This window comes from Chaetodon trifascialis, chromosome 12 (assembly GCF_039877785.1).
Source record: "Chaetodon trifascialis isolate fChaTrf1 chromosome 12, fChaTrf1.hap1, whole genome shotgun sequence".
NCBI classification, from domain to species: Eukaryota; Metazoa; Chordata; class Actinopteri; order Chaetodontiformes; family Chaetodontidae; genus Chaetodon; species Chaetodon trifascialis.
Genome location: NC_092067.1, coordinates 23,781,183 through 24,024,975, shown reverse-complemented (window position 1 = coordinate 24,024,975; position 243,793 = coordinate 23,781,183). Strand labels below are relative to the sequence as shown.

Here is a 243,793-nt window from a genome sequence, read left to right as displayed (position 1 = left end):
GTGTGATTTAGAAATGCACACTTTTATTCAATACACTTATTGGACATTTCACTTTTTTCACTTTTTTGGGCTTAAATGCAAAAAACTGAAGCGGGAACAGGTGGCTGCAGCTAATATTCCTGTCGAAATTTCTGGAGGATTGTTGAACGCTGAGCATCAAATAGTATTAAACTTTGTTGAGGAGAGTCAGTGTGAAAAATAAAACTCAACTTAATGCAGATTTCAGGCACTTCGAGCATGGACTGACAATCCGAATAGCAGGTGTCTTTCCTGACGTCTGGAGTGATTCAGTGGAGCATTTTCCAGGGTCGGGAGAAATGCCAGTGGACATTCATCACAGAGTTTATGAAATATTAAAATGGGCTCAAGACAGAAATACACAGGGAAACGGTGCGAGAGAGAGATGGAGGGAGGGGGAGGTGGAGTGCGACGGATGCTGAGGGGGACAAACAGGGTGGGGGTGGGATCAAGGAATGAATGAAATTAAAAGTGGTGAGACTTAGAGGGGTAAAGAGGGAGGGCGACATGGGATGAGAGAGAGAGAGGAGGGGCAAAAGAGATGTATAATAAGCAGAGCACCCCCTCCCCCTTTGCTCCCGTGGAGCTGTGGGGGCAGCTTCACCCCCCCCTCACAAAAAAAAAGCTTTGTGAAACTTTCCCCGGCAGAGGGGAAAAGAGCCAGAGTGAGATCAGAGGAGAGGCAGTCAGGATCCAGTTTAGAGGAGAGACACCAGGACAAGAAAGCGAGTCAGACAGCGTGGAAGAGTGTTCACGTCCAGGATGGTCATGGCTTTGCAGTGTCGGGCAACTCTTCTCCAGGCTGGATTATACATTAGGAAGCCCACTGGTCTGTAGCAGCAGCAGCAGCAGCAGCAGCAGCAGCAGCAGCAGCAGCAGCAGCAGCAGCAGCATCACTCCTGCCCGACACCATGCCGTCTGTGTCTCTAAGCCTGCCGACAGCTCTGGCTGGACCTGCACGCACCTGGGTCTGCCTGTCCTGCATGTTCTGGGTGAGATCCCCTTTTCAAGTGGAGTTTCTTCTCGGGATCATGGTTGATTTGTAGCTGTCAGCACAGGACTGATGACCAATTTTCAAGAGATCACAATCCTCTGTCCATCCTGGCCATGCAAATCTAATGGCTTGCAAACTTCAGTGGCACAGTGTGTGCCACAGTGGAATCATGAGTGTGTGAGCGGTGTGTGAGTGAGCGACAGGATCAGCTTCGTGATGCGTTCAGCTGAAGTGCTTTTGTTGTAATTTTGTACCACATCAAAAAAGGTTTCTGGCTTATTCAACGAGTGATACTTCAGACCAGGACCACTGGGAAACCCTGATCAAATCAAGCTGGTCAGGGGATCTATTGGGTGGTCTGCTTGTCGGGGGTTGGGTGGAGGGTTGGGACCCCGGCTGTGGGGGGCCTTGGCACGGTGACACATTTGAATGCGGGAGATATTATGAAGGAGAATGGGAGGGTGAGCGAACGCCGGACAAGCTCTGTATTGTTTTCCCCCTCGAGAGACATATTTAAAATACCCTCTGCAGCCCCATGCACTGCCTGAAAACTTGTGCGCTCTGCAGCGGAGTCGAATTAAATGGATCTCCTGCTCTCTTCACCTCAGTCTGTCTTTCTCACCCTCTCCCTCTCCCTCGCTCCCCCTGTGTCCCACTCTGTCTCGCTCTTGGTGGTTGGGACACACAGCTATTTTTTGCTTTCTCTTGTATAATTCAATCTGCCGCGCATTCCCGCTCACAGTGAGGGGTTGTTTGTGCACTTGTGTGCCCTCTAAGCTGTGATGTGGTCAGCGAAGTACTGCGTTCGTGTGTGTGTGTGTGTGTGTTTGTGTGTGTGTCCACGCTAAAAGCTCTGTGACCGTTGTCTCGACATTTGTCTTGAAACACTGTGAGTGCTTTTCCTAATTTGTGCTGATATGAAAGAACATTCTTGGCTCAGATATACAACATTGCGTGGCGCTCTCTTCTTTTTCGGCTGAATAGAGGATGAAAGAGGAGAGTAGCTGAATAGACCATTGAGATCCATCCTTCCCCTTTCTGCAGTGGTCCTTTGGGACATGACTGCACACCACTGGCAGAGCTGGAGTCCTTGGCGAAGAGACTGGATAATCTTACAGAGCTCTTCATCAGTTAATTACCATTCTTTCTTTTGAGGAGCGGGAGGCGAGGTGAAAGGGGGGTCGTAAAAGAATCTCAAAGCCCCCCAGCTAAGCTCTGGGTCACTGATTGACTGCATCAGAGCACTGTATGACAAAGCGAGCTCACTTAAGGGGGCGGGGTTCAATCTGAGCCTCTGCTTTATTAGCAGATCTGTGTTTGGCCCTAAAACAGCCTTAATTTGGACATATTTTATTCAACCAGATTGGGGTTAGGATTAGGGTCAGTACCAGCCCAAAGCATTCAGAGAATGTGCTTTTCGTTGCATTGAGAAGATGAACCTTTGCCAGAAACCCCAAAGATCTTCCAGGACCACTAAAGATCATGAACGTCTCAAATTTGTCAAATACTCAAATGGTGCTTCTTCTTTCTGATGATATATTCCTGTGAGTCCTTCCAGTCTGATCAGGTTTGTATAATATGGACACAGACATGCTCCTTGGGCAGACTGGAAAGTGAGTGCAGCTGCAAAAGCTGTTACGAAGCAACAGAGAAGTAGAGGCCGAAGACAGGAGCAGGGAGAACGAGCATGTGAGTGACTACAGATGCAGGAAACAGACCATCTCCATGAACGGGACAAGATCTATTTGTTTGCCGGGCCTTAAATGGGGAGGGTTTCCTCCAGGATGGTCCTGGCTAAAGGGAGATTTTTCCAGCATAGGAGCAGAAAGAAAATGCAAAGGAAAATAGGAAATGACAGCAACAACTTGAAGGACAAAGGAAATGAACAGAAGATGCTCTGGGCAAGATGGGATGGCAAAGTAAGCACGGATGGTGCAAGAGTCCTTGAAAGAAGACCTTCGGAAGAGTGCCGCTCCTCCACCAAACATGGTGAATAATTAATGAAGGCCAAAAAAGGGTTTTAGGCAGACTTTCATCAGGTTTCTCTGAAAGGAACATGAAATCAGCCAAATGTCCTCTACCAGCCCGCTGCTGAGAGACAGTTTGAAGGCCATGCAGATCTTGTTGACTTTCAAGAATCACAGGCTGCGAATGCATCCGCTCGTCGTGGCCTTTGTGCCGTTAAAAGGATGCGTGCCAGCCAGTTGCAAAGGTGTCTGTGGTGGCGGCCAGGTGCCTGTTGCAGAAAACGCCGCCTCAGATCGCCGCCTCACAGTTGTTTCAATGCGATTATTGACCCTTGGCTAAACCTTCGGAGCTGTCAGGGTTCAAAGAACTCGTCAGGATGATCGATATCCATTACCGTACACGCAGTCCATCTCGGTTCAGAGTTGGGTCTCAGAAGGATCGCTCTGGGAAATGGTGGTCTCAGGAATGTTAGGTCATTGGTTTGTAGTTGTCTTGACTTGAAGATAGACAAACCATCGTTCTGCCTCTGAAAGCAGGACATGTAGAAGTATCAGGAGGCCACTGTTTCCAGCCTTTAGCTTGTATTTTTGGCTCTTTTCTCACATCTCATGCACTCATCTTCTTTTCCTCCCTCCTCCCTCTCTCTAGGTCTGTTGCTTGTTTGATTCCCCCCTTCTGAGTTCTTGAGATTACCTCTGATTTGAGTGAAAAATGTTCCACATGTAGGGCCCCTTTGAAATATGGCAACATTTCTGCATTTTCTAACATCTGGGTTTACGCTGCCCTGATGTTTTTAGCTATAATGGATTTGCCATGCGGCTGTTTTCCGGCTTGATGCTCACCCTGCTGTTGCCACCCTGGGGAGTTTTGCAACAAGGCTCATGCTATTTCATCTTGGTTTTGCTCTTTGGATCTTGGTTGAAAAATCTTGAACAACAAAAAGGGAAGTTGAACCCTTGCTCAGTTGATTTATGAGAGTTGTTGAGCTTTGTGTTACCCCTCCCACTCACCCCTTTCGTTCCTGAAGAGACCCCCAGCTTTGTGCATGCTTCACTGGGCACATTGGCCTTAAACCTCCCATGCATGGCCTTCTGGCTTTCCCTGGAGGGAGTTTCAGGATTCAGAAATTTGAGTTTTAGTTTCCCCATTTTGCTCTCCCTGATACGACTATGCACTTCTGAACCACAGTAAAGTCAGATTATCCTTTTTTATTGGTGATATATATGTGTCCCTCAAAACCTACTTTACCACAGAGGAAATAAAAAAAGTGGTATATACTGTAGTAAATTCTTGAGATGCACTAATGGTCCAATGGCCAGATGTCTTGTATTTGTAAGAAAAGCAAATAAAAGCACAGGAAGAATTACAATACTTGTCCAAGCAAGAGTGAACCGTGCTTCTGACATTCAGTCTCTGTATCATCTCTGACATCGTGCCCCTCCAACCTTTATGTCTAATTTAGTGCAGTACTCCCTCACGGCTTTAACCAGCTTGGCATCCCAGAAAGGAGTAATTCTTGTCCTTTTAACCTCTGGTCATGTCCTGTGTTACAGATGCACATTATAGCCAGATCAACATTAATACATGAGGTCATGAGTCAATAAGTTATTTCATGTCATGAGTTTTTGCGGCCAGTGTTTTTCATTTGGTTTTGGTTGTGTTGACTCGAAGTACAGCTATATAATGAGCTACAAATATCCCTTTTGTTTTTACTTTTTGATGCTAGAATTAGTCAAAGTAATGCTATGACCTTGATGGATCTTGGATCTTATGGTTCCCAGCAAATGATTCCTGAAGAGTTTGGAGACACCTCGACCTTCTGTCTGGAACTTATCTCTGGTCAAAATCACCTTTGACCGACACTTCAGTCCTTATCAACGTGTTGATAACTAATACTGAGACGTCCATGAAATCTGTCTGGGTTATCATTCGGCCTTTATCTGTTCTGTTGTGCAGATTATCATGAACTTTACAGATCGCTATGATGGATCTTATAGGATAGACTCTTCGTTTTTATTCACTAAGTGTCTCCTTCAAGTCAAAAACTGGTCTTGTGGAAGACTCCAGTCGTGTGCAGCATAAAGAGAATTTCAACATAACCAAAATGCTTTTAAATTATATACTCTGGCTTTAAGATTGACTCATTGTGAGATGTGATGAAACCATTTGTGTCACCTGGAGCAGCCGATCGTCAGCTGGCCTTCCTCACTTCATGTCTGCACAGGAGGCGTTTCAGCCTCATCTTCCAGTCGTCTGTCCCACGCATGTCTGACGGAGCAGATGCACTTCTGTCTTAATCAGTCCAGCTGTCCAGACACTCTGTTTTATGCTCATAACTGTGTTGATAGTGTACTGGGCTCTGCGCGACGCCAAAATGTGTGTGACCTGCACTGTGCCTGAATGCGTCCTGTGCAGCCACACACTCACTGAAGCTACAGACACACTCGATCCATTGATGGATGACAGCTCGTACTACGTCACCCTCCAGCTGGAGCTCTCAGTGCTCCGGTGTGTTCAGAGTGACATACGTTTAAGCAGTTTCATCAAACATTAATGGAGGTAAACAGAGCCAATTTGCTGATTGCCATTTGTGGCCTTAGTGGCCCCCGTCCAGCAAAGGTTGCACAGTCTGGCTTTATAAGTTTAATATTGTGTTTATCGAGCCCTTGTAAGACACCTTATATGGCTATGTTTCATATCACACGCAGTCATTATCAGCCAAATTATTCCTTACATGCACATGTAGCCTCGAACTCTGTGTGCGTCTTCAGTGCCAGAGCAGAACTCAGCTGCAGAGCTAAACGAATGTAAAAGATATTTTAACAAGACGCTTCTTTTACACGGCAACAAATCACAAACACTAATCAAACCCAGGAAACCTGTCACTTTATTAAATATGATGCCAAAACTTGAGCATGCGTGCATTTGTGTGAGCGTATGAGAGCTCTGAGATCATGATGAAGTGCTCTGCAGAGGTTAAGAGGAAGAAATATCAGCTTTCTCCTGGACACCAGTGTTTATTTCTTGCCTCTGCCAGCTGTAGAGGACATTGTTTGTTCGAGGAGATCGAGATCTTTCTTGGGGGTGTTTCCCCAGTCTGTCAGTCAAAGGCCCCTCACCAAAGAGGCCCGCAGAACTTGTTAATGCCGTGATAACCTCTAACTCTGGATGTGATCTGAGACGTCCTGTGGATACCTACGCATTCAAGTGTGAGGCCAAACTGCTCGTTGGAGGTGGTGCTGACGGGACCCCGCTGCGCCGCCTGTGCATTTATCCAAAGAGGCTGGGGATTTACATTCGAGGCTTTCGGTGTTATCGTTCTTCTAAGCTGACTTTCTTTGCAGCATTGTCAGCGCCGCGAGTAATTTGTTGGACTTCCTTGATTTTCCTTGCTTTATGTATTGTAGGCAACATTCAGAAATGATTTTTGAAGAGGCGCTCTTCAGGAAATTAGGAGATCTAATCATAAGGACAAAATCCCTGAAAAACATGTCATCCCCATCCTTCCCACAGAGCGTTTTGGTTTATGGTTTTAGTTTCATCGGCCTCGTCCAAGCGCCTGAGCCTCTGCCAACCCAGCGCGATATGGAACACGTGCTGTTTTCTTTTGGCAGTTAGCTCTTATGATGAACTTTGGCTGTCTTTGATTAAGCCTGTTTTATCCCACTGAATCGATGCTATTGGCAAGGGCTGCCCTCTTGCTTTTATGTGGGGCTCGTAGCCATCTTTGTTCCACATGTATAATTTATTTTCAAAGGCTGCTATATCACAATACTGTGAGAGAAAGTTCAGAGCTTTGTTTTCTTAAAACAGAGAGCTTATCTCGGGGGGTTGATTTTGAGATTCTCACCGAAGACAAATGAAACAGAACTTTTATGAGCTGCTTAATATGGATTTGTTGTAAGATCTCACAACACATACCTGAACCCAGGCCAGGAAATCACAATGTAATTGTGTTTCAACAATAATAGAGAATTTATTTTACGCTCACAGTGCTCGGCAGATGGCTCAGGGACACTAAGTCACAACAATGGACGCAACAAACGTGCAACAGCGAAGAAGAAGAAGTGGATATACAGAAAAAGGCTGAACAGATCAGCAGTAAACATGGCAGGACATAAGCTAAACATGATTTTCTTCCATCCGTGATTGAATTAGTGCATGGATGTTACTTTCTTTTGTTCTATGAATTCAGTACTTTATCTTCATCTTGAGGAATGTGCCCTCATCAGACTTGTTTGTGTCCTGGAGGTTTCTGGAGATTCAGAGACTAATCCTGTATTGTTGGATGCATCCTCCCACAAAACAAACGATAAAATCGCTGTGGAAGTTTCACAAGCAGAGTGGAGATGGTTTTGGTGGTATACTGTACAATTTGTTCCACAGTTCTTAAGTTTTCAGTCTTTATTCTCATGTGTCGTTCAGTGTTTTTACACTGTCATTCAATGCAGTGGAGGTTCAGCCACCTTTCATTCCATTAAAACCACATTTTCACAGGAAACCTGCAGAAGACAAGTCCTCTGGCTTGTAAATGTTGGAGAGCTCGTGTGCAGACTTTCTGGGAGTGACTTGGAGGATCTGCAGTGCAAACCAAATTTAATTTCAGGGCAATTGGGTATCTGGGTTATATTAAACAAAGCTAACATAGCTAACAATGTTTGTGTAGCTACATAGCCAAACAGTTATGTGTCTCGTCATTTGTCATTGGCTCAACTTGGACTAAACAGATGTGTGCAGATGTGTGCAAAGCCATCAAAGTAGAATTTAATATACTGCATAACCGTATACTTAACCCTGGGAGCTGTGTCAGATTTGTTGCTTTAGTCATCTCAGCAAATCAGAGGTTAGATGAAATTCGAAATCCATCTTATTTCCTTTATTTATTTGCAAGACATTTTTTGGAATCACAGGATTAATGGCCATGACGAGTTTTTTGATGAAAAAAATTAAACAAGACTGTGAGTCTACAGTCATGCTAGCAGCTCTGTGAGGCTGCAGAGGCACATCAGTGCTTTGAGGGAAATGTTAGCATCAGGATGCTAGCATGCTCATAACGGCAATGTTGGCCTTGTTTAGCAGATGTAATGTTCGCCATCGTAATTTTACCATATTAGCATGCTAACATTTGCTAATTAGAACAAAACACAGTGCACAGTTGCATGGCTAAAAACAATGTGCAAACAGCCTCATGTTCAGGTTTGAACTTTAACCCTTAGTCTGTAAATTGTAGTGTAATGAAAGTTGCAAATGGAACAAAATGACAACAGAGGAAGTCTACATTAAAAAAGAAAAGAAAATACTCTCAAAAATGTTGATGTCCCAGAATGCAAGTAGCCAAGTTAGAGGCTCCATCCATCCAATTAGCTATACGTGCTAATCCTTGAGGGTCGCAGGAGGGGCTGGAGCTGACCCCAGAGAGGCCAGTCAATCACAGGGCTCATATATGGGGACCAAAAATAAACAGCTGTGTACAGATTGTGTCTCTGTGCTTTCTGCTTGGAGGTGCTCCATTGCCCCCGTAATGAAAGATCTTCCTCTGTCACCCCTGCCGTACTCAGAAAGCCGCCCAAATCCTGACAGCCCGGATGAGATGACCCCTCTGTGCTAGTCTCAGTGCTGCTGATGGCCTGTGAAAAAGAAGGGATTTTTTTCCTCTTCACTTCTGGATGACTGAGTAATTTCCTCCCTGGGATCCACCTCACTGAGATGAAATGCATGTAGAGAGAGTGCAGTTGGGGGGGGGGTGGAATGCCTGGGGTGCATTTTTCCCCCAAATGAAAAGCAGGTGACTGTTCATTGTGGGACCATTTGGTTAGTGGGAAGCGGAGAGCGGAAGAAAAGGGAGGAAGGAAAGGTTGAAAAAAAAGAAAGCTCTCGTCTTTCTGGTATTTAGCTGCGAATTGTTGTTGCTGCACTTGTCCTGCAGGACCCTGCTGACAATTAGGGGTTTCCCAGACGCGTCCCTCTTCGACTGTTGAATGTATTGTAACATGTCATTCAGGAAAGGTTGGCTGAAACCGTTAATTGGAGCCAGGTTTGCTCTTCGTGGAGTCATTTTTTGTCTGCTCTCCAGAAGTTGACTTCCAGTATCTGGGAGTAGCTGAAGCTGAATACTGATCATAGGTTGAACACGGTGTATCTAAAACAGGGAATAAGACGGGTACAAACAGTGTTTAGACCTGTGCAGATAGCTAATTAGTGTCAGATGTGATGGAGTCAAAAGGGTAGACAGAAATATGGGGATCAGCAGAAAATGGTAGTGTAGGCGTTTGTGTTTGTTGAAGGAACAAAGCCTCCGCTGAATCCTCCTTTTGTTGCTTGAGCTCGTCTTTCTCACACTCATAACGTTATTGTAGGCGATGGGATGAATAATTCACTCGCTTATTGTGCAGCACATGACTCACAGGTTTTTACTTCACGTGCGTTCACTCACGGGTGGTGAGGTGCAACGTTTGTTTATCTGATTTTGAACCCGCGGTGTGCGTTACCTTTGTGTTGGTGCTTTTTTTCAGTGTGTAAATTCACGCTGGAGCCAGAATGATTTACTGGAGTGACATTTAATCTCACGCTGAATATAGAGTGTGAAACACGCACGTGGTAAAATTGATAGTAACCTTTAACGAACGCGTGAAATGTCCAGGTGAGCCATCTCTGTCTGATTTTTATTAGAGAAATGAAAACTAGAAAACAAAACAGTGAAGTCGCCTTTTCATCTTATGCCATGTGTCTCCAGTTCCGTTGTTTTTGGGACTTGATCCACACTATTGGACCAAAAGTCAGGTTATTCTGATCGTTCTGTTTTGTAAAATCTGTCTCCTGTGAGTCCGTCGACTTTATGGAACTGTAGTAAACCGTTTTTGTGGAAGTGACTTAAATCACTGGAGAGCCGCTTTAAGCAAAGCAGACATTTATCAAACTGCTGGCACTGATTTTGCTCACTTTGCACGCATCTTCATCGTCTGTCAGCAGCAGATTTTCTCCGATATTTCTTCCTGTTTGCATGCATGCAAGGTAAGAACAATATGGCAGATGTAGGTTAAATCCTTGTCTCCTATTGGCTGTTCCTGAAGAGCTGCTGCACACTCCTCTGGAATCAGGATGAAGTTACTTGATATTCTTCCTCTTCGAACAAAGAACTTCTTTATACTTAAGCTGGCTCTGGAGAAAGTGTAACTCAGGTATCTATGAGATGGCTGAGAGGATGCAGATGGATGAGGTGTACGCCATAAATCTAGTTTTGTTGCATGATTCTTAAAATCATAGCAGTTGCAAAGGCATAGCAGTCTTAAGGATTGTTTCTCCCGCTGCATCCTCTTCTCTGAGAGCCTTCCTGTCTCCATCCAGCTGTGTGTGTGTGTGTGTGTGTGTGTGTGTGTGTGTGTGTGTGTGTGTGTGTGTGTGTGTGTGTGTGTGTTTTGACAAAGCCGCTCCTGTAACTGGATCATGCATCATCAAACGAAGCACTGCGATTGTACTCTGATCACAACAAGGATTTCATTGATTTCCTTTTTGTTCAAAGTGGCGACCTCCCTTCACCTTCAGTGCAAACTTGCAGAGAAGCTGTTTGGGTTCTTTATAGTCACATGACCACGGGGGGGGGGGGGGGGGGGCAGGGAAGACGTGGGGGGGTTTGGGAAAAAGTGGATGAGCAGGAGAAGAGGAGGGTGAGTTGGTTTTACTGGGCTGGATGAGGGCTTGGTGTAGGGGAAAGAGGTCAGGCAGAGGGGAAGAAGAAGTGGAGATAGGTCAAAGGTCAGCTGGTGCTCGCTCGCTCCTGCTGAAGAGCTGCTGTTTAAAGGGACAGAACAGGAGAGGAAGTGGGAACCACAAATACTCAAAATGAGATTTTAGTTGTGTACACACCCTTTGAATCAGAGTGACACACACACACACACACACACACACACACACACACACGCAGTCACAGATGGAGACATGTGGTGGTCTCCCCAGCCCGTCCTGTTAAAACGTCCATCCATGCATATGGTGTCCCATATGAGAGACGGCAGCGTGCTAACTCTCTGATTAACCCAGTTGACTGGAGGGGTCTCGTTTGGTCTTCTGGCTCCACCAGGACGAACAATAGCCTCTGATTGGTGGGGGCGACGGCGCAGCGCGGCTCTGTGTGTATGTGTACATGCTTTCCATTGACTTCATTCAGCCTGTAGGAAACGGCTGTGACACAGAGAGGGACGCCAGACCGCTCGCGCTTGTCTCGTCTGTCATTAGCGGCTTGTCCGTCTGTCCGTTTTGCCGTCTTTCGGTGTTGTTGCCGTGTCCCAGCTCTGACTTTCTGTAACCTTTTTAAAGAGATCTGGTGTTTTCTATTGAACATAAACGCCAATAATTCACAGTTGTGTTAACTTTTGGCTCTGGTATGGTAATAATTACACCCAGTGGTTTGGTGATCACACTCTGAGACATACTGTCAAAGCTGTCCTGAACTTTTCTTTGCCGTGTTACGCTGCCTTTGCCGGCACGTTGCGGTGTTTTTTGATGCATCACAGAGTTGCTAACTTGGCTGTAGACTCATATTCTGGTTGGCAGGAGGATGATGGTGGTCTTATTTTTCAGCTCTGTACATAGAATCAGTCCAGACTCCCTCAGTGGTTTGTTGAAATGGGAATCAGCTCTTAGCAGGAAATACAGTGAGCAACATTCATGAAATAATTTCCCTGCCTGTTCAGAAATTTTTGTCCAAATCACACAGAAGACAAAGTCCATAGCGAATGCGGATGAGCTCGAGTCAGAGAGTTTGCAAAATGTAGGTACAGAAGGTTCATTTTTCTTTACGTTTCCATGTGCAGTAAATGCACTTAATTCAGATTCACCATGAGCTGCTGTTTTCATGGTTGTTGCTTGTCCTGTAGTTTAATTGTGTTTTCATGCTCCCTTCCAAAAATAAATTTCCTGTTGTTGGACACTGCAGATCTAAACTGAACAGACTAAATAAACAATATTGTTCTGAAGATTTTGAGCCAGTAGAATCAAGAAAAATGCAAGTCTGATCTAATCCAAGTCAGTCTGCTCTAGAAGAAGACAAGAAATTGGCATTAAAGTGGATTTATTTTATTACTTTTCCTCATGGCCGTCTGGGCTCAAATTTAGGTTTCTGTACATCCCAGAACAGAAAATGTTGGCCAAACATTAGATACAAGCTAAAATTCAGACTTGCACTCTGGGATTTAACTGCATGTGTGTGCACGTGCAGCGAGCGCATGCAAACATGCTCCCATGTCCACATGAGGTAATGCATGAGGCGCTGAAAGTGAACGCCGGTGTAATCAGAGGTGAAATCAGTGTCTCTGCATGAGTCACTCTTTCGAAGCAGTTGAGGTAATAGTTTTGAGTTTGGAACTTGAGGAGAAAAACAGGCCCTCGCTTACCTTATTCAGCAGGAATGTCTGTCGCAGAGTCTGGAAGGGTTTATCTCCATACTATAACATTACCTAACACACGCCGAAGCTGCTCAGAGGCACCGCTTCGAGTCGGATATTCACTACGAGATGATCACTGCTGTCTGAAATTTAGGACTCAGCATCTGACAACATTTCCAGATGTTGTTGGATATTTGCACGCTTGAATAATGTTAATGATGACCGTGCTTTTCATTTCTCCACGTTGAGTTTATGCTAATGCACCGAGGAAAGACGAACTGGGTATCAGTCAGTGTGATATCAGGCCTTTCTCTCCGTTTGTGTGCCAGTCGCTCATCTTTCTTTTCCTGTCTGCTTGTCTGGCTCTTTTCCTGCCAGTCTTTACTTTGGCAGAGGATCCTGACGTCCAGGTTCAGTTCCTTCACCCCCAAAGAAACTGGAATACACGTTATCTGACTCACTTCCACTGGCTTGTGTAATAAATTACATTAAGTAATAAATAAATATCTCATTGTAATTTTTAGCGTAATAGACATTTGTTTGTACACAGCTGTGCATTTCCCGCCTCTTCTCAGCTCTGTGTGTTTTTTGAGGGCGCAGGTTGAACATTAAAGCTGCACTGGTTGAAAATTTCCATCAACATTAAGCCTTTTGCATTTTTGGCTCGCTGTGTTAGTTTTCCGTCTCTCTCTTCTGCGCTCTTGAACATTGTTTATTGTTCCAGCAGGCTGCAGGTTTCAGTGGAAAAAGCTCTGATCAACTCGCGTTTAGCAGCTAATGAGTCAGATTTCTCTCAGGAGTTGGTGGAGACCAAAGCAGAGCTCAAAGGAGTGTGACCTTAGAAACTGATAATATCTTGTTGTGCTGCCACAAAGTCGGCAAAAACATCAGTGTAAAATGTCAAGTTTAGAGGTCAAGGCTAAAGCTGAGGTTTGGTAATCCAGCACCTCCCTGGAGGGTTCCTAGAATTCCTGTGAAATTAAACATGACAGGGCGAAAATGCTCCTGATAATTAGGAGAAACTCTGCAGCCGACGGCGGACGGGCCCGACCTGAACACACACCACCGCGTCGATAAAAAGCCAGCACATTTTTTACAAACGATTAGGAAAAATAAACCAGCGACGGAGGCAAAGAAGATGCTGATTGGAGGATCTTTGTCTCCTTCTTCGGGCTTTTATCGGTGTGAGAGGAGTGTGGGACATGTGAGAGACGGCCGGGCGTGTGTCTGTGTATGTGTGTGGATATTTGATGTAAAATTGTGTTTATCTATATGTGTGTGTGTGTGTGTGCGCACATTTTTATGCTGGAGAGTGCCTGTTTTTTGCCCGTGTGTGCTAATGAGTGTGAGGCAGGAGATTATGCGTGCGTCTCTAAGGGAACCGGAGTCTTTTCCCAGGAGCTGCAGCGCCTGAGCTGAGGGGGGTATGTGTACACCCTGACCCCAGCTTTCGGGGGTCCCGGTTGCCTGTCTGAAACCATTTCCTTCCTTTGTGGCCCGCTTGAGAGCCCGAAGTGTGACGCGAATGTGAAGGACCGAGGCCATTTGCATGGTGCCGCAACACGCTGAAACAGAAAATAATCAGCGAGGGCCACGTCTCCGGGGTTGCTTTTAGCTCTTTAATTCTGTGTTCTCCTCCCCCATACCTCTCCCCATCACCCATATTTCCCTAATCGACTCCCCGTACGCCCCAGCCGCCCCCCAAACAACAAACAAACCGAGCGCCGGGTGCATTGCTAATGATGGGAAACAATTAAGCGCTCACAAAAGGGAGCGTCCTGCTATATTGCTCTGCGCCGTATTTACGTGGTATTTTGAGGTTAAATGAGTGGAGCCTGGATTTCTGGTGAGGGCAAGAGGACTGAAACAGGCAGGCCTGCTGATGAGATGTGCCCTTTGTTTGGCTTTGTAAAGAAGGATGTGTTGGACTACTAACCACTCCACTGATACTGCAAATTAAACCCTTAAAGTTGAGGGAATTTCAACTTGAGCTGTGCACATCATACCCCTTGAACCTTGTTTTGCCCACTCTCCCCGCAGGAATAAGAGAATGACAAATGTGTAAACAGGACAAGTGGCATACCAGTGGATGACTGGGACCCCCCCCTCAGTGTCTGTCCTACTGGATACGCCCTGGTGTGTGAATGGGGAGAGGCTGGGAGAGTGTGAGAAGGCTCAAGAGTGGTCAAAGAGGCCGCTGAATGGACTCCTGGATTGAGACATTCTTGCTGTTAAACACAAGTGTATAGGTGTGTGTGTGTGTGTGTGTGTGTGTGTGTGTGTGTGTGAGAAAGGCAGAGAGTGAAAGCTGAAGTTTTAAGCCCTCTACAGACATGGAATATGTTACGCTGCCGGCTTCCTCTGTTGTACGAAATGGCTTTTTGTCATTCGGACGTCGGTGTGTGCTTCACTCAGACATGACTGAACCGTTCGGGAAAGCGTCACAGAGTTGAAAGGTCATGATAAGCGAGGAGAGCTTTTTCTGTTCTCTCGCAGGATTTTTTGGCGTTGAAGATAGAGCTGCAACGATCAAATTATTAGCTGTCAACGATGGAATTAATCAGCATTCATTTTGCTAATTGATTAATTGGTTTGATTGAAAAAGTTTTGAGTTGTGGACAAAACATTTGTCGCCGTTTCCTGACGAACAACCAATCTATTAGTGGACAATGAACAGATCAATCAACAAGGAAAATATTAGTTGCAGCCCTAATTGAATTCTTAATTAATAACTGTCGTGAGAACAAAGGACCTTCATCACAATCATTTATTAGATGCAGAACTCTGTGGCTGATTGTGCATGAAAAGGGAACTTTTATGATGTCCGACTGCGCTTTTCTGTCTCCTCACGTGTTCTTTGAAAAGCCTTTTGCTTGATATTTAGAATTCATCCGTTCAGTTGGCATGAGTGAAAATTGAAAATGTAGGAGGGGAGTGTTGGATCACTATGAAATAAATAATATTAATGATGCATTTTAGTACATTTAAACTGTGCGTGTATTGAACGTTGTGCTGCCTTCACGTCACCCTCACATTCAATCCAGACTTTCTGTGTCGGAGGTGGTTTGGACTGTGGCAAACATCTTTCAGGGACATTAACAGTGAGTGGAGACGCTAAAATGATTGCTTATTGCTGAAGCAGCACGGGCTGATTAAAGCGCTACACCCCACGTCGCAGAAGTAATTTGATTTGGAATCTGGAAAATGTGTTTCACGCATAAAACCACGGGACAGAAAACTGGAGCACAGAGAAGCATGTGTGCTTGTCAGTCACCTCTTTGATTTCGATTTGCAAAATGAGCATTGTTTAATACAACAAAAGCATATTGTTAATGTCCTCTCCCAAATATCTGTGCGGCAACCGCACGCAGAGCCGACGGCTTCATTGCAGACCCAAACTGCCATTCCTGCGGACTCACGGACTGTTTTGGATGATGTGGTTTGAGAGCAGACACTTTGACAAAAGCGATTAAAGAGGGTGTTCCTCTAACGGGGCCATACTCCTTCTGCTGACAGCGTTGACTCTTTCATGTTGACAGTTGATTGCTGAACAGTATGGAAGTGAAACCAGAGGATTTTTCTTTTTTTTTGGGTCAAAACACAGCGTGTGGTATCAATTCCCACAAAGCCTGGTGTCATTTTTACAGAAGAGAGAAATATTTGAAGCCAGATACACACGCTCATCCACAATTACTGCACACACTCAGAGTACCATTAAACCCACTTATCACTCCTTCCCAATCCTACGAAATCCATATCAAGACTCGCAGCCCAGCAGCTGCCAGCCGGAGCTTTGGCACGGCGGCGCTTGGATAAGACCGTGCAGGGATGCCAGGCAGAGACCTCCAGCCCTCCCCAGAAAAGCCCCCTTGCCAACATGGCGCAGCCTGCACAGCCATGGTCATTATTTCAGCCTGACTAGATTAAGCTAATCATGTTATGTAGTGGTAAGGCGTAACGGCGAGATGGAATGAAGGGTCGGCTGTCCTGCTGTTGCCATGCGGCTCTGAAATACAAACACTGAACTGTCACATAGAGGCTGGTAAACATCAGAGGTCACATCAGTCTGTTTGACTTTCCAAACCTCCAAATGTGCTCATGAATTGTGTAAAACCACCAATTTTGAGAATCAATAATGCATAATTATACAGTCTGCATTATTCAGAGCAGCGTCCTATCGCAGAATCTCACACTTTTCAAAGACTCACTTAACATACTGAGATAAATTTTGCTGATACTTCATGACCAGATACCTGCAAAACTAAAGACATCCCCATCATCCTCAGCTGTGCTTAGTGCTAACTAGCAAATGTTAGCAAACATGCTAAACTGATATGGTGAACATTAAACACAACTTTGAGCGTGTTAGCATGCTCATGTTAGCATGTAACATCACCTGAAGTACAGTATGAGGAAAGTCTTGCAATCACCAGGTAAACTATTACCAGAAATATGGGCTTGCACATATTTGATTGGCCATGCTTGATGTCACATGACGTCACATTACGTTGGGCCGACCCTGCCTTGTTTTTGCTGGAGCCGTATGTGCTGACAACTCCATGTGAGAATGCAGTCGCTAATATGCATTCAAGCTATTCAAGCTCCTGTATGATGCGACTCCTAAGTGTCTTTTGTTAGTGCTGTCTGCCTGATAAACTCTGTGGTACAATCTGCTTTAAACTTCTGAGCCAAAGCAAACATCGCAGAGCTCTTACACTTGATAAAGCTCCTCCAGAGACGACGTTATACGTAAATGTACAGCGCGCTGTGATGTGGAACATAACAGAATATAATGTGTAATGAGACGACCTCCACATCTGCACTGTCTGGAAATAATGCATCATGGGAAACAGACAAGGGGCTTTCCTCTCTGCTAAGTCGGTTCCTTCTGCTAATAACAGGACAGGCGGTGAATTTAGGAGTGAGGAGAGTCCAACAGATAGAGTCTGGTTTGTCATTCAAGTGTTAGCTCTGTGCCGTGATTGCACACCCTCCACCGCTTTTCCAACACGCTGCCTTTTAGGATTGATGAGAAGGGAAAAAAAAGCGGTCATTAGCGGTTGTAAGGTTACTGTGGTTGGTATTCTGGGAATTATTTCAGAATATATTGTTTGCCATGCTTTGAGATTCTTGGGTCTCCCCATATGAAAATTCCTGCGAGAAGTCCCCCAATATGCCAACCACATGGCGGCTTTCAGCGCAGTCCAGCACACATTTAATGGAAGCCTCATGTCTGGACGCCATGCTGAACTGGCACTTCCTGCCTTGAAAAGACACGCACTTTATCTCTTTAATCCCTGTGAAGAACATATGTACATTAAGGGCATTTAGGTACATTAAAGACAGGAAGTTTAGAAATGTTTCTATATTGAAAGGCTCTGTAATGTCTCCGCTGTCCCTTCTGGTGTGTGATGCGTTGTTTGTTCTCTATATTCTTTAACTACACAGTTGAATCAAAAACAATGTCAAATGGCCAGTAAAATTCTGTCCTTTGTGTCACCAGTATTGCCCCTGTTAATGGGTTAATTGGAGGTTACGTTAATGCCATTCCACTGTATTTGGCATTATATAAAACTTTTGTGGATAAGTACTTTTACAGCATAATAACTATAATATAAAAATTTGGTAAGGCTGTCTAAAGGGAATTACATTGAACCGCTGTTCCCATAGGATTCAACCTCAAAGGAAAAATGGAGACCAGCTGAGCAAATACACCACAGAAATGATGTCACATTTCCTCAGTGTTGGTCATTAGGGGGCAAATGGAAACACGATGCAGGTTTCGGGTAAAGACGCCGCAGGAAGCAATCAAACTTCCAAAGCTCGTCTTTTCTCTCCAGCATCGGCGAATGCCAAGTTTACAAAGCCGGCAGGAAGAAGACTCGGGGGGTGAGATGGTGTGCAGTGGAGGAAAACAGCAGGCTGGAGACAGACCCAGACGGATGTTTAACTGGGTGGGGAGCGCTGTCAGGGAGTTTCTCCGATTAGTTGCATGGCACACCTGCCAGGAGGGAAATGAGATGACAGGACAGACGGTGGGGCTGGGATGAGAGGGTGAAGGAAAGAAGGAAAAAGAGAGCTTCTAGTATTTGTTCTGCAACTCAAAGCCCTCCAGTCATACTTTAAGTGGACTTTAAGGGACCTTTTTTGTTCTAAGCATAGATTAGACCACAGGCAGTAGAAATGATCACCCTGTAAAGCTCTGGACGAGAGGTCACCTCAGAGATAAATGTGAGCATGAATGCATTTGTGTTGTTTTTTTGCTGGACTCCTGCACCTGCAAAAAACAAACCAAAAACAAAGGTTGACTCACAGCACCTGTGCTCACTGAAGTCCCGTCAGGTCACGGCTCTTTAACACTCACATTCCACCTCTTTTGTCTCCTGTTATTGTTTTCTTGTTCTCTGCAGCCGGAGGAGTTGGAGGCTCTTCATTCCCACACTTTCCGGGTGAAGACTTTCAAGAAGGCCAAGCACTGCAGCGTTTGTAAGCAGACCATCATCCAGGACGGACTCATCTGCCGAGGTCAGTCACCCGTCCTGAAACTCTGACATCACGGACTCACTGCACCTGCTGGTTTCATGGCGGTCCCAGACACCTCTTGTAACCACAGACCGTACAAAGGAAGTAGCCTCCAGGTCTGAAAAGTTTAAACCTGCGTTCTTGTTATTGGCCAGCAGGGGGCGACTCCACTGCTTCCAAAAAGAGGTCTGAATTTATAGAAGCTTATGAGAAAATGACTCAACTTTTCACTTGATTTATTACCTCGGTAAACATTTTCCTAATGAGTTTATGATCTCAGTCACTAGTTTCAAGTCCTCAATACTAGGGCTGGGCGATTAAAAACGATAGCGATATGTCTCGCGATAGACGCATCATCAATATCAATAAGAAATGCGTTCGATAAAACATTCGGTAATTTTTTTTCTTAGTTGGAAGAAACCTGAAGTTGTGAAGCGAGGTTGGTTGCATGAACAAAGGCACTCGCTCTCAGGTAACCGAGCAACGTAGGGAGTAATCACTAATCAGTGAGAGAGACACGCTAACACACCAGTCATGTAACATTATCAAGTTCGGTTGCGCCATCTCACTGTCACGTGTTTGATGCTTCGCGAGGAGTGAGATGAGAAATAGAAAGTGAGCGCTGCAGCGAGCGAAGAAATCGTCGATAAAACAGGGAAAGTCAGCTCAGCAGTATGGCATTTTTTTGGATTTTATAAGTCGGACCGTAGTCAGACCAATGTGGTCTGTAACTTATGCAAGACTGTCGTCCCCACCAAGACCAGTAACACCACAAACTTGTTTAACCACCTTAGCCGCGCTCACTCTTTGGAGCGCAGCCGTATTCGCCAACGTCCGCCAACCACAGCACCACCGCACAAGCAGCTGACCACCATGCAGAGGTATCTGCTTCAGTGCCTGATGACAAATCATCTAAAAGGCACAAAGACGTAACGGAGGCAGCGACAAATCATATAGCTAAAGACATGCTTCACTGAGCTCTGAGGAGAAGCCAGGTTACAAACACCTCTTACACGTAGTTTTTTTTTTAAACACACTTGCAATAAAAACATAATTGAACAGTTCATGTATGTTTAGAGTAAGAAGAGTGACTGAAGTTGTTCTTATGTCTAGGCTGGTTTTATAGTTCAGTCAGTGTTACTGTGCTGTCTATCATGTTTGTTTGTTTGTTTGTTTGTATGTTACAGATGTCAAGTCTACCTCAGTTTCTGCTATGTTTACAACACTGCACATATCTGAAAACATTTTATTCAGCAGAAGGTGAATCAGCTTGTGAACTTTCTGCACTAAACCTGCAGAAAAAAAGTTCTCAGGTTTACATTTTTACACTTTTTTTACATTTATTGAGTGTTTTCCATGGTTGTGTTGACATTTCCCTTTCTGACTTGATAGCTGAAGGGATTATAATCAGAGGAAGGTTCAATTTAAAACAAAAATGTTTAAATCTAATGTATTTTTCTCCCAGTCCTTATTTTAAATCATAAAAAATATCAATAATTATCGATACTGACCGATATAAAACACTTATATTGCAATGGAGTTTTCAGCCATATCGCCCAGCCCTACTCAATACAGCGTAAAGCTTATTTTTAACTTATAGTAGTCCACAAATTATTTGTGGTGACATCACAGTGGCTACTCCAGGACGCCATGACATCACTTTTGGGTGTGGTTACAGGTGCATGCAACTTTTCACCAGAGAGGGCAGTAAAACACTGCTTTTCAGCCTGGTGTTAGTCACGCTTTTAACTCAGAATCTGTAAATCTGCTGTTTATTTAAAGATGATAATATGTCCCAGAGGACATAGCAGCGCAGGTGTTCACAGGTCAGCCACCAAAAAGTCTTATTGAGGTGCATTCGATGGGAAAGTCTTGACTGAAGAAACTAAAGAATCCTGCTCAAAACTGATCACTTGCACAAACTGTTTGACCGTTGTTAATAACTTTTAAATGCTGTTAGTGAAGGTGAGACAGCGTTCTGTGGTTTCTTCAGTCATCTTCTTGTCATGGTAATGAAAAAGGCAAACCTCACGCAGACTGTCAGATGCTTTTTTAGGCTCTAATCACGCCTTCATTGTACACTGTGATTCTTGTGTTGCCTCTTTGCTGGTACGACTTTACGCAGGCTCTAACACTTGACAGCTGTATCTCAAGTATTTGGCCGTTGTTTTGTACTTCGAGGCCCATTGCTCATATAAGGTCTCAGCTCCCATTGCTTGGGTCGACGTTCAACATGTTATCTTTTATGAGTCATCGCTCAAAATCAAAACAAGGAACGTAATTTGCATTCATTACTGACCGAGGGCAAAGGCCCACTGAGGGAAACTGCTCTTAGATGCTGGGACAACGAGGGCGATATCTGTTACATCATCCATCAGCGGTCGAAGTGAGGGGTCATCTGAGGTTACCTGGGGTCAGTCATGTGACAGAGGAGGGCGAAAGAAGCCTCAGACAGGCGAAGGGTTAACAGCGTCTCGATTTCCTTAATGGAGTTTACTGAAGAGAGAATGTGGCTGATGAGTGATTTGCGTGGTTTGATAGATGCAATCATCGTTCAAAGAAAAGTGATGGAAACATGTTTTCCCTTTTGAAACGCGGACATCTCAGAGTGTCTGTGTTGCTGTTATTACTGGTGTTATGTGAATGTGTCATGACTGGTTCCTGAACAAATGTTACCGTTTTTTAAGCTGGCGTCACTTCATGAGGGTGCCGGTATCGAGCAGCGTTTCATGCTTCTGTTGTTTTTGTTTTTAGTCTGTGCAGGTGCCAGTTGGGTGCGATTGAAGCACAATGTGAAACAGCAAACAATTGCAGGAAAGTAACTGAGATTGAGTAATAGAATTTAATGCAGTCACCATTTTCCAAACAGCCTCCACACAGCAAACCCTTCCCATCTGGTGCTCCAAGTGGGTTAAAACAGAATCGAAGTATGTGTGACCCCCTGCTCATGTTGGAGTGGAAATGTCTGTTTTCAGACAGATAACGTCAAATGAAACCATGCGGAAACGGCTGGATGTTTGGTTTGGCACAGGAGGGGGGAATATTCAGCTTGCCGCTTCCCAAACCTGACACAGGACGGGACGATGTTTGAAGGGCACAGCTTAGAAAAACACGTCGGTTTCTTTTTGGACCCTGAAGGCTGTCTGACGTGTTGTAATGCACCTACAGTGCATATAGCATGTGTAATTGTTTTAGCCTAATTCATCCAGAGTTAGTCCTTTGTGGGAAGGCTCTGCCTCACAATCAGCTTCTTACTACGACCTTATTCTGGTGTGGTGACCATTGATCAGAGAGTTGTGTTCATCAGCCTTCATGACTTTAAGTGCACCACTCAGATTCATCCTGCTGGTCCGGGATCAAACCAGCCTGTCACAATCTTGCTGTTTCATTGACCGAGTGAAGCTCTTACCTGCAGTTTTCCATCATGTGGCGACATGCCAGTCTCAGGAAATTGCAGGTTAATATGTTAATGACAGACGATGTATTGTTGTCGACTCTAGGAATATACATTGTGCTATAATTTGGTCCTGTGAATACGCTGTAAGTGCAGTCTTCATGCTGAAGTAGTACACAGAGTACAGATGGCAGCATGTTGGGTTGACATCATTGAGCACAAAGCTTATGGTTTGAATCCCCGTTTGTCTGGGAAATGTTGCGTCGCCTCCTCGATCTTTCGCTGAAAGAGGCTCATTAAATCTGCGCCGTTCACCACCTGCGTTTACTCTGTGATCTGACTGCTGGGTCCAGATGTTGTTGTTGTACAGTGGGATGTGTGCGTCATCAGATCTTGACATTGGCATCTTTGCTTCACATGCTCAGTTTGTCTGAAGTGACTTTCTCCTTGAAAACAGGGTCTTTCAGCCTCTCAGTGAAAGGAACACAGATTAAACAGTGTGAACCAGAATGTGCCGTAAGCAGAATTCATACCCACAGACCGATCTGTTAAATTCATGGAAAACTAAACTGAATGGAAATCTTTAAAGAAAATAATCACTGCATTATTAAAGCAATGAGCAGTTGACTAAAGTTACCGTTTCTTCCCCCAAAAGGATTTGTTATATTTTGGAACAGAGTTGTTTATGTGCATGACTTGGACAGGCCGTTCCCGTCGCTCTGTTCTGGATAAATAATGTTCATTTGGGAGTGCAGACAGTTGCTTAAATGTTCTCATAAAATGGCACAAGACGGCACCTGCGGCCATCGTTTGGAGGAGCTGATTTATAGGAGAAATAAACCATCGTGACGAGGCTGCATTTCAGTCAGTTTACCTCAGTCTGATCCTCTCCGCCCGCTCATACCTGGGTTTGGTCATGTGTGTGTGTTAGTGTGTGTACTTGAGACAGATTTACGAGGACAACACAAAGTGTCGACTTCTTCAGCAGACATCAACCGCTCTGTTTTTCTCCTCCTCTGTCTGTCTTATGATTCACTAAATTCACAATTTGCGTCCAAACCAGAAGCAGCGAGCAGAACGTAGAGCCAGGCTCAGAGGCCGGAGACGTGCAAAGTAAAAGTACTGCAGTTGTTTTACACTTTAAGATCACTGGTGGAGAGCACACAACCTTCATATTTAACAAAGAGATATTGGAGTTCTTTTGATTTCTCATCCAAATCTCCACCAGAAAGTGAGTAAGCCTCTTTCCCGAAATGTCAGCGTATGCAGGCATCTGACTGCTGCAGCAGCAGGAAGGAAAATCATCCAAAAACCTCCATAATCTCATTTAAGAGACACTGAAACACTGTGGAAACGCTGAAACAGAGACGGGCGCGTCGTGAAAGGGATCGTTCTTCACCACGACGCCGTGCAGGATCCAGCTGCTCCCCCGCTCGTACAGCACTTCCCTTTTCTGCTCCTGTTTACTAACATCCTCCAGTCACATGGTCCCGTAACGCCGCAAGCCCTCGCACTTCCTCTCTCTTCAGCGGGTTGCCAGGATACAAGGTGTTCGTTGCTTTGACAATAGCGTGTTGACGCAGGTCAGGACCAGGAGGGCCCTCTGTGGAAGGGTGTTTTTGGAGAGGACAGGAACTGGCTTTTATATTCATTCACTGTGGTGCAGCTCAGGTGAGACGGTTGGTGTGCAGGGGAAAATGCTAAAGCCTGCAATCATTTTCCTTCTACGTCTCACAGCTGATGTATTTGTATCGTCATCATCAAGAAAAGCCTCAAACCGCCTTCAAACAAATCTACAAAAATTGGTCGGAGCTGCTTTCATGTGAAGGGTGTAGCTCTGCGCTCGGGAGGCGACCACACCGCCGTCCCGGAGAGGTTCATTGTAAACACAGATCTTCAAAGCCTAGCTGGAGACACACCACAGAAGCAGGTGTGTGTGTGTGTGTGTGAGGGAGGGAGAGTGAAGGTTATCATAGCTCTGTTCTTGACTGCTGAGCTCATACAGCTGGTATGCAGCAAATCCCAATGAGGGTTAAAACAGACTCGCACATGCAGAGCTGAGCTTCAGTTTGATGCATTGATCTCACTCACATCAGGCTGTGAAAACACGGTCTTACTGCAGTGTGTAAGCGTGACTGCTCGTCAGCCGAGGGCGCTTGTGTAGTGAGCAGCTATCACACAAAGTATATACACAGTCCATAGAGCGTTTAACTTGATCATCTTTGCCTTTTTGTCCGCCTTGGTGCCGCTCCTTCCTTTGGCAAACTCATTAGTCTAATAGGTGGAGCAGCTGGATGAGGATGACCGTCGGTTTGCTGTGGATGATGGATCGTGACTGTCGGCCAGTCTAATGTCATTATCTTAATCTACTAAACTTGACCAGACAGTGACTTTCCATGAGCCCTGCCGGGGGACAGAGGCTCAGTGTGCTCCGTCAGAATGGGTGGATGAGACATTCGTGAATCTGAATTTCATGCATGAGAACTTTTGCCTGCATGTCGGTTTGTCTCCGATGAGCTGAACGTGTCCCACAGTCTCACAGAGCTGCTCATTATCCCTTCAGATCAAACCATAATGTGAGTTAATGGTGATTTATGGTGAAACTTGCAGTGGGTCCCCCCCCACACACACACACGTTTAGGCAGCTCCGGAGCCGTTGATGCAGTGATAGGGAGCCCCCTGTTGGATGAGTTGAAGCACTGCAGCTGAACTGTGGTTGAACCTTGCTTTAAGACTTGGGCTGATTGAATTGAATTGGCTCTATTGTGTGTCCAGAGCAGATCTAGACGTCCGTCCTGCTTGGAAAATGTCGCAGCTGTGTTTGTATTTGTTGGCACTGGTTTTTATTTCAGTGGGTGATGAGCCCAGTATCAACAGCATTAATGATAATATCACCATTTACATTGTTTGCAAAGTAACTCTGGTTTCTACGAGGTGATTATTAGAATTTTATTTTATGTTTTCCACGCTGTGAATGCAACACAAAGTTATTTCTTGAGGTTCAAAGTTTATTCTTGACCTTGCTGGAAGAAGCTAAGAGGGTCTATTTAATAGCTGTCCAGGAGCTTTTGATCATATCACGTGATTTTGATCTGCAGGTCAAGATTAGAACATTATTATTAATCACGATTAATCACCCATACACACGTTTAAATGTCTGATACAAATTCCACCTCAAACATCAACGTTATGAAATACATTAAAAGAAAGAAGAGGATTGGATGCACAGAGCTGTCTGTCTCCCACCTGCAGCTTCTCTTACAGCCACCAGGAGGCAGCAGAGTCCTTTGTTTCTAATGGAGCACCTTCATCCATCTGTCTGACTTCCAGAGTCCCTGTCCAAAGTTTTTCAGCACAAACCTCAAACCTGAACTTGCGCACGCCGTGCTGTCCCATTCGTCGGGCTTCTTGTTGTATTTACAAGCTAATTTGCTGTGTTTTTGGTAGCTGCAGCTTGAATCAGGGGAAACAGCTGTTTCAACCAAACAAAGCCAGACTAATACTCACAGACACAAAAAAGCAGACAGAAAGTAAACAAACAGAAGTTGTGTTTTGTCAGGTCGAATCAAACAGATGACACAGAGTACACAGAGTGCCTCCATGGGAACTCTCACTCAGGATTTGCTCCGCCGTTCTGCTCTGTTTTTGGGAATCTCCCACGTCAGGAAAGCCTTAGCAGCTGGATGAAGGTGGGGCTTTACCCACAGAAACCCAACACTGGCAGGGATTTGAGCTGAGGATGATGTGTGGGCTCAACGATGACACTCCTGCATGAGTCAAATGATGGATAGTGTTGACCGAGTGGCAGTAATTACTAACGTTAATACTACTCAGGTATTGCAGCATGCGCACCGAGTACACAACAGAGTATTAGAGAGAGTGTGTGGGCGCATGAAAAATAAGATTTGTTTAGAAGAGAGGCTTAGTCGTGTAAGGTCATCAGCTGTTTACGCACTTTGTGGAGCAGCTAATGTTGTTTTCAGAGGACATACTACCTGACCTGGAGGCCGGTGTCCCACTAAGACACTGAAGCCTTTCTAGTGATAGTGTTGTCTCTAATTTCCATAGCAGGTGATCTGAATTAGCTTAGAAATCATAGAAAAAAGTTAAAAAGTAAAACTTTCTTGCATAATAATGATCACATTTAGAGATTTGTTTTGGTTATGGTGCAAACACAAAGCGCTAGTTGCTAATCTGCCATGACTTACAGTACAGATTCACCTAAGTGCAGACAGAGCTGACTAAAACTCGAGGCAAACTCGCCGTCTCCATGGCAGCAACACACTCTACTTCCTGTTTGCATCACTCAAAGCATGATGGGAACCGTAGTGGGAGTACATTTCTCCCGTAAAAACAGTACAGCAGCAAAAGCGACCAAACGCATCAGCGTTAGCAGATTTTCTCGCCCAGCTTCAGTTATTTCCTGTGTTTCGACAATCTGTGGGCATTAATTCCAAAATCCAAATAATTTCAAGTCGAGTAAATAAACCTAGAACATGTGTGGTACCACTGACGTGCAAAATGATTTCTGAGAAGCCCAGTTCATCCTTAAAATGACAGTTTTTGGCGTGCCTGGCTAACGCATGCACTGACAATGGCTTAAGCCTTCCAGTAGATTCCTCTGAGAGTTAGTGTGTGTCTGTGCACACCCGTGACGCACTGTGCATGTCAGCACGCTGTATGTATGTATGCACACGTGTTGGCGCTCACGTGTTCCTGTGCATGAGACGGAGTGAGTGAGAGTGAGGGGGGAGGAAGAGGAAACTCTCCAGCCCTGCCCTCTGATTGTGTTCAGCGTTGGAAGGGGGTCCGGCCCAGCCCTGCGGGAGTACACGCTCACTCCGAGGGACCGGGGGAAGGAAACCACCCCGCCTCGGCCACACGCCCCCACCTCCAGCTTTTCCCCCTCCGACATTGTGTAGCATGCCGCAGACCCAGAGTCAGATAGCAACTGGTGCTCCACGCTCCTCATCGTCTCCTCACTCCCAGCGCCTCCCGTCCCTGCTGTCCTCTCATTCGCTTCATGATTGATGGGAGCAGTTGTTTCACTCCATTATTCATCATTTCCATATAGCTCTTCTTCCCTTGTCTTCTGTCTGGCATCTCCTTTTCTCTCTCCTCATCCTCATCCCTCCTCATCACTGCTCGGCCCCCCCCCCCCCCCCCCCCCCCCCGTCTTCCATCCCTCCACCAGGAACATTTCTGCTCTGTTTATTCTCCAAAGCTCCAACTTCCTAACAAGGTAAAGCCTAACCCGAGTCCTCCGGGCTCAGCGCTTTCACACCCAATATGGAAGTCCTGCTTCTTCCCATGTGGCCCAGGAGTGTTGTTTACGGGGACTCACGTGCTGGGAACGGCTCTGGACATCGTCCTGATGGACACGCGCATGGCTTTTATGCTTATCATGCAAACAGCCAAGTATGTATGAATTTCACATTAATGAGAGCGTTCCATGTGGCTTATGTCACATCTGGTATGTCAGAGATATTTTGTGCAGGCCTCAGTGTACTATCACTGATGGGAACTGTGCAAAAGAGAAAGAAAAAATCATAAATGTGCTGGAAAATATCAGAACTTTGTCTACAGGTCAAAGGCAAAGTCAAAAAAACAGCCCCAAAGCTCCATTTTTGTTCATTTCCACATTTTATCTGGAGTGAAAGCAGTGCTAAAACTGTTAATCTACTAACAGTTTTGATAATAAATAACCAGTTTGGTATTTAAAAAGCAGAAATGCCAAAGTTCCAGTTGCATTTTTCTGGTTTCTTAAATGGGAAATCTTTGAGTTTTGGATTAAAGTCAGATAAAACACGCGCTTTAGGATGTCACTGGGGGCTCTTGGAAGTTGTGACGTCCATTTGTCACTATTTTGTGACAGTTTTAAGACTAAATGATTAATCAGCTATTCAATTAATCAAAAAACAGATGGAGAAAATATGGGAAACTAAGGTGGAAAAGAGGAGCTGCGGCCCTAATGGAAAGGTCAGACGCTCCTCTGCGGGTTGAGAAAATGCTGTGGCGCCTTCGGATAATCAGGAATTGATCAAAATGTGAAACGCTAACTCGTCCAGAGCGCGTTGGTCCAAACTGAGCAGAATGTGACGTGCGATGGACTTTGTGGGTCACGTTGAATAGAAGAACTTTTGGTTTGACCCTGGGAACGCAGCTCTTGGAAATGTGTATCCCGGTAGGATTTCACGGTGCCACCCACATTTGAAGGTCTCTAATTAAGAAGTCAAAGTGACTTTCAAATGTTACCCCCCAAGTGCAAATATAGTCCTGCGTGTGCCTAAATAGAAACTAAGTGCACCATGATGTAATTACACATTTGGCTCTAAAAGGAGAGCTTCTCACTTTCTCTAGTTTCAGTACACACACACACACACACACACACACACACACACACACACACACACACACACACACACACACACACACACACACACACTCTCTCTCTACCAGCTGATGAAAGCAGAAGTTAATCCAGAATCGTCATTTTATTTCTGATTAACGGTGAACATTTTGTTGCATGGCCTGATGGCATCATTATTCTGGCATTTACCAGTGACCTGTCAATCAAATAAAACATGGCTGCAGGACCCTGAGCTGCTCTGAACACTTAACCTTTGACCCTGAACCCGGCCAAAGGCTATCTCAGGTTTATAGGAAGCTTTAGAGTTGCAGAGTTGCAAAAACATGTGTTTTTGTTTTCTATAGTTTTTTCTTTTTTGATTGATTTTATTTGATTTTTTTTTTTTAATTGATTTTATCTTCTATCTCTTTTATTGCCCTTTAATTTGTTTTTATGTGTGTACAGCACTTTGGCCAACGATGTTGTTTTTAAAGTGCTTTATAAATAAAGCTTGAATTGAATTCAATTGAATACATACAATACATTACATTTTAAGAACGAGCCTCAGGAGATCAGTGTTGATTTAGCAAACCGGGTTTGAAACATCTGATCTCAACTCCTGCCTTCATTGTATAATAAGGCAACAAGTTAAAGTGGCTGTAAACATTTCTTGTTAATGGACTCGTCATGTTAGCACGTCAGAGCTCGCCTGTTTTGGAGCTCTGGTCCAGTTTGTGCACTTGTTCGATTGATGTTGCACCAAATTAATCAAATATAATTACCCAAAAATGTTCACCTTATTTGCAACAGCTGATGAAGCGACTGTCCAGGCATTAGCAGGAAGTTAGCCGGCAAAGGACGGCGTGTCATCTCTGTGCATTTACGAGGCACATTCATAAGATCCTCATGTTTTTTCACACCACACGGCCGCAAGCAAGCAATTCAGCTCTGAGTGCGATTCTTTTAATTGACTTTGTGACCGTCGCGTTGAGCTGAACATACACTGGTGTGAGAGGATGAATTTATACTCACTGCACGCTGGAACGCAGAGTTTGTATGAGGAAAATACGCTGTGAGTAAGGAACATACGTACATGAGAGAGACAAAGTATTAAAGAGGAGTACTTCATATCTGAGCTGAGAGGCCGCAGAAAGCATACGACTGACGACACGACACAGCACAACATAGACATGATCTCCGCTCTCGCACTGTGTGAGCGCTGGCCACCGCCCAACTTCATATCAATGACTTAACAGCTAATCACGATAGATATTACGCTTGCTTTGAAAAATGTGGCTGGAGACAGGAAGAATAACTCATTACATCAGGTGTGGAGAGTTCCAGTAAAAGCATACAGTCTTCTCCTTTATTTGGAAAGCTTACGCCTCTGCTCTGAGCTGTGTTTTTATTCTCTGTCCGTCGAGGGGATCTGACAATTTATGAGCCGCTGGTCCAGGTGCTCTCCCCTTTTGACCCTTATTTGTAGACCCAGCGGGAGTCCGCTGAGGGGCTAAGGGCTTGAAGGGAAGCTGCCAAAAATGTATTGAAATTCAATAGCAGGACGATGTCTTTTATCGGGTTTGTGTGCGAGATTTTTAGGGATTCCTTTCAATGCCGATTCCCACATAACATCTGGGAACGCAGCCTTTATTTATTTCCTCCTCTTCAAAGTGGCTATAAACAGCATTTTTCCACCAATAATGGATCACTTAGCTACTTGTATATGAACAGGGTCATTTGTATTATTAGCTGACTCTGCAGTTTCCCTCAGATCCTCAAAGCTTTCGAGCATCTTCCAGCTCATTGTTTTGGTTTTATGCACCACAGCTTGACCATGTTGGTTCAAAAGTGTCATTTCCAGCTGGAACAAGCAGCTGAAAAGCTGGTGGAGTCCAAAGCAAAGCTAAAAGTGAGCAAGAATTGGACTTACAATCACCATTTGGGCAGAAACATGACTCCAAATAAATGCTAATGTTGCTAACAACTTAAAGGGTGATGATATGCAGGAAGTGTTGTGGCTCTTGTTTCTGTTATTGTGCACCTGACGCCATGGGGCTGTGTTTTAGTCATGCTAGCAGCAGTGTTGGTTGATGGGTTCCCCACTTTAGCCCAGAATGAAACATAATATAGATATAAACAGTGAAGATATTTAAGTTTCCCAATAAGCCCTAATGAATTTGGTTATCCCTGACTTTACCAGCAGGCCAGTCAGCTCAAATCTCCACATCTGCAGCAGCTTGCTCAAAAGTTGGTTTAGGCTTTTGTGATTCCCTTAAATTTTCATGCAGCTCTGCCAGAATTTGGTTTCATAAGAAATGTCTCGAGAACTATTGCCATGAAGTTGGTTTATGACCAAATGCCTGCAAAAGTGAACCCTGTAGCTTAGTGCTAACTAGCTAATGTTAGCATGCTAACAGCCTAAAAGAGGAGGGTCCACATATGGCACATATACAGCGGTCTGTGAGTGTGTGAGGGATGAAGTATCTGGATTGAAAGTTGTTTACTGGGGAAAAGCTGTGCTGTAACTGGAAGGGACTAAAGGGACTGAAAGGGACGTCCTGGACTCTGATCCAAATCTTTCAAGTTAAATGGACACAGACGTCCGAGCGAATTAAGCCTTTGATGGGGAGTGGGTGTTCAGAGAGCACAAAGCTAACATTGGGCAGCATTAGCCCACTAACAGCAGATGATATTTGACTTTGACCGCAGAACAAACACGCTGTGGAATCTGAGTGAACCTCTAGCTTTTTCAAACCTCCTTGACAACTTCTCAATGTCATGATTCACGCTGGGCCGCAGCGTTTGGCCCTCCACACGATGTTTGGGAGATTTTTATGAGCTGTGAAGTTAATTTCATTTTCTCTTTCTCTGTTTTCTCCAGTGTGCCGAATAGCTTGCCACAAGAAATGTGAAGTCAAGGTAAGAGTTAAACCACTTTGTTTTACAGAAATCACACTCAAACACAAAAGGTGGACAAATATTTGCTGACTTTCTTCTGGTTTTATGCATCAGGTGTGAGTTGCCTTCCACAAAAGAGCATCAGAAAGGCTCTTACGTTATATTTGAGCTTATCGGGAGGAAATGTAATGCTTTAGGTGGAGTCAGCTACTCGTCTCCATGTGTATGTGAGTGTATATACTTGCAGATGTTGGGGTAGGTGGAGTTTGGAGAGTTTATGTTCGGCAAAAAAATCTTAAGAATGTGTAAACAAGTCCGCTTTGTACCAGAATGTGTTTATGTTGGATAAACTCTTGCGTCTTGGAGATCGCCCTGTGTCTAAAAATAAAAGACCTCTGGATGGAGCCATCGCTTGATTCATCTTGCTTTGGAAAGTCAAAGAGGACGCAGAAGAAAATGAGAGGGAAAACAGATGAAGCTGAAGTTCCTGCAGGGTCGTTAGAGAGGGAAGGTCATATGTTTGGTGGGCGTGAAGGTACAGCTGCCGTGAGAGGTTTACAGGAGGATTTCCACACGTGAGCACACACATATACAGTGCATATGCACACCTATATACACACACCCTTCATCTGGTATCCATTATTGAAATGGGTGCTACTTGCCAGCTTTGCCCAATCCCTCCTTCTCTCACAGGAAATGCCAGGGGTGCAGGGCACGCCAAGTACGAGGTGGGGCTTTGGCCAGCCATGCAGGACAGGCCTCTGGTGGAAAGTTATCAAATAAAATGCCCGCAGTGATAAGCCCAGCCCATGGCACCCTCCTCATTTGTCTTGAACTGAAATCATATCGTAGATTTTATGATTTTTATTGGCATGTTTCGGCACACAAACTGTATTTAATCTCACTCTCCTGCAGCTGCCTCTGGCTCTTAAAGCAGGTCTCAATGATGCAAACATCGCCTGTTGTATGCTACAAATCATCCTGGCCAGTGGCGAACTTAGCCAATTTGGGGCTCCAGGCAAACAGTCATTTGGGGGCCCCTGCATCTACCAGTCTAATGTACCTTATATGTATATTCCATGGACATTGCAAACTCTCATACTGTCTTAAAGCGTGGATGTGTGCAAATAGATTTGAATTTGTCTCAAATGTAGTTTTCCTGGTCTTCTTCAACCCCTGACTAATGCATGTTTCACTGACAAGATAATCTTGACTCTTCAAGTCTGAACAAAGATGTGACCTTTGTTATACAATATTAGTAAAGACTTGACAATTGTTATTCCAGGATGAATAAAGATTTATTTAAAAAAAGAATAAAATATGTTGAAAGACAGGGTCAGGGAAAGGGCCTTGTGGTCAATCTTGTGTCACCTGCAAAGTGAGAATAGCATACAAAACAATTAGATCAGTTATGAGACACATTATGACACAGTGACTGTTAACCTAATATGTCCTTATTGCTTCCGCTGACTCCGCTGCTGCGGTTCCGGTAAAGAAGCTTGACAGCTTTGGCAGCTTTGAGATGAACTGCTGCCTTTGGTCCCTCTTTTTCTTTTTTTGCGATCCACTTTCGTATGCTCGCTTCATGTCTCTTTCTCTCTTTTACCGTTTGTTTGTTGTTTGGATTTTACGCGCCGTTATCATTTCCGCATAAGCACAGCGCGATCGAGCGTGATACGTAACATGGAATAGTCCATGCAGTGCAGACTGAAGGGGGTGCACGGTTGGTAGAAAGACCGTCAAAACATGAGTAATTGATCAAATTAGACATCCCGATGCTACTATTGTGAAGAGATATTGATTGAAAAAAAAGTAATATGGGGACAAATTATAAAAAAAAATAATGCATTTTTGGGGCCCCAAAGGCCTTATATGGGGCCCGGGGCTCCAGGCAAATACCTGGTTTGCCTAATAGTACGGCCCGCCTCTGATCCTGGCTTATATCTCTGTGATTCCTCTCATACGAGTACTCGACTGCTTTGCTGCTCGTCATCATCTAACCTCATGTTAAATTATTTCCTGTCAAGTATGTTAATGATGAAATCCAATGAACTGCTGGCACTATGAGGAGTTTTTTTCTGCAGGTCCTCTGTCTTTTACCTTGGATTTGTCCATTTAGCATTGTTAGCAGTCCCAATCGTGACTGAGCTATAGCAGCTAGCTAGCTATGCTGCACAAAGCATGAAGCTGGTGAAATCCTGTTTCTCCTGAGACTCAAAGGTGTTCCAGTTGGATTTTTAGCACCGTCCATGTGAATGTGCTTCATCACCTGCAGAAGTTGTGGGTAGTTTATTTATGCATGAGCTCCCCAGTAGTATTCCTGTGTGAATGGAGCTTATTGAGGATAAATAGCCAAAACACAGGGTCCAAACTGTCTCCTGTCCTCTGTGTTCAGCACAACCCACTCAATATTTCATGCAGCTGTTTTGAAGAACAAAGTGTGATGTATGACGGCGCGTAATACGCAGTTCGTTTGAATTTCAGGAAGTCAGAGGTCAGATATTGTGGGAGGGGTCATTAAAGGAGCCCAGAACACACTCCCAGCGTCTATATATACAGAACTGAAACTTCCATCTCCAAAAATCACAGCAGCATTTCCTTTTCTAAACATTTCAACTAAAAATGTCATAGCTTTGGCAGGAAGCAATTTGCTAACAAGCCTGAGATGAAAATCAAGGGAGTGACCACGGCGGGGTCAAGCCCGATCGCTATCTGCACCCGGTCAGGCCTGCGAGGCCGTCGGCTGCGTTTTTATGAATTATTTATTTAAAATGAGTCAGATAAAGCTCTTTTCTGTGTGCTGTCAGTCATATGTGATCTTACATGTTAGGAATCTAAACCCCTGATAATAACTCTTAGCTGGGACGCTTATCCCAAGCACACACTACAGTTATAAATCTCTGTCTGGAGATAGGACTTATACGTGGCCCATGTTTAACCTGGCAACTGCAAACAAATGGTCAGACCTGTGTGTGTGTGTGTGTGTGTGTGTGAACACGTGCACCCCCTCGCCCCCATGTGTGTTTGCTCACAACTGGCTGTGAAAAATGCTTTAAATCTTGTCAGTAAGATTTCACTCCTGGGCGATGACAGGAAGCAGCCAGAGAGAGTGTGTTAGATCGCCCTGGAAGTTGAGACGAGAGCGATTTCAAGGTCAATTTTCCCAAATCCTTGTACACTTGTACTGAAAAACCCGACCTGTCACTTCGCTCCTTCACGTCTTCTTCCTTCGCTCGACTCGACCTCTTTATAAGAAACACATTGTCAGGATGTGTGGAGCTTTCCCACCGTGCTGCTGCGAGAGCATTAAGGAGAGGTTAAACAGTAGATCTCTCAGGCTGATTTCAGTTCTAAAACATACGCAGCGTGCAGCACGTTGGAGGTTTTTGCAACCAATATTTACGTCTGTTGTTAGGCAGCGACCTGTAGTGGTTGTAATTATAACTACGGGAGCAAAAAAAGGAAGTCAGGTGACGTAGTATAAAGAGCAAGAAAGGTGAGGTGGATGGATGCGTCGTGTGAAACCAAAAGTCAATGCTGACGTATTTGAACTTAGATAATGTATTTAAGTTACATCACCCATTTAACAGTAGTGATAACCAAAGGTGATACGTGTTACTTTGGGAGTCATTGGCAGCTGACCTCTTCCTGTACATCTGTAGATATGAGGATGTGCTTGTGATGTGCTCAGGAGCTCCCACCTGCAGTTCAGTGACACAACTCTACGGCACTTCCTCTTCCTGTTTTGTGCGCTTCCAGTTTTCCTCTGAGCTGGAAAGCAGTTCAGCAAGTTTCCCTCTAAGTCTGACACGGAGCATAAACATACTGTACAAAATAACATGCTTCTCAGATGTGGTCTGTGGTCTCAGTTGTTTATGGCAGTGACACTCACCCTTCGCCCTTTGAACCTCAGGCTGTTTTACAGGCTTTTAGTTGAGTTTACCCTCATTATGTTTTAGATACGGAGCGGCTCACAAATAGCTCCTGTGATACTTTCTTCCATGTTTGCTGACGCCTGAAGACTTTCGTCCATCCAGGTATTGAGCTTCTTCGTGCACCTGGTTGAGCTGAACCCAACGACAATATGTCAACCAATTTGTAGCATAACTGAATCATAAACAACTCGTCAAAAGCATGAAACCAACTGTAAATATAACTGAAATTCTTAACGTCCAACTGAATTAGTATCAGTAACAAGTACATCATAAACACTGGCACTCCTCTGACATGTCCGCACTGCAATTTGTTACTTATCAGCCCAAACCTAAACTATATTTAATGCCTGATAAGCTAAAAGTGGCTAAATTATCAGCCCCTCTGATGCACCGCTCAGGCTCTAATGGGTTGGTAGCACTTAAAGTCAGGAATAAGCTGAGGCGCTGAGCACAACCTATTGGATTTCACTCATCCTTCGTTGCCTGTCAGGCGTGTTTTGAGAGGGAAACTACGGTTCCACTGTTAATTAAGAGGGAGGTCTGAGAAAGCACAGCGGAAGAACATGAACACTCGCTCGCTCCACAGAATTATGAAGCCTTTGTTTTCATTTTTCCCGGATCCTGAAATTCTGGAGGAAAGTCTGGAGGAAAAATCACGTGTTCCTCTGTGCTGGCCGTCCGCCGCGCTGTGTTTTTGTTGTTTCAGATTGGTTATTTGTGACCCCTTCAGTTCCTTTCACTGAGCACAACATGCTTCAGTTAGAGATCTGTAGCTCGCAGCTTGTTGATGGGTACGTCCTCACTGTTTGCCAAGTGAAAAGCTGCTAATTGCTCCTTTGTGTTGTAACAGCGATGTGGTAAGTAGACTTAGGAGAGAGGATATCAAATAATCAGACAATAATGTGTGTTCTCCAGTTGTGGATACATCTGTACATTTATGGTCGATTACCTCAACTTTCCTCCTACCTTTTCTCTCTGGATTAAAGTCCAGACCACTGTGTTTGAGCGAGTCCTTCTGGCACCGTGTGCATGTCAGTGGCAACCGCTCCCCGACATTTTTAACATTTTTCGATGATCATCTGGAGATTAAACGTCCTCGGTGTGGCTGAGAATAAGACAGACCATCCATCTCTTTTTATTTACTGCCCGCAAGTCTTTGACACATCCAAACACCTGTATCCACACGTGAGGTGCATTTTTGAGAGCGAACATCAGGTCTGCAGCTGGCCGCCCCCTCACCTGTTGAACGCAGCTTTGATTTATAGCTGTGGAGGGCTGCAGTAGTTGTCTGGTCACCAGGAGCCAGGTAGAGCTGTCGGTCCTTCACTCTGATCCAGGCTGAAACATCTCCACCACGTCTGGATGGATCGACATCAGATCTCATGGTCCCCAGAGGATGAATCATAATGACTTTGGTGGTTCTCTGACTTTTAGGTTCACATTGTGGCTTTGAGTGAAATGTCTCAACAGTTAGGGTTAGGTTTAGATAAGGGGTCAGGGTCAGGGTCAGGGTTAGGGTCAGGGTCAGGGTCAGGGTTAGGGTTAGGGTTAGGGTTAGGGTTAGTCCCCTCAAGAGGGAGTTTTCTTGATCCCTTCACTTTCCATCTTGCATTTAATTGGCCCAATTCTTCCTTTGATTTATAACCAAACTCTCACTCGTTTCACTTCTTAATTTTCTATTGATCAACCAATGGATTACTCAACTAACACCGCTGCTTTAAACGTCGGTTAACCACTCAACTGTAGTTACTGTGACTTAAATTGAAGAAGGATTTCACAGCGTTGAAAGTCTTTCTGTCCTCAAACTCCATTCTGCCTCATGGAGCAGCAGCTGTCAGGATCATTTGGCATGATTAACCTCGTCCTCAGCGGCTTCCTCTGGATTCCACGCGTTGCTGCAGGGCTGATTTATCACACTGGCATTAATTGGAGGCTTTGGAAGCTGTGTCACTGCGGCAGCAATACAATAGCAGAGGTCTGTAAATTGTTTTAACTTTAATTTCTGTTCAGTGGTCATGCAGCCCTCTTAGAGCTTTGTAGGACTTGATGACATGCACAAGCTCTTGCTATTGTAGATAATGTTGTTTGCGTTTCCTGCCATTGGTTGTTGTTTTTAGCCGTTCTGGCACTTAAATAAAATCACAAAGCTGACTTCCTCATATATAATTCACACCGGAGAGCGAGATAAACTTGCCATTAATAGAAAGACGTAGCACATTATTCTTTGACGGTAAGAACAGCAGGCATTACATAACCTCAAGTGAAGTTTCAAACATGTCAGCATGGTATCAAATCCCAGTAACAACATTAACGACTTCCTTCCTTTTCCATGCGGCGGCTCCGCAGTGAGAAAGGGGGGGCCGCAGTAGGAAGGGGAGCAGCTCGGGGGGTGAGCTCCTTTTAGGAAAACATGCAAGAAGCCATGTCAGAGTGGTATCGCTGTGACGGACCGAGGGCGGGGGCAGAAAATGGACGGGGTGGGGTGATAATGAAAATACACCCTGGAGTCTGTGCCATGCTGTCTGTATGCACTGCGCTTTCTCGTAAGCAGGCTGATCAAATAGTCAGCCAACAGCTCGGAAGCTAATTGAATTAGCAGTCACAGGACAGGACACAGGCTCGCTGCTCTGTCCCTCGCCGTATGATGGCAACGGTTTACGGGAACACGACAACAACACGAGCATGTGACAAATATGGCCTCTGATCTGAGAGCTCTTACTGAATTAGTAAGTCGGTTTCTCATTTTAGTTTCATCAGGATTTTCGATTAGTTTCACATAAAGAGGATTAGAATTAATTCAATGAGTCAAGTGAGTCATATTTAGAGACGGTGATACAGTCCCAGGAGGACATTAAGACAGCTTTAAAGCTGCGTTAACAGATTTTTTGGCTCTGTGGGAGGCTGTGGAACAAGCTGCAAACAACACTGACATATCATCGCATTAGCAAACAGTCTCTTCTTATTATCCAGCAGACGTAAAAGCAACTTTTTAGCAGGGCAATGCCAAACTGCTCCGTCGAGGAGGTGATTCTCTGTGGGCTTGTTGACACCTGTCACATTACACATACTCATTTAATCCACTGTTAACATGAAAATATTGATAAGCGCGGCTTTAACTTTGACCTTCAAAATAAAAGATGCTGTTGTCAACTTAAGCTCAAATATGAGCTCAACGACTTTTGGCTGCAAGACGCAAAGAGCTTTCCTTCTTCCAGTACGTGAGTGAATGGATTACACAAGTGGCTCACGGCCATGTATTTAGTAACTGCATGGTAGCGACATGTGCATAGATACAGCAGAGAAAACAAACAGGAACGCCCAGCCTTTTACATGATGGAGTAATCAAGAGCTGCTGGAAAGAATGTCAACAATGAGCCAAGTGCATGCAGGAGTGAGGGGGATGACTTTGTAGCGCATACAGTTGCATGAATTTTATGCCATTTCATTTCATCGCCCTGGAAAACTGTGTTTTTAAAGCTTTATTTTCTGAGGAGCAGTTGCTGAGCGTGCACCCTCCTTTCCGGCATCGCTAAGCTTCTCTGACCGCTACAACAGCTGTGTGTGAACTGGCCCGCTGGAGGACACGTCCTCATTACATCCTGAGGCAGCTCGGAGGCTTTTCACCCCACCCATGTCTCTCCAGCCTGTCTTTTGATTCGAAGTGACATCTTTTCCATCTCGTGCCTGCTTCCAGCTGTCTAATCATGACCATCCAGGAGAAAAATCCACGTTAAATCTGCTCTGAACGCCGCCTGGGCGTTGGTGAAACGTTCCACTGGGCGCTGGGGGACGGCGATCTGCTCGGCTCTGCCGTTTCTTGGGAAAGCCTGAGTCAGACTCATGAAACTGGACCTCACCCAGCCAGCTCTCTCCCTCTGTGTCCCTCCCTTTCTTTCTGTCTGTCTTATTCTCTGTTTATCTTTCATTTGAGCTGTTCTTCTGTCTGACTACTTCTACTACTTCTTTCTTTGATGCTCGTCTCCCAACAGCAGCATCTGCGTTGATGTCCTGATCTGTTCTGGTTTGCTTGTCACTCAACATTTCCAGAAGACGCATCAGGTTTGAAACTGCAGACAGTGACAGCCCAGTGATAGGCGCGTTTGTCCAATCAGGGAGGATTCATGCTCTCAGAGAAGTCTTTCTCTGGCCTCGCTGGAACAAAATCAGCTGTTCCAGAAGTGACCAAAAACTTGCATGGTCTAATGGTTGTCTCTTGTAATGGTGGTGTGATTACAGACAGCAGTCTCAGGATCATAATAAAAGCCAGGACGCAGGAAACCGACCAGACTGAGGGGAACATCTTAGCCTCAAATACAGGCGGATAACTTTCCCATGCTTTACAATGCCTAACATACAGAGATGTAGCTGCTGGTATGTGTAATTGCACTGCAGTGAGTGGAGGAACTCATACCCACATGGACAAACACAGACGCCAGAAAAATAAGGGGAATTCCCACTGGCCTCAGATCAGCCTGCTCTCTGCATTAAAGGTGTGCGTCTCACATAAACAAACGTGTTGTTTTCTTACTGCAGACCACATGTCTCCTCTCGGGCAGCCCCTCTTCCTTCCTGGCCCCTTGTCATTAATAGCGAATTAAATAACGCTTACTGACGCGACATCTGGTGAACACGGCTTCAGCCGAAGGTGTTACTTTTAGAGCTGCCTTCCATGTAATTACCTCTGAGCAACATCAAAGACGGCGGCCATTCTTTCCATGCTGCGGCATAATACTTAATGTGCTGCAAATTTGTACCAAACATTCTTCGGTAATGTCCCTTTTGTCTGCTACTGGATGAGAGCGGTGAGGCTGCGGAAAGGAATTAAAATGCCAGAACGCTTACTTTACTTTTTAAGCTTTAATTAAAGCCGGTCTTCCTAAGCTGCTCGAATCAATATCTTTATTGACAGTCATCAGAGTCATTTCCAGCAGCAGCAGCTTGAGGCATTACTGAACAAACTCGCTGTTTGCTTTGCTTTGAGTCTTTGAGAGGTCGGCGATGCCTCTGGTGAACCGGAGGACGAGTGAACTTACCCCGCTTTGGCTTTTACTGCAGGGCTTTTTGCATAATTTAAGACGGAGGCTGAGTGATTAACTTTTATCAGCTGGAGAGTAAATCCGAAGCGCTGCCTCGTCCCATTAACGTACCAATCACAGCTGAACATGACCATGGATCTCTCAGTGGTCTCGCTGCTGTAATTCCTCTGCTGCAAAGTGCCTCAAACTGCAAAAACGCTTCAAAACGATGGAAGCAAATAATGTTTGTTAATGCTATAAGCTTGTGGGATGATTTGCCTTCAGCGTGCGTGTGAAAAAGATAACGTGCACATATCTGAATGTGTGAGTTTCAAAAGAATTCTCATGAATCAAGTTTGTGAACGTTTAATAAAGTTTTGCAGCTGCAAGTCTGAGGGACGGACACACGATCCCTTCCTGTGTGTGCGACAGTGACGTCACGTGCTACAAGCGACGAGCTAGAAGCATGAATTTAGACCCTGTTTGACGGCTGAGGTGACGAGCCAATCAGCCGGATTTAATGAACTTACTGCAAAACTTAATTACACATTAACAAACTTGAACAAATGCACACATTTAGATACGTGCATGCAGCTTCTTTACACATGCACACAAAAGGTGATTTATCAGCTGCATGCAGTGAAGTTACTGGTTAGCATCATTAGTTTTTAACATCTTCAACAAAAAGCTCGATGTGGCTTTCATCAGGTATATCTACAGATGTGTGTTATGCGTAGGACAGCTACAGATGTGGCGTGGGCAAATAATCAGTTAATTAAATGAAAACTGATCAGCAGTGGTCTCCAGCCGCCTCACTGTGTTGCATGCTGTACTCTACGATGTGCATTTCTCCAGCTCTTAATCTTAAGTTCACATGCATATCTCATTATCAGCATATTAAGACAGACTTGCACTCTTGAATGATTTGTTGGCGTTGTGAGTCGACAGACATGCTGAGCTGGAGACTGATAAGTGTGTATCTCCACGCCGCTGTTGACACTGTTCGACTTTGGAGTCGCCGTGAAGTCAATGGCTTCATTCATGGGACCTGTGTGTGTGTGTGTGTGTGTGTGTGTGTGTGTGTGTGTGTGTGTGTGTGTGTGTGTGTGTGTGTGTGTGTGTGTGAGTGAGAGAGAGAAAGTCAAGGAGAGAGGGAAAGAGACAGAAAAGGCGGGTGGAAGGGGGGAGACTCATATTTAACCTGTAACTTGAGAAGCTGATAACAAGGAGAGAATGAGGAATGAGGCTGCGAGAAAGGAGTGTGTGTGTGAGAGTGTGTGTGAGTGAACGAAGGAGAGAAAGACAGTAAGACAGAGAAAGAAAAGAGCTGTGCTTTTGTTTTCCCCGAGCTCACGTCCCGTTTCCCCCTGATCTCCCTGGGAAATTCACTTCGATATTTTCTCTCCCTTCTCGTTACTCATGTGTCTCCCCGTTTGGGAGGAGGGTGAAAATTGACTGAACAAGAGGGAGGAGAAAGAGAGGGAAATAGCTATAGCTCGTAGCCAGACTTTGCCTGCTTATTCAGCGCTGAGTGCTGCACTGCGCCGTATCCAGTTGTGGGATGTTCAGATTTGCCTTTGGCTGCACTTCTTCCCACTCTCGCGCTCACATAAAGACTCTTTAGACGTTTTTATGCTCATTTTCTGGGAGGAGGAGTGAGAGAGGGAGAGACTAGCCAGACCTATTTCCCTGGAAGCCTGAAACACACATAGCAACTCTCCCTCTCGCTGACACACACACACACACTTGTACACTCCTCCGGCTCTGCGCTGCACCAAGGTAACAGCGAGTGGATTTAGCTTTAGCCATCTGGACGGAGCGCAGAGAAAACCCTCTCTGCTGCACGGAGGGGAGACGGGAGAGGACGATGCAGCACTAAAGCACAGCTGGACAGAGAAAAGCAAAGAGTGAAAGAGAGAACGACACACACACAGGGAGACAGGATGGCCACCGCAGTGTTTCAGGTAAGGAGTGTGGCCGGAGAGGGAGAAGAGCCGCTGCCTGTCTGCTTTCTGAGCCCCTGGCTGTCCCAAGTGTTGGCTGTGCCGTGCTCTGTGTCACAGCAAACCTTCTGCATTATGGATCTGGCAGGGAGAAGAGCTGTCACATGTATGCTTTGTCAGGCATGTATGTAACCTGGCATAGGTGCGCTCCTCGGTTGGCTCGTGTGTAGGTTTTCCTGTGAGAGCAGTTCTGCTTTGGTGTTGCATGTGCATTCATACAGTAGATTTACAGTTTGTGTGTGCATTTGTACGGTTACATGTGCGTGAAAAGTGATTGCAGTCATTATGTGTGCATGTTTGCACAGCTCACTGCATTGCCCTGCTTGTAGTATGTGCGCTGTAGCTGGATCACAGGAATGCGTGTAAACGGGCATGTAAGTTGAATTTGAATTTGTGATTGTTGTATGAGTGTAGATTTTGTACGTAGTCATATATGCAAAGCACTGCTCGTTTCTGAAGTGCTCGTGTCTGTGTGTGGTCTCCTTGGCTTACCATGTTTTGTGGTTGGTGGCCCATGGCCATGGCTGGAATGACAGTGGTGGCGTATGTCTGCTCTTGTTTTCAGCTTTCTGCTCTCTTCTCTTTGATGCACAATGACTGATGAACAGTTTGTTGCACCTTCGTCTGTGCTCACCATTCTGTACCAACCTAACGCTTCCTGCGTTCTAGTAAAAGAAACTGCCCGAGGCAGTGATATTTCCTCAATCCTAAGTGCTTTTCATGTGAAGCAGAAAGCGCTGGTGTGTGTGCAGCCATGAAGTCAACTGCAGTGTTTCACAATCGGACCTTGCAAAAGTTGTTGCAAAAAATATCAACCCAGGCGTGAGAAATCTCGACAGTGCTTTGGGAATTTTTGGCACGTAGAGTGAGTTATGATTGCCTCCAATTTGCTGCAAATTGGGGAGAAAAAGAGTAAGTGCACACAGTGTGAAAACACAGAGCATATTCTCAGTTTTATAAGGTGGCACTGTACGCTGACAACTGTGATTATCCCAGTCAACCCAGTCTGTGGGTGTCTGGAGTCTTAATGCTTCTTATTATTACGTTGTTCAGCAGGATGCAGTGCAGCCAGTGCCACATTATGCGACGTAAGGGTTAAATTGTGTGCAGTCCTTCAAATATGGTTCTATTAAGTGTGTTTGTGTGCTGTAGTTCAATGGAGCTGTTTGAGCACAGTTCAGCAGAAAGCTGCCATCATCCCTGTGATGTGTTTGCTCTGTACATCTGCAGCTCCGAGCTCCCATCAGGTACAGCAGACTGTATCGTATGTGGCAACCAGAAGCCAAGCAGCGCTCCTATACTGGAGCTGGAGCTGGAGCTTTATTTAGCAATATACCTCATGGGAGTATAGTATAAAGTAAAATACTTCAGGGTCTGAGTCCCTTTATAAGAAAGACCCAAATGTTAGGTCAACTTTTGGTCTTTGTCTCACGGTTGTAAACATCTGGGTTAGAAAGTCAAACTGTAAGTCAATGAATGGACTGTCTGATTGTTCGAAACCTGAAGTAACTGATTAATTTATGGCCACTTGGGGGCAGTGCAGCGAGCTGTGAATACAACACTGGCAAACAGTACGATCACCTTAGAAGCATTTTGGCTCATGTGGCTAATAGTCTCTAGTTGCTTTTTAGCTGTTTTTTTTTGGTCTCCACGAACTCCTGAGGGAAATATTTGCCTCTTTAGTTGCTAAATGCTTCACTGTGTTCACCAGCTTGTTGCTAACTGTGACTGTCTGCTGTGTGGTGATGAACACATAGTGTACAGTGTTCTTTCAGGGCTTTTCAAACAGCTGTATGACATCGATGAGAACAATGAAACTGAGACCTAACGTTGTGGGCAAGAAAATCAAAACAATGAGCTAAAAGGTGCTGAAACATATTGGACAGGGCTGAGGGGGACTGCAGAGTTGTGTCCCTTCATCACTACAATGACTACGCGTTGTTAATACAAAGATATTGATTAGAATACTTTTGAATGCCGTCCTGTAACGTGTAATACTTGACACCAGCGTTGTCCCGATGGCGATGATGTGCGACCCACACATTCCTCTGAAGCATTCCTCGTCCAACATAAATGTAACACAGCACCGTCCTGCCCGGACAGCGGCATTACCCATGACTCCTGGTTGTGTGGGAATGGCGTACATCCACTGGCAGGGAGCCCGCGCCGGACTGGATTTCAGAGGAGACATTTTTCATCATTACCATCTGCCAGGGAAACAGCGCTCCAGTCAACCCCCTGTCCTTCCTTTAGGCAACTCATGATAGATGCCTAACCACAGTCACACACAGCCACACATGCAGCGAGGACAGGCGCGGGAAGGTTAGCGAAGGTGTGTGTTGAGTGACTGTGTGCGTGTGTGTGCGTGTTTCTGGGATTACGGATAAGGCAGTGGTCCATGACCATATAAAACCACCAGCATGATTTCTCATGCTTCTCTGCTGATGTAATCCTTCCGTGGTGTGTGTGTATCTGTGTTTCAGACACAGCTTGAACCTCCTGCTTTACTGTGGATTGTAAAAGACGAGGTTTTCTTTTAGTACTGATGCAGAACACGGTGCGACTGTGCAAAGTCTGCTTGATGAAAGTCTCTCGCTTAAAGGTCCTTTTATTAAACTGGAAGCTTTGTTCAGTGTGTTCAACCCACAGCAGCACGAAGACCACCAACTCCAAGATACAGTAGGTAGATACGGTAGATAAATGGATGGATGGATACAACAGTAGATAGAAAAGTTGGCGTCGATCCTTGATTTAAGGTCATGAACGTACATTTAAATGAGACAATGTTTAACATTCGCTCAGTGTTATTCACGAGTACAAAGTTTGCATACACAGAGTCGGTTAAATCAACACGCAGCTCGGTGCATATCCCGTCTAACGTAACACAAACTCTGTTGAATTTCTTACATCCTCACAAAACGCTCCGGAGCTGAAGTGTGTGTGCACAGCAATTTATTTATACCCTTTGTCCTCTGGACTAAATGCTGGCACGTACCGTGAACCTGCAATACATTAGCAACATAAATAATCTATCGCTGTGCCAAAGCATCATGGCTTACAGTCGGGCTTTTAGTATAATTAATAGCATCCAGAGAGGGCTCAGTAAAAGCTTTGCATTTTTCAAGGGCGTCATATAATGTTTCGCTTATGGTCGTTACTTAGCAGGTTGTCTGGCACACATGAGGAACCGCTGTCATAGGCCCAGAGGAAGGCGTTTAAAGAGCGTATGAAGGAACACATCCGGAGACCAACAGTTAAAATGAACAGTGGAGCCTTTTACAGTTTACTGCTGTGAGGCTGCAGCAGCTCAGCGCAGGCCAGACACCACGAAGCCCACCAGCTTGGACCAAACTGCCCGCCCGTTCACTCAGAGCTGACGTCCTGTTTTCAGTTCCATCGTTTGGTTTTACTTCGTGCTTCAAATCCAGCTCACTCCGACCGGGATCGTGCATCGAATCCGTTTGTTTTTCAGACTTTTTCGGGTTGGAAGTTGTGATCACTGAAGCTCAGCTCTAAATGAAACCCACAATCCCCGTTTCTCCCCGTCTGTCCTTCAGTGATAACCGGTGCCAGCACGCTCAGATGAAAGCTTTCTGCAGACCCTCACAGTCTAATACCCCTTAAATAGAGGAACTCCTTATAATACCCCTGAAAAGAGGAACATTATAGTGAAACATTTAATGATGGCTAATCTTTTAAATGACTCCATGCAATCAAGCTTAAAGCCTGGTATAACGGCCCTCATAGTCAAGTATTTAGAGTGAAGGAAGAAAAACATTCCCAGCCCTCAATGCGGCGTTTTAGTTTGACAAGCGGCTTTACATCTCTAATCACCAAACGACATCCTTCTACATTTGCTGTGACAACACCAAGATGGCTGCCACATCGTCCGCCAAGCTGCCCAAACCGTTGGCTCGACTCGTATTGCTGTAAAGGTGGCCGGCCTTATTTGACCCTTGCAGGGCTCCGTCTCAGGAGCACAGACCCCTTTTGGCTTCAAAGCAACATGATGCTTATTGAACGTGGCTCCTCCAATGAAACTCAGCTGAAGTTTCATCATGTTTAGGCCCCGTGGAGCGTTTTGAGTCCGCAGACGTATAGATTTATTCAGCTTTTGATGCACGGACGAGGATGTTTCATGCTGATGGAGAGGCAGAATTAGGTGCAGCCTTATTCTGGTGTCTGTTTGAGATCGGTGCCCCTCTAACGGGTGAAACTAAGTCAGACAGATATAAATCTTTGCCTTAGATGTTTGTGTATGGCACAGGACATTATGGACACTTTTCTATCAGTGTGCTTCCCAACAGTATAGAAGATAAACAGGACTGACGGTTTGCATTTTCCAACAGTTTCTGTCGAAACTTTCCGGTCTGTTTTCAATTTCAGTGATTAAACCCTCTCAGGGTAATTGTGCCTTGTTACTGGTTTGGAGGATGGTTAGTGTGGATGCTTTACCTTCGGAGAAGTTTGGGGAAGAGTTAGTCTCTTCCTCGTCCCGCATAACAAAGTAATGGCTTGTTGAAATGTTTTTAAGGGAAGATTTGCTGGTCCTGCCCAACAATCAAGCAGAAGCTCAGACATCAGTTCTCTAAGGTCTGCAGGATGTTTGGCAGAATCACCATTTGTAAACGCTTTCTGGTTTCATAGCTAATCCATAGTATGGAGCTATTTGTGCCCAAATTTAGTAGATCCGCTGGAAAGTGAAAGAAAACTTTGGATGTTGTAGTTTCATGTTTTCTATCTGAGCTAACCTGCAGCCACAAGCCCAGTCCCAGGTTTGCCGTCTCTCAGTGTGTTTGTTCAGGAGGTTCATGATGTCATATTTCAGGATTTCACCTCCAACACCACACCAGTCGGCTCCTATCTTAAGTCATTTACTCTGGATTTATTTGTCGACTTGAATTCTTCGACGTGAATCTGATGGACTTTGACAAGCTGCCATCGCTTTGAACCTCTGTGGTCACATATTACATCACTGCACACAGCTTCTTATGAGATTTACGGCAGAGTTGGAGAAGCAGCTCCTGGCTGTGCTCTAAAGGCCTCGACTTATATCAGAAGTTGTTGGAAAGCAGTGGAACCAGGAAGGAATGGAGTGGGCGGGGGGCTTTTTCCTGCCCTCTTTAAGGCTTTCTGAAATAACAGCTTTCAACTTTTTGATAAGATTTTTCTGACTCGTGTGTCAGTCAAATGTGCAGATTGCTCAGATATCTGTGTATCTGTGTGCGTCACATGTACCTTTTTCACTGAGAAAGTGGCAAATATTACAAGTGCAAATGTTATATAATATATCATCATAATTACAATATTACCAAATGACTTTCAGATTATGCAAGACTTTAAATTTCATGGTGAGATGATGGACGAAGCGTGAAGCTATTTAGCTTTGAGTCACGCTCACTTAAATCAATTAAAAACATCACTGGGACTGCAGTTTGTTTCCATATGACTGAACATCCATGTGAACACTATGTGAAGTATGTGCTCTGCGTGTGTGTGCGTGCGTGTGTGCGTGCGTGTGTGCCAGCAGTCAGCCGGGAGGGTGGAGAGGTTGTTTTCTTTTGTCTTTTTTTTCTTTCTTATCAAGCCTTCAGGAATGTTTATAGAAAGCAGACATGTTTCCGTCATTTTGCCAGAAAGCCCTCATGTTGTTGTTTGCTTTTCATGGCTGATTGGTGGGGAAGGGGGCTTGGTCTCGAACAGAAAGACAGGAAACAACGGTCCCCGAATCTCTCCAAGCAGCTGAGACATGAGGACCGGTGCTAAAAGACGAGGAGACGTTTGTCCCTTAACAACATGTGTATGCAGAAAAAAACAGAGCGTGCATCATTCATTAAAGACAATCAGATAATTATTCTAAAATAATAATAATTATTACTATTTCTGTTAATGAGCATGTTCTCTGTTATTTTCACTGTGTAAATGCTGCGAAATCAAGATTTAATGGCTTTGATAGCTTGTTTATGAGCTGCTAACGGCAGCGCTGATTTAGCTTTCCTGGACATATTATTAATATTTATCACAGTAATATCTGTGCCGGTGCAGCCGTGATTAATGCTTGCAGGAGTCTGGTTATGCAGATCAGAGAAGGTATTGATGCTCTTTCAGTGGATTTCAAATGCATATTGAATGTCAAAACTGTTGAGTGATTGTGTTCAAAACGATCCGGAGCAAAGAGAGGAGCTCACCGTTAATTCTTACATAATCTCCATTCTAACGTTTCCCATATTGGACTGCGGGTGCATGCGTGAGGAAAACCATTTTGTGCAAAAGAAAGGGGAGTTGACAGAGGAGTAGATAAAGGAGGCGGAGGAGAAGGACGTGAGAGACGGGGAGAGACTTTGGCGGGATTAAATGTGAAACCCAAACCTGCTCATTCAGCGTAGAAACAGCGAAGTGTGGGAGGGTGGGTGAGCGTGGCAGTAAGATCCTCGCATGTTATCCCAAGTCTAAGTCTGCCACATCCTTCCCTCCAAACAGGCCTCCTGGCGGAGGTTAAGCGAGCGGCTCACCTTGTCGTGGTGTGCTAAATGTCAGCGCGGTCGACTCCGAGCTGAGGCTCGTCTCAGCTTGTCCGATTTCCCTCCTGACAGCAAGCGGCTGAGGCACTCCTCACGCATACAGCCAAAACAAAATGTCACCACGAGTCCGTTTAGTAGCTGCTCTACGGCTTTCAGTCACAGCACATGATCTTCATCCGCAAATGGATGAAGATCACTTTAAACAGGTTGGCTGGTAGCAGGCGATAGCATCATGACTGGGTATGAAAGGCTCAGGCGTTCACAAGCGAGGATGGAGCGAGGTTCACCGCTTTGTGAACACATGAATGGATGAAGGAGATTAACACATGGACTCAGGAACACTTTGTTTGCAAATGAGCAAATTTTATTTATGTTTTACACAACGTCCCAACTTTTTTTAATCCCATTTCCTCTGCGCTTTAAGATCATGGTTGGGACTGGGGCAAATCTTGCACTCCATCATGTTTAATATTAGTGCTCACAGTCACCACAATAACTGTACGAACCACACTATCATATTATGTGGTTATATTTCTGTGTATTTAAGGGCACAGTGGAAGGCATACATCAAAATGCTTCATTTTTGGGACTAGTTGCTGACCTGGCAGTCGCTCCTGCGGTTTAAGGGTAGAATAAACTTTAGAGTCTCTCGCTGCTGAAAAATATGTTTTGCTTGTTGTTTCTTCACGCGGATGTTTGAGCCTCCCTGTGCAGAACGATGTGTGTGAGGAGTCTGACACTAAGATGCTGTTTTCACGTTCATCTGCTCAACGGGGAGAGTTCCTTACTGCTCAGCTTAAGTCTCAGTTTATACATACATACGAGATGATTCAAGACATAAAACCAGTCTGGAAGCCAGTTATGGTCCAGTGTGCAGCTTATGCGTCCAGCAGTTAAAAATATGAAATGAACATCAATTCTACATTTTCAATGAGGGCGAACATGCAATTTTAAGATTTTTTAACATGCTAATTGAATGTTTTTTGTGAAAAAACTAGCAGACAAACTGCTGGAGTCTCTCGTGTTGGTCTGTCTGTCTTGTGTCTTCATGCTGATTCCTAACGTCTCCGGCGAGTGAGCAGATGTCCAATGACATCATGTGGAAATCTGATTCATCTTAACAGTGTCACTAGGAGACAAAATGAGGAGCTGTATTGAGACTATTTTTCACTTTTGACAGGCTGAAGTTTCTCCCTTCTTGTCTTTGAGCTAAGCCGAGCAAAACTCCTCGGAGATGTTTCTCTGGACTGTGCGTACAGGGAAGAACCAGATATCGATGTTCTCAGCTGTTGCTGGGTGGAGATACAACCAGCTCTTTAAGTAAGGGACTTCTTCTGTGGATGCCAAAGGGCGTACATCCCCCCTCAACCCTGATTCTTCATGGCTGCCGTCTTCTCTCGCCCACGCCTTCTCCCCCCTTCCTCCCCGTCCTCCAACGCTTGGCCCGGTGCCAGACAGCGAGAGCCATGCCGAATGTGTAAATTAGCGTGCTGGTAAATACCGGCTCTTAGCTGAAAGAGCCTGGGAAGGGAACGTGACCCTCGCTGTAACTTCGGAACAAAAGAAACAAGCCGTAGCTTCTCCCCTCTCCACGCCGTCAGACCTGTCCAACAAAGACGGGGTGAGAATGAACAGGCGCTGCGGTCGGCACAGCGCCACTTGAGTCCCGGCAGAGGAGGAGGAACATGGCAGCATCTTTCAGATCCCTCTGGGGCTCAAGTTAGTCAGATACAAGCAGAACAATGTTTTTTCATCTTCATATTTATTTGATCTATCACAGTTTTATCTCTGCTGGGTTATTTGCCACTGCCGTGACGTCAACCCTGATCTTTATTTAATGAACACACACACTTTCACCATGACGCTTTAACTGTACACACATATAGGCACGTGGATGGCCTGCAAGCAACGATAACGAAATTTCAGATTTCTTGAGGTGTGTTGTTTTATTTGACCAACAGTGACATAAAACAGAGAAAAGCATCAAATCCTGACAAGGAGCTGGAGAATGTTTGGTGTGTTTACGCGAGAAATGACTGAATCAAACATTAATTAAAGGACTAATCGCTGCTGCTCTAAGAAATTTTACAGCACACTTCCAGTACTTCCAGTATACAGACGCAAAACTAGAGACACACACTTACTCTCATTCCTGAAGTGTTTCTAACACTGAAACATAAATCAGCAGCTCTGAGACAAGAAACAGTGTTAGCAGACTGCTGTTCTGTCGTGTACATGTCCTGCAGTCCAATCTGCTCAATAAATCAAGATCTTCCACAAGTTACCCTGAAGGAAAGCAGAGACAGACAACAGAGAAAGAAAAAACTTGCATGTAGAGACGAGTTAATGAACACAAAATGAGCGTTGGCATCGAGATTCTAGTAAATGATCATCCAGTGTACAAACACAAGATGCATCAAAATTGGCATAAAGCAATGTTTGGGAATAGAGAGGGGGATAAACTCGAAGTGATCGAGCACGGGCACGTGGACCGGAGCTCTCCCATCATTCCTTTGTGCTTTGATAATATCCCAATAAGTCCATACGGACCCGCACTCTGGCACACTCCACCATCACGGAGGCAGAAAAGCCTTCTGTTACTGGTTACGGCTCACAAATTGAATTTGCACACTGAATAGTTCTGCTGGGATGTGCCAGATGCAAGGAGCTGGATAAACATAAAAGCACTCAGGGCAGCCGTGTGTTTATATGCCAGCTCGGAGGGCCGGGGAAGGTTTTTTAAGCTGCAGAGCACATCCCCACGCTCTTTTCCACAGTGGAAACAAGCTAACCTGCGTGGCAATCACTTCGCTGCTTGGAGTAAAGCAGGAATGTGCTTTTCTCCGCCACGATTTTATCACTCTGCTGTTTGATTTTCCGACATTAACTTTGAGATTTGCAGACGTTAGCATGGCAGAGATTTTACTGCAGGTTGTTTACACAAACACTGAATTAATTCGTCATTTATTTAAGGCTGTACACCAGTCACGCCATTAGAAAGGGTCATTATCATACTCGGACCTGGGAGGCTGTCATCAGTTACATAACATGACTGCGCCTGGTGTGTGTCAGTAGCTCGCAGGAAGCTGACTGCATGTGAGCGCTGTCCTACGAGCCAGAGATGTCTGACATGGACTGTTGTCTGCAGGAAATGAGCCCTTGTTTATTGCTGTTAACGCAAGCATGTACGGAATGCAGCAACACAATTATTCTTTATTATATTACACTCATTTGAATACTCCCGATAGCATCAACACAGGCTCTCGCCAGACCTCCTCCCCACGCACTGCAGAGCACGGACAAAGGCTTTGTGTAGGTTTTCATCTAAATTCAAATGTGGCTCAGAAGCCACTGGTTCCATTGCATCCAGTGCATTACTTTGCATTACCACTGATTAATTTCATCAGATGTTTCCATGCTGGATTCAGATGTAAAAATGTGCATTTGAGTGTGGTTGTAGCACAGTGGTCTGTTCTGGTATTGTCTTGTGATAGCTTGATAATACATATAGCATGTGAGTTCTGCATTAAGATGGACTTATTTGTGGAAGTTGTAGACAAGACTAAAAACCTACAGCATCAGCATGCTAACATACTCACAGTGACGACGTTAGCATGCTGATGTTTAGCAGGTATAATGTTCAACATCTTAGTTTAGCATGCTAACATTTGCTAATTAGCACTAAACACAAAATGCAGCTGAGGCTGATGGAAATATTGTTCGTTTTGAAGATATTTAGCCATAAACCAAAATGCTTGATGACTGGAAATGTTCAATTTATGATGGTGTTAGATAAAAAGGGATTGCCTAAGTTATTACAGTTCAACCTAAGGGGGTCATCGGGGTCGTGCTCATTGTAGCGCCAAAGTCAGTCGGACTCATCGCGAGCACCATGACACTCTGTACCAGCTTTTGTTGAAATCTATCATTGTTGAGATATTTCAGTCTGAACCAAAGTGCTCGCCCAACCGCGGCGCTAGCATGGCTAAGAAATTACGTCATGAGCAACAATCTGTCACTCACGTGCTTTTATTCTTTTAAATGGAGGCATGTGAGCCTTATTACCTCTCTGCATACATTTCAGAGAAGATGTTTTTGTCAGGAGTGTGCTTCACCTTGTGGTTTCCCACCCCTTGACCTGTGCTGTCACCTGCCTTTAATCCCTCGTGGTTTGTGGGAGATCCTGGCTGTGACTATTTCACCAGGCTGCAATCATGCCAGTCCACCCCAGCAAGAAGCTAAGAGGCAACTGCTTAGCATGAAGGAGAATGTGAGCTATTCTGATGTGGGCAGACTACCTACCCGCTCAATCTGACCTTTACATCAGAGGGTTTATTACACTGGCGACATCGGCTAACTTGGCACTGATGTTGTCTCAAACAGCTCTGTTTAGGACAAATAAAAACTGTGAATTTCATTAGACGTGACATTCACACAGATATTTAACTAAATGTCAGTTGCCGGTTTAATGTTTGGAGAGGAGACTTGTTCATCAAGCAGCTCTTTGTGTCATGATTTGCCCTCTGGTTTGCTGACAGGATACACAGAAAGTCACATTTCATGCTTAAGTTTCCACTCCTTTTATCTGATGGCTGAATCTTTGAATGAAAGGTTTCTCAGTCAAATTAGTGCGCAGTGTATTCATCTGCACAGCTTGATGATGCCTTCAGACTGACAACAGCACAAAGGAAAAACAGCTCTGTGGCTGTACTGGCGTTGGTGTGTTGCCACAAGGTACAACCAAAAGGTGAATTGTGAACCACAAAGTCCGGTTTGAAGGTTTATCAAACATTAAAACACTGGATGTCAGTTTCTGATTCTTTGTAGTCTGAAGACTTATTGAGGATTGTCATCCAGTCTGGGACCGCACGTCTTTTGTAGTAAATGCTAATGCGTCCTGATTCACCCCTGACAAGGACACAACAGGAACATAAGTACAATCTCTCGTAGTATTGTAAATTACTTTTCCTGCCAATCTCAACACTTGGAATAGCACGTACATGTATATTAGTTCTTGCAGCATTTCTGCTTTCTTAGCTAGCTGTTAGCTCGTGTGAGACAAATCTGCCAACAACTAATAACTTTGCTTGGTCCTTTGACCTTCTAGTGGAGGTGATGTAAGCAGTAATGAACTTTGAACCCAAGTGATCAGCTGGACACCTGCATGATAGACAATAGTGTGAACAGTGATGTCTCTCAGTTGTCCACTTAATGCAATGCCAGGTATAAACAAGGTCTATGTGTCCAAACACAAATAGAAGAAGACTGTAGAGCATTTTTTTGCATGGTTGTTTCTAAAAAAACAGCATAAGACTGTTCAGATTCCTTTGTGCAAACATGGAAACAGGATCCTCCAAAAGCCTGACTGAAACTTCGCTTTTAGCGTGCATACGAGTGTTCTCAGAGGTTTCTGACTGCAGGTGGACAATCTGTCAACAGCTTGCAGGGCAGAGGCAGCGTCAGGTGGAAACACTGACCAGGCCTGAGGAGTCAGGGCAGAAGGGAGGGGGCACCCGAAGGAGCCGGGCCTCTGGGAGAAGAACGGCATGTCACCGAGCGTGGAGTGATAAGGATGCTGGAGTCGGACGGGGGTTTGGGGGAACGGAGGGGGCTGTGGGAGGGTTAGAATAACTTGTTATGGAGGTGATCTGAGCCAGACAGAGATACAGTATCCTGTCAATTCCAGACACACTCCACCACGCCAGACAAATTCTGAAAAACAGAGACGCATTCCACCGGGATGCCATCAGTCAAGTATGCTGTTGATACAGAAGACAACGTGTTGGGCAACCGTGACAAACAGCAGTGACCGAGGAACATGTTGATCCCATGAAATATCTGAAAAGACTCCATTCACCTCACTGTTGCTTGCATGGGAAAGTATTATAGAAGCGCTAATAGCCAGTGTGTGGTAGCATTTGTTAAACTGAGGTACTGCCTTTCTTCATATCAGTGTATCAGCTGCTTCTACTGCTAAAACATGTAATCTGATAAAAGTCATTTCCTGTTTAGAGACAACATTCCTGTATTCCACATGGGGTAACTGCTATAAAAGAGACTAAGAGTCTTTAATGACCCAAGGTGACTCACACATCCTCAGCTTTATAAATCTAATCAGCCATCCTAACATCGCCCAGCGGTCCGTTGGGTTTGGAAGCTGGTGGATGGTCCAACATGCTCAAAGTACAGAAGACTGTTTATCCAATTAAATAATGCCTTAACCATATTACAGTTGCTGTTTGGGGCCTGGTTAGTTTCAAATTACATGAATTAGCTGGGTCAGTGTGCAGGGTAGTATTGGCTTATTGCATCTACTGTATATCCATATTGGTGAGTACTGTATGGAGGCTGATAAGTAGCAAGACAATGCAGTACAAAAATATGTTGATCCAAAAACCCTCGGTCCAGCTTCAGCCCAATAACATTCTGTAAAGCTGCAGCAAAGTTTTATGTAAGCTCAGGACTTTTTAGAAGGGCCAAACATTGAGACATGTTTAAGAGGGCCAGCATTGCATTTTCTTTCTGTGGGCAGATGCGGAATGTGCTTCCTTCAACAGTAACACAAAGCAGACCCCAACAGAGTGGAGGGCTTGTGTTCATGCAATGACACAATTAGTCTTGGATAAGGAGGGTAGTCGAGCAGTAGCAAAGATGAAAGGTGCTTTCAGAGGTCAACAGTTGTGATAACCCTGAGGTCTAATCTTTCAAAGCTAAAACAGACACAGGTTTGTGGTAGCAATAAAAGAAGGATGAAGGATACAAATAGGGCAAAAGCCCATTGGAATCGTAAAGCTGTCACATGCTATCGTTTGCTGTTTGTCAGAGGAGACGGTGGTGTACGAGGCTAACTGGTGAAAATTAAGTTTGAAGGGGTTGTTTCCTGCGTGCAGCATCAGAAAAGTGATAGCAAAACATGAACAAAAGGACAGAATGGAGACATGCACAGGAAGGAAACATCAGCGGTGACATCCTGTTTGTCCTCATCCTCATCAAGCGGTCCTTTTCTGAAGGCACTTCATTTGAATCTTTAGTTAGAGGCCATTATCATTATATTCTTCCTGTTTATCGGCCTCAGTCCTCATGCTTTTGCTCCGAGCTCACAGAATGATTGTGGAAACTGCCGGATGCTAATCGGATTAGCTCGGCCACTTGACAGATCATGAGTTCTGTTGGAGCAATCCCACCGCTGACAAACTTCCCTTCATACCGCAGTCGTGTCAAACAAGATCTTACAGTGTCAGATCAGAGTAGGAGTCGGAGAGATGAACGTCAAAGCTCTCTGGTCAGGTTATTGTGCTAACGCTCGTCTCATTACCCTGTCTTTCAACTTGATAGCTTGGTTCTGTACTCATTATAGTTGTGGAAATGGTTGACCAGTGCCAGTTTTAAGCTTTGTCCTTTCTTTGCAAATGCTGCATGCAGTACACTAAGAACATCATAAACAGCCTTATTTAAAGCTGCATTATTGATATTGCTAACCTACTGTTGCATTCAGTTGATTCATAGCGATTAGCATCTGGCCGTTTAGCTGCTAATAGCTCCATTATGTTCACTAGCGAGTCGGTAACTTTGTCTGTCCATCGTTTGGTGCTGGGTCAGTTGTGTCGAGTGAGTTTATCAGAGTTTACTCAATGAACACATCTGCCTGCTGCCACTGGAAAGGCGATGAGAGACGGTAAAGTCAGGTGCTGTAAACAATAAGCTGAAAGAAGCTGAAAGATGCTAAAATGCTCCGTAGACTTGAAGGGAACTCTTATTATTCTCGCCCATTCACGTTGCATGCAGTCGATGCCCGGCCCTTTATTCTGTCTGCATCTGCACGTGGCTTTGAAATACAACATTCGCAGCACGTTGAAGTGTGTTGGGTGCACTCTCAGGATATGAAGCCATGAAGTTTAACTTAAATGCAATAAACGCAGGAAGTCAGATGCTATTTATTATGTTCCTCTAATAACATACAGTAACTGCAAATAAGCAGCGATGTGACTAACAAGTTGTTTTTTGTTTTTAGGTGTCCTCATCTTGTGTTCCAGCAACAAACTATGAGCTGGTAAGTAACACTTTTTTTTTAATGTTAGTAATTGTTTCCATGCTGTACAGCATGCAGTCAGCAGGCATTATTGGGTCCTTCGTGGTGCAGAATTACTGCAGGTTGGAAAGCAACAGCCTCTATCAGCTGCACTAACAAGGCAGTTACTGTTGCAGATAATGAACCATTATCTGGAGGCCCCCTGAGACAAACTTGTGATTTAGGGATATATAAATAAACCACACTTTACTTGACCTAACCGTTGTTTGGCGGTTGTTTCCCCTCTTCTCTTAATATTATAAAAAAAAAAAAAAAAAAAAGGATTTGTTAGTTGTTGTTCCACAAAAATCATCCAGATTTTGTGTCCTTGAATCTGTGATATCACGATGACGTCTTTCTGTGGTTAAAGTAACACTGAGCAAAGTGGGATGTAGTCTGAGTATGAAGTGATTTTGCAAGGGCAATAAAAAATGTGCTTGCTCTGTTGCCTTATTTGGTATTGGCATGATTATTCGCTCACTCTCTTTCTCATATGTTATGTGTTTAAGTGGTTTTGGGTGCTTGACAAACCAAAGCAAATATCCCCTGCACTTTTCTACGCTCGCGGAGAAAATATTTCTCGAAATGTCCTGTTTTTCTTTCATAAAAGCTGCAGTAATCAAGCAAGAACATGTTATTATCCTCTGCAGATGCTTTCGCACTAGATGCTTTCTGCATGAAGACATCTGTTTAAGATGTGCAGCTGTATGGGCTATGCTCTCTGGGCATTGTTAAAGGGCTGCTCTTGACCTGAGCTCTTTGGTTTCTGAAATGAACACCTCTGGACGCTGAGTACAAGAATTCAGCACAAATCAAGCCTCTCACGCTACCTGTGGGCCTCCATATGACATAAACATTCACCCCACTGACTGAACCTGCTGTCTGTTCGTGCTGCTGCTTCTCAGCTGACAGCTCTGACCATTTGTTCTGGTGTCAGTCAGCTTCAAGCTTATATGAAGTGCACAGTACACTTGTATACAGTAAAATATATGTTCATGAAGTTGTTTAAACACAGAATACATTTATGTTCCCCCTCATCGCTTATCTGTTTTAATAGCGTGAAGGAAATCGAAGCCGCGGGGCATCTCCCTGCATTTATCTCCCTTTTCCCTTCGCTTGCCAACAGGAGTGTCCCCAGAGGCTTTTGTGCCTGCATTAAAGGTGCTGATTGCTCTCATAAATGCTGACAAGCTGAGGTGTAAAACATTTGTTGATGTACTTTTACCACTGAGGAGACTGGAGGCAGAAAAAAAGGACAATTGGCTTTCGAGGGGCCTGTAAAGAAAGCTCGATGGTCAGTGTGGTCATTGGAAAAATATGAAGTGTGGGAAGTAGATATGGACTGAGCACAGGTTGCTTTCAACCTATGGGCTGTTGGGCTGCTGTGCTGTAGTAAATTTATATTAAAGTGCATAGATTAGTAGTAAATCCTTGTACTTGTGTGCACAGTCGCCCCTCTGCTGCACAGCCAGGGCGGTGACTCTTAAACACAGCAGGAACTGCATGATGCTGTCTGTGGTTGTGTGTGGACGTGAGGGCGTGCATGCCTGCGAGCCGTCCCGGTGGCAGAGCTCCAGCCTGAGGTGTGTGAGCGCTCCTCAGCCCCTTGTTTGGTGAATTCCTTCGCTCGCTGCCAGAGAGCAACATGATTTACTGGCCCACTCAGGTGCAGACTGATTGCAGTATCGACCATATATTAACTTAGTTGGAGAAAAACTGTTGGAAAGACGGAGAATCCAGCCAATCCACCGAGATGGGACGAGCTGCGAAATATACAGCTTTATTAGCGGGTGATAATGCTGCATTCAGAATGAAATGAAAATGGGATATTTTCATGCAGCGGAAGAATAAAGAGAGCTGCTGGCAGCTTCTGAATCAGCTTAGAAAAAGCAGGAATAACAATTATATTTGTAAAGGTTAAAATATTTTACTTTGAAGGTGTGATGTTTCTTCATCTTTTAACTATTGTGATTAAAATTTCATTTTGTGTGGTTTGTATTTGGAACAAAGAGTCTTTCCAGCCGCAGTAAACGACTCGTGTCAAATGACAGAGGAGCAGTTGTGGACAGAAGTGAAGGATCGCAGCAGTCAAGTAAAACATGCATGAATTACTGCGTGCGTGCGTGCGTGCGTGCGTGCGTGCGTGCGTGCGTGCGTGCGTGCGTGCGTGCGTGCGTGCGTGCGTGTGCATGCATGCTCCTGCGCTCTCTGGTGCTCCAACCAGAAACAGCTAAACATCTTTTTGGCTTTGAAACATTGTTGACTAAACAGTCTCAACACAAGGAGCATTTTGTGGGTGTTGTGGGATTTAAGGTCTCATCTCTCAACCTTATGTAGATTGTTGGTGGTATTTTTCCCAAATTTCCCTTTTGCTGGGCGCTTTCAGGACTCGCTGTTGGCTTAACGGGGAATTCCACTGATGTGACACATCGAGGTCTGTTTACAGGTGTTGGGGAGTACTACTGCACATGTTAAAAAAGCATTTTGTTGCTTCAGAGGGAGTTGAGCAAAGTCTGATTAACTGCCTCACGTGATGTCACTGGAGTCAGCATCGGCTGGTGCTGAAGAGACTGTCGTAGCATCTGGTACACCTAACAATGAGATCCACACAGGTCTTGAAGAAGAAGAAGAAGAAGAAGAAGAAGAAGAAGAAGAAGAAGAAGAAGAAGAAGAAGAAGAAGAAGAACTTTACTTTATTAATCACACACATGCACATTTCATGCTTTTTGAAGAACACGACAGCACATCATGCACATGCTTCCATGAAATTCTTCCTCTGTATCCCATCCTGGTCAGTCCTTCCTCCGCGGCAGACCAGGAGCGGTGGGCTGCCAGCCGACAGCGGCACCCGGGGACCCAGTTCCTTTTGTCACCGTTGGTCAGGTGGTGATCTTCTTGCATGTTTTTAGTGGGGGTTTTTGTGGAGGATACCCCAGGTGAACAGAGAGGCCTCGAGCAGCAGGCACCGAAGGCGTGGTGGAGGACACGCCCCCTGACGCCCACAGCAGGAATCGAACCCGGGACCTTCTAGCTGTGAGGTGACAGTGTTACCACCATTCCACTGTGGCACCTGAAACTGCCGAATCTAGATGGAATTCATCTGGCAGGTACTGCGTGGCAAACATCTGCTTAGATCTTTATGGCGGTGATCATCAGCTGGATGCCTGTGGGCAACATCTGGGCCACCAAAGCTTCTCATCCGGTCCACAAAATATTAATGAATTCAGAAAACTTGCACATTTAATGTTACTCAGCAGTGGAAGAGCCCTGTCGGTCTATGCTTCGCTTGCTGAGCCGTGCCAATGAGACAGTCTGTAGTTCATAGTTTGTCCTGCGGAGACTCATTCATTGGAGTTTTTAGGAATTTATTCACACTGATACAACAATAAAAAATGAGTCACACACATCTGAATCTGTGATCTGACCTGGATGCCACTGTTAGTAGAAAAATAAATACTGGAATTTCAGCTGCACCACCACCAAATTTTGCATAGTTATGAAACTGCTTGGCCTCTTCGACCTCATTTAAATATAGTAACCCACCAGTGGCTAACGAGGGAGTCTACAGAGGGAATCTGGAATGAATGAAGCAGCCCACTGTGGGAAGGTGATGCCAACTGGCAGCCCGTTTATTGTAACTGATGATGTGTGGTTGGAAGATCCCATCCAACTGCGATGATGACAGAAGTGACTACCCCAACCGGACCCCCGCACTTGGACGTGCAGCGCGCTGTAAAGCATGCTGGGAGCATTCCTCAGATGTGCCCTCATGTCGAGCCAGCTCTGCCAGGAATAGGTTTTATTTTGCACAAACACAAAAGTCTGGATGAGGCGATGGGAGAGAGAGATATTCGGGATTCTGGTGAGGTAGACTGCACATCTGAGCAACCCCCCTCCCAGAAACACACATAAAGAAAGCATGCACTCACAAGCAAAGATATGCACACACACTCAGAAAACCATAAACCAATAACACCTACGTCATCCAGCGTCTTTTTTTTATAGGTCTTGTGTAGTGGGGGAACAGAGCCAGGACATTGCTGAGTAATGAGTAACTGCAGGGCAAAGATGGTCTAGATGTGGTCCAATTAGCGCTGTGTTTAGAACCACACATATTTCCCTGATGTGTCTTGTATTACGCTGTGTATACAAGCACCAACCAGGCATCCTGTAACGATATACAGTATGATCCCATTTCCCTGGGAATGTCAAACCAGACCATAGAATGCATGTTTAGTATTGAAGTAAGAGCCAGGTGTCATGCGTTAGTGTTTCTTAAGTGTACTACGTGATAATCCAGCATTTATCGAGTGTGTTTATATTACATAAGGCCTGAGGGTGCTCGACGAAAGGCTGGATTTCTCTGCAGGCCTCCACTTCAGCTAAGATGGAGGGAAGATAAAATGAGTTTAAGTACTGTGTCGAAGTGATTTTTCCAGTCTCAAGTAGACGATGTCTGAAGCACAGTGAGAAAGTTGTTGCTGCATGTTTCTACCTTGTTTGACACAATTAATGATCCAAATGCCAACAAAAGTGTGACCCTCCCACCAAACCGTCCCCCCTCCATTAATGACCGCAGCTGTTATCACATAATTAACTCAAAGTGGGCAATCTGGTAATGATTTCTGATGCAACGTCACTTAAAACCCACTTCTTTGACTTTTTCTTCTGTAGTTTGTACGGTTTCTGTCATTGCTTTCATGCACTGTCCGTATTTATAAGAGCCGCACAGGAAGTGTTTAGTCTTTTCGCTCCTGAAAAACACATAAAGTGCACTGTTCATTCTTAAACACATGAACCGTGAATGCACTTGTAATTTGTATGGTTAAAAATAACTGAGCCCGTCAGCTTACGGTGCTGAATTACAGCTAAACAGTGGCTTGTAAACTGCAGTGCGATGAAGTCATCCCACCAAGTTAGGTTTTGCAGTTGCAAACGTCAAAGCAATCCCACGCACTATGAGCCATTATCATGATGAACTAGTCAACGCGCAGAGCTGTTATTTACCCTCTCCAGTCAGTGTTAGACAGACGGTATAAAGAGACGTCAGTTTAGGTTGCGGTCACCCTCAGCCTGCTTAGTTATGTCAGGTTTTACAAACTTGAGTAATCAGACGCCACCATTCGTCTCCTTATACCCATCGAGCCATTTTTGTGCGGTTTCCTCTGTTTGTCTAAATGTGCCGATCCAAGAAAAAAAAAAAAAGGGTCTGAGACTTTTCACGCTTTCAGACAGGCTCCATGTGACTGCCTAAGCTTTTGTAATACCTCTCTGATCTCAGAGTCCCATGTTTTCCTGACAGCAACCTTTTGCGGCTGCGTTGCTGTTGTCCCTCAAGTTGTCTCATGTTTTAATTGCCATGACATTTAACAAAGACATCCACAGTGCCCAGAGGCTGCGTCTTAACCACGTCGTGATCCTCGACTTTTCCTCTAGCACAGCCATTAGATGGATTACCATGAAATTTATTACAAGCATCCGTGTCCCCCAATGAACTGTAGTTTGGTGATCCCTCAACATGCAGTCCAATGCGTCATCAGGTCATTTGTACCTGCAAGACTAATGACATCATTATTTGTTTAGTGCTAATTAGCAAATGTTAGCAGCTAACACGCAAAGCTGAGATGAACACGGGAAACATTGTGCATGCTAAACATCAGCATGTTAGTGTCATCATGGTGAGCATGCTGACGTTAGCAATTAGCCCTAAACACTCTTATCCCTAAGTGAACCCCCACCCTGAGCTAGCATACCTGTAGCCTCTTAAGGTTTGTTCATACTTCAGTGCAGATGAAGGCAGCAAAGGTGACTTAGTCTTTAGTCTGCTGTCGTGTCTAAACCCAACAGGACCTGAACCAACAGATCAGAAGACAGTCCTGTGAGTTATTTTCATAATGACGGTTTTCAAGGCGCTGACACGCAGCCTGTTTTGTCACTTAACTGCATTGCATGCATATTTGTCTGCTACTATAGCTAACAAATGATTACACAATGCTCAGGACATCTCGTTTTTCACATGCACGAGTTCAGTCAGGCCAAAGAAATGAAAACAGTAATGAAGTGATGAAGTACAGTAGTCCAGATAAGGCTCGCACAAGTTCTTCTCTCGGTTGTTTTCCTGATGTTTTCTGCCTTTTTACCATATTGGGAGTTTAAATATTAAGAGCGGAGGCGAAAAGGTGACAAGTTTAATAGCTTTGATAGTTGTGTGTGTGCATGTGGGCGGGACTGAGTAGACCCTCTGCGCGCGCGCACACACACACACACACACACACACACACACACACACACACACACACACACACACACACACACAGAGGGAAAATGCTTGGCACATGCCTTCAGAGACTCCCTCCTCTCTCACATGTTGGAAAAGGCTTTTGGTTACATAACAGCGAGCGCTCGGTCCATATCAGTTGGAGCGGGGACAGGCGGGGTGAGAAACACAGAGAAGTCAGAGGTGGTTTAGGGTCACAGACGGCTCAGGGGTTTTTCCCACAGCCAGGACCGTCCACTCTCCTCTCCTCTGGTCCTCAGGGATCCCTGGCATTCAAGAAGCCCCTCTGCCCCAAAGGGGTGGGAATAAGCGTCCACGCTCCAACCTTCACCCTCACCCTGGACGCACACGGGCCCACGCAGCCCCCCCCCCCTCAGCACCATGTTTACATTTCTGGGATACGGCTGTGTGAAAGCTGCAGATGAAGGACCACGGAGCATGAGAGCATAACAGCTGTGTGTGTGTGTGTGTTTGCGCCCTTTTGATCAGGGTCTGATGAAGTAATAGGGCTGGGCCACAACAGAATAATATTGTTTATTGACTGTAGTGGTACGGTATTGTTATTATGACCGCAGTGTGTTATTGATTTTACAAAATGAAGCTGTCCAAATGAATTAATTAGACATTAAAAAACTGGCAAAATGAGTGTTGTTTTGCACATCTGACAGTCAAATCTTAAAATATAATCGTGGATGACAGTTTGAACATCAGTTTGTTTATGTTACATGTCATTTTGTATACATTTGCCAAGCTGCTAACTATTCTTATTGATGTGGTGATATTGATTTCTCTCCTCTGGGGGGGGAAATGAACACATGTGCATATCATAGGAAGCATGAACTCTTGGATGCTTTACGCTGAAAACCGCAGTGAACTAATCGTCTTTGCAGGTGACAGCAAACATTCCTTGTGTCCACTAGATTTGAAGCATCAGCTTTTCAGAGTTGGCTCTGGGTGGCTTCAGCTCCAGTGAAGCAGGATTGCCTTTTTAGGCAGCCACTAGTGGGGAAAACATTTGTTGAGACTGTTGCCAAGTGGCTGTGCTTTTACTTTGAAGGCGAGCAAACAGTTTTCCCCCCACTTCCTGCATGCAGTGGAGCTTTTCAGCTTCTCACAGAGACAAAGTGGCTGTTGCTGAGATTTACAATGACTGAATGAGTCTGACTGTGAAACAAAGGCTTCAGGTGAACCATCCTTATGTCAGCTGGTGCCTGGGCCTGCAGTTTGCGTTTCTCCCACTAGAAGGCACTGTTGCACATGTCAGCTGGGAGCCCATACAGGTGTCCACTGTGATGTCTTTGACACAACAAAAGCAGATTTTTAATTACCAGAGGCACAACTTTCCCGACAGCTGGGGGATTAAAACAAGATCAGAATTTATTTGAGAATCATTTGAGACTCATTCACAGTAAGTCACTGTTTAGGTTCATTGTTTTGGGGATATTAATAGCAAAGGAGAAAACGCTGTAAAGCTTGTGCACACGTCTCCTGCTCTGGGGTGTGTTTTACTCTCTGTAAATTAGTCCCCTCTGACAATAATTTAGTGTAACATGACTTGAAAATGCGCAGTTATCTTTTCATCTTTTCATTTCATTACCAGCAAGGAGTGCTGCCTAATTTCTCATCAAAGAAAAACCAAAGCCTGCGCATCATTCCAGCGGCTTAGCCGAAACATAAGCACATCGAGGCTTGTCTGAGACCGCCGAGCTCTCAGTGTGGGCTGCTGTCCAACATGCACCGTAAACATAGGAGTGGAGCTGGTGCGCAGCCGCTCTGCTGCCAATCCAGATGGTGTGTGCGCTTTTTAGGTTTCCAAAGAAAGCAATTGTCCTAAAAATATACGAGGCTGTCCGGGGAGCAGGAGGCAGAGGAAAGGATGAGTGGCGCTCGGCACACACACACTTCGACGCAAGGAAAAACAACGGCAGAGCTTCCCATGTGTGGTTAGTGACGCTGCGCTCGCTCTGCCAGGGGGTAGCGTGTGAACACACACATGATGGCACACACACAATCACGAGCACACACCTTCCATTCTTTCAACGTCACACACGCACACACACACACACGCACACACACGGTCAGCTATTGCCCGTTCAGCTCACTGACTGAACGTAAACACAGAGTCGTTCCAACACTCGCAATCAATGCTGTCTGCTGCCTCTCCTCGTCTCACGCCCACGCTCACACACACCCAAAGCGCTGCGCCGTCCACGCTCAGCTGGCTGGGCCGAGCTAAATGGGCTGTGTCCCGAGCTCTAAAGACGCTCGGCTGTATATTTAGCCCTGGGTCATTTCCCAGGAGGCTCTGCACTTCAGGCTACGTTTATCCTCGCCGCTCAGGGGGGAAACTCCCGGCAATGCCAGCTATCTCTGCTCTGCTAAAGGAGCGGGCTATAATTTGGTAAATTGGTCAAAGGAGCCTCTGTGCTCATGTGAAAGAGAGCACATGGTACGGCGTTGGCAGAGATAAAGCGCTGTGGCTGGAGTCGTCCTGATAGGCTGTACTTACAGGGCGCAGACACGTGGCCGTGGTCTCTCATCATCTGTGTGTTTCCGCGTGACACTTTTTAAAAGGACGCTTGAACATGACTAACCAAGCAGGAGGCTCGTAAACTCAGTCCTGCTGCAGATAATCAGGGCTCGTCTGTGAATGAGGAGTGTGTTGCAGGGTAAGAAGGGGAAATTCCTCTTCATTACGGCTTTCATCAGATAAAGAAAGTCATAACAACATTGGACTCCATTACTTCATTGGTCAGACCTGGGAACACTGGTTACATCACTTGAGATGAGTTATAAACAGACGCTCCATGTTGTCTAAATTTATTTGGAAGACATAAAGCAGGCAGAGTAAAAGGGACCTGTTGTATTTGCTGCAGTTGTGCCCCCAAATAAAGTTGTTTTTAGAAATATGAGTCATTGAAAAAGCTAAATGATAATTATTAACTTTAAGGTATGAATGTTGTGCCATCTCTCTGTGTTGCATCCTTCCTCAATGTAATGTAACTGACATGAATGGGGGCTAAATGCAGGAATATAAGAACCAGGTTGATAGAAAATTAGCAGAATTAGTCTAAAATCGAGGCCAGTATCAGCAGATGTGGACAGGATGCAGCTGTAAGCGCCTGTCAGAGTGATTCCAATCACTGCTATTGATCGACGACTCTTCCACCTTTCAGATTTTATTCATTCTGAACTGTGAAGCAGAAAATACTGTTTCCCATTTGAAGGCAAAATGTATCGAACCCTTTGTCTGTCTTTGTCAACATGCCGGCATTTAGCTGCTCTCATGAGAACAAACATGACGCTCAGATGACTTGGCTCAAGGTGATGCCATGGCTCTGAGCGAGGGACGTGCTGCGGAGGTATTTTACTCCTTTTCTGTCCCACGAGCATCCATGGTGTAAGAGCACAGAGCGTAAGGCACGGTCAGACGTCTGCTCACGTATTCAGTGCGTTGGAAGTGCGCTGTTTGTGTTTTCTCCTTGCAGGTGCTGCAAAGCTCTTGGCTACAGAACAGTGAATTTCTTTTTTTGTCTTCTTTAATTTTGGATCTTTTGTAATTATATTTAAAGAGCATACTGGTGTTTTTAATTTGAATAGTCTGCAGCAATCTGCTCTGTGGTTGTGCGCCTGACATTTGTTGTTACGCCACAGTGGATTCAGTTCATGAGAGTTGAGATCACGATTTTCTCATCTGATTCAGGATTCTGGCTCTTTTGATACGTTCACTGAGGGGCACTGCGAGCTTGGTCATTTTTGCAGAAAAGAGGTCAGGAGATATTCTGTCTTCAGTTAAAGACATTTATTAGCACAATGATAAAATAGAGAGCATGCACATGGATCTCAGTCTTTTGGGAAAGCGCAGTCTGCAAGCAGTTAGCTGCAACCACCCGCCAGAATGCGAATGCCTGACTTACGGTTGCACAGAGTTTCATATAGAAATGTGCAGCTATCTGATTGGTCAAAACAGGCGGGGAGAAGCCGTGGTTTAGACTTAGCTCTCCCTTCGTTGGTGCACAGGCTGGTCCTAGCCTCTTGGCACACGATCCATCCAATCCAGCGCCCTGAAAGAGAAGAAGGCGAGATCCTCCTCTATATGTAAATTATGTGTTACCTGACACGAGGTATGTTGAGTTTCGTTTCTGTGTCAGTTACGTTTTCTGAGGTTACTAAAGGTCATATTGCCTGTGTGGCTATGCGTGTGTAGCTTAAGGTTACTGGAGGGCGTGTTGGTGTGTGACCATGTGTATGTAAGGAGATGAGAGTAAAGTGTGTAACTCTAACAGCACTGAAGTTTCATATTATGTACTCATTGTGGCTTTAAGTAGCTATTTGTATTGCATTAAGACAGCAAGCAACATGACCACGACTGTTTTCAGGGACTGTTACGTGGAGCTGTTTAATCAGAGGCGCTTGGTTTAATGGGATAGATCTTCCCACAAGATAGCATTAATCCTCCACGGTCACACCGGACTGAGGCCCACTGAAATTCATCTGCATGTTCTCCAGAAATAGGTGGAGCTAGAAGCCTGGTTTCTGAACTACTGTAGCTGGCACCTCAACATTCGCCGGTCAGTCACGACTGCTGAAGGACTGAGCAGCGTTTGATTCAATGAAGAGTTACCGAAGAGGGAAAACAAGCTCTGTTCACCAAAGTTGAACTTGAAGTGAAGATTTGCTTTGCCATAGTGTTGATATGATCAGGCCTTACGCGTGACATCAGTGTGTTTTCAGGGCTTTGATTCCCCGTCAGCTTGTGACTGCAGCGGCGTCTCTCGGAGTTTCTCTCCAGGACGCAAACACAGCCAGCAGCCCGTTCATCCATTATGACTCTGAACACAACTCAGGGCCCCGAGGATCGACCTTGAATCTGAACTTCACGATGACACAGCAGATTCTGAGTTAGAGTGGAAGCCGCTCTATATTTAATTTAAACCATTTAACGGTTTTGAGTCTGTGAAATATACAGCCTATGAAAGCCAAGAGCCGGTCCTGGCTTTGAATTTGGGACCAGATTTATTGTTCATGGCTTGCAAGAATTGTCATGATTAAATCAAAAGTCTTTGATAGCGTCACTAGTCTCAGTGCCTCAGCTCCCCTTCAAATGTTTCTTTGAAGAGGACTAAGAGAGACTGCAAACACTTCCTCTGAGCGCTATTTCGCTGATACACAGCTTCCCAGGCTTTCTCATGCTTTCTGAATTAGTCCCAACGACAACACACACACACACACACACACACACACACACCCTCACACACACTCTGGCCATCTGGCTGCAATTGCACAAAGCGGAAACGCACATGTTAGAATATATCACTGTGAGAATTGTTTGTGTCTGTGTGTGTTTTTCTGGGTGAACACACAACAGGGCCTATTTGTGTGAAAATGCCTGCGGCTGCAAATTTCGGTCTGCGAGCACATCCACAGTCTGCACTTAAAGGCTCAAACATCAGGCGGGTGTTTCCTTTTCCTTCATTCCTAGACGCAACTCTGTCTTCCACGTGTCTGATGTACAACAACACACACCTACCCGGTGGACAGCAGATAGTCACGGGCTGACACTGAGCTGGATTTCCCCTCTGGGTTGCGCTGGCAGTGTGCTGTATCGGTAATTTAATCAGCATTTTGTTTTTAAATGTTGTAAGTTGGTATGTCACTGGTGAGGCTGGAATCTGGGGGAAAGTTGGGATGATTTACTGGTCAGTGGTTTACTCTGGGCGTTTGGAGTCTGTATTCTGGGGACTATAATTTACCCTTTGCATTTACTGTTTATATTCCACTGAAGCTTTCTACAGAAGCAGAGCATCCCAGCTCTCTGTGTGGGACTGTCCAGTGATCACTACCACGGAGATTCAAATTAAGATTTCCAATATTTAACAGCATGAACCTTAAAGGATGATGTTCTGCAGGAGTATTTTGTGCATGTTGAAAGCCTTATACACGTCATAGGGCACCTCTGTTAAGCAAAAACTATAGAAAACACATTAATGGGCCACACTGTTGCATTGAATCCCACATACCACATCCTGCTGCTGCCAGTTCTTCCCATTTTTCCAAATGTGTACTAATCTGCTGCTGAAAAAGTCTCCAGCAAGTGCACTATTTTCTCCTGTTTGAGCAACATTTGCAAAAAAGGACGGGGGGGGGGGTCTGGGCTAGAAAATGTTTAAAACTCTTTTAAGATGGTGTTTCATGTGACAAAACGACCCAAACCTGATTCACTACGCCTCTGCTCTATCCTAAAACACCCACAGATGCGCTCATTTGTTGAATGTCGAACAAAAAAGTTTCACGTCTTTGAAAAGTGCCGCACGGCGTTTTTTTCCTCTCTGCTGCGTACAGATACGACTGATGTTTTCGATCCTGCCTCGACTGAATATTTCAAGCTTCATTTAGTACGTAACATCTGTGCATGTGTGGTAGTCTGCGGCCAGCCGAGCCCACACGGGCTCATGACATCATGGACTGCTCTGATGTTTTCTTCTTCTGCTCTCTTTACCTTCATCTTTCTCCCTCTACACCCCCAAGCCTGCCTGTCCATCTGTCTTAGTTTTTCTGTCTCAGCCTGTCCTGACTGTCTTCCTTTTTCCCGCCCTCTCTGTCCCCTCTTTCTTCCCCCCTTCTGTCCCTGTTGGCCTGATCCTCTCTGTCTCTGTCTCTCTCTCTGGTCATATCTGTATATGGCGCTGAAAAAGCGAGTTCCACGGATGGACTCTCTGGTCTTGGCTAATGGAAGTGGACTTGTCTCTTTGTGTAAATATTTGCACAGAGGGATTATAGACGGTCCCACGCATTCAAGGTGGAGCCCCGCTCTGCACCAGGCCACATTAGGGCAAAGAATGGCGCTGAGTGTTGCTCCGACGTAGCGTGAGAGGAGATGATGTGACATGACATAACATAGCACGGTGCTGTTTTTGAGGTATGAAATGTTGCAGGTATTGATCCCCCTCTCTGTCCCTCTGTGTCTTTTCTGAACAGGCGCCGAGCAGCGACCTCCCCCTCAAACATGTAGACACCATGGTGAGTTTCAGCTTACGTGCACACTTTTCACTGTCTTCACTCAGTGCTTCTTGTCAGGTCCACTCATCTCTTTTGTTTAGGTTATTGAATTGAAGGAGTTGGATTATCTGCCTCTGTGACGATGGCAGGCAGATCGTGTGTTTGATGTCAGAAGAGTATTAAAAATGAAAAACAGCTGAAACATTTATCAATAAAATGCTTTAGAGAGGAACTTAAAAATATGGGAGTCCACAGGCAGCAGTTTCCTGTTGGCTCTTTGGACTGGACTTATCCAGTACAAATCCAATTTACCACCAAACTCCTGGTGTTTCCAAAGGAAAAAAACTCTTATCCAATTTGACATTAAAAACACAGTACCAGCTTTTTGTACTAGATGATGACTGACTCAAATCGCAGTGTTAAAACAAGGACAATCAGGGATTTCTGAGCCAGGCTGCCGCATCAAACAGCTGATTCTGCTCCCATTAGACCTTTTCCTTAACTGTGTGATTAGCTGCTGATTCGTGTCGCCCGCGGTGCACACAGACATGCGGGAAGCTTAAAAGTCGACGTCAGCTGCTGAATGTAAGCGGTTCAAAAGGTCGTTAACAAACTGAACAGTTTCTCGAAATCAGTGTCAGTCAGAATCATGCAAATCCTCCACCCATGCAGACAAGACTGTCAGACGACGTTGGTTGGTTGCAAACGATGCCAACGCTGTGGCATCAGTGCATGACAGCTATGGACCGGGTTCGGGTTAGCAATGTCCCCCCCTCCATACCTGCATGTCAGGTCAACAACTGCAAAGCTCAGAATATACACGCTTGCTCTGGACTCGCTTGGTGCTGGCTGTCTATGACACAACTTCCTGTGAGTTGTATTTTGTCTGGGAAAGGAAGGATCAAGTAACCGATTTAGAGTTACCACCCAAAGCCAAGTACCCACTTTCTCCACAAGCACCAAAATAAACACGGACGCAGTGTGTCTCCCTCAGTATGTGTGTGTGTGGCGCTGCTTTTATTGGCATTTCCTATGTTATTCTTCAGTCTTCTCCCGCAGTGCAGCACAGAGGAGCAGCAGCCTGTGATGAAGCCATGCAGGAGCTTCACATCAGACGGTCTCAGGTCATAATTAGGTCTGCACCTTAACTAACGGGCAGAGCCTGAAACACACAGTGATTATAAGTGTGTACGCTGTGCATGTGTCAGAGTGTGTATGCATGAGTTGGTGTCTGCGTGTGGGTGCAGCTGCTGCTGTCTGCTCATGGGCATTTGCTGTGACGTCTGGGAGATGTTTGACCGCGCCTCATCGCCTCGGAGCATCCAAAAGATTCGTCTCATGACAGCGTGAGCCTCTCTCGCTCCGCTGGATCACTTCCTGCCTCGGTTGGTTTGGTGTTTCTCTGCTTTGTTAGCTGCTATTATTTTTTTTATTTTTTTTAGCCTCTTGACGTATGCATTAAAAATGAGGCAGTTATTTGATCAGAAGCAGCAACATCCTGTTCTTTAAATAGTGCCTATTTTTAGGATGAGAGACTCTCTACTGCAATTCTTGTATTTGTGACAGAAATGCATGAAAACTACAGGAAATATAGGAATTTATGGATACTTATAGTACTTAAATGTAGTACTAGCATGACAAAACCAGCACCCGAGTGCAGGAAAGTTTTACAAAATGATGTTGGCCGTGACTTAACACACACGGTGGTGAGGAGTTACAGTCAGCTGATACGAGTGTGTGTTTGTGTGCACAAATGTGCACGTTGGCCTACAGAGGCACAAAGGGATAGAAGTCGCAGTTTAGATCCGAGCGCAGATGAGAAGGAGGGAGGGAAAAGTGGAATATGAGGGGAGATAACGTGATGGGAGGCCGAGTGGGAGGGGGAGGGTGGCCAATGCAGAGAGGGGAGGAAAGAGAGGGAGGGAGGGAGGGAGGGAGGGAGAACAGAGAGCGGGCAGAAGGACGGGACGAGGAGCGCTGTGGAGGAGTCTGGTCTGAGCTGGAGCATGAAGTGGCCCGTTGCAGGCAACGGCCCAAAATAGAGCCCTTTTTTTTTTCTCTTCTTCCTCCTCCTCTTCTTCCCCTTCGCCTCCTCCGCTGTCAGAGAAGAGGGAGAGGTTTCACAGAGGAAAGTTCACTGCCGGACAGAAAGCAGTGAGAGGCAGCTCTCCAGAGATGAACCGAGGAGGGTCTTTGAGAAGGCGGCTCTCCTCTCTGAGGGGGGCATGGCGATGGAGCACGGGCTACCTTTTCAGGAAGGTAGGACGCGATGGAGGGCGCACGGATGGATGATGGATGAATGGATTTACAGTAGTCACCACGGGTGCTGTAGCGTGTACTTTTCATGTCCGCTCCTTCATCACATGTTTTTTCTTTGTTATTGAATCGTTTCTCTCGTCTCCTTCGCGGACTTTTACCAGCCCCCAACGTCTTTTGCCCTCCCCCCCTCCCTCCTTCGCTCCCCTGCTCTCTCTCAGATGGTTAATTTGAATGGCCTGCTTGTAAAGTCAACCTCCGCAGATGGTTTTCATCTGGAAACAGGCCTGCCGGACCCCCCACTCCAGTTCCCACCTCCTCCTCCTCCTCCTCCTCCTCACCCACGACTTTGCCTCCCCCTGTTCTTCCCAGCACACGTTCTCAAAGCAGAAGCAGGTCTTAGGGTGTGGATTGTGAGATGTTCAGGAGCGGATGTCTTGGTCCGCTTCAGAGCTGCTGCGCTGGGAAACTTCTTTTGTTGCTTCATTGCGTCGTTCTCATGAAGACACTTGAAATCTTGCAGCTGCTGACTGAACTTTATGGCGGCACGGTCGATTCCGTTCATAGAAACACGGCACTTGAACATCATGATGATGTCTTTCAGATTCTCAATGACAAAAACATCCGCGCGACCACAGAGAAAGTTCTTGCGATGCTTTGATTCGCCCAGATGGTTGCACTTTTTCTTCAATACTGTGGCACATAAAATGCTCTGCACACCAATTCAGACTAATTTGAAGCAAAAGCTATGAATTAACGGCCATCCTCGCTGCACAATATAAACACCATCTCCTGCAAACTCTCTCCCAGTCTGTAATTAAGACCTTTGTTTGCATGCTGGTTGAACTGGTGGCACCGTGTACTTCATGTTGACGTCCAGCTACCGGCATTTGTCAGACATGCTAACCTTGCCGAGGGTGTTTTCACCTCACTGTGGCCCTTTTAAAAGTTCTTTGGGCTTTTCTCGACTTTCACGCACAGCAAGAATCATAGCTCCCCTCAGCACAAGCACCCTTAACCCTCTTCATCTGTCTCTGGATTCTCTCTCTCAGGCTGTTTCTTGCTCATTCATCTCTGTCCTCCTCTGGCGACTCTGCACTTTATAGCCCCTTGCAACATACTGAAACGTTTAGGCTGAAGCACAGGCAGAAAATGGGGGATTTGCTTTGTGTCGCCTCGGCTGGGCCGCGGACTGGTGAATACTTGAGATGTGAGATGGAACAAAGGAGCGGAGCATAAATTTGTTGAGATGAAGTGGATTTGTTGGGAAAGCAGGCAGACGGTGTGTCGTCTGATTTGTTTATGTCTTTGTTTGTGCTCATAAATGAATGTGTTTTCATTCAGTCCCTCCAACAATTTGCAGATTAACATAAACTCAACCAATAGGTACAATATTGTAAGATCTTGTGGAGTTTTTTTTAATCAGTGTAAGATTTTCTGCCAGAAATGGTCAAACTGTCAGAATGCTTGGCCCTTTTTTTACCACCCTAATCTGATTTTCAGTCAAGTCAAGAATCAATTTTCAATCGAGTAAAAGTCGAGCATCAAACTCAGCAAACGTCCCTGTAGCTTCAGTAAGTCTGACTTTGTTTCCCCACGATATAGGCAGTGCAAGAGTGGGGCTAAGCAGGGTTATACCCCCACCAACAATTCAGGCCGTTCCCCTGTAGCCCTGCAGACGACTGCAGGTTTATCAGCATGTGTGTCCTGCAGCTGATGCACATGTTGAACTGGAAGGAGAAGCTTCTCATACAGTATGAAGCAGCTGTGTGCAGCAGATAGTGACAGAATCACTCATATTTATAGATCAGCGCAGACTGATTTACTCATTTTATTGCTTTTGTCACATTAAATGTCGCAGATTTAAATGCCTCAGCTGGCTGGAGAGAGTTTGATTAGAATAGTTTTAAGCATTATTCAATTGAGGCTGCGCGTCAGCTGCAAGTATTCAGTGGCAGCAGAGCGACATTATACCAGAAACAGACGTGTTTCTGAGATGTAAAATCTAAAATCCATTTTCCAGCAAAATACCAACAACTTGCTCTGCGCCGCCTCATTTGAACGGACCTCCCACCTGTCTGCTCATCTCCTCTCACCTGAGCGTGTAGCATCAGGGAAACATGGGAAGCGCTACAGGAATGCCCTCGTTCAGAACATCCTTTTTAAAATCATCAGTCATTTTTATTTTCTACAGCTGACTCGTAACTTTCACCTGCTTCTCGCAGCGAGAATATTGCAAAATGAAAACAGAATTGTTGCAAATTTTTAGCACATTTTCTGCAACAGCTGCTGCTATTTTGGGCTGCAATAACACAGCACTCACATGATTAATCACATGCACATATGCTGGATCTCCATTTGTTTTGAATGTGCACGCTGACAGTCAGGCGTTAGGAGGGCAGAGCAGGCTGAAACTCATCCAGTGGTGCTCTTGACACCGGTGGTTAGCCAGCCAGTCTGATCTAATGGATGATGATGGATAACAGCCCCCTCCTGTGTACATGTGACCCAAACACCACAGGGGAGTGAACGAGTCCACATGGCCTTTACCCTCTCCTCGAGCTGGTTCAGGGGGGAGGTGAGGATTAGTGGAGCCAAACACAGTCAATCACCTTCAGACAAACTTCCTCTGCAAGGGCTGCTCTGCTCTGCTTTGGGAGGGTGCCATGTGACGCCCCCCCCTCGCATGCACAGCATCGCGTTAGAGACCCCATCACAAGGTGCATCCAAGAACTGTGCGTACAATAAATCCAAATGTGTTTTCCTCTAGGTTTATATTCACAGTGATGATCAAACTACATGCAGCGGCCTCGTCTGCTGTCGTACATCTCAGAGAGTTGGTTCATTTCAGGCAGAGGGGTCGCTGACGATGTCCCCCTCATGAAATGGAACATGTCGAACTCCCAAATGAGACTACAAACCCTTCAAATGTTCGCTTCCTTCTCACAATCTGTCTTCTTTTCACATTAACAGGATGGAGCCAGCAGAGAACAGCTTGGACTGCCCTCTTTTATAAACAAATCCACCATCAATGGAACAATTGGTGATATGCGTAGCTCAGTGTTAAAGCTCTGTTCTTCTTTGTGTTTTGCAGGGCTCGACAAAGTCTTCAAAGAGTGTGGAGTCACGGCGCCGACCGTCGAGGTGAGAACTCTTCTCCTCTAGCTCCAAGCTTCCCATAAAAGGCTTCATTCGGCTTATTAGACTATTCGTTGAATTATTTTAGGGACTGTTTTCAGCGGTTTTCTCCAAAAGGACGAACAGAAAGAGAAGAAGGTCAAACTAATGTGAAGCACGAAGTCTTCCATCCTCTGTCACATTCAGCCTGAAGCTTTTGAAATGAGGGGTCTGCATGTAAGATGATATTTGCTGATGTTGCCAGGGGACTTAGGGAAGCAACATGCCCTGCCATTGAACTGGACCTCACACTGTTTTGTTGGACGAAAAAAAGATATTTGGTGTCAGTCCCTCTCACCTCCGTCCTCAGGGAGTCCCAGATGTGGTCAGTTGTGTAATTAATGTGTAAAACTTGACACCACAACAGTTCAAGCTGAAATGTGGTGTCAGCCGTGAGCGACAGTTTGATTCCTGTCCCGGCAAATCAAAGAGTCGATGCAGGGTTATAAAAACAGTTCAGCATCTGATGCTTCAGTGCATGCAGAGCAGCGCATGTTCATGTTCATTCAGTGTTGAGATTACACCTTTTAAACATGCACGACAGCACAGCCATATGACTCATGTGATACTTGGAATGAAGGTGTCCAGTGGGACCAGACATTATTTACATTCTTAGAAAGACAAATTCATTTTATGTGCAAGCCTAATGAGGAAGTAAACATACCAGAAACACCCTATTCAGCTTTTATTACTCTTATCTTGTTACTTCTGGTTGTCCGTGAATGCACCACATTCATTTCTAGACAAAACATGCAGCAGACTTCCACAGAAACATCTTGATGGGTGAGTTGATCACTGTGCTTTGCAATGGTGCGTCCCGCTGCGCATCCTTAAGCGTCGTTCAATTTAGGAACATCCTCAAGCGAGCTTGTGGAGGCTGAGATACGGCTCACAGGTTGCTACATGTCTGGTTTCTACGTCTCACCTCCAAAACACATCTCTGAACTGATAAACAGTCAGTTGAAAGGTTACATGAAGACAAAGATGCAAATGTGCAACAGCAACCTGAAGTTTGAAGCTGCTGTTGACATTTTAATGCCCTCAAGTTGGTACCAAGTTCTTGGGAATAACCAGTAACATTCAGAGCTTTTTCCAAATCTATTTACAGTTACAGAGTTTGATCAAACTGCTGCTCCTGAAATAACAGGCCTAGAAATATGTAACAGAATCTATAGTGTGTGGCTGGACGCATGTTTTAAAGCTGCATTTTATTATTTTTCTGGTCACTTGGGGGCAGCTGAGCAAGCTGTAAACACAACACTAACATTTTATCAGCTTGTCAAGTTTTTATTGCAAACATTTTAGTCAAAAGGAAAAACAAAGCCTGTTTCTGGACATCCCTTTTAGACGGTTTCGAGTGGGCTAGTCGCTAACTTTGTCTGCGTCCTGCGTGGTGCTGGACAGGAAGTGGATGCTCTGATTATCAGAGCTTTTTCTGTGCTCTCGCCACAGTTGTAAACAAGGTTGATGAGAGTGAAGCCTGTGGGCCTGAGCGCCAAAACATTGAGCTAAAACGCCTGAAAAGCTCTGGGAGTGGTGATGGTTCTCAGATTTAGGTGAGATTTTGTCTTTACATGAGATCAATTTCACGTTATCCATGGTCGTTCGAGCCATTGTTAATACAAAAACAACCGTTAGTGTAGCTTTAAGTATAGATATGGAGTTGAATCATCTGTTTGCTTGACTGTGCTGATGATTATCAATTCAATCCAGTTCGACCTTGACTCATCACTGACCCTCGAGATCGTGAGAAACCGGAGGTGTTCGCCATCAGGAAGTATGGCCGAATGACGACATAAGCCGGGATCGAGGAGGGCTCTCAGTATTTTAACCAGAACAGACAGAAGTCCTGCTTGCTCGCTTTTATTACTAAGAAATATCTGGCCGGATTTTTACAGCCTGGTGTGTCAGGTTTCCCAGTTCACAGCTGGAGCTTTTCCAAATGCACAAATGAGATCACTGCAGCGCTGAAATTGAGCGTGTGGAGATAATGTGTCATTCGTCAAATGCGATATGCAGAAAAAAGAGCAATCGCTCCATCTCTTCAGCCGATGAGAATCAGGTTGGCGCTCGGCCGGCCCACGCATGCTGGTGGATCTGGACTGGGACCAAACCGCGGGTCTAGATCGGCCGCCGACTGCACCCGGGGGCCAAGGACGTGCAAGTGCAGAGACGGAGAGGGAAATGGAAATAGACGAGAAAAGGAAATACTAAGAAATATGGAAAAAAAGGAGAGAAAGAATGAGAGAGATACAGGTCAGAGAAATGATAAAAACAATCCTCAGAGCACTTAAAAGTAGGATGTTTGAGCGGGAACATGTGTGGCATATCAGTTTCTCTCTATCGCCAGTGATGAATAATTTCCAGTAAGCAGGTTTTGAGTGGCTCCAGATGTACAGCACAGAGCAGGTTACAGTATTTGTATGGCGAACCTGGAGAGATCTCCTCTCCCAGACACATGAGCAATTTCCTCTGAGGCTACTCACAGCTGACAAATGTGGGAAACATGCTGCAGTCTGGGCGCTCGGGGACCAGACACCTCTCCTTCATCTCGCAGCCGCGCTCTCTGCAGACGCTTTAACAAAGACAACATCAGCTCGGCCTCTAAAAGGAGAAGTTCACCCAGAAATGAAACATCTGTCGTTGCTTTTTTAACTAAGAGAAAGCTGCTGAAATTAAAGCAATAGTTCATGTTCGGGGAAATACGCCTTTTCATGCTCTTGCCATGAGTTAGATGAGAAGATTGATACTACTTTCATATCTGTCCAGTAAATATACAGTGACAGCCAGCAGCTGGCTAGCTTAGCTTAGCATGCAGACAGAAAACAGGGGGAAACAACTAGCCTGGCTAATTAACATGACATCTTAATCTGTTTAATCTGCACAAAAACTGAAAAACAGAAACCACATGTTGCATTTTTTATGGGAAGCATGTGCAGGACTTTTTCTCCAGGCTAGCTGTTTCCATTGTTTTCCAGTCTTTGTGCTAAGCTAACGGGCTGCTATTTGGTGCTGTGTATTTGGAGGACCAGTGTGACAGTGGTTCTGGTCTGCAGGAGGAAGGTGAATAAGTGCAGTTTCCCAAAATGTTGAGCCATTTCTTTCAACAGGCCATCTTTCATCTCATTTCAAAATAAAAAAATTCTCAGAAGCAATACGATCGAGGCAGATCAAGAAGATAGTGAGATTTTATGGAGAGATTTTGGCAGACTGTTCCTTTACACTTTCATTCTGCTGTCTCCTGTTTATCTCTTCCTCCTTCAGCAGCTCTCATTTCGTCTCGTTTCTGACCTGATTTGACTCCGGACGACGCAGACCTCTACCCAAACACTTCTCCCCGCCGGTGACCGGCACGTTTTGTTTGGTCTGCGAGGCGCACAAACACTCGGTGCGCCGCGATATTTTCACAATCTGACATGTTTATCTATTTAATCAGCTCCTCCTCAGACAGCCGCAGTCTAACAGCACAACATGTGTTTAATGCAGGGGGGAGAGCTTCCATACTGGGGACACGTTTGAGCCCCTCTGGTGGTCAAAATGAAGTCATCGTGGTTAAAGTCTTATCCATATTGGGAAATGTCTTTCTTGTAAAAGGGTGTTGTGTGTTCAGCTGAATCTGACATGTAATTTGCTGCATTGAAGACACACGAGGCTCACAGATGAAGGAAGCGGCCACATTTTTTTCTGCTCTGGCTCTAAATGAGCGGCTCTTTAGATGTGGACTGATGGGAGTTAAAGCGAGGGCGAGCCTGAAATGATGCGATAGTATGATGAGTCTTGTGACATCCCTGTGAAAGAAACGAGTGTTTCCATATTAAACAGGAATGAATCATGCGGCAGTGACGTTGTGTGCATTAAACATTTCCACCAGAAGATTTGAGGAAAATAATGTTTGTTTGGGATGATTTAAATTCTCATGGTGTACACTAACTAACTACACTACTAAAACACAGCATCGCTAAGGAAAGCGTTCATACAAAGAACAGTCAGCTCGTCCTGCTGCGGGTAAAGTGATCAACACTAGCTGGCCTGATGAACACAAGCACATGTGTATAAATCACATGCGCTGCATTACTTCTGGGTATTAAATCCCTAAAGCTGTCCTCTGTGGAGCAGCTGGTTTTGCTCTGTGGGCTCACTGATATGTAAAATCGCTGAGGGCTGTTGCGATGCTGAAGGGTAAAAGCGCCTCTCTTCCTCCTACAGGAGTGTGAGTCTGCTGCAGGCGCTGGACGAGAGCTACGAGTTGGACCTGATCTACATCACAGAGAGGATCATCTCCGTCTCCTTCCCCAGCAGCGTGGAGGAGCAGAGCTACGCCGCCAACCTGCGGGAGGTCGCCTCCATGCTGCGCTCCAAACATGGCCAGAACTACCTGGTACGCCTTCCTCTGTCTGCCTGGAATGAACCTCCAAAACAAATGAGGCAAATAACGTTCAGAGAGCTGCCCGGACCAGCTGATCATCAGCTGATCTCTGAGTGCTGACAAATAACATCTGTATGAATCTCTTTACGTCTGCTGTTTGGGCCAGGCTGCAGGTCTGACACTGTGTGGGAGCTGTGGTGATGTCAGCAGCTCTTCACTTTAATTTTAGGGACGTTAACCTGAGATTACTTTGGCAAACTCTCTGACTGACTTCTTCACTGTAATGCGTCTTTATTTCCAGCGATGGATCAGCTTTGAAAAAGTAAAGAATGACAACAGTCTCATAATCACATTTCCTCTGCTGTGTCAATATATAATAGCAAACATTTGTAGTAATGGTGTTTATTTTTACTTCCTTTTAGCTCTTCAACCTCAGCGAGAAGCGTTTTGACATCAGCCAACTTAATCCAAAGGTAAACCTGGTCTGATTCCTCCTCTGGTCTGCTGTGTCGTATCACCGGCGGTCCGACTGACAGCCTCCCTCCTCTCTCAGGTGCTGGACTTCGGCTGGCCTGACCATCACGCTCCCGCTCTGGACAAAATCTGCAGCATCTGCAAGGCCATGGACACCTGGCTGAGCGCGGACAGCCACAACGTGGTGGTCATACACAACAAGGTGAGAGGGGGCTCTTCTCAGGACCCCCACGTCCCCTGAGGCTGCAGCTGTTTTTGGAGCTCGTCTGTAATGACATTCCTCTTCCCTGAAACTCTGACATTCAGGGCGGAGTGTGTGAGTGTGTGTCACAGTTTGTCTCTTTGTGTGCTTTTTTGGGTTCGGCTGTGCTGGACGACGGTTAGGAAAACACAAATTAGGGGGGTAAGGCACGCCTCTCATCATGGCTACTTACGTTTATTTACCCTTTTACTCTTAACAATACCATAAAAACAGAATTGACCAATATTTTCCTGTTGTTGCCTAAACTTAGTTGCATCACATTATACTCTTGTGGCGAACCGCACTCATCTGGCTCCTAAGTGTGCTGACACAAACCATAAAAAGCGTGTCCAAATACAACGAGCAGGCCGAGGTCCCGAATGCAATACCTCATCATTTTCACGTTAACCCCGCCGTTTGTCTGATTGTGTTTTGCAACATCAGAATTAACCGTTGGATCCTGAAGCTCTGCGCCTCGTTCCAGGAGGTTCCCACAGGGAGGTTACAAACAAGTCGGCTGCCATAACAACTGCTGTTATTTTTCTGCGAGTTGAGTAACGCTGGTGATGAGCGTGGGCCTGTGGTGGTCACTAAGGAAGTGGGCCGTGTTGGGTTTCCACATACCAACAAATCATTTCCACTGGGCTCCGCGCTGTTCAAGCGGCCGTGATATTTATAATGTGGAACACACTTATCCTCCACAGCGATCCTTGTTATGAAGATGGATGTGTAAAACGGGTGCAATCTGAGACCGGTTTGTTGCCACATGGCCACACACTACTGCGCCTCTGTGCTCAGTGAACTAGTCATTAAATCCGCAGCCAGTATTTTTTTAACCAGATAAATAACAGGTATAGTCACATATGCAGTGTAATTGATTTTTTAGTATCACAGCTGTAAGCTGATCTTTAAAGGGATGCTCCACCGCTTTTACAGTCAGCTGTGGTCAAGTCTTGAGCTGCACTATTTAGCCTGTAAAAACACTGTTAAAGTGTCTGCTGTGGCGAAGGACGTCTCTGAAGTCTGAAAAATAACCCCGATGACATCATGGTGCAGGCTCTTTTTGAGGAGGCGTTTGCTAGGCAGCGTTGGCTTCGCAAGAAGATGCCATCAAGCTGCATTATGGGATCCTGCAATTTTGGATTTTGACGTCTACAAGGGGCTAAAAGTCAGATCGCTGCCTTGATTTTGACCTTTTATTTAATCTCAAGCCTCATGAGTCCCTCAGCCTTATGGGAGCACAGTGCTGCAGTCGTAGAGTACATCTTTAACTGCATCGGGCTGTTGAACAGCATCGCTCTCATAGCTTGTTTTGTTCTGTAAACTGTTAATAATTTATTTTCTTTAAGTTTCTCTGTCTTTTCTGGTGTCTGTCCTTGTGATGCAGTAACACCCGAATTTCCCCTCTGAGAGATCACTGAAGCGTCATCTTACCTTTTAAACTTTAGTAACATCGATTCAGTTAATGCCTAATGTTGAATCAGTGTTTTACTAACATCGTCTTTGCTTTGAACAACACGAATCTTTTTGAAACTGAGGACAGTAATTTGTTGAAGTTCTCATTTCACACGTAGAAAGGTCTAGATTGCAGCAGGCCGGTCTCGTACCTGCACTCCTTGACTGCAAAGCTGCGCTGTTGTAACTTGTGCAGACTGTGGTTTGGCTTCATCTTGCTGTAATAAGCAGGGACGCACGTGTTGCTCCAAAACCTGCATGTGCCTTCACAGATTTTAGACGTGGGCACTAACACCTCTTTTGAACCATCTGGATGGTCTTCTTCATGCGGACTCGTCCCATTAATTTTCCGCTTTGCGTCAGGCCATGTGAGATGAGCTCAGGCCCGGAGATGTTGGCAGCATGTCTGGATGTTGGTGAAATATGGCAGGGCTGTCAAAGAATATTCTAAATTTGATTATATGATTGAACACCACCATGGCTGTCTGTCAGTGGTTGTCCTGTGGGCCTGAGCCGCTGCACTGAACAGCAGGAGTCAACGTCACCTTCACTGATTGGAAATGAAAAGAAGGTCAAGTTGAAGCGAACTGAAGCGAGCTCACAAACCAAGATGGCCGCAGTTTGGTCAGTAGATGCCACCAGTATGAATATTGCCAACCTGTATAAAAATCAGTTATGAATCAGTCATTTGAGAGACACTCAGTACAGGACATTTGTTTGTTTGTTTTGTGATGTGTAGGTATGCATCTCTTTTAAAAGACGTTGACATCAGCTGTCTTCGTATACGAGCTGTTATGTCTCTTATTGTACTGGTTTGTCCTCTTGTGGACATAATGCACATAAACAGATATTTGAATGGTTTGAACCGATATCATTTCTTATTAGAAGTTGGACAGCTCTAACACTCTTGCTTGATTCATGTCTTTTCAGGGCAACCGGGGCAGAACTGGAGTGGTGGTGGCAGCCTACATGCATTACAGCAACATATCTGCCAGGTAGGTCTTTACCTGCAGGGAGGACAGAAGAGACGGAGAGAGAGGGAGGGAGATGAACTCTGTGCAAACAGAAAAATACATGTGGAGGTGAACAGGGACATGAGGACGAGAAATTAGAGGCAAATTAGATAAAGCAGCATTGTTCAGACACGGATGTGATGAACAGATGGAGGAGGAACATGAGAACATTGGAGAACAACACTTATATTTAAAGAAATTCACAGAAAAGTGTTTGATATAATAATTATGAGCAGAAAGCAGCGAGTTAGCTTAAACTGTCACTCGATCATGAGACCTGAAATTATAAGTGGCTGCTTTTTACTTTTATTGGATTTGTTTTGAGATATTCCAAAAGGGGACATTTTTCAGAACAAATGCTAAATAATCAGAAGAGCGCATGACTCCCTGTTGTTTCCCAAAGAAACACGGATCGGCCAGGGGAAATCTTAACACTCTCTCTCCCTGGCGAAAGTATTAAATTGCTGTGTAATCCCATTATCCCACAAGTCGATTTAAAGCTGGCGCGGAGTCGCTTTGAAAACTTAAGTAGCAGCCAAATGCCCGAACATGAAGAGACGTTGTGTAAAATATTGTATTAAGATGTTTTACTGTGCTGCGTAATGGAGTTTACTCAGAATCTGTCAGACTGAGGCCACTGTTGTCTGCAGTAATATGTGCCGGACATGATGGGAAATATCATGAATGTCGAGACTTAGAGCGCATCATGCACATCATATGTCTGATGATCTAGTGAGAAATGATTTGTTATTTCCAGAACGATGGAGAGTTTTGCATGAAATGTGCAGGTAACCTTCATGGTGTACAACATGACCGAGCATCGTGTTTGCTGTGGCAAAGCTGCACATGCTTATACTCTAATACGTACTTGAATATCTACTTAGTAATATATTGCAGATAAAAGTGAATGAAGCACATGTATCTGCCAACCTTTCTGTTGAAACGCAGTGCTGACCAGGCTCTGGACAGGTTCGCCATGAAGCGCTTCTACGAAGACAAGGTGCTTCCTGTGGGCCAGCCGTCCCAGAAAAGGTCAGTCTTCCCTCACATGTTGTTTATGGGATGAATCTGACCTCACAAAAACGTTGTCTTTTCACAAACTGAAAAAAAAAAAAATCATCTCCTCTGGATCTTTGCTCTCGTCCAACTCCTACGGCAAGAAATCCAGCTGTTCATCTCTTAAAGGCTTCGCTGTGTTCACCGGCGGACAGCAGCTGCCGGCTGTAGCTGGAATCAGCGTCGACGGGGGGAAGTTTGTGGGCCAGAAGACAGTAGCTGCAGTTACATGAGCGCTTTTTTCACTCTGATTGAACTCACTCCAATCTAAAATTTCTGGTGTTTTCGTGTGCCAGCGCATTTAACCGGAACATCTGTGCGACACGAGCAAAAGCGATGAATACATCACGCATTCGTCTTCCTCAGCAGCTTCCTTTCAGCACCGATGCTTCAGTAATCAGTATCTCTTTGGCCCGTTTTGGATCAGCTGCCTGAAGATGGATGTATTTTGTTAATTGAACAACAGCTGCTGCTAGCGTCCAAGTTCAGCTTTGGAGGCACCAAAGTTTTTTGGAAGTGGAGAAACTTATAATATGTCCCGACACTGAGGGAAAGAAGGCAGACAGAAAGTCATCAGGTTAAATCGTTTACATGCCATCATTTTTCTTTTGGTTTAAGGTTTAAACTACACATCTGCAGGGTCTGCTTTTTGCAAGTGAGGTGTTTATATGGAGCATCTTAATCCTGTTTGGGATATTAGGCTCCATGTCCCTGAAGAGCTGATGACGAGTGCAGAGCTGGGTGCAACCTCATCTACACAACACACAGCCATTTGATTGGTAGTTAATATAGAAAGTTATTTGTTTGTGCAGCTTTAAATGATCTAGTTGATTGAGTTTATGATAAAAACAAGGCGTAAGGTTGGCTCATTCAGCAAGTTGAAAACATCCATTGTTGTCGCTGGAGGTCAAAGGCCGTCTCTCTGTTGTGATGAACACGGGATCAGGACTTTTTCCTGTCCTTGTAAAACATCAGGAACCGTGACAGCACTTTCTCTACCTCTGCCTTGCTCAGGTATGTGGAGTACTTCAGCGGCTTGCTCTCCGGCCACATCAAGATCAACAACAAACCCCTGTTCCTTCACCATGTCATCATGCACGGCATCCCCAACTTCGAGTCGAAAGGCGGTGAGTGTCCTGCTCGGATTTGCACTCATTCACGAGCATTTTCACAGTTTAACTTCTTTATCTCCTAACTCTTTGAAAACTGCGTTCCAGGTTGTCGTCCTTTTCTCAAAATCTACCAGGCCATGCAGCCCGTGTACACATCTGGGATCTAGTAAGTCTTAAAACACACTCACACTCAGATGCGTTTACAAGATTCCAGGGATAGCAAACTCGTAATGGCTCAATAATAAAACCCCTGATTTTCCTTTATAGCCTCTCCCATAACTCCCTTGCCCCCTAATATACACATACATCATCCCTCTTGCCAGTTTGCACCCTGTGCTTGCTTCACATTATTGTATTTAGCTAGCCTCCCCAGCTGCAGGCTCTTGTTTCCCTACTTTAGATCCTGCAATCACTTCTAGTATTATTTGTGACTGGAGAGCCAATGAAACAGGCAGACAGGCATCTGTGTGGACGCCTGCAGGGCTTTCCTGCCAGAGGACCCTGCTGGTTCCCAGGGCCAGACAGGAAATAATGGATTGTATGCTTTTCTGTTGTTGTTTTGGGAAGGGGGGGGTTCGAGGAGGGGACAGGAGGGGAGAGCTGCACTGCCCTCAGATGGATGAGGCAGGCACACGGGCTAAATTTACACCACATGAGAGCATTACAGTCTAAATGTGACACAGACACAGATGATTATATCTGAGCGGACAGAAAATCAGCTTATTTCTGTCTGAAAAACAATCGTGCAAAGGTCAGATCAAGCAGCTTCCAATGCAGCAATAAATAAACTAGTTAGTAGATTCAAATTTTGTTGCTAACATGAACATCCAGCAAACACAGAGAAACATTAGCATTCGTTTGGAGTCTGTTTTCTGTCCGCCCGACAAGTTAAATCCACTCTCTTTTAGCTCTGTTTTGGTCTCCACCATTCTGCTAAATGCTCTGCAGTGTTCAGCAGCCCGTCACTAACTTTTCTGAACGCAGCCGCCTGCTGCAGCTAGTGATGACGTTAACGAGAGTTTGTGGGCCAGAGAGCTAAAACAATAACCTGACGTGCCAGGTGGTTCGCTGCACGGACCCATCTGCGAAGTCGTTCATGGAAACTCTCTCCAGCTCTGATAGGACTGATGCTATAGCAGCATCTAGCTAACCTCTTTGAGAGGCGCCATATTTGAACAAAAAGGCCGCCAGCAGTTCCTCACTGGACGCTGATTGGTCCCCAGATGCAACTTGAAGCCTGATGAGATGGATTCACAGCTTGCCTGATCTTGTGAAACCAGCTGCTTTGCAACGTAACTAAAACATTCGGCCAAAAGATGCAAAAGTGTCGTCGCCTCTTTCCCCTCGCTGTAATTGTAGAGCTGTTATGAAGTGTCATGAATGTCCTGCTGCAAGTAGCGAAGCCTGCTGCTGTTGAACTGTTCCTACTGTGTCCATTCTTACAATAGTGTCGGTACCATAAACACGTTTACAGCATGCACAATAACAAAGTGTGAAACAGTCTGCGCACATACACTCCCAGACTCCCAACCCCTTAATACCCCAACTCATATTCCCCCACTTCCTCTCACATGATCCCTATTAGCACTCTCCACCCTTTGATCCCACTCTCCCTGTAAGACAATCATGTAGACACTAATACCCAAAATGAGCCCAGCGCTGCCCTGCTGTTACGCTCTGTGATGGCCACTGTTAAAGCAAATGAGGGATTGTCAGCAGACGATCATGTGTGCGTGGATATACGCAGGCAAGCAACATCAAACAGAGCACTGATGCAATGGGGAGAGGCTGGATTATGATTGTTATCACGGCAGCAACGATGAAGGCGTCTGACACGTTTTGGCTTTTTTCTTCCGCAGTAATGTTCAGGGTGACAGCCAGACCAGCATCTGCATCACCATTGAACCTGGTCTGCTTCTCAAAGGGGACATCCTGGTAAGAATGATGGAAAAGACAGCAAATGAGACGTTTATTGTCTTACTTACTTCTGCCAGAAAGAGAGAAAAATAAATGGATGTTTAAAGATGTTTCTCACAGAAAGCCAATGGAAACAGCTGCAGAAAGGCACAGAGGATGCACACGTTTTTATTGTTTATTAGGAACGAGGGAATCCTGTTGGTTTTTCCAGTCTGACGTTGGGTGTATGTATGAATGCATGTGCTGTAGCAGTTTATAGTGTCCAATTGCAGGAGAAATAGGGCCATAAAAACCTGTTGAAGACAGTTGGACTGGGCGCTATACCTTTATAGACCCTCATTAGCACACAATGTGTTGCTGGAAACTATGACGTCGAAATGGCAGCACACAGGTGACTGTTTCAACAGGACGTGATCATTTCAAAGTTGGTTCTCAGATGGATATTTTTAAGTCTTTGTGGGAGATATTTTCACATGATTTCTTAAATAAAATCAGTCTAGTTCCATCTGAATAAAGGCCCTCGATGAAGCAGCACCTGTGGCTGGTTTTGAACTGCGCACATCAGCAGAGTTTGCGCTGCTGCTGTCATGCAGGTCATAATGTCATCCAGGAGGTTTCCTCAGGCCTCATGATGTCAGCGTGGAGAATTTCAAAGCAGCGCTTAATGTATGCTGGAGGCCGTCCTGCTCTGGCCCCTCAGAGCTGAGCTCATATCTCATGCTTTATTTAAGACGGACTAATGGATTCTGCTGGATGCATCATCTGACCGAGCCGTGCTGCTGATGCTCCTTATTATTCAGATAATACAGAGGATGTGAGCTGCGGCTTTATGGCCAAATGGAGACATTAGTCAGCATGGAGTGTGCACCTGCATTTAAGACTGTACTGGCACGTGTTTGTGCGGTTGAGTTGTGGAAAATATGACTAAAAATGACTAATTACTGAATGCTTAGATGAAACAAAGTTAATCACAGAAGAAAATCTTTCTGAACATGATCTCAATTCTTTAAATTTTGGCTGCTTTCTTCCCTCATTGGCCGGGTTTAGCCATTTTAATTCCAAGTTCTCAAAAAGTGAGAAACTTTAGAGGATTAGCTCAACATTTTAGTGCTTATTCACGTTCACGCTGAGAGTTAGGTTGATGCCGCTCTGTGGACTGTAAATATAAAGCTGCAGCCAGAAGACGGCTCACTAAGCCCACCGTAAACGCTGACCGACCTCTGACTGAAGTTAAAAGCTCTTTAATGAACATATTATATCAGGTATATCTCGGCCGGGTGCAGTGACTTTCTGCACAAATAAACAAATGTTAATCAGTGAGATTTGAAGTTGCTGAATTTTTCACCTCTGGACAGAGTTCTCATGAGCTGTTTCCAGTCCTCATGCTAAGCTAAGCTAACTGACAGGCCGTAGCATCATACTTAGTGTACAGGTACGATAGTGGCACCAATCTACCAATGTGCCTGTTCTCTAAAGGCAACATGTGAGCCTAAATTTAATGTCTTCCTCCTTCTATTTTCTATTCTGGCTCGCCAGCTTTGTTTTGCTGAGGCAGACCCCTCAGTAGGAGGTTTGCCATGTCCCAGAAAGCTGCACTAAGCCACAGGATATTCTGCTTCGCCTTCCTCTCATCCTCGGCTCTTTATGCGCTTGTGTGGATTTGGGAACCTCGTATGCTTCGGCCTTTTTCGGCCACACAAGTAGAAAACAGGTTAAAGAAAGCAAGTCTCCCACCGTCCGCAAAAATCAGATTTAAATCTGCTTTTCAGCTGCTTTCAGCTGAATTCCTGCACTTGTCGTTTTTCTTGTATTACGGTGAATTCTCTATAACTACATTAAAACGCTTGCTGTTGTCGTAACAGCAGGATGCTTTTCAGTTTTTTGAAGTCTCTGCAGCTGCAGTGTGTGAGCTGCGAGTTGTTCGGGTTTAGGGTAAATATTCCTCCTCCAGTACCTGTAAATGTGAGGTCCTTGTAAAAAACTAACAGGTCCAGGCTTCCCAGCAGGAGGGGGAGAGGAGACTTTCCTGTGTGGGGTTTTAGTGTTGCTCTTAAAGCTGTTTGCGTTGGGAGAAACCGTCTGGATAAAAATCTTTGTGGCCAGGCCATACGTTACGAGGGATATGCACCGTATTTATAGAAAAGAAGTCTTAAATGCTTTTTCAAGCTCAGAGCCAGTGCAGAGAGAGACGGAGCTCTGAATCACGCTGTGTTTCAGCACTGAAGCCGTGTTCAGTTCGGCCATACAACTGAATTGATTTTGCTGTTTATTTTTGCTGATATCCTTTTTTTCTTATCAGACCCAACATGTATAAATACGCCACATCCTGAATTGGTTATATTCCGCGCGATCCAAACGCATGAAGTGACCGTAGAGTTCTGCTGGCGCTGCCCAGTGAAATGCTGCTAAATGCTGCTGAATTTCTCCTCCAGCTCAAGTGCTACCACAAGCGCTACCGCAGCCCGTGCCGAGATGTGATTTTCCGGGTGCAGTTTCACACCTGCGCCGTTCACGACCTGGGGATCGTCTTCGGGAAGGACGAGCTCGACGAGACCTTCAAAGGTAGGACACAGGAAGTCCTCAAAATCTGTCTGTCATTCTCGTCTGTGAGCAAACAATCAGAACTTCTTTAGCATTGAGTGGCTAAAGAGTAAAATCTGAACCTCTTCAGGTTGTTAATGTTGTACTAACTCAGATGATGAGCAATTAATCATTTCATCATTTTGCTGCAAACCAAAGACTCAGGTTCCACTTTTTATCTCCTTTGTGCAGATGACAGATTCCCAGAATATGGAAAAGTGGAGTTTATCTTCTCCTTTGGACCAGAGAAAATACATGGTAAGAATCAAGGTGCACTGGAGCATTTTCCACATTTACCGCGGTGTGTGTTTCTTGAATGACAGTAAACAGTAGAGTCGCAGACGGGACGTTTCAGGGAGAGAAAGCCAAAACCGTGAACTGTTTCTTTTCACTTTAAAGACATTCACGTTTTCTGCTCTGTCTCTTCGTACTTCTGGTCAAGGTGTGGATCACCTGGAAAACGGGCCGAGCGTCTCGGTCGACTACAACACGCAAGACTCTCTGATCCGCTGGGACTCCTACGAAAACTTCAATCAGGGCTGCGAGGACGCCGCAGACGGTGAGCCGAGGGGGGGTCGTAGACTGTAACTGCACAGATTCTGTCCTGCAGACGTCAGCTCGGTGCACACACCAGAGCTGAGTCCAAACATCTATACGCTACAAGCAGTTTTTAGATGCTTGGTGACGATTCGCCTTTGATTGATTGAACGTACGGCACAATTCAAAATAAACACAAATGAACGTGGAGACACAAACACACACAAAGCAGGCAGAACTCTCTCTGCCCCCCCGCGTGTGTCGTAAAGTTAACGAGGTTGTTAATTACACTCTTTAGCGCTAATGGCCACTTCAGGATATGCAACAATTTTCCCACAACTTGTATTCGTACACTTTATTTATAGAGATTTATTTAAATTTATGAGACATAAGTTTCATCTCAAGGTACAAATATATAGAAAAACACAGAAAGTAAGTAAATTATGTGACTTCCACACCTCAGTTTTCATTCATTTCATTTCAGGGTGAAAGGTCACTTTGCGTGAATGTTGTGTAAACTGTGTGTGTGACTGTGGAAATGCATTTGAATGCAGCTGAGAGGAAACTGGGACTCTTCTTTTAGTTTCTGTCTGTTCTTTCACACACACACACACACACACACACACACACACACACACACACACACACACACACACACACACACACACACACACACGCACACACACACACACACACACACACACACACACACACAGAGCCTGGAAAGAGGCTGATCTCTGGAACAAGCCTGTTTTTGTCCTTCTGCGTGACACAGAGGACAGATTCAGCCGCTTCCTTATGGCTTTAAAGACTTTCACACTTTCATCGCGTTAAACTCCCACCCTCTGACGGGGTCAAACTGATGTCAGGTTTAAGTTCAAACCAGCGCTGGGATGTTTTCTGAGACAGGACACAGGCTAGCAGTGATATATATGCAGGTATAAATGCTTGTTTTTCTGATCAGACAGTTTTATTTAGCTATTTTAATGCATCATGAAGCTGTTTCTTAACTACAGTCATCATCGTAGGAGAAATCTGCTCATTTACAAAGTGTTTTGGCCCATTCAGGTGTCAAAAATCAACCCAAATCAGCATTGTGAGGCTTCCACACTGCCCTGGATGTGAATGGTAAATCATGTTTTGAAAGGGAGCAGAGGCATCGATGCCGCTGAATTCATTTGTGGTGAAATTACGACCGCGGAGAAGCCAAAGGCCCTGAGGGACCTGAGCGCAGTGCGAAACATTCCTGGGTTGAGCCACAGGCATGGACAGAGCCTTCCTGCTGAGGGAGCGGTGGTCACTCTGTGACCAGAGAGCTGCTTTCTCTGCCACCCAAAAAAGAAAGGAAGCAATGCTACGCCCTTAGCGATAGCAGCGAGCCTGTTGGTGTCGGGATGATCAGCTTGTTTTCAGTCACTGGAATAACTTTCCTCCTGTCTGCTGCACATAAAAGAACTTACATCTTTTTTAACGTTAAGAGGAATTTGTTATGTTTTGGTGGCATTACATAACCAATAAAGGGGAAGTATCGTGATCCGGGAAATGCAGTTAACACCCCATGTTGAAGTGTACGTCGTTATTTACACATTCAGTGATTACAGACATTTTCTGCATGATCAGTCATTGATTTTGCAGTTATATCAGCTCGTGCAGGTTCTGCTGAGGCCTGAGTGTGGTGGCAGCTTTGAAAGCAAGAAATATTCAGATGTATGTAGAAGTACAGAAGTATTATCTTTAAATGTACTCAAGTGTCAAAAGTAAAAGTACTCGTTATGAAGAATGACTGTTAACGTTAAAACTATGTTGATTTGTTGGAATTAAGCTAATTCTAAGCTAAGCTAAATAACTTATTACAACGCTGGCTGCTTAAATCAATAACAATGCATCATTTTTGTAAAGTCTTAATTTAGAAATTCCTCAATCTCAAATAAATGCAGCACAGACAGTTCAGGAGCTCAGTGATCTTTTTCAAGATTTGTGAAATTATTGCAGTGTAGAGCTTTTCCACGATTTTAAAAGGGACCAGCTTCTACAAGTTAAAGGACAATTCACAAAAAGTGACTTTTAGAAGACGGATTTAATGTCCCCGATTCCCCTCCGTGTGATTTTATTGGTCCAGACAGTCAAAGGTCAGAGGTTACTGAGCTACCTTCTATCATTGGCCATAAAGTGTGTACCCCTCACTCAGCGGCGGCTTGAAATAGGCCTTGCTAAAATAGAATAGGTGTAAGTCTCCTCTCATTCTGTATCAGTGGAGGTGAGCTTGTGTGTGTGTGTTTGTGTGCGTGTGCGTGTGTGCGTCCCTTCAAGTTCAGTCCAGGCCAAGTCGTCCGCCTCATCTTGCCTTCTGTCACCTGATGGTGATCCTGTGGTCAAGGCTGAATTTGACTTTAATGGCATCACACACGCACACGCACGCACGCACACACACACACACAAACACTTAAACATAATTGCAGCTTCAGACAGGAGCATGATAAACGTAAGCAAGTGCACACACACACACACACACACACACACACACACACACACACTCACACTCACAGGCTCTTATTTAGCTACTTTAGACTCAGAGTCCTCGATAAGACTTCAGTCGTGTCCCGTAAGCAGCCTTTTATCCTGTGACTTTATTTAGTGATACGCGCTGCATTTTAAACGGACTTAGCTCGCAAGTAGCATTTAAAGAAACGGCTGAAAATGGTTCCCTCTCACAGACACGAGAGGGAGAGGGTTTCCTGGAAACTGGAGTGTTTCCACCGTCGTTTGGCTTCACACTCGTTAGCGCTGAAAAGGCAATTATCTCCTCCGACGGAGTGGCTTTTAGAGCCGAGAGGGAAAACAAGAGGCCGTATATCCGCACAAGTGTGAGGTAGAAACAGAAAGTATTGTTATTGTTGGACGTGCAGTTTGTCAGGATCACAGCTGCTTTTCTGAGGAAAACTTCTTTCAGGCTTTATGCCCTCTTTGCTTATCAAGGCATTGCATAAAGCATTAAATTATAGGGCCAATGTTTTGCTGGGATCAACGCTGGGTCTGTGCTGTCTGTGTGGTTGTCGGTTTCCAAAGATTGATGCTGACTTTCATTGTGTTTATTCTGTAAAAACAGCAACAGCAGCTGCGGGTGAGTTTCAGCACAGGGGTTTTTGCCGTGCCTGCACCTTACATAAACACAACAAGAAGCAACATCCAAAACGCCACGCTGACACAGCTCATCTACCAGAAACCACCTGCAGGTCACACCTGGTTTACAATACTAACATCGACTCAGCAGCAACAATCCTCAGCTGTCCTTTTACCGCTTTTACCTACAAGCACAAACGTGAAGTTCCAGCATTTTTCCTTAATATCTCTGGAGGAGTTTATTGCAGACGGTTCACATTCGGATGCGGGCCGCAGGATATGTGTGTATTTATGTTTTCCGTAGCCACACCTTAGTTTGAGACAAAAGCCAGAGAAGCTGGAATGCCGAATCAAACCGAAATACAACAGAATGTGATAGTTGGCTAATCCGATGTTACAGTTTCTCCCATGAAACCACTGTCTCCAAGTCCTCCGTAATGACTGCTTTCTATATGAAGCTTTGCACGTTGGCTGCCCCAGAGGATTACTGCTACTGGAAGTCATGACATTTCTACAGTTGGCTATGCTTTGTCACCCCTGACCAACTACTGGACTTTAAGATGAATGGCATTTATTCCACAATCTCACAATGTTAATGAAAGTGGAAAATAATGTCCTTTGATTGGGATACACTCCCACTCGTCCTGCCGACAGACAGACAAACAAACCGGACTGAAGATGTGACGTCGTTGGTGGAGGTAAACATACCAGGAATGTGGACTTGTGCCGTGCCAGATGATGCTGGATGGCGTTGCGGCAGAAGCTGACCCATGTTCACCGGCGCCAGTGTAGTGGTGTCAGTGAAATGAATGAGGACACTGTGGTTTTTTAATTTAGCAGTCCAACTGGGGACATGACCGACGAGGACACTGGTCATCAACATGTCAGGCTTAACACATAGACCTCTAAATACAAGATTCATGGTAAAGCTAACGGTGCGTAGCATCAGGTCAGGTAGAGCGCTTTGTGCATCACTCAAAAGCATAACCCTTTGCTACAGACTGATCCTGTCAGTCACCTGAAGCACGCACCAAAGCTGCTGCATGCCAAGCTGCGATGATGCTGATGCCAGCGGCCGTTAAACCAACCGCAGAGAACTGCGAGAGCTGAAGCTCTGCAGCGATGTGACAGAGGAGGGTGGGCCACGCTGCCGTCAGTGGATATTGAGAGTCGTTTGTGGAATGACAGACGCTCTTGTTTTTGTTTACTATTCAGTCCCAGTGATCGACTCAGCTGGCCAACCCCGCTGCATTTCTGCCATACTGGGACGAGAGATGAGAGAAAACAAGCTGGAATATATATATAGAAAAAACAAGAGAGAGCAAAGAGGGACAGATTTCACAAGAGAGAGATGAAGAGAAAAGAGACATTTTTCCCACATTTCATCAGCGCAGCAAATTTTACAGCGATGATGATTTTTCAGGAATAGTTTTGACTTGTTTGGTACCATCAAAAAAACATTAAGTATAGCTTGATTTTGATAGATTCTATCAATATATTGGTATTATTTACACACAGCTATATTAGCAATAGAAGCTCTTTATTAAGATGTGGATTTGGTTGTGGAAAAACAATAACAAAAGTAGCACTTCACCAAACTCCAGTCACTGCTTTGGCGTTTTTAAACGTCATTCCCCTCTGGTTCTGAACAGAGTTCGGTCATTCGGTCAAAACTTTGGCGTGCCGATTCTAAAACTGGCTCTGAATACGACTCTCTCTCCTCTGAGGAGTCGGAGGAGTTAAAGGCAGACTCCTCCGCTCGGCTGTGAAGCTCTTTTGTGCACACATTCGCAGGAGGAGGAGTGACAGGGAATGTCAGTGTGGGTTTGTGCATGCTGCCGCTGCTCAGCGCAGACACTTCCTCACAGTTACACAGAGACTTTGTGTCCGGCGTTTCTTCAACTGCCCTTTTTCCGAGCTTTGATAGCAGTTGAAGAGCTCGGTCGTCAGCCGGTGTCCAGTTTGTCCTCTGCTCTTTACACCACTGGAGAGAAAAGTTGTCACAAATTCAGCAGCTGGCGTCTTTGACAACATGTGAGTAGCATGCTCAGTACTGAGATTTGCGGCGCAACCAGAAACTTGATTTTTCACTTTTTGTTGAAAATGCACTTAAGTACTTATTGACATCAGGTTGTCTATTATCCAAACACTTGGCCACATTGTGTTTCATGTGTTAATCTTTTTTTACTGTTTCAACCACTCTGACATGGAAATTTGGCCTTTTGAAGTTTAATCTTTTACAAATGCTGGTGGGACGTGGAGACATTGAATATGTGGATTGAAGGCACATATGGCAGTTTTTAATGGCTTAAAGGTCAGTTTCGAATTTTCTTTTGGCCATCATTCCTGTCTATGTGGTGACAAGTCTGAATGGGGCACAGGTGTTAAATAAACCTCCAGGTTAGCCAAACTGGGGAGGAAAAATGGATGCAAGAAGTGTTACCCAAACATCCATCAGTTTGCAGACTGACTTCCTGGTTCACGCGTGGTGAACTTTGGTGTAGCAGTGTAGAAGCGTGTGTGCTGCACGTGCTCTCCGGGAGGTTAATACTTCTTCTTTGATCCCGTACACATTAGTCTCAGGGACATGTCTGCGTTCCCGTCCCCACAGCCTTAACTTATCAGACAGAATGGAGAGTTGGCCGTGCCTGCCCTGTGTGGCACAGACGATTTGTTGCTACATTCTTGAAGTAAGAGACTGAGGCTCAAATGAGTCGAGTCAAATTTAACTCTGTGTTCGTGTTGCCTGCAGAGCTATGGAGGGGTGGGGCCGGGGGCTTACATAATCTTGGTGGAGATAGAAGTTGATGCAATAGAATGATATCACTGCTGAGACTGTTTCGCCCCAACGGATGACTGAGGTTCAAATGGTCCGTAGGTCCAGGAGCAGGAGAGCAGTAAAGACGAGATTCCACTAAATTTGCCATTACAGCAGCCAATACTGAATGATTCCTGTTCATTAAGGTCCTAAACTCTGCTTCACCTGGTTCTTCAGCACCTCTCGTCTTAAAATAATTATCTGAACATTCAAGTTCTCCAGCTCAAATGTTGCCATGGCCCTTGTGCCTTCACTTATCGCTGCACAATTTAATGGCGCTCAAATTGGAATAATAATACTTGCATTTATCTGGTAGGGAAAATCTTCTTGATTGACTGCCACCACAAGGAGGTCAGGGTCAGTCGTCGAGCAGCAGACTTGATCTCGCTCATGTGTCCTACAGCAGGAAAAGATAAGAAAGCGTGAGCTCCCATCCCTCAGCTGAAGGTCTGGCTCTGGGAGTTCTTGGGTTTATATTCTGCATGTGCCATACTGCTCCAGATGAGCTGTTTCATGATTAAATGAGATTAATTAGTACATGTCTGTCAGTTGATTTGAATGTGAACATCCGGATCTGGACAGCAGCAGTCCACCTCTCCTGATATCTGCCGTCCTGAATATTCTGGCATCCGACGCTTCTCAGCTGACTCTGACAAGCTTCCCCTTGATGCTACAAGCCAACATGCTCCGTGAGAACGTGACCTCATCGAAACATGGACATTGTCAGGCTGTGGCGCTGCTCCAAGAAGATGCAGAGGTGAAACGTCTGGTCCTTTGTGTTGGCAACAGGCTCCCATATCAATCCCTCAGTCTGGTCTGAGGCTTTGGGGAGGATTAGGCTGCTTTGACTCCAAACTTTGCTCATTTCCCATTGCATAACAGCCAAGACAGAAAAATAAAGCATCGGACACAAAGAGAGAACAAGTGCCTTGTGTTGTGGAGTGTCCCCGTTTGGTCCCTGTCTGCGGGGGCACAGGGACAGGGGTTTCTGCCAGGCCGCAGACACCGACTGTGGGGTAAGTGTTTGTGTGCTACACTTCTCACACAGAGGTTATTTAGCTTTAGAGCTAACGGCTGCTAACTTTCAGTGCAACCCTGAGTCAAAAAAGTTTGGACACGACAGTGTGACAGTCTGCTGATCTTTTTTGACACATGCTCGACTGAAAACAACACAAAGACAATAGATTTAATGTTTGAGCTCATCAGCTTAATTGATTTTTGTAAATATCTTCTTGTCCTGAATCTGATGCAGCAACATGTTTCAAAGACTGGGGAAGATGTGGAACGCTCCAAAAAACACCTGTTTGGATCGTTCCACAGGTAAACAGGCTCATTGTTAGCAGGTGAGAGGATCATGATTGGGTACGAAAGGGGCGTCCTGGAAAGGTTCAGTCGTTCACGAGCGAGGATGGAGCGAGTTTGTGAACACATGATTGGATAAAGGAGATTAATACACGGGCTCAGGAACATTTGGTAAAACAGTTTTCCAACTTCAGGGCTGTGTATACAAATCCCTGAAAGATGAATTTTATGTATTTTTGTGCTTTAGCTTGCGTTTTGTAAAACTCTTTGCAGACATAGTTAATCCTCCAGGACAGAGTGCTAGTTATCTGCCATCCATAATGTGTGAGGATGAATGACTGGTCTGTTACCTCGTCACAGATACAGCTTTTCTCCAGCTGTTGGCCAGACACTCGCTCTCTCTCTCTTTCTCCAGCCATCTTTACACAGCTGATCTGGCTAAAAATGCCACAGCAGAGCCAGGATATAATTAATCATGATCACTTTCCACAAGCCTTTCTCACCAGATCTGCTTTAAATCCGTCTTTTATCCATTGATGTCTTTACACTCTGTGCAGGTCCTTTTTGAAATCACTTTATCTTGGTCAACAGTAAACTGTTTCTCATGGATTATATGATATTTAGTCAGGATGTTTTGAAGTTTGTGAAATTTGACGTGATTCAGTTTGTAAGTCGAAGTTTGCTGGCTTAACTGCGGTTTTGCAGTTACACCAGGTAAACAGCAGGTGACTCTCAGCTGGAAACAGTGGCAGACATTCATACACACCTTTCTCACAGGTGGTGGAAATCCTTGTTGTGCTTTATTTGACTGCTTCGCAAAGGCACTTGTCAAACAACTGGTCCCCACGATCCTTTTCCTGTTAAGTGTTTGTGCTTCACAGACACTGGGAATCAAGTAAAAGCAGGAATACAAGTAGAGAGACAAAGAGCGAACGTTGCACTTTCTTTATTAGGCACCACCGTCTTGTTAGGGGTGTGTTATTGGCCCGGGGTATCCTTCTGCATGGGTCACTTAGCTTACTAAATAGACCCCTCCTGAGCCAAAGGGTGGATGGACACGGGAGATGAACTTTACAAGGAGAAGGGGACTAAGTTTTCAGCATGAACTCAAACGCTTTCATTTTGGCTCCATTGGGAACGCTGGCCTCTCCTTCCTTGTTATTATCTTTCTTTCTAAAGAGACTTCTATTCATGCGCTGGCCCTTCCTGGTCTTTGTCATAACACTGTGTTCTTCACTTCACAAGAAGAGGTAGCGTTATACTAGCCGCTATACTGCCAGTAACATCAAGAAGACGTTCTGGTCAAGTCCATTTGTCTCAATTGTGAACTTTCATCAGTTGGTTTAGGGTTGCAGATGGTGGCACAGAGTCAAAACCCAGATTCAGCCCGTGGCAGTGGTACTTCAGGTTTATTCATGAGTTCCTTCCAACCAACACCGAAGCCACCAAGTAAACGGGCCGATGAGTGGTGATTGCACTGCATGGATGGAGTTAGGTCGTGAAGAGATAACAAGAACTTCTGTGAGTGTTTCGCTGTCCAACTCATCTTTAATCAATGTAACACATGAACACTGAACATGGTTAATGTTAGCTAGCTTACTACACCTGCGGTATGTGCAACCTCCGTGTGCTTGTGGAGGTTAGCTGAGGAGCTTTTAAAAACTGAATGTTTCCCAGGCAGCACAACATCTGTCATCATCTCCGTCACTAGACAGGCGGTGCTTATTTTTCCTCCACGAAGCTGGCAAGGTGGCCTCTGTAGTAGAGCCGCTCCTCTTGCTTCCCTCCTCGACGCTCAATCACGGCATTTAGAGCAGACTAGTTGTAAGAAAGGGGTAAATTTCTAATCTATCAAAGTAAAAAGTTTATTAATGGCTTAAAAAAATAAATGAATAAAGAGTAAAAGTGCAGTGTAAAGAAGGGACATGAAAAGTACTCCCAGTCCTGCATCATGTTCTTGCACAGTGGGAACAAAACCCTGAATAATACCTCTAAGACTGGGACAATGTTTTTGTGCCCTCAAGCTCTTCTTGCGTCCATCTCCGAGTCTGTCTTGCATTTTGAAAAGTGATGAGTAAAAGTCATCTGGGACACCGGAAAGTTTCTGTGGTCTTAAGGTCCTCAAAAGATTCTCGACACATTAACCCTCCGTGAAGAAGGGCATGAATACAGCTCTGATACCAGGAGCAGGGCCAGCCTGTGTCTGAAGCAATTAGCAAGATTTTGATTAGAACAAGAGCTGATGAGAGTTGCTTTGAGGAGGATCTGCATAAATTATTGAGGCTTCCGGCCGAATGAAGTGTTTTTGCAGTCCCTCCAGACCGTAGCTAGGGTGAGTTAGCCCATCAGCGTTTCTCCTCACCTCTAGAACGAGCTGCAATCGACCCTTTCATCAGACGCTCTCCTCATTTGGCCCTCAAGATTTCCCTTATGCAACCCTGCTGCTAACGACCGCTAATGACTTTTCCCGAGACACAACTGCGCCCAGAGTGAAATGTAATGCTCTGCATGGATGAGCTGTCTGGCTGATATATAGCACAAACTGTCTGTGTTGGTTATATCTTTTCTTTTTGTTTGTTTTCAGTGGTATTTGTGATAAATATAATCCATATTTCTGGCCAACACTGGCTCAGGTTACTGGTGGCAGGTGAAAGCTAAAGTTGCAGTTATTTTCAGGCCTCGATACACTTAGATATGAGAGATCATTTTTCATAAATTGACTTTGTGTTCAACTTTAAAGCGTCTTTGTGGAACTCAAGCAATACTTCCTATGGCCATGGCATAAGGGCAGTGTTGGCCGGTTTGAAAGTGAAGAGTATCAATCAATATCTTCCTCCCCGCTGCACCGAATCACCCTCCATTACCCTGTCCTTTGTTTCCCCAATCCCAGCGAGTTTGCACTCACACACATTGATTCAGTAATCTTTCATGTATATTTAATGAGCTGCAGGCCAAGTGTTCATTAAGCCAGAACGAGTTCCTGTACTTACATTTGACTAAGCATTTTGGGGCCATGGATGCTGCCAACAGTTAAACTGTATTTAAATGTCTTTTATATCCTGGTGTGCTTTTGCACAAATGCACTGAGAATACTCATACATAGCGTTCAGCATCCTTTGATGTGTTGTTCCTTTGTTTTAGTGTTTCAGTTGAAAGAAATACTGCAAAATGAGTAACTCTGACATGTGTTGCATTGCTTTGTTTCATCAGGTCCGCTTCATGAGCTCCCTTTTGACTCTTAATTCATCAGCCTCCTCTGACATAAGTCAAATGAATCCCCTCAGAGGATTTAATGGCCTTGTGTGTAGATCATTACTATGGGCCACAGTATTACTTTAATAGCTGTCCTTGAGCCCTCTCATATAGTGAAAGCATGTTTTGTTACCAAATCAATAGTTCAGCCATTAACTTTCGCCAATATGGCACGAGGCTATACTTACATATTGTATCACAAACAGCTACTGAAGCTCTTCATCCTCTCAAGCTTCTTTAATGTAAATACACTTTGTTCTTGTCGGGCTATTAGTGGTTTAAGCGGTCGAGGCCTGAGGGGACGTTCTCAGAAAATGTTTCATCATTGCTTTTTATTAATGTCACACTTGTGGCCAGTAGACACGGACCCCCAACTGCTTTGGAATGCCCACACACACTCACAGACGAGCGCAGAGAAGCACATGGTGTGTTTATCCATGTAAGCTACAGGGGAAACATGCTATTTCCGCTGTGAAGGGGGATCTATTGCCGCAGGGGTCAGAGCTCAAAGTTTAAAGATCAAGAGGTCACACAGTTGCACCATCTGGCCGACAGAACCTCAAAATATCTGGCAGCACCCTCCATCTTTGTATTTTGTAGAGCTCAGATTTGATCTGCAGTGTTGCACGTCTGCAGCATATTTTTTTTTATCTGTGACTGCCTGAGTGAACAGTTTAATGGCCTCATCCTGCATCTTAAGATCATGACGTGTTTGTTAAGTTTCTGACTGTATGAAGGGACAGACGTTGTGCTCTCTAAAGCATCTCATGGTTAAACTAACCATTTTTTGCCCGTCTCTAAAGACGAGGATGTAGCAGATCGGTGATTCCAGGCTAGTTAGACACAGTTCGCTCTCCCCTGCTGTGGTGTAATTAGTTAGGCCTATGGGGTCGGGACTGCAGACATTCTCCTCTGACTAATGTGCTCGGGATCACAGAGCAAGCATTTACCTCCTGGGGAGTATGTACAAACACAGCAATGTGCGCACACACACACACAGTGTAAGATATCACACGTACATATGCCCTTTCTTATCACACGAAGGAGCACCGTCAGATGTTATTTCTAGAGGCTTGCGTCTGTTCATTTCAGCCGAATGAAAACAGCAGCAGACATAGCACCACACACAAAAGCAGTCTCAACATAAATAGTCTGCTCGCCGTAAAAAGTCTCACCAGGGTAAAGTGACAGATTAGATTTCCTGTAATACAAATGGGGATTCTGTGGACCGCTCATCAGTCACGTCGCCTCTGAAGTGAAGACACAAGCTAGTTAAAGAGGGCTGACTAAACTGGGCTTTCCTTTGATGTGAGACTGGGACCGTAGCACAGCTGGCGTCATCGCAGTCGTTACTATCATCGTCATCATCGCTAAAGGAGTAGAGTGAGAGGCCAGGGGAAGGATGTAGGGGAACAAAGAGAGAAAAGGAGTTGGTGGGACAATCTGTGAGTCAAATGAGGGAAAACAGTATCACAAGACAATCCATAATCATGTAACTTCCATTAAATCTGCTTGAAGTGAGATTGCAGACAGAAAAAAAAGCTCATTATCAGCCAGAATGACGAATGTGCTTGTTGTCAATTGTTCTGTGTTGTGGTGTGCAATAGGAAAGTGACTGTCCTGCATGCTAATGTGTCCAGATGGCTCAGTGATATGGACTGGACCACAGACTGAAGAGCTCTCAAACTGTGGGAAAAAGCTTGTGTTTTGTGTGTAGGCCTAGGTGTGTGCATTTCTAAACCGTCCTTCCATCCCAGCGAACAGCGACTGTAAATCATCTCTGTCTTACTTCATCTATCACTTTTAGTCTCTACCAGTATAAGGAGCCCCTTTTATATTCTCTACAAATCAGATCAGCAGCCGCTCCGTGTATTCATCTTTCTATTTTTTACCCGCAAAGCTCCTCTGTTTTCTCCATCTGCCTGCAGCAGGGTGGAGTTTTCTCCCTGCTTCCTAGCTTGGAGAGAGCTCGTTAAATGGCTGTTGTTGGACGAAGTAACTCTTTCCATTACATGAGCGTTTTCGACACCAGCGGGATAAAGGAGGGACATCTCTGTGCATGTGTGCATTGGAAAGGGCTTATTTCTGCAGATGGTGCTGTATGCTTTATGTTTTTCAGCACATTTTTTTTCCATCTATAGCATAAACAAGTCTTACATACTGGATTAATTTGTAGACACAATTACTGGAATAAAAGATCTCTTAGTGACATCCTTAAGGAGGTAGGTGCATGCACTGATGTCATACTATCAAACTCTGTACTCTGGGTTTCAGTGTCCACTTACCCCCCTCCTCCCACATGCACTGTCAAACAGGCTGTTGTGATAGACCTCCCTCATACGCACACACAGCAGGGGCAGCCTTTAGACTAGTGCGAGCCACTGAGCAGCCAGCAACAGCAGTAGCTGTCCTGATCCAGCCAGACAGTTCTCCAGGAGAGGGAGGAGGAGAGGGAGCAGTAGCCAAAACCAACTCCCCTAACTCCTGCTGTAATCCCCCATGTCCCACCCGGGGGCTCCTCTGCAGGGCTTTTCCCAGCTTAGATTGGGACTGTACCGTCGTCCACTGCTCACACAGGTAGGGGAACCTCCTCCTGCTGCTTCCTTTGACAAGGCTTTGACTTTGGCTTTGAGGTGACTTGCTGAAGTGTTGTAGTTCAGGCTTTCAGGAGGTGAAATCAGCTGAGCTGTGTGGCTGATCATCCTAATTGCGTGAGTTGAATTTTGGCTACAGGGCCGGTGATTATAAAGGTACTGAAATGGAGAAAGTTAGAGGAGCTCTTCTTTCACGACTTATGTCTATGTTTAACGGTGTGACCGAGGCATTAAAAGTGTAGTCATGTGGAGGGGAATACATGCACAGCCCCTAACTTGATACTTAAGCAGTTTCAGGAGCTATATAAATGTGTAATGATGGCTTGATTTGGTGCCTCATGTCTTAGCAGCTAGCTTTTCATGGAAGACAACACTGACTTGAGTGGAGAATTCACATTAACAGAAAATTAGTATCATAATTGGTCTTTTTTTGCTATGATTTGTAGTCATTATGTTAATTGTGATGGCAGTACAAACACTGTCTAATTGCCATGTGATACTGCAATAAGCCATTATCATACTAGACATGCTAGAGGCTGTCATTGCCTTTATTTCCTGCATATGGTCCACCAGTGTACTAATCAAAGTAAAGTCACTAACGAATTAGCAGAAGGAAACGTGCGCTGTGCTTTTCTGTGACCAACAGCCACCACATTTGTTTCCACCAGCAGCTTGACAGTGCTGCCGTTACAGTGCGCCATTCCCTTGGCAAGTTGCCCCAGGCCAGCCAAGGAGACCTTGCAGTACCCAGCTTGTGTACGCCCACTAAGCTCCATTACAGAGCCCCGTATTCACTAAAGCTGAGATGGAGATATCTATAAGTTACAGAGACACAGACAGCTTCTTTGTGCAGCTCCTTTCTCAGCTGTAGCATCTGATTTGGTTATCAGGACATGCCTCATCATGGGTTTGGAGGTTTCTTGGGAACTTTAATGGACAGTAGAAGAAGAATTATCTGACCAGGTAATGTTTTTCTCTTTGCCACGATGAAGTACGCATGACCACAGACTTTTAGTAAACGGAGTGGAGGATGTGAGATCGCAGGGATTTTTTCAGATGCTCTGCTTTTAAAGAACAAACTCATACTTTGATCACCTTTTATCGCTTAAAAATATTGATCATCTGTCTGTGTTGGTGCACATTGTTGGCTGTGTGAGAGAATGCGTAAGGAAGGAAGGAAAAAAGAGCTTGATGTAAACTTGCGTATGTGTGTTTCAACCTTTTCGACTTGACTGTCAGTATGTTGAGCGTTTGTTTTGCTTTGGGCTTTGGAGGCCAAGGAAAGCCTCCAGGCCTTCTGTACGCAGTGAAGCTGATTTTCCAGTGATGACTAAATTCTTCTGACTGGGGCACCCCACTTCCTCCTCACCGGACTTGGGTATAGCCATGTATGAATGTGCATGGGTGTGTACTGTATGTACGCTACGTGTGCTTGTGCATTTGTGTTCAGTGAAAACTGTCTACGTCGCTGTTTTCCATCCCAGTTTATGAGGTAACAAATGGGTAGATCAGAAGACTGACGTCCATGCATCCAACCGTTTCCCACATCAGGTCATCCTGTTCACAGCTGTTCAGATAATAAGCACATAAAAAGAACAACTGATCAATCTTCTATTATGCCTGTATCCCTTAGGTGGCACAGATCAATTCAAGCAGTTGGGAAAATGCAAGGCAGGCTCCTGTGATTTCATCGTTTTTTCCACAGCGCATGCCATAGACTCTGCTCATTTCCTGAAGCTGGTAGAATAGGTGGACATGAGCCAGTGTTTAATTTAACTGCAGCTATTTTGGCCGTGCCCACACAATCTCCTGATACCTTTTCGTCTCTTGATGATAGTTCCTCACTCTTTGCTTCTTAATGTCTTGATAAACTGTGTGTTTATATTTAAAGGATTACACAGGATTTAATACATTTACAGGATTTGTTTCGTTAATGGCCAAAAGTACTGTGGCTCTAAAAATACTCCAGTGATTGAAAATTAAAGGGTTGTGCAAGGCTGAATGGTTGTTGGTTGTTGATTGTTGTATTTGGCACAATCTAATTCTAATGAGCCTCTCTTATACTCATTTGTTTTAGAAGTCATCCATACCCAAGGACCACTGGACGGCAGCCTCTACGCCAAAGTTCGCAAAAAGGAGTCAGTTGACGGGACAGTCACAGCGAACGGCCTCCCACCCACTGCTGTTGAACACGCCCTGCCTGCGGTTGACCATGCCTTGTCAGTGAGCAGCGACTCAGGAAACTCTACTGCCTCCATCAAAACTGACCGAACTGATGAAGCGGCAACAGTTCCTCAGACTTCCTCAGTGAGCCAGACACACGTTCCTGTAGGTGAGGAGCTACCTTCAGTCCATCACCACGCCACAGCTCCACAACAGCCAATCAGTCCCCAAGAGAAACAGGAGCTGGAACAGCTGCTGAGTGGCTTGGAGGGGCCCATGCATCGACAGGGATACCTGTCCACCCCGACCTCTGCTGTTGGAGGCATGCTTCACTTGGTGCCTGCCCAGGTCCATGTCAATGGGCACAGTAGCATTGACCGTGAGACAGACATTTTAGATGATGAGCTGCCTACTAGTCAAGAAGGCAACAGTGTGGACAGTTTGGGGACGTTCTCCTCCACCGATGGTCGGGCTACACCAGCTGATCTTTATTACCAGTCTGAGTCACTTGTCAATGGCCAGGATCATGTGCCATACCTGGAGCGCAGCGTCCCAGAAAAGCCTCTGGAAACCGTCCAGCTACAGGTTGGCATATCAAACAAACCTGTCACTCTGACCCAAAGTGATTCAGCCCCATCCTCGGGAAATTACATGGCTACCCAGAATGGTAATTTGTACCGCTCTCAGTCATTTGGTGCAGAACCAAAATCTATGCCGCAAGCTCCCACCCGCACCACCAGTAGCAGGGATGCCGTCCAGCGTGGTCTCAACGTTTGGCAGCAGTTTGGCGTACCTGAGGAGCCAGTAACTGAAGGCCTTACTTTTAGCCCACCTCCTCCTGTAGCAGCGATTCCCAGCCACCACAGCCTTCCCCAGTTCCCTCATCGTCACAGCGCCTCCCAGCAAGAAATTGAGCAATCTATTGAAACCCTGAATCTTCTCATGTTGGACCTGGAACCAGGCCGTTCGCTAGTGCCAAAGTCCCAAAGTGCTCCACTGCGGGAAAACAGTGTTGTAGTGACCACCCAGCCGTCCTTTTCCCAGAGCCAAACTAGGCCCTCCTACCAGGCTGATGCCGCCATTCATACCCATTTTTCTGGCCCCATGTCCAACCAGGCCAGCCACTCCTCACCTGCTCAGATGTCACCTGGGAAACCTAGTACACCAGAGCCTGCACCTGTCCAGAGTTTGAATTACACATCTGAAATGGCCGGAGCCGGTCCTTCCTCACAAGCTTCCCCCACTGTAGCTGGTCACATCCAGCTCAAGTCCATCAACACCTACCCACCAAATGCACTGTCCCAGTCTGCGGAGGTTTCCGAGCCCCAGAGAAGCCCTAGTGCTGCCTCAGCATCATCCCAGCCAAGAGATAGTGAACCAGATGAAGTCTTCAACGTTGAAGGTCTGGTGGCCCAAAGAGTGGCTGGTAAGATCTAACTTCATGTCATTTCATCCTGATACTTAGCTCCATTGGTGACCTCATAGATGTCTGCCCCCAAAAAATGTTTTCCCAGGGCAAAACCAACCTTAAAATCCAGTATTATTTTGTTCACTACCCCAGCCTGTTATAGACAAGGGTATTGGCCTTGACCAACAGCTTGTCCAGCAAAGAAGAAATGTAAGAGTGGAGGGTCCACAGAACTAAATCTTGGTGTAGCATTCAACTTCAGCTTCATCCAGGAAGCGCAACACAACCAATCCTTTATCCAGTAGAGATCACAATATTACCCTGTTGTTTAATGGTCTTTGCTGATGCTAAATTCTAAATTAAATATTATTCATTGTACCATTTGGGTGTAATCTCTGTTTTTGTGGCAGCAAATGCAGGACAGAACATTTACTGAACAGTAACGTTGATGCCATCAGCCATGTAGTGTACACATACTGTATGCTCTTGGAAAACAGTTCTGCTCTTATCTCATTTCCTGAATGTCACCTCATCACCCCCCAAACAGGAAGTGCTCTCTTCAGTCCAGCAGGTTGACTGTCCCTAGATAAGCACATCAGACATCCTGCACAGCAGTAAGAAATGGAACAAAGTCAACATAAAACATTGTGATAGCTGAGCTCTGAGATAACAAATGCCAGAAAGAGGTTTTCTAGAATAAAAAACAGTACAGATCACTTCACTTTACTGCCATGTAAATGTAGAGTGAAGGCCGGGTGTCGCAATACTGAATGCTAGTTTCACACCATTAGGAGCTGGAAATGTAGCGTATTGTTTGAGTGAAGTAAATGAGACCCATGTCAGATTGCTTTCTATTTCCATCCTTCTGTTTTATGACTTGTTTGGATTCAGTTAAGGTGAAAATGTTTCACTTGTTTAGCTGAAACCATAAGTTGATGTCTGACCTTTGATAACAGGAAGGAGCGTCCTTTAAAGATGTGGAAAATATTAGTTATCTTCCTGTTCGTGTGTCATAGGCGGGACCTCACCTTCCTTGTTTTCCTCTTCCCAGTTTTGTCATCATCATTCTTCTTTCTCTCATCATTCATCTGTTTACCCAGAATACTCGGCTCGTGTCCAAAGTGTCATCCCAAGCATGACCTCTTCTCAGTCTGAGCACCGCCGTTCTCACTCCCTGTCGGGTTGGTTCTCCCATCCTGTCTGAAGGAACACTTACAAACAAAAAAGGAGAGGTCCTTTTTTGCAAGTGTTCCTTCAATCCAAGTTCAAGTCTGTATCTGCTCTGTCTTTGAGTGTGGTGGCCTTTGGTTTGCATCTAACAATTTCTATTTTTTGTTCTTGTTCCACTTCCTCTTTTCTCCCTTCCATACTGACATTTTTCCCTGGCATTGGGTCTGCAGAACAGCATCTACATCATCATCAAACTAACTATTGATTCCTCTCTGAATACTTAACTCACACTTCATTCCTGTTTGTTCTGAGTTGCTTTTTTCTACCTCAAGGTTAGAGAATTACCTCAACTGTGGTGTAGAAAAAAACTCCCAATTGGATAATGTTAAAGTTTCACAAGAACGAGACAGGGGAAGCACAAAGGAGGCTCTGTCCCTTGCCAGGAGAGTGCATGTCACAAGATCCATTTTGCCAAAGTCGGCGAACAATACCCAGGCCAGGATACACTGGCCTCATTCAAGACTGCTTTTTTCACTCGCACTATTTTGAAGATTTACAAAGCCAAACAAAGGACACCAAATCTAGGAGAAAGACCACAGTCCTACTTGGAAACATCACTAAAGCTGGACGTGTCCACTGGGAGACAGCGACCACAATGCAGACAGGATTGTTCAGTTTAGGGCCCGCGGGTGTCAGGGGCCAGTCTGGCCTCTTTACCGCAGACAGCAATATCCCTTTTAGTGATGCAATACAACGTCGAAGTTAAGTGTTCCAGAGTCGATCTTGGATCGTAGAGGTGGAATGAGGTCATATCTCCATTCATCATGACATTTATATCCCTTTAAGTGGTTTATATATAAATGTCGTAGAGTTCTGATTATAAAGAAACTACTAAGTACAGTTCTCATTGATCTGAAATGACCTTGCTAAGAATGCAGTTTCCCCACTCTTACCTTAGACAACCTCTCTGAGTTGCACATGTGGAGACAGTAGCTTCCCTCACTTAAAAAGAACAAAAAAAGGGATCACCTATCAAGTTTATGTTTTTTGAATCAACCCCATGCTTATCCACATGATGACTGGATTTTAAATAGCTGAGAAATGTCAGTCCTCGAGAATCTCCAGCCATCCCAGCTGGAAGCCATTAGCCGTCACCAGGGCAACAGCGCAGTGTTTGACAGTACTCTGCTGTAGAGCAGTGCATCGTGGGTACATCTGGTCCTCAGTTTCCAGGCTCTGTGTGATGGTGGGTGTGTTTCTGTTTGGGGGTGTTGACTACATGCTTTCAAAGCTGTCAGTTTCAACATTTTTTAACTAACACTTTGCCAACAAGCTGTTTGAAGCTCGAGTTAAATCAAGGACCCTAACAGGAGGCATGACTGGCACTTGTTTATCATCGACTTCTTTCCAAAAACAATACCTGAAGTTCATTGATTTATTAACCATAACTCAATAATGGTAATACAAAACACACAGATGTTTGGAAGATGACTTAGAGGTAACAAAACTCAGAGAAAATCCTTTTTAACACTTCAGATTTTTTATGTATGTGGCCATGGCAGCTAAGTTCATTCCTAACTATTTAACAGTTCAAATTTTCACAGCTGCTATCGCTAACGTTTCTCCACAGATTTTTGGCCAGGATTTTGCTCCACTTCAAAGTGAAGCTGAGTGAAGGGCATATTCATATTTTCACAATTTCCCTAACCGTCTGGCTCATAGGGTGTGTCCACGCTGTTTTTCCATGTATGGAAAGGTCTCACGCTGAGAGAAGCCTTCACTATCAGCTCGTGTTTGTTCGCACTTTCTCCGTGAGATCATTCCACCTTGGTTTAGACATTTTCTCATTTAGGTGTGAAAGAGACATAAACAGTAAGACAGCTTCAGGTCCATCCCACATACTCATCCAACTGTTTCACTGACAGAATTTAAAGCATCAGGAAACTAGTGCCTTCACAGGATGAGCCGCCTCAGCACGAACAACACCACAGAATTTATTATCCCCAGTTTCTCCAAACCTATTGCCCTTCCCTTCTTTCTCCCATTAACCTTCATCTTGTTCCGGAGTGCAGAACAGCCAGTGATAGTCTTTCACATTGGCTTTGCCGCTTTGGCCAGAATTTCATGCTTTGCTACCTCGACCCGCCAGTCAATGGCATTGCATATTAGCTTAAAGCTCTTAACTCAAATCCTGTTTGTTTTATGCCGGTGGCTTTCTCTCTCTCTCTCTCTTTGGCTCTCTCAGTTCAAACCAGATTAACTGAATGAGCTTACTGGCTGCTTTGAGCTTCAGCCAGGGCTGGCCACATTGACGCATTAGATAACCAACAGTTTGCACCAGCGTATCACAAAGTCTTGATCATTTGCGCGAGAGCACATCCCCCTGGCATTCAAAAAATAGTGACTTGTTATAGCTTCAGCTAATGCTACAAGAGGTGAACATGACTATGTAACATATTTCCAAGGTCACGTTTTTACTTTTTATGAAACACTTAAAATAGTTTGTTTTATTTTGACATTCATGGAGTTTTTTTGTTCAGTTCTTGCGATTAATGTGCAGTTTGATTAGCATTCATTAACCTTGTGTGTGTGTGTGAATGTCAAATTCAAAGGTTTGAAGAACCACAGCCTCCTAAAAAATCCTTTGCATTGTTTGTCTGCACGATGGCCTGTGCAGTGAGCGTTCACAGTGGCTGACAGCATTAACCTCTGATGACAGTGGTGGAATTGCTGGAGGAAAGCGGTGTAATGGAGCAGCCCTCACTTAATTTTAACACTCACTTGCGTGTCGTCTCAGGTGTGCAGGCTCGTACAGTGTCCTTGGATGAGCCTGCGACTGTGCCTCGCCGTCGCATCACCAGCGAGGGCCAATACCAGAACGGTCCTGATGATGGTCCCTCCCCTGATGCCCCAGTTCGCTCCCCCATCCGCTGTGTTTCTCCAGAGTTTGTCAACGCCATAGCGATGAACCCTGGAGGGCGACCTAAGGAGGTAGAAAGCTCACATTTTGGGACTTTTTTCTTTGCACGTTGACACGTATGTGTGTTTTTTCATGTCATTGTTCTGCTCTCCAGAGACACATGCACAGCTACCGCGAGGCCTTCGAGGAGATGGACGGAGGCCCCATCAGTCCTACACCCACAGTTGGTGGTGAGGTGTTTCCCCAAACCCCTGCCTTCCCCATCTCGCCGCAAACCCCTTACTTCAACCTGTGTAAGTTCCCCCTCCGGCTGACACAGGGCACTGTGGAGCTCAGGCGAAGTTACTGTAGATATTCAAAATGACAAAGCAGTTTCTATCAAATCATCATTGCAGTTTGTTTTCAACAGTGGTACGATTCTTATCGTCTTTACGCAGTATGACAGACTAAATACTGTCCATGTGTTTCTGGTAGCATTTTAGTAATGCTGTTACTTAGCATTAATCAGCTGTTTTAAGTGGAACAAAGGAAATGTAGATGAACCTTTGATACTGAACTTACTGTAGGAAAAGTCTTGTTTTGAGACTTACTGAAGATACTTTATCATGACTTAAAATAATTTCTCTCTTTTTGTACTTCATTTGGTACCACGTATTCTGAGTAGTGAACAAATATCCCCACTATTCCCTCATCTCACTTTCATTCAGATTGTAAATGGGCTGCGTTTCCGATGTCCAGTGAATGCGTGGGAAATTGCAGCGTTCTGGCCTTGTATTGGCTCATCAAAATGCCTGAGCGGCCACGTCTCGTGAAGCCTCAATCCCTCTTTTCTTACAAGAATGTCATCATTCAGTTAACGCAGGCAAAGAAAAAAAGGGAAAGAGAGACAGCAAAAAGTCAGTTTGGTGTAACTGAAGAAATACGTTGAAAAGCGTGTTTTTATTCTCTAAGTCCATAAAACAGAAAAGAAACAGATAAACAAAGCAACAGATATAGACACCCACCCCCCCCATCCAGGCCCCTTTCAACCCCCTCTCTCACATACACCCCACACTAAAACAAGAGTCACGTATTAGGTAACACATCGTTTGCCAACTCTACCAATTACCTCATCCAGTCCTCTTGCCTATCTCCCCCAGGGCACACCCATAAAAGTTAGTCATAAAAACGCACCATATTTTTAACACCCGCTCTGTGGCGTAACATCCCCCCTCCCCTCAAAGTGGGAACATTGCGTACACAGTGACAGTGAGCGGTAACCTTTTCTGAGATACACAGAGAATGCTGAAGATTGGATTCATTTGGATAAATTGTTGCATTAGATGTGAGAAAATACGGTCCTTCATTATTTGTGTTTTTAATGGACATCAAAACCAGATTCTTTTCCCAGCTAAGCAGAAAATGTAGTCAGCTGTCATCAGTCAACTGGCATTAGTTTTGCAGTTATTTGCAAAACTCGTTAAAGGTGCATGGTTAGCCGACTGATTAATGCACGTGACACTAGATTTACTTCCCATTGCACAGTCATCTTGAGTAGTGTGTCCTCAAATCACATTCCTAAGTGTTCACTCAGCCTGCCCCACACACACCACCCACGATTAAACGTGGGGCATCAAGGTTGCAAGTACAAAGAATTGATTTGGATTCTTTGGTAAGTGGACGATGCACGTCTCTCTACCGGAGTTCCACTGTCCCACAACGTCAGCCAGTTGATCCCCAACCCGTCCCTTCCCTCTTCCCAGAGTGACCTTTTACCCATCACTTATCATAGTTCTGCACCGCTTTGGCATGAGAGCCACACGAGAGCAGCACCGGCAACAAAACAGACATCACGTACAGTAACACACACACAAACACACACATCTTTTGCTAATAAAATACGTCCAACATGTAGTGCACTAAGACTAAAGAGTCTACAGTCATGCTAGCGCCTGTGTGAGGTTGCATTTAGGCACTGTGAGTATGCTAACATGTTCACAGTGACATGGCTAACATGCTCATGTTAATCAGGCAAAAAGTTAATACTGTCCGCTATTTTAGTTTAGCATGTTAGCATGCTAACATTTCATACTTAGCAGTAAACATGAGGTACAGCTGAAGCTGATGGTACCAGTCAATGATTTGGATTTGTCCTCTGGACACCATCAATATCTCTCCCAAATTTCATGCCAGTATATCCAGTAGTTGTGAAGACGTTTCACTAAAAGACAAAACTGTCAAGGTCATGGTGACACGAGGGGAAAAGGATGGCCAAAGTCAATAGGGTTCATCCTCTGGAGACCATGACTGTCAGAGTGGTGGACTGCCTGACCAGCATCCCATCCTGAGAGCCATACGGCTAGCGTGGCTAAAAACAGGGAACAACTTGCAGCTTCAGAGATTGTCAGTCAGAAACGAACCACATGCAGACACAAACACACATCCAAAGACTCATATATACATGTTTAATTACACACGTGTAATTATTGTGAACCTCCACTGTCTCAGCAGCTGCTGCTCTCCGTGTTGCTGTTGTCATCTGTGTTTAGGTTCCTGTTGCTGCCTTGTTTCACCGCAACCAGCACCCTGCTTGCCCTCCCCCGACAGTCTTAATTACCCAGTCGTTCATTTATTGTCCTTTGAAAATTGTGCTAGCAATGTGTTTGTTATCACAAGAGGCTTTTTTTTCCCTCCACATGATTATTTGTGTTTACGCTGGAGGGGAATAAAGGAGTAGTTTGCACTCTAAAGGAGGACTAGAGGTGCGAGACAGATTCATGAAGTGGAAGAGTCACCTTGAATAAAACACTTTCACAGTCGGGATGATTAAAGTGATACAGGTCTAAATATGGCTACGGCTCTAGTGGCGACAGTCTACTCCTCATCTTTCCCTCCGGTGTTAATGTGGCAGAGACTGTGTCAAAATTCCTCCTCTTTTCATGGAGACTGTTAACTTTGTGGCAACATTGGATTCAAAGGAATTACAGGGTTTGACTTGCTGAAGAATTTAAAACTAAAACAAAGTCCAGTCTATAAATGCAAAAGATGAAGTGAGGAATGGCATTCGTACCATTCTCCTGTCACATGATGAGCTCCTGGGGAGGCCTTTATGAATTCAGTTTGACCCAGCTCTGCTTTGATGCCAGCCTGTGTTTGAAACACCTCATTCTGCCGATGGTGGAGTGAGTTGGTGTCACTGCCCGTTTGTGTGCTTGGTCACATGCATGCTTTGCCCCATCAGAGCATGAGCGCACCCCTCTGCTGCTCCCGTGTGTTAACCTGTGTTGATGTGCATCCATGTATTGTCTTGACAGCTGTTTATCTGTGTGTTAGTGTATGATTATCAAGGCTGAAGGTCAACTTTAAACTGCCATTAGAAAGTACAGCACATGGACATCATGACACATTGGCATGATTTTCTAATTTAGTAATTTGTCCTTAAAAAGCGATAACTCGTCGTTAGACTGTGTCGACAGGTAGCAGCTGTCAAGATGTCTCCGCTGTGTGATGCTGTGTGGTGATAACTGTCCCTTTCTCTGCAGGCCGGTCCCCTCCTGGTCTTGCCAAGACTCCGCTGTCGGCCCTGGGTTTGAAGCCCCACAACCCAGCAGAAATCCTCCTCAATCAAACAGGCTCAGGTTGGTTGCAGGACTCACTTCGTTAGAATCGCAGTCTCTGGTGGCCACTGAGACATGGAGATTATAACTACTCTAGAGCTGAAACAGGCAGTTTGATACACGCAAATTTAGTGGCAATATCATCACCTAGCAGCTCAAAATTCGCTCTTTGTGCAACTGAAGGCTAAATGAGAGCACTGAAATGCTCTATTCCTCGTGAAATGAGTTCCTTTTTACACCCCCGTCGTACACACACTCCCAAATTAGATGCACAGAAAGAAAACGTTCTTTCCAACTCCCTTGCTGTAGCTCTGTTCCTTTACATTATTCTGTTTCTCTGGATTATCTCCAATGATGCTCCACAGATGATGAGAGCAGTGAGGGTGAGGAAGGTAAGAGTGCTGCTATAATGCCACAGATCATCATCATCGCATCCAAGGTTTTAAAATCCTCCACCTCATTTTTTTCCTGCCTGTTGTTCAGATGCAGTCCACCTGCATATCATGTGTGGAAAAACCATTTCCATTTGTTGTCTGGAAAAATCACAACCACCCCCAGCATACACAACTCTGTTAGCAGGCATCTATTTTCACAGTTTTCTTCCCATTTCTTTGCATATATATGTATGTATATATGGAAACACAGCTACAATGCTACAAAGCTAAAGACAATAAGAATTACACACAGAAAAGCAAAAGTGAAGTAAGTGCGTGGCTCATGGAGATTGTCTTCCTCTGTCACATGCAGCACCAAGAAGCTATGTCGAGTCTGTGGCGAGGTCGGCAGCGGTAGGCGGACAGCAGCCCCCCTCACCTCGGAGCCTTAGCCCACCAGGAGAGACCACAGGCCAGCAGAGAAGTCCAAGTCCCTCCTCCCACACACTGAACCCACCTTTGTCCAGCAGCAGCCCCATCCAGAGCTCACAGGGGTGAGTCAAAAAACACAGAGCTCTTTTTCTCTTTGGTCCAAGGCCAGATCTGAGACCAGGTTCCTTCTTTGCAATGACACTCCTAAAGTTACTGCTTTGTAGTCTAACAGTTTGAGGAAGTGCACAAAATCTTCAGCTGGTTAATAAACTTTCCATTTCTCTTTCAGTGATCACCCCTTGGCAGAGAGCAGTGTTAGCACTCCGTCCCAACCCACTACTGATTCAGGCTTCCGCTCCCAGGCTACAGAGAGTGCCTACCCAACTCCCACCCCGTCATACCAAGCCCTGAATACCCCCACTTCTTCCTACCTAGACTCCAGCTCTCCGACCTCTTCCTACCTTGGCACTGCTACCCCTACGCTGTCCTACCTTGGCCCCAACACACTACCGGGGACCTGTGTGACCTCAGACCCCAGCCCGCTCACCTCAGAACCCTCCCAGACAATACTCAGTCACGGAAGTCCCCATGCGCAGCACCGGACCAACATCCTTGGCCACCCCGCCCACCATCCACCCATCCTCCAGCAGCGCCCAGCAGCTAATCAGGATGGGCCCATCATGGGCCAGCAAGCATCACCAGCTAATGGCTTCGAGGTGGGTCTCAGTGGCAGTCCCATCCTTGGTCGTCGTCTGTCTCAGGGAGCTCAGAGCAGCCCAGTCCTCAGCAGACAGGCCTCTTTGGGACAGGGGTCCCAGCGGAGCCCGGTCCTAAGCAGACAGCCGTCCCTAGGCCAGCCCATGCAGAGCAGCCCCGTGCTCAGCCGACAGCCATCTATCACACACCCCCAAGGAAGTCCGGTTTTGGGCCGTCACCCATCTGTGTCGCAGGTACCCCAGAGAAGCCCCAGCTTGGACCGTCACCCCATGCACAGCGGTTATACCACTCCAGATGAGAGACACGGGAACCTGTCACGACAGAGCAGCTCCTCGGGCTATCAGGGACCACCCACTCCCTCCTTCCCCATCTCGCCTGCAGGCTACCAGGATGGGGGGATGCTGGGAATGGGTGCAGGGTTCCGACAGGGCAGCCCGGCCCCTAGTTTCCAGCCCCAGCTTCCAGAGAAGAGGCGCATGTCGAGCGGCGATAGGCCAAATGGAGCAGTGTCTTACGGCACGCTGAATGGGAAGATAATTTCCCCGGCGAGTGGAGGAAGCGCTCCCAGCTACTTCCACACCCTCTCGGACTTCTCAAGGTTCAATATGCCCGGTAAGGGTGCACGTTATCTGGAGTACTATGAAAGTTCTTCTTTGTTTGCTTCGTTCTCCGGCTTTCTAAAACAGGCTTGCAGCCCAATGCTTTGGCAGTCATTCTCTGCTTTTGTGTCATGCTTTTAGCTCATTCTGAGTACAACAACCTCTTATATAATTGCAGATGTATACAGGCAGATAAAACTTGGCATACTAATGAGATGTAAACTCCAATGTACAAAACAGCTACGCCCAACAGAAGACAAGTTGAGTGCATGTTAGAGCGTCACGGTGTATCTTCAGCGATGTGTATTGCTGACATGCTGTATTGTGCTACCTCGGCTGACTCATTTTGTAGGTATTTCAACATACACAACCTATCTTGATCATGATGTTGGGCATTTCTGTGACATTCTCTTTGTTTTCGTTGCAGATGGAAGCCATGAGAGCAGGCTGAATGTCAAGTTTGTCCAAGACACGTCCAAGTTCTGGTACAAACCAGACATTTCCAGGGAGCAAGGTAAGCTGCTGAAAGACCTTTGCACAGTTACTGTAACAATGCTTGCCCTTTTCTTCCTCTTTCTGTTTGGTCACATGTGTGTCCTTGTGGGTGTGGTTATTTTTGAAGCTTTTTTTTTTTTTTTTTTTTTTTTTCCTTAATCTTACTGGTGCCAGGTTCCTGCTGGGGATCAGTTGGTTCAGTGTGTCCCAGTGTGTTTCGGCCATTATGTTATGGAATATTTTCCCAGAAACCTATGTTTGACTCTCTTTGTACATGTACAATGACAGTAAAGGTGACAGCTAACCTCGCTAGCAAGAACTGTGAAAGGAAGACGTGTATTTAGCATTTTTGGGCAAAAATATGATTGTTGTACACACAGAGCATAGTATTATCCAGTGGAGATGGATTATGCTACAGGAGTGTTTTTAAAAGTTTGTATGGATATTTTGGTGCTCTTTTTCTTGTGGAACAGGGTCACCATTGTTTCTGGTCCTACAAAGCATGTAAAATGTGTTTGGGATGACTGAACTCTTGTTATTTAGCATGTTTGATGTGCAAACCACAAAAGTTAATACATCACTTTACATTACTCCCCATACTTATTATTGTAATTTTACTTAATTATCTTTAATATTCTTGTTAAATTTAAAGTCATGGCATCAGATTTCACACAAATAAGCCCTAACATGGTCACTTTTGATAAATGCATGCACATTAACACACACATGCACTAACCATTGTACGCACATCTCTGTACTTCTGGTTGTGAGGTCAGTGGCTATTGGCTGCCCATCTGCATTTGCTCACAGCCCATATTGGATTATATCATGTTAAATACAAGCATATGCTCAACTGCAATGACATCACACACAAACACACACACACACACACACACACACATAGTTTATACTTAGTGCCATGCACTCCCCCAAGGAAAGCCACAGCATATGTAAAGAATTAGGGAACATCTGCATGTGGCGCTCATCTCATCCATCTTCCTTCCTTAAACTATCACATGTGGACAGTTTGAGGCATTGAACTAAATAGTGAAGTAATGGATGTAAAGCTCTTCTCCTTGAACAATGCCGTGTCATGTTAGAAATTGTAGTTTTAATGAAATACAGACTGACAGCAGTTTTTCAAACTAAGGGTCAAGACTTGAGTGACTCCTTTTGGTTTTTCTTCAACTTTTTGCTTCCTTTCTTTTGTTTTAATCTCAACTTGATCCTTTAATGACTTCCTCCAAAGTCTGTTATCCAAATTTAGCCAGTGCTGCATAAAAGGCTTTTCCTTTGCCAAAGTCCCCAGCATACACTGCTTGGTAATGCGTCAAGAACAGTGCTGCAACGCTTGTCCTGTTTTAAGTGTGACCTGCAGATGTAATTTAGCACTAAGCTAACTCTGACGCAATACATCAGATATCATCAGCGTCATCTGTGGCTAGTCAGCTTGTACTTCAGCACCATGGTGCCTGGTGCTAAATGCTAACATCAGCATGCTAAGATGTTGAGCAGGTACAAAGCTTAACATGTTTGCCATCGCAGTTTAACTACTGTAACGTGTTCTGTGTAGTACTAAACGTGTACAGCTGAGGCTGATGAGAAAGTTGCTGCTTGCAGGTATTGGACAAATTAAACTATTGGCTTGATTGTCCTGGAAGTAAATATAAATGATTGAGACATGTCACTAAACATTATGATGATCTGATAGTGTGAAACAGCTGAATGTCCACCGTGTTACAGCTATCGGCCTGCTGAGGGAGAGGGAGCCTGGAGCCTTCGTTATTCGGGACAGTCACTCGTTCAGGGGGGCTTACGGCCTGGCGATGAAGGTGGCCTCTCCTCCGCCAACAGTGCATCAGAGCAAGAAAGGTAGGCGGCAGGATGGTGTTTACACGAATGGCTATTTCAAGGCAGTTACTGAATGCAACAACTATTTACTTGTGTTTTTGTTGCTCTTCTTTCTCCCTATTTTGGTGCTCGGTCAGGGTGGAGACAGAAGTTAATATCTTAATACCAAAGATATGAGGTGATGTCTCCGTGCTAATCAGCTGTGCATGACCTCGACTCGCTCTTTTGTTGCAGGTGACATCACCAACGAGCTGGTGAGGCACTTCCTGATTGAGAGCAGCCCTAAAGGAGTGAAGCTGAAGGGTTGTCCCAACGAGCCTTACTTCGGTTAGTGGAAGCCTGCTGCCCTCACACGTACACTGACTCCGTCAGACACGAGCGGCTGCTGCCTTTGTCTCTGTCAAAGATCTGCGCCCCTTTCCAAGTTCTATAACGTGTAATCCGACTGTAATTATAGTATTGACTGAAGTGATCTAACTCGTGTTCTTCCTACTAATTACACTGCGAGGCTGTATGACGTGTGTGTCTGAGTGTGTGTGTGCGCTGAGAGTCAGAGCGCCTCTGCCAAATCCAGCATGGGGCAAGCTGTGAACTTTGGTCTCGCCTCTCTTTGACTCCTCTTCCTCTCCTGTCTTCATCCCATAGCTCAGTCCATCACTCTTTCTCTTGTGTTGCTGTTTGCATTTATTTGATGTTACAACTGCTAATACCAACAGAATGATGGTGAGTTTGTTTTCTCACCATTTTTAAATCCAAGAGGCCACATTTAACTAAATCCATCCTATAGCTTAAAAGACAAATTATGGGGAGTGACAGAAATGGGACTGGAGGGGTCATAACTAAATTATTAAAGGAAACTGCCTCGATTTAACCATTAGTCTATTTATAGCTCTTAGGTAGTACTACTAACATCTGGGCTGAGGAGATTGAAAAAAGCAGTGTTACCAGATTTCTGTAGCAGCTCCATGCTACGTTATCCTGTACTAGCATACCACACCTGAATGCGTGACCAAACTGCTGGTGGTTGAGTTGCATCGTGGGTAACTCAGGCGTCACGTTTTGTGAAGGAAGAGGACTGCGGGGATTAAAAAAAGGACAATATCCCTGGTTCTGCTGCATCAATTTGGATCCTTTTTTAATGTCAGTCATGATCAGTGCTGACTTTTCTGGCCACAGTAGATGCAGTTTCATCATGGACACTAAGTTACTGCAGTGTACAGTGATGCATCATGGTCAATAATCAATAAAAGATAGTGGATTATTTTACACAACACAGCACTTATCACAGGAAAGCAGCAACAATTTAAAGCAATACTGACAAAAGATTTGGAAACTGCTGGCAAGCACAACATGTAGAAGGACAGCAGGAGTTCAAGACGTGTAAGAAAGACAAACGTTTGTCTCTGACTGTCGTTTCTGTCCAACAGGCTGTCTGTCCGCCTTGGTCTACCAACACGCTATCACACCACTGGCGCTACCCTGCAAACTACTTATCCCAACGACAGGTCTGTGCATTTTAAAGATATGCTTTGTTGTTCCTGAGTTCATTTTCGATCACATTGTTAAATTTGAAAATGTAAGAATAAGAGGAGCTGGTTCACAATGTGCAGGCAGTGAAGTATGAAAGTCTTCAGGTGTGTTTACTATCCGACAAAAAAAACCCTTTGTGAGTAGCTCTAATATTTATGTGTCTAGGAATGATTTTAAATTACCATAAAGGCTTCTTCATCATACAGAACATCAGTGGTGAGACTGGAACCTATAATTAGCACAATAATGCTCACGTGTTGACTTTTAGTGAAGGAAACGATGATGAACTGCAGCCGCAGCTAAAAACTGAACTTAATGCCAAAACTGGAAACTTCCTCTTATTTAATGTAGATCTCATCGAGGAAGTGCCAGAAGTGGCGACGACGAATCCACTGGCTGAAAGACTGAAACAAGGAGCAGGTAAAACATCGACTCATCCTCATTCGTTCTCATTGTTGAACGCAGTCCTGTGACGCAGCTTTGACATTAGGGACATTATTAATGTGTCCTGAATCACCTGAGTCACTTATTCTGACACCATGACATCCTTGTTATCCCAGTGCAGAGGGCCCCTGCTGATTCCCATGGTAAACCCTGTGCACCTTTATTTGGAAACCTACATCTGGAATGTGCATCTCTATCTGTTTGTTGTTTGTCTCTGTATGTCGTAACCTGCACACATGATGAGTCATTAATGGCCCTCTGTAACCAGATTCCTGAGATGTTTTGAGATGGTCTGTTAACATTAGCATCCGGCCTCTTGTCCATAACAGGCAGAATGTTTTATGTGGAATGATTTGGATGGATTTGTTTCTGAAACTTTGCTCCAGGCAGCATGAAAATCAGTATTTCAGCATGAATAAATACAATTTCAGTTACACTGTCCGCTTGAAATTTCCACGTCTTAATATGATTTGCTTTGTTATCTGACTGGGACACATGCTCTCTTCCCAGCATGCAATGTGCTTTACATCAACTCAGTGGAGATGGAGTCCCTGACAGGCCCTCAGGCGGTTGCCAAGGCCATATCCGAGACACTGGCTGCCGCTTCTCCACCTACTGCCACCGTCGTGCACTTCAAGGTGTCTTCACAAGGCATCACGCTGACTGACAACCAGAGGAAGTAAGTCTGGAAACCACCCATCCGCTGTTTAACGACGCCTCGAAATGTTTGAAAGACGCCTCACAAGATAAACATTGCATGACATCTGGAGATTGTGCTGCAGACGGTGCTCGGTGTCTGAACACGTTTGTTTTTTAAGGCAAGCCGCGACACACACTCAGGAGCAATAAATAATTTCTAACACGGGATTAAAGGATCAAGGTTGTCTTTACTACGGCATTTCAATCAGGAACACGGTTTTGTTTTTGTGAAGGGTGCGGGGATGAATAAAACATTCAAGTAAACCACACAGGGAAAACCTCTGAAAACCTCTACTACTAGTAAACAGAGAGCCGTGACACATTTAAACTGTCCTGATCAGTTCATATGAGGATCATTAAAAAGATAATTTAAGGGTTCTTTTGTAAAAATGTTTATACCTAAAATAAAGAGCACTTACTATCATTAGGAAATGTAATATTAGACATATTGAACTTCAGGGAAAACAAGCCGAAGTTTGATAATCACTATCTGGACAAACTCTTTACCTAATGGTCTGTATTGAGTTTAAATAGTTCATACTGATCAGCTAACCACGCTCGATGCATTCGGGTGTTCCTGTAATCTCTATTGTTTTTTTCTTTGCTTGCTGCTTTTACAGGCTTTTCTTCCGACGCCACTATCCCACCAACACTGTCACGTTCTGCGACACTGACCCTCAGGACAGAAAGTGAGTACAGCGACATGAAGATCAATTTTTAAAATATGGTTCGTGGTTTGCTTCAGATGCAAAACTACCGTCGACTTCCAAGATACCGTAAAAACAGAAGGAGGTCCAGTGTCTTGTTAGCCTTAGTGGCACAATAATGCCAATGTTTTTCTTACAATACCTGTTAATGATTGTGTGAACTCTGCATTTCACATTCAAACCGAAAAATATATCAGCAAGCACAGTGAAATATTAATTTCAAATCTTTACAGGTGGAACAAGCCTGAGGGAGGCACAGCCAAGTGAGTATCAGATTACACTTCTACTGCTGATCTGACAATTCTCCTGAACAAGGGGGGTGATGTGAGAAATAGGTTCCCATGTTAGCTTCATGGCATTTTTAGGACCCAAATGTTGTCTAGTTGAGAAATTTTCATGTTGCTGAGGTCAACTAATGACCACTGGGGTTCATTTGGTGCCATCTTAAACTGATGTCCGTATGAGTAGAAAAGCACTTGTACGAAGACAAATGAACTGACTTTTTCATGTAATTTTATAATAATTTTATATAAAGGTCATTGACATGGTGCAACTGTAACGGGGGCACGGGGGGGGGGGGGGGAGTGGGAGTGTGTCGACTGAGGTGGAAATGATGACTCAGGTGTAGTTTTCTTCCATTCATTTTCTGCAAAAGACAATGAACAGACATTCATGTCTTCTGAGTCTGGCTCTCTCTCCCACACTGCTCTCCCTCATCAGTGTATCAGCGCACTGTGTGAGGTTGATTGATCTCTTTTCTTAAAATACAATTTACAATACATTAAGATCAAACTAGCAGTAGTATCAGCCATTTAAAACATCAGAAAAACACTTATATTAAACAATTTCAACTCAAGGAATAATGACCAGGGACAGTGCCAGGGACAGAACAGTGCCATCTACTGGACAAAATAAGGACATACACGTGGGGTAAGACTAAGCAAAATAATAGTAAAAATAATCACATTTAACAATTAAAACATACCTGCAAAAGACAATAAACAGACATTCATGTCTTCTGAGTCTGGCTCTCTCTCCCACACTGCTCTCCTAAGCAGGCAAAATAAAAGCATAAAGACGGGCAGCAACACATTAGCTTTCCTGCACTAGCCACCTAGCCTGTTACCGCACTACTGGTGCGAAAATGAAGCATCAATAAAAGTGTATATAAACTATTATAAATAACACAAAACAGCCTCGTAGCCTTGTTACTACTTATATATAATTAATTAGCGCCAGCAGCAATCTTAATAGATCGTGTTTCTTACAAAAAAGTTATAAATCACAGCAGCGTTTAACAACACAACTTACCCTCATCAGTGTATCAGCGCACTGTGAGGGGTTGTCGTTCTGTGGTATGGAAGCCCAGGAGGTACAGAAAGAGGTAAGAGCCAAATGCAAATAAAAATAGTAATGAAATAAAATAACACATTAAGATAAAATTCACAATTATACACCAAAATAAATACATAATAAATAAAATCCCCACATATACTCTGAACATGAATTAATTGAACAAATTACATTTTTCCAACTCTGTTACACAACCACTCAAGCAAACACAGGTGAATAACAAATCTTAGGCTGAACAATGTAACATTCACTAGTTTGTTTTGCAATAGTGCCCTACGATAGCCAAATCAAACAAGTGTATTCTCTTGTATCGACTGCAGGGAAATCTGATAAGACCATTAACTGAAAGCAAAAGTCATCGAAACCCGTTTCACTCATTATCATCGATTTCCCCATCATGATTACTGACGACACCAGCCAGCCAACAGGTGAATGAGAGATGTCGGCAGAACTGGTCCACAAGACCGAACATGCTCCAAAATATGCTTTAAACCTCCAGGAGGTTGGTTTAGCTGCTCATTGGTAACAGGTCTCGCTATCTAGTTCAGGGATGAGTGAACTAGCCGTTGACGGTCTTGTCTTTTCCCACAATCTCCTCGAGCATGTTGCTCCTGATCAGGTTGACTGATGTGTCACATGCATGACTGTACATCATGCAAGCGAAGCCCTCCAGCTGCTGCTGCACCCCTGGCTTCACCTCCCACTCTTCATCCCGGTGACTGCAGAACGGTTGATGGGATAATTGCTGCATTTGTTTTTCCAGATCTTGAAGAGTAAGGTTAAGGTTCTGTCAGTCACACGACTCGATGAGGTTGAGCAGAGACTTCCTAATCCTCGATGAAGCCCTCCAAACAGGAGCCTTGCAGACAGTTTTGAGGCAGCAGAGGGCCGTGGAGTATACGTTTAGCACACTCTTTAGGCAGCTTTTGCAAAAACAAAGAGCAATCCAGGCAGGTCACTTTTGATGAGGGGGAGATTGATGATGAGTTGGACCACGATGAAAGTAAAAGGGGGTTTTGATGACTTTTGCTTTCCATTAGCTGCTAGCTTCAGATGCTAGTGTGATCGCCATTTAATAACCTTAAAAAGAGCAAAAATCATACTCTGAACCTCAAATTTGCCTGTTTTTCAGTTTCAGTGGACATGCATCCACCAAAGATTGATCTTTGCACATAGTCTGTTTCAGGAGTTAAGAAAATCTGCTTTTTTGCCACCTGCTTGGACTTCAAGATGACCACCAAGCAAAGCCCATCAGGCCATTAGCTGACCTTGGCAACATGAAAAATAGACACCATTAGGTTCAATGAAACATATGATTCAGTAGACTGAGGTTACAAATAAACCCGACTTTGTCTCTCCAGGCTGTTTGGGTTTGTGGCGCGTAAGCAGGGAAGCACAACCGATAACGTCAGCCACCTCTTCGCTGAGATGGACCCCGACCAGCCTGCCAACGCCATCGTCAACTTCGTCTCGAAGATGATCGCCTCGCAGAAACGATGAGAGCTGACAGCGAACCCTGGCGCTTTTTTCTAATGCCTTTGGTTATTTTCTGTCCTTTAAACCACAGACACTTGCTTTCTGTTTTGGACAATTTAGCATTGGGTTTTTACACGTCACCTTATTTTTCCCGCTCTTTTACTTTTGCGTGTGTGTGTGCGAATGCGAGCAAATGAGCGAGAGTGTGTGTGGTGTGCTTGTGCGTGCGTGCCGCTTGCATGCATGTGCTTTTCTTCTTGGACGGACTCGAGAATGGACCAGAGGAAGTGCAGGATGGGGCGTGGCTGTGTGTGGCAATGGGACGGGAGGCATTTCTTATCTCCCGGGCAGGGTAACACATGAACAGGAAGGGGGAATGACATTGTGTGTGCAAATGTTATTTTTTAGCGATTGTTTCATTTTTATTTTTTTAAAGAAGAAGTCAAGTTGTGCGACGTAAAAGTGGATTGTAAATCTATCAGGCTTTTGACTGGTCAACCAAAGATTTTAAAAAAGTAGTCAGGGCGTGTATAGTGTGCCACCGTCGGAGGGTCGGAAGTATTCTTTTGTAAAACAAATATGGCTGCTTAATCCAAAATACTGAACTGTTTCTCTCTGTATGTACTGATACTGTAGGTCAATTCTGCACCGTTGCCATCTTGCAGAGTGTTTCTGAACATTTTTGCAGCTGGTGAGGTCTGTGTAAATATTCTAGGTTGCTTTATGAGTAGGACTGTTCTAGATGACATTTGGTGCCTGACTTTCTTTTGTAATGCAGAGCTTTCAAAGAAGAACATTAAACTCTTCCAGGCTGTCTTAAATATGCAAATAGCCAAACTTGGAAATAAGGTTGTTCTCCAAAATTGCGCAGGTCCTTCGTTCCCTGTTCGATGCAGTAGTGTCGCTAAAGATGCAACAGGTGTTATTCCTCTGAAGTGCAGCTAGAGTCTGACGATATCAGCTAAAAACGATCTTTCGGTGCAGCCATGATTTCCACGTGAACACAGGAAAGCGTCGGTGAGACGGCCTCTGAATCACCACACAAACTCGAGCGAAGAGGACGCTTTGCTTCCTGTCTGCCATCATTCAGTCTGCGCAGCACATAGCCACACGAAAAGGCCTGAAGTTGTTTTGGGAGGACGACCTTCATAGAAAAGTGTTGTCCTGCTACACCGCTCTTCAGCTGTCTGTGTTGAAAGAAGCTCTTTGCATCAGCCGGCCAAAACTGTTAACACACACCCTACCCAAAAGTAAGCTATACATATAAATATACATATAGAGATATATATAAAAAAAACTTCCAAACAGTGACTTAAGATATTTATTTTTTGCTTTGTTGCTCTATGTTATCTTGTATACATGTATTATAAAGTATACATCAAGATTACTGAAAGTGAGAAGAAAAGATTGCTTTTTATTTTGGCTAAAGTCGAGTGCGTTGACATATATAAGGTGTAAAGTGTGTGCATTTAGAAGTGTATCACTGTTGTTTTGAATGTTTTTTTCACAGCATTACTTCTTTTTTTTAACATTCTTGTTTTCTTGGGGAGGCTTTTTGTTTTTCTTTTTAAGAGGGGAAATCTTTTGTATGAGAGACTGTTGTTGTGACTAAAGTCCAAATTTGAGTTGAAAGTGACGCCGACGCAATTGTTTAATTAACTTAAACCTGCCTAGAAAATACATTGTCCAAGTTTAGCACTTAAATGTTGAAGTATTATCAGTGTGTTTCTACTTGTCAGAAGAGAAGATGTGGACACTGACCCGTCTCAGAGGCAGGCTCTCCAGCTCCCCTCAGCTGGGCCTGGAGCTCCTTCACGGAAAACTAGTCAGTTCAGCCGGTAGCTGCTGCCCTCGTGTGGTGTCAAACGATCATTACAGAGGAACCACTGTTGGCCTGATGCAGTGTTTTAGCTGTGGCTCGACAAACCGTAAATGTTAATTTGATCACTGGGAAAATAAACTAAAACAACTTTAAGTTTAATGTTGATTCGTGTGCTAATCTTCCTCGCAAAGGAGTCCCGTTCAAGGACCGAATAGATTACAGCCCCCTCCTTTATGCCTGATGCTCTAGGATCAGTTGGCAGCATGATGTAAACTAATTAAATAAGGGTTAGTTTGGGGGGGTCTGCATTGGCTCCAATATATGTCTTTCAAAACTGAAAAAAACAGCACTTACAGGGCTTTTATATCTGACTAGAATGTTCCATTATTTATTAGCAAAAGCCTGCATGCTCGAGTCAAGTTGTTACCGTAACACTGCTGACTGTAATCTGTACACAGTATCCTCAAGTCTCACTCAAGCCAGCCCTCTCAGAAAGACGCCCACAGATAGTCCTCATCAGGGTTTGATCTTCACGCGACGACCGTGTCTCGACTTGGCTGGTGAGACGGAAGAATCTGTGTTTTTGCCTACAAAATGCTTGTTGAGAAAAGAGGACGCGCTCTCCTTCAAACTGAATGTTAGCCATTTGTTTGCCAAGATGGAAACTCGAGTGGCGTCTGCCCGCTTTGACAGATCAGTCTGGACTGTAGAATGTGTGTGAATGAGCTACTATGCCTGTATAGCGCTTTTTGTCATTTTTGATTTGCTACAATGTATGGCTTTTACTATTTCTGATGGAAAAACACATTAAAAAGCAGTACAAATCAAATGCAAGTTTGTTTTTCTTTTTGTCAAACATGGCTTTGATGTTACACTAACTCTAAATTAGAGGTTTGAGATTAGTTTGCTTTGGGTATTTTGGGTATATTTTGCAAAAATAAGCAGGGCTGCAGACTAACTTTTCCACTGGTTGCATTTTAAACTGTTGGTCACATATGCCTCCAGTTTATTTTTTCCTTTTGTAAGCTTTATGAAGACAGCTTGAGGTATTCCCAAAACAGGAGCCTTACACCTCATTTAATAATGATAATAATAATAATAATTGTTATAGCAGTCAGCAGCAGATCAGATGCTCCTCAGGCCACAAACACCACAGTGAGCACAGACTCCTAATCTACCCGGTTATTAAAAATATATTCAAACTCCCAAAGACGGTTTCAAAGGAGCACAATCCTTTGAGCTGTTATGCAACACGCCCGCCCGTCTTCAATCTGAAAACAAATCAATCCAAAATACAACCCCTTAACTTTCTTCACTCGGCTAATTTAAGACCGGAAACATACACAGCAACAGCTCAGCTGCTAGCATTCTCACAAAGTGTGCTCGTGTGAGTGACGTGACCTCACATGTGACCGAGTAAATCTTTGCCAGCAAACGTTAGCTTAATAACGTCAAGTTAGCCACTGCGTAGGGTTACCAAAACGTTAACGTTAAAATTAGCTCACGCCTCGACGAGGCGGCCTCGTTAGCTACAACCAGGACTTCTTCCATCTAGAACAGCTCTCCGGCTCTGCAGGGTGACGCTTCCCTCAGATTGGGCGAGTCGCACGCTCTCAACTGTATATTTAAAAGTACGAGGCTAACTTAGGCCACAGAGAAGAGGCCTCCACCACTGAGCCTCTGTGGAAGCCAGGCGTGGTGTTACTCAGAGATGAAAGAGATCAAGTTCAAACCTTCCAGTTATTAAAATGTTTAAGTTTTTTCAACCGAAACATTTTTGGCTTCCAAGTCAACAAAACATGAACTGACTTTTTCCATAAAGTCTCTTTCATCTTATCCAAATAAACACAGAGGCCTTCATTTGACAGAGCTATTGGAAATCAGGTCTTGCTAACAGAGACCGGTGTCACCAGAAAACAACACTGATTGTTGGTTCGGATGCCTAAAACTAAATATGTTTGTTTTTCTGTTGCGAGCCCCTTGAGGCCTTTGAATTATGAGATCTCCCACAGAAGAAGGCAGGAGTCGAGTGAAGTTGTTGTTGTGTTGCAAAACAATCTTTCCAACCTTGACCAATTACATTTTTCAACCCAAACCACGATGTTTCCATAACCATAACCTTTCCATTTTAAATCCCTCAACTACTCCAAACCTTGACCCAAGCGATGGCAGATCAGGAAACAGTCACATGAATCATTTTTGTAATGGTTATAATGCTGCGTTCTTTGGAAGGTAATAACAAACAACCTATTTTTCCATTTAGTTTGGAGGTCTAGACCAAACTCCAGCGTTGATTAAACAAACTCTGCGCTGAGTGAGTCATCATTTCTTCTTTCGAGTTTGATCATCGGCACAAACGTCTTTAGGTACTGAAATGCATTTTAAGGCCATGAGAACTGTGTGGCTGCATTTAAGGACTGTTTGACTCTTTCATAGATTTTGTTTCCGTAAGAAAGCAACGCAATGCACCTTTCAAGGATGTTACACTTATGTTCAACATGTATTCTCGAGATTCCACTGATTCACTGCAGTTTACAAGGTCCAGTTTCAAGTAAATTTGGCGTCAGGCTTCAGGAGGACGAGACATTTCGCTGTCACTGCCTTTCTTTGTGAATCTCATACAGTAGAGCAGCAGCACAGCCAGTCCAGCTTCAACTACCGGGATCATTGCTAGTGCAATCTCATGACATCACCACATTAGTCTATAAAAGTTTGAAATTGTTATAATAAAATTTTATGGACAGCAATTTTCTGTACCCTCACCAGCTTAATAAAATGCTGAAAAAATGCAGACCTTTAAAATGAGCAGGCCGCCGGAATGTGACACTATTAAACTTTCTCTGAACGCTGTCATTCATTTCGTTTCAGTGATGCAATGAGGCTGTTTTTCTTTTCGCTCCCGTGTCGAGGACACCGAACTCATAAAATGAAAGGATGTAAAAAGCTTGAGAATATGTAGAAATAGGGATATTTAAAGAAGCTCTGTGATATCTTACCAGAAGAAAAATGAGTGAAACTGCAGAATGAGATGAGACGACATCTTTACGTTGATGTTAAGGTAGGGGTGGGTTTCATTTGGTCGCCTGTCAGCGGCGATGGATCCCCTTTACCTCCTCTGGTTGCGATGACTTCTGGGGAAACACAGAAACACCAGACGTTAAGTCAGCTAACGTGAATAAACGTAAGGTGACCTCGTCTGTTAACAGGACTTCTGTCTCACTCAGTCACCTCAGTTAGATTTTCATCAGCAGTGGTGGTGATTTAACAATGAAGACAACAACTCCCATGATCCCACGCTACTTCACTACCACAAATTATGTCTTTGGTCAATGTTTGGCAGAACATTACATACGTGTTTATTACATACAGACATGCAAGAACCTGGATTTTCCATTTCAAGTTCAAGATAATTCACTAAAATCCAATCACATCAGCCTCGTGGTTGTAGGAGGATCGCTGACGTCTTTTCAAAGGTTAATTCTTAATCTGTAAAGCAGTTCTGAAGACACTTCAGTGTGGACAAATGATGGACCAGTGGAACTTTATTCATGTCTGCTCCTGATCTGACTCTGGACGAACACACAACACACCAAAGAAACTCAACTATCTTGGAAATTAGTTTTATCTTGACATTTTGCAGGAGCATCTTGGCACGGGTCCCATAGAGACTGAGCTAAAAATACTGGACTGGAAACTATTTAACACTGAATCACACACAGACAGACACACACACACACACATAAAATGGCAATGCTTAGTAAGACAAATGGGGCAGTAAAATTTTAAAGGAGGTAATTAAAAACGTTGGGGTTTTACAACATTAGATGGCTAAATAAGTGATAAATAAAGGTCCTCTGTGTGGGATTTAGGGCGCTCTCGTATTAGTAAGAATGTCTTCATTAGTGAGTAATCATTAGATAATAAGAATGGTTGTGCTTTGTTATCTTAGAACGAGCTCCTATATCGACATCTCTTCCACAGAGTCCGCCATGTTGCTCCATCATGTTTCTACAGTTGCCCAGAAAGGACAAACCAAACAATGCCTTGTGCATTTTTGGCAGCCACTGCAGGGGAGGGTGAAGTGAGGGGTTTTCAGCTGGTTGCAATCTGCAACATCACCTCTAGATGCCACTAAAGCCTTCACGCCGGTCCTTCAACCTATTCACAGATTCAAGGAAAAAACATAAGATGCTGTATCAGCAGCAGTGATGACCACTTCAGGGCCCGATGGGATTTACATGAGAACTTAAAGGACTTGACATTAAACATGAGTATCATCAGTTTTCTACCAAACATCTTCACACCTGCATGATGCATCATTTCCTGGCTTCTACCATCCTGCAAGGGTGAAGCATCGATTCCTGCACGAGTTAACTGTTGAAGCTAAAACAGATTCACAAACAATGAGGCCTAATTAAAAGTCTGCCCACAGGAAATGCAGTAAAGTTCATTCAGTAAAGTTAGCAGACAGCTGCTCTTCAGACAACCTCTCCTGCCTAAAAAGTTAACACAAGCTCTTAAAATCCACCTGATATACATCTACCTGAGACTGAAGGAGGATGTGAAAAAGCGATTTTAATCAGAGAGCGGTTACAGATTGTACTGTTTAGTGATGACCTTTCACCTACTGATACAGATCCTTGTGTCTGTTACTGGTATGAAACTTGTCTGTGTATGTATGTACTCTTATTAACTCTGTGATGAGCAGCAGTGAACTGTCAGCTGTTGCTATAATGAACTAAGTCAGCAATACTGCACATTAGGATGTGTTCAGTGGTGATAAATTGTGTTACTGCATGCATTTATAATGTTACAAGAACGAAATAAGTAATATAAATGACCAAATGTCAAAAAACTTTATTTTGCATGCAGTTACTACAGTACCTGTAGTAATACTTTTGGCCACTTGATGCCAGTGTTTCCTTTTCAGACAAAACAAGGCCAAAGAGCCAGTCTGCCATTAAGCCGTTGACATCTGTCCAACTTAGTTTACATTTGAACTGAGCTTAAGAAGGTCAGCGTTCTGATCTACGATGTTCCTTAAATGCAACTTTAATATTGTTTCATTGGTATTTGACTCTTACGAGCTGGATCTATTTCTTTTTCCGGTATTGAAATTTAATTTCCCTGGCGTGGGATTAATAAAGTTTTATCTTAAAATGATTTTAGTTTTTAATTTGTAAACGTGCACAGATTGTATGCTCTTGGTGTAAACATCAAATATGAAGAAGCAGTTCTATATATTCTTAACAGGCCAATTTTTGCAAATGGCCCCACTTATTTCTGCTGTCATCCCAAGTTAATGTTAGAGCTCTTCTCTTACAAAAATGTCTTCCTCAAACAGTCAGACGGTGCAACTTCTCCTTCTGTGATGTGAACTAAATGTACTTTTACTATCAAAAAAAGAAGGAAAGCACAGGAAAAAGGTTTTGAAAGAGGTCTGCTGGCCAAATGCAGCTCACTACATTACACTGGTCCAGGACCAGCCTCGCTCTCTGCATCCCACCCTGCACAGCACACCTGGCTACAGGAGCCGTGTCACTCAAAGTTTAGAGCATGCTCAGTGGCTGGATCGGATCAAGGTGGGGTCAAGTTCCCACCACCAAACAACCACTCTGGAGCTCATTTGGGACTAGACCAAGACCCTTCCTCTCAGCCCCTCAGTCCAGTTGTTTAATTACTCAAAATGAATCATGACAGGCCGAGTGATGCCCCCTCTGCAGTCTGTATGTGTGTGTCAGTTACTGATGGTTACCATGCTGCTGACTGCAGTATCCAACCAGACCTGGAGCACCTGGGCCCCACAGCTCTGCAGGATCTAAAAGTCGCAGCTTCCAGTGTTCACTGCCCGCATCTGCAGCTCTTTTTGCCTTTTTTTTAGCCTTTGTTTCTTTTTTTGCTCTGCTGCTCCTTACCTTACACTATCCACACACACCAACATGAACACGACTGGTACCAGTGACGAACACACCTCACATCCGAAGTCAACCTTCATCTTCACTTTATTGAAATAAATACCATCCAGTTCCTGGCGTTCGCTGGGCCGGGCTGTGACAGCTGTGGCTTTGGATAAAGGTGATTTGTTCTCCAAAGGATGTCCAGATGACAATATGAGGGGGGTTAGATGGTCTATACAGGGGCAGAGGGGGTAGATGACAGGGGGATTATCCCTTTAATCTGTTTGCTTCTGTGTACTGTTGTGAGTCTCCCCTCTAATCTCTGTCTCTTTTGACACCTTTTTCATTTTTGAGACAGCACAACTGCTGCACACTTACGGACTCCTTCCTTGGGCCCAAACCTCGCCAAGAACGTCTTGTTGAATATTGCTTTTGATCCTCTGATTATGGAGCTGTCACTGCGCGGCTTTTGCTGCTATCTGAGCCAACCTGTGTGCGGACATGATGGATTTACTGATATTTATCTCGCTGTGCTCTATTTCTGTCTGATGTGAAGACTGACATCCCTTACCCCCAATTATGGGCATGAGCTTTCCATGGGACGCCAACTGCACCCCCTCTTGTGGGGCGGCTGGTTGGAGGCTTGGATGAGTTGAAGCAGTCTCCCTCAACGTCTCAGCGAAGCCACAAAATGCACATTTCAGGTATTTTCCCAAAGTTATACTTAATCTCAGCCCGTCTCTTCTGGTGGTGTTCTTACATATCCTCTTTCTTCTATTTCTGCAAAGCTCTTTATAAGATCTGTTTTCTAAAGCACAATTTAAGTAAAGTGTACTTATTAACTAGGAGGGAAAATCTGAAAATAAATGTGTGTCTGGTTGGACCAGAGCAACAGGTGTCTCGTTTCCTGCTGGAGCCTGTTGCCCTTTGTCACACATGAAAACACGTCACCATTTGGAGCCAGAATGAGTGTCAGGCCTCCTGCCTCCAATTGGATACACAGAGAAATCAGTTTACACTTTGCCAGATGGAGTGTAAACATGCAAAGCTGAAAGCGAATGTATATACTGTACTGCATTCATCCTCCTCTGATATAATACAGTATTAAAAAACAAATGCGGGCAAATGGTCCACAGGCAGTCAATAAACGACAAACTGCAGGGATTCGAGCGCTCGATCGATGACGTCCAAGTCACTCGTTTTTCCTTTCAACGTGAAAACTACGAGCGAGGCCACAAACATGGAGGATAAAAACATGCGAGCGAGATGCTGTTTGCGAGTGCGGGATGTATTTACAACTTCGACCTGTTTAAGTAATCTCTGTGTACTGGAAGTGGCCACTGTAACTCACTGGTGTGTGTAATGAACTAACAAATGTGTGACTCAAACACAGTATGTATCCTCTGTGTGCATTCATGCGTTCAAATTGTATATGTGTGTTTTCTGGAGTCATGACTGACTGTCCATCCTGTGACCGGTACGTGTGACTCACTCCTATTCCAAATGTTTCCATCTTGGCGCCTCAAAGGCAAAACCATCAGAGTGCTGTCACCATCTGGACAGTAAGGGCCCTCCTGGGCTGCCCGCCTCATGTCCCTGACTCAAAGACTTTAACTAAAAATACAACCTTCAGGATGTTATTGCAAAAGCACCAATACATGACTGGCCTGGATTTTTCTGCTTCTGGCTCTTGATGTTTCTGTCTCCTTTCCATAAATAACGAAGGTGAAATTGCTCACACACACATCATACAGTAGTAATACTGTTGTCACGCTGTGTAATAGGCATGCAATGGCTTTGATGAAAGACAGTTCCTGGAGAATAAGTCAATTTGGGGGTTTTATGAGGCCGATTTTTAAAGCTACGCTGGTCTATATTTAATAATAACCAAATGACTATGTGTAATGTGAATGCAGTTGCTTGTAGTGACAAACCCACAGAGATTTATCATCAACTCTGCATTCCCCTCTGATCCGCCATGTTCTGTTATTTTAGCCAAATTTTGCTCTCTTTATAGACCACCATTTTCACAAACAGGCTCCGACAAAATCCATTACACAGCCTGCCCAACAACAAACAGCAGATACACAACATTAGCATCCAGCTAATGAAGCTAAAAGCACAACAGCCAAAGAGAGATATTTCATTCTGTGGTGGCGGAGACCAAAACAGAGCTCAAGGAGCGAGAGTGCAGCAACATGTTTCAAACATGTTGGGACAGGAGCAACTAAAGACTGGGAAAGATGTGGAATGCCCCAAAAACACCTGTTTGGATCATTCCACAGGTAAACAGGTTCACTGGTAACAGGTGATGGTATCATGACTGGGTATGAAAGGGCGAGGATGGAGCGAGGTATTGTGACAAAACAAGCAGGCAGCCTATGGTGCAGATGGATTTACTGACTGAGAGCAGCTAGCTTAGCGTTCTGTCCTGAAATGGGCCACCTGATGTAGACGGAGGATCAGTTGCACTCCAGAGCAGACACACCTGTTCCATGATTATGCTTCTGTAAACTTCAACAGGTAGAATCAGGTAGAACACTAGATGGTGCCTCTGAAGTTATTAACCCCAAACATAACAGAACAAATGTGAATATTTGTAGGAAAAGACTTTATGGAACTTGTGAAACTAATTGTCTGTATTTAAGAGGGAGTGGGCAGTCCTCCTCCTCCTCCTCCTCCTCCTCCTCCTCCTCCTCCTCCTCCTCCTCCTCCTCCTCCTCCTCCTCCTCCTCCTGGTGGGTTTTATGGCAGCACTGATGGCTCCAGTGAAGAAAGACAGCAGGCAGAGATGGATGTGACACTGTAACATGAGCCAGCACTCATCCCAAGCTGTTGTGAATGTATGCCGTGGTCTTTAACAGACTGATCCAGAGCAATGCTTCCAGATAGACGAGCATACCGACGCACTTACGCACACAGGTGTTAAAAATTTCATTTTACGGAAAAATCAGTGCAATGTGCCACTTTGAACCCTGTCATGCTTTGTGTTTGAATTCCTTCAAAGCTCTTCAGTCACCCGTCACCAATCCAGGAGCCCCAATTCCTACCCTTGCCCCACCCCTCGCCCCACTCCCCCCTGGCCAATCAACACATCCCAGAGCCCTGTAACAGATGGCTGTAGGGGTCAGCAGGGGTTAGCTGGGGCAGGGAGGGGGTTGGCTAAGGTTAGGCCGGGGCACAGGGGTGTTTGGGATTGTTGTGACATGGCCTGTCTGCCTGTCAGTATGCAGGTGGATGAGTAGCATGTGGCCTGCTACCCCCCTCCCCCCACCCTGTACTCTCCCGAAGTCAGGGCTTTGATTGCAGGTCAAGAAGCCAGTATGGAGGGATTCAGTGGTCATCCTGGACCAACCCCCAAAAATCTACATGTTTGGCTTACTCAGCACCTTCTCGCACCTGCTCTGGAAAAGTGGGGGTGGGGTGGGGGGGGCTGACCAAAGCAAACAGGGGCACAAGTAAGGACTGATGACCTGGCCAGCATGGAACCATGATTAATCTGTCCTTATTAACCCCTGAGACCTTTGACCTTTTTGGTTTATTGAAGATGTTACTGGATGGATTTTTTTTTCAAATATTTTTGCTGAATTTATTTCTTATTTTAAAATGTGCTGAGAAATGTGGCTCTTGTGTCCTGCCTTGAGTACGGCTAAAGTTAAGATTCTGCGACTTTATATCGACACTTAAATCGTCCGTTTAGCAAAGCTTTCACTTTCTTAACATCTCCTGCGTGGTATAGAGATTCATTGTTCCCTGAGCATTAATCCTGATTACTGGTGATCCTTTGACTTTCCTCCAGTGCCACCAGCAGGTCAACATTTGCCTCAACAACAACTACTGGATGGACTAAAATGACATTTGATTCACATGTGACTCTCCCCCTCAGGATATTTTTTGGGGGGCTGATGACTAACTAGCAGTAAAGCTAATGTTAGCATGCTAACGTTCAGCAGTAAAACTAACATTCCCATGAGCCTCAGCTGTACTTTGTGCTTAAGGCTAATCTTGTTAGCATGCTAAAACAAAAGACTATAAACGGTATAAATCATGCCTGCCTAGCATCAACATTTTAGCATTATCATTGTGAGAACGTTAGCATGCTAACATTAGCTTTTAGCTCAAAGTAGGCATTGCTTCACTGACCTCCTAGATGCCGTGGACTCCTAGTCATGCTGAATAATTTCTGCAACATAAATATAACAAGCTGAAAATAAAGGTGAGCTCTGTAGGCTTGTGTGAATCTTTTTTAAGGCGACAGTGCTAATAAATCGTTAAGTGAAGGTAAAAAGGTTGCTACTGGGAGGCAAACCACAGAAAAGGAGAGCAAAGCTAGCAGGGAGGGGTGGAACAGCACACATTAAAACAGGTATCATCCGATGACGGCTGATATACTTCTGGGAAAAGCATTTATACTGACAATATTCCAGTAGAGCTGCTCGGCTGTAGAAGGTGTCAGATGTACTGCAGGCTTTCCAAGTGTGAATGTCTAATATATACTCAGTAAACCTGGAAAATGATGCTGGAAATGACAGTAGATCTTTTCTGGCTATTTGATTTGTTTCTCATACTTTCTGTTTGATCCTGTCTGATGGCCGGCATTAGTCATTTCTTCAGCGGCACCACACGGTTCATTTTATCCCTAAATTCATCGCTCCTTCCTTCCTTCCTTGGGTTTGTCCAAAGAAAGTAGTCTGCAGTGTCAAATAAATTACCTTACAGACACGGACAACAGTTTTTGAGCCGTCGCTTGTTTCATATGCTGTATGTGTACACATCAGTCAGAATTTGCAAAGACATATGATTAGTGTGTGATTAGTAGTTTCCAAAAGGTTTGTCCAAACCTGCTGCACCATTTCTCATAAAACAAGATCAGAAGTTTGTTCTGTTGATGCCAAAACACCCTCTGCTCTCTAGGCAGATTTAGCGAGCTACAATTTAAATTCCTTGATTACAGTCAGAGGTGAAGAGAAGAAAATACAAAAAGGTGAAAAAGTGAAGGAACAGGAGATGGGCAGATCGATTTCATAGGTGGAAAGCAAACACTGAGCCTCTCATCTTGCCTACAAAGCGTCTAGACTCTGTTCACCGCCCGCACCAGAGCCTGAGTATGAACTCGCATCCAACCCTACCTGCGCTGGCATCTTCGCCAGCCCTCCCTCCCGCCTATCCGTCATACCTTAAAACATACCAACGCCCCTTTCCTAGTCTCCAAATCCCAAAATGCCCATTACAGCTCTCATAAGATCAAAGCTTTCATTGCCACATTCTTTCCAGTGTCTGGCCGTGCCATGAACAGGGCAGGCCGCTGATGCTGTGCAAGCCCGACCTTGGAAAACTTCCTGAATCGACGCAAAAGAAGGTGATGTCTGGGTCGTTAGCCGTCCAACTCCCAGCGCACAGAAAGCCCCAATGCAAACTACACATACAGGCAGATACTGATGTTCTGTGAAGTTATTTCTGTTCGGGATGTCCTGAAAACACTGATGCTGTGGAGGAAGGGCAGCACAGCAGGCCCTCTGGGCCTCAGTGGCTCACTGGACCAACGTTGGCTCCCCGAGGACAGACTGCTAAAATAAACAGGCAATCCAGTGAGCAATAAAAACAATGAAAACCAATGGTGACTGACACGACATCAGCTTGTGTGTGTGTGCGTGCGTGCTGGTGAGTGTGTTTGCACACATATGTACGTCACTGATATCTCTGGGAAAGTGTTCTCTCACTCAGGCCGGATCTTCGCTGGCAGATGCATTTGCCTGGTGGGACTGTGGGGATGTGTGCGTCTGTGTGGAAGGGGTGGGCTGTAATTGTGGCAACTGTAAACAGTCACTGCTATTGAGTTCTTCCTTCTTCCCCATTTCGCAGGCTACTTCCCGCGTTTGTTGCGTGCCAATGCATGTGTCTGTCCATGTCTGTCACCGCCTGTGAGTAATGTCCAGATCTCTGCTCTAACAACACCGCATGCACGGGTGTCTGTGACGCGGGATGTGACTGCACTCTGCTTATATCAGTTTGAATTACATCTGGATGAGGGTCAGTTAAAGTCTCCAAACTTTGCAGTTAAGTGAAGCCAAGGAATAATAAGTTATCTAATAACTTCTCAGATTCAGTCAGGTTGCGTCTCATAAATTTCCATCGACACTTAACACTAGAGAAGCAGTGTGAAGTAAAAATGGTCCAACATCTGGGCTCAAAATGTGAAGGCAAATAGATATCTGAGCCTCTGAAAAGGCATGTTGCTTAAATTCATGAAATGACCTCACATAAAACCTATTTTTCATTCAAAAATATTCACTCTGTTACGTAACATAAGATATTCCAACGCATGTCACGTCAGGTCCGATTGCTGCCTGCGACACCTGTTCTTGTGACAATTCCTGTCATAAAGCAGCGTAGGAAGGAGTCTGCCACTCACGGTGGAAGCTGGCGTCATTGTCACGTTTGCACTTATGCTGTGAAAGAAGAGACCCTGACATGAACCCAATCCACTTTCTGGCTCGGCTTCTGGCTCCCACCACAGTTAAACAACAACCGATCCCCTGAGTGTTTCATTAAGTTAACAAGCTCGATGTCTCTCTTTTCTCTCCTTTTTCTACGCGCTTCAAAATCCAGACATTTTCCCAAAAAATCCTCAGACAAAACCTCAGCGTGGAGTACTGAATGGCCCAGGAAGTTCTGGAGCCGCTGCATACCATCCCGCGCCATCCAAATATGACACAAACTGTCAAGCTCTAAGTGAACATTACGGCCAACAGTAGGCTGATTCCTTTCCCAAATGACATTCCTTCAAACTGACAGTCAGCCCCAAAACAAAAACACAGAATAGAGACTGTGAATTGAGGATGTCTGCACAGTGTCTTCTAAAAAAACACGTGAGAAGAAGGATCTACTTCATCTCCAGGACAGAGTGACTCAGATGAGAAGGTGAAACCATTCAGAGGCGACAACACGGGGCGACAAGTCGCACAGAGACAGTAAATATGATGTCAGTCATCTGGACGAAAATAAAGCCTTCTGTGTTTAGATTTAAGTACGTGCACTTTGGAAATGCATACAGCTCTTCAGCTAACACAAAAATATATGGTTGTCACGTCATCGCGGAGCGCCAAGCTGCTGGTCCAGACTGGTGGACTCTGAAAGTCCCTCCAACGGGCCACCTTAAGGTCTGACCTGCCCAGTTAAATAAATAAACCCGATAAACAAGGCATCATTTTCTCATCACTATGAATATGGAACAAATGACAGGAAGTTTGCAGAGTTTTTGACTCTCATGACCTCTGATGATACTTCTCACAAAATATTGCATCACCCACATCTACAGATCATTTCAGCTAGAGCATGCTTACACTTACACTGAAGCGCTCTGGGTTATGACTTAAAGGTGCCTGATGGAGTTTGACCTGCAGTAAAGACACCGGCGTTCACAGCCCTGCTGATGGTTTCAAGCTACTTCCCTCACTGACATTTAGTGGCGTCACGTGCTGAGAAATGTCACAATACACCATCAAAAATGTAAGAACACAGCTAGAAAGCAAATGTGTATATAAACAAAATAGGCTTCAAATTCTTCCAAAACTCAGTGCTAGATGGTTTGCAATATCGCAAAATGCGACAAAATGCAAAGCACACAGACAGAGCGACTGAATCACGACATACATGAAGCACATGACTTAACGAGCCACTAAAGTTTCCACTAGACTGGAAAGACAAAAGGCAGGAGGACAGAAACATCAGATCTGTGTGGAGCGATGAGGAAACTGTAACCATCACCAAATTAATGGATGAAAACAACCATAAACGCCATACTTTTTTGCTCATTTGGGGCTTTTTTATCACATTTTCTTTTGCCAATTTTGGAAATTTGGTTAAAATTCACTCTGTTTTTTAAAAACCTTGACAGGGCATCTTTAAAGTCGTGGCAAACAGGCATTTTGTCTCCATGGAAAAATCACTGGGCTTACTGGGAAAGTTTAACATCCTCCTGAGTGAGTGGAGATGCAGAGAACTGGTTAAAGTCCAGTCAGAGTTAGCAGTGGAGGAGTCGGCAGAGGGCTGATCAAGCCCCTGTTGTCCACACAAAGGTCACGACAGGAAAGTCCCATCTGCTCTCTGACCTTGACCCCTGCGTCAAATCACCCTCAGCTGTGTGTATGTGAGTGTGTTGATACATGTGTGACAACGGTGCTGCTATGCTACCCCGAGGCCTGAAGGGCAGGTTGGGGGGGAGGCGGGGGATTGAGAGGAGGAGAGGTGGCAACCTTTGACCTCTCTCCATTTCTGTGAACTCAGTGTCACAGCCACAGCTGCAGCGTCCAGCAGGTGTGGCGACTCATTTTCAGCTCAGACCTGCAAGTCTGAAGGCTGCCGAGGCGTTGAGTGTCAGAGCACGAGGAATGTGAAGCTCTATTCGCTCCAGAACACCGGAGGATGATAATAAGACCGCTGCGAAGTTCAATAAACTGGTCTGGATATCTGCACTAGCTTCAGAGGAAGCTGAACACTCCAGTCTTGCAGGATTTTATATTAAATACAAAAGTACAGATCAGTATATCAACATTCAAAGTAAGTTTTTGAGCCAAACAAACTGTATTATACAGAAGATATAGTTCCCTGGAAAAGGCAAATATGCATTAAAGATATGATATCCCTGTTTTGGAGTTTAATCTGACATTTATACTCCACAGCATCTGAGCACAAACATGTGGCTCCAATAGTGGATAAGCCCAATTTGTACTACTAAGTATGCCTATCAACCGCTAAATAAGACTGGAAAACAAACCAGAGGAGCGCACATGCACATACTATACACCACATACAAATAAAAAAAGGATAGAAAATAGATTTTAACTTCTGCAGGAATTTAAATTGTGAACAGATTTGGTTTCAGTCTGTGAGAATGACCCAATAACTGGAACCGGGTCCAGGAAATACAGCGTCACCGGCCGCACAACACCCATAATTAAAAGAATTGCTCATATTGATGCATGCACTGAAGCATCCATTCTGAGTGCTCTACTGGCAGCTGGTGGGGGCAGTCCGCCCTCATGGAGGTCTTGTGGGGGCTAGAAGGAAACCTCTCCAAACAGTGAATAGCGTGTGTGCGTGTATGTGTGTGTGTGTGTGCATTCTTTCAAGCCTTCAAGAGCTGCACTATGTGCCAATATACATACTTTTTACATGGACAAGTGGCCCACACATTCAGGAGTGTAAATCCGCCTTTGCCAGGCTGTGTGTGTTCATGTGTGGCAGATGGGCGCGCTGTGTGCCAGGCCTTGCCAGGGGGCTGTGCCGTACCGGAGTTGCAGTCGGGTCCTGGGCGACAGCCTCGCAGCACAGCAGCCTGGCAGGCAGCGCTGGCTCTTGGCTGACCTCTGCCTCCACCAGGCCGCCCTCACTCACTCACCTCATTAGCTTGACAGGAGCGACCAAACAAATTGAGGGCACCATAGAGCTCACAGCACTTCCATGGGAACATTTTTACCCCCCCCCCACTTCTTTTAGTCATTTTGGTGTATGCGCACAAACACACACCCACGTGTAAACACCGACTTCTACTTAAGAGGGTGTCAGAGTTTGTGTTTGAACAAACAGATGGATAAGGAGATGCATGTGTATGCAGGCACGTGCACGCCGCTCCATGCCGAAGCGCACGCAGGCGAACCGACGCATACATTTAACTGCATCCATGTTTGTAAATTGAGGCCAGGTACAGTATGAGCTCATGCAGTTTGAACCCCATGCTGAAAGTTCGCCTGAACAAAACCAACCTTTTCACGCAAAGCCTCCTTTTGTTTATCTTAAGTGCAAACTCCTCTAACTGCATGCACGGTTGCCCCCCCCCAAACGAGGGATGCAACTCTTAAAGGAATGATGCTGCAATGCAAAGATGAGCTATCGTTTCTCTTTGTTTAAAAGCCTTTTTGCCGTGTCAGAACTACCTTCCCATTCGAAGAAGTAATACAGTTCAGAGGTGAAGCTGAAGATGCACTTCACTGCACACAAGATAAATACAGGCAGAAAGGGCACTGACCAGCTGAAGAGATCCACTGTATTGGTTCTCATGTAACTGCGGGTTACCAAACAATGGTGTGATTTATTACACGTAACACCCTTTTGAACCTGCTTTGCGAATTGTGATCCCATTGTGCAATTGTGTGGATTGCACACATTCTGCTTTGAGATCATAGCGTAATTCAACATGCCCTCATGCACATGGTATGCCGTGTGAGTGGCTTGTCAAACACACATTTGGGTTCGTATTCGTGTTGTTTTATGGTGACTGAGGACAAATATTGGCTGATTTGATTTGATGAGAGACACACCTTCTGCTAAGCAGAGGTCTGTCTGTGGGGTGGGCTGACACACAGTCATCTTACATTAAAGCCAATGACAGCACTTACTGAGTCATATACAGTCTGTCTGTGATTTAACTACTTTAATATCTGTTTAACATCAACCTTTTATAATGCAGGAGTTTACAAGCCACCATCCTGGCTGAATCTTTGAAAACGCCGTGTTCCTGTGGCGTGCCATGAGCGAAGAGGATGATGATGCTGCAGAAGCTGTTAGAGGTTTGATAGCGGTCTGTATTGCCTACAGGGGGTGAGTGTCTCAGGCAACACGCTGATCAATGCAGGACTTACGTTACACGGTGAGCCACCGTTGTACCGCAAACACGGAGGGAGCTTTGACCCAAGCGAGCCGGCCAAAAAGCAGCAGGCCAGGCAGTGGGTGGTGTTCAAAAACTGGGCCAGAGCTGGAGGTGAAATAAGTCACAGGTGGTGTTAAAGAGGTGTTAAAGAGATGGCAGCCAGGAGGGAGACAGAAAGATGGATGTGCTCGTGTACTTCACAGCCAAGAGGGAGCTGAGCTCGACCCAAGGCCCTTCACAAACTGATTATACTTACATAAAATACCACCTTCTGTCCTACAAATTACACTGATAGAATATCTGCAGCGTCCTTTCATCAAATCCCAGCATGCTTCTCTGAGAATCTGCGTTTGTACTGAACACAGCGTGATGCATGATGTTTTGGTTGTACATAAACTGTATGTTTGAGTCACACCGCTGTCATCAACAGCCCCAAATACCACCGCAGGCGGCTGTCAACCAGAGTTAAAAGGCCAGCGAAAGTTGTGCTTGCATTCATTAGGTGGCCAGAAGACTTCAAAGCATGATAATGGGTCTTTGTGTCTGGTAGATGTGAAATCTTGTTTGCGAAAGGATCAGTCATAGCGATTTGATAAGCCAACGGTACATCACAGCTGCGTCTCTGGGGGGGTTGTTTTGGAGTATTTTCGCTTCTCTTTGCTTCACTCAGCTCGATGCTTAACTGCACTAGACACAAGCTGAAACAATTCTCTAATGCGATTAATCGACTTATAGTTGTTCAATCAAGCAAAAACGGCAGATTTCTTGTTCCAGCTGTGGAGCCAGCGGCCATTTTCTGCTTGTCTGTGTTTCATATCTTTGGGTCACCCAAGTGTTGTTTAAATCTAAGCTTCTGGTGATTTTAATTTGCAGTTAACTATTTTAGAAGGCCCCTGTAGTCCCCACGTTTGGTGTGGACAAACTGAGATATGTGATTTTGTGTGAAATGTGGGAATGATGCATTGAAAGCTGGGCGAGCTGCTGGTTAAGCTTGCTGTTGCTGGTGAGCAGCTGGAGTGCGCTGGGGGTCAGTGGATCAAGGTCAAGGCTCACAGAACGCTGAACTTCATATGAGAGGCAGAGACAGTGAGAAACCGCTAAAAAAGGAAATAGATGGGTTGAAAGGGGAAAAAGGAGGAAAAGCATCTTTCTGCCGCCTGTGAAGCCGGTCCTGGATTCAAACGCTTGTCCTCTGAAATGAGGTCCAAGCATGAAGAGTTGAGAAGGAGGACACAGAGAAACAAAGAGAGATAAATGAGTGGATGTGAGTAATACAACTGATTAGCATGGAGACATCACCTCATATGTTCAGTATTCATGAAGAAGATGTTAGAGAGAGAAGCCCACCTACAATAGACCAGAGCAGTCTGTGTATGAGTCAGACACAGCAGTGTTGGGCAAGTTACTTTCAAAATGTTGTATATTACTAATTACTTTAATTACTTTTGAGTTAACTAAGCACAGCAGTACGACTGGCTGGTCATACATGCCTTCTGATTGGGTTTGACTTCTTCCTGTGTGCACGCCTCATGCGACAGATACGCTCTTATTTCGATCTGTGCTGCTCTGTGCAGGCTCACGTTTCAGCTGTGTCTCGCGGGCGTAACGGCAAGCTGAGGGGTTTATTTACGCTTCAAGTCTATTAGTTCAACAATACGTGCAGAAATGCGAGGTTGATGCCCGATTAAAAAGCACTGAATACAGATATTTACTGCATTTTGCGACCTAGGTGGAGCGCACTTGCTTGCTCTTGGGACAGAGAAAGCCACACACATGTTGTGTGTGTTCAGAACATGGTAGTTTATGTTGGTAATTGTTGTTTTTGTGCTCGTTTCTAGTTTTAACCATTAGTGCGGTGGTTGGTTTGCATGTCTCTTGACCTCAGCTGACAGCGTTTGAAGATCTTGTCCTCTGTGAATATCATGAAATGGTTGACATCACTGATAGCTGCTGACAGCGATGCATTACTCAATATGGTAATTGTAATAATATTATGGAAATTCTGTTAGTACAGTATTAATTCAATACAGCAAAAAAAAAAAAAAATTACTGTAACATGGCATCTTTGTAATGCATTACAACCAACACTCAATGCAAGCCATGCAGAGGGATACAGCAGGATAATTTTACTGAAAACAGGCTGAAAATCACGCAGGCTCACTGTGAGCGCCATCAACAAAATGATCCAAACGTCACCAAAAGCTCATATGGAATAAACAACATGCATCTCTATGTGGCCTCTTCGACCGTCTCACAGTCCGAGCTACCGTCCCGTGCGTCCTCGCTCCAGATCTGCAGCTCGTGGTCAGTGCTGACAGGGATTCCTCAGGCTTGTATAACACACGACCATGTAAATACACGCTGTGTGTTTTTAGGCCTGCTGATGCTGATCCACACTAAATCATTTCAATGCATGCGATGGGCGTACTGCTGCAGCCTCAATCGTGGCACATAAATGTATTTTTAGCCTGTGGTCTCGCTAGCTCCACGCAGCCCGTACTCCTGACCATCTTCTTGATAAAAAGACATGAAATATGATGTGTCCCTAATGTGAACCATACTCTCTGGGCGTGCAGAGAGTATGGTTCTCTCCCAGCCCCCAAGCCTCCTGCACGCTCTATTCTTGAAGAGTAAAAACATCTTCCATTTCAGAATGAGCGGGCTCATCTGCCTTGAAACATGGATCTCCAGTGAACTTTCCTTGAGTGAAGCTAGGGTTCAATCGTCAGGCCACAGAGTATTTATTAAGCCACATCTGGGATTGTCATTACAGAGCTGAAGCACTGGCGAAAGGCAATGGGAAGGGAACGTGATTGAGTGGTGTAGAGAGTACGCGAGGGAATAGAGAAGAGCAGGGAGACAAAATGGAGGGAAAGATAAATTCAGAGGATCCTGTTTTCGTGTCACGGCGCCATGTTAGTGTAGGGAGTAAGAATAACTTATAACAACTCCTTTATTTTCATTCCTGCAATAATTTCTGCCTTTCACAGGTTCAAACTCTGTCTCATTTGGCGCATTAGTCCACAGTGGTTCTTGTCTTTCAACAAACCTGAAACCTCAGAGTGGCTTTAGGTATGGCATGAACACATGGCAGAGACGAAAACATTCTGCTTTCTAGACATCTGGTCATAACATACAACACTGAGGAGAGCATTTAAGTCGAAGCCAGTGAAGCACAAAACAGCAAAGAAGCAATAGTGTTCGCAGCTGCAGAGGTCAGTAACTGAAGACACCGAACGCAGACAATGAAATCTATCCTCGGAATCTGTTTTCACTGCATGACTATCTGTCTCTTTTTCTAGGTTTCTCTCTTTCTCTATTCATCTATCCATTTGTATGTGTGTGTGTGTGTGTGTGTGTGTGTGTGTGTGTGTCCTGTTCTTTCGCTGTTGGCTGGAACCACATGAAAGGTGGACACAAGAAGTTCAGCATCCTGTCCTGGGTGAGGTCCAAGGACCCACTGAGCATATGAAAGGAACGGCAGAGGAAAAGACCAAGTGAACTACAGAGGTTGAGACGCATTAATTCCTAGACAAAGCCAGAGGTTTGGGATGACGCTTCAAACCGGAAGATCACGACAGAAGAGTCTTTGGAAAGCGCCCTGAAAAGCGTGGCCATCAGATAATGCAGTGAAATTAACTGGACAACAAAGTGGAAAAATCCTACTCTGCAGCGGAGATTCAGATCTGCTATGTAGTGGGTTTGTGTTTCTGGCTTTTTCAAACATGCAAGGCTGATGATTGAAAAAATACTCACACATGAGTACTTTTTCCAGTCGCTGGTGTTTGCACCGCAGGGATCGAGCAGGCTCTTTCATCTTTGCATGTGTCCAGCAGCAATGTTTTCGGTTGCCCCCTGATTGAGTTGATGTGGTCGGGTGTAGTGGAGTGTTGATGCCAGCTTCTTATGTGAGGTCGAGCGGGCTATGTTAGAACAGCGTTGCAAGTCTGCGACGGCGGTCACACATGTGAGCAGAACACACTCTTTATGTTGTGTTAGTTTCGCGGCAGGGGGTAAATGCCTGGCTCTGCCTCGGCGAACGTAAAGAAACTGTTAGAAAGTGAAGCCTGTATGACATAAAATGAAGGATGAGGGCTGTAACCATAGTTCCATGAACACAGGCAGGGCCTTCTTAGGTGCTGCTCCTCGAATCGCTGACTTGGACATGACGCCCATACAAAAGGTGTAGGCGCACACTGATTGGCCAAGCAGCTCCACAAAGTGCCTCTCTGTAGTGGAAACTGTTCAGGACACAGAAACCCTTTCATCCTTTGGAAAGTAATCAAGATTTCCCCCATCCCTGAGTGTTTTTGCCTGTTTGCTTAATTTGTACAAAAAAACTTGTTCTGGCACAGTAACTTCCTGTAGTCTTCGCTGTGAAGATGCCAGGCAACCAGTGATGTCTCCAGGAAGTTATTGCTCCCAGCCAGGAAATACACATAATCCCCCCGTAAAACCACAATGTGATGTTTTAAACTCATCTGGTTTTCTGCAGATTAACCAACATGTACTCTGGATAGAGCCAGGCTAGCAATTCCCCCCTGTTTCCAGTCTTTGTGCTAAGCTAAGCTAAGCTAACAGGCTGCCGGTTGAAGCTTCATATTCATTGTGCTGCTTCGACCAGTAGTTCACCACCATCCAATGAGGCCAAGGAAACACAAGGAAGTGTCTGGAGAGCCTTGACAGGGAACACGTGTGAAGCAGCTGTTTAATACACGTGTAGCTGTCTGACAGAGAAACAGATAGTAGGAACAGTAGCTGCAATAGCAAAAGTACGAATGGCAGTGTGTGGGAACAAAGGCTTTAGACTAAAAAAAACTTCACTACGTACTCCGAAATAAGTACTTCGGAAGATCTTATAAAGACTCATTTCCTTTTCCCAGCAATCATTAAGTTTGGATTCTTTAATCACAGCGAATATGATCTGAAATCAAATATTCCAATTTCATGTCGCCACAGGATGTTTTCCTGTTTCCTGTGTAAACATGAGACAGAATTGGAAATGTATTTTTCAAATTAGTCATGTGCCAATTTACAGCAGTTTTTCCCCCCAAAACTTGCTGTTATTATCAACGTCTACCTTTTCCTTTTTGTAGTCAAGACGTGATTTATGCCGAAACACAACCCCCCCGAAATATGACTGAGGTCATGAGATAGGATCGGATCAAAATGCAAATGACTATAATTACCTTTTTGTATAGCAGTTCTGGTCAGAGGGGATTTTGTTCTAGTGTGGTCATGCAGTGGTCAGACAAACACAACAAAGCAGTCAGTGCAAACAACTGCTGAGAGAATAAAGACCTGAGCTTTCTCAAGGACAAAGACATACATAATTGATATTTCTGACTGTGACCAATTCTACTTCAAAGCTACTACAAAGAAAACCTGGGACGTTATCAGCAGGCAAAATCTGGAGTAACTTTACGCTAAACAGACAGGAAACAGGAGGGTTTTCTGGGAATTTGGGTGCCTGTTTCATTCCAGGAGATGTAATAATGAAAACTAAAGAGTATTTGGATTAAAAAATAAAAAAAATAAAAAACCAACCCAGGCAGACAGTCTGCAGGTTCAACAAATGAATCATTTCAGTGTTTGTCTTCGTGCAGCTCAAGGTTTTGACATCACAGATAGGATATAATTGTCTCTGTCACTGGAAAATGTTCTCGCGCTCTGGTCTTCGCCCGGCCAGAATTCCTCTGTAGATGCAGCGAGCTAGAGGACATACAATAACCTGAAATCACCTCTGAAATTCAATTATCCTGACATTTCTTTACTTTGGAAAAAGCAAAGTTTCTATTGTAATCTGGCCATGAAGAGCCGAACGTCGGCACTGCCCGAACACACACCCTCCTCATCCTCAGCCAGCCGCAGAGCCGCAGCCAGAGGACTGATAGCGGCTGCTCTTTCGCAGTTCTAATATGTTTGCATTTCCATGATGTGATGAGGGAAGGTATTCAGCCGTTCACAGCAGGGCTCTCAAGATTTAATTACGCAAAACCGAAGCCAAAGAAGGTTGTAATTGTCATGTGAGATAATGTTATGTCATTAAGTTATTCACAAGTTTGCTTTGAGCGGGAAGCGACCTCCTCCCATAGTCATAACAATCGAAAGAATCAGAATAATATCAATAAAAAGTTCTTGAGATTAGTGCCAAGACCTTAGAAAGCTTCCTAACTCAAATGTACAATATCACCTGTGAATCCTCAGTGACTCCAATGTCTAAGTTTAAAATCAGGCCATCTTTCTACAGAGAACGCTAACGTCAACATGCTAAAATGTTTACGCTGACAATGCTAACGTGCTGCTGTTCAGCAGGCGTAATGCTTACCGTGCTAACCATCTTAGTTTAGCCTGTAACCCTAATGCTAGCATGCTAACATTTGCTAATTAGCAAATAGAATGTCGTTAGTTTTGCAGGTATTTGCTCATATAGCAAACAAAACCAGACCATCCCAAGACCAGTGCTAACGATGCTAGCGCTTCTGCTGTTTTCTGCGTGAACTTGCTTTGTGTGATGTACAAGGATGTTACGGCAAACTGTACTGTAACGATTAGCTTTGATGTCAGTGCTAATAGGGACCGTTAAAATAATGAGAGTTTGGCACAGGGAAAGGCTGATAATCAGTCAGTATTAAAGATTTGTACTCCAGGTTGTGCTGCTTTGATAAGACCTTCTGAAATTGGGTCAGAGGTTTTACTTCATCGTGCACATGCAAGAACATGTCTCACGTTTCTAGGAACGTTTCATGTGTTCATTTCAACAAGTGTAATACATGTTTTGGCAAGCAGAGAGACTTTGAACAATCATGTCACTGACACAAAACAAAGTCTTTAAACCATAAAGGCACTGTATAGGGCTTTCATGCCTGCCTGCCATCAGCCTTACACTAACACTGAAGCCCGCTCGTATGCTGGTACCTTCATTCAACGTGACAATCTAAATATACTCAGACAATATTTACACAAGCCTTATCTACTAGACTGTCTTCTAACACTGATTACAGTGCAGTTTGGGGCTTGCAGTCTTCTGCATTCACGTTTCTCTTAAGTCTACAAAAATGTCTCTATAGAAATGTGGCAGACGTTGAACATTGTTCAGGTGCAGCTGTAGTCCTTAGCATTTGGGTACAACTGTCATATGTGGACGGACACGTACACCCTCGTCTATAGAGGAGTACCTTTCTAAGAAGGAAACACATGGGAACATGCACAGTATTGTTCCCAGAATCACTTGGCAGGGAGGTCTGTATAAACCCCCGTCCTCTCCAACAGGTTTTAAGGTGAAGCCGAGGACGGGCCAAAGACAGACAGCGTAACTTTAGAGCTGCTGACAGAAAGTTGGCCCAAAAGGACGGTCCTCTGCAGGAGTCATACAGTCCAGATCTGAGGATAGCCCAGGGCTCAGCTTAACAAGCTGTGGCCTGCCAGCAGACCATGTCTGGGTTTGAGGAAGAGATGGTCTCTGAGAGCCCATCTCAAGGTCGAGATCAATGGGATAATCTCTCATCTTGTATCCAGAATGACTCCAATAATGTCAGTGCTGAAGTCCAATAAACTTATCATTCCCACACGCAGGACAAGCAAACGCTTAACCGAAGCCTCGAGGACGAGTTTCTGTTTAGTTTTCCTCAGCCTAATGAGATTGGTAGAAAAAACAGTGGTAAAAAGTCATTTTACTAAAAAGCTATAATGAGCTGCTTTATGTGCTGCATGTGTGCGCTGCACCTCCATCTAAAACTAACATTTCTGAATAATCTCAAATCTCCAAATTGTGAGCGCTATTAAAAAGTGGTGAAAAGTAGAGGCACGGGTGGCGACCTCCATATCTTAAAATTAAAGTAGACAGTCTTCAGTTTTTATTAACTTTGGGGCAAAAAGTTAACATTAATAGGAGGCAATTGAAACGGGGCCTGCTTAAGCCCTCTTTGGCAGTATTTGGCAGTAAAAGGGATTCATTTAGTTCTTGGCGGAAGCTGTGACAGGGGTGTTAACCTTCTGGCACAGAAATCAAAAATAGACCCACATCATAATGAGAAATTGATTAGATTATAAAATTGTTGGTCTGTGTAAAATGCTGAGACACACCAAGAGCTCTTTAGTAAGCTCCTAATAAGTTTTATCATCCAAAGTTTTGCAGTTTTCACACAGATGTTTTGCACGGCTGCAGAAACATAGCAAGCGTTGTTTGAATGCTTATGCTTAGAATATTTCACTGAATCAGCCTTTCCCTGATTCTGCATGTGAAATGAGGAGAAAACAGGGAAAATTAAAGCATTTACAGAGTTTGAGGAGGATTTATTGATCTTGCTCTGATCTGACCTCAGCATAGTCACGCTTAACAACATGGGAACATCTTGCTGCCAGTAAACACTGCAATATTTTAACCTGTCTCTGTTGGTTTCCGGCCTGGAAATGTTCTCCATTTAGATTTCTCAAAAACCTACCAAGTATCACATGCTTCGCATAAATATCCAGTACACGTTGTGTTCAGGTCAGCCCGGTCTGGAGGTGGTCTGGCTCACGTGGTGATCTGACCTCAGCCAGGTATAAAGGCACTCTGTGCAGCCGAGAGGCGAGATTTGAGAATTGAGATAACAGTGTTTATTAATATGAGGTGTAAAAGCAAACGTCCATGGATCGGACGTCATTACCCAGATAACGTATCTAAAAGCAGGTCACATGTTGATACCGCGTGCTGACTAAGTGCAAAAGCACACGAAGCTGATTTAAATGATGATCCAGATTCACACCAATTCAGTGATTCAAGCCAAGACCGACGTCACTGCCTGACTAATTAGGGCCAGGAAATGCTTACTTACGCTTCATTTACTCTGGGTGAAAGATTGGGATGCTCATCTGTCTCAGCTGGGCCAGAGGTTTCAAACAGTGGGCCAGATATTAGCGAATATTACACCTGCTGATAAAGTCATTTGATTCACAGTCACCTAAAGGGAATTACAGGGTTCAGCAGTGGAATATGCCTCAATTCTCAACATTACAAAGCACCAACAGAGGAGTGCAGCGGTCAGCATAATAATGATCCCTGCAGGGTTGAAATCCAAGAAAAAGAAATTAACAGTTGTTTTTACTAATTCAAGCTTATTAGAGTTTGCGTGGAGGCTCTTGTCAGCAGAAGGAAGTCCGGTAATGAGCTGCTTCTATGTTTCATCATACTTGTTTTCGTGTTGTGTGTCTTCTTCTGACTGGCAGAGTTCAGATCTGTGTTGCTATATTCAGCCTAAAAAAACACTTTATTCGTTGTCATTTTGTCTTCTCTTTATTGTTGAACCAATTTCATGTCTCCCAGACACTTTGACCTCAGCTCTGTCCACAAGGACACAGCAGTCAGCAGCGATTCTGAACGCTAACAGAACTGAAGTTGTCATATCACCGTGCTTTGCGGTCGACCCCACTGATGTCATCCAGTTGTCTTTGGCTTCTTGCATCAGAGCCATATGACGCAAACCGTGTTCCTCCTCCTGCTGCGTGTTGGTCTGGTTGTGGCCTGAGTAAATACACCAGTGATTTGTGGTCACGTGGACACTTTTGTAAACATTCCAGCTTTAGTGCAACTGCTGCTTCCCATTTAAAGGCATCTGCATTTGGGTATGTCCACTGGAAATGCAGGTCTCTTCAGTGACTGACTGCAGCTTCTCCTAAAGCCAAAGGTCAAAGTTTAGGGGGCTGTGGAGGAGCATTCATTTCACTAAAGAGGTCGTATTATGCTCATTGTGAGGTTCATACATTTATTTTAGGTGACTGCTACTAGATTTGGCTTCAAACGAGGCTCGATATTAAAATTTTTCCCTTGACTGGCTGTCAATATTAGAAATTTTGTAGTAGGTGTTGGTTGTATAGGGGGGATACTGTGTGGGAAGATTTAAAGTTTATTTAAGGAAGCAGTTGCAGCTTTAGTCTAAAACAAGTGAGCTAACTAGCTGAACACCATGTGTCTTGTGATAAACAAAAGCTAACTTATCAACTGATGTATTTTGGCATGTAGTCGGTGAAAAGAAAGACTTTGTTTGGTTATTTGTCCTCCACAATGCCATCAAAGCTCATGAGCTTTGATTCGACTTGGCATCAAAACAAATCTGAATCTAATCCTTAAATCGATACCATCAGACCGCTAATGCAGACGAAAGACCGAAAGACAGAGCAAGCTTTGAAAATCTTAGCGATGCCACCAACAAGTCCCACCAGCTGGATTGGCTCCAGTTTCACAGTATAGACTGCATGACAACATGTATGAAGTCATCTGCTAGCTTGTCACTCAATGAAGCCGCTGAACTGCTGCACATGAGCAGAAGCGCATCAGCTCTACAACATGTTTAGCCGTTTGTTGAAATGAGCTTGAGCGATGAATGTGATGTCATTCATTGAAGCTTGGTTTAATGAAAGGTGACACCTTGACTGCACAACTTCGGTCCATGGTGCGGTTGACACAGGACAACACAGACGGCGCTTTTCTGCAAGGAGAGTTATCCAAGAGCACAAACTACTAAACATGTACAGAAGTATAAGAGGGTTGTTCATTGACAGCTCATTGAATTTATTCTCTTAACCATCCCTGAGGAGCAGTGCAGCCACTGTGCAGAGCCTGATGGGGGGATTAATGTGCTATACATATTTTCTCATGCACATTTCTCACATATGTGGTAATGCTGCGAGTGTTTTAAGATCCTGATCTGGGTTTCACTCAGTCCACAGGTGACATACCCAGGTATTGTCTCTGGTCCACATCCTTATCGCTCTGTCTCATGCATGTTTATATTGTCCGCTCTGTTCAACATGTAGCTACTGGTTATCTTCTCTGAACCCGCACAGGACTTTTTTAAAGAGTTCAGACTGACAATGTTATACTTCAGTGTCACTTTACCTAAACTTAGGGGCGATATCAGCCACAGGGGATCCGATGTAGTTCACAAATGCACATCTTGTTGCTTTTGGGAGAAAAGTAGGTATTGTACATTGTTTCTGAGGCTGACATGTGTGCTATATTTGCCACAAAACCCAGATATTTTAATTTCTACTCAGACCAACATGTTGACATGTTCATGAGCAAAAACACGGAGAACCACACACGCACTAACTGTGAAATTAAAACAACTGGCTCATTTACGCGAAGCACTAAAAGGTATGCTTTCACCATCTCTCATGCAAAGTAGCCATGTGAATTAAAACGGAGTTGGCATGGCTGTTGCCTTCTTACGAGAAAGTCAACAAACTCAAGAGCTCTGGTTTAAATCTCGGGGCTGGCAGGGCACTCAGTCGCCTCCTCTCCTCCTCTCCTCCTCCTCCTCCTCCTCCTCCTCCTCCTCCTCCTCCTCCTCCTCCTCCTCCTCCCAGACTGCATGTTCACTGCTCGCCTCATGAAGTTTGGTCATGCCGTTTGTTTTCTTAGCGCTCCAAACCTCCAATGGTACTGGCACATTAAAAGACATGCTGCTGTTATCCTCTCCCCTCCCTCTGCTCCTCTAACTTGATCTGTTTTGCGAGAAGTGTCTTTCTTCATTAAGAGCTAATGCCCTCAGAAACGGTAACACGCTGCTGGCTTCTCCCACCTCCTCTGAACCTCTCACTACATGTCAGGATACACGACTTGTGTCTGTTGACTGTCCCTCTGCCAGTCTACAATGTGGCTGGCTGCGCAGTGGTGAGCTGTGCGGCGGACCACGCCTGTGTAGCCTGATTTACACTCCTTTCTTCCTGGGCAGCCACTAGACAGCAGCCAGCTCCTGGAGGGACCAACGGCGGCTTCAGCTAAGGGGCCAAGCCCGGGGCCCATTTGGTTTTGGTTTCCTTTTGCCTGCCACTGTGCCACACCTAGCATGAGTTGGGCTAAATGAGACCAGTGTGTAGATTCAAAGATTGAGCTCAAACTGAAACCAATAAAAGGCGAGGCTGTACAAACGGCTCTGCAGCCACTCGCAGGTCATATGTCTGTCTGTCTGTCAATTTATTCATGTTCTGCCCGACCCGCCCTGTCTCTAACTCGTTTATGCCCAAATTCCTCGTGCACGCTATCGCGCTGATGCATTGAGAGGCAGGGGCCACGGTTCATGGGCGGACGCTAGCATTCATTCCTTTCTCCCATTTTTCCTCTCCGCTATAGGCTGAAACATGTGCAATGCGAACATTCCTTCCAGTGTACCTCCACTCTTCCATCCCTGAGCGGCCGACAGTGGAGAGATCTGCCTGTAGACGCTGCCCAAATGTTGTCTGAGTTCTGCTCTGAGTACAAATGATCCTGCTAGTCAGCGTCTGTGAAAGCCATGCTTCAGAGACGTATCTGCTACACATGAAGAGAACCTTAAAGTATAATCTATAGTAATTAAGACGAGCCAGGTTTAACAATCACTCTGGAGAACAGAGGGTTCTTTGTCAAAGGTAAGGGTTTAAGTGTGTGTCACAAGCCCACAGCGACACCTTCAACTTCTTTTGACTGACAATCAAAGATATTCAATTTACAATGATATAAACACGGGAAGACAGCAACTCCTCGCAGTGGAGGAGGTGGAACCAGCTACATTCCTCATTTGATGAATCAACTACTTGTTTGAGCTTTACATACATGTTAACTGCGCATGAACTCCGATGAAGCATGTATGAAAAGGCCTGCGGGTCTTAACGGGAGCCGATCAGACGTGGATGTAAACACAGGATTAATGATGAATGTCATGATTGTAATCATGTTATTGGAGCTTCTTTTTTTTTTTTTAAATGTCTGCCTCAATCTCTGCAAATTATCATGTTAGTCATGACAGACGCGTCATGCGAAGGCTATAAAAATAAATCCTACCATTCTAATTGCAACAGCTGAAGATAGTGCAAGTCTACTATGCCTGCCTTCTGGCATTGTAGAAAAGCAGAGTTTCAGGAGGGGCGAGTTTCATTATGCACTCCAAGAACTGCTTGACGTTTTTTAAGCCCCATGGCTGAAAATCCCACACCCAATTCTAATCCCTTCCATCTCTCTCATTTAGCATGTTGATTCTTCCTGCTGATTGATGCTATCAACCGCCTCACCCCCGCTGAAGCGAGGATAATTGTCTGAATGAGTTGATAGTTTTACTGCCACATCATCATACTGATTTAAGTCAAGTCTGATAACTTGTAACGCGGGCGGCTCTCCAGCCAAAATGGAAAACAGATCACTTTCATCACAGAAAAACTGAAAACACCTCAGCTGACACTTGTTCAGACCAATCAGACTGCAAATGGGACAATGTCCCATACACACACACTCACACAGGCACGCATGCTCAGTACACTTGTAAGTACTTGTATAAAGCACACACACAGATATCTGTCAGAGCACGCTGCACACGCTCTGACAGATGCTTTAACCTGCTCCAAACTTTTCCATGAAGCATTTTGGATGAAGATGGTCCCGCAAGGTGCAGGAGACGCACTAATCACGGTGTGATCGGTGAGCCAAAGAGCTCATCCTCAGACAGCGGTGCTCACAAGGACACTGGGAAAGCACTACTGTGAGACAAGGCCCATATAAAGCGTTGCACATGTTTACTATTGGTGTCTGAGTATCTGTCAGTCAAAAATGGAAAAAAGAAAAAACAAGAATATGCCTTTAGGTCATTTAAATGCATCAAATCCTAACAAAGCCAGTCTTCTTCTGATATGTTTTTTAACAGGATGGTCGTCAAACACAACAAAAAAGCGCACTTCTGTGTGCTGAACAGTCCTTTCCGAGAGCCCTGCATCGATATTTGAGAAATCCTTCACACAGTTCAGGATATGAAACTTATTTATCTATGGAGAAAGAACGAGAGAGGGACTGTGGGAATCAGGGAAAGTGTTTACAGTAATGATTCATAAGCAACACACATAGTAAGACTGTGTTGTTTCATGTGGGCAGCGTTGCGAGAGGCTGTGTTTTATGTATGTTTTTCTGTATGTGGGTGGGTGTAGGTGTACGTCATGCCGTCTGCTGTCTGTTGTCTCCACGCTGACCTACATTTCGTCGTGTGTTTGATCCTGTGTTTTTGTTGCGTTAAAGTTGAAGCACAATAACGGATCATCTCGAGCATGTGTATAACAAAATAAAGGCGTAGTCCCGGTTTGTTCGTGTGTGTGCGCTACTGTGTCTGTAGCCGCTTTGTGTGTGTTTGAGAGTAAGTGGTAAGTAGTGTAGTGACATGACTGCTTTCAGTGGGATTGTGAGTTAATCTGTAGTCTGACAGCTTCTGTCGTCTCCTGGTTGTCACGACAGGGACCAGCCCGTCTCGCTCCCTGTGGCTTGCTCAGTGGCCCTGAGACGCTGAAGGTGCCCCTCGCGGTGCCCCTCGCGATGCCCTTGCGGTGCCCCTTGATGGTTCGATGTGCCGCTGAAGTCAGGTGATGTAGTGTAAGTAGCAAGAAAGGTCTGCATGAGGAGTTTGGGTTGGTTGGAGGAGTCGAACACTCAGGAGACCAGAGTTTGTGTCCAGTGTGAAAACAGATGTGAACATTGGCTGCTTTTTTATTTATGCATGCAAGCGAAGCTAATTTACTTATTTTAACCCAAACCACAATATTTTTCTAAACCTAAGCAAGCCACAACTGTTTCGCAATATTATCCACATCTTTATTATTGTTGTCATCAAGCTTTATAATCGAACGTTGTGTATTTATTTACTCTGCGTGTGCAGACCTGGGGCATGTAAAGCAGTGTGAAGCGTAGGGCCGCTGGCGACTTGGGACTGAGAACATGTCGATTGGATGTGTTAATGTGGGATTAAGCTGTAAGGTGGTAGACAAAAAGTCACAGGTTTGAAGCACAACACTGGCGACTCTTGTTGGGAAGATTCAACAAGTTAAGTTCTCCTTGCACCTGTGAACTCATGAGTCACATGAGTGAAGATAGGCGGTTTGAAGGCCTTCAAGTACAGTTAACTGAGTGGCCAAGAGTTAGAGTTAGTAATTTATGTCTACAGTCACCCTTTGTTTTCTTTTGTCCAGAGAAAATCCAGCAAGTCTATAATCAAGAAAACTGAGGTAACGTCACAGACAAGTACAAAAATGAACTGTCGTCAGTGCGGACCTTTGAAAATATGAGCCTGTAAACCAGCAGTTTACAGCGTCGCTCGGTGTTACAGTGTTTGGGGCCAATATAACACTCTCCCAACACTCATTCATATGTCCGAACATTATTCTGTCACTCTCCGCTGCCTCTGCTGCAGACGATAAAGCGAGAGTTGCATAACTATGGTTCTATAAATTCTGGATGACCACCAGATGTACAGATGTACTTCTGGAGACTCTGGCTTTGAATGCATTTTCTGACTTTGTGAAGGGGGCGTGCTCAAGCTGCAATGGGGTGTCCAGTTGTTCTTTAAGTCAACCATCTATTGACTTTGGTCACTGTGACGTTCAGAACTAATCAACTGACATTTTCTGCTAAAACAAGCCTCTAAGCATCAATAAAGTGTCTTAATATCTTCCATATTTTTCACAGTTGGGGATACTCAGTGTACCCTGATAGTGAGAAATGAGTTTATTCAGGTGCTATTAAAGCCTCTTCAAAACAGAGATCGCCCAATGTAAATGTACTGTATATTAGACTGCTCATGTCAATGTGTCAGCAGTTTAAAATCAAATCAATATGTTGTGACCAGTTGTTCTCATGCTTGTTACACCTAGCTTATTTCAAACTGAACGATAAGTGCCACCTAGCAACTCCGACCGTGGATTTGATGCTCTGTTTGTTTGAGTCAGCAAAAGGCAGTTCTATTAAAAGCTCTTGCTCAGTGACCCTTTGTGAAGCCAAAGCCTTGGCAGCCTGCCCGCCACACAAAACATAGAAGGGAAAGTACTTGTCTTAAGGAGGAAAGCACAACACAGAAGGTATGTTGTGCTTGAGTGCCATGCCGCTGGAACAGAGGAGCTGGATTCTAAAAATACCTGCCTCCCACCACACTCGCACTCCCAACACGCGAGAGCCTTTGCACTGGAAGACCTAACAGCTTGATGGCAATTACTGCAAAATTGCTCTTATTTTCTCTAAGTCTTCATAATTTCCAGTCAACTTGTAATTCATCAGCTTATGTGTGTTTGCAACAAGGGAGCCGGCGGAGGAAACGGGTAACGCCCTGCTGGTATTAAAAGCCTGAACTATTCCAGGTAGGCCCTGAAACTCTGCTTGCTCGACCGTGCCAAACATTTACCAAAAGTCTTTGCCTGACACCTGTGACCAAGTCATGCGAAAGCAATTAGTGGAAACCAAACACAGACATTTCATGTGTAATTGAGGCCACCCAAACCCATCAGTTACACAGGACTAAGCAGTAAAACCATTACAAGATGATTAAAAATCACTCAGAGCAAATGCGGTGTTTTTTAAAAATTCACTTACGTTAGTGAGCGGTGTAATGCAGACACCAAAACCTGCGTGTGTGTGCGCAGTGTTCACACACCATATGGCTCCGACAGTCATCAAGTGTGGATGCATGTCGACTATGTAACACAGTATATTCCATAACTGTCACATCTCACATTGTCCTTTCGAGCGAGCACTGAAATGGATGCGTGTGACAGTGGTTTGACCCCATCCAGGTGGTTTGCATTTGGAGGAGAATCTATTTATAGGCCAGTTAAATACGAGCCAGGTGTTGTCAAAAAGCCCGGGCAGAGCTGGCCTGCTCTCTGGTGTCATGAGCAGCATACTGAGAATACACAAGCAAGACCTGCACAGCCGTGCCAGCTGGGAAATAAAGCTTGCATGAAGAGTTCGGGAAGCCATTCTGAACTGCGGTCATGCTAACTGAGCTAAGCTACCGACCAAATCCCGAAAATCAGAAGTGAAAAGTTGGCTCACTGGTAAAAGAGCAATGCATTGCAAGTGAACATAAACAACGAGAAAATATAGTATTTCAGTGGCCTAAATGTGAATGGGTTGTTATAAAAACGCTATTCCAGCATGTTTGCATGAATTAAAGGAAGAGTTTTAGGAAATACACAGAACACCGTGTTTACTGTATGTCCGTCTGTTAAATAGAGTATTAGTGATTAATGATAAGTGGCAGTGCAGATCTACTTTGTGATGAAGAGTAAGATGAGACCATTTTTATGTCTGCATGGCAAAAATGAGGCTGCAGCCAACAAACGGTTAGCTTAGCTTAGCACAAAGTCCACCTCCAAAGCTCACGTTATATCTCTAATTAGTTTAATCCACACAGAAAAACAATGGAAAACTCTCTGTGGGTCATGTGCAGAACCTTCTTTACTGGGAGCAGTCGTCAGGCGACCAGCTGTGACTCCAGGAAGTCACTGCTCCCAGCCAGGAAATAGTCTGGGACATTTTTACTGATCAAACAAACAAGAGGTATCTGTTAATTGATGCCCTTTAGAGGTGCTGGCAGGCAGATTTTGCTGCTTTCAGACTGAGCTGGGCTACCCAAACCCCCCGTTTCTTATATTTAGCATACAGACAGGAGAGTGGTATCAATCTTGGCATCTAAGTTTCCACCAGAAAGAGATTGCCAGTCGTTTACATGACAGGAGAAAGTAATAGGCACTGTCAACATCCTGCTTCCATTACTTTAACTCCACTGCCTTTGCCCCCAAACAGCACAGGATACATCTGTGTGAGGGATGACTGTTTTGCTAAATGTATGCTGTACTGATGCTTATATGAATATGCATGCAGCTAATGTCTACAGTACCTCTTCAAGTTACAGTGAAGCGTAGCTGCATATCATGTTTCCTTGTGAGTGGGAAATGGAGTATTTTTGCAAATCAAATTAAAATGTTTCAGGCTAATGAGAAAGCAGCTTCTCATTAAGGCGGGCCATATGCTGCACACTGATGACAGACTACATATTTAGGAATAAAAGCGCTTAACACATGAAAACCACTCACATCAAAGTTTTTTGAGTGAGTTAGAGGCTAATAAATATTTTTTTTCTCCCCCCACAACTCACTAATGGATCCTCGACACCAGCTATTTGTATGTTTGTCTACATCTATTCAGAATGACGTGTGACCCACAACAAAAACAGGTTCAACATGTATTTTCTGTGGTTCAAAAATAACCACACACTGAGAAAAAGGGCATCAAAGCTGCATTTCAGTATGAAAGGTGGATGACAAATCGAACGTATTATTATTCTTCCAGGTAAAACTTGCCAAGTTCAAGCTTTAGCAGACGTACTCTAAACAGACTTCGAGAACTGGCTACCTTTGATTCAAGGAAATAAAGGCAATGGCTCGCTGACCACAGATGCCATCCAGTTGGCTGTCCTCTGGTTACAATCTTTCACAACTCCTCATGCCTGCCAACCCGCAGGGCTCTGCCTACTTCCATTCTCCACTCCATCACTTTAAATCTGATCCTTTGAGTCTTGATTCAAAACACGTATTGGTCAGTAGTCTGGGTTTTGGTCCACCACAATCAAACACAATCCCTCTCCTGCTGGTATTTTGCCCCAGCGGTAGACAGGAACAGGAAAAGACAGACAAAATGTCAAAAATGAAATGTGAAAAAGACGCATATGTTCAATCCGAGAAGATTTTCAGCTCAGTTCCTCAAGAACAGACTTGGAGCTGGAAGTTAGTGCACATGCAATGTTCTCTTTGTTGTTTTCTTTTACAAACCACACGTCTGATCCTCATTCGCGAGGGCAAAAAATCCACTCCGTGCTTTCACAGTGCTGCTATTTTTGTTTTTTTTAGGTTAGATATCTATTTAAAATTCTTGGGAATGTCCCGTACTGACAAACTATGTTAAGATGAAGGACTGAGATTTGGAAAGCAGCAGAACTTTGGACTTGTGTCAGAAAGTCCTGATAGTTCATGGTGTCACGGCGTTGTTTTAAACCTGAAACAGTAGTCGTGGCTTATGGCCTCAGACTTGACATCAGCCTGCTCCACTCCTACAGCCAGACTGTGCGCTCATATCAAAACTGTGACGCAAATATGGAGGAACAACGCTGCCAATTCCCTGAAAAACAATTCTAAGACTAAGAATGTTGACTAAGAATAATAAACATCTGGATAACTTCAAACACAAGCGGTGTGTTCAATGCATGTGAAGCACACAGAGACTCAAATATCTCAGCTCTGATCTAAAATACTGCAGCATAAGTCATGATGGTCCAGCAGCTTGCATGCTGCATTATAGGAAAGAGCATATCATGAACTGAAAGCCACCATACTGTAACACCGACCTGGACCTTCTGCAGGATAGGAAACTTTAACATGAGTACATTCCATACTGCCATGTGCTGTTTAATTAGCTGTTGAAATGCATGCTATTGCATCTATCAACACAGATATTCATCAGCTCTGTTTATACATTTTGGGTGGTGCGAGCAGCAGACGAGGAAATTGGAAGAATTCTGTTCATTTGACAGTATTTTTCACCTCAGAGCGTTCTCCTCTGCGCCCCCGTCAGCTCTCGTTTCCATGGTTTGGCCGCACCAGGTTCAGCTCCGCTGCAGTTAAGGCGTGCTGCTCTTACGTCTGTGGCATCTGTGCAGGAATGTGATGAATGCTGTCTGTGCCATTCTGACAGTGCTATACTTGCATGATTTGCACCCAGACAATCTGCTCCACCCTGATGCTTGGGCTGATGTTTATACTTAGATTTTCTGCACAAATTTCCGTTTCAGACATGTAAAAAATGTTATTTGACAAGTCCTAAAATACTGAACAAGTAACAATATACATAAGTAGAAATATATTCAGCTAGAAAACTTTAAAAGTGTGCTGGAGCTCCGACCACAAGGCATATTTGTAGAAGAGTGATGTGCACCTCTTCTCACATGAGAAGTCAACCATGCAGCTGCTATTACAGGTGCACCGCATGCACAAGTTTCCGAGCCAAGCAATGTACACGGGTGACAAGAGCAACAGACATACATCATGATATGGATTTGTGTTATCTGACGGAAAGATCGAGCTGTAATTCAAGCCTCAATGAATCTGCAGCAGGAGTGAAGGTGTTGCATCAACATCTCTTGGTGTCATGAACTGTACTTTTTCCTTTTCACTTGACTATTTCGATGTGGGCGCAGAAACCGCGACACGCTGCCAAACACAAATGGAGTGATACAAAAGTTATTCGCCAATTTGGAAGACAATCTGGGGAATTTGGAAATGTTCTGCACGCAGCCAGGCTAAGAAACACATAATGTGCTGTATGTCCGCATGCCTGCATGTCTTAGCGCGCTTTTATTTGTTGATCAGATGAAATCAGGTTTGGACTCCTCGTCCTCTCACATGTCTCAGAGGGTGATCTATGAATCAGACAACACTGCAATAGCACAATATTCTTCAAAGAATGTGAAGCACAAATCACAATGGACAAAAGGGTAAAAAGGCCATTTTCATATTTCAAAATAAAAGAACAAGACTAAGATTCTGCAGCCGTGATGGCAGCTCTGTGAAGCTCTTCTCTGGCAGCGCGGTGCGTTGAGATAAATGACTCAAAATGGCGACGCTAACACCGAGCAAGTAAAAGATTTACTGTATTTGGACAGAAAACAAGAAGCAGGCACATTTGAAAAATGACCTGATGATGGCGTTTGATGAAAGGTTATTGGATTACCAAAGTTACTACAATTCATCCTGAGTAAGACAATGTCTTTACCAAATTTTATGGAAAACCATCCAATAATTTTCAAGATATTTCGCCCAAAACCACAAATCTGAAGTTCGCTGTCGTGCTGAAGTGAAAGTCAGTCGAGTAATTCACTGATTGATGTGCAAAATTTATCCACAAGTGCCCTCAAAAGGTCCCACAGTGGAACAAAACGGCGGCGTATGCTAACAATCCCACAACATTTTGGAGCGATTAGTAGCAATTATGAGGTTGATTAACCAGAAAGCATCATGAGTCTTAAAGCTCCACAGTTGTGCTGCCTATGGATTGTCTACAAAGGAGGAAATTCAGCCGTGGATTCAGTCGTACGTCTCACAAAACAGATACGCTTTTAGAGAAAACAGACTGAATGGCAGAATCTCACAATAAAAATCAACTGTGAAATGCAGAATATTGCAGAAAATGCCAGATGTGGATGCAGGACCTCACACTTCTATTCTAAAATCTAAGCTGTCTATACAGGCTCTATATTTCGCTTCATCATGGCGTAGTATTGATATTGTAGAGTGAGCTAACCGTCTCTACCCACAAATCTCATCCACGCACCCGCACCAAGGAAATTTTGTTTAACATGTCAAAGACTGTTAGCGAGGTTTGATGCTGTGATTATGATAACTTCAGATAGAATCAAACCATCATCAAACATTTGGACAAAAAGAGTTTGTTTAATGTCTCTGCAGATCTATGACACTGTGAGTTTCCACTGTCGCGTCAGCAACTTTAAGCACACGACCCTGCGTTTAAAGGTCACGACTTAATCCCTCTGGACAAACCGTGCCCTCAGAGCATTCCTGGTTTAGATTTCCAATCCAATAAATTAGCCCACAAAAAAAGCTATTGTAAGGAAATGAGCTGTGGAGGAAAACTGTCGTCCAGTCAATAATGAGAAGTCTACCCTTGTTTGTGGACTCTGGTGCATGTTATGCATGACTTGGATTTATAATTAAAACAGGCAGGAAAAGAATAGTGTGAAAAGCAATATAAAGCTGAAGGCAGCTGTTATGAGTTTTTGACATGCGAGCATTACGCAAACCTACACGGCAGACTGCAGTTAATGAAGAGGCTGTGTCACCACTGGCTGTCACAGAATTGTGCTTATAGAGTTTGTGGAATGCAGCTGAGAGGTGAACCGCAGTAAACCTGAGCAGGATGAAATGGTCTGTGCTCTTTTTGCACAAAATGCGATGATTTTATCATGTGCATGTTGTTCCACGGCTCAGCTCACATCACCAAACGTCTGAGTAATCCTCTCCAAGATTCACAGTGGTGGAAGAAGTACTCACTTAAGTAACCAATACTACAACGTCAGACTACTCCATTACAAGTCATGCATTTAAAATCCTACTTAAAGTACAGAAGTATCGCTGAAATGTACTTAAAGTATCAAAAGTAGAAGAACTCATTAATACTGATGTGTAAGCAGCATTTTACTGGCGCAGCTGCTCTCAGTGGAGCTCGTTTTAACTGCTTTATACAGTCTGCTGGTTTAGTCCCGTGGTACCCAACCCTGCAGGTCCGACCCCTGTGAGGGATGAAGATTAATACGGTGGGAAAGAAGAAAAGCCAAACAGCTCTGACGCTAATTTGTTTTTAGTTTTTGCACTTTTAAAAAAAAGCTTTCAGGTGAAATATTGGAGAGTTTTACCCTCTTTTTCATTGAAAATTAAATAAATGTCTGCTGTTGTTTTGCAGGTCACAGGCCCGAAACGCTGCGAATCAATCGTTTTAATCTTAAACAATGCACTGAATTTTATAATCTTTTGTTTTTTAAATGTAATATCTTGATCTGAAAAGTAAATACAGCTGCCAGGTAAGAGTAAACATACCATATTACTCCCTGAACTGTGGCGGGGTTCAAGTATGAAGCAGCATAACTTTAAACGTAAGTGAAGTACAAGTACCACACAGCTGTTCAGTAAATGTGGCCACTACTACTTGGATATCTCAGGTACGGCAGGTGTGTTATCTACTGTAACATGCGAGGACAAATGCAAGGCTGAGGAAAATCCACATGCGTTCATGTTGTGCCTGCAGAGATAACACACTCCAGCCAAAGGAACGCTACATGTGGCCAATAAACCTCTGCAACTTCAGCCAGAGCGCAGTAACATGAAATAGTTTCCCTCACAGCCTGCAGGCCACATTCATGAGCACAGTCACAAGCTGGTGCTGCAGAACAAGGCCACAGACAAACAGACAGGATGTATCTGACTCACGCTGCTTCAGCACGAAGGTTGCTCTCTCTCTCCCTTCGTGGGGGTGAATGGGTTCATATCCACGTCATAAAATGTCCCACTGGTCTTGTTCCTGTGATAGTAAAAACTGTAAACTTCCAAACTCCTTCTTACAAAAGCAATGCAGCTGATATAATTAGCAAAACTAGCAGATCGGTTAGCGAACTGTGTGAATTTGAATAAAATATATTTGTTAATTAGCTGTAGTTTGTTTGCTCAGAGAGCAGATCAACACTGTTTTCCCCCTTTTCCTCCTGAAACCTGACAGAACACACCTGTTTGCCATTTTTAATCAAAGGCCACCACCTTGTTTCCCTTTGCAGTACACACTTCCACCAGAGGGGCGCTGTTTCACCTGTTTGTTATCTGAAGAAACGTAAAGTGGGAAGAGGTGGCTGCTGGGAAGTGGTGTCTTAAGAGTACAAAATTGTACTACCATTGTGACTGCTATTATACATTATACATACATTATCTGTTTTGTGCAGGACTTCAACTAATGATTACTGTCATTATAGATCGATCTATTGATTATTTTCTCCATTCATCTGTTTGATTGTTTGGTTTCTAAAAATACTGAGAAATGTTGTCACAATTAGGTAAAGCCAAAAGTAGAAAACACATAATTAACCAATGGCAACACCAAATTCCAAATTATTGATAATAAATTATTAAGATCACTAAATGGAAAATCTTCACACTTGTGAAGCCAAAACAGTGTTTGTTTTCACATGAATGAGTTTTCTGCCAATCCGTTAACTGATTCATCGACTAATCATTTAAACTCTACTCATAAACTGTTGGGTGGAACAAAGCATCATCTTTAATCAGCTCTCCGTGTGTTTTGAACTGCAAAATCTTAATTTACTAACTAACCAGTAACTAAAGCTGTCAGATAAATGTAGTGTAAAGTACAATATTTCCCTCTGAAATGTAGAATAAAGTAGACACTGTAGAGTAGCATGAAACAGAAATACACAAGTAAAGTACAACGACCTAATTTGTACTTAAGTCCAGTACTTGAGTAATAAAGAAAATGATTTGTTTTATTATGGTGACAGTAATAGCTGCTGAGGATAATAAGGCTTCCGTTTGGAGGGGGGGGTTAAGGCGTGTTGTACCAGGGGCCTCTGCCTTTGGATCCGACCCAGAAGCGGCACTTTGCAGAGGGTGTAGGCTCAGTTTAAAGGCAAGAGGAACCATTTACAGCAGCAAAGGGGAAGAGAGTGTATGGAAATATTTTGAGTACGATGCCAACTCTGCTCCAAAAGTCCACACCGTTGAGCGTAACCTTCACAAACATATATTGTACGTGACTCAAAGACATAAATAAATAAGACCTTTAGCTTTACTCTGTTGTAAAAACCTTTGCTCCTAAAATAATATGAAATAAACACACAGCTGCCTGTTTTAGTTATGCTTCCAACTAATGCGCCTTATACATAAAAATATGACTTAAGTATGTTTTAGAAGCCACAAACACTGCATTTTTACAGGTTGCACATACTGTTCTTGTCACATGCAACCACACACGAGCCAATATAAAAGCTCAGATGTGTGTTTTGGGCTTTGGGTAGAACTGGGAGCACCTGGCACAAACCCACAGTGATTCACACTCCATTCAGAAATGACTGGGAAATATGAAAAGATACCTGCAATTACAGTGTTTTTTCTTTAATAGAGCTCCACTGTGATGTGTTGCCGCTTCCTTCACCCACACACAGATTCTGATGAGAGCAGTGACCAATATATTTACGATTGTGCAGTGTAATATCTAGCTCCCGGTGGAGTGTTTACAAAAGGCAGGAAATTACATGAGTTTGGAGCTTGTGTGGGTTCCCACGCCGAGTGGGTGGCAGTGACGGCAGCAGGGATGGCCAATGGGAGCCGTGGAGCTCACAGGTTCATAGGCCTTTATAATCAATGTGTCCATCTTTAGACAAACTTACTGCAGGTAAATTCCCACTTGCTAAACTTTTGTTTCATGTTCAAGAGAAAATTGCTGGCTCCGTTGTCAGCCATTGTAACAGACAAGGTCTGGTTATGATTGGGCTGAAAGGGTTTTGTCAGACTTACATGATTCACTTCTGTATTAACGGAGAATCGCCAGCGTATTTCATCATTATTATTATTCCTGAGAGAATTGGAGCTGCACGGCCCTCAGTAATTTTTCTTTATTGGGAAAATCCATCACAATCTCATTTTGGGATCTCTTAAGGCAAACCCATGATTTAGAATAAAAAGAAGGTTTCCTCTGGACAACATGACAAATTAATGACGTGTCTGCAGTTACTTTCATCTCCATTGGCAGTGCTGTGAATATTTCATCCGCTTGGGCAAGCCCTTGGAATACGCTGGTAAGGCTAACTTATAGGACACTCTGCCTCTTTTTCAGTCAGTTCTGATTGGCATCCACTACAGACAGCTTGGCCAGGGGCTTGAGAAGCCAGTCCAAAAGGCCCCTGCCATGTTTACTGTACTGCACAAGCCTCGGCACGGCACAACATGGGTGGCCCCGCTACGCAGTCGCCTTCAGTCTCAGTGAAAATGCGGCAGTATTATGGAAACACCGCACCCGTCTGGCTCAGGTTTTACCCAGCACATAACAAGTCAGTCCTTCTATCCTGCACATGAACTATATGGCAGCTCTTCAGTGGAGGTTTGCTCATGTTCCTATACATGGCTGTTGGTGAAGCATGATGGAAAAAAGACAAGCGTTTCTGAAAGATGAGATAGTAAAAAATAGTTGCATGGTTTGCTTTCCAAGTCTGGGCTCCTCACATGCAATGTGATATAATGAAAGCAAAAAACTTTAATTAAAAGCGACCTTTATTATACAGAACGGATGAATGAAAAACTGCACAATCTCCGCAGTTCAAGACTTTTTCTGGGTTAGGTGACACCATGACTTTCTGTTAGCGAGCTCAGAGTGGGGTATTGTTATTTGAGACCGCAACTCAACCTTACGCAAAGGTCAGATACCCAAGAAGTGGCAATTATTGTGTAACTGTTTCTCAATTAAAGATGCTTGCCCTTTAGTGACCTTAACAGCACCTCAACAAAACAATGTGTCCTATAGTCTTTGCTCGGTATTCCTATCGCCATGCATTTTGCATGTGTGCCCAAGGAAGTGTTTGCATTATAAATGTGACATGCTAGCCTACAATGACGCACAGCACAGCATATGGTCCGCCTCCAGTCTGAACAGCACTGCCGCATTCAGCAAAGACTTCAGTCAAAGCATTTCTGCAGACTGGCAAGCCCTGATGAACCCAGTGCACCATGGAGGTTTTTTTTTTTTCTCAATTCAGGTAATTGACCTTGTGCATTAGCAATCTAGCTTAGTTCGAGGTCCACACGTTGCACCACGCAAGCGGTTTCCAAGGTACGGTCGAGAGCCCAGGAGCGAGACCTCAGCAGGGTCTCAGGGAAAATGAATCATTTAATTTCACTGGTATTTAATTTCGCTGTTACAACTCTTGGCTTAAAATCACAGACAAACACAAACACACTCAAACGTACACACGCACACACACACACACGCTCACTCACAAGAACAGTTCCGGATGGCCGGTGTTCCTCGCACCATTAACTATCCACGGGCCAGGATGACTCACAGGCGTTTCATTTGTTTTAAGTGTCCACTACAGCAGCGGATCCAAAGTCTTGCAAAATCTGACCAACTGCTGAGCTGCTCCCTCATCCGCTCTGCCCTGTTTTTACAAGGGCTCAAAACTTTCACTGACTTTGCACCCATCCTGTGACGGGTCACGGGTCGGTGTAATTCAGCATGTGCGTTCAGATGGTAGTCGTTCAATTTTCCTCTCCCTTTCATGTGCTGCTCTGTGTGGCACTCGCCGTTACCGCCGTTTTCCAAGATAACAACTGTCAAACAAGACTAATTATATTGGGGGTGGGGTGGGGGGGGTGTCCACATGCTGGTGGGGAGAAAGCACGACTGATGTGATTAATGGTACAGTAATGGAAAAGTAAGTTCGTACAGCGCCAAAAATGTTTAATGAATTGGAACTGAACAAGAAAGGGAAAGTGAGGTGGGAACGCTGAGAGAAAGACTGAGAAAACAAATGGAGGATGAAAGACGGGTTTTCAGACGATGAAACGAGGAGAATCGTGCCGGAGCAGGGCAGCTGCTGCGATGAAAGAGCAGAACAGGGGCTATGATAACTGTGGCGGCGGTGGTTTCACAGATCTGAGTGAGTCTGAGTGCTTTCTACTGATAACCACATTACTTTAACAAAGTGCTGCTGCTCAATGCACACCTTCTCATAAATGATAAATTGTACATACATAGAGGGAAGAGGCGAGGTTGCACTGCCCTCTACAGCCAGCACATCCTCAGCTCCCCCTGCCCTCGTTGCCCTGCTCCTCCTGCTCCACCACCCATAACATGCCCTGCTGGCCTCCCCTCCCACTCCACCGACTCCCTAAATTCTCCCCATCCAAACGCGCCGCGCTCCCCCACATTCTGCATTCAAACCAACGGTCCCGTATCTTCAACTTTTGAACCAGCGCTTTCCTACGCATTCCATTAATCTTTCATATTTGTGTCATAAGAAACATCCTCCACACAGACGCATGCATCCACCCAGACGCCCTGCACACCCAGTCGTGATAAGTCAAACGCTGCCTTCTCATTTAATGTGTTGATTGGTTGCATCTGCCACGGTGTCCTTGCTTGGATCTTAAATCCGCCACTTTTTATCTCTCCATCCACGGGTTTGCACAAACTTTTTTTTTTGTTTTGTTTTTTGGCTTGAGGAAGGAATGAATGCTAAAAGGCTGAACACACTTTACTTAAAAACACATTTCTAAGCGCAGAATGAAGCTGAATAAATGGAAACGTGCAGCTAAGCAGACGGTGGGACAAGTTATTGATTCCCACTTAAAGCTTCAAGGAATGATCTCAAACAAGAATCAAGACGTTGCAGACTGCATATTGTCATTAAATGACAGTCATTCTAAAGAATATTGAATAATATGGACTCTGTCATGTGGTCACGTTGAAGGCTAAACAGATGCGAGCAGGGAGCCTGGAAAATTTGGAAAATAGCTCTGCTTACATCAGCAGCACTGGGGAGTGATGTTGGCTAACAAGCTACTCCCATGCACAGTTTGTTTACACAGACGACACCCAGATCAGAGTCTCTCCTTCTCATTACATGAAATATGCAGTGGGGGAAAATGTCATGAGTTGTGTTCAATCTGCTGAGTGTGACACGGCAACAGAGATCAGCGTGACAGAGAGGAATGATGATGGTCTTCAGCGTGCGGGGATATTACTGACATTAATAACGCCCATGACATTAAACGCTGTGCGGACTGTCACTGCATATGATCGCATAACATATGAAGATAGCCTGTGCTAAATGTACTGAGAGTGAGAGCGTATTAACACAAGTGCCAGAGTCACAAGATGCATCTTTAGTCAGATGGATAGCTGTGAAAACGACAACATTTTTATTGACATTTGGCAGAACTGAGTGAATAAATTCAAGAAATATAGAATGAAATAAAAACAAGAAGTTAAAGGAGCTCATCTCTTAACTTGTATGTATGCAAGTCTCACAGTTTTATCCATAAAATACTCCAGCTGCAGTGGTTCCTACAGATCCCTGAGAGCTGAGTCTGTGGTCCTTCTCAGGTCCTAGAATGGGTCCCAGATCCACTTTTCCCAAAGCTTACAGTTTCACACAGTCTTCATCAGCAAATGGAGTTTGCCCAGTTGTCACAGAAACAGATCTGTTGACATGCCAGCTCAGTAATTTAATTTAATCCAATAGCACCTTTAGGACTTCTCACGACTTCCAGCCACCAGGAGGTCCACGACAAGTGAACACACTCCATCTGCTGATGAAGACATGAATAAAACCTCTTGAATAACGCAGTTTGCAGCCATTGATTCAAAGAAGGTGTTTTACCTGTAGAGACATTTTCAGATACAGTGCATTAGAAAGCAGAGTAGCATGTTTTCTGCTGAAGGCACTGCAGTCTGAATGTGCTCGTCTCAGCTGAACCACGTCTGGAGGTGGTCCAGTTTTCTGAAGCGCTTTTACTAATATTAGTACATTCTTACAGTATAACATTAGCCTAGCTAGCAAAGATACTGAAAACAAGCCAATGAATGCGCTGGCTGTCTTATCATGTGACCCTCGCCTTGCAACTTTTGGCAGAGTTTCCCGAAATGTGAACCTTGAAGCAAAATGCACCAAATTTCATGTAAAATCTGCCTAATTGCTTTTTGTAATTTGGATACTGGGATCCAATCACAATGTGGGTAGAATCAGGATGGCATGGTGTAAATACAGTAAGGCCTGTGAGCAGGTGTTGTTACTCAGGCCCAGATAAGCGCCACATGTTAATACCAGCAGGCTCTAAAATGCGGATAATGACAAGACATTCTCCTCATCTCTCAATACTCTGCTCACTTCACAGTTATTCACTCGCAGAGATAGAAGAGCACTGCTGCAGACATATGTCATGCATTAAAGGAAAAGACATAATCCTGAAGTCCAGTTCAACAGCATGGACTCCATCCACCTGCAGTCAAAAAACATTCAAACCTAAAAGCCAGATAAACCTTTGACGAGGTGTTGATCCAAAGCCGGCTGTGCTGCATGTCCATCTCTTGCATCACTCATTTCTAAAAGCTGGTTGATGATACAGATATTACAGGAAATCCAGAGGGAACAAACAGCTGAAAATCCAACCCTAACAGGATGGAGGCTGACTGAGTAGGAATGTGACGTTTTTATAAGGAGACCATCTATTATTTTTATAGTATCATTAATAAAGTGTCTGGAAGGGGATTTTAAGAGAGAGCACCTAGACAAGGATTTCACCCACAGACAGCTGAGTGTGTGTTGGAGGAGGGTAGTCCCTGGAGGGGCACATTAGCTCTATCGTCATCCCCTCCGCTATGTACTATGAACACAAAATAAAATATCAAGCTGGTCCAAGAGCATTGAATAATCGTGCACAGGATAGTTTTGACCCTCTGATTTCAAAATGCCAATAACAAATGTATTAAAGTGATAAATCACTTCAGAGGATACTCCTTTCCTCTGCAAGCTTAGTCCAGTGATCTCATGCTGGACGCAAATGCAGCTCGCTACTTTTATGCAGCCACAACGTTTAAATCAGTTGGGGCAGACATAAAGGAGTTATGGAGTACCTTTTTGGGAAATATGCTGATTTTCTGTCTCTCTGAGACGGAGGTGGGACGATCAATGCTGCCACTCCCATGTCTGTGTGCTGAGTACAGAGCTGGCGGGAGTCGGCTATTGGCTAGCTTAGCATAAAGCCTGGAAACTGCTAGCCTATCAGACGTTGTATTCAATCCGTTTACTGTGTAAACAAGCCAAAATGTAACAACAACAATTTACGGTTTAAAGGGGAGTTTTGTGCGGGAACTATTTCTTGGCGAACAGTAATTTCAAGGAGTCATCACAGTGACTGTGCAAAGTTTCCAAACAAGATACAACTTGTTACTTAGCGAACAACGTCTTACAATGTGGTACTTCAGCACTACTCACACAGTACAAGTATTATCAGGGGACCTCATGTGATTTAGAAGTTCATGTCTGAGTTTCACTGACATTATTCCCTGGATATGATGTGAAGGCTCTGCACAACATCAGCGTTTCAGTGAAGCGTCTGTTCTTCAGCAGCCACATTAATAATACAGTTCGGAGTTGTTTTGCCTTTTGCATGTACTACAAGCATAAATACACATTTGCAGCTCATTTGGATCAAGTAACAGATGTTTTGCGGCTGCTCTTGAATATGACAACCTTTTGTTGTCTGTCATCACTCATTTTAAATGACAATATAGCCGATCTCACAGCACAGCTGCTGACTGCTGTTCGACATGTTCAGAGCCGCGATCAAATGTCATGCTTGTTGTTGTTTGACAACAGAAAACAGATGTTTTCAAAAAAAAAAAAAAAAATTCAACCCCCAAATCATGGAGATGCCAACTAATATTATCACGTGACCTCTGTGTTGGCGAAATATGGTGGTAATTTGTGGTGAAATTGTTACTTCACAAATATGGGAGATTTGTCTGGATTAAGATCATAGACAAACTCTGCAATTATTTCTCAGCTAATTGCTGTTGACAGCTTAATGTTAATTACAAATTGTCAAAATGAAATTTAAAACTAGCCTTCTCCCCCGTGCCTGGTCGTGACACATGATCCATCCTTCTTGACAAGACAGTTGGTAAAATACGTTTGGTTTTCTGATAATCCTCTCTTGCTAACTGAAGCAGGTAGTTCACTTGATATTTCATCCTAAAAGTCGACTTGCTGTCATTGTGACAGATGTCAAATGTGCCTTGTTTAGAATATAACTTTTACTACATCTGTTATAATGAAGAAAACGATGACTTTTGAACTCTAGTAACGATGGCTTATTTATTGCAACAGCTGCAAACATTAGCATTGCTAATTGGCTATCGTGCTGTTCTGAGATGACTCTTTTCACCTTTCCTCCCAGCCTGCACTTTCTCATCCAATGTTACAATGTTGCCAGTTACAATACACACACACACACACACACACACACACACACACACACACACACACACACACACACACACACACACACACACACACCATCATGATCAGGGCCGGGTCTTCTCAGATCCACTCGGGTATTGCACATGATGTTAAACAGACCTGGGACCTGGGCTAATGGAACCTGATTGACTGTATAAAATGTGGATCTGAACCCGTACCGGTCCTGGATCAGGCCTCGGGTCATTGGGTTCGGGTGGACCCATGAAGACCTCTACTGCTGTCACTGTTTGTTTAAGTATCATGTGCACTGCCAATAATGATTAACTCTGAAAAGAGCAGCTTTCATGTTGGTAAACACATACTCAGCATGCAATGATGGCACACACTCAGAACGGGTTATTATAGACCGAAATCAGGTCACCAATGTTTAGGATCGGTTTCTGGGAGGGCTTCTCTATCACAAGCTGAATTACAGTCCATGTTTTGAAAAATGTCTCGTTCCACTGATGAGAAGAGTTTTGCAGTTGGCTTCGCTAATTGCTGTAACAACCAGTATGTTATAGTTAAAAACATGCTGGAGTATAAAAAGACTTGGCAATCCCATGTAAATCCCAACGTTGCTGTTTTCTGACCCTTGTAGTTTCATGTGAAGCATTGTCTCACAGCCACTTGGAATCTTGCAAAGAAAAGTGATGGATACTTCATTTCTCAAAGCTTGCTGTCAGTCTGGCTTCAAGCTTTTACAGGCTTGGAAGCGATGGAAACAAAGCATGCGTTTCACATTATGTACTGTCCTACAGCTGACAAACATTTTCAGGGATTTTTGCAAAAAATGGCCCTTACAACTTTACATGTGATAAATTCACACCTGGGCACATGTGATTCTTAGAGAGGCGGTTTTTGAATAAACATAACAACTTTTACTTAATATTGTGATCTGTCTGCACAAAAAGCCTCATTCTACTCTGACATTAACCTGACTTTTGCTTTTCTTTGCAGTGCCCTCTGGCCTGAATGGCTTTAACTGTAAGGGCAGAAACCTTTGATGGGTTTCAGCTCTCAAAGGACATCAGTTTTGTGTTTAAGTGGGACTTTCTGTCTAGGATCAGCCATCTATTGCTTATGCTATACTGCACAATATATATCTTCCCTCGTTCTCTCCCCTTGCTGTCCCTTCTCTCTATAATCACAGAGTGATGTTTTGACTGGCCAGATCCCTAGAATTTCTCTCTAGGTTAGTGCACAGTCAATTATAAGGGCTTTGGCTGATCTTTTAAAAGAACCTCCAGATTAAGTTACCTCCACCCAACAGGCAGCTCCATTGATCCTGTTGTACTCCTTGTGGATGTTCATGTAGACTTCGCTTCCCATGCCCTTCCTCCCCGTGATGCCATGCTCTCTTTTCAGTGGCATATTTAGGCTGGTAATTAAGCCAAGATCAAAGCACTTCTTTTTAATGGTGTGCGAAGGTAAGGAGTCAACTGCTATTGCAAGGGAGTCTTAAAAGCAGGAGCTGTCAGCCAAGGTGTAACAGAGAAAAAAAAAATCAAAAGGTGAGTTACGTTCCTGAAGGCAAGATAGTCAGTTTAGGAAAGGAGGTACGAGCACTCTCGCTTTATTCTATGCTGGAAACATGTAATCATTTGAAAGAGGATAAGGTTGAAGTAAGGACATTACTGGAGCCACACCTTATCAAAACATAGTACCTAATTGAGACACTGGTGCCTAAACAAACTTTCCCCAGATGAAAAGAAAATGGCCTGTAAAAACAATTCCTCAATGTAATTGACTTTTGGACAGTACGTCTTTAAAGAAGTACTTTGTATTTGCATGTCAGCCTGGTGAACACCCATGGATGTACAGTACAAAAACATTACTCTATATTTCCAACAATGTTAGCTATGCAGCGTACATTTTCCCCTGAACTTCAGACAGATCTGCAATGAGAAAATGATGTGCTTACGTTCACCACAACTGATGTTACTGATTGTAATGTCTAACTCAGATACCATCAACATTGTGATTATATGGTTACACACATTTTCCACATTATTGCCAGGAGTCTCTATATGCGGAACTGCATCTAGAGGATCTGAAGAAAAGAAGTGTGGGAGCTGCACTCCTGGAAAGCGACCAGTTTTACCTTGAGTTCATTATCAGCGTCACACCTAACCCAAACACAGCGTTTATAAGAAGGACAGGGGAAAAAGACCCACACAGCAGAGCATGAGTACTCTAAATATTATTGAGAAACTGATTGCCACAGGCAAGGAATAGATAAGCAACAAAACCGCGATGTATCAGAATGGAAATCGGCACAGAGCCTCTTCAGCATTGCGTGGATGGTAATTTATGGCTTTCTACTTGGTGAAATTTGAACTTGGCATTGTTGCTGTTGTCACAGTCTGCCTCTGAGAACCCACAGAGCATCCAGCATGCAAGTGTACAAACAATCACTGCTTAATACTTTGGGTAAAATAAATGAGGACTGGGTTTTTCCACAGCCAGGAGATAAGAGAGCAAGAAGAAAAGGGGTTGAACAAAACATCCATGAGGACCAAGTCTTCTGAATAACATTCGTTAGTGATGTCTCCATCTCTGCCATCATCAGGTCAGCATTTGAATTCGAGCACCGCTGGTGTACCTCCCTGTTTATTTTTCTTTATTTCAGTGGGGGCTGCAGCCTCACAGAGCATGTAGACTCTTTAGGTTCTTTCAGGCAGTGAGCAGTTGCTGCCTGACAACATAGATTTGGCGTACTCCAGTCATACCAGCCTGTACATTAAAGACTGTTGCTGCTGTCCACTTAGTATAGCATGGCCCAGTAGAGCAGGTTGTAGCTTAAAATAGCATGAACAATTGGCATAACAGCACGATTGCTTGAGCAATCTTTGTTATTTAGTATGAAGAATGTTGTTTATTGTCCCTGACTGGATAAGCAAACGTGAACGCAGCTTCTCTTCACCCATCTGTTCTCAACTGTTGAAGTGTCACGCAGCAAGCACAGTCAAAGTCAAGCCATCATAAATTCTGAATGCAGTGGCAAATTGCATTGTATGTGTTCATGAGAGGCAGCTGCCCTCCCTCACCTTGCTTCTGCCCTGCCACTGACCTCAGCAGCAGGGGTGCCATCCTGTTTGCACTGAAAACAATGAAGGCAACTGCTCGCTGTTTGAAGGCACCTTTAGTCTCGTTCAATGAAAGCAATGCATTATTTGCAGGTTGAGCTGTGGTAGGCTTGATGGGCAATCAAATCAGGTCCTCTCATGACCTTTAAGAGCAGATCACCCTCACATTGTTTCCTAATAGGCTGGATGTCAACCAAGTTTGGCTTCTCCTGAGTAAAACTGTTCTTGCCTGAGTGCCAATGTGCATCCATATGCTGTCAAGGGTAATGATGTCCCTTTTTCGTCCCACATGTCTTCTGGAAACTGGAAAACCTCTTAAATCTGCCCTTAATCCTCTCTGTGTGTACAACACCTTGTGTTATTTGGCTTTAAATCAAGACCTTCCACTTGTATAGCTTTGTCAGTGGCGCTGAATGTGGTTTGTGCATGTTTTTCTAAATGCCACCTCATTGAGCAAAATGTCACTCCGTTATCCAGACAGAAGAACTTTAGCCTCTTACTGTGCTGACCATGGAAAACCGCCATTTCTAGTTGAATCACTTCTTATAAACGTCCCCTTCAGTTTAATCACTGCAGCTGGCTGAAGTCGCTGGCTGTGCCAGTTTTCCTTCCTGTAGTTATGAAGACAGCCTGTCCTCTCTTATTATGAGACGTGTTAGGTCCAGAATGTCCCAGAACAACAAGCAAACCTCAGTTCTTCAAAGTATGGGATGTAAAAAATAAACAATGAAAAAAGGGGGGAAACATTTTTTGTCCTGAGCTCAGTATGATGAGTCATAGACAGTACGCTAATGGGAAAGGGACACAAAGCGAAGTAATGCAATCATGCATCAAATGTGACTGGACTGCTATAAGACACTTAGCATACATTGTCATACTAGCACTGAACCATCAAAATCTGTAGCAGAATATCAGTCTCTCACTGTGTGTGTCTCATATCAAAAGCTCAATATTTTACTTTGCAGTGTGGCCAGTAAAATTTCCTCTCCTGTGCTTTTGATCATCTATACTTTATCTGCTCTGATCATTTTGCCAGCGATGGACGATAAAATGCAATAAAACTAGAATACAGGCCTTGAAACACACACACAAAAAGAGAGTTATGCTGTTTAGGATTTATGAGCTTTTGCTGAGAGTTTGATATATGTATTTTCATGTTAGAGCTTCTTGACAAGAAGATGGATGTTAGAGGTCCACTTTGAAATTATCTGATACCCAAAAAATCTACCTAATGAACCTAAAATATTTATATTAATCTAAAACCTGATAGAGGCCTCAATGTTCAGCCTGGGTCTACTCTGTTATTAATCTTTACAGTCTTACCGCCAGTCATGGGATATTCCAATATTCCCTCTCAGCCTCAACACAGATCTGAAGATCAAAAAGAGAAATTTCCTGATATTTAATTTGCCTGCAGCTTTGAAGTCTTAGTGCTTCAGCCCCTATGAGTAATCCATATATGGCCAATTGAAGACTGCCAAGGCCGTAAAGCTATCATAACAAAGCACAGAGTTATCTCTGACGGGCTCTGTGAGGCGAGACCAGGAGAGGCCAGCTTCTCCACATCCGAAAGAGGGGAAGAGACTGAGGAATGACGCATATGATGGGTAAGAGCTCACAATTGGTAACCAGTGTTGTGGCGCCCAAACGGCGGGCCACAGCGGGAGGTATATGTCTGTTTTCTTAAGCCAGCTCGGCTCAGACAATGGTGCTGCCTCACTGTTTGTCACATCATGGCAACACCCGCAACTTCTGCTCAGAAGGCTGCAGGCTGCCAGGGGAAGCTGCCAGGCTCGGTCATCGACTTCAGAAGAGAAAAGACAAAGTGAGGTCGTGTGGTGGAGTGGTGGTTGCTGATCTGGTTTGGCAATATGAGCAAGCGATCGTCAGACTGACACTTTTTGCATTTAAAGCCAAGGCGCAGAGTCAAATCTGAAGTCTCAATGTTACACAGAGGCAAAGGTTGAAGGCATTGGAAAGGTTACACCCTTACTCACTTAACTAATTATATTACAGTAACTTATTTATTTAGTCATTAGTCTTCAGTTTTCACTATGATCTTGACGAGTATACAGTTGTGAAAAATGATAGCCAACGTCTGTCCTAAGTTTGCTAGTTAAGACTTTTGTGCTACCTCCAAAAATGTGTCCTGTATACAGATCCAAGCAAAGGTTAGCGAACAGAGGAGGCAGATGGTGCAGCTGCTTCCAATTTTTCTATGAATGAAGTCTGGGAAAACACAACTGATCAATAGGCTGTAATAGGAAAGACACACCCATACTGCAGACAGTTCATATACTCTGTCAACATCTGCCAAGGGTGTGGTGGCCAGTCTTTACATCCCCCTCTCCCTCTACTCACTTGTTCTCTGTCATTTGCAAAGACGTTGATATTTTATTTAAGACATGAAAGATGTCAAATGGCATTACACAAGTCCACAGTAATCATCGCCCCTTTACTTGAAGCCTATACCTTAAGGGTTTAAAGAGCTGGAATTTTGCACAGCAGTGCCCATAACAGTCCTGCCAACCCACGTCGCAAGAAACCTTTTGGACTTAAATATTTCGATAGCTTTCGAAACTTGTTAAGTAAACTCTGGGCTGAGTGACAACGGGAACTCATAAGGTCCCTACATCTATATATTTTCATTTTTCAAACGGCAAATGTCTTATTTCCAAATCAAAATTGTGTCCATTCACTCTCCCTTCTCAAACTGCTACAACACAAAGAGGCTTAACTACTGTAAAGCACTCAGGTCATGGGACGGCTGCAGTAATGGCAAAAAAAGCTCCTGCTGCTAAGAAGCTGTTAGAAGGTTGTTAAAAACACATTTGTTGTACTTCACAGCCAAAAAACAAATTCTCCGTACATGACTTATCTAATTCCCCATCGGTTCTTGACTTGTTTTTTGGAAAGTTAACATCTGCGAACACACTGGATTTATGAATGGAGGAAATAGTTTTGAACAATTTGCAATCAGATCTTGGCTTGCAGTGATCATCATGGTTATACTTCATTTAGAGTGTGAATCGAATAGCACAGTGACACTTCATGCAGTTGATAATGACGGTTGTAAAAATGTAGTTTGAGCAATGCTGCTATGGCATTTGGTAATTAATGATGGATTATTCCATAATGACTTGCTTCATACACGTTTAGAGGAGGTAGAAGCCGTGTGGAAGCAATATTCTTGAATCAAAGTGTACATCAAAGAACTCCCTATAATTTAAAAGGGTGATCCAGCTGACAGTAAACAACAGCAAAGGAAATAAGCTACTCCCAACAAACCAAGGACTCTCGATGGACTGCTACAACTTGCAAGGCGAAGTTCATGTGACCAATGGACTAAAGGTGCCACTAGGCTAGTGTCTTGGTAGCCTTGCTAGCTTGTCAACCAATTTTGACTAGACACTTGGAAAATTAGGAAAACCTTCAACAATAAAGAGAAAAACACAATAAAACTAGTAATCGACACTCTGACAGTATATCCACTATAAACATTCATGCAAACAGTAAGATCCTTTTCAATGTCTTACAATGATTTATCACAGAATTTTCCTCAAAATCTGGGAACTGTCTCCCACTTAAAGACTTCAAGCAGCACTGTTCAGAATGTGTGAGGAAATATCAGGTGAGCTGAGCTCAATGCCACTGCAGCTATTAGACAGCAAGGATCTATTTTACCCTTTCCTTTCCAAATAAAAACTCATGAAACAGTATTATCAAACCCACAGTCGTGGTCTGAGAGATAGCACTGTAACAGTTCGCACAGCCAACAGTGGTCAGCCAGCAGTAAACATGCTAACAGATTAGCTCGCTCTTGGCAGTCATAGTGATCCACTGAGATTCTCCCACACACCAGCTGCTACTAGCCAAGTGGGACATTGCACAGGACTAAAGACCCAGATGTTTTTCTCAGGAGTCTGCAGACCAAACCTGAGCTAATTCACAAGTTACTGTGTGACTTACATTTGCTGGATCACAAGTAGGAAGATGCCCATGCTGCTGTTTTAGCCTGGTGTGACCTTTCAAGGCTAATTTCTGTGGGTCATGCACTAAGCGTCATGACTCTGAGCCATAATTTGTGTTTGAGTGTGATTACATGGTTTGCTTTTGTGCTGTTCTCCCTCCCTGCCCGAAGGTGGGGCTGTCCCCCTCCTCTCTGTGTTTTTCTCTGCTCTGGGAGTTGCAGGTTAAGGCTGGTGATTGGTCAGGAGACCAGTGGCGCCGACTTTAAAATGCCACCTGCCAATGCTAGCTTCGCTCTTTCTTTTCCTGGTTCATGCCCTGATGTGCTGACCCAGACCACGCTGGCTGCGTCGTGACGGCCAATGTAGTGGCATTAGATTGAACTCTGTTGTACGTGTTGTAAATACCCTAACACAGCAGTTCTGGTAGCAGCAGGGTAAAGAAACCTTTTTCATTGGTCCTCTTTTAACCCCCTGTTTATGTGAGGGAGGCAGCTAAGCTACCTAAGTTGGTTGATTATGTTGTTTATTGTTTTTGGCCATACTTATCCAATGTCTATTCCACCTGTGATGAATTCATTATCTCTGGACTGCACCTGTCGTGGCACTGGGCAATGCTCAGGTTCCCCTGTAGGCCGGGGCAGAACATAACATTAACCCTTTGACATTTTACATCTACAGTATCATAAATACATCTGAAAAAAATCCTCACAAAGTTGTTTAAAAGCTTACACATGAGCACAACTTTCCCACAGAGACGAGCGTGGGGTGTGTTCTGTTCTCTTTAAATCCGACAGCTGTATTTGGAGACCGAAGGGAGCATTTCGCATGGCACGGAAACTATTAATTGGACACGAGAAGAAGCAAAAACATCAGACCAGGAATAGCTGTCAGTGTGACCTTTGCATAATTTAGCTTTTACATTTATAGTACGTCTTGGTTTTCTACGTTATACTGCAGAGGGTTTCCTTCTGTACTTCCCACATATTCATAACTATTTCCAAGCCCTACATTTTCTCATTTCAAACTTGTACCATCCTGACAGAAATAAACTTATCGTAATCAAGATTTTAATGTGGCTCAAATGTCTAAGGCGCTCTTTGTGACAAAATCACAGTATTTTAGCATCTTTTAGATTGTTTTGCTTTTACTGTATGGCCCACAACTTCAGTCTTTTAGTTCAGTTTCACCTTTGTCATTCACTGTGTTTCTAACCTCAGCAGGCAGCTATTTCAGAAAAAAGCTCTGATGAACTCTCTGTATGCTAGCTGCCCAGCACCGAGCAGCAGACTTCATTAGCGACTAGCAAGTAAAGCGATGATTGAAGAGACAGACATCTTGTCAAGAGTTGATAGAGTCCCAAAATATGGCTACAAGGTGAATGTTGGGAGTGTTTTGTTCTCCATCAACTCCTAAAGAAGATGGGCTTGTAGCTGCTAGAAGTTAGACCAGCTAAACGCTAACTATCTGCTGTGTGGTGCTTGACAGTTAGCTTACATCTAGCCTACCTGCTGCTAACTGGTGCTAAAATGCTGTGCAGAGTTTCTCTCTTTGGGTGCTTTTTGTTTGGACATTGTTTATATAAAATATCCATTGGTGCCACTAACCTCTGCTGTTGTAGTCTAATTTATGGATGCAGTCCGTGGCGGAAGAGATTTTATATGATTCTTGTCCACAACATGCAATCTGCAATTAAAGAACAATGTGTGATCCTGGTAATGGAATTTACTGGGTAAGAAAGCCACAGGGGGCCCACCCACAAGCTTCACTATTTGTTCTGGGGGTGCAGAGAGATATGAAGCAATGACACTGGAAGAATTGTGGAGGCCACCTATGGGCTGACAGTGGGAGACCACTCAGGCCTTTTAAGGTCTGCCCAAGATGCTTTGGCTCTGCTTGCACACATGGTCATGCACACATGCCCATGTGCAAGGGATGCAGACAAAGACACGGACATACACACAATCACTACACACAGTGCACGTCACCAAAGTGATGCTGTGCCTACAACATGAGGCCACATGTTTAACTGTAGCTGAGCTAAGCCCATCCCCTCCCTACCCCAGTGTTTGACAGGCCTACGCTGTCCCACAAGAATTTAAGCAAAACAATATCAATGATGATGATGATGATGATGATGATGATGATGATACTGGTGATGATTAACAGGAGGTAGGGTGGAGGGTAGGAGGGGGGAAGTTGGTCATTTTAATCCATTCCTTCCAAATGGAGTCTTGGCTGTGTGTGTGTTAGGGGTGTGTGTGTGTGGGGGGGGGGGGGGGGGGGGGGGGGGTGATTGTCACCTTTTCCTTTTGACTGGAGTCCATCTTCCTTCCCACAGCTGGACGCACGCAGGCCTTCCCATCAGCCAGCAGCTGGGCTTGTCAGCCAATCAGGCACCTGCATGATTACCAACAGCTGGAAAAGTAAGAAGCGCTGGGCGGAGGGGGTCGGAGGAGGGGCTGCTGAGGCTTGGGGTGGTGGTGAGGGAATGGGGCCAAAGGCAGTTGTAGAAGGAAGGAAGAGAAGGAAGAAGGCAGCTTGGACTGTAGCTTCGCAATGAAATAACAGAGCAAGAAAAAAAGGACAAATGAGGAAAACAGTGACATCAAGGCCAAGTAAAGTAGGGAATTATAGTGTTTTTTGCAATGTTTTCTTTATTCTGTCAGTCATTCTCTGTGTCCTCTCTCCGCTTTTTGAAAAGCTTTTGATTGGCCTCTTAGTGGACACAGTCTCCCTTCATGTTGTACTTTACAAAAATCACATTGTATCATGGCAGATGTCCTTTATTGCCTTGTTGTGGGACAATTATGTGAGGTCACACATCTGAAGGGTGAGGACCCCTCAATATGAAACACATGCCTTGGCCTTTTGGGTGTAATAAGTATTTGCTGGAGTTAATAAATTGGTGACAATGACTTGGGCTCTGTTCATGGACGCTCAGACATTTTGTCCGACTTTAAAACTTTTCCTAACTGTATGTGAGTCATGTACGCCTTTCATGAGTGTCAGTCGCACAAGGGGTGAACTTTATTTGAAAGGGAGTAATGGCGCTCCCCATTCACTGCCTGGGTGAACTGGAAATATAAAACGCCTGAACTCCGAGTAGCCCGAGGAAGCTAATTGCTTCTGCCATCCTCAAACGTTTCTCCTCCCGGTTCCCTCTTGTTTGAGATCGATCTGAGGCTCAGTGTTTTCCCCGTGACCTCTCACAAATTGTGCTTCCTTGCTGCGCACAATAAACATTGCATGCTTGCTATGCTTTCAAGTTCTTAACCATAACATAGTGAGTGTTTTTAATGACACTTCTTTCAGTTGTCAGACGAAGGGCAGCGCTCTCACCTCTCAGCGGCTTTCTGAGCCGCCTTGGTTTGATTGCTCTTCCTCTGCTCAGCTCTGAAATCCACTGCGGTTATGAGAACATTCATCACTCTTGCCTCAGTGGCTTTAAAGTTTTCCAAGGGGAGAGGGAACATGTAAGTGAAATAACATTACAGGGATTTTTTTAAAGTCATTTAGAGAATTCCCACCTTTTTTCCTGCAGCCCACAATGAGGATTCAGTGTAACACAAAGCTACTATCTGTGGCTGTTCATTAAATATCAGTTTTTACTAGACATCTACCAGAAGTGGACGGGGCTGCTTGACTTTCTGAACAGATGGAAATAAACAGTTATTAACTGGGGCTCACAGAGGAGGTTGTGTGTATAATGGGACGAGGCTCAGATGAAAGTGAAGTTGGTCTAAAGTGTCAAAGGCAAAAATGTGAAAAGCTCTGTTCTCCATTGTGCATTCACTTTTAAAAACAGCCCGTAGTAGTTGGGCAAAGGACAGCTTAATATATATTTTCTCCTTTAAAAGGAGACTATTTTTAGCCTATTTGTATACATTTTGTCAAATCTGCATCATGAGAGGTGATGCTACTTTGGCGACTATCAGTTCCTGCTCGCAATGTCCATAAAACACTTACTGGATTACTCTGATCCTGAAGAAAAAGTCAGAGTCTGACGGTCGTGACGATCGGATCAGGATTTAGAGGACATTAGAGATCCTGCTGCTGATGTAAAGAATGAGTTCTGATGTACAGCATCATACCTGTGCGTTTTGATTTGGCTCACAGTGTCAGTGATCTGACGTTTGTGGCAAACTGTCGGCTGATGAGAATACTGCAAGAACGCTGTCAGGTCTGAGTGATTAAATAAGCTGGAGCATCTCTGGGTTACATGCACACACATACTGCAGGTGTCTGGAACAATGTGAACACAGACGATAAAGCGGCGACGCTTCCTGCCATCATTTCAGTAAAGTCAAGGTACTTGAAGGAGGACAAACCTTTAAAGCCAAAGTGTTGTTCTGGAACATGCAGCATAGGGGTGAGATGAAAGCCCGAGAGGGCCAGAAGACACAGTGGCAGGACAGCGGCCTGTTTTCCTGTATCAATCCAATCTGGATGTAAACACAGCTGCTGTTAAGGAACTCATGCATGGCCCATAGACCAGCTGGCTGCGTGAAATGAACTCTGACCCAGCAATGAGCCCACTTCTAGTGAGAAATCCATCAGCCTGGGAGAGTGAAGTCCTATAGTTGGGTGTAGCATGTCATTCCAAGGGGACAGGCTTTGTCTATGAGGCAATCACTTATGTCTGCTGTGCTTCTTTCTCAGCCCACACAAAGACTAACATGCATTCTGGTGCCTGCGTATATGCTCCGTCTCTCCCTCCTTCGCACATTCAAGCCATGGAGTGAAATATTCATATTCTTTCAGTCCCCTCAGCATGCCACCTAAATCAGACCATCTGGCCTTGGAGCATATAGCATGCTGCTGAGTGAACAAAGCAAGGCCATTACTGTGGGAGAGGAAAGGAGAGATGGCAGAAAAGATAGGAATGAGGGGGGAAAGTAGGGCTATGCAATTTTAAAGACAGTCCTTACACCGCTTGGTGTTTTTATCATGGAGTCTGGCATGGGTGAATGCCTCGAATCAGGTAACTTTGCAGCAACATTTGGGGATGACATCATCCTTTAGTGAAAAGAATGACTCACAGACTAAGAACTCAACACCGTGCCCCCCAGTAGGAGCATGGCATAACATGTGCACTTCTCCACTTCTTCCAGGCCGCGTGCAACATGCAAGTAAAGGAGATAAAGCAGAGAATGACTCGGGAAAATGGAGCAGGAAACAACAATAAAGATGAGGTCGATAAGGATGAAGGAAGGGTGGAAAATGTTTCGGAAAGGTGTAATAATAAAAAGCATAAGAGATAAAATGCCAGGAGAACAGATGAAAGGATGGTCAGTATTTTTTCCCACGACGCTTCAACTTATAAAACCTGAGAAAAGACAACTGTGTGGAGTTCAAGAAACATGAGGGCAGCTCGCAGCGAGATCCGGAATATCAAAACACAGCGAGGACGGCGTGACATCCAAAACAAATCCAACACACAATCCTGCTGCAGCATGTGAGGAGGAAAGGAGAGAAGGAGGGCAGGGGTGAGCCAATAGACGGCTACTACCAATAAGAGCCTCAGAGGCCTCATAAATGTTTTTGTTTTTGGATTATTGTGTCCTTTTGGCTACTGTTCTGTTTGTTCTGTTGTTTCTTAATGTTTGTGAAGAATGATGCTGAGCAAACACCACGTCTAATCTAAAAACACAGATGTTTGACAGGAAATTAAATAATGTGGCCGCTCCGTGCCTACCTTCCCAGAAATCTGGGTTTGTCTTGTGTTGAATTCACGGGAACAAAACTGTGCTGGCGGACAGCACGTGATCGATGTGAATAAATAAATAGGTAATTAGTTTAACTCGGCCAGGGACGGAAAATCCCCGATCCCCACAAGGCAGGAGCAGGCAGTCTAACCGGAGTCTGACTTTGCCTTCGATTGATTCTGAAAAATAATAATACACACAATTTCTATGGTCACTGACGGAAAAGCAAAGGGTTTTGCAAGTGATGGAAGAAAGCAATGCCTCCACTCCCACGTAAGTGCATCTCAGATGCGTGCAAGCATGCTGCTGCAGGGTGAGAAGCCCGGGTGGAAGCACTGCCCTCAGGGTAGATTTGCTGCTGCTTTCAGATGATGGTTGGTTTTGGGAGGGACGAGAAACTGTCCAAGAGTCAGCTCACCAGACTGATACTTTTATTCGCTATCACCCACAACCCTCAAAGTTTCCATTCCAAGACAAGTGCAGCATTTAATCATCCAAGGGAGACTTTAGAGGCAAGTGCACGGGTGATGGGCCGGTGCTGAAGGCAAACAAACCAAGAGAAGAACTTGGACTGGACTGTGCTGGAACATCCGAATGTTTCACTCTCACCACATCAAAGAACAAGTTTTGCTTTCAGAGGTTCTGAGATCTTAAATCCTGCGAATGACAACCAACCAGCAATCTTTCAAAAACAAAAGACATCTTTGAACAAATGATAATATTTCCCTGGTTAGTCAAAGTAGTCAGTCTTGCTTCTCAACAGTCAGTTGAGAAGCAAAATATTTCTGTTAACATCGGAGCTGAAAAACTGGAGACAAACCTGAATGTAAAACAATCCGAAATCTGCACAAAGTCATCAATTCAGAGGTTGGCCCCAAATCTTTTGTGCTCCCAAAGACAATCTGAAGGATGGCCATGTTTTTATTTACCCAGCATTCACCTGTCTCATGTTTACAGGCCTGCAGAGAGAGAGTAATACAGAGGAACCATTCAAGTTCAAACATGCTGGAGGCTGCAACGCTGAAACTGACAGGAGCTCAGCATTTGTGTGATTTACACAGTTTGAGTTTTGCTGTGCTCAAGAGACTCATCACGAGAAGATAGGATCACTTTACCAAGAAAGGCCAGAGTGGGTGACAAGGAGGGCACGGCCCACAGTAAAATTGACGAGGGAGAAATTCATACCAGGCCACATAGTTTGACCCAGGCGTGACCTCTCAATTCCTCAGGCCTCCCACCAGATGAACGCTAATTCAGAGCTAAGATTACTCATGGTTCAGAAAGACACCAGTCCCAACACACACATGTGTGTGTGGTGAAACACAATATGAATAGATCATTTCATTTCAGCAGCTGACAGAAAATAAGGGCAATGAGGGCTTGAATGACTAAGCCTCTCTGGAGCTGAGATTAGGCCTCCATCTCTCCATCCTTGTCATGGCTGTAAATTACTCTGCTCCCACATTAAGGGGTTCTGTGTAATTGCTCACCGGGAGAGGTGGGAATAAATGTACAGTTGGCTTAAAGTAAAGGAAGGCAGAATGCGGTCGTGAGAGCAGGCAGCATGTGGTTTGTGGTAAGTCGTAGGAGAGAGGTTATCTGTTTGTGCCAGCTCCACATTTCTTAATGTAAAGTTTGGGTTTTGGGTTACCAGACAAGGTGAGAAGGGGTTTTGTAATTCAATGCCCGTGGACATGCTGCACTTATATGAAGTAATACACACCACTCACTTTTAATCCTTCTCAGTTAAGAATGTAATAAATGGGCTCAGCTTGCACCACTTTAGTCAATCAAGTTTATTGCCTTTAAGGTTCATGATGAGGCTAATGAAAAAGGAATAATGTGGTTTGCAGTAAACGGCTCAGAAACCAAACTGGTAAATTGTTTGCAGAATGTGAAAAATATTAGTCAAAGAAAACAAAATATAAGAAAACATTTAAAAAGAGCTCCAGATGAACTGCAGGAAGAACCGTTGGCTCTCACCTGCCCCCCATTCAGGGGCCAGGAAACGGGCAGGAAACATCACTGCAGACCCATCACCCCCGGACGCAATCTGCTCAACCTCCTCCGATCTGCTACAGAGCACAACACAAGCAGACGCAAGGACAGCTTCAACGGTTTACATCAGTCATGCAGTTTCCATAAGCCCGTAACACCGAAGCATCCACTGAGCTCCAAATTATACATGCACAATTTAACACACACTGTTTCTCACACGTACGTACCATCCATCATTGTCCAGTATAAATACTGCATGCTGTATATACTGTATATAAACATGAAGTGTGCATAAACACCCACTGTTTAACCCAGAGTCAAATTCCTTGTATGTGCACACACGCTTTGCCAATAAACTCAATTCTGATTCTGATTCACTTCATGTATATAAAGTCATCTATTAAAATACCAGTTCCACATTTGTATTGTTTACATTCACTTGACTTGTTTATAGACATTTTGCTGGGTTTGGTTTTTGTTGCTTTTTACATATGTTTAGATATACAGAACAGTAGCCTTTATGTACATAAGAGTGGAGTTTGCCTGTACTTGTTCAGCTTTGTCGTCCTTGGTTTTAGCATGTTTAGCTTCTTTCTTCACTGTGTGTTTTACATACTTGGCTAATAAAGCTGATTCTGATTCATTTGCACATGATTTTGAGAGGTAGAGCAGAGACTGAGCATTGATTTGAATCTGGTTCAACTGACCCCCATTAATTGTTGATTAGCTTTCAGTAAGTTAGCTTATTATGCTAGCAGTATGCTAACAATCGGTTAATGTTAGTGTAAAGACTGGAAGCAGGGAGAAACAGCGAGCCTGGCTCTGTTCATAGTTGGGCAAATTACACAACATTAAGCACGTTAGCAAGCAAGTTTTAGAGATGCATTTAAGGTGGAAGGCCATTGGAAGACGCATTTTATTAAACTTTGGACCGAACCAGGCTAGCTGTTAGCCCCTGCTTTCAGTCTTCAAGTTAAACTAAGCTAAGCATCTGCTGGCCCCAGCTCCATACTTAAACCACAGATATTAGATTAGTATTGATCTTCTCATCTAAAAAATTGCAGAAAAGAGAAACTGTATTTGCCTAAATGTCAAAATATCCCTTTACCTTGAAGGTCACGGTGTGAACTGCAGAGGGTCATGTCTTTCATCTGTCTCTCTCAGTTCTATATGTTCAATGCTGATGCCAGTACACATCCAAAAATGTTTTATTATGCAGGTAAATGTATTTTGTTTTGTTCCGAGAGCGTGTTGAACATTTGTCCCTACTTGTTGTTGGCAGAGCTGGGTTGCCAGGTTTGTCTGTGTCAACCAGCTTTAATACCCAGGTTGTGGTTACTCACTGTGCATTTACAGTAATTTATACCTCTAATTGCTCACAATGACTGTATACCATTTGGTATTGTCTGCTCATCTAAATAGCCTTGAAGTCTACTGAGAACTTCAAATCAAGTAAATATAACATAACGTAATAAATAATCAAAACAAAAGATGTTTCTGGCTTACAGAAAGCACACCTGGGTCCCTACTATGTGTCCAAAGCAAACACAGCACAGCTCTGACAACTGGCATCGACCAGCAGTGAACTTCCACAAGGTTCAGGACTTCAAAACTGTTCAGGACTGGCATTTTTAAAATGTTCCAGTTAAAGTGGGTCTGGATGAAATACTGTATATAACAGTGCTAATGCCCAAAACCACAATCCATTTCCCAAGTGAAAGCTTGCACTGGAGTATGGGTTATGCAGTGAAAGTGCTTAATTTCTGATTTATTCATTTTGGGAACATTTTGTACACAGTGCTGCAGGAAGAATAAAGCATAATAACGAGGATTTTGCTTGCTGGATAGAAAACATGCTTACTGTGTCTTGCAGCTGAAAAAACAGTTTAAATTTAGTCTGGTTGAATGATAGTGGTGCCAAGCTATGGCTGGATGGTAAAACATGGCACTGTTCTTGCTCTCTTCTGCCATTCTTCTATTATGATGAGTGGCACCAAAAACCTTAACTGACAGCCAGTGGTTGATATAGCAATAAAATTCTGAATTTTTAAATGCGTCCTCCGAGGCACTGCGGGTTAGCACGTGGATTAAAATGGGTCAGAAAGAGTGTGGACAGCTTTTTAGAGGAGGAAAAACAGACACAGCAGAACTTCCTGAATGAGAGAGGTGTCCAGGAGAGAGAATGACCCACGTGTGACACATGATGCGATTATGATGGAATTAAGATGAAGCTGGTTATTGTGCTGTCCATAAAAATGGCAATATAAGGACTAAAATAATAATAATAAAACACAGAATTATGATGCAAAGATCTGCTGTGTTGTTAATGCATAAACAGTACAAGAGATTTTTGTTCATATGAAAAACATGCAGAGATGGGTGTTTTTTTTAGCCCTGAGTAGTGTCTGCAGGTTCCTTTCAGGCTCCATCCAGTGACAGCTCCCTCTAGTGGCAACGTAGGGAAGATTGTATGCAGCCTGAGAGGCGAAACTGAGGGCAAAAAAACGAATAAACAATACTTGCCACTTGCTGTGCTTGCACGGTAATAAATGAAGGCAACTGTAGCAACATCTTGAGTGAAAGGAGGACTGATGCTCATTGTTACTGTCGTTTATGAGGCGCCCCCCAAAAATGTGCCTAACTCAATCAATGAGCTGTATTCTTTCATCCAGGCTGTGGGTCTGTTTCCTCTTTGCCACCACATTTTTACTTTGACTGTCAGTCCCACTGCCTGTGATGTGTGATCTATGTAAAACTGTATGATGGTGGTATCCTGCCTCTGTCTCTCTGAACCCTATGGTGTGTTTGATATTACCAGCTCTTGGATGGTGGCAGCCATGAGGGCATTATGACAAGACTGAAAATGGGGAGAAACAACTAACCAGTCTCTGTCCAAAAGCAACAAAATTCAGATATCAGCACATTTACAGCTCATGATATCACATGTTTCATCAGTTCCTCAGGACAACTCAGTCGAGCTGTTTTTGTTTTCTGGGTTAAAGGTCAAGCTGAGTTCTGAGTATTTTCTGCAGCTTTGTTGGAGCCATAAAGTGAGCATGAGAGATGCATGTTCCAGGATGATTAAAACAAGATTCGAAAATAGAAAATATATTAGCTTGAAGGTCATGTGATGTAAATCCTTCCCAGCATTTGGAATATTTTATTCTCAAGACAATGCAGCAGTGCAGCCACATGCAGATTTACAGCAGATGACAGTCCAGTTATCTCAGCCATATATTTAAAAATGAGAACAAAAGCAAAACATCTCACACTGCTCTGTAACTGCTAGCATAAATCATAGAGAGGGTGGCCAAAACTATGAAAATAAGGCTGTAAAAATTAATTTATTGAGCACTCGCTCCTCTAAACAAATTGTCAAGTTTTTACATCATTTTTGGTTCTACACTTCTTACAAAAGAACAGTCAGTCTTGGACCAAAGAAAAAAAAAAGATGCAGTGATGCCAGAGCAGTAGTCAAAGTGCTGCAATGTTCCCAATTTAAAACGTTTAATTGTGTGCTTTGGATGTCGAAAGAAAGAAACCTTCACTTTGTGTTGCCCTCACGGTGAGAAGACCTTGAGAACCTTTCTGCAGACTTGACACAGGGGCTGTGTGATGTCTACTGTTGTGGATAAAACATTTGCTGCTTGGTGGTTTTCCCTCCAAAATACACTTGACTCATCTCCAGGAGATGGTGGGATGCTTTTCCCTCCGGACCTTTGATGGAAATTGATCTTGGCACATGTTTGAAAGGCTTGCTATGGAGGTACGTCATTTACACACATGCTCACTTTCTGTCTGTGAGAACATGCTCTCCACTGTCCATGTGAACACTGTAATAGGCCTGGGAACAAATGAGGTGTCTGCCTGAGCTGCGGTTGCTCCTAAACAACCGTATCAAAGCAAACTGAAACCCGCTGGCATTGAACAATGTGCCAGAAAACTATTTATTTTAACCTTTGTTTACTGGAGAAAGTTCGTCCTGTTCTTCCTCAAACTCATTAATATGAACACTCACACAAAGGCCAACAACTGCCAGCAGATGGCCACAAAATTAGGCAGTTGAGGGTTAATTGCCACAATAACATTATCTTTTGAGGGAGGGGAGATCAGTGCACCCAGCTGAGACGATGAGACACATGTTCATTTCATTTCCTGAGTGTTAGATGAAAAGATATCGCTCTCATATCGGCTACAAACTTATCCCTATAGCTTGATTTTTCTCTCATTATGAGCTGCTCTTCACTCAATTTAAAGGAACCGGAAAATATGTTTATTTGCTATGTTGCTTTTTGCCAGCAGGTGATTAACTTAGCTTAGCATGAAGACTAAAGATCACCAATTAACACATTACATCTTGTTTTTGAGGTTTTGTGTTGCATTGTTCTCCATAAATAAAAAATTACTGCTACATGTAACTAGTTACTCCCCAACACTGTTAACATCCAATCAATATGCAGAACCACCCAAACAGGTGTAAGTTATTGCGTTGTTTGGGGAGTAAATGAAAAAAAGGTGCATCAGGTGGAGAAAATCTGACTCCTGAAAATCTCTTCATGGTTCTCTTGGAGGAGTAGAGCATGACTCATTCTCTTTTCCCACCCAAGTTTTCCAGGCTGATTTAGACCGATACTGGTTTTTGGGAAAGAATTTGATCTCAGTGGGAGTTCCTCTGTTTTGCCAAGGGCTTAATGGTTTCACCGTTTTAGATTAGGCCTATTTATGGTGTCAGCTTTGACAAATTACACTCAGGATTTTTCCAATGTCAAATATCACCCCACTTCTAACCGCATTGTCCAGAATCCCTGACAGGGTACACCCCTGACTTTGTTCCCCGCCCTGTCACTGTATCACGCTGAATAATTTGGCACCGGCTCAAAGACATGCGTGGATTAAGTGTAGGGGGAGAGGTAATATATACTGTCGTTGGTTCTTAGGATTACCTCCTCAGCTCGGAGGGGAAGTAGCAGCTTCACAGAATCCAGCCAGAAAGTTCAAAGTTGAAGCACACACAGTTCTCCTCTTTCCTGCAGGACTGTGGTCTCCTCCAGCTGGGCTGCTGTGTTTGAGGGCCGGGTGCGCTGCAAGTGCATCCAACAGTGTTACAGACAAAAGAGCACTCCCTTCAACCTTCTCTGGGGGGACTGGCGGATGACTTGGCTAGGTGTGTAACCCATCACACGCCCTGCTGACAGGCCGGTCGGTTCCAGCTCCACCGCTGCTCATCAGACAGATGCTCTATGTGTGAGGAGACCTCGCTGCTTCTGCTTATCAACACAGCACAACTTCATGATTCATATCCAGGACGAGTCTCAAGCACAGAGCGAGGAGGGTGTTCTGCTTACACTCGCCGTGGTTGGTTTCTGATGGGAAAAGATAAGATTTTGATGGCTTTGAGCACTAAAAGCTCATTAATGTTTCAGAAACTATACATCAATTTGGCCTCCTTGATTCATTTAAGTGTCACACACACAGGGAAACAGCATTTATTTGCCAGCCAGTACTTACTTAAGGCTTTGCTCCAGGCTGATATCTATGAGGTTGCTGCCCTAAATATGTTTAGAACGAAGTGGGTAAATCACTGAGGCAGCAGTGCGATGGAGAGCACAGTGGCTTGAGAAACAAATGTGCATAAACTGACAGGTATTAGTTTGCACTGCTGTGTAGTAATGTGTGTTTTGATAACCGCCACTGGGGGTGCTCATGTACATACAGTGGCTTTAAACCAGGTCTTATATTTCCCAGAGGAACACAGCATCCAGCAGCACCATAACTGCAACTCATGATTATTTTCATTGCTGATTAATCTACCAATTACTTCCTGAGTTCCCTGATTAATCATTTGGTCTAGAAAATGTCAGCATAAAGTGAAAAATGCATAAGTATCAAAGGAATTTAAAACAACAGCAGCTGAGAGTTTGGGTAAAATTCTCACCTTGTTACTGTGATGTAAAGATGTTCTTCAGGCTGCGACAAACACACTTTTCATAAAGCCTCTGAGATCTGAGTAGAACTTGGGTTGGGTAATACTTCTGTGTTTTCACCCCAATGAACAACCCCCTTCACATATAAATACTCATGCGATGCCTTGTTAACATAAACATGAAATACAGAACATTTTAAGTACTTTAAGTTGCTTCTATTGGCTCTCACTGTTGGCTGTCAGAGCAAAATCAGCATCGGAAATATTTCAGTGCTCTTTTTTTCTTATGTAATTAAATATCAGCTGTGGTTACTTTTGTTTTAAGTGCATAACTGAGTTAAACCCATAACAAGGGTATTATTGTTTCAACGTTCCTTCTGCATTCTGTGTAACCATTGTTAATTTTTTATGTATTGTAATGCATGCAATATTGTTTTTGCTCATTTGTCAGGCAATCAAATGCTTCTCCAACAAAAGCGCTCTTCCCCTCTTCTTTGTTTACGAGCAGATGTAAGTGAGCACACATTCGCCCCGAAGTTTTGCTTCGCGAAAGGCCAGAAAGTTTATTTAGTGTGTGTGTTGGGGTGACTGGGAAGGTATACCTCTTTATTCACTTAATTTCCATTGTGCAAGTGAGGCCTGCTGGGTCACTGATTTCACTGGTCTGCAGATGATGAGGGAGCTGACTCAGCACGGCAGCAGTGAGGGAAAACTCCCACAGATGAAAGGAGAGATAACTATTTCACTGTGTTGAATGTGCTCCATTTTGTTGGTCTGATAAATTCCCCTCCACCAAGTATGCCTTTCCTAGAAAGTGCCAAACCACTACAGCCACAGAAGATATTCCAATCAAAACTACACCACAGCTTCCCCCACTAACTGCAGGCTGACACAGTAACACGGCCAGCATCAGATATGTATGCTTTACCAAACTTAATTTACAAAAATCACGTTTCACTTTTTGGTGCATCTTACTGTAAAAATAATGACTTTTCCAGAGCAGAAGAATCTGTCAGTAATCTTTTCTGTGCATCGCCTCGATGCATGAAGAAGATGAGAACGGGGCACAGCGAAGAGGTCGGAGCAGAGTATCATTATCCTGCTGAGTCGTTGTAAATGCTGCTGCAGCCTTCATACAGTTTGTTATTACAACAGAACAAGAGGTCTAAATAGTCCATTGTACTCCACATGACTGAGAAAATGGCTTATTGTTGGAGTGATGACAGGCACATTTAAGGATGAGAGGATTTCATAAACCTGTTGGCCAGAAAAGATTCTGCAAAACCCCAAATTTTCTTTATGAAAAATGTCAACATCTTTAAATTTCTCAACTGACAACTGCAGCATTGATGGTAAAGGTTGTGGGGATGGTAAAATGGTTTTGATAGAGTAAGGGTCAGCCAAGTATGTCAACAGTATAGAGATGACAGGAAATGATGGGGGAGACAGACTCAACAATGGGTGCTGTGGTTCTGGAGAGATTACTGGAATAGTTAATAAAAAGGCAAACATTAAAGGCGTCGTGTAAAGTTGCACATTGACAAAAGTTATGCTCAGTGTTAATCATCACACGTCTTGTATGTCATCAAGGTCTCGTAAATGTGCTGAAAGCGTTTCCTTCCTAATAAAATATTCTTTCTTCTTAATATTTTCGTTTTCATTCATGCAGTCTTCTTCTTCCCTGCCTTTGTTGTCACATCGCTGCGTCTCTGCTTCCTGTGGACGAGTGGAACAATGTAAAACCATCGGCAGGAATGTGAAGTGAATTCCTCATTCACGGGCATCTTACAAACAAAACGAGGAACCACTCCTAAAAAAAAAAAAAAAAAACTGCTCTGAGATCTGCTGGAAGTCCACAGGGTGCGTTTAGTGGCAGCTCTGTGACATGACGCACCGCATCAAAGTCTCATGCTACATGCTCATCCACCCTCTGACCTTCACGCCCTTACTTCCTTCCTGATACATAAAAGAAACTCTATTTCCTGCATTGGCACTGAGCCTTGGCACTGAATGTGAATAGCAAGGTGTGGAATTGTGATAATTCTACATGCTATAATACTGATGTGACAGTACGTCTGGTTATCTTTTACTGATTTCAACGAGCAGAAAATGGGACAAAACCTGTAAATTCAGTTTGGCCTTCTGTTGCACATTAGTCTGGCTAGTCTTCTCTTCTCACTGTTATTACATACTTCCTGAAAGTTCTCAAAGATGCACCAACACTTTATTACAACTATCACAGTAAAGTTGGACTTTATCTGCAGGGTGATATCAGCATATTTGAATTTCAAAGGAAATGTCATCTGAAGATGCAGAACCAGACTTCCAGCACAGAAAAACAACAATGGCCACAATGATGATGACAAACTTGTGTTATGCGACACAAACAGCTGCCAAATGGGACCAGTTATGAAGCCAGACGACTTTATAGACACGGTCAGGCGAAAAAAAGAAATAAAAAAGGGCACCGGCTGCATGCGATGGGGCACCACTGTGCACAAAGTCGTGATGGATGGTGAAACAGCTCCAAACCCTGGTTAAGATTCAAAGTGATTTATTATGTTACTCAGTTTGAAAGTATAACTACTCGCTTGTGTAATAAAAACACACAGGGGACTATTAACTGATTTTAGAGGCATGTAGAGCCTGTATGGCATCATGCCTTCTCCACTAGAGGAGCACTCTACACATGCCTTTGAGTGTTTCTGTAAGTATGTGTTTCACCTGTTTATATGTATTTAGAGCATGAAAGACGGAGACAATCCTCCACGTAGAGGAGGGGTGGCTGTGGCTCAGGAGCAGGTCTTTCCATAACCAGAAGGTTGGTGGTTCGATCTCTGGCTCTTCCTGCATGCCGAAGCGTCCTCAGGCAAGATACTGAACCCCAAACTGCTGTGAGTGAGTGTGTGAATGGGTGAATGTGGCATGTGTTGTGAAGCTCTTTGAGTGGTTGATAGTTTGCAGTAGTGCTGCATACAGTACATGCAGTTGATTTACTATCTATATAGCACTGCATCACTGGAGGAGCAACAATGAGAGTACACTGTTAGTGTGCACATGCAGTTCGGCTGGAGACAGTATTTAAAGGATGAAGGCAGTGATAATGCATCAAATATAGGATTAAATATGGGATCATCCAGCTGATTTGTGTATCATTTGTGCAGATTGTCTGGCCAAAACTCTGACCACAGGAAGTTGAAATCTATAAACAATTATATTTTCTTTATAATCAAAAAGAAATGATGTTAAAAAGCATTTAACAATTATTTTTGCACAACTACAAAAACAGAAAAAAAAAACCCAAATCCAGCTCAACCCATGAATTTTCTGTTACAGCCGTTCCCTCAATGTTTCCACAGTTATGAAACTGAAAACAAGACAGGACTTTGTAACACTCAGCACCACCCCACTGTACACGCTCTGTTATCATGGCATGTTCAAATACTCCAAATGGAAACCTTGCCTTATTAATTACCAGGAATGCACTCGCTGAGTACCCCTCCAAAACCTGAGTGCTGAAAAGTATGCCATCAAGAAGCCACAAGGCATGCGAGCTGTTTGTTCTCCCTGTCCAACCAGTGTGCCTCTGCTCCAGTTTCAGGGGAAGAGCCAAACTATCTGTGCTCAAAAGGAAGGGGATGTGTAAAAACAGGGGGGAAAGGGTGGAGGGAAAAGTGCCTTTTCGGGGAAACAGTCTTTGAACCTCAGAGCACTGGTACAGTTTTAGAATCACGCTGCCATAGTTCATGGCATAAGTAGAATTTGGGCATGAATATAAAGGTGTGCCCACATGCACGCATTACTGTATGAGGGCCGTTACCAATGGCATGGCAGTGGAAATACTTCTGGTTCCTCTCATCCGTTCATCAAAGAAAGGGAAAGAAAAAACAGGAGGCGCTGGAGGAGATCTGTCCGCACTGATGTCAGTAATCTACACCGATTAATGGAGCTACTCGTTAATAAAGAGGCATACCAGACTTTCAGGGCTGTGAATGAAGGCTGTTAATATTTGTTTATCTGGATGACATATTTATAACGCAGGATGGCGGTTACAGTATGCGCCACAAGACTTAAGATCAGGCTTGTGCAAGACGAAATATAACAAACGTGACCTGGAGGTTCACCTTCTTTACTCCTTTTGATTTCATCCTTTAACTGCCCCTCCACCTCAGACTTTTTGGAGATAAGTCTTAACTCTAAGCTGTTTGAGTGACAGTCGGAGTGAAATCCATTTCCCGTAATACACCCATGCTGCAACTGCAACAGGAGCATATGCAACAGACCATTCTCATCAGATTACAGGGCGAAATATTTGCTCCCTTTCTGAATCTAGTTCATAAACTTGCAGAGACATGAAGCAAAAGCAGTTTCTTTTTTACATCAAATTCACAAACCCACTCCACAAACATGCATTTGGTGCATACGTTGCTAGCTTCCTTACAGATAATGTTTGTCAGTTTGGGGATTTTCTCACGAATTTCAGAAATTCACCTTCATGGCTGACAGCAGTCTGGGTAGAGGGCATATTTCTTATCGTCTGTCCAAAGGGAAACAAAAGCTAACCCACTGATGAGCTCTGTCACTGCTCTTTTCTTTGACTGTGAGAAACAAACAAGAAGCAGATGCCTAAAACACAACACTGAAACCTACAAATCATGTTAGTCGGTGCAGAAGATTCAGGCTCATTTTCTGCTGGCATGACTTTGGTCAGAACACAGCGGGGATGGGACAGGTCTCAGTGGATGCTCAGCTGAGTCAGGGTTTGGGGCCACACAGGGTTCTTATGTGGGTCTGGGCCAAGGCCCAGGTGTTGGCTATTATTCCCCATCTGGACAACATAATCCAGGTCCCCTGGGCCCAGCAGGGGTCGGGGCAGACCAAACCAGAACACGCAGTGCCCAAATTAGCTTTACGATGTAGCATTCTGCTCCCTTGAAACCACTCATGCATCAAAGAATTCCTCCCATCTCCATTTAAATTTCTTCACTCTCGGTCCCATGAGCTGTTGTGATGTCAAGCTGTGGAGTCATTTCAGTTATTTGCAAGAGGGACTTTTACATACGTCATCCCTGAAGTCATCTCATTTACATCTCCTTTGGCAAATGTTTCTAAAATCTGCACAAAAGAAAAAAAGTAAGCGGCTTCTCAAGATTTATAACTATTATACAATATGTCTTCTTTCTGTCCAACGGGAGCATGAGCACACTTTCAACTGTTGAGTTATGAAGCTTAGGAGCAGTTAATCTTTACAACCTGGTCACTCCTGAAAAGAAAAAAAATCATCGACCGTGCAATGCACACGACTGAGTCACACCTCCAGAGTGCAAATGTGACATTTCATGGAAACTTGTCTTCCATATAGAAGCACACAAACTCAAGAAAAACTACATTAACAAACTCTGACGACAACGCTCCTTTTTGTTCCTGGGGGTTTTTACAAGCTATGTACGCACTTTCACACCCCCGCTGTGCAAATAGATGCCATTCTGTTAACACACTGACACACACCTTTTCTTGGTGATTACCTTTGGGTTATTACAGCAGTCTAGACAGAGAGAAGACGGGGACTCTTGGGAATGCTCATTGTAGCACAGACTCAGGTGTCAACAGCAGATTAGCCAGAAGCTTGCAGGGTAATCAGGAGCTATGCCTTTGAATTGCCTAATTACCCAGTGTCATCTGAGCACACAAACACAACAGTGATAACACAGTGTTAGTGCTATCCAAAAGTGTTGTTTTGTTGTTATAAGGAATTTGGACCCTAAACTGGAATTAATGAGGTGTTTTGTGAAGCACGTACACTGATGCTCAGCCCTGAAATGTAATTACAGCTGTTGTAGAGGTGGTGATAATACTGTTTACATTAATCTCAGGGCTGCAGCTCTTCAAACCAAAATAATATCTTCCTATTCTGCTATAGCGCACATTTTTTTCAAGGCTCAGGTATTTTGGGATACTGGGAAACTTTTACTATAATCACAAACTTGCAAATGAATTCAACTTTTACTCTCCGAGCTGAAGCGAGCTGCTGTAAGACGATCCAAACGTTTTCCTGTTTCAAAGACGTGCATTTTTCTAATTAAATGTGTCACTGCGCTGACTTTTAATTACAGAGACTAGAGACGTATCTGTCATGCAACATAATGACACTGTCATAGCTCATAAAAACTCTTTGACCGATGCTTATGAAAAGAAAAAAGTTGCTTGTTTAAAAGGCATTTCTCATTAAAAGCGAGGCCCTGCCACGCAGTGCTGTCTGGAAGCACTGTTGTTTTTCTTCTCGAAATTATACACAAAAAAGAGTTTTTTTTATGAATGCAACACCTTGTTAAATTCCTCCAGAATCAGAGTCCTTTGAAAATAGATGCTGTATTACTCAGCGTCTCATTTATCAGAGCAGAACAGTTTGAACTACAAGCTCAATTAGGATGTGGCCATGTGTTTAACTGACAAGCTCTGAGCCAGAAAACTGACTAATTGAAGCAGTGGAGCCTAAATTTGTAGGTTCTGACCTAGTAAACCCTGAAGAAAGATGCACAGTGGAGCGCATGCACAGCCACGGCCAACCCACAACAAGCAAAGTAATACTGTCACCTATATTACATGTTGGGCTTGTGGTCTTGACTGGTGGGCAGTGTATAAGAAGACAAAAACTATGCGCTTTGCCAAAGTCATGGCGGCTTGCGAAGCAGTGAAGACTTCAGTGGGTTGTGTAACATTTAAGGATAAGTAGTGGAAGGAAACGCACACGCTGCCAAAACAGTCAGACATTTCTCATGCGAGATGTTTGCCCAAGTTATTCCTACAGCATTTGTAAGAGAATTAAGGAAAGAAACCTTAAACCCTGTTTGACTGGATATGAACTAAGAGGACGTTTGTAATTACTGCTCCAACGGGAGGGAGTCATCACAGAGGAAGAGAGGATTACATACACTGACACATACAAATCTGGGAGCTATGCAGTGTGACCACAGCGCTGTACTGTTAGTCACTGGGTAGCGTCATTTCAGTTCCAGTGCCTTGCTCAATAGCCATGAGCTGTTACGTATATGTCTTTTTGAGTCTTTAAATTCTAATGTCCAAAGGATATTTTGCAGATTTGGCTGTGATTGCTGCCAGTCTCAACACAGCGCTGCATGGTCTTTCACTGCAACGCCTCAGCAGAAAAAATGAAAAGCAGAACGCTAATGGCCCAGTTTGCCATAACAGCACTATCGCAGACCAAAATAAGTAAATGGAAAAGAATCTTTAAACCTTGACCTTTAAAAGTATAATGTGTAAAACTTGGCCACCAGCTGAAGGCCGCTGCCAGCAAATGAGAGGCATCATATCACCAGATTAACCAGTAAGTGCTGCCCACTATGCTCTTTTCTGTGTAAGAAATATGTGTAAGAATAATTCTTTTGTGAGTTTATTTTGTTTATTTATTACACTAAAAAAAAGTAAGAGTGCTTGTGAATCATAGCAAACTTGCATACATCATCCTGTTGAATAGTGAGCTATATGCTGTTGGACTATTGCCTCTTGAGGTACAAAACGGTATTACAAGACAAGACGGGTTGCAGCTCACATGTTTCAGTTAATTTTTTCAGCACTTGTACTTAAATTCTGCCCATATCTTACACATCATACGTTTAAAAACAGAGAGCTTAAGATTTCAAGATGCCATCATTCCACATCAACATTGGTATATTTCCTGGCTACCAAGCATATTGTGGTTAGCATGCCAGCTACAGCTCACCAGCTAGCCAGTATCCCTCCATTACCCCGCTGTCAGCACCGTGTATTTCGTGAGGACATGAATGAATATTGCTGTGCCTCTTTCAGGTCTGACTGGGCACTAAAAATATATCTTAACCTTTTAGCCTTTTTAGATGTGTCAAAGTCACAGTGTTTAAACTGAGCTTATAGCTACATATCCAAAGTGCAAATAAAAAATGACAAAATCATGGTGTTTGAATGTGACTTAAGAAAAAAAAAAAAACTGCAGTGGTGTCTGAGTAGCATACTTTTTATGCAATGATACATACCCTGGCTTTCTTAAAAACTATCACATCACTCCAGGAAACCACACACCATGCCATACAAGTTTTCTCTGGCAGGTTTTAGCACAGAAAGATATCTTTAGCCCATGTTGTTGAAACAAAACACAACATGTACTTGAGCAAGTTCCCCTCAAATCATCTAAACTCCATATTCTGGTTTCTCTTGTTGATTTTATCGGAACATTTTTGAGCGCTTGGTGTGAAGTACGGTACAATATTCCAGTACGGAAGAAGGCAAAGTGTAAACACAAATGTGGGTGCCATGGAATGATTCAGAGGCTATTTTCAGTGTATGAATGGAGGAGATAGGAAGTGAGAAACACTAAGAGGAATGTGATTGGTTTCACTGGCACTTCAAAGGAAACATGGAAGACTGGAGCACGATGGAATATGTTGGTAGAAACAAATTATTGTCGTAATTTACTATAAATACAGCACTCTGGGTGTTTTTGGCAGTCTCTCAGGAAACAAACCATTAGGAAATACTATCCCAGCAGACCTTTCTTAGAGCCTTTAGAGTGTTTGTATTAATATTTCCTTAAACGGAAAGGCTGAGGGAAAACTTTCATTTGTTTCAAACAGCGAATGGAGTGGATTCGAATGGAATTTCATAATCTTGAGGATGAATTTTTTTAACCTTTTAAGCCCTCAAGACGGGCTGCACGGTGGCGCAGCAGGTAGTGCACGTGCCTCACAGCAACAAGGTCGCCGGTTCGATTCCCGGGTCGGGCCTTTCTGTGTGAAGTTTGCCGTGCATGCGTGGGTTCTCTCCGGGCACTCCGGCTTCCTCCCACAGACCAAAAACATGCTCATTAGCTTGATTGGTGACTCTAAATTGCCCCTAGGCATATATGTTGTGTATATATGTTGCCCTGCGATTGACTGGCGACCGGTTCAGGGTGTACCCTGCCTCCCACCCGTTGACAGCTGAGATAGGCTCCTGTGACCCCGAAAGGCATAAGCGGCATAGGAAATGGATGGATGGAAGCCCTCGAGTTTAAAAAAGCAAAAAACATACTGAATAGTTGTTCACATAGTAATCTGAGCTGGCTTGTATGCAGAATAGATAGCGCTACAAGCTTGGTAACCACTTGCAGGGCTGAGATGATGAACTACTACAACTGGAGAGTTAGCGGCTATCATGCTAGCCATGCTTGGACTAGTCCATCGCTAGAGCTAGATTGCTAAATGTTGGGCAGGTTGCTGACAGTTTGGCAATAAGTTCAAGAAATTCAAGAAAATTTGCATGAATTTGACTGCTGATTCATTTATTAGTCCCAAACAAACAGCCAGTGACAGCAGCTGTGCAACCGTTAGCTGGGAGCTAACGGACAGGCTGTGTTTGTGTTGAGCTCAGCCTTTGACTGAACTCACAGAGACTCCGGTTCATTATTTTATTTACCTCCCGTCTCTCCTTATATTAGACCTTTTATATGACTAATAAAACCCTGACTTGTATTTGTGTATGTTCACAATTGGAAATCAGATGTTTTAGCAGCAGGTCCCTGTGCTCTTGTGAACTCGGTGCATCTCCTCCATCTCTCTCATATGGCACAGTTTTACCTCCCTCTCATTCTCCACCGAGTTAACCAATCTCTCTGCCTTTAAAGGAAGGAGAGCCTCAGTGGAGATATGCCTTCACTGCTGTCCACGCACCATTACACACATCAGTTTTGTTGGAAACAATCACTGAACCACTGCCACATGTGGGCTAGAATGCATAAAAACGGCAGTGTAATATATTTTCCAGCTTGCAGGATTCATAGAGAGACAAGTATCATATATACATAAAACGATTTTGAATGGTTTTACAGTGGCCTCTTCTCTGCAGGCAACGCCACCACCCAAAGTGATGAACATGGCTTAAAGGAAAGGCTCTTAAACAAAATTTTAATCTTGGGACCCAAAATTGAAATTTAGTGTGTCCCAGGGACCCCTGTTCATAGATCTATATATTAAATACAAATATATTCGACATTAGCAGACAGACCAACAGAAGGAGAAACGACAAAAACACTCAAATTTATACAACTTGAGTTCAAACCTGAAATTACCAGTTATTAACTTACGAGTATGCTGGCTAAATATTCAAGGGAAAAATGCACACTGCTGTCTGAGCATTTAAAGGCCTCTGGAGAAAACGAGCACCTGACTTCACAGCTGAAACGCTGTCATTTGAAGTTTTCTGTTTGCTCTGGAGCAGCTCCCTGGCCTTTGAGAGGGCCCGTTTTTAACCTTCATTACTACAGTTCACACTTACATCAAGGACCTTGTCATAGAGCAAAGAGTTCTCAAAGACCACCGACGAGGATTCTGCTGGAGAGCTGATGCCCTATGATAAAAATAAGTAAACTTTAAATAAATAAAGGAATCAGCTGGGTAATAGAGTTATACTGTCTGTGCTGCACACCTACATTAGACATTACTAATCAGCTGGCAGCTAAACCGCTGAGGAGTGAGCTTGTGATTGTGAAGCATGAATGAAACAGCTGACAGGAATCAACTGAAGTAAGCAGGACTTCAGCGCTCCGTCACACTCTGCAGGTGCTCGCTGTTGTTTCTGAGGCTACATCCACACTGTCACGCTCTTGTTTTAAAATGCAGAACTTTTGCTGTGTCTACGTCGATATGGTGCTAAAACGCTTGTCTGGACGGAGATAGTTTCTGCTTTAAAACCCTCTTTTAGGACATAGAGTGGACATAGCTTATGAGCTCTGAAAAAGTAATATAAAAATGTTTATATTTACATTTTAACATGACTTTGTTTTTGGCTTAAAAGTAACGCTTGGGCCTGAGTATTACTCAAACTGACAACACACCACCGTCAAACACTTAACCAGGTCATGGAGGGACTTTGATGAATAGGCTCACAATTCACACACCGAGACAAACCAGGAAAAAGTCCAACACAAAAGTTCCAGTGCAAGGAGGAGCCACTGTAGCATTTTGAACCTCTGCAAAGCAATGAAAATAAATTACAACAGGATGTCATGTCAAGACCCACCCATAAAGGGTCCACAGCACACTTTGGGTTGGGACCAGTATTGTCAGAAACAATAGAATAAAATTTGGGAGTACCTGTGCACTGTTGACCTGGCCTGTTCTATCGCTGGACCTCGGGGAAATATCACTTTGCCGGCACGAAGCTGAGCTTTGAGCTCTGTGCCTACTGTCTGCTGAGCCTTTCTGTACATGTCTAAACAGATTAGGACTCCAGTAGAAAGCGTTTCAAAGAGTAATAATATTTCAAGTCATCAGAAAATATGCATTTAATTGACGGACTGTTCAACATAATCAGAAAGTATCTGTTGTGAGATCAAGGACAGGCCGAACGTAAAGAGTTCCCTATAGTCCACAAATGTTTGACAGACTTTTGGACGTAAAAATAAGCCACATGAAACTGACAGCAATCAAACTGTTATTGAACTTGATGGATCCATTGGATTATATTACCGACTTCAATTTTCCAAGGGAATTGATTAACATGTAACAGATCGAGCTGAGCTGTCGAGGCCCTTCCAAACACTTTAATGGTTTCACTCTCTGTCATTCACAGTTTTGACCTTGTAGCGATGAAACGTCAAATGATTCCCATCACTACCAGATCCGTTTGGCTTTTATAAAAAAAAAAAAAAAAAAACCCCCGAGTGATTCATTTCTTCTGAACTCTGTGAGGAATAAATTCAGAGGCACACACACACAAGTAAAGCTGCACACATGGATACAGTCTGCACTCCAACAGGTCAATGCTGCTATCGTCATTTGATAATGGAAGTTCCAGCCCCGAGTAAAGGCTTCCATCTGCGGTGACCAGAGACAATATTATGATTAATTAATAACAAGATTGATTGATTGAGCCAAATGTTCCCCACGAGGTCAGCTCTTACATCCAGCAAAGAGATCCCATGGTACCTTTTCCAAGAAAGCACTGCAAAAGATTGGATGACAGATGCAAGTTGAGGAAAATGGCCGTGGCTCAGACAGCTGTCATGAGGCATCACTGAATATTATTTTAAATGTTTTCTAAACAACTGTCACAGACATGCTAAGTAAGTGCATGAGTCCACACGGTGAGGCTCAGCAGAACCCTGGAGCCGTGGCTGCAGACCGGGCCGGAGCTAAATGCTCTCACTTCTTGTATGTGGAGGGTCTTATAATGCTTTTTCAGTGGTGCATTGTTGTGAACTTGATGTGGCATTCTTCTTTTTATTTTTTTACAAAATCTACTGGGAGCTCTTTGTGTTGTGGAAACGTTTTGCCGGATATGTCAGTGAGTGACACTAGGCCCACGTTGCAGGGAGCAGAAACCAACCCAAGCTGGCTGCTTTCCCTGCCTGTCTTGGCAGGATGAAGAATTGGCTGCAGAAAGGAGTGTGTGTGTCAGTGTGTGTGCATAACTGCGTTCACTCTCATCATCATTTCTATATGATGGAAAATCTGGTGAAAATAAACTCATGTGGCACCTTAAATATTTGAGGTTTGAGACTGAACTGCAGGAGTTTTATACACCTGAGAGTAAGCAGGTGAGCAGGATATGACCAGCCAGAGCAACAACCACGGTGCCACGATCAGATAGCGTGACCCTGAACTCACCTCAGCCGGTCATGTGATGCGGCCACAGGACCATGCACAAGGTGATGACAAATATACAGAAAGAAATCTATAACTGAGCTCAAACCAGACCAAAGCTGACACCATATTTTTTCTACATGATGTTTGATGAGATATTCAGCTGTTCGGTTAAACTGCGTGTAAGTCATGGGAAAGGATAGTGGGAGATTTTTTCAAGTCCGTTCTAGTACAAGCCTCACATGTCATCAGTGGTGGAAGAAGTGCAAAAATCTTTTACTTTAGTGAATGTAGCAAAACCACAGCGTAGAAAAACTTTGTTACAAGTAAAAGTCACAGTTTTACTTGAGTAAAACTTGAGTAAAACTGTGGATTTTGTTCCCAAAGTGAGAGTGAGAGTCTTATGTTTCGATAGAGTTTTAAAACATCTTTGAGTTGAAAACAAAGTATATCCATCACCTCTTCACTGCAAAAATGTTTCTTTCAGTAGCTCTGGTGTCCAAGATCTCCCCACGGAAAACATACCAACTGCACACTGGATCAATCCAGAGGAGCGTTTTACCCATTTTGAAGGCCAGACACAACAGGCGAAAACATAAATTTTGAATTTTGAGCCATTTTTTCTTCCATAACACGTCCTCTTTCAGACTAGGGAGAAGAAAACATCCAAAATACACATTTATGTGTTTATTTTAGTTCAGATTTATGTTCTGGAAAGCATGCAAATTAGCACGTTTAATCAGATGCTGTATCATTTGTATATCTAAACACACATTTTTTTAAATTTTGGAATACAAAAAATTATTGTCTTAATCTCAGTAATCAACAGGGAAAGTTTCGCGGTGATAGCCACAAGTTTTACAATGCATATCTTTAAAGGCCGTTTTCTCAAAATGAGGATTTTCTTATACACTCTGGGCCAGAAATCTCCACTTCAGTAACACCAAACATTCCAGTTTTATGCCTATCTCTATTCTGAAGGTTTTCATTGAGCAGTTTGGTCATATATTATTCACAGCCTGATTTATATAACATTTTGTTCCTGGAAACATGGTGAAAATGGAACTTTCTGATCTGTGAAGTGATAAAAAAGAGATGTAAAAACTGTTGAATCTGTCAACAAAATAAAACAATAATTCTGAACCAGGCTTCATCCAATGTGCACATTTCTGTTGTAAAAAATGTATGCAAATGAGCGCATATTTAAGCATAAGCGGTCAGAAAACAATGAAAAGAAAAGAACTGTCTTGTAAGTAATTAGCTTGAGAAGTTTCATGGTGATATCTGTTAGATAAAATGTTGTGTGCATATGAAAAACAGTGAGAAATGCAGTACTGTGTGTCTTCGGTGGCATGGTGGAAACACTGTCGCCTCATAGCTAGAAGGTCCCGGTTCGATTCCCGCTGTAGGCGCTGGTGGCGTGTCCTCCACCATGCCTTCAGTGCCTGCTGCCTGAGGAAAAAGGGCCTTTCTGTGTGGGGTTTGCATGTTCTCCCCGTGTTCACCTGGGGTTTCCTCCATAAAATATACCCCCACTAAAAACATGCAAGAGGATCACCACCTGACCAATGGTGACGAAGAAAGTTCGGTCCCCGGGCGCCGCTGTTGGCTGGCAGCCCACCACTCCTGGTCTGCCGTGGAGGAAGGATGGACCAAGGACGGGTTAAACATGGAGAAAATCATTTCACTGGAAGCATGGCGTGTAGTGTGCAATTAACCTGTGTGATGTGATAATAAAAGTACGTTTGATATCATAGTATAAGCTACATCAAAAAACTGAAATCTGCTGCAGCAGTGAGGACAAAAACATTCCTTGAAGCACCCAAAGAGGCAAAAGTTCAAACTGCACAATACATAATTATTAGATAAGCATGAAAAAGTGCATTCATGCATTTCTGTTCCGTTCCCTGTGACGCACAGCCAGCCTCAGTCAGAGCCCCATCTGACCTGATGTCCTCATGGGATAATTAAGCTGCTCACCATTGTTTTGTATAACAACCTGGTTGAGGTGCAAGCGCTGAAACGTTGAGAATAAAACTGCAAATCAAATCACGAGCGCAGATCACAGCTTTTGAGGCTTTCTTGTAATGTTCTGGTTGTTTGCTAAGTTGGAAATATATTATTTCAGATATCATGAGGTGCAACTACAATAAACACAGGGTCAGTTTTCATAGAGCACCACATCTTGAAAGTGGGTTTTGCTTGGATATAGAAAAGTGACTCTTGGGATCTGAAGGTCTTTCTGTGTGTATATGCTTTCATAGACTTTCTTAAGCCAGCAGCTAAAGTAATCCTTTGATTTTGCATGATCATGGTTTCTGGCTATCTGGCCAGCAGAGCGCTTAAATAAGCGGTATTGTATTTATGTATCGGAGACTTTTTAAGCAAACACTTGATACCCGAATTCCTTTCAGGGCTTCTTTCAAATATACATGGCTTATAGAGGAATTGGCCCAGAATAAGCTTATTTTGAGTAAAGAGAAGTCAAGTCATTACTGACAGCACTGAATATTAAACACAGAGGGTTTCCTGGAGTGCAGAAATGACTCATAATATAGGCTGATGTAGAAATGACCAGTCATACAAGACCTCGTTTCACACGCCGTAAATCAGTTTTACCCAGGCCGACTACAAATATTTCATGAGATGTTTTTCCCCCCTGCAACATAAGACTGATTGTACTAAACACATAAATTACTAATCTAAGGTGGCTTTAAAAGCCATAAGCTCGCTTCAGCGCCAATGGCATCACAGACCAGACTTTTAATGTACTTCAGACACTGGCCAACACACTCAAACGCCATATAAACACAACCTCTTATAATGTGAATTTCTCAGAGCTTACGCTGACGTATTTTTCTGCCTGTCATACTCAGTGTTACCAACTGGTGGTCTCTCTTGTTGTGGTCGGCATTTTCTCACGCAACAAATGAGCGTGTCCTTGTTATAAGATATTCCATAAGCCCAGCAACCGCCGTGCCAGCTATCAGCAGCAGTTATCTTCTGTGGAGGTACAAGTCATCGCTAATGGGTGTTGAAGGCGAAGTGCATTTTTATCCGCGTTGCATTCATATAATACGAAGCACATGCTGCCCTGTGGCCCAAGTCTGGAGGGAAGACGTCTATCCGTTCCCTCCCTGCGTCAGTCTGTCCTTTCCACAGCTTTCCATCCTAGATTTATTAAGCCGTAAACACAGGTCAAGTCGACTTTCAGCACATCAAAGTCTTGCAGTCCTGCTGCCAAGTTGGACTGAGGCGGCCCTTCCTAGGCTACAAAGGCACCAGCTCCTATCCTGAGAGAGGAAGTGGAGCTGAATTTGACTCCATAAATGTAATCACGTCCATTGGCTCTCTCGGCGGGATAGTTTGGCATTGCAGGTGGGTTGTGTTGCTGTGGGATGAGATTTCCATTCGTCAATTTCACCAGAACAGATCTTTTGGGACCTTCCAGACTCCTGTTTCTCATTCAAGAGTGCATTTGGTTGATAGAGGTTTTAAAAACTCTGTGTGTGTTCATACTGTTTTTCTCGGGGAGGCCTGCTGCCAGTGCGTGAACTTATTTGGCTCAGAGTAGCACGAGCACCGTTCAAGCAACCTCTACACTGCTGACTATCTTTGAGCGATGAACCTTGGCTTTAGTTGGCTACCTACCTAACAATCTTCTCTCAATAATAGAAAAAAACGATTCGAGTTGAAATACGCACGCATGTCACTTCAATTTGGTCGATGGCAAATTACTGATATCAAACTCACATTGCCTCAAACAATTTGGTAACTGGTCACAGGATGAAGAAGAGTGGAAAAAACTTTAAAATAGTCATCTGCTCTTCTTTGCCTTTGGCCAAATTTTTCACTGAAATCTGTTCCGTCATGCTGGCACTGTGGTTGTGGGTTGGTAATGTTGGTCAGTCAACTGCTTTGGTCCAGACTGAAATATTCTAGCCAAATTTTGGATGGATTACCTAATTTCATGGCAGTCCATTGGTTTTCAGAGGATGAATCCTTTCCTGTTATTGAGCTCCACCAGCAGGTCTAAGTTCATCATCCAGTGAAATATCTACTCACCAGTTCCCTGGACATTCACCAAATGTAGCATTCATGGTTCTTGATGGGTGCTATTGACTTTGTGGATCCCCTGATTTCTCTTCTAGGACCAATGATTTACCCTCTAAACATCAGTATGTTAGTATTGTCATTGTGAGCATGTTAGCATGCTGTTCCTAGCATTTGCTCAAAGCACTGTGTACGACCACACTGAGCCACCGGCATGGCTGTAGACTCTTCGTCTTGTTGGGATATCCTGCTGATTAATAGACAAGCAAACAGAGCCAATATAACCTTCTTGGCAGAAGAAACAATACAGAGTCTGCTTTCATGTTCTGGATTTGTGCTTTGATGAAACCCAACACCACCGCCTGTGAATTTCCTCTTCAACCACACTGAAGGCCTTTTCTGATGCCTGATTTCTAAACGCTGTGTTCTTATGCTGTTTTATTTTCTTCCCCTTTTATTCCCACGTATTTTGCGAAGCACTTTGTACCGTTGTTTAGATAAGTATTATACAAATACAGTTATTATTACTCATCATATTGACCAGGAAACTGTTGCGATGCTGAAGTCCTGAAGGCTCAGCTTGATTCCCAGTGAGAGCCAAGTCAGAAAGTGTCAGTCAAAGAAGTAAAGAACCACATTCAGGCTTTTTTGTGTTTCCACCATGTATCAACATCACTTTGACTTGGTGGAACACCAAACCTCAGTTCAACAGCTAGTCGGCATGACCTTCACAGCTCCTCTGCTGCGGATTTCTGTGGCCTTAAAAGTATGTCTCTGTGGAGTGAGATCTAGCAAAACAAAACAAGATGAAAATTATTTTAAATCAAGGAAAAATCCGTCCAAGTACGGTATATGTTTGAAACACAAATCCTTTTAAAACAACATGCAGAATATAATCTGGCTCCTTCTTCTTTCATATGACAGGATCCACAGTGTGCGCTCGGTGGAAAATCTCAGTGTGGATTTCTGTTTTTATTGTGTGGAAAGTGTTTGCATGAATGCACACACACAACACACACAGACGTGTGAAGGTGCAGGCAGGTGGATGAAAGTTAGTCCGGAGGTGAATAGTAAGTGTTCCCGAAGATCACGACGTTCCACCAGCAAGTAAAATAGATAAAAAGAGATGATAATCTGGAAATAAAGCACTTCAGAAATCCTCTTTTCATGTTCATGATGTCACATCGGACGCAGAGAATAGCCTGCAGTTCTCATCCTTAATGGATTGAGATAATGGCTGGACAAATTGTTCCCAGGCACTGTCTTCACTCTGCCCCACTGAGTTCAGGGATCCGGGGAGTAAAATAATCCGATTTTTCCTTCCTTTATCTCCCAGACTCCAGAGAAGAAGAGAGGGGGCTTTGACATGCCATGTCTACTTGTCACGACCCCTTTTGTTTACCCTCCGCCCATCTGTGGACCCGGCTTTAGACGCCATCCCTTTTCCAAGGGCTCACTGTCACGGCCTCAAATAAACCTGCTGGAAGTGCCAGCCCTGTTTTCCATTTTCCTGTCGTTCTTTTTTCCTCGTTCTTTCTTCCCCTGTGTTTATCAGACTCTGGCCTCTCCCAAAATGAGGAGTCTCTCATGGTTAAGTGGTAGAGTTCATGCTGAGGTTCGTGGAAATTCACCAGGTCTCTTACAAACTGTTGTGGTGAGAAAAAGCTCGAGTCTGATCACTGGGATGTGAGCCACGCCAGGCTCCCCTGTGTCAGGAATGAGTATACAATGCGCAATAAGCACTTCTGCTGCGTGCTAAGTTGGTCCGGTCATGACATCCTTAAGCTGAGGGCCGTGCCAGCTCTCCTGTTACAAAGACAAATTGTGCATGCGGAATTTCCTGGAGAGGCTCCGAAAACGCTCCCTGAGTCTTACAGCCAGGCTCTCTGCGGGGACTTGCACTTGAGAGATTTAGGGCCATAATTTAGTCCTTGCCCTCATCTCAGCCCTGGGGAAATCCTGTCAAACAGTGCCTAAGCCACCTGATTATCTAAGCGACAGATTTCCATCAGGGATATTTGGACTGCTGTCCGGACAGCTTCGGGGAATGACGGTCGCTGCAGGAATCTCTAACGATAAAACGGAGCCCCACCCTGGCAACCAGGAGTCAAAACAGAGCGAGACAAGTTGAAAAGAATTCTGGTCTCGGCTGCATTCTGTTTTAACTAGCAACAGGTGAATCCTGAGTAATCACTTCATGGTGTGCGCACTGCAGCGCTGTTTGTCGGGCGATGTTCCATCACAGCAGCCTGGAAACGTCTTTGCCTCGCATTGTATTGGGATGCAGGCCTCTGCTAATTCATGGACTCGTAATACACTTATCCTAATCTGCGCTCTGTGGTGTGCTTGTGAAGGCTCGCAGAAGTTAAAAAGCAGGATGTGGGAAGAAAATCACTGAATATGAAGCAAAAAAAGTTGGAGCGCCTCCATTCTCCTCTGCCAGTCAGTGTTGGAGACATGTGAACTCTTCCACCGTTATTCATTCTGATTTGTGTGTTCTCATGACTTGTTTGTTCAGGCTTTTGGAGTCCTTAAACTTACCCTAAATATCCCATGATATGTTATGACTCTAATAAAACAGTGAACCCCAAGAAAGGTGAAGGGAAGTTATGTGAAATATCCTGAGAGGTTGTTTTTTCACTGTCACATGTGGTATTGGAAAACCTCCCCGCTGCCCATTAGTTCCAAAACATATTTATTTAATGCCTCTTATGAAATTGTACAAAAATGTATAATTCAGTAGCAGTAGCTTGTCCCTCCCTCACAGGCACTTTATGGTAATTCACTTTCCCTGTACAGGTTTCTCTCATTAAAAACAAATCAATCTCACACCCCCTGAAATGGCCACCTGATGAAACACCCTGTCCTCCGAACGTGACGTGCAGGACCTCTCGGGTGGAGAGGAGAACAATACTCTGGAATCTGACTGTCTGCAGACAAACCCTGGCAGAGTCTGAGGAGGGTTTTCCAAATGAAATTCAATGACATGCAACATGACGCATCACACATAATGCCTCACTGCTTGAACTGTGATGTATCCCTCCGGTCCCCAAAATGAGCTTACTCATACTGTAGACTCGGTGAGTCAGGGGGGAATCAAAGTAAATGACCCGTGGATAAAGTACATCACGTCATGGCTGCAGCCCCGGCCCACCGATCTCACATTCCAGTGACAGGAATCACTTCTAAGAAGTCCTCAGATATGGCCGAAATGGACGGGAGATTCCCTTCTTCTTTTAACGGCACCTGGGTCCAGTTTTGGCACTACGGATGAGGCCGTGCCTAAAGAGCACACGCGAAGTTTAATGTGTAACCTGATAAACATCTACTGCCTTCAGAGGAGCGCTGAGCTACAGTAACATGTTTGGCACATGAACGTGATTCTGAGCCGCTAACACAAGGCGTGTACTGTTCGCTGAGATTAATGTACATGTTAACTCTGCATCATTCATCCCGACTGGCTCTGGTCCCCTGATCAAACAGCGTAGCTCATATATTTCAGGGTGTGATGGGCTGGCTGCCTCTTTCACGTGGTGGTGTGAGCTGATCCTCCCCCCTCTGATACTGTGGGTGGTCCTTATCTCACTGATACGATGTGACTAAGGCACTTTGTAATTTCAAACCTACTGAGAGATGCTTATGTGTCATAAACTTTTGTTTTAACAACATTCGCATTGAAAGGTTTCTAGCTTTTTTACATTTGAGCCTGTGTAGCTTAAAGAAATCGTTCTGTTGCCAGAGAATTTAGCCTATTTTAAATAATATTTCTCCCATTTTATTTATTTTTTTCTCGCTTTTGAGCGCTGAGTGTTGGAAGTGTGCATGTGAATAGTTTTTGTCACGCTCTCATGCACTTACACATGTTAGAAGTCACTAAATTATAGACATTTTGACATCCCCAGATCATATCAGTGCACTTCAAATGGCATCCGCTTTGCCCCAGACCGTCAGTTCAGAGAGGCAGCATCACACTTAAAAGGTTAAGAACAAAAGAACAGAATGTCAGGCTTTAGTGTCTGCATTTCAGCTTCCAGGAGCTTTCTGTTCTCACTGTTTCTTCCTGACATTTGACACCCATGCTGGGATAAATCCTCTGTTGGACAGAAATATTTCGTCACTGACAGCACACATTGTACTCTATAACACATCATTCTCATTCCTCAGCTGGCAGGAACAACTAGCACTCTTACCACTGCAGTCTCCACCTGCACACTGCAGCCAGAGCGAAGCTAGCTCGACTTGGGAGATTTAATAGCGAGTGGATATTTGCTTATTTTACAAAAAGCTGAAGTAAAACCACCCTGATGAATGAACTGTTGATAGCTTTAAAAGAAACACAAACATGCAACCACTGCTTTCAATATCTGAGAACAAAATGTTCTCCAAATGTCAAGAATTCAGTTCTCTTCGGGTACAAATCAATAGCTGAATGGCTCATGACGTTATTTTTTCAGTCAATCTGAGGAATGTAGGAAATTGAAGAGAGGTAGTTGAGGCATGTTGAGGTAAAATGGGAATGCATTGAATAATGCAACAATAACGTCATGATGATAATGAAAGTTCATCCAATGGGACGTTTCTGCCATCGTTACCTCATCACCTCCATCATGAAAATGTGATGTTTTTTGTCCCTTTTTGCTTCCTGCCTCCTAGAAATTATATTCATTTACTAACAATTTGCAAAATATAATGCAGTTTTTATGGTTATGTTGAGGGAGATCACAGCACTGCGACAGAGACGTGCAAATGCTGAACTCCTTACACCGTCTGAAAAGGTTTGATATTATTCTTTATGTGATCGAGTACAAAAAGTCCAATGCAGATGTCTTCGACCAATAAGGCAGCTCTCCTGGGCGGCGTGGGAGCGTTTTTGGGGAGGCATGGAGGGACTTGTGAGGCGTGAGGTGAAAGAGACAGGTGCATGGCGGTGTCCAAAAATGGGAAGTTCAGTTTTAGTGGTTTGGCCCGATGAATTGGCTCGCTGATCGGCGCAGTCAGCAGTTGGAGCTGCAACACTGGCTGAGACACACGGCTCATGGAGGATATTAAGGTACTTTAAAAGTCTTGGAGCCTGATTGCTGCAATTTGCCTAAAAAAACGTCCTCCTCCTCTGAGTCAGTCAAATGTGAACTCACAGACATTATATACATATTTCAAGGTCCACGATTTAAGAGACTATCGTCAAATGTCCCTGAATGCATTTAAAAATCGCAGAAAAAAAGAGGCTTGTTATCACTCCAGAACTTGTCTGACGATCATCGCGTTAAGTTTTCTTCAGTATCAAAGTGGTGCAGCGATACTTATCTGTACATCCATGTTACAAAGGAACTGCTAATGGCCAATCCGGCATGCTTTTAATGGTCCACTTTGCCAGAATGTAAACAAATAAAAGCTAAAAAATAAGGCTCGAGTTGTAGAAAACACTGATTCCATGGTGACATTACATTTTATGATTACATTGCCAAAATATGTGAACTGTAGTTACACATTTTAGAGCACTTTCACTATCTGAGGGTCAAAGGACACTAAAAGGACACGAGTGGGAGTGGATGTAACTTCTATCCCCTTTGTATCATTCTGAAACAAAGACTTTTAGTTATGAATCTTGGACGCTAAACGTGAAATAACCACGCAGTTATTTTGCTCAAGCTCACCATGGAAACAGGTTGGAGCGGCGGCAGGTCAGGATCGAGTCCTCTTCGGTACTGAGGCCATAACCCCTCCATCTGCTCCAGCCACACACACCCAACGAGCTTTCCATCACCACCGGATCCTGGTGGCTGAAGTCTGGGTCCCGGGATTAGATAGAGGTCTCACTGTCCCAGAGGGACATTTGTCTTTGCAGCCGGTACATATTCTACATAGAAACATACTGATAGACGGACTAAAAGGAATATAAGCTTAGTCACATCTGCACATATGCATGCATGCATGCCTGTGCCGGCACCCCGGCCTGTTGGTATTTACACATGCACGCACTCACACAGGTGAGTGCTGCTCACGGATGTCCTGGTGGCACAGCTGGCTGTGAAAGTGGATTTGAGTCTCTTGGAGCGTGTTTGACATTATCGATCATCCATAACGGATTCAAGATATTTCATCTTGTTCCTTTTCTTCTTTCTCTCTGCTGCTGACAGATTTGGGCCTCGTCCTCACTTTTCATCCGTCCTTACTTTCCTTCCAGCTTCAACTTATATGACCCTCATCATCCTCTGCTTTTTCATTGGCTGCTTTGTATTTTGACACATTGTGCAAAGCGGTGCCACTGGTTTCAACCACTGTATTCATTTCTTTCTGTCTTTCCTCGTTTGCCCCTTGTCTTCTATTCCCTGCCTCCTCCTACCTTTTCTTTTTTTTCTTTTTGGCAGCATCACACAGCAAACCCATCATCTCGGGCAGCTCTCGCCAATCATGACATGCGATTGGAAATGGATATCCAAACAAAGCATAACCTATCATCTTTACATCGTGGCTAATAGGAGTATTGGAGGGGTGTTTCCAATAACACAGGCACAGCTCTGAGTAGCCACACAAGTTCACTGGGAGGTCGGAGAGACCGCATAGGGAAGGGAGGGGAGCAGGAGGGAGAAGCAGAGAGAAAAAGAGTGAGGAAGTTTGAAGAGGGGTGGACAGAAGGACAAACTGAGACCAGAACTGCATCCTGAAAGCTGGGAGATAATACTGTAAGTGCTGGTGAGAGCTTCATAACCGCAACTTAACACCGAGGAAGCAGAGTTCATGTACCTCTGTGTCAGTGACCACACCGCTGTAACCGAGAGCCTCCAGAGCAGCAGCAACACTGCCTGAGAAAAGGACAGCCAAGCAACTGAGCAGGAGCATTCAGTGTTTATCATTAATAACCCCTGACTGCTTATTATAGAAGGAAGTCGACGTAATGAGCTCAGAGTGCAAGCGAGGCTTCTCTCTCATATTAATAAGTTCAGGCTCAAAGGTTGTGTGAGTTTTAACCTAAAGAAAGTCCGTCTTCATCCAATACTCACATGTCTTTGAAAGAGTTATTGGTTGCTGTAATAATTCCCCCTGCCCACGCTGGCCATGAAATAACACACTGTAAGAAATGGATGCAATCCACAGATTTTGCACAAAAATGCGTTCAGTCGTTCAGTCACAGCTAATATGAGGCTTCAGCAGTCCGGGTGAGTCAGATCAAATGTGTATCTGTGTCTTGGCTGTGGTGTGGAGGTTTGCTGCCAGCGTTGTGTTCCTTCTGCTCAGCTCAGCAAGGCTTCACATGGAAACACAAAAAGGGAATTTTTATACTAAAATGACCATAACTTGACTGGAAATGATTGGAAGGCATCCACTTGATTTGACTCACTCAGACTGTTAAAGCCTCATATTAGATTCAGCTGAAATGTAGGATGCATTTTTGTGTTAAATGTAAACTGTGGGTTTAATCAGCTTTCATTTGAGGGTCCTTGCAAAATACGTGGTGTAACTAGCTTGTCAGTTATCACACTCGTTAGCTTGGTTGCTAACAGAACAGCATGTACGTGACAGACATGTATTGGCACTATTAACCGTTTTTGCCTTTTCAATGCTCTGACAGAAGAGGGTTAAATAAAAGTAGGTGGTGCAACACTTAACTGATCCCTTCAGTTCTCCGTTCCCTCACAGATCAGCACTTTTCAATCATTGAATTCATTTGTGCGTCACAGTTCACCAAAGCTGAACTTGCTGGGAAAGCCCCAGTGAGCAAATCCTCTGACCACGGCGATTAAACGGACTCATTTTGCCATGAAAACTTTGCCGTTTTAAATGCTGCTATGACAGGGCCTGTGCTGAACAGTCATGCTGGGAAAGGCTGCATGAGCAGTACGGAGAGGAGGAGTGATTACAGGGTTGTACCCAAATCAGGACGTTCAGTCAGGCTAATGCATCGAACTGAGGGTCTGTGTGTGGTTCTGTAGATAGATTATGAGGAACACATTCGCTCCTCGGCCCAGCTACTGTACAGTCCACCTGCAGAGCAGCTGCACCACACTCAACTCCAACAGCTGCATGAGTCTCACCTTTTACCTGCAAGACTCACGTTTTGATGCCTTTGTTCATCATCAGTCATGTGGAAGCGTCAGATATCTGCACCATCAGCGGAATAAAAACTGCTCGCCGTCTCCATAGTTCATTTTTAAAGTCCTGGCCCACCGTGAGCGAGAGTCAATCACACGGGACAGCAGCAGGGGAGCTTGCCGCATCTGGTCGGAAAGTTTAGCTGACTTTGCTGACATTCGGCACCGGAGCTGAGAGCGTTAGAGCAGCAAACGGAGTCCTGTTGCTCGGTGCTGCGCTGCCCCTCTTCGTCTCCATCGCTGTTGGGTTTGTAGTGAGGAAGCTCTGAGACAGGACAGCTTTTCTAAAAGCTCACAGCCTCTAATGCTGTTACACTGATGCTTAGGGGGCAGCCACAGACTACAGTGACCCAGTGCCTCTTTATGCTGTATAGCTTGCGAGTACTGTGCAACCCGGATTCTGAAGAAGAACGACTGAGCCTTTCCAGGACGCCCCTTTCATACCCAATCATGATACTCTCACCTGTTACCAATCAGCCTGTTTACCTGTGGAACGATCCAATGGTGTTTTCAGAGCGTTCCACATCTTTGAAACTTGTTGCATCAGATTCAGAATAAGCAGATATTTACAAAAATCAATGAAGCTGATGAGCTCAAACATTAAATATATTGACTTTGTGCTGTTTTCAGTTTAGTCTGTGTTTCATATGGCGTCCCAGCTTTTCTTTGGAGCTGTATTAAGATACACTCGACTGAAATATCAGAGCCTGTCCATTAACGACCCTCACAGGTCGTGATTCAAAGGTTTAAATGTTACAAAGTGCACTTACGTTTGTGCATGAGAGAGAAACAGTGACTTTGTGACATGTTTTAACCAAATGCTGATGGTCCTAAGTCACAGGAGGGACGTGGCATATTACATCAGAGACTCTTAAGTTACCTGTGTCTTTTCACTGAAAGACAGATTCTGTCTGTGTGCCGCTGTGATGGAGGGTGCCTGTTTGTTTTTGAGAGTGCGTCGCCCCTATGGCTGTCTTCCTACTCATGCAGGTAGCCCCGAGGGGGAGAGAATGGAGCTCTTTGACAGGGGAGAGGAGGGGGAAGCAGGGGTTACATTGCAACCACCATCTACTCCCTGCGCCTGGGCTCATTCTGTAATGAAATGGCCTGTGTCATGGAGGCCTTATCCAAACAATGGGCCTATTCAACCTGGAGAGGAGTCTCTGTCAGGACTAGGCTGAATACGATACCTCTGATTCAGGGCTGCAGTCCCTCTTTCTTTCTTACTATTTTTTACTCGAGTGTCTACTGTAGCTACTACCATCCTCCCTTCTTTCTCTCCGTTTCACTTTGTCAGCCTACAGAAACAAACGCGTACAAAAGTTGGACAAAGAGCCCGAAACACACGGCGTTCTCATGTGCGTGTTTTTAAAAGATATCCCGTATCATTGTTTACATGTCTAGGTGAACATCATCCGTGTTTCCACTGAAGCCATTTTGGTTTTATCTATTACTGTATTATATTCCGTGTTATTGAGGGTTTTGGGTGTCTCGTTTGTTTTGAGTTCTTCGGGTGCTGAATTGTTTTAGTTGGCTTAAACGTCCCATTCCGAAATATATTATTCAATTTGACTGTTTTGAGTTTTTAAACTTATACCAAAGGACTGCTCTGTGCCGGTGATGAAAAAACAAAGAGCAAAAAACAAGCACATGGCAAAGAATAGAGAGAAAAAAGCAAATGGTACAGATGTATAGAAAACATACATTGTTTGCATCCATGTTTGCTACCTCGCCATCTTCTCCCTTGGCTTTGTTGGTACATTGCTTTCTTGGCATGTTACCAGCAGTACCTGTATGCACCTGGTGTGCACACATGATGCTACTGGTTCTCAAAAAGTCAACAGGTTACCCCTATAATTATGACTTCTCATGAAATTATGACAGACACAGTTATAATCATGAAGATTTTCATTTCAATAAAGGTCTGCTGAGTCACTATTTATTGCTGGATGAGGCAACACAATGGTGGCTGAGCCTATGGCCACCTGAAGTAAATATTGCAATATTTATACGTCTGCAGTATAACTGGGTGTCTACGGCGACATTCCCAATACTGCTAATGCAGCCCGAACATTTCATGTTGCTGCAGCTTCCCATTAAAAGTATTTAACTGGTGAAGTGTGTCTCATTCTAACAGGTGCAACCAAATCAATAACATGGTCTTTGGTATTTTTGATTTTAGGAAATGTTAATAGCATCTGTTACTGCCACCAGCTGCCATTCACCAGTGCTCACTGGAGAGTCTATCCAGCTGTAGTCTGGTGGAGACGTTCAGCAGCCACAGTGCTGTTAAAATTCTGACAAAATGCTGTCTATGACACTATTTTGTCTATGACACTATTTTGCGTAAAACCATAACATTTTGTCACAACCTCAAAGATTCCCATTTATTTTTGAGTTTGGCCGTCGCACTGGGTTTGCTGTTCCTTGTGAGTAACGCTGACGAGTCAGTACCAGTTTACTAAAAGTGGGCGCTTTTTGGGTCTTAAAACTTTTACATATACACGGCACTAAAAACGAGTAAACAAGTAAATCCAAAATGGATTAACTGGTAGTATTTCTACGTTAATGAGAGGCAGGTCAGCTCCTGACAGTCACAGTATCTCACGGCGGCGCTCACAGCGGTTAAAGTCGGGACTTGGCCGACACAATCCCCACGTCAGAGAACATTTGAAGATTGAGTTTCTAACACAAACATGGTCCAAGAAGCTTCGATGAGAAAAACAGAAGCTAAAACAAATGTTCTCTAAATTGAATCAGCTGGAGGCTCTATTTCCTCCATTTCATCCTGTAGACTCCAGTAAAATATATGAATATGTGTGTAAACTAAAATATACATAGGGTAGCCTCTCTCTGATCTCCCCCTGTGTGTGTGTGTGTGTGTGTGTGTGTGTGTGTGTGTGTGTGTGTGTGTGTGTGTGTGTGTGTGTGTGTGAGTGAGTGTGTGTCGACGACAGAGAGAGAGAGATTATGGGTGCCTTTGCCAAGTGGGGTTGCGTTCAAAAAACCCTCAATTACACAGTCAGGCTGCTGGAGACACTCTGGCTATTTGTTTGGAGAGTTTTATCAGCATGTCAGATGGCCATGAAATGGACTCCTAATTAAATGGCCGTGCTTGACTGTTGCCGCACACCACTTTTGTAAACAGTTAAGAATAAACAGACATAAAGTCCTCGAGAGAGACGGGCAGTGGACGCTGTTGGATGGCTTCAGGGTAACTTTTACTCTTTTAATTTTGGGATATTCTTTGTCAGTATAAAGTAGAAATACAGAATCCTTACTGTAAGGTTCCAGCGTGTCTGCAGTATAAAGATCAAGTCACCTAATCATGGTCAACCACAGTGTTTTTTGCTACATTGCACAGAAAAGACTGCCTTGTGTTGCATGAATTAAATGAGCTTGAGGTAAATCGTTAAAACCACTTCCTAATCTCCCAGTCAAGGATACCATTGTATATCTGCTGCAGTTGGTGTAACGCAAAACCTGGATTGCCATGAACATGATAGAGCTGTTTAACAGGGTTAAACACATAGTGCAAAGATACGGCAAGCTGGAACAGCGCAATCTGATCCCAAATTGTACAGAGAAAGGTCAGCTGTGCACCTGTCTTTATGGAGAGGGGTGGTGGTGGTGGTGGTGGTGGGAGGGTGACCGATGCAACTCCATCCTTCCGCCCCTCAAAACCCATCCCTCAACAGATATTATCTCAGATAACAAACTGAGGTAAAGGCCTTGACAAAAAAATAATGGATTGTCTGACAAGTACACAGCACCCTGTCTGTTCCCAAGAGGGCAGCGATAGCTTTAAAATGCATTTACAGTGCGGCCCCATGGGAGCGCGTACAGGAAAATTACACCCCCCTCACTGTCAGAGACAATCAGCCTGTGGAATCTATTCCTGGAAGTGTTTTTCACCACAGCTACAATAACGCACCCTTTACATTCATCTTTTCTCAGAATACTTACTGCTTAAGCTATTAAATAACATTTCCCAACAATCCATGAAGAAACCAAGACAGATGTTTTTGACTATGGAGTCTCACAGTAATCCACCATTAGATAATGCTCCAGCAAACAACAAATGGTCTGGTTGACGACCCAGCCCAGTAAAATGTTTAGTCCAAACTCTGTGATAAGCACAGAGAGCTGTTTTATCATTTCAGATCAGCTGGCTGCGTGCTAATTTTTCACCTTGAGGCACATGCAGGTGATGTGTTGGTCTCAGCAGCCTGACATTTAAACTGACGTCTCAATTGACCAATGAGGATTTACCACGTCGCTGATGTCATCTTATGTTCTGTAAGTTTAGCATTTGTGCCGCCTGCAGGCAATAACTGTAAATTTTACAAAATACTAAAGTAATACTAAAGTGTTTGGTAATAAAATTAAAGAAAGACGCTCTTCCAAAAAGACATAAATCTCTGAGCTGAACCACTCAAATTCCCATATGTGACACTGCATCAGATACGCTAAGCCTCATTACTAATTCCCTTCCAACGAATTGTTTCCATCTCTGATTTACTATGTCGACGCTGCTGCTGGTTTGCATGGGTGGGACGCTCTTCCCTCGTTCTGCACGATGAGAGCATGCGGAATAATTATGATGTGTCATCTCAGAGTCAACTGCTCGATCATCTTGTACCCGGTGACGGTGCATCGCGGGAGGTGAAAGGTAAAAGTTGTCTGCCTTGCAGTGAGACCTGTGCGATGTGAGTCCTGTGCCGACATGAACGTGTAGCTCCGTGTCCTCATCTCTGTTATTGCCCTGCATTCTTGTCGATTTCCGCGCAGGTTTCTGCATTCTTTCAGACTTCAGCTCAGGTCTCTGTATGTCTACCAACCCTTTACAACGCGAATACTTTTGGTTTTGTCTGTAGACAGTTTTGTTTTGGTTACAGCGCACAACTACATTGAGCAAGAACACGTTATGCCAGCAGTTATGGCTCGAGGGAGGAAGACAAATTGACACCAGCCCAAAAGCTCATTAAGCTTGTCATTTCAATTACAGACATAGAATAACAGAGGATGAGAGATCATGTTCATACGAGCCATACACATGACCATTATGTTACACAAGTTATTTAGAATAGCTGTGTTAAATGAGTCTTTTCTCCTTTACGTTGAACAGACTAATGCGCTCAATGGTATAAATAAGTACCTGATTAAAATTATTACTACACTTTACTGCTAGAGGAACATGTATTTTATGCTGAGTTTTCACAGCCAAGCAGCCTTTGTCTTATTTCTCATTATCACGTCAAGAAAATGACTTAAAAACTTAGTTTAACCTTTTAAAGTAGAAGGCAGAAAAGGTGAAATACTATATAACCTCCACACACATGGCTGCCTCTTATATACTCATGAACCCACTCTTATAAACTTTAAGCTAGGAAGCTACTTGCTACGTGCTAACTAGAGGAAGGAATTTTTCAGAGGAATCTTTCAGGTAAAACTCCAGAAGCTAGTCTCTTCTTCTCCCATTTGATTTGAATGCAACAGGCAGCGGCTTATATAAAGAGGTTTTCAGCAGCAGTCCAGATATCACAATCCTGAACATATAGGAATATTCAACCCATATCGAATCTATGCCCAATGCGGTGGTGAGCCTGACATCTCAATGTCTGTGTGTCCCTTGGTGGAGGACTCCAGGTGCACTGAGGTTAAGTTACACTGCAGCTGTCCAGCTGAAAAAACACAGGCTAATACAAATGGCCAGCGAGGGGCTCTTACTTGACTATTGTCTCCTCGCTGACCTTCTGCCAAGCCGGTGCAGTGCATGTAGCGTACCGATGCATACACTGCGCACACTAAAGCATTAGCATGAACATGCACGGGTAGATGTCTCTGTGATGATGCATTTTAACGCTTCACATTTTGATTATGGTTTAATCCTTGTCTTACAGAAGACAATGTTTGCACGTTATAGAGCGCTTATGCAATAACAGAAGACATCACTCATTGTTATACGTCACTGGAAATGTGCTGCATCATGTGCAAACATCAACCGACAGAGCATACTGAGCAGGCTAGATCCCCGCAGGTGTGGATTCATTGTGCTAATCATTAATGTCAATGCAGACATAAATGCAATGAAAAGACATCTATCTAATAATTGTCAAGTTGAGTGTCACAGATTTGTTCTGATGTTTTCCCCCATGAACCCTCTGACCCCTCAACTAGAAACTGCTGATCTGCAGATCAAACTCAATACAGGTTTCATTTGAAAGTCAGTGAGCAGTCCTACTGAGTCATGCATGCATGCGAGCGCACACGCCTCCACCCATGGATGCACATTGACTTAAACAGACACACACGCACAAATTCAAACACGGGAGCTTAGGGGAGATTTGTGATCTTGTAAAAACACATTGAGAGGCCAGTGGCTCAGACGAGTTGTGCTTGTCAAACAGCACCTGCAGGATGTGCCTCGTGGTTTGCAGGCAGGACGGAAAGACGCAGGGAGAAGGAGGGAAAGCGCTTGTCAATGTTAGACAGTCGTCAACGAGCAAACTGAGGCGAATACTACACGAAGCTCTCCGTTAGAGCTTATGCATGTCAAAGCACTTTTAAGTGAGATTTCTGTAAGAGCAAAATAAACTTTAGTTTTTCATTAAACCAAATTATCGCCTTTTGATGCATGAATTGTTGTCCAGTCCATTTCGAATCATTGCATTACATTCAGCTGACTCTTTTAGTGTCTTATTTATATTCAAAGTACGTGATGAAATACTAAGAGAAACATATTTTTAGCGCTGCAGTGGAATAATAATCACAACATTTCATTACTTCAAAGCAGCAGATAACCAAGTTGCTATACAAAAGCGCCTCTGATAGATTGGTACCTTATCTATTCTCCAAACACATCACATCAAGCTGGTTTGGCGCTGACATAATCCTGCATGTCCTCAGGTGAGAGAGAATACACCGGCTCAAAGCTGCTTTTGGGACAGATGCCAAGAAAACATCCATCTTTATATAGGATGGCTGGCTTCTGCCTCCTGGCATGCACATTCGCTCCATGACTGGCAGCTCTAACAATATGGATTCAGCCAAGTAACTGCCCGAGGCACGCTGTAACTATAGCAGCGTCGTGATTTATGCCATACCCAGCATACGTGTATTAACTCCTGTCTTCTCTCTTCTTTCTAACACCAGCACGTCTACCTCAAACACATGTACTGATTGCTCTGTTCTCCCGTCTCTTTCTGCGTGTCTGCAAAGATTGTGGGTTAAAGTTCAGATCTATGCAGTGTCCTCATACTGCGCGTTATGGCTGGAACTGTAACGTCACACCTCATCGAGCATAACTGAGACACATCGCTGTCTCAGGTGTTGGTACGTTGCTGTTGTGCCTGGTGATATATGATGTTTAATTGAAAAACACCTTTGGGCTACAGCTGGACTTAATGTCAATCAAACAACCGCAGTGGAACAACATCACATCACGCTGCCGTGCGCTGCTGTCCAAACCGACGATGACAGATTCTGCAAGCTGTGCATACCACTGATTATCAGCTGTGCTCTGCAAAGCCTCAGAGACCAGAAAAGAGACAAAGCTCAGACAATCATGCACTGAGGACGAACAATAAATAAAATCCTTAAAGACACATATTAAAGCAAAGGGAGCTGCAGAGTTTTTACTCACTATATTGCTGGGCAATGCAGCGGTTGTTGATTCTCACCTGTCTGAACGTCATCCTCTGAGCCTCGTGCACTGCAAAGTCAACTTCTTTGCTCGACCATCATCATATTATAAGCAGTCCATTCAGCCTCTCTCTATGAGATCAGTCTGGGCTGCCTAAATAGACGAAATGGTTGGCGATACGATGCTACTAATGTCAGAAATGTTGTTTATTGTCGCAGACCAGATAATCAGACTCTGAAGTTGATGTTGCTCCACTGCTTCAGTTCATTGATCTTAATCTGTTCTCTGCTGGGGCAAAGGTGACTCACTCAGGGAAAACAGATACCAGTAAAACCCCCTCCTGTATGGCTTCCTCGTTGTGGTTTATGTGGTGCCATGGTCACACGGCAAGCTGCGGCTGCAGGTTGAAAAGGTCGAACCATCACAAAGTCTGAGGCCTCTCTTTTCTGCTGCTGATACCTTGGTGGCACAAGCACTCACAAGCACATACTGACATGACTGACTGGACACAGCCAATGAGAGGCAAACCAAGGAAAGGAAAGAAATGGCTTTGACGAATGGAAACCTCAGAGCTGGTGTAGACTGCTGATGGAGGAACAATCGGTGGAAACGTGACCAGAACTGTCTTGTGAGCTTATCATAACCCGGCAGAGGGAGGGAGGGAGGCAGAACATGCAAAGTTAAACATACACTCGCTTGTAGTGATTCTGTTCCTCCCACACAAGGACATCAAGTTTCGACTTGGAAGGAGCTTTCATGGTGGCGCAGATCCTGCAGCTTCCACGGGGAAGTCAGAGGAGAGATTCACTTGGAAAATCTGACAACATGTTTGAAAAGCAATCACATTATTTTGCTAATTCTTGAACAAAATGACTGATTGTGATGCTTTCCTCAGCCCAGCTTCAACAAAGGTGCAATGATGAAGGTGTGTAGTTGCATATTTCATAGAAGCTGATACATGACAACAATTTCCAACAACCCTTTCAGTGATCAAGTCCATGAAATTTACAGGCCCTGAGGCAGCAGCTGTCATACCAGGGCACGGTCTGTCGCTGCCTAACATCAATTTGACACGGCCATGTGACTACAGATGGAATTTGGATCGTCATTTTTCTTCCTCCTTTTATAAGGTGACAAACAGACTGTGGTTTGCAGCTCTTTCAGAGGCTTGCGATTGGGAAATTTATGGGAAATTCAAACAAGATATACAAACAGGAAAACTGCTTATCAAATTTATGTCTGCTGGGGCTGAACAGCAGGAACTGAGATGCCAGGAATTTTGCTCATGATCACGTTCAATATGTCTATTTTATGATTGTTTTATCGCACTCGACTGCGGTGAATTTCTTCCAAATACTAGATTTTAGAGTTTAGAATTAGCGCTCCTAATCCAGCCTGCCGGGGCCATGTCTGGTTGAGATTGGTTTGCTTGGTTGTAGTTACAGTAAAGTTTTATTGGGAGCTCTGTATCGACGCCAGGACACACACAGTTCAACCCGCATAATTTTACCTGAGCTAACAGTGTCAGACAAATCCATGTCTTGCCTCCAGGTGCACGTATTGCACTGCATTCCCTGAAACCCACTAGAAGACAGACCAAACAATGACTGACATGTCTCCACTGTTCGACTGCTCTCGGCTGAGGGCGACACCATTGGAGGATATTAATAGAAATACCTGTGGTTGATGAGTGATGCACGACCTCTTCAGTCTGCCATGATCACATAGCTGCTGACGAGGTACCCGGGACGCACTCGTAAACAGAGGCTGCTCTCTCTCCTCCCAGTCTCTTAATTGTCGATACTGTTGGCACAAAGAATGAAGGATGGTTTTTCAGGTGTGTCACCAGAGCAGCTTTATACCAACACACACGCTGAAGCAATAATGCACACTGTAGTGAATTTCATGTATGCTACAGAAAGAAAACATTCAGTGCTAATCCTTATATCAAAGCATCAATTTAAAATAATTGTGCCATAATTCTATAACTGCAGTTTTCTAATATACGTCTACAGTTCCTGCCCTTTGATTCACCATGACAGCCCTGCTGACTACACTTACACCATCTAGTTGCGAATCACAAAGTAACCCTGCCATCTCACACCTTCCTCATGTTGCTGTAGTGATTTGAATCTATCGTTGTGCTTTCTAGACACTTGAGCGTGAATCAGAGATCCCACTGCAGCTTGAGAACCAGCGAACTCTATATTGACTGTGTTTCCCCAGTGTGTTCTGAAAGGTGTGTGTGTATCGTGTCAAATGTGACAGATCACACTCGGCAGTCTATACTTCACTTTTCTCCACCGTCCTCAGATTTCATAGCTTCAAACATGCAAAATGTATTCCAGCAGGCTTTATTCTTTCTTTTAAATTAACTCATTGAAATGCAAATAAATCATGGCTTTGTCCACAGCTTGTGTGACGCGTTAAATACTCGACTTTTCTGCATGTTAACAATAGAAGAATCAGAGGGACAATCCCCTTTATTTGTCACGCATTACATGCACATGCACACACGTGGCATGCATAGGTGAAATTTTTCCTCTGCTTTTCACCCATCCTAGTAAGTCCTTCCTCTGCGGCTGCCATCCGACCGGCGCCCAGGGACCCAGCTCTCTCGTCTGACGTCACCATTGTTCAGGTGCTGATCTTCATGCATGTTTTTAGAGAGGGGTTACTGGAGGATACCCCAGGTGAACACGGGGAGAACATGCAAACTCCACACAGAAAGGCCCCGTCCCTCGAGATAAGGGGCAGCAAGCACCGAAGGCATGGTGGAGGACACGCCCTCAGCACCCACAGTGCCCCAGATGGGAATCGAACCCAGGACCTTCTAGCTGTGAGGCAACAGTGTTTCCATCGTGCCACTATGTTCTTGTGGAGCTGTAGAGCATGGACACCAAGACGATGGTCATGTAGTATTTATGAATTCCACGTATGATTTGTTTTAGTGTTCTAATGATTGCTGTTTGCCGCACAAAGAAACATGTCTCATAAACATGAAACAGTTCCAGGTCAAACCCTGAAATCCAAATTAGAGCCAGCTGCCAGCAATATTTGGACGTGTGGTGGCAAATCTGAGCATTCTTTCCAACAACATGCCGCAAAGATAAACTGGAATAATATATAACAACAATACACTGATAATATTAGAATATATGTATGCATGTAACAAGAAGGACAGTTTTGGTTGGTTTGATCCCGTTTTCTGGTTTGCGAAACATTTCAAGTCACACTTGCGAGCAGCGTGACCGCAAATTTCACAAAGTCATTTTTGGTCGGAAACAGTCAAAACTATGTGATCTGAATTATGTAGTGAGTTGAGTAAGAGAAAAACCAAAATCATACATAATGTGTGTGTCAGTCAGCAGGTTCCATAGCATATAATTATGATGTTAACACTGTTTACATCCACGTTCTTGCTTTTCCTCAGCTTACATCAATGATTTACGACTTATATGATTTCTAAGTGTTAGACCACTGTCCTCAGCTTTTAGGGTGTTAATTTTAGTGATAATTTCACCTTCTGAAGTTGGTTTTCTTTGTTTGTTGGCTTTGTTTTTGCAATGCATTACTCCCAACCAGAAGAAATCTAGGTGCTCAGATTAAAGGTGTGTGAACTGGGAGATACTTTAATACCTTTTTGACAGCTGAAATAATTCAAATATAGGTATTAAAGAGTCCGAAATAATTCATTGTCTTTCTGTCAGCCTGTATGTCCCCCCTCAGTGTGCCTGACAACTTCACTGGAATCACATCTTGCAGAAAATTACCTGAACAGATAATATTTTCTGTCATCTGGTCACTTCAGAACTCACCGTGACACTATTTGAAGACAGTCTGGGAGTCAATATAGCTGATTTTTATGGGGCTGCTGACTTACAGGCACTATATGAGCTCACCTCATGCAATAAATCATTCGGTAGTGTTTGCAAACTAAACCAAATGCCAAGAATTATTTGCAGCAGTCACTCGATCCAGGTCTGAAAAGAACTCGCTGGTGTAGAAAGGACGTATCATCGCCTGGAGTTGCTAAATTAATTTTAGAGTGACGTCAGGAATGATGTTAGGTATGATGATTTGTAGTTGTGTTCAGCATTACAGCATTACAACATCAGCCAGCGTTAAGTGCAGCGTCCCATCTGTTCTGCTCTGTCCTCATAAAAACAAAAGTTTAGAAGTTAACCTGCCGTCGTGTGATGAATTACCTCTCGCACTTATTTGATGGCACATTATTCTGCGTTCCTCTCTTGTTTAGCGTACGCTGGCTGCAGATGCACTGAGCACGCGGGTTTAACACTTTTCAGCTGTTGGACCAGATTCAACGTGACGAAGATGAAGATAGATGAAGATGCAATCATTACAGGAAGAAAGCTGAGAGAGTCCGCAGCAGAGCTTTCACAAATCCAGCTCGAGTCGAAGCTTTTGCCATTCAAAACGTTTCTAGTCCCACTTAACGGCATTCCAGGGAGAACATTCCACCTCATCCACATACCTAATGATAACAAATAGCCTATTATTACAGACATATAAAGACACTAATGATCTGTCACGAAGTAGACAGACATGCAATTAAATATGCTGCCTGGCATTTTACTGCAGGCACGGCAGACAGTGTGGTCGTAGCTTGATGCTATCCAGTCTCCTCGGGGGTGCTGCTGTATTTCCTCTCGCTGAACCATGTCAGCGGTTGGCCTCTAAACGCCACTATGGCAACAAGAGCGAGGCAAACCTGGCGATGATACTGTAGCTGGTTAACAAGATCATAATGAGTGATGGTTGGAGGATTGATAGGAGGGAGTCAACAAGCCATGAATAGGAGCACATCGAGGAAGGTTGTGTAGAGACGTATGGAATAGGTGTATTTGTCTGCAGGTTTTGCACGACGCTAAAGCTACCTCATACTGATTGTGAATAATGTTAGCAAGAGGTAACTTTTGAAATTTATCTCTTTCATTTAAAGCAAGAAAAGTGTGCATTTTTTGTTTTTTTTGGCTGCACGATTTCCAGCAACTTTCAGCAAAAAAAAAAAATCCCCAATTAACCTGCTATATGCTACCTGCACCAAAAAAAAGTTAGCAACTAGCTGGTGAACGATTCCCTCAGGAGTCGGTGGAGACAAAACCAGAGCAGAAAGGAGAGCGAACATTGAACGATGATGACTAAGACAGAAGTATGACTCCAAGTAAATGCTAATGTTGCTTCTTACAGTATCTGCTGGATACACATGTTTGCTAGCATGCTAGCAAACAATTAAGGTGACAGTATATTGAAGTTGTGCTTTCACTTTTCCATTGTTGTGTTGAGTCCAATACATTTACTTTCTTGCTGAGAGTTAGATGAGAAGCTTCTCACATCTGTACGGTAACAATGAAAGTACAGCAAGCAGCCAGTGAGCTTAGTTTAGTTCAAAGTCTGGAAACGCTTCGCTTTAACTGTAGGTAACAATGAGTCAGCCAAGAAACAGCCTGGCTTGTCACCATCGTAAAACCCACAAGCTTTTGTTTTTACACTTCAATCATTGTAGTTAGTGAGCTTTAGAGGTGCTGGTAGGCTGATTCTGTTGTCTTGACAGAGCCAGGCGAGCTGTTTCCTCCCGCTGCCAATGCTAAGCTAACTGTCTCCTAGCTCCTAGCTTCATATTTCCCACCCAGTATCAATCTTTTCATCTAACTTTTGGCAAGAAAGCGAATAACTGCAGTTCCTAAAAATGTCAAACTAACGAATGGGATGACTCGATGAGTCCCAGATATGAGAACTGGACACTTTTGTCAAACCTGAACAATGATCTGGACAAACAGGAGGGACTGATTACTCCCACACCTCACTGAAGGACGGCACAAGAGAAACAACGGCCAACAAAATTTCTACTTTAATGATGAACATTCATTTTTCTAAATGTCTTTGCCAAGTCATATTGGTTCATTGTGAAACAAACAAACACAACAAGAACCAACCCAGGTGCATCTTTGTGGAGCTTAATCGGTTCCATGCTACAAGAGGCCTGACAGATTATTCACTGCCACTAACGAGATGTGTTGTACTGTAAAAAAACTTGGCTGTTGTTACTTAACGCCATACTTAAAAACCTACATTAAATAACTCCATTGAGTGTGAATCTGTCAGTGGTGTCAGTGACGAGCTCAGATCTTCTAGCTTTAGGCCTGACCTACACTTTACCCCGCGCTGTACAACCAGACAAGCTGTCATGTGGCCATTATTTAGTGGCTTCTTCATAACAGTACCCTATAAAAGCTTGGGTGACACAGAAACTGAATAGCCACAGTACTTTCTGACAGCACCAGCCTTTGTTCGGGTGAGAAAAGTTTAAGATCCCTGAGGATGGAGCCTCTTGGCCACATAGTCTCTCCCTCTGTACGTGACAGACACACCGGGCCAAAAGGCCAGCGGAGACAGAGGCTGCTGAGAAAGAGAGGCGAGAGCTGGAACGGGGCAGAGCGATGACAGATTGGGAAATGAGGACATGGAAGAGACGGACTGGAAACGGATTCTTTAGCTAAGAGTGATTGCATGTAGTCTCTGTGGCATCCAGAAAGACCTCACTCAATGTAAACGTATGCAGGATGCACGCACACACACACTTGGCTTCACTTGCCTTTTTTTTTTCATCTCAGACTCCCATGCCAAGAGACCCTGTCATGCCCCCAACCTATGAGCACCCACATCTATAATTAGCTTAACGGCACACCTACTTACCACCCACGTAACAAGAACAAATGATCCAGCATAATTGCACATTGGACATGTTCAAACAAAGAACTCCAGGTTGAAAGTTCTTCTTTTCTCATGAGGTGGAGCGTTTCTGTATCCACACGGAGGCGAACGTTACAAAAGACAATGCAGCAGACCAACTGGACATACCCGCCTTGTAGATACAGACGCTAGGAGAGGGAAGACAAGAGCGAAACAAAGGGCACTTGTGGCACCAGACATGATGAGGTGAGAAAGACAGAGGGTGGAATTGTGAAAGAACGGCAAAGCCAGAGGCGGAGACGAGTACCAGCTCGGCGAGGAGCTGAAAGAGATGAAGGAAGAAATGAGACTGAATGGAAGAAGCGTGGCAGGATGAGAAGATACCACAGATTTAGTGATAATGATACACAGAAAAGAAGCCATTCATCCTATGGAAGACAGCAGCCTACATGAGAATTCCCCGTTTCAAATCACAGGCTAGTAAGATCCCACACACGTATAGAAAGGAAGAGTTTGTATCAAGACTCATTTTAAATAATTCATATTTACCAAACATACATTTGTCTTTGAAGTGTTTTTTAAATGTATGCATTTACAGGATCACACACACAAACAAAAAGACCTCACAGAAATATAAAGTACACATTTGGCCTGTTTCATTTTAATTAGCGTGTTTACATGAACGTTGCCGTCTTGTTGTTCTGATCGTGTTCAGTATATAAGATGGAGCATAAGAAACCTGGCTGTGTATTCTAACATCATCCAGACTTCTGACGGCCTTTGCAGGAGTATCTTTGGTTCTTCCACGTCCCAGATTGTGGAGAGTTCTTAATAAGAAAATGAAGTTATGGTCAGTGCGTGCATACTTCATGGCTCCTGCCAGCTGGTCAAATCTTGGGTAGCTTTGGAAAGTTAGCAAATCAGATGAAAGGACCACAAAAACTGTATTTTGTTCAAAACATTTTGACTTTTCCTGACCTCACTGAGGTGCATCTCCTTATTGTACCCACAATAATAATAATATTTTAACTTGTAACCATCTGTGATTTTGCACATTATACGATGTGTTTTTGAGGGATTCTATACAATTTCCACAACAGGAACCACTTCTTTTCTTGAGTTACTGCAGCCCAAGGAGTATTTTTTCCGCTGTGATTGTGATTTGGGCTACGAGTGCTGGCAAACACGCCTGAGCCCAAAGCATGTCTGAAAGGACGCTCTTCTCCAACTGGTGTCGGTAACGACAGCGAGTGTGTACAATTCCTTCAAACTAGCGAATAACATTTTTTTTCTCCCCGTGCCACAGAACTCCATTATTGTCCAAAAGCTATTAAAAATGCATCAGTGAGCCACACTGTTGCACTGGGTGACATGTTCATTTATTACCATGAACACAAACACACTGCAGTTTATTTCTGAGAGTCCCACATACACCCACATACTCTCCAGCTGCACAGATGTGTATTAATCCACAACTGAAAATAGTTCGCAATAAATGCATTATTTGCTCCTGTTTGAGTAACATTTGCTGAAAACTACAGTGCCCAGCTGTTTCAGGAAATCACTGAGGGTTTTTAGAAAATGAAGCTATATATTTTAGTGACCCGTTCTTAAAGATTTATGTCTTCAGTAGAAACGAGTGGGCCTGTGGCTCAGCGCCACAAACGGGGTCACAAAGTCTGAAAGAGATGGACGAACGCATTTTTGGTTTTGGTCTTTTCATGGAATTTGTCGAAAAACACAGAAAAGCACTGACTTTATCCTTTAATTGAGAGGCGTGGGATTGCTTTTTGCTCTGGCTAATTATTCTCTTTCGCCTCTCTGGCAGTAAAGATGACGTTCAAGAGGGACACGACACAGTATGACAACTGCAGGCTTGAGATTCACATAACGGTGATAAAATCTTTTCACCTCCCTACAGCTAAAGGCCAGTGCAAAGTAACTGCTGTGCACTTACACTGTAAACCGATTGAGAGCGAAATGCCACAGAGAGTTAAGATAATGACTTTTAAGCCAGGGTCATTATATTCAGGAAGTTGTAACCTACTACATCTGCCCCTGGTCACATCATCAGCCTCTCTGTGACATCTGTTACTAATGCTGAGCAAGCATATGGGAAACTTTGATGAAACTGAAAGATTTGGATTTATTCAAAATAAAACAGCCATCATCTCTAATTGGCTTTTAAGATGGTTAAATCTCCTGACAGAAATAACGCTGACGTATCGGAAAAATCTCCACGGTGCCACAGCCGCCTGCTAGCCGATTCCAAGTTCGCATGCTTAGCTTGGATGCAGTTTATATCCTTGTTGCTGAAATCTGATTGTGCAATCGTATTTGTCATCGGGGGTTCTTGTGCCCAGAGCCAATGATAACACAGCTAACATATTACATGGAAAGCTATTGGAAGGAAATTCTGTGAGTGTAAATGGCAAAAGGAAAAATCACACACTACCCTTCTGAAACTGGCCTCTGACTGAAGCTGACAATCTCTCATCTTGATCAGCATTTATCAAAAGAGGCCAATAAAAGATGTCTACATGAGCGACCTGAGTTCACGGGTTGACTGCAGTACAGCACCCGAGAGCTAAACAACTCAGAAAAAGGCTCCGGAAAATGAGAGAGGTCGAGTCACGGCCCCGCAGTGGCCGGACTGTTGAAATAACGGCCTAAAACGCAGTAAATATTGACTGTGCTAAGCCAGTGTTTACCTTGAGGCGTCTTGGAAAAACTACAAGGCAATTCGTTTTTGATTTGAGCCAATTGGACTGTTTTTTAGAAATGAGTGTAACATTGTAAAACTCAGAGTGTATTTTAGGGTGTTTGTATGAAGTAATCCTCCCAACAAAGCTTTAATTGCACTGTACAGGAGTCATTGTGGAGATGCAAAGGCTGCAGCCTGTGCATGAAGGATGTTGAATTCAGGGACAGACAGTTTCCATTGTGCCTCTCTGAGTGTAAACCCAGACTCACACAGTGGCTGACGCCTGACCCCCCCTTTTATATAAACTCAATCCAGAACAGATAGCGGGTGGCCTGCCAAAACGCCAGCTCAGCGTTATTATCCTAATGTCTGCTTGCTGTTAAATTGCACATATGCTTCCACATACTCTTTGCTTCATAATTATTCAACGCTTAAGGCTGAGTTTGAACGTGAAGGGCAGGAGATGTAAAGACGAAGTGAGTGTCCTCACAAAGAGACAAAGCCTTTGCTTTGGTAAACACATGATCTAATGCTCTCCGGTGACATTGTCCTGCCTGATGACACAGAAAACGCTCTCGAAAATCACTTGTATGCTTTTAACTTCAAGGAGTATAACAAATGTTTTGCTTAGCGTTGTGTGAAGGGAGGTGCCATGGTGACAAAAACAGGGCAGTGAACTTTGGGCTGTGATTCACCTTGAACAAATACATACCTGCACATGATGTGGAGGCAGCCCTGAGGACTGACTGTACGTGTCGTTTGATTGGTTGATTCCATCAGTGCATTAGCACAGACACTGTTCTCTCACCTTTGTGCCTTTGCCAAACTGATTCATTCTCTTCATTTGTTTATCATTTGTACGCGGTGCTGTATTGATACACTATTCAAATGACTCATGGACAAACAGGTTTTGTTTGTGCCTAAACTCCTTGAGTGTATTTACACTACATGCAGTGTGTTACTTTGTATTGTACTTTGAGACACTTCAATTGCAAGACAAAAAAATGGGGTAATATACAAAACAAAGCATTTGACCTTTGCTTAAAAGGTTTCACAACATTTGGTACAGATGTGGGACACATATGGTCCTGTGAGTTACTATCCTGTACTGCATTTATCTACTGTAATCTACTGCATGTAGGCTACTCTACATGTCTTTACTGTGTTTCTTTACTGCTCTACTACGCAATGTGAAATGGGTCAACCGTAGTGAGAAACACAAAAACCGAAAGAAGCTGGTGAACATTGTGCAGCATTTAGCTAAAGCTGAAGAGCCACATCCAATCAGAGCCGAATCCAAATCAGAGTAAAAGGAGAGTGAATAGTGAAAACATGCTTGTCAGCTCAGAAACACGACCCCAAACGAATGCTAACGTTGCTCCCTGTCTGCTGGACGTGCAACTGTTCGCTAACATGTTAGCCATAGTGAGGTTATTACTGTCGTGGTCACGGTTAGTTCTGCTGTCCTCAAGTGTCCAAAGACGGTAGCTTGTGTAAAGCTAAGCAAAAAAAAACACAGACACAGCAGTGAGCAAATATGAATCTGTCTCAAAGTGACAAGTCCAAACCTTTCACAATGCTTTATCCTCTGAATGATGACACTGCTGCTCTCATCGACGTTCTCCGGCAGCATCTTGACTAGAAGGAAAGGGGACTTTGTGCTCCCTCTTGTGCACCAGCTTCCAAACACTGCACAAGCATTGCAACACAATCCATGAAGGTCTTGTCATACTTGATTAGAACAATGTACGTAATGGAGCCTGTGTCTGAGTGCCAAAAAGCTACTACTTTAACAGATAGATGAAGCTAGCAATGCTATGTACTCCACGTCTGAAAGGAGCTCATGAGATATAAATTCTTCTTCTTTGTCCCAGTGGAGGTCATAAAGCATGTTTAGAGATGGAAATGGATGACTGCAGTGCATCATATTGAAATTCCATTAATATAAAGGGCTGATTTGCTTTGTCAAGGAGGCCGTGTCATAATGTGATAAACGAGTACAAAGACTTCATAAATACCCTGGGAGAAAGGCAGCGCGGCTGGGACAAACGCCCAGGATCCACTTAGAGAAACAGAAAGATTTATGGTCCAGAAAGGGAGAGGAAAAGAGAAAAGCCATGGAGAGAGTGTGAGGTAGAGGACAAGAGGCAAGAAAGTGACAATTCCTTCTTTAAAGTCAAATGAAATATGAAAAGCTCTGTGATCTAACACAACATGGTATGATATGATGTTATTCCCTCTCTTAAACACACTCTGTGGTTTAGAAAATAGCCCTCTGAATCACTCTTTACCCCTTTTAGAGTCCTTAACAGCAGATCAGCCGGAGCGTTGCACAGAAAAGTTACAGCCGTGTGAATGATCTCATTGGCTGTCACATCACAGGTAAAAACAAAACGAAAAAACGTGTCGGGGCTATTGTTAAACATCTGCAGCTAGTCAGAGCATTGTGTTATTGTGGGAACAGATGTGAGAAATCAATGTAAAAAGAAGGATAAAGGAGCCATTTGCTCCACCTTTGGTATATATATTATATATAAAGCTCAGTGGACGGCGTCAGCAGCACAGCATATAGAGACCAAACATATTACACGATAAAACATTCCTCGATAAGAAAGAGATGAATGTATCACAATGAAAGATGTGAAGATTATCAATTAGGAGGCAGAATTCAGGGTCTTTATTGCCTTGTACTTTCCAAGTACAAGTTACTTTATTTGCAGTGTTATTTGAAGCGACATCCGACACTCGTCCACCTGACAGAACAGATCAGACTGAGCCTGAGTCTTACTATCTTCATAAATCTGTAATGATTGATTACTGCCTTCAGTTTCAATATGAGCCTTTTGGTTTCAGTATGAGCACAAAGAGCTGCAGCGTGAACAGGAGGTAAAATAATTAATGCGGCGTAGTTCTCATGGAGCGCACTTAAACCTGATGGTCCCGGTAAAGACACTCCAGCTCCTTTTAGCTCCTCTGAAGCTGCAGTGACGCCATCATGGAGGCTGAGGTTGGTGCAAATTGAGTGCAGAGATGCTTCAGGAGCACTGAGGCGTCTCCATACAGTTTATTAATACGTGCCTTCAAAAGAAAAGCTTGTTTGGGTTTGCATACATGCTGTTGATGTTACACTGATTTCATGCAGCTCTCAAAGAAACGTACATGATGAAGGAGGATCTAAATCCTACACGCTGCAGTGCTTTCCATGGCCACGCTTTCTATGCCGGCTATGTGTCCTACACTAAATCAGCTGCACCCCACAGCTCTTACACAATAACGGGCTTCAGCACCCAGCAGCAAATTAGCCACTCGGCAGCGCTCGGGGCCTCTTAATGAATCATTTCATTTCACTTTGCCCTCATCTTTTCTCCCTGTTGTGCAAATCAGCACAGTATGAGGGGAGGAGCAAAGAGCGGCTGGAGGAAAGAGCGACAGCAATGAAAGAGTTTTAGGGTGAAAATGAGTTTCACGTTCACATTTTCAAACTGAGTCACAGCCCGTTAGACAAATGATATCAAGAGTCTTTTTTTTTCTCAGAGGTAAAACGGAGACGCTGAGGTGTCTCATGGCCAAACTCATGTGTGGGTTGGAAGACTTTCCCAGGAATCGGACTCTGTGATTTGTTTTGGGAACGTTGAACACCTTATTGTTCCTCTAGAAAAATAATTTAGCTGCTTAATAGCTTTTGATGCTTTTGGTGTTCTGTTCCACGTTTTTCTCTCACTTTTTTCTTGTCCACAAATCCTTTTGTAAGTCTGACTTGGCCTTTCCTGGAACGCCACAGCCCACGCTCCTCCTTCTGTCACCGTCTCTGCTTCATACTGGGAAGGATTCCCACACCTGACCTCACATGGCTTCATTTTAGGCACTTCAGCTTTCTCGTCGCTTGGCCTTACTTCCCCTCAGCCACTGGCACGTCGGCCTCTTCGCCTGTCCAGAAATGGCAGAGAGAAATGGAGGAGCTTCACCAGCAGCTCAGAACCGAATTACACAATAACCAGGCTGATGAGGAGCAGATAAGGAGCTCAGAGATGAGTAAGGTTAGAAGAAAAACACGTATTAACCTGAAGTGTTAGTCAACCCACCACAGCCTAATTATTTCTCACTGTAACCCAATTCTGTGATCTCTGAAAGATCAGATTCAATGATCAGATGAGACGGGGGGCCGAGAGAACACTTGTAATACGAGAGGAGTAAAAAAAAAAAAAAAAAAAAAATCAAGGGTATCATCAGAGAGAGGGCTGTGTTTTGAAACTCTGAGAGGGTTCAATGAGTTGGCAATTTCTCTGTTTTTCCTCAGGCAGAACACAATCATTTTCAGGGAAATCGCTGATGCCTTCCAACTGCATTCTTGTGTGTGTGTGTGTGTGTGTGTGTGTGTGTGTGTGTGTGTGTGTGTGTGTGTGTGTGTGTGTGTGTGTGTGTGTGCTGGAATCGCTCCACAAAGACATTGCCACCAGAGATATCATGAAAAAATGTTGTGATTGGGCCATCAAAACATCCCACATGCGGCTGTATGTAATCAAACAAACGTGGCATCTCTTGCAGTCACTTTGACTTTAATTTATGAGCTCGGGATCAAATCCACTAATTTCCCTCAGGCCTGTTGGACATCTTCCACGTGCTTCTATGAATTGTATGGCTCTGGGCTTGATGACTATTTAAGCAACTCCAGCTCAGCTCGAGTGATAATCCACACGCATGCAATGTGTCGTAAGTTGTTACAAGCCACAAATTTTGATTGCATTTCATTGTTTTGTCAGTTGAAACTCAACCCGACCTGCTTTGTGGCCAGTAAAGCTAACAAACACGACTGCGGGACCAGCTGGGTGAGCGAAACGACCAGTTTGGCGTCTGTGGTGAACATAGACTGAGGGATGCAAACACTGTGCTAATGACACCGCTGTGAGTGCTTCAGTGCAGGGAGGAGTTTGGTCAAATCAGTTTGTGATACTGTGTTTGATGCTGTTGGGGATCAAAGAATCCTAAAATCACCACCAGGCGACCGCTTGCTTTAAAATATCAGAGCAACAAGCGACTAAAGTTAGGTGTTAGAATCAGATTCATGGTTGAAAGTGAATGCTGTGAACATCCCTGCATTGTATATTTAAAAACACGACAGGGCATGTGAAGTCAGCTCTTGGTTTATTCATGTATTACTTGAAGGATATGGACACGTTGGGCTTCAGTTGTGATTTTGAGAGAGGCTTCGGGTAGGCAATTGGTAGCAGAGGGTGATTATGGCAATGGATGCCAGAGATTGATTTAAATTCAGTTCTTGGTGAAGCATGTTTCAACGTGCTGAGAAACATAAATTACAAAAAGTATGATTTTGGCCAATGTTGCTCTTCTTTAAGTACCTGTATACATCATATTTGGTGTCATACTCGCACAAACTTTGGACTTTTTGGCACGTAATCAGTCCCTCTCACATTCATCCTTCTTCTTGTTTTATTGGTGGCTGCCATTTAAGTGAATGACCAATAGATGTTACAGCTAATGCTAACATACAAACAGCTACATACTGCCACCTGCAGCACTGGAGGGGAACTTAGCAAACACATCAAAAAGGTGGTTAAGCCTCCGGTCAATTAAAAATGTGGGAGGTTTATGGGAAAAATTTTAATCAGGAGGACAGCGGGAGAGAAAGGTAAAGTACGGGAGAATCCCAGGAAAAACTGACAGGTCTGTTGGGAATACTGCATATGGCCTTTTTTATCCACTATGGAGCTGCAGAGCCTGTTTTGTTTGTACCATGGACACGCACATGTGCAGAAGTACATATATGCAGCAACAAGATACACATGCTTACCAATGGTTTCACGCTAATCCACTGACTGACAGCTGGCATTGGTCAAAAACCAGGAAATACTGCAATATGTCGGCGTGAGCCAATGTAAGCATGGGTGTAAACAATGCAGGATTTAAAATGTTGGTTTTGGCTCTGGAAATGTTTTATGAGAAAGGAA

General features: G+C 44.1%; 1 protein-coding gene across 1 annotated transcript; it reads left to right on the top strand.

Annotated features, from left to right (window-relative positions):
- Nucleotides 1–929: 929 nt before the first annotated feature.
- tns1b (tensin 1b) lies at nucleotides 930–128,186 on the top strand. The gene is made up of 34 exons (XM_070975390.1): nucleotides 930–1,010; nucleotides 18,768–18,882; nucleotides 31,504–31,541; nucleotides 57,006–57,044; nucleotides 70,318–70,359; nucleotides 75,689–75,738; nucleotides 79,978–80,149; nucleotides 80,560–80,610; nucleotides 80,691–80,813; nucleotides 83,238–83,302; nucleotides 84,269–84,352; nucleotides 85,391–85,503; nucleotides 85,594–85,654; nucleotides 87,348–87,423; nucleotides 89,838–89,967; nucleotides 90,178–90,243; nucleotides 90,428–90,544; nucleotides 105,686–107,197; nucleotides 108,280–108,360; nucleotides 111,147–111,340; nucleotides 111,424–111,562; nucleotides 114,791–114,886; nucleotides 115,231–115,257; nucleotides 115,613–115,793; nucleotides 115,961–117,000; nucleotides 117,415–117,501; nucleotides 119,226–119,354; nucleotides 119,568–119,660; nucleotides 120,761–120,838; nucleotides 121,215–121,283; nucleotides 121,818–121,986; nucleotides 122,627–122,695; nucleotides 122,947–122,976; nucleotides 125,428–128,186. Exons 1-34 carry the CDS (start codon nucleotides 930–932, stop codon nucleotides 125,564–125,566), a joined length of 5,556 nt encoding a protein of 1,851 aa, XP_070831491.1. The 3' UTR covers nucleotides 125,567–128,186.
- The last annotated feature ends 115,607 nt before the right edge of the window (nucleotides 128,187–243,793 follow it).

Bases quoted from the DNA above. Each gene is read 5' to 3' on its own strand.
- tns1b (XM_070975390.1), top strand. From the start codon at position 930: ATGCCGTCTGTGTCTCTAAGCCTGCCGACAGCTCTGGCTGGACCTGCA. The intron at 31,542-57,005 runs GTAAGAGTTAAA...TTTTGTTTTTAG, and splicing joins ACAAGAAATGTGAAGTCAAG to GTGTCCTCATCTTGTGTTCC. The intron at 80,814-83,237 runs GTGAGAGGGGGC...ATGTCTTTTCAG, and splicing joins TGGTGGTCATACACAACAAG to GGCAACCGGGGCAGAACTGG.